Raw genomic sequence first — 240,424 nt, forward strand, 5'->3', positions numbered from 1 at the left:
GCAAACAAAGCAACTGACAAAGGATTAATCTCCAAAATATACAAGCAGCTCATGCAGCTCAATATCAAAAAAACAAACAACCCAATCCAAAAATGGGCAGAAGACCTAAATAGACATTTCTCCAAAAAAGATATACAGATTGCCAACAAACACATGAAAAGATGCTCAACATCACTAATCATTAGAGAAATGCAAATCAAAACTACAATGAGGGCTTCCCTGGTGGCGCAGTGGTTGAGAATCTGCCTGCCAATGCAGGGGACACGGGTTCGAGCCCTGGTCTGGGAAGATCCCACATGCCACGGAGCAACTGGGCCCGTGAGCCACAACTACTGAGCCTGCGCGTCTGGAGCCTGTGCTCCGCAACAAGAGAGGCCGCGATGGTGAGAGGCCCGCGCACCGCGATGAAGAGTGGTCCCCACTTGCCACAATTAGAGAAAGCCCTCTCAGAGAAACGAAGACCCAACACAGTCATAAATAAATAAATAAATAAATAAAAGAACGTGAATTTCTTTAAAAAAAAAAAAAACTACAATGAGGTATCACCTCACACCAGTCAGAATGGCCATCATCAAAAAATCTACAAACAATAAATGCTGGACAGGGTGTGGGAAAGGGAATCCTCTTGCACTGTTGGTGGGAATGTAAATTGATACAGCCACTGTGGAGAACAGTATGGAGGTTCCTTAAAAAACTAAAAACAGAACTACCATATGACCCAGCAATCCCACTACTGGGCATATACCCTGAGAAAACCATAATTCAAAAAGAGACATGTACCACAATGTTCACTGAAGCACTATTTACAATAGCCAGGACACAGAACCAACCTAAATGTCCATCAGCAGACAAATGGATAAAGATGTGGCACATATATACAATGAAATATTACTCAGCCATAAAAAGAAACAAAATCGAGTTATTTGTAGTGAGGTGGATGGACCTAGAGTCTGTTGTAGAGTGAAGTCAGAGAGACAAAAACATCCGTAGGCTAACGCATATATATGGAATCTTAAAAAAAAAAAAAAAAGGTACTGATGAACCTAGGTACAGGGCAAGAATAAAGAGGCAGACATAGAGAATGGACTTCAGGACATGGGGTGGGAGGGGGAAGCTGGGGCAAAGTGAGAGAAGCATTGACATATATACACTACTGAACATAAAATAGTTGGCTGGTGGGAAGCAGCAGCATAGCACAGGGAGATAGGCTCGGTGCTTTGCGATGACCTAGAGAGGTGGGATAGGGAGGATGGGAGGGAGGCTCAAGAGGGAGGGGTATGGGGACATGTGTATGCATATGGCTGATTCGCTTTGCTGTGCAACAGAAACTAACACGGTATTGTGAAGCAATTATACTCCAAAAAAGATTAAAAAACAAAAAAGACAAAGATCACAGAAGAATCACACTGTAGCGTGGCACCATCTGGCAGTTCCAGTGCATTTTTAAATGACAGCTTCCCCCAAATTTAGCCCTGTTCTTGTTTCTTCCAAAAGATAGCTTTTGACCCTTGATCATCTGCCACCACACTCCAAATAGAAGGCAGCATGGCTAACACTTCCCTCATCATCAAATCCAAACTTACGTAGAGGTTTTTAATAATGAGATTAGGCACCTTTTCATGTTTATTAGACAGTTTCTCTTTTATGAAGTGCTTCTTTAATTCTTTTACCCATTTTTCTATTGGCTGCTCTTCTTCCTTTTTTTCTTTTAAAACTTATTTATTTTATTTATTTATTTTTGGCTGTGTTGGGTCTTTGTTGCTGCGCATGGGCTTTCTCTAGTTGCAGCGAGTGGGGGCTATGCTTCGTGGTGATGCACAGGCTTCTCACTGCAGTGGCTTCTCTTGTTGCAGAGCATGGGCTCTAGGCGCGCGGGCTTCAGTAGTTGTAGCACGCAGACTCCATAGTTGTGGTTTGCGGGCTCTAGAGCACAGGTTCAGTAGTTGTGACGCATGGGCTTAGCTGCTCCACGGCATGTGGGATCTTCCCAGACTGGGGGTCGAACCCGTGTCCCCTGCATTGGCAGGCAGATTCTTAACCACTGCGCCACCAGGGAAGCCCTGGATGCTCTTTTTCTTTTGATGGAAAGAAGTACTTTGTATATTCTGGATACCTGTGCTTTGAAGGATATATAAATTACAGTATATTTTACATATATATACATACATACATACATACATATATTTTACTCTATGGCCTTTTGTTCTTTTAAATGGTGTTTTTTGGATGAACACGTTTTTAATTTTAAGACAGTCAAATATACCAATCATTTCCTTTATTTTTAGTGTTTTCTTATGAGGATCTTATTTAACAGATCCCTACTACTGCTGAGATTTTGTTATATAGTATGTGTTATTACTTCTATAAAATTTTGGTATAACACAGATAAGGTCATCCAGGACAAATTTTCTTTATGGAAAGGTTTTTAAATGACAGACTCAACTTCTTTAACAGTTATAAAACAACTAAATTTTCCTTCTTATTACAGTTTTGGTAAGTTTTGTTTTTCTATGTTTATTTCATCCACATTTTAATTATTCGAAGTGTCTTTCTCTTTAATGACTATAATAATAATGACTGTTTTATGTTTCTAACATTGGTTAGTTTTGCCATTTTTCTTTTTCCTTGATCATCCTCACCAAGAGTTTAGCATTAGTCTTTTAAAAGAATATACTGCTTTGTTAATCCTTTTTTTTTTACATGTTACATATTTCTGCTATTATTTTCTTCCATCTATTTGAATTTAATTTGCTATTATTCTGGTTTCTCGAGAAGAATGTTTAGCTAATTCATTTTTACCCTTTCTACTTTTCTAATATATGCACTTAAGGCTATACAATCCCTTTTAATCAAATCCAAAAGGTTTTGATATTCCTATTTTCATTCAGTTCAAAATAATTTCTACCTTCCAAAGGGTTACTGGGAGGTACATTCTTTAACTTCCAAATTTTGTAATTTTTGTTACTAATTTCTCATTTAATTCTGTTGCAGACAGCCCTATGTGAGTCCAACCCTTTGAAATTTGTTAATAGTTTCTTTATGGCCCAATATATAGGTTAACTTTGATAAATGCTCCATGATTACCTAGAAGTAATGTGTATCTTGCAGTTGTTAATTCAGTGTTTTATACAGGTTCATTAGATTAAGTGTGTTAGTTGTGTTGTTCCAATCTTCTATATCCTTACTGATTTGGGGGTGGGGCAGGGAGAATGTGGGTGTATGCTCTCATTTACTGAGAGACTTCTATTAAAATTTTATATGTGGATTTCTGCTTCTGGTCAAGATGGAGAAGCTACCACTTTACCCTCCTGTCTGAAACAATTGAAAAACTAGACAAAATGTATAAAACAATGCCACTTAATAACCTGGACACGAGGCACTGAAGAACAGTAATCCTTGAGAGCATAAGAAACAAAAAAAGGGTGAGCCCTACACCATGGCCCCAGCTCACTGCCTGGAGAAAATTTCCAGGAGAATATAGAAAATTCAGAAGATTCTAAAACCTGTTGGGATTAATAAATGAATTGAGCAAGGTTGTTATATACAAGTCATTCTAAAACAATTGTATTTCAATACTCTAGCAACAAATAAAAAACAAAAGACCTAAAAAGACACTTCATAAAAGACAGTATCCAAATGGCCAGTAAGTATTTGAAAAGATGCTTAGCATTATTAGTAATTATAGAAATTAAAATTAAAACCACATAAAGATACCAGTACATACTCACCAGAACGCCTGAAATGAGAAAAATGAAAAATATCAAGTGTGGCAAGGATGATAGGAATGTCCCTTCTGTGAACACTTGGAAAAACAACAGGCTGACCAGGCTGCTGGAGAGGAGGCCTCTGGGCCTCTCTTATCTTGGTTTAACAAATGCTTCTTGAAGGTAGTGAGACAGGGCTCACAGTTCCCGTGGTGTACTTATGGACCACTATATCCTTTAATTGCAGGTTCTGGGTCCTCAAAGTCAGATAAAAACAGTAGCATGTATTAAGTTTCCTAGGGCTGCTGTTAACACATTACCAAAAATGGGGTGGTTGAAACAACAGGCGAGAAGACCAAAATCAAGATGTTGGCAGGGTGGCGCTTCCTCTGGAGGCTCTAAGGAAGGACCTCTTCCTTGTATCTTCTAGTTCCTGGTGGCTGTTAGCATTCTGCTGCCCACGGCTACAACTCTCTGCCGGCTTCAGAGTGCCTTCTCCTCTGTGTTATCTTCCTTTGCCTCTCTAAGGACACTTGTGATAGCATTTAGGGCCCACCCAGAGAATCCAAAGTAATTGCCTCATCTCAGAATGCTTAACTTAATTAAATCTGCAAAGACCCTTTTCAGTAACCTTTAAAGTTCCAGGGATTAGAGCTTGATATTTTTAAGTAGTTATTATTCAACCTACTACACTTGTGTTTAATATTTTCAAAATAAAGGAATAAACTAGTAACTGTGGAGAGAAGATCAGGGGAAGGAGTGGCCCTGAGGAAACCTTGGTGTGTGTGTGTTGGGAGGGGGTAAACTGGGAGGAGGTAGAAGAAGCCTTACCTAGCAGGGGAGTAATATTCTCTGGGTATACAGAGGAGCGACTGGGAAACTTTACAAAAGAGTACTAAAGGAGAATTTCCCCCTTCTTTGCCAGGGTCCTAGGATCTGATCCCAATAAATAAATTACTGCACTTACATGTAAAAGCACTTCCTGAAGGAGTGGGCAGTAGGCATGCTGTGGTAGACCGAGCTAGCTGCCCATTCAATATCCATTCTTTCCTTCTTCACTGAAAAGAATATCACTTTTATTTGGAGCCATCCACTGCTCAGCTAAAAAAGTTCATTTCCCAGGTTTCCTTGCAGCCACTGGTCATGTGACAGTTTTGACTAGTGGGAGGTAAGCAGAATTATGCAAGTGGAGTTCTAGAAAAGCTGTTGTTTTGCTAATAAAAGGGATACACATTTGCACCTTTCCTGCAAACCTTTCCTTCTTGAAGCACTGCACTGATGCCCTCAGGTGTAAACGTCAGAATCCCTGAGACCACAACAGAACTGTAGAATCCCCGTACCAGCCCTAAACAGTCTGCCAGTAAACTTTTCTGTTATAAAAGAAAAACACTCCAATAGGGTTTAAGCCACTGTTAAACTTCGTTTGTAGTCGAATACACTTTTAAAAAACTAAACAAAACAATAGCTAGGTGTTTCACAGATACCATAATGTCAACCATAATTATTGGACAATTCCAATTTCTCTGGAGACTTAAAACAAAAAATGCCTTCACACCAATGCAGGTCCCAGACTGGTCCTCTTGAATGACTGGGTATAACCTGCTCCCACACATTAGCCATAAAGTACAGAGAAGGTTAATTAGATTCTTTATTGATTCCACCAATGTATTAGTAGATATGATAATAATAAATGGTACTTTTACATTCTCTTAACCAAAAATATAACAAATATTTACACTCAATAAAAATACAAAAAGCATACAGAGGCACTGTCTTTCTAAAAGACATAAGTTTAAGAGGTATCAAAAAATAGGAGACAAACATTGCTTGTTACAGGACACTTTACAATCACTGAATTGTGCAGTATAATTGCTATTTGATTATTATGACTGTGCAGTTTTGTTTTTGTCCTTTGCTGATCAGCTCACGTTTCAATTTTAAAAGGTTAAGTACAACTGTATTCTGTGTATCAAAAGTAAAGAAGCCTTAAAAAAGCACAACAGAAATTAAAGATGAACTGGGGTTCAAGTTTAAATTTGAAAATGTACTGTGACACTTTTTTGAAGATTTATCCCTTTGCTATATCGCATTTACGGTAATACTAAAGGGATACATCTACTTTAATATCACATTTTTTAGAAATGTATGTATCAGAATAATAATCAGAGTCTTAAATATACAAGGAAACTCTTTCTCCCCTTCTTTTTAAAGGGGAGAAAACACTTTGTAAAAATTAGAATTGTTCTTGGATATCTCCATGATTACTGTCACATTTCAAGCCTAGGAGAGATTCTCAAAGTGGTTATGCAGATGATGACAATGCGACATCACCCTCAAGAAAAACCATTTAAAGGCTTTTTCTCCCCAAATATCATACTGCAAGTAACCATTTGGAGAAAGTAAGACTCTATTAAATTACAATAAACCTTTATGGAAGTATATATTGGATTTACTAATTCTCCAAATCTTTCATTATGCAGAGATTTTTTTTGTTGAAACTTATTATTTGGCAAAAGTTTGCAGTGAGGATTTACTGCTTCAATAGCCCTGGCAGATTCAGAGTTGTGGTACAACGAGGGCACAGATCTCTTCAGTATACTTATAAATTTATAAAATAAAAACAAATGGGCATTTTGAATTGGAGCAAGTATAGGTTAAGGCGTCTCTTGTTCTAGTCGCATGACAAATTAAGAGAAGGCAGGAATGTACCGTAAATTAGAATATAAAGATCAAAACGCCACGATATTTTAAGGGATAAATACATATCAAACTAGAAAGCATTTGGCTTTAGTTCTTGATCAATGTGATCAGCTGATCCAAACACTCACATTTCAAGCTACAGGAAACAAAGGCAGCTACAAGGTGCAAGTCCAAAACCACAAGCCTCTGACTCTCTGTGCAAGATATTATCCACAACATTGAGGACGATGATGGAGAAGGCTCCCATCTGGTTTGAAAGACCTGCTAAAAAAACAGATACTGTGCAAACAGCACATTTTTCTGGGGAGTGGATAAAAAATGGTGAGAATAAATACCCAAACTGGATAAAAAGATGGTTGTAGCAAAAATATCTTTCACTTTGTTTTGCTCTGGACATGAAAATAATATTGTGTAAATCAGTGAAAGAAAACTTTATGATCACAGGACCACTGTTTATAGATCAAACCTTTACAATGTGACTTTCAAACCAGGATTTTTGATCCAGGTTACTTTCCATTTCAATGGGCCAAGAAAGCTATGAAGCCAACTAGCCTCATTCTAACATACCTGGGGTTAATTTCTAAGGCTTAAGTTTCGTATTTACAGTTTTTTGCCCATGGGAATTTTTCAGACACGTTATTTTTCCTAAAATGAAGAAATTATCATTTTGATAGAAAAGATGGACTACTGCCATTTACCAGTTGGAACTGATTTACGATTTTAAAATGAAGGAAATAGGAGGATGATAGAGAGAAGGAAGAGAGAGCTAGGAAAAAATGAGAACAAACTTTTCAAAAGGAAGTAGTAAGCCAACGAAATCCTATAAATTCACATATGGATAACCATTCAGAAGTAAACCTATTTTTGGCTCCAAGTTGATCTGGGTAGTACACATTAATGGCTTTGGCTTTTTTTTTTTTTGGTAGTCACAGAAGTTTATTAACCTTTCACTTGCCTTTACACTAAAAAACAAATGAAAAAATTTAAACTTAAGATGTAGAAAAACATCATACTTAATCTTTTTTAAATGCGGAAAGTCTACCTCATCCAGTAAACAGTCACTGAAATTTTAACTAAATACTTAAGAGTGCCACGCCCAACAGGCTGTTAAATATATATATCTCCTTCCTCTCAAGGCCTAAAGTGAAAACCGAGAAATAATCATTTCCATAATTCTAGCTCCTCTTTCCCCCACAAAATTTTCAACCAATTATAGACCTTGGTGTGCTAATGAGCTTTACCTGCAGCCAACTGGGAGCTGCAGGGTTTATGAAGATTAAAAACAGCCTTGTGCTGTGAGATGGGGGTTGGGTGGTGGGTGCCGCAGAACACCTCATAAAGCTAAATTGATCTTCATGACTATACCGCCAAAGATAACATGTCCTTTAAAAAAACTCCATATTTGAGTTGTGAAAAATTTTAGGTATGGGTTTCTACAGAGTAGAACTGTCTAGAACTCATTCTCTATTTACTGCATTTATACTTATAGCTACAGTTAGACAGAGAATGACTTTCACTTCAGAAAGAACTGGTATACATGTTATGTAAGATAAACATTTCATTCTTTGGAAATTAGAGTTGCTACACACCCCATCATACCCCTTCCTTTTCCCAAGAGACTGCTAAGACCCTGTGGTAGCTTCATTTGGCCTTCCAAATCCTGACCAGCAGATGGCAGTATTCTCCTTCCTAACACCTCAACAGCAAAGGGATTCCTGTTCCACTCAAACTGAGACCCTGCATTTCGTTGGTGCTATAGATGGTTACATCTCTGTATAGATCAAACATATCATCCTGTAAAGATGGCTTCAGTTTGGTCAGATCAGAGACAGTTTTATGGCCTCAAACATGAACATCAATTAACAAGAGCTCCCAAATACAAACAAAACCACAAAACTTCAAATAATAAGTTACTTTTCAAATACATAAAAATATCCTTGGTATTGGCAGACATTCTGAATTTGTCTGTTAACCCAAGCTATGGCTTGAAAATACTACCACTACTACTATCTTAAAAATAACATGTTAAAGGAAAATCTATAGTGATATATATGGGGAGGACTCGAGTTTGAATTTGTTCTAGTAACTGTGGTCCCAAGGCAGGTCTGGTGTGCAAAGCGAAGACTGGTATCCAGGCACAACATCCATAGCTGAGGAAACTATGCATCTGCAGGGATTAAATGAAAGGAAGCATGATTCAGGGCTATCTCATTGCTCAGAGTACAGGGAATAAAACCTCTGGGCTAGCAGCAGGAGCAGCGAGCTATTTGTTGGCAACGGCCTGCAGAATTGTGAGTTGGTTCTGCCCACTCCTTCCTCCGTGACTTTCAGTAGACTTCAATCAGGTCAATCCAAAGGCTACACTGCTGAAACCTGTTCATTTTCTGAAAATAATAGAAACACAGTTAAGCGGTAGGTCAGCATATTAATGAAGATCAACTAACAATCCAGTTATCTGTTTAAAAAATTAGTCAATTTCAATAAAGAAATCCTCTCAAATATCCCATCAAAGGCCAGATTTTATTGTAATGACATTTTTGAGTTCTGATCACACTGAAGGCTAACAATCAACTGGAATTTCAGAACTGCTTTTTAACCACTTTATTACTAGATTGTTTAAAAGGATAAAATTCATTTATTGCCAAAATTGCAAAGTTGGTCAAGAGTTCTGCTAATAAGAGGAACTCTATCAAACAGCATGATTTCAGATAATTTGACATTTTGATACTTGGAGTTTCAAGTGTCCATGCATTAGTGTAAAACACAACTCTACCAATGTCAAGTGCCTCCTCTTAAAATTATCCTTTTACACTGAGCTGCTATCTATTAAATACAATCAGCTTGCCCCCTCCATTTACAAAAAACACACCATCGTATTTAGGCATTTCTTTTTCTAACAGAGATTTCTAAAGCAGTTAAAGAAGACATTTCTGATTATGTGAAATACCAGAGCAAAGACCATTCAATGTGTTTAGCAATTCATTTAAGAGCCATTAAGGTAGTTTGTCAACATACCATCTGCTTCGCTATCTGCGTCAGTCACATCTGCTAGTTTAGGATGGGATGGCTGCAAATTATGCCTCTGAGGCTGAGTTATGATCTTCGATGGAACACAGGCCACAGGGTTGCTACTGAGAGAAGCTGGTGGCAGTCTAGAGAGGCTGTTATGCATCATCTTTGACCTCTGCACTGCCACACTATAATCTGGAGGTTTTAGGTGTAGGTGGGGTCCTTCCTTTAGGTCTGCTAAAGAAATCCCCATGTATCCTGGAGGAGTGGGAGGTGGCTCCCTATACCTATCCTCCTTCCTGGGTGAGGTGACACAGTACACTGGCATGAAAAATAAGCAATGGAGATGTTAATGAAAAATATAAGGAATGAAAAAAAAACATACTGAAACTTATTACAATGACAAAATAGAGCTTTAAAACTGACAAAATGAATATATTTGAACACAATGGCAGCAGGTTAAAAACACTTTTAATAAGCTTAATAAACATGATATTTAAACTTGTTTTTAAAATACATAAATTACATTGGGTTTTACAAACATTAAATAGAATGAGACAGTTGAAGGAGATGACACTGATGACAAGCTTCCTCCTTTCACAGGTCAGACCACAAATCACAGAAGTGTGTGACAAATTCCTCAAGGAATACAAGCCCCAAAAAAAAGGTGAATGAGTCAGAGACATTTAAGAATTCACCCTGAACATCTATACTCTATTAAATGGGGGGATTGTCACAGAAATGACGTTTAGGCCCTCTACTTAAGGGCTATTTCACGTCAGTGCTGGCATATAAACAACTTTAAAGAGGAACTAATTCCTTCAAAGACCTTATTCCTAACCTCTGCTCTATGATTAAGTGAGAAGAAAAGCCATAATTTTAGGAAATCCATCTTAAATTAAGTTCCTCTGATTTTCAGTGGACATGAAAAATAATGGTGACTTAAAATCTTTTGCCCTAAGTTTGTACACCCTGGGTCTAAGGCAAAGCTTCAAAAAGCATCAGAAATAAGTTAAAAAGGAAGTTCCATGAAATTAAGACCAATCCACAAGACTCACAGGACAAATGGCTCTGAGTATCTTGATCATTAAGTAACTTTTAAAATACAAACACTATCTATATACAAGAAGAATAAATTAAAAAGGATCATTAAATTCTCCCCTTAGAGAATCAAGTTTGCCGATGCTGAAATTTCTACAACTCTACCAGTAAAATCTGCATGTAGTATCAAGGTCAGAAAGGATTTCCATTCCCATCTGAGGAGAATGGAGTGGGGAGGGGGTGGAGAGGTTGTGAAAAGAAGACAAGAATGACGAATGTAAGTGATTTGCCCAGAGTCAGCTAGAAATGAACAAAAAAAATTTTTTTTAATCTATTTTCCCAAATGGATAAGAAGAGAAAGATTTTACATCCTTGCACACACATGCTTGTATATCCATATAACAGTTACCTAAAAGGCTTTAATAAAAAATCCTTGGAGAAAACTGAATGAACTAAAAAAGTCCAACCTATAATGAAATTTGACAAGTAAAAAATAAATATGCTAAAAAAAGCACGTGTCTTTCATATTTTTAGTAGTTTAAATTGACATCACGAATATAGTATAAAGAGTTGATTATGATAATATTGATTCAAAGTACAGTCACTCCACATAAGAAAAAAACCACAGGTGCTATTATATCTAAGTACTTATATAAACTCAAGAATAAGGAAAAAAATGTATTTGACGGCCAAATACTAAAAGAATACACCAAGAAAGCTGTGCATGGTTAGAATGGAATCCACAAACAGAAGCTGGCACACCCATGATATGTGCTAGGAGGGTATAATGAAAAATGTTTGGGTCTTCTTTTTTTTTTGGCTGCATCGCGTAGCATGTGGGATCTTAGTTCCCTGACCAGGGATGAAACCCGTGCCCCCTGCAGTGGAAGCACAGAGTCTTAACCACTGGACTGCCAGGGAAGTCCCTGTTTTGGACTTCTTCATCACACTTTTTCCACCACTTGTACTACTTAAAAGCAGTATCAGATTCAAAGTTTCTACCATGTATGCAAAGCAAGTAGGGTCCAAACAATTTATGAGGTGGCAAAGAGAATAATCCCTTTACTACTACTGCACAGTAATGCAATAATATTTTAATAAAACCAAAAAGATCTCAAAAGCAAAACAAGACATATAAACCTGTCCCCCTTATTAAATTCCTGCATGTCAGCTTTTTCATTTTAAATGGCTTGAATATCTGCCCTAAAGCCTTTGAGAAATCATGAACTTTTTGAACATAATTTGCATGTGGAGGGAGGAAAGAGAGATTAGAGTAAGAGAAGGGAATTTTCCAAGAATAAAATTCTGGGCCAAGGTCACTTTACCACTTAAATTCTAAATGCCACAGATATGACAAAGAACACACAACTTACCAATCAAGCCCTTTTCTGTACTCGAAGTAACAGTTTTATAAACGGGGTCGATGCCGTCCTTGTGGTCCAAGCCTTCAGCTGACTCAGCTGGGGTGCTCTCCAACACTCTCCGTTTAACTGTCCCATAGTTTGGTTCGTATGTATCAGACAGAGAACTAGAAGAAGCCCAACTCTGCCTCATCTGATTAGTCTCTAGGCTTCCTTTACACTGACCACAAGTTCGAGAGCAGCCTTTAGGACAGGTACAGGGCTCACAGTCAGTGGGTTCAACTTCAGCTATGGGACCATCCAAATGGGTATGTCGATAAGAGTTCAAAAAATCCCAGCCTTTTGGGTTTGGAAGGCTTTGGAAGTTGTCATGGGAGCTGCTTGAACAGGAAGTCCAACTTCCACGACCACTATCAGCTGCTTCTATAATGATATGCTCGTGAGAAATCTCGTCATTGCTCATAGAAGATGAGACAGCTAAATTCTTGATTAGTGATGGCTTTGAGAGTGTCCACCTAAAATTGGAGATACACAATTAAAAGTAATTTACTGGCTTAATGGAAAAATTTTCTTCAGTCCATTGCAAGTATTACTGCCTACAAGAGACTATAGAACATGCATCACAAGTGTTTAATGCCAACATAACCTTGTGGAAAAAAATGACACTGTAATCAATCATTAACATTAATGTTAATACTTAGCTCGAAACATACACTGAAGAAACTCAAATACTTAACAAGGTTTCCTCAGAATTTTTCTTGAATTATTATGAAAGATGAGGTTTGAAATGAATAAAATTAAGTATACATTTTCATTCTTGGTCAACATAATGCAACACTAGATTCTCTCCATGCACACAGAATTAAGAATCCTCAATTACAGGAACCATGTTTTATTTTTCAGTGTCTCTGAGGTACCAAGGAAACAGCAACTTCCCCAGTTACCTACTACTAAATGAATTCTATCGTTTATAGCAAGGGTTCTCAAACTTAGTTTCATGGACCAAATCAAGCCAACAGCCTGTTTTTTTATGGTCTTGAGCAAAGCATGGTTTTTACGTTTTAAAGGGTTTAAACAAAATGGAACAAAATACTCCAAAGATTTTGAGACAGAGACCATATGCAGCCTGCAAAGCCTAAAATATGTACTCCTTTAAATGGGCCTTTACCTGCCCACCCCCCAAAAGGTTTGTGACTCCCTGATTTATAGTACAGAGCACATAGAGCAGGGATCAGCAAACTAGAGCCCAAGGGCAAATCCAGCCCTCTACCTGTTTTTGTAAATAAAGTTTTATTGGGACACAGCATGCCCATTTGTTTACAAATTGTCTAAGGCTGTTCTGAGGCAACAATAGCAGGGTTGAGCAATTGCAACAGAGAGTTTACAGCCAGCTACGTCTACAGTATTTACTATCTAACTTTTACAGAAACAGTTTGCTGACTCCTGGTCTAGAGAACCATAGTTTAGAAACCTTTATAAGTACGATGATAATACTTCACTATATCTTAAATTTTTCATATTAAAGTGTACCAGATTTAACAGTATCAGTTTAGAATCAACTTTCTCAGTGCTTTCTGAAGATTTCCATTTTGTTTGATTCTAAATAGAAATTTAGAGTTAACTTTTTTTTTTAAATTGACTTTTTGCTAGCTGATAATTCTTACTCTCCAAATCATACTTTGAGAGAGAGAGTAAGGATCAAGGACTAGTCCTACTCTCCCAATCTGTCTACAACGTTTATAGCACTGAGGGTACTTCCCATTACACACGCTTTTTGAGCAATCTCTAACCTTACAGCCAGAATGCAAGAACTACTTCCCACCTACCAATAGCATCTTCACTTTGAGTTCTTATTGATCGAAAAGATACATGATGTAAGTTACTTGAATCCAGTAACACTTAAAAAATGAGCACCCATATATCTTTCAAAATAGTACTTATTTGCATATTCAGTATAGAGAATACATGCTTGGTTCTCCTGTTCTTTCAACTACCCCTTTGGTGGGGGTGGTTTGAGGTTCAAATTAGGGAGCACTGCTTGCGGTGGCCACTCGGCTAGGGTTTTGTGATGTGAACCCAGGCAAGGATGTTTACCCAGGGCCAGGCTGACTATGGTCTCCTATCCCTGAGGAGTGCTCTGTCTTTTCAAATGCTCCAGTGGATTCAGGGACTGCCACAGCCTGGGAGGAACACCGTTCATCCTGTAGAGCTGCAGACATGGAGTCAACAGAGCAATTGCTCACAATGCTGGACCGTGAAGAAATCTCACTATGGCTGGAGTCAGACAAGTTGTCAGATTTAGCTGATGGTATAAGTGTATAACCTGAATGAGAGAAGACAATTGATCAAACTACAAAACAAGGGAACGGGAGTGGGGAGGGTCAGGGAGAGGACAAAGAAAAATATAAAAAGAACAAAACATAAAGTGAGTATCAATGTCAATTTCCATCTATGTAGATGTAATGGTGCCGATTTTCTGTACATGTTCCTTTACATATCCATTCACCTACCTACCCACACGGCACCAATCTAATTCCAAATTCAAGAAATAGAAAGTCAAAACCCAGTATTACTGAGAAAACTAGTTCAAAGGTAAATCTGCCCTAGGCTCTCACATAGCTACAAGCATTTAATAAAACAAGAGGCATTAAATATATTACAAAACATTAAAAAGTAGACATCTTGAACTTCTCAACTTCTTTTTAACCCTATGTCCCCTCCCCTTTGATTAATATAAATATTTCAAGGCCTGACCTGAGTGTCCAAAATACCACCTCGAGGCAGGGGTATGTAAGGGGAGTCAGGACTCAAGGGAAAGAATTTTATTTTTGTTTTTTCAAACTGCAAATACCCTAGATATTTTGCTTTTGTCACCTAAGAAGTCTTGCCCCAAGTTAAAAGCCATTGTTTTAGTATTTTTAAATAAATTGTTTTAGATTTGGACTTACTCTTATACCTAGTTTCCTTTTTCTTCACCAATTTAGCAGAATATTACATTAAACAGCTGAACTGACAGATTTACAAGAATGTAACATGAAAAAACCCAGCATCTACCTGTTTTAAATTGCTCTATGACTTACTGCACAGCAGATATAGCTAGAGAGATTTTCTTTAGCATTCTCTGGAATGAAGGGGTGGAGATGGAGTAAGGTGGAAGGTTCCAAAAACAAATCTGCAGCATGATAGTTAATGTACACAATCGTCTGTTTTGGTAACTGTTAGAAAAATAACCAAACTTCTTTTGTTGAGAAATAAAGAAAATGCTGTAGTAATCCCAGCAAGGAGTAGGTCTCAAAGAAGTAAACAATTATCTTCTTGTTCACTGAGAGAAGAATGAGGTTGATTAGGTGCATGACCTTTGGGTCCATTCCTAGAAATCTCAAGAAGAACTATAGGCTTTACACTCACATATAGCTCAAGTTATTACAAAAAAATTGTTGAATAATAACTTTATTAATTAGTGTCATTAACTATTTCAAAAACAAAACTTAAGACTCAGAAAATGTGTGATCTGCATTTGGCTTTTGTGCCAGGCACAGGACAAGCCAAGGCAAGTCAGTCTCTTGACTCCTACCCCAGTTCTCTGATCTTGGGATCACTGCTATTTCTCAGTGCCCTTCATGAAGTGATCGGTCAATTTTCAAGAGGACCAAGAAAATGGATGTGGTAAATAAACTAAAAAAAATTCTTCCTCAAAAGAAAAAGTCATTGTTCTTTTATCCTGGGGGACAGACTTGCTTTACTGTTTTAAAAATAATTTCATTCTTATGTCTGTTAGATCAGTACTTGTCAAATATAATTAACTCTAAGAATTACCTGGAAGGCTTATTAAAATACACATTCTTGGGCCTATTTCTGGCAATTCAAATTTACAAGGTCTGCAGTGGGACACAGTAAGTTTTTAACAAGTTCCCCAGATGTTTCTGAACCTGCTATGTTAGACTATCTCCTCCCTCCTCTGATCAGAGTATATATGAAAAGTGGATGATATAAAAAAGTTTATGTGGACAAGATACAGTTTCTTGCCTTCCAAACACTTCACTTTAGCTTGTAAAGTAGTTGCAGTAATAAGATAGCAACACAATTATCTAAGGCAAAGGTTCTGATCAGATTGTTACTGGGGGATTTAATGTAGAAGTAAATACTGGTTCCTAAAAAGCCTCCTCTACTTATTGCACTCACAGACCCAACTGCTACCAGCAGGAAATAAAGCCAACTACAGAAAACAAGAGTATTAAGTTTACTAACATCAGCAAAATAACATATGTACAAATAAGGCACTTTAAACGGATACGATTTTGTTGTTGGAGGACCTGTAACACTAATCATAAAATGCTCATAAATAGTATTTTAATAAGTTGTCTGTCTGAGCCTTATTTGACAAATGACTTAATTTAAGCTACATTTACATTAATAAATGAAAACAAATTTCACACTAAAATTAAGTAAGGAACTTCATCAGAGTGTCTTTCTCCTTTTAGACTTGAATCGCGTATAGAAGCAGTTTAAAGTGTTACTGTTGCCTCGGCTATTTGAATTGAAGATGTCATTCCCTTTCTCATCTTTGATGTTGCTTCCAACATCCTTCACTTTCTCACAGCTTTCTGTAGCTTGATTGAGATCTGCGTCCTCTTTTTTGCTGTTGGCTAGTCTCTCCCTTGAAAGAGTTCTTTCCCTAAATCTTCTAAACGGGGATGTCATTCTTTTTCTGGCTGTGTTCTCACAACTTGTCCTGTCTCTATTCTCCTCAGTGGCCTTCTCGGTCCTGTCTGTTCTTTTGGCTGTGCTCCTGGTAATCTGTTGGATTTTCTTTTGCAAGTAAACCCCACCTATTCCGGGGCAGCTGTGGCCACTGATCTTGGTGCTGGACTCACGGGGAGGGGATGAGGAAGACCCTGAGAGGCGCAGCAGGATGCTGTGATCAGATATGATACTGCCAACTGGAGGGAGAGATGCAAAAACCCTGTCATGGTCAATTAATTCTTTCCAATTAATCACAATTAGCCTGGTTTTATAACATTTCACTATTAAAAAATTCTAACATCTTGACAATATCTGAAAAATTGAAATCTAGCAACATATTTTTTAATGCATGGAGATTCTACTATATAGCATAAACAAGACAGAACACAGGAGAAAGGTTACCTTGATCAGAATAAGCTGGTAATAAAAAATTGCTGAAAGTAACCCAAGCTGGTAAAATCATAAGCCAAAATATGACAAGAGTATCAAATAACCAGAATTATTTCTCAAAAGTAACTATGTCTAGAATTTTCAGGCAGATTCTACTAAGAAAAAGCTTAGCAAAAATCAGATAGGACATATAAATAGTATATACAATAGATGTATTTATAAAGCACAATTTCTGATCCTATTTCCTCTACAAGGCAGAGAGGTTGCCTGCCTGAAGCATTGGGGAAGATAAAGGTTAAGGCCTCTTGATGTCTCACTTTTTCAGTTCTTTCTTGTTTAAATTCTCCTTTTAAAAATCGCGAACGTAGGCTTATTTTCTTAACTGTTAGAAAACAAAGAACTATTCCAAAGTATAGCAAGAACCAGAAACACATTCTAATAACATACTCTTAGTTTAATGACATTTTTGTTCAATCACGGACCAATGGCAAAAACCTGTCTATGGAAATAAACAAGCAGAAATAGTTTTGAAGAAAATAATTTTCTCAGATTTCTAAGGATTCAGATCATGACTATGACAGGCTCACAAATCTATAAACATCATGGTCAACTGTTGGCCACATACTGAAAGACACAATAGAGAAAAGACTTCTCTATTCCAGTGGTTAAAATGCATTTGTTTGGAATAAGAGCAATGGGGAAATTTCTGTTCCTAACACCTCTTCCCACAAGTCACAATGACCCATAAAACACCAAATCCAATTCAACTAGTTTCCTGGTTAGAGAACTGTCTATAATGGGACCTCTGGAGGGTGTAAAGATGTTCTGAAAGAGCATTAAGAGCATATGGACATTGTTCATCTGGACCATCTGTGTGAACAGGCACTGTTCCCAGCCCCAATCCTTGGGACCTGATAAAGGGTACTCTGGATAGGATACACACATAGTAAAGAGATGAAAGATATCTGTGTGCCTTCCTGAATCATATATGAGCTGTATACAACAGGAATGGAAACCTGTGTTTTACAAACACATCTATTATGTATACTTTTATATGTCCTATTCGATTTTTACTAAGTTTTTCTTAGTAAAACCTGAATGAAGATTCTAGCCAGTCTCAGCTAAGTAAAGAGGGTCAGTAATGAAGTTATACTGCCCTGGAGTGGCAGCAGGGAAGAAGAAGAGAAACTCCGATTTACTAAACACTCACCACGTCTCAAGCGTTACAGATATTATTTCATTTAATCCTTAAATAAGGTCCTAAAATAGGTGGTCCCTAACCCATCTTATAGACAGGAGACCTGACCTTATAAATCAGTTGCTTGTAATAACACAACCGTCACCGGGGACAGAGTCAGGATTCAAACTAAGGTCTGGCATCACTGTACCACTCTGCTGTCACATAGTCAGCAAAAATAAAAAAGAACCCTCAAAAGTGAGGGAAACTTAGAACACAGGAGCTGAGGAAAGCTCTGGAAGCTTCTCCTTCCTGCTAGAATTCGTTAACTTGTCTTCCCTCTGACCATGTACCATTTTGTACTGTGTTTATTCAAGGATGTAATTTTTTTACATCTGTGAAATGCCATGACTAAGGAGTGTTTTTGCCAGGGTACACGGAGAATGTGGAGGGCCAATGTAAGAAACACACACGTTATTTAGAATGCTACATTTGCAGCTGACATGAAATGGCATCTTACATGCATACTACCCAGGCTAGTCAAAAAAAGAAAAGCTTCCGTCTGAATTATGAAAACATAGATAAAGAAGAGCAATTTCAGATTTTTTAATTCAAAAGGTTCTACATTAGCATAAATGTAAAAATCCACAAGGGTGCTGTATAGGTTATTATAAATCTTGATTAATAAAAGGTAGTAACACTCCATTACTCAAGAAAGGAATGTATCATCCTAAATATTTGTTTCATTTCCTAAATCTTGTAGTTGGTTAAAAACAATTTCTTGTAGACATTCTTATTTTAAAATACTTCAGAGAATTGTTTGAATTAATTGGTAATTTGAATAACATCAAGAATTTGTACAGACCAGAACAACTGTGAGTTCTGCCTTCATTCTTATCTATACTTGTCCTCCACCAAAGGAGGACCACACTTTGAACGCAGGAGTCCTAACTCCATGATGCGTAACACCTGGAAACCATATAAATAACACAATCCAAAACATGAAAATGCAGGAAGTATTACCAGTTACACTTTTCTTCACACTTTCTATTATTACCATAGACCAAAAGCAAAATATGGGCCACGTAGTGTTGTTTGGTGTAACAAGAACTAGCTTGAACAATTTTATCTTACCTTTGCGAGGGGAACCTTGAGGAGACGCAGGAGGACTAGAATGTAAGGATGATGCCATAGAAATGGTGTCTTCTGTATGTTTCTTACCACTTATTTCTTCAGTTGTTCCTAAAGCTTTCTGAGGTAAACTTGTACCTAAAAGTAAAATCAAAGAAGCAATTAAGTATCACTTCACAACGTGATGCAGTTGCCTAAATTACTACATAACTAAAGCCATGATGCACAATGGCTAGTGTAGTTAACTGAAATGTATAAATGACAAACAGGGACTAAATGACTGGGTAATGGCATACAGAGATTCTCACCTCTAGGTTATTTGTTCAAATTCAGCCAGTCAGCGCAGATCAGATTTTAATAGCTTTTTTGGTTTGTTTTGTGGCATAAGGGATATTGATTTAACAGTCTGAGTACAGTGTCCCACCCTGCACAACTGACACACTTATTGGAAATCTTAGTAGAGAAGGCATGGATTCAAACTCTTCCCTCCCCTCTAGAGGTGGCCTCTCCAAGTCAGGGCAAGGCACGTGGCAGGGGCAGTGCAGGGGTGCTGGCACTGTCACTACCTGTGGTGCGTCTGTGCTGTGGGTACACAGAAGCTGCAGGGCTGCCAGTCCAGCCCTTTTCAAGAGCACTAAATTCACACTACAGGAGAGAAGCAGACAACAGAAAGAATCATGAATTTATAGAAAAATAGTATGAAGCCCACTGGAAACATTCCTGCAAAGTTCTATCATCACTCTCGTCCAATAGCTGGTCCTTTTCAGCATAGGTCAAACTTAGCAATGCTTTCAAATACACTGGTATTTTTACATACATCCTCTCGAAAAAATGTCAAAGAGGTATTGACACTGTTTTTAACCAGTAAAGTAAGCCCAACTTTGATGAGTACTCAGCATAGTAACAAGCAGCCCTTTGATACTGAAAAAATTTAAAACACAGTATACAAACACTACTCTTAATTAAGTGCCATTTTAATATAAATATATTTATCACACAAATAATAGTCATATTAGAGCAAGAGGGAAGAGGGCTACCTGGTACAAATAACACTGCCTCTCAAGTGATGACATCCAAGTAAGAAATCAGAGCTAGACTTGTCCCATGTCTCACTCCTACCACAAAATCAACTTCACCCATTTTGCATCCAATTCTCTACTCATTTCCACAGACACCAAACTAGATCAGGCTCTGGGCAACTTCCCGTTGCTACATCAGCCTTCCACTAAGGCTCCCTATCTCCAATCTCACAGCCCTTCCTACTATAGACCTCCTCCAACATAAACTGGACCATAATCTTGCCTTGCTCAAACTGCTTTAATAGCTACCCACTGACAACTCTCCTCTAGCATGTCATGTTATAATTTTGGCATGTCTATGACTTTACTTCTCTTCATCGTGGGACACTGTTTAGTACTGTGTTAAAAGTAAGGATTTTGAGCCAGTTAACCTGGGCTCAACTCCCAGCTCCATCTCTTACTCGTGGTGTGTAAGTTACTTAGACCTTCTATGGTTCCTGTGTAGAATAAGAGTATTATCTATCTTTAGGGTTATTATGAAGATTAAATGAACATAATATATAAAGTTAGTAAAACACTTAGAACCGTGTCTGGCATTCAGTAAGTGCTCCATAAGTGTTAGCGTTAATTATTATTGTCTCTCAACACTCTACAGCTTTGTACTCAGAGGCAGCAAACCGCCTGTAGCTCCTTGTAGATATCAAATTCTTCCTCTGCCTGAAGCAACTTCTCTGGAATTTTTGCCTAATTACCTCCTTCCTAATCAACCTTTAAGACTCTGCTTAGGGGTTATCTCCAAAAGGCCTTCTCTGGAGCACTATCTTACCTCTGTCTACCCTAAAAGCCCTCCCTCTTTTGTTCTTTTATATGTTATGTACATGCTCCTGGCATAATAGTGAACACATTACATATACTGAAGTTATCTATTTGTGTGAATGTCTGTAACACCAGACTGAAAATCTGGCAAAGGAAGGGGCATTTCTTATTCAACTTTGGATTTCAAAACAATATCAAATTAAATTCACAAGGTTCTACTGAATATGTCCTACGTATAATGTATGAACTAAATAATAATGTTAGGGACCAAATCTAATCTAGCTTCCCATTTGAAAGCTAAAATAGTGATACTGTTAAAACAACAAATGAAAGTAATTTGGACAACATCTACATGGCCTAACAGAAGAAAAAAAGCATGGTCTATACTTATATATTTTACACTTGCTTCTTGTCCCCAAGCTAGGTTTTCAGAAGTGGTCATTAATGAAAAACCAACAAACCATCTTTTTTAGAAAGAAGCAATTTCATTATTTTTAGATGCAGCAATTTCATAGGCTGCATCTGCATTAGATAATTGAGTATATGCACCACTAAATGCAGTAAGCCCTTGGTACCCAAATATCCTGCTATACGTTTCTGGCTGATATGATTATAGGAATTCCAACATCAGCATTTAAAATATGCATGCAGTCATCGAATACAGCAAAATGAAGCATTAGGCGCCTATAGGCAAAATGAAGCATTTTTTGACTCATGAGTGCTTTTTACATTACACAAACTACAATAGCTGATCTCCAAAGCATTTACATTTGTAATTATTTTCCATTCTAACTCGCCTGAAAATTTCAATTAAATGAATGCAATATTAACTGTGAATACTCACTCAGTGTGGCAGGGTCTTTTGCTTGTCCCTTCTTCCTGATGGGGTGCAAATTTACAGCTGGCACCTGAAGCACCTGGCTCACTCTGTGGGGCTGATGCAAATGGGCTTTAGCTGCTTGGCCAGCTGACCTCACAGGCACTGGAGACATTTCTGATGACTTGACTGATCTTTTCTCACTTAGATTCTTGGTCACTAATAGAAGAGAGTAAGAAATACATAATACTGCACTTTTTAAGACAAGGTTATTACCACTGACAATAGTACACGGCTCATTAAAACCACCTATTTTTAACACAAAAAAGATTAATTTTCCTAACAAAAATTTCATGTATTGTGTTATTTCAAAAATTTTGTAGAATTAAGTTACTTTTACTCCCTAAATTAAGATAACAGACTTAATTAGCTCCATCTGCACCATCATCCTAACGGCCAAGTTAACATCCTCTCATCTGTATTATTTTTTTTGACAGATCCTGCCTCAGGTTTATTTCTACAAATAACACAGGATGACACCCGTCCCATGCAGACAACACCCCAGGGGTCACATCAGTCCTTCTGTCTTCATATTGGCAGACAGAAGAGCCTTTGTGGGTGCCTAGGCCACCTTTGGGAGCCAGAGCCAGGGTCGCAGCTGCATCCTGTGCCCTGATTTAAGCCTTGGCCTCTGGCCAGCGGAGCCTTAGACCCTTGGTGATGTGGGAATGAGCACATTTCCCTGAGCTTGGGGTGAGCGATGTAGTCAAGTCAACTGAGCTTGTGGCTGCTGCCCTTTGGAATCTGGGCTTGACATCCTTGGGCTCTATAAGAGCCTATATAGCCTTGGCAGATACACTCATGGCCTTGGTGCTTTTGGCCAGCATCTTCCTCAGGTACTTCTTGTCGTGCCTCTTGGCAAACCTAATGTTCCTCAGGAACTTGGAGTCCACCCCCTTCAGAGATTCAAAGCTTTGTGATCAGGGTTTCTTGATGCCATTTCTGTGCCATGTATGGGACTTGCTGTTCATGGTGTGGTTCCTGAACTTGGCCATGTGTGCACCAAAGCCCCGAAGCACTTGGAACCCAAAGAGCTAGCATCTTCTCATTTATACTACTGTAATACTCCCCTCACTGTATCAACTCCAGCATGCCTTCAAGTCATTCTCCATACAAGAGTGCAATGACTCTTCCATCATGAAAATCTGATCATGCCATTTTCTTTTTAAAATTTATTTTACTTATTTTTGGCTGCGTTGGGTCTTCGTTGCTGCATGCGGGCTTTCTCTAGTTGCGGCGAGCTGGGGGGACTACTGTTCATTGCGGTGCGTGGGCTTCTCACTGCAGTGGCTTCTCTTGTTGCGGAGCATGGGCTCTAGGCACGTGGGCTTCAGTGGTTGTGGTGTGCGGGCTCAGTAGTTGTGGCTTGAGGGCTCTAGAGCACAGGCTCAGTAGTTGTAGCGTGTGTGCTTAGTTGTTCTGCAGCATGTGGGATCTTCCCAGACCAGGGCTCGAACCCGTGTCCCCTGCGTTGACAGGCGGATTCTTAACCACTGCGCCACCAGGGAAGCCTTATCATGCCACTTTCCTTCTCCAAATGCCCTACACAAACTTTTAGATGACTTGCCACTGCTCTCAGGATAAAGACACAAATCCCTAAAACAAGGTCTATTAGACCCTGCATGATCCAGCTTCCCTAATAACCCACACTCTGCAGCTACTAGATTAGATCCCATTTTATGTTCTCAAGGCATCCTGTATCCTTCCTTCACAGCACTGATAACTGTAACGATACAACTGTCTGTGAGATTAATCAATTAATGTCTCTTCCCCCCACAAGGCTATAACTAACGTGATTGTAAGGACTGTTTACTTTGTTCACTACTATATCCCTGTGTGTCCAGTGATGGATAGAAAACAGAGGCTTAACAGGTAGTTGTTGAATAAGTAAATGAAATTATTTCAACAGCTATATATAGGAATACCAGAGATATTTATAAGTAGATGGTTAGTATACTTGAAGATGAACATCAGAATTAAAAACTAAGAACTCTGACTTAAGAAACAAAAAGCTGCCTCCTCTGTATAAAATCAACACTATAGTCCAAAGAAAAAAACTTCTTCCTTCAGGTAGTATTTTTAGTACTTTTAATTCTTCAGGCAGTTATTCAGGGTGGTTTTAATGCAGGTCCAACCTCAATACTCCATGATATTTTTGTTTTAAACACCAAGATAAAAGTGTTCAACCTGTCCCAGCACAGCTACAATAGTTAGCTACTATGCTTTTATTATCAGAACCTAGAGAATATTTTGGGTGATAAGAATTAGGGAATATCTCAGAAAGTCAAAGCAAAGTGCTCCTGGGGGATAACAGGCAGTAGCGCATCAACTGACTGAATCCAAGATGTTACCAACTTTTGGTTAGAGCCATGAAACATTTCCCCCCCCAACACTAATCAATTCCGTATTGACATCTTATTTTAATAGTTGCCATAGTACAAAGAAAAAAATCAAGAGACTACTTTGAATATAAAAAAAGAGGTCATAGGTGAGTGCCAAAACTCACACATACATACTTATTATGAAGAACCAAATTCTATAATGTTTGGCAATCAACTGTTGTTTGGGTTTGGAATTTATTTAAACATTTAAAAATCAATCATGCAATAAAAACCAAAGACTCTCAAACTAAAATAAAGGAACATGAATTGAATTAAATTTTCACAAAACAGTTTAACTTTCAGTTTAAGAAAGACCCACAGGTTTTCTCATTTTAAATCAGTATTAAAATCAGTGGTAGTGAGACACCATTTAGTGTTATGAAAAAAGAAGTAGGTAAGTCTAGGGTGGGTGTGAGAGGAGAAAGGTATCGCAGGTGTGTGTGAATGCATGGTGGGGGGAGGAGAGAGAGAACACAGAGGTTGGTATGTGGGATCTTTCTAGGAGTCAAAAAAGCTTTTTAATTAAGTAATTAGTTATTTGGCTGTGCCGGGTCTTAGTTGCAGCATACGGGATCTTCGTTGTTGCGTGTAGGATCATTGTTGCGGTGTGCAGGATCTTCATTGCGGCATTAGTTGCGGCATGCATGTGGAATCTACTTCCCTAACCAGGGATCGAACCCAGGCCCCCGGCATTGGGAGCACAGAGTCTTAACCACTGGACCATCAGGGAAGTCCCTAGGCCTCAAAATTTTAACAAGGAGCAAAGCATACAAAAGGTTTCTATGCTTCTGAATATCCCAAATCATATTTAGGGAACAAAGAAAAGCAGATAGTGAAAACAAAAGATAAACAACCTTTTATCAGACAAAAGCAGGAATAATAAATTGCATTCAGTAACCATAAGATGATGAAGTCTATATTGCATTACTTGGGAAAAAATAATTTTGATGATCATTCAAAGCAGCGTCAGAGATATTTAATAAATGTGTATATGGCTTTGAACTTTAAAACATGAATAAAATTTGAAGATTCTATATACTTTTTCAGTCTTTACTTTTGACATGTACCATTTTCTCATTGCAGACACTTCTTGATATCCCACCAGGTGGTAAGAAATTTTTCCAGATACTTTCTAAGTCTATATACATTTATTATTTTTAACAACCATATATCATCCTTTGTATTGATAAGGAAGCAGTGTACTTAACTATTCTCCAGTGTTTTGGTATCTGTCTGAGTTCTTTTTCCATTGTAATACATGCTGCACAATCCCAATACTGGACACCTCACAGACTGCGTGAGGAGGAGTAAATGGCAATGTTTATAAAAGTGTTTAGCATGGTTGCTGGCATATAGAGAGTGCTCAGTAATTGTTAGCTTTCATTATTTTATTTCTTTCTCTTAATTTAATAGGTTTGATGTAGAAAGAATCTGAGATAAAACATAGTACCAATACTTGCTTGAGTTTTACATTTAGGAAAACAGAAGAGATCTAAGATGAAGAGAAACTTGTTCAAATGGTAATAAATGAGACCCAAACTCTGTCTCCATCCTTTAGTAGGTGTTCTTTTCATCATACCCCATTCATTTTCCTATTGGTAAAAGTGTTCAAGATACTGTTTTTATAACAACACTTACTGAATGGCTCATTACCCTACATTTTAAAATTCACTGTGAATCTGAATTTTAAAATCAATACTCAGTTGTATTTGCATTTCATCTTTTCTACTCTATTGACATACTTTTTTGATTACTATGTAAATACTACATCATTTATCAATTTCAGGGCCAACCCATGATAATTACAATTTCCCCCTATCAATTAGGAACACAGAAATAGAAAAACTGAACCTCCCCCTCATATATTCTGTCAACATTTAATCAAGTTCTATACATCATATTGGGATTTTTACTGGTGTAATGTTTAATCATATATATATAGATAATACTCACTTATAATGGAAGTACAATCATCTTTATTTTGTTGTTATAACAAACACAATGTATTTTACCATCTTTGATCTCTGCTTTTACAACTCATGATTTCCTTGACCCAGAGACACATACATTCTATTGTCTGTACTTAATTTAAAAAAAACAGTATTGAGAATAGGCTCTATTTTGTTCATCGTATTTTCTATTTATAAATATTAGAATATGTCTAATTTTTCTTGTTTTACCGTATTTACTGATGCCTATAATACACCTATTATCTCTAACAGTATATTAATTAAATTTATTGTATTTTTTCAGTTGGTAAATGATATTATCTGTAAAATTTTTAGGAAAGAGAAATTTTTCACTTATTTTACTCTTCATTTAGGGATGAAGATAAGAACGTTCTCAAAGAGAACGGCACCTCTATAATGTTTCAGTTTTTATCAGAAGACTTTAAAATGCTTTTTAAAGAACTATATCACTCCATTTCTTGCACAGAGTAATCATCAGGAATGGATGAGAATTCAGTATCTGATTAACATGATCACATGATGCTTGAGGTATGTCAGTAAACTTTTGTGAGTGAAAGTTAATTTTCTTGGGACTTCAGGATAATACTAGAGCAATAAATTTCTATTTTGTTGTGCTGTTTAGTGTCACGTAAGTGAAAACTTATACTTACAGGTACCATATGCAGGCTCCCATTGCAATGACATCATCTGGAACTTCTCCTCATCTGTTTCTACATCCAGACTGGAAAGATATTGCTTCACTTTCCTTGCCATTTGGGCATCTTCGTACAGCTTCTTAGCATTAAGCAAAGAGCTACGGCGTGCCTTTTTTTTGTGAGCACCTCCCTGAACATCCAGCATGTTTGAATTTGTGCTGCCTTGACTCAGTGACCTGTAAGAAGATGGAGATCACAATAAGGGGCTGTAAAGATGAGAATTAAGTATGGCAGATTGAAGATTAAAAGAATTCTGTTCTGTTAATGCAACTGCATGCTGATGCAAATGAGTTAAAAGATGAAGAGCATTAATGCAAAGTAATATGGCACATATGGCAATGTTCTGAGTTTTCAGATTCAGCAAAGTTCAGAATTCAAAAGAATAAGTTAACAATTCCCCGCAAAGCAACAAATTCCATCAGACCTGTGTTTGGTGCCTTTGCAACCCATGGCACAACTGTGACAAGTATAAGCATTCCTTTGGCCCTATGGCCATCCACACTCTGAAGATATGGCAAGAGCCTAGTTCAGGACAAGTCCACCCTGAGCCAGATCTCTGCACCAGGATTCTTCAGCAGGGGAGTTTTCTAGAGCAGCTTTGCTTGTATGTGATGCTTTGGACATGCTATCGCCATCACCATTCCTGTATATAGCTGGCCCACTCCGAGCATGCTCACCGATTTTACCAGTAACCAGATTTTGGCCAAAATTCAAATAGAACAACCAGTAAGAAAAATAACGCCATTTATACTCAATTCAATATAGTCAGAGATCAGAAATGCAATAAAAAGCTACTCAATGCTTCCACTCACATATGAAATGGTTAGGCAATATGTGTCTTCTGGATTGGGGATATGGGATCTTTCTTTTGCAATGCCTCTAAATGTGATGAAACTACAAGCTGGGTAGGAATGACTACAATTGAAACAAGCTATAGCTTCACATCCAACTGTACTCTTTTTGGCAGACTTCTTTCTACAATAACCACATCTAGAACCACTGGAAAACAGGAACTGCAATGCTATTTGTCCTCTGTAACAAGGATAGCAAACACAAGGTTCTAGACAATTTTTATTTTAAAGGCAGTTGCCCTTCTAAAATAATAAAGATATCTATGGATCTTCTAAGTTAGCCTCCCAATTACCCAAAGATATTCTAAATACACAGACCACAACCATACAACAATTTGTTTTTTTCCGTGCTCACATACTCTGTTTAAAACAGACAACTAAAATCCTAATGTTTTCATTGTAAATTAAGTGAAATAAAGTTGTAAAAAATGTTACTTTTCTTTTGCAATTTTAAGATCTTTAAAAGAGTGTGTCTTACATTTGATGGCAACTTTCAATTGCTACTGGTCAGGCAGAAACTGTGACTTGGTTGTTGCTACTTACATATGCGGAAACTCCTAAACTTGCAGAGTGGTTTGGAAAAAATCCAATGGCATTAGTGAATTACTCCCTTAACCTCCAGGAACCAAATGATTATAAGGATGTAGTGAATCTAACAAGTTCAACAACATTACCAAAGCAGGTGTCAAAAGGATGTTAGCCCTAAATATCTACAAAGCCAACCTAAGAGCCCAGCACCAGCAGCTTTTTGTTCTTTTATGGCTTGTTTTAAGAAGTGTGGCATTACCAACATATTTGATGGCACAAAAGGCAATACTGTGTGAGGAAAAAAATACCCAGAAACTAATAACTCTAAAAGTGATTCAGAAAATTCATATTCTAAATACGAAGAAGTTTTAGAAAGACCTAAACCAATTTATATTTCATATTTTCTTTTTTATGAATGCAAAAAGGTGTTATGTGATAAACACACATACCTAAGTTTATATAAGAGCTCTTTTAACAAGTATAAAGTTAAAAAATTCTCAGTATTAAGAAGGTACTGCAGTGATTTTTCTTCGTGGTACATAAAACAACAGTGGTCCCAACAACTGATGATGTCTCAGATTCAAAGAAATGCAGTAAAATCGAGTCCCAACATTTAGGAGCAAATTTGAATACAAGTATTTAATAATTTTATGTAAGTTGATATAAAAAAGTGTCCAGAAATCTAGGATACATACAAAATTTTAATAAGTGAAAATATCATGATAAATGACAATGTCTTCTAAGCTACTTTCAAAATGCTTTGATGTAAAAACAAAAACACCTAGTGCCTGCAAACATCATACAAAGCAACGCAAAAGCTGAATAAACAGTGAATGTGTTACATAAGTCATTCAAACAGCCCAAAATCCCCACTAAGATATACTGTTCAAGTATTCTTCTTCATAACAGTAACGTTAGCAATCAATTTCTATCTTCAATGAGAAGAACCAGAAAAGATCAAGACATAAATGTAAAGTGTAGAAGAAAACACATGAGAAACACAGAGAAGGAAGAAAGCAGAAGGAAATTCAAGTTCACCAAGCTTCAACAGAAAACAAAAGACCACAAATAAGACAAGACTCAAAATAAGTGGCTCACAAAAAATCCTTCTTATATGTAATCCTTCTTATATGTAATATAAAAGCATCTAACTTCGTGATTAAGATTATAATCTTAAAAGAGCAAATTTCGTCTTATTTAATCCCTTCATCCACAAAACCCATCTTTGTCTTCAACTAAAAATGAAAGGACCAGATAGATGATTTATAAGATCCCAAACATTCTATGATTCTACATGGATGCCTAGCTATCTATTACAGATCTGTAAGCAGAGATCTGAACCTACTTGAACAAGAAAAGGTGTTGTTAGTTCTGATTCTATTTCAGTTTTAAGAGAGATAAGGGAGTCTTTAATTAAAAGTGGTAGGAATTTAAAACTCAATGCTATATGTCTCATGGTATTAGTGGATCTGAACAATTAAAATCATCCTCTATTTCAATTATTTACTAACTCAATATTACAGTATAGTTTGGATAAAGGCTACACTCTTTTGGAAAACTCATAGAAAAATGTAACCTTTATAAACAACCCTTTTACCCATTTTAATACACTTAAACATTTATTTTTATAAAATATGGCATGTGAATAAAAGAAAATAGTGTGGACTCTGGAATCAGACTACCACCATTAGTGAATCAGAATCCACCATTAGTGAATCAGAATCCACCATTAGTGAGCTCTAGGAATTTGGGCAATTCTATCTTCCCCATCTGTACCATGGGAAAAACATTATCTATTTCACAGAGTGGCTGGAGAATTAAATAATTCATATAAAGTGCACAGAGAAGTATATGGCACATAGGAAGCACACAACAAATATATGCTATCGTCATCATCATCTAACTGACCCTGCTAAATAAAATCTAAAAGGGACTTATGGGATGTCAACAATGGAAAAGTAAAGGGAAAAAAAGCTAGTTCTAACACTATTTTAACCTTGTTAGCAAAAGGCATTTGTCAGGAATGTAGGTTGACAGGGTTAATAGAACACATGCTATTTTACGTGCGTGCATTAATGAAAAGGATGCAGTATATGTTAACAGTTGCACAACCTTCATTCCAGTTGCATTCATCTCTACACTTACCCCAGACTCCGCCACCTCTTCTTCCTGTAAGCAAGAGCCACAAACATTGAAGCATGTGTTTGAATAGGAAAGCACAGAAAAAAGACAACAGTGAGTCAGAGAAACTATGGAGACAGAACAGAAAAATTTTACTAGAAAAAAATGGTAGCTTAACAGTAAAATGACTTTAATGGAATACAAGGGGGTAAAATGAATTATGATATGTACTGAAGGCCTAAAAACTCCACAATATTTAAGAGTATGCTTTTAGACCAATTATATTTTTAATACCTAATTCATTTAGAGGCTTATGTTAATAAGAAGCTTAAGGAAAAATATTTACTAACTATGAATTTTGAATTCAAAGTTTTCAGGGAAACCTTAAATTACAGAATATGATCTTTTGAACATTTTTTTTAAAAGGATTTTTGAGCCATACATTTAAAAGCAAGGATGAAGTTACAAGAAACAAAGATTTATAATTTCATTTTTAAGTGCAGAAATTTCTCTTACAGTGTGTATTAACAAGAAATTTTGACCAGCAAATCCAACTTAAAATGTAAGTATAAATATATCATCAAAATCTTTATGATCCTGTATCTCCTCACACTACAATTGGGCTGAATCAAGATTCTTTTTAAAATTTTTATTCTCATTTATTTTTTTGCCCCTTCCCCCCAATCCCGACTGGTCTCATTATATCCCTGGCTTGTATCCAATAAGCTCCAGCTCTGGCCAGCCCAAAATTCTGTTTTTCAGTTAGCACGCTGACGACTGTTAAAATAAAAGGGGTTACTTTGTCTACACAAGATATTATACACCACCAAACTGGACAATTACTTGCTTAAAGAAAGCTAGTACATTTCAGTACTAGCTGACAAATACAATTGATTCAGGAAAACTTCAGTCTAATCTAATTATGTTTTATTTTTTCCTATACTGCATTCTACTCTAGCCTAGGCCATTCCCAAGGAAACAGCCATGTTTACTGATTTCACCCTCAGTTTCTTCCTCCTTTGCTCATTTCCGAGGCATTGTTGGTACTTAAAATATTATCAACTGGTCTGGCTCACAAAGTCATTATCGTCTTGAGGAACGAGGGTGCTAAAATACATGAGTAGATGGATGTCTGTGTAAGACAACAGGGAGTGGTGGGGCCACTGTACAGGGACATATAACAAAAACAAAAACTTAAAAACAAAGAAACAAACAAATCCTCCAGGTTTGCTTTGGTCCCTGGTTTTTACTGTTTTCTGCTTCTACACTGCTGAGCAATGACACCCCTCATTACATGTAGTGATTCTCAGGGACAGAAGTGGGATGGGTTGGGAAGAGGAGATATGATATACCCCTTCCTCCATACTTTGAGAATTTCTACACTAGAGCAACGATCAGGTCAACTACTTATAAAAACAAAGACTCCTGAACAGTGATTTAGACAAAACAAAACAAAAATAAAAAAACCAATCCTGACACACATTGATTCTGTTTGGTTACAAAAACTCCATCTCTAACTTTTAAAGAACCAAGTATTTTTGTTTCCTTAGTAGGCTATATTTCTTTCAAGCCACAAGAATTGTGTCTGCCTGGGTAAACATTTCATTTTTAAAGCTCTTAGGTACTGAAGCTATACACAAAGGCCCAGAAGAAAATCAGACCAAAAATTAAAACCCTAATATCTTTTTACCCTAAAAATTACAAAAATTACTGGGAACAGCTTGACAACATACTTTATGTTTTATATAATTTGAGGAGGCATTTGTTATTACATTAAAAATGAATTTTAAAAACCATTCTTAGAAGATCAGGTTAATATTGAATGCAAATAATACTTTCATTTTTATTAAAGATGGAGCATCCTTAAATTTGCACTTTCTAAACTGCGTTAAAGAATTTACATACAAATAAACAGCAGTACCATGACTTGAGACCAAGGAATATATTTTAGAAGAATAAAGTAGAACTTAGGTAGAAATAGAACTTTAAAAATATTCAATAAAAATAAAAGACATTCAGTAAAAATAAAAGACTAATACTTCATACATTTGGTTAGAAACCAGATGAAAGCATCTGTCCTCTGTGACAACTTCAGTAAAGATCAGCAACTTACTTACATTTAAGTTAGATGACATTTTAATTAACAATAACAATACAGAACTATCCATGTACTCAAAAAAGTAATAGAGAACTAGGGTTCAAATCTCAGCAATTTATGTAATCCTGGACACATTACCTAACTGCTCTGAGCTTCAGTTTCTTCACATGTAAAAGGCAGGCCAATACTACTACCAACCTTTAAAGGTTATAGTGACAAACGATTACTCGAGAGTGACATCTGTAAAGCACTTAGTACACTGCGTAACAAATGGCAGATGGTCAATAAATGAAAAATATTATATCATGCTCAGTGCCGCTCTGTAACACTTACACACTTCAATGACATACCTCTGTCGGAACATCATAGCTGGGTCCATGTTAGCAGAAGTCATTCGAACAACTTGACGAATTTCCTTGGCAATCATTCTGAGCTTCTCAAAATTTACTAAACCATCTACTTTGGAATCATTTCCTACAGAATAAAAGTAATTTTTTTTAACTTCCAAAATTAAAATATCTATATAAAGGTAGCAGAAGTCAAGTTATTATTGTTGGAGGCACAAATCAGAACCTTCTTTTTCAAACTGTCACTTTTGTTTTCAAGAACTGATAAACCCATAGATGGTTTAATCCTGCTCCCAGGGAATGAGCTATTGGGAGAAATTCTATTCCTACGGAAGTAATGATTATGATTATTGGAAAGTGAGAAACTGTGCATAGCTTCTAAAAGCCATTTCATTATGCTGTAGGCACACCTAGTAAAAAGTACAGCTCCTCAAATCTAATTCTCCAGATGCTCAGCCCACTCTTAGGCGGGTACGTGCATCTGCTTTTTTGGGCAGCAGAGTAGAGCACTTGAAAACTTAGGTTTTAGCCAGAGGTCACAAAGAGTGACCTTTGGCTTAACTAATCCAGTAAGGTTCCTATGGTTTACGATACTTAAAAAAATTGTAAAATGAGCTGTCAACACTTAAGAAGTGGAAGACATCCCAAGAAAACAAGAATTTCTGACTTATCTCCAAGAAAAAAAGTGGGGTGGGTAGGTGGGGGATTAAATAATAGTATTGATAGGTCTGTTTTCCAAGTGGTAATAATTAGTTAAAATTAAGAGGTGGCTGGCTCGGAGGGGTAGACATCTTCTAGTCTGCCATGCATCTTCTCTTCCCCAGAATTTGAATTTACAATCATGACTTTAATCATTAAACACAAATTTGCTTGTTCATAAGTTCCATGGTTTTTGTTTCTGTTTCACTAAGTAGTTCTCTGAGGAAAAAAACTCATACACCTCTCAAAATGGTCTACTGTTCTTTGACGAGAACAGGAATGAGACCAGACTTAGCCCATATGTTGGCTTACCCAGTTCAAACCACAAGGCAAAAAATTATATGTTCAAAGGGTAATCTAACTGTCTTTTTTTCACACCTGTCTTTAACAGTTGGTGTGACCCTATTTATTTTCCACGTAGCCCCTGAGGTGTCTGTGGAATTCCAAGTCCCTGAAGCCAAGTTTGAGAATCACATGGGTCTGGAACACATCGTGGGCTCCCTTTTTGTAGTAAATGGCACCTATCCATTGGACATATAAATTGTTCAGGGTCTCAACATGAGTTGAAAACAAAATGATAACCAAAAATACTTTCAAGTCACATAAACATGTTCTGAGGGAGCATGTCAGAAAAATATACTTGAAGCCTATAATAATATTTTCTTATGAAAAAGGAGTGATAGGGGCTTCCCTGGTGGCACAGTGGTTGAGAATCTGCCTGCCAATGCAGGGGACACGGATTCGAGCCCTGGTCTGGGAAGATCCCACATGCCGCGGAGCAACTAGGCCCGTGAGCCACAACTGCTGAGCCTGCGCGTCTGGAGCCTGTGCTCCGCAACAAGAGAGGCCGCGATAGTGAGAGGCCCGCGCACCGCGATGAAGAGTGGCCCCCGCTTGCCACAACTAGAGAAAGCCCTCGCACAGAAACGAAGACCCAGCACAGCCATAAAAAAAAATAAAAAAAATAAATAAAAAAAAAAAAAAAAAAAAAAAAGAAAAAGGAGTGATAATGAAAGTGGGGGCAGTACAACTAGTTAATTGGCACAACACGCCTGCTAAGAACAGTTAGAAAAGTTGGACAAAAATAGAAAAAAAATGTTTCAAGTCATCAAAAAACTATCAAGGCTGTGAAGATCTGAAGCAATAATGAAGATCTGTGGCAAGTTCAGCATTTCCCAGTGCTTGACCCAGCATCTGCTGATTTCAGAAAAGGGGATGATGAGCTGAAAAAGTGAGTAGTGCCACCATGACCTTTGAAGTTAGAGAAGAAAAACTTAAGTCTAGATAAATCTTCAGTGTTTTGGGTTGGGATTTTAAAGGTCTATATATATATCCTCAGACTAAAGATAAACTAAATGCAGACTGGGATAAAAGTTCAGTGTTAAATTATCTCAAAATATGAAAATGGTTTATGTGATTTTTGGATTACTAGCACCCCTAGCTGCCTGGCGGAAGCAAGCTTTAATTCTCTCTGGAGGAATGTAATATTGTCTGAAACCCTAGATTATTTCTGTAATTTCTTTATACACAACATCCATTTGGTCAAAAATAACCAGGTACATCAGGAGAAAATTCAACATGATTGAAATGCAAGGAAAAAAAAAAAAAAGACAACAGACTCATAAAGGATCTAGATTATGGAGTTATTGGAGACAAACATAATAGTAACTGGTAACTATGTGCAAGGTTATAAAAAACAACACTGAGAACTTTGGCAGAGAACATGAAGATAAAAAATGAATTTAAATTGTAAAACTGGAAAAAAAAAACCCAATAACTGAAATAAGGAATTTGCTGCTGAATTTAACAGTAAATTAGACATAGTTGAAGAAATAATTAAAAAATAGGACACTAAGCTGGGAGAAAATTCCAGAATGAATAAAAATATCCAGGTCAGAGAAAGCTAAATACTGTACCTAGTCACATCATAGCAAAACTAGAGAAAAACAGAGATAGAGAGAAGAGAAAATTATAAAGCAGCTATTAGAAAAAGGGTAGATTATTGTCAAAGGAACAACGAATAAGACTGACACTTGATTTCTCAACAATAACAATGGAAGCCAGGAGACAGTTTTGTTATCCCAAAATGTTGAAAGGTAAGTGCCAACCAAAGTTATGCCTTAAGAATGACTATTGGGCTTCCCTGGTGGTGCAGTGGTTAAGAGTCCGCCTGCCAATGCAGGGGACACGGGTTCGCGCCCCGGTCCGGGAGGATCCCACATGCCGCAGAGCGGCTAGGCCCGTGAGCCACAACTGCTGAGCCTGCGCGTCTGGAGCCTGTGCTCCGCAACGGGAGAGGCCGCGACAGTGAGAGGCCCGCACACCGCGATGAAGAGTGGCCCCCGCTCGCCGCAACTGGAGAAAGCCCTCGCACAGAAACGAAGACCCACCACAGCCTAAATAAATAAATAAATTTAAATTTCAAAAAAAAAAGAATGAATATTAATTAAAGACATTTTTCAAATAAACAAAAAGTAAGAGATTTCATCACCAGTAGACTTGCGCATAAGGGAATAATAATCAGTGTTCTACAGGAGAAAAAAACCCCAACCATATGAAAACTTTGAAATGCAGGAACAGTAACAATATCATCATGCAGGTAAAGCTAAATAAATACTGACTTTACACAGTAAAGTACAATAACAAAACAATACAAAAACAACAATAGTATCGTGTGGCATTTAAAGGCATGGAAACAACTGTATATAAGTCGGGAGGTGAGTAAATGGGAATTTAAATGGTCTAACTTCTTGCACTGTCTGACACACAGAAAAGTACTAATGAATATTACCTGAATTAATATCAACAAGTATAAATATATTGGGTTGGCCAAAAAGTTCCTTTGGTTTTTAAGTAAAACTAAAAGACATTTTTCATTTTCACCAAGAACTTTATTGAACAACATATTCATCTTTTTGTTCCACTACCTTCTGCCATTTTCCAGGTAACTTCATAATTCCACCTTCCCAAAATTTTTTATCTTTTTGAGAAAAGAGCTGTTACAGGTGCCTTTTACAGTCTTCCAGGAAATGGAAATTTTTTCCATTAAGAGAATTTTGTAAAGACCAAAATAAATGGAAATCCGAAAGTGCAATCTCTGGTGAATATGGCGGATGAATCAGAACTTCCCAGCCAAGCTGTAACAGTTCTTGCCTGGTCATAAAAGAAACATGTGGTCTTCCGTTATCCTGATAGAAGATTATGCATTTTCTGTTGACTAATTCTGAACACTTTAGGTCGAGTGCCGCTTTCAGTTGGTCTAACTGGGAGCAGTACTTGTTGGAATTAATCATTTGGTTTTCCAGAAGGAGTTCATAATAGAAGACTCACTCCCTTCCAATCCCACCATATACACAACATCCATCACTTTCTTTGGCTGAAGAATGGCCTTTGGTGTGGTTGGTGGTGGTTCATTTCGCTTGCCCCACGATCTCTTCTGTTCCACATTATTGTGCAGTATCCACTTTTCATCACCTGTCACAATTTGTTTTAAAAACGAAACGTTTTCGTTACGTTTAAGTATAGAATCACGTGCAGAAATATGGTCAAGAAGGTTTTTTTCGCTTAACTTAGTGGAACCCAAACATCAAAGCAATTAACATACCAAGCTGGTGCAAATGATTTTCAATGCTTGATTTGGGTATTTTGAGTATGTTGGCTATCTCCAGCATGGTATAACGTTGATTGTTCTCAATTAATGTTTCAATTTGATTGCTATCAACTTCAACTGGTCTACCCGACCGTGGAGCAATGTCCAGCGAGAAATCTCCAGCACGTAACTTCGCAAACCACTTTTGACACGTTCGAGCAGTCACAGCACCTTCTCCATACACCGCACAAACCCTTTTGTGCGTTTCAGTTTCATTTTTACGTTTCTTTAAATAATAAAGTATAATATGCCGAAAATGTTGTTTTTCTTCCATCTTCAATATTAAAATGGCTACACAAAAATCCACCAATTTTGATAAGTTTTTAAAAAATGCACGTTGACATGACAGCTGTCACGATACAATCTAACAAAATTGTTTCGAATGAAGTGAAAGACAACTAAGAGCTACTAGAGCCATCTTACAGAAAAAACCGAACAAACTTTTTGGCCAACCCAATATAATGTCTAGTGTAACACTAGAAAATTAGTAAAACACTGTATAGTTAGCAAGTTAATGTAGGAAAAATACCACTCACAAAAATCAGTTAAGGGGATTGCAGATAAACCACATGGCAAAGGGTTAATAAATTAGGTTTTTAAAACTAAGAACTTGCTGTTCATCAAAAGACATCCTTAAGAGAGTCAAAAGGCAAGTCACACTATATACAGGACTTACACAAAATTCTTAAAAAGTATATTAGAAAAACAGAACCTTATAAAAAATAAGCAAGACACTGAACTGATAATTGTCAAAAGAGGACGAATAAATATACAAAAGGGTGTTCAGCCTCATTAGTAATCAGAGAAATGCAAATTAAACCACATCAAGATACAATTACACACCTACTGGAATGGGTAAAAATAAGAAGAATCAATTTACCAGGTGTTGGTGAGAATGAGGAACAACAAGAACGCTAGTAACACTGCCAGTGTTCCACTTTAGTAGATTAACCTCAAACTACTTTCCAAAGTTGATTATATGAATATCAGGACCCATAAATTTCACTGTGAATTATACTGAACAAAAATGCACGTGCACTACGAGATATGTGAAAGAATATTCATAGCAGCATTATTCGTAAACAGTGGAAACTATCAAATGCTCATCAATGGATTGGATGAATCCACTCTATTGCATTTATGTAATGGAATGAATGCTAAATAGTTTTGAAAATGAAGTACAGTTACACTCAAAAACATGGAAGAATCTCATCTCACAAGTCTAATGTTGACCAAAATAATCCAGAAGCCAAACCAAAACTAAAAAAATAAACATACTCTGTGATTATATAAAGTTCAAGAACAGGTGAAACTAAACCACAGTATTAGAAGTCAAGACCCTAGTTATCTTTGGGGAAGATGAAGGTGGTAACTAGGAAAGGGCGTGAGTGGGGGTGCTGGGAGGTAGGCAATATTTTATTTCTTTGACTGGATGTTGGTTGCATGGGTGTTTGCTTTGTCATAATTCATTGAGTTGTTCACTTGTTCTGGGTACTTTTCCGTATGTGTTTAGTAATTAAAAAACGAAGTTGGAAGGAAAAATATTACTAAACAAAACAACAAATAAGATCAAAAAGTCTGATTTTGGTTGTAAGTCAACTTTAAGTTTGAATGCATTGGGTAAGTACCTACATTTGTTCTTGTCAATAATGTGGGTTTTGGTTCCTAAGATTTGCTGCATTTAACTGGGTAAAGCTTTAGTGACTTTTAATCAATAGGCTGGAAAATACATTAAATACATCACAATTATGGAGAATTAGCTGAAGCTAAATATGCTAATTTTCAAATAACTTTTAAATACCTTCATGTAGAAAAGTCATATCTTTCTTGACAACAGGGAAGAGTGGAATAATTGGAGGCTGCATGCTTTGACTACTAAGAATATTTCTATATTTTGCCATGTTTCTAGATGGATCAAAAAGGTCTTGTAGATCTTGGAGGTGTTTCTCATACTTGCTTGGTAACTTTTCCCAAGTACCTCTGAGTCGTGCTACAGATGCCAGGTTCAAGCCACTGCCGAAGATGAGAATAAAAACATTAGAAAGGGACTTGTGGGAGAGAAAGGACTCAGGTCAGGAAAGTGTATAAACCAATCTTTTCTAATAAAGGTAAAATAAGCAGGGACAAATTTCAATGTGTTGAAATAAACAAGAGAACCATGAAAAAAAAAATAAATAAAAGGGACTCCTTGATCTTAAGGAAAACTTCCTTCAAAGGAACTACATTACTTGCCTACAGTTGTATACCAACAGCCTTTATTTTGTAGTCTGCATGTAAATCACAAATATAATAATTCCATAAAATAGGCATTTAACTTAAATATAAACTTCAAGTATCACAGTGTTTTGTTATTTGCTTAGAAATAACTTTATGGACACATTATCTATTTGAAAGTGGTGTAAGTAATAACAAGCGTTATATAAGAAGCAAGGCAAGTTCTGGGGCTGAAAACCTTCTTTCCTTGAGATTTTGGCCACTCACGTCCCTGATTCCAATACTTCCATATCCCTAGATTCTAATCCTGTTGTCCCTCAGGCCTTCATATATTCAATGTCTCCTCTCTATAGGATTTTAAACAAACTCAGATAGTCCTAACTTTAAAAATAATGCATGCCAATTAGGCTACAACTCCTCCTCCCTATCCCTTACCTCTATACTACCATCTCATAGGTATGCTGCTGAATGAATAGTGCAATTTTCTTACCAGTTAATCCCTCTTTTGTTCTCAGTCACCCGACTTTTACCAATACTATGGTATTTAAAATGTTCTCTTGACTTCTGATTTTAAAGTGTGCAGTTAAGGTATCTTTGTTCCCTCTGCTTCTCAGAAATCATCCCAAACAACTACAAGGATGAATAACAGGAATGCAAATTTCATCTCCACCAAAACTAAGAGATATCTGTAACTCCTAAACACATTAGAAAGGCTGTCAAAAAATAGTCAAGGTCAACTTTGAGTATGCAAAATGCTGAAAAAGAATGCCTGCAGCTGAAGATGTCAATGAAAGCTGGTAAAGCACAGCTCTCTGAAGCAGGGAACTCACCCAAAAGGCAAACCAGGAATCCCCTATTTGGAACAACACAACAGAGTCCATAGGCTGACAGAATTAGGAGAGGGTTGGACTCTGTTCTTTACCAGAGAGTGTCAGGGAAAGTAAGATTAACACAGTACACACAGTGATATAACATCTTGGCAAGAAGGAATTTAACAGTAACACAAGAAAGAAGGGAGAAACTGAGTTGTAAGCAGCCATAAAACTGCCAATTTTCATTTGCTGGAGAGAAGTAAAGGGTAAAACAATTCACATACAAGCTCTATTTCTGCTAGCCTGGGACACTGTCCTGGCTCTTCTCCCACATGAATCTCCTGCAGAGAGATGGTATAGGAAAACTCATGTCATTCAAAAAGAAGGAATGAATGCCAGAGCTATAACATGCTGCTACAAGGAAAAACAAAGACTTAAAGATCATAAAGCAGGAAAATGTTCCAACAATACAATAAAAACTGGGACTAATGACTCTAGCCACGATTTCAAATGAACTAATAAAGTAAACAAAGAGTAATGCAGTGATATAAGAGTTTAGGGAAAAAATATATAAGTTGATAAAAAAGTTAAGTAAAGTTTAGAAAAGAATGGAAGAAAAAAATGCAAACAACAGAGAAATGAAGGCAACACTGGAACCTACATAAAGAAAAAAAAGACACTGCTAAAACCTTGGGCAAGTGACTTAAAAGAAAGGATTAACAAAAGCAATCAATGGAAATGGACAGAGCTGAAAAGAATAAGAGAGAAAATAATGGATATGGAAGACAAAGGAGATCTAAAATATATATAATTGGTATCCCTGAAGAAGGAAACGAAAATAATGGAACTGAAAAAATATTCAAAAGTACACTTTGAGAAAACTATTCAGAAACAAAAGAACTGAATCTATAGAATAGGTACCACAGTTCCAGAGAACTTGATACAGAACTAAATGAGATGTGGAAACACCCATGTAAAGGTAAATGACTTCAGAGATAAGGAAATAATATGGAGAGTAAACTCAGAAACTTGAACAGCTATATAAAATGCTAGTTGTAGAGCCATTATCTATGAGGTTCCCAAGAAATTACATGTTAGACAAGAATTTTAAAGGCAGATAAACTGACACTGAAGTTCAAAGGCAACAGAAAAACACTCTGAATATGCTCAGGATATATAATTCCCATAAGCCCTTGTGCAAGAAATGACTAGAAAACAAACTTCAACCAGGAGATGACTGGAGACAGTGATGTCAGCATTATACTGTCATAAGACGACCCTCATTTTACCCCCTGCCCCAACAACAAAAATTCAGCATCTATCCAACAGTAAGTAGTGCCTCTGTGGGAGTTGTGAGACCCAGAATCACAGACCAAGGGACCTGAGAGGAGCCTCACCCACTGGTGTACTGGGTAACAAGCAGGCAGATTTGGGTACTGGCTGTGGAACCTACAGGAGACTATGAAATGGTTCTGGCCCCACTTAGCTGTGGTCTGGGAACACATGGAGAACACTGACTTGGGTGGTCAGCTACAGACATGAGAACCTTTGTGAAGTCCAGGTATCCAGAGGAGAAGTTCAAGCACTCTGTTGGAGTATAACAGAACAGAAAAAAAGAGTGCAGATGCACTGGAATAGAAATAGCTTGACTTTGCTGGCATTAAGGAAACCACAGCTTAAGCCTAAACTAGACGGCCCATGATTTCTCCCACAGGGGAAAGGGAGAGCCAGTGAGTGAATGCTTGGCTGCCCTAGCAGTGTAGGATGCTGCCAAAGACACTCATTCTGTCTTGTAGCATCCAGAGCACTAAGGTGGGAGCTCCATGACTGGGGGGAGGGAACAGATCAGAAGAGCAGCATATAAGATTCCAAGGGGTATTAAAGGGATGCGGTTCCTGCTAAATGCTTCTTGATTCCAACAGGAAGCCCATCCAGGAGCCAAAGGGAAAACCTCACTTGTAAACCCCCCAACGTACCCAAGAGCACCTGCAGCTCACCATGCACAAACCCACACCTCCCCCCACTCTGCTACTGACTCCCTGTGCAAGGTCCCAAGAGAAAGCTCTGGTAGAGAGGAAACACACACAGGAAACAGGCCAGGAGTCTGTGGGCAAAGAAGAAACCACAAACCTGAGCTGTAGCACTACCTTTAGGAAAACAAAAGAGACACTATCAGCAGCTGACACAGTACATCCTAGGATACAGAGAAGACATACAAGCTTCAGAATTCTGCCACAAGAGGGAAAAGAAGCATGGAGCAGATGTATCCACACAATGCCTGAGAAAGCCTCAGAATCTATCAACATATCAAGAATGATGAAAGGTTTTTTATCCTGAAGGCAACTCATAAAACTCAGAGAAGGTGAATGCTATTTCAAATGCAAAAAGAGCAATGCAAAACTCCAAGTAACTTGAGAAATGAAGGAAACACGACATCACCAAAAGTTCACAATAATCAAACCCAAAGACATGGCGATCTATAATTTACCTAACAAAGAATTCAAAATAGGTGTTCTAGGAAAACTCAATCAGCTATAAGAAAACAAAGACAATTCAACAAAATCAGGAAAACAATATATGATACAAATGAGAAATTTAACAAAGATATAGACATCACAAGAAAGAACCAAATGAATATTCTGGAGCCAAAGAATTCAGTGAATGAAATGAAAAAATGCAGTAGAGAGCATCAACATCCAGTAGACCAAAGAGAAGGAAAAATCAATGAGATAGAGGACAGGAACTTTGAAATAACTCAGTCTGAGGAGAAAAAGAATGAAGAAAGTTGGGAAACCATCAAAAAAAAACCCCCAATATACAAACCACTGGAGTTCCAGAGGGAGAAGTGAGGGAAAAGGGGGCAAAAAGACTATTTAAAGAAGTATGGCTGAGAACTTCCCAAACCTGGCAAGAGATCTAGACATCCAAGCTCATGAAGCTAATTGGTCACCCCATTATTTCAATCTAAAACAACTTTCTGCAGGACACATTATAATAAAGGCAGCAAGAGAAAAAAAGATTGTAACTTACAAAGGAAACCCCATTAGGCTATCAGCAGATTTCTTAGCAGAAACCTTACAGGCCAGGAGAGAGTGGTCTAACAGTCAAGAGTACTCTATCTGGCAAAGTTATCCTAGAGAAATGGAGGACTTTCCCAGAAAAACAAGAGCTGAGAAATTCACCATCACTAGATCTGCCTTATAAGAAATGCTAAAAGAAGTTCTTCAAATGAAATGAAATGATGCTAACTAGTAACATGAAAACATATAAAAATATACAACACTCTGATAAAGGTAAGTATACAGTTAAATTTTAAAAACTCTCAACACTTAAATATAGTGGCATGTTAACTAGAGTATAAAGGTTAAAGGACAAGAGTGTCAAAAATAACTCTAGCTACTACAATTTGTGAATGAATACACAATATAAAAAGGCAAACTGTGACATTAAAAACATAAAAGAGGGGGTAGAGTTTTGTATGTGACTGAAATTTTATCAGTGTCAAATAGACTGTTACATCTATAAGATGCTTCATGTAAGTCTCATGGTAACCACAAAGCAAAAACCTATAGTGGACTCACAAAAGATGAAAAGGGAATCAGAGCATACCACCATGGAGAAGCACCAATTCACAAAGGAACACAGCAACAGAGTCAAAAAGTTAACAAGGGAATTATAAAACGTCCAGAAAACAATTAGATGGCAGTGGTTAAGTCCTTACATATCAATAATTACTCTAAAGGTAAATGGACTGAATTTTCCAATCCAATGGCACAGTTACTGGTGAATAAAAAAAACAAGATCCCACTATATATCCCAGATCCTACTCAACTCAGCCTAAAGGATACAGACAGGCTCAAAGTGAATGGATGGAAAAAGATATTCCATGCAAGTGGAAACCAAAAGAGAATAGAGTTATTTATGTCAGACAAAATAGACTTTAAGTCAAAAATGGTAATAAGAGACAAAGAAGGTCATTATATAATGATAAAGGGGTCAACTCAGCAAGAAGACATAACAATTGTAAATATGTATGCACCCAACAGCACAGCACCTAAGTATATTAAGCAAACACCAACAGATCTGAAGGGAGAAAAAAACAATACAGTAATAGCAGGGGACTTCAATACCCCACTTTTAGCAATGGATCAATCACCCAGACAAAAAAATCAACAAGGAAATGTTGGACTTGAACCATACTTTAGATCAATGGACCTAACACATATATACAGGACATTCCATCCAACATCAGCAGAATACACGTTCTTCTCAAGCATGCACAGAACATCTTCCAGGACAGGTCATGTAAGCCACAAAACAAGTCCTAGCAAATTTAAGAAGACCCAAATCATACCAAGTATCTTTTCTGACCAGAGTGTGTGAAACAGCAAGAGGAAAAATGGAAAATCTACAAATAAATGGAAATTAAGCAACACACCCCTGAACAACCAATGGGTCAAAGAAATCAGAGGGGAAATTAAAAAATGCCTCTAAACAAAGGAAAATGGATATACAACATACCAAAATTCGGTGGATGTTTCAAAAGCAGTTCCAAGACAGAAGTTTATAATTATAAATAATTATATTAAGAAAGACCTCAAATAAATTACCTAACATATGTAACCAGAACTAGAAAAAGAAGAAACTAAGCCCTTTGGGAAATAACAAAAATCCGAGCAGAAATAAATAAGAGACCAGAAAAACAATAGAAAAGATCAATGAAACTAAGAACAAGTTTTCTGAAATAATAAACAAAACTGACAAACCTTTGGCTAGACTTATAAAAAGAGAAATAAATAAAATACGCTATTTAATTCCAGCCATAAGTGATTGATTTGCCTGTGTCATCTCTGCTGAAAAGTCAATATATCCTTTATATTCTGTAATGTATTTTAATATAAAATGTAAGAATACAAAGCAATTAACTTTACATGAACTATCGAAAATGTATATAATAAAATGTTCTTCATAACAAAACAAACCTCCTAACCAAACCAAAGCCTCTTAACCAAATCTCAGGCCTTTCTTATGCCCATCTTGGGGCTGCTGTCTATCTCCCTCTCTCAAATCATTCTATTTCCTTGGCTTTAATGACACAATCAAAATTGTGCTCTCCTACTGTTTCTTGTATTGATCCTCTATTTCTTTGGCTGGACTCTCTTCTTTACCTCCACCCTGAGGACGGTCTCTAAGGTATAGTTTTTAGCCCTTTACCATTTTCTTTGGACACAGAGATCTCTTCTGGTGTCAATCAATTTTTTTTTTTTTTAATGGAATACTCTGAAACTGAGCCTATAACTCTCAGATTCTTCACTCCGTGCTTCCTATACAAATAGTTTCAATTTCTAGCCTTCTAAGTGTTTATCAATGGCATCTCTGTTCTCTTGTTTTAGACCCAGCTGTTAAAACCTGTGAGGTAGGTGGTGTAATTCCTGAATTTCACAGATAAGAAACTGGTCTTCAGTATTCCCTTGACACGTGAGAGGCAAGATTCAAATACAGGTGCAGTTGATTCTAAAGGTCACTCTATTAATCTCTATTCAATACTTCCTCCATAGTGCCTAGTTCAATTGCATCCACTCGTAAATTTCATAAAGGAGTTTCCTATTACCATGACAGATTTATGGTTAAAAAGTTCCTATAAAGATTCTAATTTTATCTCATGTATTAGGAACAAATCATAATTAATTTTTTGGAGGGTGTGCATAGATGGGATTAGTTAAGGTAGCTATTATGCTGCCATATACAAGCACATGGCCTTATAAATAGACCAAACTACCACTACCCTCCACCATTAAAATCAGACTTGCTTTAAGAGGAATCCCTCTGTTGGTCAGCATTGTGCTGGATGAGGGTCAGAAAATAAATTACCTAGACCTAGATTCTCATAAAAAGTGAAGAGAAGGAAGAAGATTCCCAGGAGCTCATGTAACCATCCACACTTCCTGGGCTTATAAACTTTGAAGGATTTTTACAATTCTTATGGCCCAGCTTTTGTCTGAGTGGCAACACATTCACTGATACCTTGTATAGTCTGTGGGAAACAGGAAGAGGTCACCAAATGGCTGCTGTTATTACTGTTGCTGCTGTTGTCACTTCAAAATAGCAATTGTAAGTTAGTGCATTAATACCATTAATTTTTAGTGCATTAATTTTTCAGTGTCAAATCATGGTGAGGCAGGTACTGCCTGTTGCACAGAAGTCTGATGATAAAGACAGCTATTGGGCATACATCCAAGAGGGTATAATACCTCAAAGGGGGAGAAAGGAAGAAAACTGGGAAGGCAATCACCTATACTTACCAAAAAAATGTTTAAGTGACTGAAAGATGGAAGAAACAAAAAGAGAAAAAAACCAGTCTCACCAGAATGGAAAATATATTAAATCTAACAATATTTATATAAACACATATTAATTGAACTTTTCTTCTCCTAGCCATTTAATACCTAAGAAGAAAATCAGCTTCATGTCCAGTATCATGACAAAACCATAAAGAAATATTTGTACAAATTTACCTTATTATTGCAAACATGGAATTGAAGTTCTTACATTCTCGACAATGAAGTGCAATTTTAATAAAATGTTTAATAATCTTCATTCGTTTGAGCTGATTTGATTCAGTTAAAATCTCTGAGGCCACCCAGAATGTCTCTTGGTTTACAATATCTTCAAATTCTTTCAAGTGAGTATTTCCTGTTTTTGAATCTAACTTAAAAAGGTCATCAATATATTCAGTAGGCTCAATATTACGAAATAAATCAAAGTCCCTCATTGACAGCTGAGTGGCCACCTCAATAGTACTGAGCTGCAGCATGGATAGTTGGCTTTCCTTAATTAGTTCTTGAGCATCTTCATCCGAACACAGGGTTTCTGTTTCCATGTTATTTTTTAAATAATACCTAAAAGGAAAAAAATTGTTTTTATAAGTGATTTCACATTTATAAGAACACTTTCCCTCTTTATCACTGTTGTCAAAATATTATACTGTTAATAACTTTTTGCCAGAAATGTCAGCAGAATATTAATTTAAAGATAAGACAGAGGGACTTCCCTGGTGGCACAGTGGCTAAGGCTCCGCGCTCCCAATGCAGGGGCCATGGGTTCGATCCCTGGTCAGGGAACTAGATCCCACATGCCGCAACTAAGGAGGCCGCCTCCTGCCACTAAGACCCAGTGCAACTAAAAAATAAATAAATATTTTAAAAAAAGATAAAATGGAAAATTAATATTTTAAATAAGACTTTGAAGTTTTCCTCTTATTCCGCCATTTAACATCTATTATTTTAAAGTGTAAAAATAATGTTGATTATGCTGTGAACTTAATCATTTTAAGAAACTACTCACATGACGTGTGAAGAATCATGTGTATATTCTTGAGAACAAAAGCTTTGTGAGGGCTCTATAAGGATACAGGACACATAATAGGTACTATACAAATACTTGTTCATGGACAGCATGAATAAACTCCTGAATCAAGACTGTTCACATCTCTACTCAGAAGTTGTTGCTGCACTCATTTCCTTCTTAACTCTAAATTTCCGAGAGAAGCAAAGAAGAATAAAACCCATAAAGGAGGGAAACTCTTCCACTACTGATTTCTCCCTTGATAAATCCAAAACCTCATTCCAGCAAATGGCACTGACCAGTAACCATAAAAAAGATCTTCATTTGCCTTTCACCTTTTTAGATGAACAATTTTATGGCACTTAAAAGCTAAGAGATGGGTTAAGTAAAGAATTCACAATTGGGAAATATACAGGGCTGTTGCTGCAGAAGAGGTTACATATTGCATCACATGTAGTTTTTACTTCATTCTTTTCTAACATACAACTTGATCTAAGCCTAAGTTTGCGTCCATCTATGTTTTATTGTCAAGGAACTATATTTCTTTTTCTTCTGCCTTTAAACTGTTCACATGCCTAAGAGATTACCATAAATAAGTGTTGAAACTCATACTACAGATAATAAAATTATATCTAACATTTAAAGTATGTTATGCTTATTAACTCATTTAATTCTCCTAACATTGCTCTGAGGTAGGTTCCATTATTATCATCCCACTGTATGAAGAGAAAATTCAGGCACAGAGAAACTAAATAACTTGCTCAAGGTCACATAGCCAGACCAGGGATTTGAATTTGGGCAGTCTGGCTCCAGGGTCCATGCTCTTAACCACTATGTAAAGCCAGCAAAGCAGCATTAACCCACTCTTTCTTAACAGCAACCATGATGGATAGTCATTTTAAGGTTTCCAAGGATCTCATCCTACATATGAATCTGGGCTCACTAAAAAGATTGCATTATTGTCAGAGAAAATCACCAGAGTAAAGAACAAATGTAGTACTAAAACTATCTTCTAGTTGATCAAATAATTTTCAGAGCACATTAAAAACATTTTAAAAAAGTTTTCCTGTATATCCATAAAAGGAAAACTACTAAGAAAAAGAATTATGAAAACTATGACTTCTTCTGCCCCAAGTACATACTGGTCATTTAAAAAGCAAATTTATAAATTAACATATATACACTCAGATACATACAAAGATATGGACCATCTAGTTTCCCCCTCTAAAAAACAGGGACTGGACTATACCAGTGGTTGTAAGACTTCATTTTAGCAGGAGGGCTAAAATATTTTAGAACACTATCCTCCCTTTCTTTCTCCCACTTTTGGGTAGCACTTATGAGTGCTAACACTCTAAGATTCTATTATACATAATTACGGAGACAACAGAAAGCTAAAAAAAGAGAAATACATGTTAATTTTAGAGAGAACTCAGTAGACCTAAAAACATGATGTTCCTACTTAAAGTACCTCTTTTAACATGGAATCTTCAAAAACACATGTAGAAATAAGTACATTCATTAATAAGCACATTCACCTTCCATTGAGCTGAATTCTATCAGCTAATTTGGAGAATTGGTCCGGAAGTCTTCTCTGTTTTATGACACCCTCAGGAGTAACAGAAACTTCACAGAGAGAATATGTGTCAGATGCACCAGTCAAACCAAATTCATGAATAGCTTGACAAACAACTTCTTTAGCTGTAGTGTCTTTACAGATGATAATGTAGCAACTTTGTTGATCTGCTTTGAAAACTCTTATAACTTGATCAGGAATATCTGTATAAATACAAAAATATGTCCTGTTATTTTCCAGAAAATGGCTTTTAAACTCTTCAAAAAATAATTTGGAAGACAATGATCTCTCTAAACAGTAATATACACATTTCTATTTCAGGAGGTTAAGAGAAATCATGGCTGCATTTATTAATAAATAAATGTATCTTTTCAGATGACAAAATATTAATATATGTTCACAGGAAAACACCAAGAAAAAGAGAAAAATCAGAGTCATACTATGCATACGATTTGGAAGCCACGAAATCTTTGTTTATTATAAACATTTTTATGCCATTAAATAGTCTTCAACAAAACATTTTTTAATGGAGGCATAGGACTTCACAATATGTATTTTATAATTTGAAATGATCCAAACCCTTAATCACAGACATTTACCTTGCATATCACTTTCCTTTATTATAAGTAACATTATGATAAATAATTGCCCCCACCCCAAACTCTCCCTGTAGATAAAGCTTTGCAGGCAAGCTGATTATTTCCTCAGGGAAAATCCAAAAAAAGAGAAATGCTGAGTTAGAGGGCATGCATATTGTTAAGGTTTTTGAAATATACTTCTGAACTGTTCTCCAGGACAGTTATAATATTTTATCATCCTAGGGTATAAAGAGAGCAATTTTAGTCACACTCTTATCAAAAACTGTTTATTAAAACTTTTTTTTCCATTTTGAAAGACCTACTGCATTTCTGCCCTCCAAAAATGTGTCACTATTTTATATTTCACTTCTTTGGTTACTGGTGAGACTCACTGGTTTAATGAACCATTATTATTCCTTTTTAAAAATACCTTTTGGTATTCTTCATGCTTTTTCCTACTGAGTTATACTAAAGACCAACACAGTCTACTATAAAGTGGCAAATGTCTTCCCAGAATTTATATTTATATACTTTAACACAGGAAAATTTTAAATATTCATGTGGTTAAATCTCAGTCTTTGCCTTTGTGATTTCTGCTATTAGTAAATAAGTCCTACTTTAAGATAAACGTTCATATATTATGTACATGTAAATAATGGTATTTTTCCCTCTTACTCTATCATATTTCTTTTTCTTCTTATATGGCATTGGCTAAAACGTCCTGAACAATGATCAATATGACAACAGTGGGCTAATTTTTTAATATAATTACATTTCTATTACATAATTTGCTACATAATTAAAAATAATTAAGTGAAAAGTGATTTAACAACATGAAAAACTGTTAAGTTTTTCCTTATGATAATAAATCGTTACAAAAATTTCTTTCATTTTAAATCAGGAGAAATGTATTATTGTGGATATTTTTGTCATGTGTGTAGTGGGGGTGGGCTGGGGATATTTTGGTGGCTCAAGTAATGGTATATTCTTTGCCTAGCATTACCTCCTTCTTAGCATTGTATACATTGTAAGATTAAGAGGAAAAGAAAAATTACAAATTCGTCTCAAAACCACCTGAAGTATAATCCTAGCTAAAGGAAAGAGAAGAATAATGAAATAGATGTGGGAGGAAATAATTTCACAGAATAAAGTATGCAGTGAGGCTGAGGACACAAAAAGACAGAGACTGACTCCCAGGACTGGAAGAGTCAACTGAATATAAATGAATACAATCCCAGGAAGAAGGATTCTTAGCCAACAGATATTTTGAATGTTCTGGGTCTACTGTCAAATTGGAAGCAGAATACTTCATCTATTCAGGTCTCCTTCGTAAGATGCACGCACCAAACTGCCTGTTCTTAAGGTAGGCAAAGATCTGAGTCACCAAACACCTCTTGTTCCTATTTCTTTGCAAATGAGTCAATCCTCAGCATGTTGCTGACATTATCAGGTTTCTAAGTCTACAAGGCGTAATGATGTAGGGTCTTAATCCATGTGAACGAGATGCTTCTCTACTCTGGGCTAGAAAATGTAAGAAGTTGGAAATTTCAGTTTTCCAAAAGAAAGATACTGGACAGAATAGTTTCATTATCCCTTTTAACTCTATAAAAGGTGTCAAACAACTACTATTATTATCTGTATTGTTCCTACCCTCTTCACAAAAATAGGTCTCAGTTGTCCAGGACTCTAGAGTTCGATTTGTTTACTAGGTCTTTGGGGGCTGAGCCTCAGCCAGCAGAGCTGGCTGACCTGGAAGGAATGGGGAGATGTTCTGATCCCTTTTATTAATTTCTTCAGAGAAATTTATTCACAAAGACAGGTTGGGAATTTGCATACATTTCTCTTGCTGCTAACATACTATAACATCTGGGAAGGAACAGATGTCTGTATCTTGTGTATCCTGCTAAACACTGTACTCTGTTACACTCTGTTAAATTCATACTCTGTTAAAACCACTTGTTTCACATGCAAAGGACAAACTGTCATATAGTCATATAAGTGGGATTCAGGCATCATAAATGGGTAGCTCTAGAACAGACCTGCAAATGGAATTATCCAAACGGTACTCCATAACCGAAACCTGGTGAATTCACCAAGATAATAAATGCCAAATTGGAAAACCATTTGTGAGACACTGGAGGAAAAAATTTCTCCACGCAGATATCAGTGTCAATGTAAACCTCTTTTTCCATTTTAGAATTGCTACCTCTTTTTCCATTTTAGAATTGCTTTTCCCATATATTTTCTTTACAAACATGTGTGTTAGCAGGAGAACATCATACATGCCAAACATAATACTTGGCACAAGGCAGACACTCAAATGTTAATTGTTTAGATGAATGGTAAATATGAAGTTAGAATAAAGTTGAATCAAGAAGAAAAAATGATCTAAACATTTCAAATTTTAGGCACAAAACTAGAATGCACATAAAAATATAATCCTGTAAGCAAAACAGACATTTAAAAAGAATCTTGAAGCAGTACAGCATTTATCAGTCTTATGATTCATAGTCCATAATAAAATTCTTACATAATAGGTAAATGAATTCAAGAACTGAAATTCAGATACCTGGACTTCCATTCCAACCCAAGGGCAAAATTTCTAGAGTGTTAACTATCTCTCATAAACAAAATTAAAAAATGAGATAAGTGAAGGATACATGTTTTGACCCTGAGATTACACTAAAAATAGAAGAACTTTTCAGGTATTTAACATGATCATTTAACAAAAGCAGAAGACTGCCTCTTCATTCTGCTTTAAATTGTTAATCACTGTACAAATATTTATGGAGTGCCAGTTATACATCATCAGTGTTCTAGGTGATGAAGATGAAGTAATAAATGATATTGACAAAGTCTCTGCTTGCAGAGATTTGCTTATATTCAAGAGAGTAAGCGGTGGTTCAAGGAAAGACACACAATAATCAAGTAAATAAGACAATCTGTATAGTGAAAAGTTCACAAAGCAAACACAGGATAGTGGTATAATGGTATGGATTAAGGATTGGCAAACTTGTTCTACAAAGGGTCAAACAGCAAATATTTTAAGTTCTGCAGGCCAAGAGGCAAAACAGATAATATTTCGTAGATACTTATATAACAAGAAAGAAAACAAATTTCCACAAAATTCTTGACAAAATTAAAAATATATTAATAATGCAAACCTACAACATGTAAAGATATGTAAACACAGAGGTTTAGGCAACACTGCAAACATCCACTAAAAGGGAACTGGTTAAACAACGTTATCAGATGTTCAAAAAATTGTGGTAGAATACATTCTGATACAGAAAGGTATTTACGGTACATTGCTAAGTGAAATGGGCTAAGTGGAAAAAAATTATATCATTTGGGGTGAAGGAAACGATACACACATTTTATGTGCTCTGAAATTTCTGGAAAGATACAGGAGTAAATGAACAATTCTTAATTCTGGAAAGCGGAGACTTTTATATTTTATCCTCCTTCTGCAAATAAAAACTTTAATATATGTTCCTTTTATAATTAAAAATTAGTTAAAATACTTGCAATGCAAAAAGAATTTGAAGTTTACTAAATATTAACGAAGTCAAATAAAAAGTTTGTGCTATTAAATAAAAAAGAGTAAGCAAAAAGTTCCATATGAAGACTCAGAAAAAAAAATTCAGTTTTAAAATCCTTTTAGCTACACTCTGAATTCTTCTTTTAGGCCTCATCTCACATTAAGTCCAAAAATTCTGAAAACACTTTTCACAAGTTACAGAATAGCATGTATACTCTAATTCTATGAGTATAAAAACATATATATTCAAAGAAAATGACTGAAAGAATACATGCCAGTTTACACTGGCAACCTTGTAAGTGTAGAGAAAAGTTCTGCTTTCTATTTCATTCAATTCTGTATTATTCGACTTTTAAAAATATAGTAAAATACTGCATACAAACATAAGCAATAAAATACCATAGTCTTCAAGATACTTACAGTAAAAACCAACAGCTGTAGGCAGCAAAAACAAAGCAAAACCATAAAAAAGTCAGCAATCAAAAAGCAAACTATTAAACAGTTCTGTACCTTTGTCCTTACTTTCTAATAACAATTTAAAACATGCAGCAAAAACATAACTGAGATGTAGACTGATAAAAGTCAAACTTGGCTGATGTCACACATGTACTACAATATACATACGTGATGTACACAGCTAACCTAAAATTCAGTGCTGCCATATATGATTTACGGAGCTGAATTTGGAATTAATTGGTAATAAATATTTTATTCAACATAAATACAAATAGCACGGCAGAAGACCTTTCGTAAAGTTGCTCATTTGGGGGTTTAAAAATATAATTTTAAGTTAAATTCCTCTCTTGTATGTGTTCATTTATATTGCTGATATGGACAAAGGCTGCATACTGAGCTTTGCAGACTGACCTTCTCTGAATAGATTTTAAAAGGGCATCTTCAGCCCTTTCAACATGTTTTCATTGAGAGAATTATGCAGTCAATCTGAAATCAAGTTGAGTAGTACATCCTCTTCAGAGATAAGAATTTCAGTGCCATGGGGCTTACAGTTTCTGAATTTTAGTAATTCCAACCTCTCTCTTCCTTTCGCTCCCCCAGCTAAATCCCCAACTTCTTCTCTCCCTCCTCTCCCTTCTACCCATCCCTTACCCACCCCGCAACCCAGCCACACTTCTAAATATGCCAGTGGCAAAAATATAGCCATAAATCAATAATCATAAGTCAATCAATCTACAAATCATATATCCCTAAATACTTGTCTTATTAAAGTACAGACGCATATTTAGTTTGTGCTTTTGCAGTGCTTAAATATTTTATTTGTGAACATAGTGTAAGAAGTACTGCTGTGGAACACACACACACACAGACACAGAAGTAAATTCCCATGCTACCACATGACAAGCAATGTAAGAGAGACAATGAAAATGTGCTAGAGATTTCTGGAAAAAGAGATACTGATTCTGCGTCAGAGGGACCTGGGATTCCCAGATGAGGTAACAACTGAGTTCAGCATTGAGGAATAAGAAACATTTCATGGGATATGCAGGGAGAAAACACCAAAGCTGGCAGACAATATGGGCAAAGAGAGTTCTGAAGGTACATGCCATACTCAGGAAAGACAGAAGAGGTAACAGTGGGGAGAATGGCAGAACAGGAGGCTAGAAAAGGGGTTGATAATTATGCTGTGAAAATTGGATACCAACAGTTACTAAGTTATTGTCTTTAGGCTCCAAACCCACGCTGCCCTGCCACAATGGGGCTGGGACCCTGCAAACCACATTTCTTCTTTGCCAACTGTCTCCCTCTTAGGTTCTGCCAACAAAGGGCACCAGAGGTAGACTGCAAGGTTAGAGGAAGAAGAGACTTGCTGCTTTATGTTCTTACTTGTGGGTATTTGGCTCTAGTATCACTCAAGCAACACTCCTTCACCCTGGTAGTGGCATTTCTTTCAAGTGCCAGAAGCTGAATCCAGTTTGCAGTTTCCTGTGATGCCTTAGTGCTTGCTTTTTTACCTTTTTACGTAGAACACGTTACTTTATACTTGGTAACAATTTCTGATATTAAACATATGGAGTGGTTTCTATCTCATGACTGAACCCGGAACTAATAGAAATCACTAGAAATTTCTAAGCCAAGTAACGACTCATCGAAACCTTCACTCTAGAAAGAACACTGGTAGTCACGTAGAGGGTAGGGTGTGTCAAAGACAGATTATTGGGTTTAGGAATCTCTCTGAAGAGGGAAAGAAGCAACTGAAATAAAAAGGAAGAAACAATGTGCAGAACAACTTTCTACTGTGTTTTTATGTTATGCCTTACATTTTAAATTTATGTTGCTGTATTAAAACATAAACTTTACTACTACATTTATACTTCCTCCTAATATTGAGATCTATATAATTGAGTTCTTCCCTTTTCCCACTAGCTGATAGAGATTTAGCATCAAAACTGAAGCTGAATCACAACTATGCCCATCTTTGTAGAGGTTTTTTTTTTTTTTAATTTTATAAGAGCACCTTTTATATTGTTATAAAATTTGGAGAATGGATTGGTTAAAATGTTGAAACCTGAGACTGGAGATATAAGTAGTGGTGAGTTTATGAAAGCTCTCACTTACCACAGCAAGAAATTTGGCTTATAAACTTTTGACAATTTTATCAAGTAGAAATGGGCTTACCTGCATGTAACAGAAAACCTAACAAAAGATTAAGCAAATGGACACATTTTTGTAGAGGTGTTTTTTTCCCTCCTCTCCTTGGACCCAAGTATATATTTCAGTTTTTAACTGCATGTGTCTTTTACTTAAAGCCATCTCAAATCCATTCAAATGGTGGATATATAAATAATTCTTCAAAGTGTTCCTTTGAAGTTACATAGTTAGATGACAATTTCTGCCTCTGAGCGTAAACAGATGCAGAAAAATAAACGATGTCCCACAATGAAAGTCTGAACACCAATGAAAAAGATGATATAGTACTTCAATTAACAATACTGTAGATAACAAAAACAACTTTAGCTTCAGGTGGTGGAGAGAAAAATCAGTGTTTCTAGAAAACTACTAACACATTTCTGTACATCACAGAGGAAGGTAAGTGAGACAACTTAGACTAAAATAATCTGTCTTATTCCTTTCCACATTCTGGGTGACATGTTTCTTGACTGAGAAGAAGTATCTCTGCTTTCATTCCATTGCTCTGATTAGGGTTACCAACAGATAATGTACTTCTCTTTCATATCGGAAGTACCACCACTCCAGTTTAGACAAAACGACATAATGTTCTCTTTAGCTTTTTTGCATTTAAGTCAAAATATAGAGGTGAGAAAAGAGGACTGCAAGCATATCCAGTATTTGTTGCACAAGGCTCAACCACCTATTTATCTGTCTGGTACCAACATGGCTGAATAAAATAAACAAAAATTACCTGAGGGATTAGAAAAATCCAGCATGCTGGTGGTAGGCTGCAGGAGATCAGGGCTGCTGGATGAGAGTGTTCCAGGGACAGGCATTATGGCCAAACTGTGCCTACAGTGTCTCGTTCCCACAATGCTGTCGTCCTGTGACTGGCTCAGGCCTCCATCACTTCAAAGGAATGTAATATATCACTTTAAAGTATTTGAGGGGTCTTAATAGCATACATTTCTGTTCCCTGTGCACTAAGACATAATAGGACCAATTCAAAGTAATGATTTTAAAATAGTACAGCAATTTAAAAAATAGGACAAGTGTAATAATGAAAATGGCAATAAAGTGTTTTTTAACAATTACACTCAAATAAAATTTAACTTACACATCTAGGTAATTCTACTACAGTTGACCCTTGAACAACGCAGGTTGAACTAAGCAGGTCCACCTATGCACGGATATTTCTCAATAGGAGTAAATACTACAGTACTAAACGGTCCGTGGTTGGTTGAATCTGCAGATGTGAGGAACCACAGACATGTAGGGCCAACTATAAATTTTACATGAATTAACCCCTGCATTGTTCAACGGTGGAATGTACATTGTAGAGAAATGTTTGTATTTCATATTTAGTTTCTGCTGGTTTTGGTAGAGAAAATGAACCTGAGTGGGGAGTCCTTGAGGTCTGCCAGTTTCATTAGACACTAATATATATACCCAACAATGCACAGGGCTGCAGCAAGGTTCATCCTCTTGACGGAAAAGCTTGGCAACCTTCTAGGCAAAGGATGGAGTTGGGTGTGAACCCAAGCCAAAAATATGGCAGGTTGTAGAAAACAGTGGGGTCAGGTTCAAGTGACAAAATAAGACAGGTTGTAGAAAACAATGGGGCCAGGTTCAAGTGACAAAATAAGACATGAGTCACCTGGGAACTGCTCAAACCAGCAAGTACAGAGAAAAGAAAACAGGAAGACGACATAGAAAATAGCAAACAAACAACGAGAGCAATTTATGTGACAAATAGAAAGGAGAAGGAAAAAGAGGACCAAAAATGAAAATAGAAGAAAAAGAATTTTACAGTCTCTAGTTTATTCTAAGGGTATATTATTTCTAGTGTGATCTCTCAAGTCTAGTTATTTGGCTGTTCCCTAGATGAGAACATCAAAACCAAAGCAGAAAGCAAGTCATCGAAAGTTAACTGCCTGTAAAGGTTTCAAAAACAAGTATCAATTAAATGGTCATATTTAAGCAAATATTTTCTTTAAAATATTTTAGAGGTGTTAACTAGGCAATTCTAAAACCATTTAAGAAAAAAAAAAACAACAAATAAATGTAACCCTGTCACTTAAGGTTTAGATATCCCCAAAAGTTCTATAAAACATAGGATAAGCAAAACAGTCCTATACAAACATAGGACAGCAATGAAGACTTCCGTCAGCATCAACAACCAAAATACCACTTAGTTCTAAGCATTGGTTTTAACTGGTTAAAACCAATGCTTTGGGTTAATATTAATTCCCATCTATATTTTTTTCAATGTAGCATTCTACCCAGTATTTGCTACATATACAAACAGTTATCACAGAATACTTACCTATTATCTTGGGATGGATTAATAAGGTCTGAGTGATATGGGATACTTCCTGAATATGTTAGGAGTTAAAAATAGGATGCAGGCAGATTAGGAAACTATGTAAGATGGAGTTTAGAGGACTGTTAAATAAACAGCTAAAGGACTGTTAGGAGCCAGACAAGGATGAGAGCCAGGACAAGACAGAGAGAGAGAAGTCAGGGAGAAGCATGAAGGCATGGAAAAAAGCAAAGATAAGTGTGTCAAGAGCAAGCTATGTCAGACAGACCTGGGTTATTAGCTGTGTGACCTCAGGGAAATTTCTTTCTGTTTCTGAACCTTGGTTACCTCCAAAATTGTGAATAATACTATTGATCCCCCAGGACTATGGCAAAGATTAAATTAGGTAATGTAGGTGAGCATTTTGGCACAGAGAAAAACAGGATTCCTACTTTTAAGAAGATAGTAGTACTTTTACTGAAATTAAAATAGAATAATACAGGGACTTCGCTGGTGGCACAGTGGTTAAGAATCCGCCTGCCAAGGCAGGGGACACGGGCTCCAGCCCTGGTCTGGGAAGATCCCACATTCTGTGGAGCAACTAAGCCCATGCGCCACAACTACTGAGCATGCACTCTAGAGTGCGCGAGCCACAACTACTGAAGCCCGTGTGCCTACAGCCTGTGCTCCACAATAAGAGAAGCCACCGCAATGAGAAGCCTGTACACTGCAACGAAGAGTAGCCCCGCTCGCCGCAACTAGAGAAAGCCCGCGTGCAGCAACGAAGACCCAACACAGCCAAAAATAAAGTAAATTTATATATATTAAAAAACAAATAGAATAATACATACCTAGGAAGGATTTTACACAATTCACACTGAGAAACAGAGGGGGGCAGGGTGGGTACAACAGGTAAAGGCACTACAGAAAGAGGAAACGCTTTCCTGGGGGAGAGAATGCAGTCTAATCTTACAGATAAAGCAAAGGGAATATTTTATTTGACAAGAAATTTTTATTTATGTTAAGTTGGTTCCTTACAATTTTTTTTAAAGATTTTTTTGATGTGGACCATTTTTAAAGTCTTTATTGAATTTGTTACAATATTGCTTCTGTTTTATGTTTTGGTGTTTTGGCCGAGAGGCATGGGGGATCTTAATTCCCCGACCAGGGATCGAACCCGCACTCCCTGCATTGGAAGGCGAAGTCTTAACCACTGGACTGCCAGGGAAGTCCCGGTTCCTTATAATTAGGTATGTATTCCTAAAGATCAGCGCTAAATGTTTTAAGATTAGGTAAGAGAAAAAAAGGAGGGGGGCTTTCACACATATTTTATTTACAGCTTTGTAAGTATTTTGGCAACAATTCATATTACATAAAAAATAAAGATTTTAAAAAATACAAGTCTTTCTTTGATTTCTGAAAACAAACCTGCCAGTTAGTTTTTGGACACAGAGAGTCAGGTAAATAAATCCAAGGAAGCAAACTGTTAAAAAGATTATCTGGTCCTACTAACAACCAAAGTGGAAACAACCTTAACAATGTTAAAAAGTTACAATTTTCTATTAAAGAGAATTGGCTGTCACTTGCAATAATCTGGAATTTACTACAGAGACTCAGAAGTGCATGAAATACTAAAAGTCTTTACCTCTCTTACTGATGTTATTTAGCATTACCTCTGCTTTTTAATAAGCAATAGCTATGACACTGCACAGTTAAAATAATATAAAGCTGGTTACAAATTCATGGTAATTAAGGTGAGAACATATATAAATGAAAACTATACTAATGTTAGGTACAACCCCTGCTATGACATTAATGAAATAGAATCTAATTGACAAAATATCCATGCTTGCTTGGAAGCTGAATTTATAAAGCCTATTTGCAAATAATTATGTCATTTCTTACCAGAACAGTCTCCTAACAAGGTGATGCACTAACAGAAACAAGATAGTTTTGAAAAATTCCTCAATAATTCCTGATACTGAATTTACTTAGAATAAAAGTATATTTTAGTTTCATTACATGAAACTAAAAAGGCTGCATAAATATCATCAATATGCAAATAAAAAATAATCCCAATATTAAAAGCAAACAAGGAAAGAATGCTGACAACAAATGGAAAGAAAAAGCTAATTCCTAATAAGCAAACAAGGCAGTCTACTTCTGGGACTGTTACAATGAATTATATACTTAGACAATCCATGATGAAAGAAAACAAAAGGTATGATTCAGATTTCCTGAACTGTGAAATATTTCCAGGTCAAGAAAATCCACATTGCTATGTCTTAATTTACAGATGTTATTCAAAATCAATCAGTGTTTTTTTTTTTTTCACTTCTAATTTTCAGGAGTATTCTTTCATTTTAAAATTATGTCATGGTTAGGGGTTTGGGGAATTACCTATTCTTATCTCAACTATTTGTTCCTTCCTTACATTCATTTTTTTTACTCCTCTCACAGATGTGGACATTCTCTCTTACAGTATTTCTATGACAACTCATGCCCTACTCTTAAAGTGGGTGCTGCAAAAGGCAGAGCCAAGTGCCCCTTCCAAAGAGTCCTGACACATAGGAGCCATCAAGAAATTGTGGAATTAAACTCATAAAAAATTTTTCTCAATTAAAAAATATACAGGGGCTTCCCTGGTGGCGCAGTGGTTGAGAATCTGCCTGCCAATGCAGGGGACACGGGTTCGAGCCCTGGTCTGGGAAGATCCCACATGCCGCGGAGCAACTAAGCCCGTGAGCCACAATTACTGAGCCTGCGCGTCTGGAGCCTGTGCTCCGCAACAAGAGAGGCCGCGATAGTGAGAGGCCCGCGCACCGTGATGAAGAGTGGCCCCCACTTGCCACAACTAGAGAAAGCCCACGCACAGAAACGAAGACCCAACACAGCCAAAAATAAATAAATAAAAATTAAAAAAAAAAAAAATCTTTAAAAAAAAAAAAAAATATATATATACAAACCAAAAAATTTTTAAAATACAAAAAACAAGCAAGCAAGCAAGAAATGGAAAATTTACCTATAAAGCTACTTAGAGAAAACCACAATCAACCTTCTTCCTTCTAGTCATTTCGTGGAAAATAGCACAATTTATTTAACCAGCCTTTTGCAACTGGACATTTAGGGTTTTCCAATTTTGTTTTATTATGAATAATATTACTAAGAACATCTGTATATAAATCTTCATCTAATTATTATCAGAAATTGAATTACTGAATCAAAGCTATGAACATTTTTAAAGCTCTTACTAAAAAAAAAATGCCCAAATGCTTTATAGAAAGGTTGCATCATTTTATGTTCCCACAGCAATCTGAGCTTATTATCTCTCTTGCATTATCAATTCAGAAACTGACTATTCTAACAACCTGTGGTGAAACAAACAATATTCCATTTAAAACTGTGTACCCTTGTTTATTATTATTATTTTAATTTTTGGCCTTGCTGCACAGCTTGCGGGATCTTAGTTCCCCATCCAGGGATTGAAGCCAGGCCCATGGCAGTGAAAGCGCTGAGTCCTAACCGCTGAACGGCCAGGAAATTCCTTATCCTTGATTATTACTGATTCAGAACATCTGATTCATGTTCTCTGTTTTTCTACTGAACTTCTAGTGTGTGTGTGTGTGTGTGTGTGTGTGTGTGTGTCTGTGTGTGTGTGTGTGTGTGTGTGTGTGTGTGTGTGTGTGTGTGTGTGTGTGTGTGTGTGTGTGTGTGTGTGTGTGTGTGTGTGTGTGTGTGTGTGTGTGTGTGTAGCAAAAGGGATTGTCTGCATTAATCTGTAATGATTTAGTGCAAAGAACACACATTCTCAAAAATGCAAAGTAGCCAGCCTGAATTGTAAAATGACAAATTCATTCTCTCTGTAAAATAGGGTCCAGTAGAAAAACGTAAAATAATTTGTTTTGGGGGGTATTTATATAATTATTTATATAAAATATAATTTATAAAATTATTAGCATTATGTTTAGAAGAGATAACCAGTTTAATATTAACTCCCAAAGGGCAGCATTTTATTCATATTTGTATTCACAGCCAACAGCCTCCTGCTGGCACAAAGGAGACAATAAATGCTTGCTAACAACAACAAAAAAATCCCTCTGAGTTTTAAGTAAAACGATTTTTATTAGATCTTTCATTTTGGGAGGTCCTAATATAAAGAAATAATGCTTGAAAATTTAACTGCTCCTGGCTACCTCAATTTCCTGCCTCCTGCTGTAAGCAAAGATAGAATCCAACTGGAGTAACCAATTTCCACTTCTGAAGGAAACATTATAGAGATGAGATGTTGATTTAGATGCCTGACACTTGAATATAGCTGGGTGAAATGTGACACAGACAAGCTAAAGTTAGTTGCAATCACAGTGTTCTCTGGCTTTTCATGACACACGTCACAACTGTGCCACAATGTGTTCAAAATGAGACCCTGTTAAAGGAGATACATGTATTCCAGACCAAACACCCAAGGTTTTCTGGAAATGGAACTCAGAGCATTACCTCCTGAGGAACTCCCCTTGTGAACTCTTTTCTGCCTTCTGGTCCTCCATTCCTTTCTCTTTTCCTCAGTGCCTTCATGCAGCCTTTCTGTCATCCAAAACTGTCCCCAATCTCTTCAGTGTGGGCTGGTCCCTCTAATATTTTCCTTATTCAATTCTCATTTGTGAGAAGAAGCTTATTCTTACAGTGTTTGCCATGCTGCTGTCGTACTACAGTATGCTCTATATTAAAAGAATCTTGCTATTTTAAAGTTATGATATTTTATAAACCTCAAGGAGAACAGTTCACTCAAAAAGGAATGAGTAATAAACTTTCTAGAAACGAGAGACATTATGAATACAGCTCAGGATGTTTCAATCCTCTGTGAGCCCCAAATTAAATGAAGAATAAACGTGTTTCCCTGAATTGAAAATAAAAACTCATGAAGAAGAGCATTTTCTGACCAGGAAATTCTTGAGATCTTTAATTAAAAGATGAGAGCTGACATTCACCTTGTTCCAAGTTGCCTTCTAATTAATTGCCTTGCTATTACTGCTACATTGTGCTCCACCTTCAACCCCAAATCACTATCAGAGCTAAAAGAGAGCTCTTCCTCAAAGATCTTACCACAAATCTTACCACATCATATGCCTTTGATGGCTCCCTATTATGACATGGTGAAGTCCATATCTTTAGCATAATATTCAAAATCCTTCACTTACCTATCTATCATGCTTCATCTTTAGGTGTGCACTGAGAAACACAGTCTACTCAAACCTACCAAGCTTGCTCCCGCCTTTGTACACATCAAAACATTTATCACCCTGTAATGGACCACTTGCCTAGTTTTCCCTTTTAGATGATCAGCTCTTGCAGGGCAAGAAACTTGTTCTACTTCCAATATTTCTGTCTCTGGATATTGTGCCTATTTTATAATAAATGTGTGAAGAATAAAGGGTTCCTGCTATGAATTCCTTAAAGGCAGGGACTACCTCTTTCCAGCTCTATAATTAATATCTGGAACAGTGCCAAAAACTCTCAGGAGCCCCAAATTAAGTATTTTCTTTGAATATGCTTTCTTTTCTCTTTTTTTCCCCCCCTGATTCATTGTCTTAATTCAACAAATACTGAGTGACTACTATGTGGTAAGTACTGTATTTGATTAGAACATTTGTGATTACTTTAGAAAGTAGATAATATAAAATATACACAGATATAATATATACTAGAGTAATTCCAAGTCATGACCCTGTATTCATTTTATCAGTATTTTACAGGCTTTAATTTGCATTTAAGTTCCTGAAGTTTTACTAAGTTTTGGTGACATTTCATTTTGAAAATAGAAATAAATTTGATTGAAAAGGTCAGCTTTAGAATTCAGGAAGGAATAAATTGTGCAATAAGAGAAAGATGATTTAAAAGGCAAAAAAATAGGGCTTCCCTGGTGGCACAGTGGTTAAGAATCCACCAACCAATGCAGGAAACATGGGTTCGAGCCCTGGTCCGGGAAGATCCCACATGCCACGGAGCAACTAAGCTCGTGCACCACAACTACTGAGCGTGCATTCTAGAGCCCGCGAGCCACGACTACTGAGCCCGCATGCCACAACTACTGAAGCCTGCGTGCCTAGAGCCTGTGCTCCACAACAAGAGAAGCCACCGCAATGAGAAGCCCGCGCACTGCAACGAAGAGTAGCCCCCGCTCGTCGCAACTAGACAAAGGCCACACGCAACAACAAAGACCCAATGCAGCCAAAAATAAATAAAATAAAAAAATAAAATTTTTAAAAAAAGGCAAAAAAATAGTATCAGTGAATATGTCCCAAGTTTTAAGGTGTCCAAATTTGTAGATCAAGGGACTGATATTGGACCAAAAATATACAAAAAAAGATTTCATAAAATAAAACGAGCAATCTTTTCTAAAATTCAAAACAAGGCTAATGGAAGAATACATAATCTAACAATGGTAACTTCTTGGAAGTGATGAGGAGACATTTAGAATTTACTCTTACTTATTTACGGATTGCTTGTAGATTTTATGATGCAATAGTTGTATAAAAAACAAAACTGACCCAAAACTTCCCTTCTCCCACAAAAATCTTTACGGTCAATAGGAAAATGCCTACATGACTAAGATTGCTGTTACCTACCTAAACAGTTTTGGAGGCAAGATACTAAATCGTGTTTTATCCAAAATTTTCCTGATTTTGTTTCTTCCACCTGAAACAGTGTTTGCTTTTATTTTCTTGTTTCCTTTCTCCTGTGATGTCTGTTCAATATCTCCTGGTACATCCTGGATTGAGTGGCGATTACTTTTTTTTTCAGCAATTTTGGGAATATGAGGAACACCAGATTTCTCTTGTTCGGTCCTAGTAAGCAACTCTTTGAACACTGTGGAAATAAATAAATAAAACTGTCATTTCTTTTCTTTTCATTAGAAAGTTTTTATATCCACAACAAATTTTAAAAATAAACATAGTTGCTTTCTATCACTGGGCCTTTCACAGCCTCATTCATTAAAACTCATTTCATTACGAAATTTATACTCACCCTTTATTAATCAGCTATATCCATTTTTCAGCTTTTATACCTGACTGTACTTATGATGTTGTCCAACAGTGATAAAAGAAATTCACTGGGGAAAACATAAATGAAGCAGGCAGATTGCCAGCATGTTTCAAAAGCCCAAGGTTCCTATTTAGGTAATAAGCAGTATAATTGCTAATCAACCCAGATTTTATAGAAATAGATAATTAGATTCTATTATTTATATGTTATCCCTCATCATTTGAGATGAGATATAAGTACTATAAGTCAGGCCCTGTTTTGTAAAATTTAGCCATCAACAAAATGGGAAGAGCTCTGCTGGACCTGCTTTTACCAGAAATAAATAGTACTAAATTTTGTAATATATGACAATTTCCTCAAGGTAACATCTGTGAGACTTAATTCAGTAGAGTGAAAGCCACTAAGCATTCACTACAGCGGTCTGAAGTAAAAAACCAAGCATTTATAGATAACTTTCTATCAATCCTAAGTCTGGTGAGTTATACTTCATCCTTAAGGAAAGTACAAGCACAGTGGGGCATTTGCCTTTCCAGCAATCTCTTTGCCTAGATCCAGGCAAGCTTATGAAAAGCACAGTTTCTGTCTTCAAGATAACAGAAATCTTTGGGAGTCACCTTTCAAAGATACCTTGCTTGATTAAAATACAGTAAATTCTTTTCAGTCGTCTTAAAAAATTTCACTTTATTTTAAGCCACGTGGTAAAAATAAAAATGCTTTTTTGAGCTAAAATCAAGATACTCACCAATTCAAAAAATATTTACTGACCTACGAACACGTCAAGCACTATGCTAGATGTTTGCAGATTCCTCCTGTTGTGAAACATAGTCAGTCAAAGATATATGGTACAGAGAGAACATAACGCGAGGAACTAGTTAAGAGAGCAAGAAAGGGAAAATTGTCCTTCATTAAGTCACTGTGTTAAGAAGAGATCAGTAAAGTGAGTTGATTTTAACTAGGCAAAGGGAGAAGAAGGATTAATTCTAGGTAGAGGAAATCTCAAGTTTAAAGTACCTGTGGTAGAAGGAAAATTCAAGAAAATGAAGATGACTGAAGAACAAGGTAGAGAAAGGGCTTGATAATGCTATGGTAAGGTGTCTGAATTTTCTGTTAAGAGCAACAGGAAATCTCTGGGCAGCAGATATCCCTGGCTGCAGTGTGTATGTAAGGTGACTCAAGAGTGTAAAAAGTAGTTTATATCTTCACTGGACTTGTGTATATAAGTAAAAATCTGCAGAGCTTGTGATTTGTAGATAAAGAAATGATTGTGTTAAACTAAAAAAAAATAGTGAGGGACAAAAATTAATGTCAGTAAGCAAATGTAATTACAATACCATTAAACATCAATATCAGATATAATATATGAACCAAAAATGAAGGTGTCCAAGAATTAATAAAAGAAATGTTTAATAAATTTGACTACACAAAGATTTAAGATTTCTCTCTCTACATATATGTATGTGTGTATGTGTATTTATACACACAACCCAAAACAAATGAACAAACAAAGAAAGTCAAAAGACAACTGGGGAAAAAATTTGCAACCCTTAGGACCAAGAGATACTGTTATTTATTTATAAGGCATTCAAACAAATCAATAAAAGATGAATAACTCAACATAAAAATGGACAAATGAAGACTGTTCATAAAGAAGAAATGTTAGCACATAAGAAAAGTGCTCAACTTCCTTCATTATTAAAGACTGTATATCAGGAACTGTAAAGTTGATTATACCCACTGCAGAGGCATTCTTATACATTGATGAATGAAGTGTACATAGACTGGGGAAACTTTTAGAAAGTAAAACCACAGTAATTATAAAAGTAATTCCACTCTGAGGAATTTATCTTATAGCTATATCTATATAAACATAAAAGATAAGTACAAAGGATTATTACATCATTGTAAATAGCAAAAACTATAAACAACCTAAAACATCCATCAATATGACATCAGATCAATAGATTATGATAATAGTGTGATGGAATTCGATGCAATAACAATTACACAAGAAGTAAACCTGTATGAAACTGCTGTGGAAAGGTATAGAATATTGTACACAATATGGTCCCACTGGGTGGTGTCTTTCTTTAGTACTGTAATTTACAAAACATGCATGTATTACTTTTATTAAACAATTAAAATGCTAATAATAAAATTATCTGACTGGTTGGATTTTTAAAGATGTTAGAAAGTTGTGAAAAGTAAGAGGAATGGATGAATAAAAACTCCAGAGCAGGAAGAGGGTAAACTGAGATTGCCAGCTGTTTTCTTCTCTGGGGACATTGCTGAATCTAAATATAAACAAAAGGTGAGGCTCAGGTGGAAGGACTCTACTAGAGGAAAGAGAAGTTTTGATGGCTGCGAGTACTGGCAAGAAAACTGGAATACAGAGAGGCACCAAAGCAGTGTCACTTTTCTTCATGAGATATCTCTATTAGTAAGACAAGGCATGAGGCTGGAAATTTCTTAGACTCTCATGGTACTCAGGAGACAAAGTCACACAACAGGGAGAGACTTCCAACAAACACACAACAGATTTATCTGCTTGGGGTGGGAGGCTGAAGAGCTAAGCTCAAAATCTCTGAAGGGAAAAACTTACAAAAAAAGGAGACAGAAAGGTACCAGATTCTGAATCAAGAGATTGGAGGTGGGGGAGGAGGTAGGAGGACAAGGTTGAATAAGCAGAGTCAAATTTCCCACAATCTCTGAGTTGTTAGAGACAAAGTTCCATTAGAGCAGGGGCCTACATCAAGCACGTGACAAGTCTCTCAACTTGAAACCAATGGACACAGTCTAAGTAATTCTGCAACCCAGCCTGACCCAGCTCAATTCCGCTTACCCTATGTGATTAAACAGAGGAAATGGCAAATCCTATCTGTGAGAAAATACTAATTTCACTACTAAGGTTCCTTTGTATACAAAGTACAGCATACAATAAAAATTTTAAGACTCACAAAGAAAGAAAATAGCCAGAGGGAAAAACAGAATAAAAGATAATCCAAATGTTAGAGTTAACACACAAGGACTTTATAATAACCATTACAAATATATTAAAGAACATAGAGGAAAAGAGATAAAATGGATGAAAAGATGAAGAAAAAGATGAAGAAGTGCAACAGAGAACTGGAGATTCAAGTGGATATTCCAGAACTGAAAAATATCTAAAATTAAATTCAGTGCATGCATTTATCAGTAGACTGCATACAGCAGAAAATAGGATTATTTTCTTAAACACAGGTCATTACAAAATACCCAAACTGAAAGAAAGAAAAAATTGGAAAGAATAGAACAGAATGTAAGAGATAGATGGGATGCAAATCTTCTAACATATAAGTAACTGATTTCCCACACGGGAGGGAAAGAAAAGGGGCAGTAGTAATTAATAATGGCCATGAAATTTTGAAAACTGATAAGCAAACAACAATGCACAAATTCAAATGCTGAGCAAACCCCATACAAAATAAATACAAAGAAAACTGTGACGAATCCTTGTTACAGTTAAAACTGCTCTGAGTCGTATTTGCATCCCATGGGAAATGCTGGTATTTTTGTTTAGCCTTCTGCGGGTTGTGGTTCCAGTGTTCAATTTTCAAAGCCTCTGCAGTGCTATACAGATCTGTCCACTTTGTACCACCTAGTGGTCAGTCTGGGACCTGAGTAGAGGTCTGCTTGGGCCAGTTCTCAAAGTCTATGATATGCTAAATACGATCAGATTCACGCACCTACAGGATGGGGGTGAGCCCAGGATTTCATAAACAACTTTATGGGGTTGTTTTCTCCATCTTAGTTATCAACCTGGTACTTTCTAGTTCCTTAGGCCCCCTTTTTTGGACCTCTAGAGGGAAACTGTCCACTGCAGTGCCTTAGGGGCCAAGTAGAGGGGGACAGAGAGAGTGGGGGGAAAAAGCAGTGACATTGGCTTTGTTTTCTTGGAGCCACTGCTTCACTAAAGGGTGAGGAACATTTTCTCAGTCAATGCCACTGGATTGCTTGGAGGCTGGGGCCTGAGAATATGGAGAAAACAAGAGTGAAAAAAAAAAAAAATCTGTGGGAATTCCCCCTCTGTCTGAGCTTTAGGAGTTTCCTTTCCCATTCCTTAAGTCAGGCTGCTTCAGGGTCCTTCTAGGTCTGCACCATAATATTCACATCCAGGTTTCATGTTGCCTTGAGTCCAGTCCGGGGGATACTGGAGTGAAAAAAAATGGTAAATTCACTTCTGGTGGTGGTACTTTGAATTCTCTGAGTTCTCAAATAGATGGATCATGATTTTTGTTTAGGTTTTATTGTTGAGTGCAGTGGGAAATGAAGGGTAGCATGTTGTTTACTCCATCTTAACCGGAACCAGAATCCTTAATTTGCTTTTTATCTTCAGGGACATAAGGACATATCAAATAGCACCTTAAAGTCTGTGTTTGATATTCTGGAGCTCCTACGGTTCTGTTTCTGTTGGTTCTGGCTTAAAATGATTTTTAAGAGGGCCTCACAATGTTGGATTGTTTGACTCTGTATTTGGAAACTTATTTTTACAAATAATAGGCTGCTGCTAGCATCTTCTAAAGAGGATTTCTATTTTCTTTTGCCAGGTACTGGAGACCTAGGGCCAGGTCAAAACTTGAGGTTCTTCTGAGTTGCCTAGAGTACAGTCCACATTCTCTTCAGAGTTAGATACTCAAGTTCTCAATCAGGAACAAATGTTGTTATGCTAGTGTTCTGGCCTTTAGTAGGCTCTACGCTACGAACCTTCTCTCAGCAGCTCCTTCTCTCAGCTACATTCTATGGATGGGAAAATAGCCCTGGGAAATAAAACATCCTTTGGGGGGTACAGTCTCAGGATGAGTGGTAAGGGATTTGACACATCCAGAGTTTGTGATTTTAACAAGTGCAGGATTCCAACTCTTTCAACTTTTCCTGGGAGCCTATTGCCAAAAAAAGCTCAGTCTCTCAGTTGTTTTTTCTGTACTGGTAAATGCTCCAGGGCAGATATGGCTCCAGTTTACCTCTTTAAGGTCTAACTTCTCTGTTCAATGGCAGGTAGCTCTTCACTAGCCAGCTCCTTTAGTTGTTCTCAGTCAATACTAGAAATAGAAGACAAGTTTTTTAAACTAATTTTGCTCAGATTATAGGTGGTCCTTTGAATTGGGAGTCACATCTTTCTTTCATTCTGGAATGGCCTCTGCCATTGTTTCCTAAATACTTTCTTCTTCACATTTTCTTTTAGATCTCTTGGAATAGTGCTCAATTGCATTTTGTCTTTTTTTGCTCTATAAAGTTGATTTTCTCAAGTTACCTACTCATTCTACTGAATGTTTCTGTCTTTTCTACTAAAATATGCCTTTGCATATTTAAAATAACCCCAAGAGGTATTTTTCTCAGTGACTGTCTTTTTTCCAAATATCCTGTTCTTGTTTTAAGGAATGAATTTTTAAATCTCTCTGTGCTGAGTTCTAGAAATGGTTTTCTTCTCCTCCTCAAATTAACTATTTTCTCCAAAATCTATAAGCTCACTTACTAGGTTCTTTACCATCACCCCTCAATAATCCTGGTTCTCTTATAACTGGTGATCCCTTGCTGTCAGTTCTAATTAACACAAAATGAGCAAATACCTAGTATCATCTAAACAAATCTGTTTTCTGGTCACAGCTTGCCTTTTTGTAGGTGTTTTGACTGTGAATTCCATGCAGGATGACCTAACTGCTCAACTTTGCTTCATGATAATGCCAGAGTTACTGGGACTTTATTCCAGGCACCACATCCAGGCTAAAATGCTCCATTTCAACAAATTTTCTACTAATATTTCTTTGAGATACTCTTTGGTGTTTTTTGCATGAGGAGAATGTTGGCTGATTACACTCTGGCTGGGGCAAGGAAGGAGGTCTTGAGGGTACGGGCCCCCTTCTGTAGCACCACGTAACTCCCACACTCTGCAACATCCAATCTAGGGTTCTGTTGGGCAATTGCTTCTCACCATCCAAAGAGTTCAGAGGTTGTGGTTTCTCTTCCTCTTGCAGCCTTCAGATCAATTTTGTCTCCCAGGGTCCATGTTGTTAACCACTACATTATACTACCTCTATGTTTTTATACACAACCACATTTGATACTAGTTAGTAATTATTATGTGCCAGGAACAAAAAAAGTTTAAAGGTACTGATGCTTATAAGTACCCTACGAGGACTTCCCTGGTGGCGCAGTGGTTAAGAATCCGCCTGCCAATGCAGGGGATATGGGTTCGAGCCCTGGTTCGGGAAGATCACACATGCCGCAGAGCAACTAAGCCCGTGTGCCACAACTACTGAGCCTGCGCTCTAGAGGCCGCGAGCCACAACTTCTGAGCCCACGTGCCACAACTACTGAAGCCTGCACACCTAGAGCCTGTGTTCCACAACAAGAGAAGCCACTGCAATGAGAAGCCTGTGCAACGCAACGAAGAGTAGCCCCTGCTTGCCGCAACTAAAGAAAGCCCATGCACAGCAATGAAGACCCACCGCAGCCAAAAAATAATAAAAAAAAAAAGAACCCTATGAAACAGAGCTGGAGAAACTGAATAGAGAGACTAAACAATATGCTTTAAATGTCAGAGCAACCTCTGCTTTCATATTTTTCAAAATCAGAATCCTTTTATTTTAAGCCAAAAGTTGATATTTCTAGATACTAGTCCAAAGACTAGGAAATCCAGAAACTGCTAAGGTTTACTTATTCTATGCTAAACTTATATAATATTTGGAAATTGCCAATAGACTATTATATGCCAGATTTAGCATGATGTAATTCAGTGAAAAGGACTCAAGTGAAGAGAGGAAAAACACCAAATGTTTCATTTTTCATTATGACTAAGTGCAGGATAAGGAGGAGCCAAAGTGGGGGGAAAACACACACACACACACACACACACACACACACTTCCTTTTCCATAGGCACAGTTTTAAAATTCAACTCTTATTCCTCAAATTTCAACCTAAATGATGTAGAGAAATTTTTTTCCTTCCTACTTTATAATGACTCTTAAATTTTCTTTGATAGTTTTTAATTGCTACACTTTTTTTTACTGTTGCCCTTCTCAGAATTTCAGAGAAAATCCTATGAAATCTAATCAAACTAAGTCACAGTCTTCCAAAAGTTAAAAAAAAAAAACCCCAAATAGTAGATTAAGTTAAAAGTACAAGCTTAGTCCTTGCTTCATTCAAACAGTAACATGATCAAAACATACTATAGGAACAGTAATCAATATTTTTACAAAGAAAGGTATACTGTTATTAAAAATCAGCAATTCACTGATTAATTAATTCAATGTTTTACTGAATTTATTTCCATGAAACAGCTAATCTGGCATTCATATTATTATTTCAGAAAGCTAGCTAAAACATTAGAAGTAGACTGATTTGCACATTAGCAGGGAGAAAAAAAGCCTGACTATGACTTCTCAGTTTCATTCAGATCAATCTAAGTTTCATTCAGTATCCCCAGGCAAAGTACAGTACATAATAGATACTCAGTAGACATTTCATAAATGACTAAGTGTAGTTGTACACCTATTTTAAAACTAAGATTTCAAAATAATTAAATACAAATAAAAATTCTAGAGTACAGAATACTATATCTCAGCACTAAAGATCCTAAAAATGTTCAAAAATCTTAGATAGAAACATGTTTTAAGTATTTTTACTTTCCTCCCTTTCACTGTAGTGATTTTTTTCTTTTGTATCAACAAGCAAAAGGGCTCAGATAGTTTTTGACAACAAAACTCACCAAAAATGTTGGTCTTTACAGTAAGTGCAAGATGAGTATTATTCCTCAAAATTTCAAGGGCCTTCACAAACGTTATATTCTCAAAGTTTTGTCCATTTACTTCCATTATCTTGAGAAAAGTGTTTGAAAAATACAAATTAAGACAAAAACAGTATTAGTTATTTCTGCAATCTTAAGTTTAATGGTGAAAAAATAAAACTTAAATAAAATGCACCTATGTGTGAACAATGCTTATCTCTGTGAGTAGTGGAGTTACTATCTAATTTTTTTTCTCTGTATTGTGGTATTTTCCTAAATCTCTACTATAAACATTTTTTTTTAAAGTTCATTCCCTCTGGGATCATACTAGAAAAAAATTTTTTAAAAACATAATGTTTTATATATGAAGGAAAATTTTTAATTGTGTCAGATCAGCTCATAAAAATTATCACCTGTGTGTATGTACAAATTTTAGTGAAGTATTCTAAATGCAAATTTACTGCATTTGAAAGAGAGATAAATTCATTTAAAAGTGGTACTTTAAATGCATCTAATATCATTTCCTGCCGCTGACTGAATCAGGCAGTCAAAAAGCAACAAGCACAACTGTGATGGGGTCTTGTTCCATTTGACACTGCTGATCACTCACATCAGGGCTTCACAAACTTGGCTGCACCTCAGGATCATCAGGAAGCTTATTCAAAAGTACTAATTCCAAGGAAAAAGGATAAAGAGATAAACACAATGAGAAAAAAAGGCAGTACAGAGGACAGATCTCAAGGACTGACACAAAGATTTCAAAAGGATAAAAAAGAGTGAGAAACAAAATATTAGGAAAAGAAAAAGAAAAAAAAAAAAATCACAGAAGTAAAATCCCCAGAGTTCAAAAAAGTCTTCAGTCTACATACTGAAATGGATCATCTAGTACCAGGCAAATAAATAAATAAATAAATAGATTAAAAAAAAAAATCCCATGAAAATTCTGAATTCCAAAGACTTAGAACAGAGACTCTATAAGGATCACTGTGGGGGTTGGTGGTGGGGGGGGGGAGGAGAACCAGAGGTACCTAGAAAAGAAAAATAAAGGATGGTTTGGATTTCTTTTGGGCCACACTAAGTGATGTGATACTTTTCTGTGACTTCAATGTTCTGAGGGAAGAATGACTGTGATAAAAGATTTTTACACTCCACTGAACAAAAAAGTATCATCAAGACATGTAAGGACACAAAGTTATAGTACTCATTTACCCTTTTTGAAAAAAGTACTAGACAAGGTACTAGAAGTACTAGAAGACAATCGTGAGATAAAATAATGGGGACATATTGGCATAGATGAAGTGGAGGTGATCAATGAAATCAGTAAGGCAGGTGCAAATATCTAAATGATTGTTAATAATAATCTTATGAAACTTAATGCAAATGTCAAAGTACTCTTAAAACAGAACATCCATAATGTTAAAAAAATGACTTATAATCTAGATCTAAAATCTCAGATAATTTCAACCATACTTGGGAGGACTGAGGGAAGAAGTAAAAACATGATAAATTTCTCTCCTCTGTCAGGAATGAAACCACTGGATTTTTCTTTTTTTTTTTCTTCCTGTGAAGAACGAGATTCTTAAATATGTTTACCAAAAAATACTAGAACAATAAATATAATGACTCCAGGTTCCTTGCTACTAGATATTCTTAATGAGTAGTCTGAGTAAGGTCCAGAAATCTCTATTCTATAAAACTCCCTTAGGGGAAGAAGGGTATCGTTAAAACTTTATATAAGAGTTTCTTTTCTAAAATTACATCATTTTTTAAATTTTAAAATATTTTATTACGATATACGTTTTACTTATTATGTGAGAGTTTCTTAACCCCTTGCACTATTAATATTTGGTCTGGATAACTCTGTTGTGGTGGCTGCTTTGTCACGGGGTGTTGTAGGCTCTTTAGCAGTATCCCTGGCCTCTATCCACTAGATGCCAGTAGTAATTCCCAAGTCATGACAATCAAAAATAACTCCAGACATCACCAAATGTCTCCTGGGTGACAAAATTACTGCTGGTTGAGAGCCACTGTCCTGAAGTGTAGACCTTTTCATAATGTGAATGCCCTCTTTTTTTTGGCCTCGTGGCATGCAGGATCTTAGTTCCTTGACCAGGGATCGAACCTGTGCCCGCTGCAGTGGAAGCACGGACTCTTACCCACTGAACCACCAGGGAAGTCTCTGTGAATGCCCTCTTAATTTAAAAAAATGACAGTATGGTTTGGTTAAAAGTAAAATAAAGTCACATTCTAAATGAATGTGTGAACAAACCAAAATTTTTAAGTGGAACAAATTCAGCTTCCCAAGTGATTCAGCTAGACGAGAAACCACTCTTTGGTGTACATGAGAATTATCTAGACTCTTTGGTGTGCATGAGAATTATCTAGAGAGCTTTGTTCAAAATACAGATTTTCAGTCTTCATCTCTGCAGAATGTGATTAATATGATTACTAACACTGAGGTGGGTCTAGGAATTGTATTTTTTAGTAAAAAGGCTGTCCGTAATCTCATTTTTGAAATATACTGTTCTATAGTTAACTAATGCCTACATGGAGAGAATAAATCCCTATCAACTTACTCCCAGTGTCTCCTTCCTTTTCCTAGTCCTTCAGCCAGCTCACTCTGCTTATGGATGTAGTTCTGTTACCATATGAACATTATTTAAACCAAAACCATCATTTATGGTAATCTTAGGCCACTTAGAGTAAGGATAGAAGTGCTTACTCCTTTACAACATGCAAGGGTAGGGTGCTAATTCTCATATGGATCTTTCTGGAATACTGTGAAGTTGCCAACTGATAGAGCTTCCTAATCCTTGGAGAATGTGCAGGACCATTCAGGTCGATAGTGGCCAGACTACCATGCTGTTTCTGGATGTACTATATCAAATTTACCATTAAAAGTAATGGATATATGACAAAGACATTTTTAAAATAAACGATTAAAAAAATACTACCTCTAAAAAGAAGCTTAAAAAATACTTCCTGAAATTTACCATGCTTACTTGAAGAAATATCAGATGAGGAAAAAAGTAGCACACCTATTACTTATAAAAAGGCTTTAAGTGGTTGTTATTTACTTACCTGATCACCACGTTTCAGTCCTGCATCAGCAGCTTTGCTACCAGGTTCTACTCCTTCAACAAAAATACCAAATGCCTTCTCACTTCCTCCATTTAGGCTGAAATGCAGAGGGGACTCCCGGGAAGCCTTTTGCAGTACAACCTGTCTCCACTTAGCCTTTGCAGCACAGGCAATATTCAATAACCGGAGATGACCATTCATTTTCTAGAAAGTAGAAAGGGGTAAGGTATATATAAATGTATATATTTATTCCTATAGGCTTTTAAAAATCACCTAAAATTATTAGAATTAGAGCTATATTTAAAATATAGAGGAAATAAAGAACATATAAATAGGGGTAAATAAAACTGAAGGAGGGAAACATTCCACCCTAGAGCACTCTCAAGAATAAGATCTCTTAAGTGTCCGTCATCGGATGAATGGATAAAGAAGATGTGGCACATATATACAATGGAATATTACTCAGCCATAAAAAGAAATGAAATGGAGGTATTTGTAATGAGGTGGATGTAGTTAGAGTCTGCCATACAGAGTGAAGTAAGTCAGAAAGAGAAAAACAAATACAGTATGCTAACACATATATATGGAATATAAAAAAAAAAAAAAAAAAAGGCCATGAAGAACCTAGTGGCAAGATAGGAATAAAGACACAGACCTACTAAAGAATGGACTTGAGGATATGGGGAGGGGGAGGGGTGACATGTGACAGGATGAGAGAGTGTCATGGACATATATACACTACCAAATGTAAAATAGATAGCTAGTGGGAAGCAGCCGCATAGCACAGGGAGATCAGCACGGTGCTTTGTGACCACCTGGGGGGGTGGGATGGGGAGGGTGGGAGGGAGGGAGATGCGGGAGGGAGGAGATATGGGAACGTGTGTATATCTGTAGCTGATTCACTTTGTTATAAAACAGAAACTAACACACCACTGTGAAGCAATTATACTTCAATAAAGATGTTTAAAAAAAAAAAAAGAATAAGATCTCTTAATATGATTTTTTTAAAGTTTCTAGAAAAGGTTAGAAAAGATTTCAAAGTGATGTCTCATTTAGAGAGGGATGACAAAAAAAATTTCTTCTTCATTTTCTGAACCTTACTAATACATAATCTGTTATTACCATCTTGCTTATCTCCTGGCTGTTACCTAAAACCAGAATCTTTTTAAACCCTTATTTAAAACCTTAAAGGACTTGAACCACCTTCCCAACATTGTCTAACATTCAAAGACACATTCAAGTCTCCATCTCTTCTAGAAATATTATTCTTATATTATTTTAGATCTTCCTTAAACTTAGTAATATTCTAACTTTCAGGTTCTAATATCAGTTTAATATTTAACTATTCTCAAATAGTGTACTAAGTAAATCTCATGTCTATAACAAGAAGCTAAATTTTTTTCAGGGTAGGAACCAAGTCTTACACCTGTTGTGATCCTATATAACAGCTTGAAGTATAAAGTAGAATTCAATAAATACTTGATGACTGACTTGATTACTGGGGAAAAAAATCCCATGATTGTAAGGCAGTTTCTATTTTCCATAAGCCCCTTGAATATTTACATAGCCAGCACTGGAAGAGCCTCTATGGGCCTCTTAATCAAGTTCCCTGTTCATTCCCCCCATTTCACATAGAGCAGATGTGCTGCTGAAAAGGTTACAAGGAACCAAGAGGTAAGGAAAGGGACAAAAAAATCTGCCAATTTCCCCCTCTTTATTCAACTTAATCCACTTGTACTATATGAGTAATAACAATGGTTCTTGAAAATTTGCTATGTGCCAGGTTTTGCTGGCAGATTCTTATGTTTATTAACTCACTAAAATCCTCACAACAATCTCAACAATCTATAGGCTACTGTCCATAAAATAAGACAACTGAGGCATATAAGGTTGGACAACTTGTCCAAGTTCACATATCCACCAAGTGGTGAAGTCTGAATGTTAATTCAGGCAATCTGACTCCTGAGCTGCATTATTATTTACTTCCTAAAATTTCAAGTTTCTTGGAGCAGACAATCCAGTTGCAGTTCAAAGTTTTAAATCTAATAGGGAGAACAAAATGGATTTATAAATAGCTACCATGAAAGTTAAGAAGACCTTGAGGGTATTAATCATAGGTGTTGTATATTAAGAACAAATGAAATCACATGCAGAAGGGAGACTTAAAGTCTAAAGTAGATCTGATAAAGTATGTGTATTTGTATGCCTAAATCAGTGAAGACTGTGGAAGAAGCATGATTTTTGTTTGGGCGGAAGTAGCAGAGGATGAACAGAAGTCTAGAATACAGATTAGGAAGTTCTCAGAACAGGCAATCAAGACACAGGAGAAGATGAAAGCTGTTCTGAGTTGCTATTCTTCAGGGGTGGGGTGGGAGGTTGGTAAGAATCCCTAAACTCTGAAGAAGATAAAATTCTTCTGAGCCTTACTGTATCTTCCAGATTTTTTTCAAATTCCTCCAGAAATCGAGTCATAGCAGGATCACCTTCAAAATCATTAAAATGATTATTTACCCATAATAATACAATCCGTGTTACCTGCGGAAACATGGAAGAGGCAGCATACGATTATACGAGAGGCATTCTTTCTGCAAAAGTAGGTTCCAAAAGTATGTCTTAAACCGAGGGGGAATTGAGCGTTATGGCTAATCCCTTTGCCCACCTGCTCACACACAAAAGGCTCATTCTAACAGAGAGGCATGTCTTAGTTTGAGCTTTTGCTTCCTTACGTACACAAGTAACAGAGAAAGCCAAGACTCTGCCTTCACTGAAAAAACAAGGCTGTATACTAACATGTAAGAAGTACATGCGATATATATTTTGGACAGTATCTTAAAACACAAGCCTCCAAGAGCAGGCGAATGTCAAAAGTGTTTCTTTAGCTGAGAACATGTTTCACCAAAATTATAATAAAAATCTGAAACTTCCTTCGTAAATACTGTGTATTTTCAAAGTTGTGAACTGATTTATTACTTTGTGCCACAGATTAACAGAAAAGTTAAAAACTAACAAATGGAGGTTGAATTAAATAATGTGCCTACAGGGAACTCTACTCAGTGCTTTGTGGTGACCTAAATGCAAAGGAAATCCAAAAAAGAGGGGATATATGTATATGTATACCTGATTCACTTTGCTGTACAGCAGAAACACAACATTGTAAAGCAGCTACACTCCAATAAATATTAATAATAATAAAAAGCTTCTGAATATTAAGAAAAGACACAGGAGCCAAAATAAGATCAAAAGAAATAAGCCAGAGAATTTTCCAAAATCTAAAAAAAAAAAAGGAAAAAAAAGTGCCTAACAAAAGTGCCTAACAATAAGTAATTTTAAGTCATATACTTTTAAAATTGTGGTAAAATACACATAAAATCCACCATTTTAACCACTTTAAAGTGTACAATTCAGTGGCATTTAGCACATTCACAATTGTGTACAACCGTCCCCACTACTAGTTCTAGAACATTTTCATCACCCCAAAAGAAAACCCCATTCCCAATAAGCAGTCACCTCCCATTCTGCCCTCCTTCCAGCCCCTAACATCCACTACTTACTTGCTTTTCTGTCTCTGTGATTTGTCTACCTGGATACCTCATACAATATGTGATCTTTTATGACTGGCTTCTTTGTCTTACCATAATATTTTCAAGGTTTATGCATGTTGCAGCATGTATCAGTATTTCATTTTTTTTAATGGCTGAATAATATTTCATTATATGGCATACCATATTTTGTTTATCCATTCATCAGTTGATGGACATTTGGGTTGTTTCCACTTTTTGGCCATCATCAATAGTGCTGCTATGAACACGACTTACAAACTTTTGTTTGCACACCTATTAGCTCTTTTGGATATATCCTTCAGGAGTAGAACTACTGGGTTACACAGTTAATTCTATGTTTAACTTTTTGAAGAACCGCTAAGCTGTTTTCCACAGCAGCTACACCATTTTACATTACTATAACCAATGTATGGGAACTCCATTTTCTCCACATCAACACCCTTAAAATGCTTGTTATTTCCTTTCCTTTTTTTAAGTCATCTTAGTGGGTGTGAAGTGATCAAAACCATCACTGTGGTTTTGATTTGCAATTTCCCTGACTAATGACATTGAACATCTTTTTCATGTGATTGCTGGCCATTTACATATCTTCTTGGGAGAAATGTCTATTCAAGTCCTTTGTCCATTTTAAATTGTATTGTCTTTTTGGTGTCGAGTTGTAAGAGTTCTTTATACATTCTGGATACTAGACCCTTATCAGACATACGATTTGCAAATATATTCTCCTATTCCATGTGTTGTCCTGTTTTTCCTGATAGTACCTTTAATGTAGAAAAGGTTTTAATTTTGATGAAGTTCAATATATCTATTTTTTCCATTGTTCAAGGTTGTGCTTTGGGTATCATACCTAAGAAACCATTGCCTAATCCAAGGTCATGATTTTTTTTCACCCCTTCTTTTCTTTGAAGAGTATTATAATTTTAGCTCTAATATTAGGTCTCTGATCCATTTTGAGTTAATACTGAATATGGTATAAAGGTCAAACTTCATTCTTTTACACATGAATATTTAGTTGTCCCTAAATCATATTTTTGTTCATTCTCTAGCATGCCTTTATTTCCTCAGCAACCTAAGTAACTACATATAATTTCAAAATCAGGGGGAAGGCAAGCCTGTAGTTTTGGACACTTGAGTTTCCTAGACGATAGAATTCCACAGTCCAACTACATCTAACTTATTTCCCTTAAAGTATAACTCAGAAAGATACACCAGGCAATTATTATGGCCCTCCTTTTATTTTTCTTAAAATGACTAACTTCCTACCTGTTACTGAGGTAGTTTACTGGTAGTAATGTACCAGTAGCTGAGGTATCACTATTCTTTCCATGAGAAGTACAAACACCCCATAAAATAAAGTAAGATAATCTATTTAAAACAGCAAACAATGTTTAAAAAAAAAAAAAAAAAAACCAACAAAACTCAAAGCTAGATTAAAATAAGTTACAGCAGTGATAAATTAAGGTCAAAAAGATAAACTGTTTTAAAATGATTATAAAGTCTTTAACTCAAAAATCAATGTATTTCTAATTCTATTTAGATTGTTTCTAAGCCCTCTTGAAAAAATTTACTTGGTGAATATTCTTTCTAAACTATTAAATGACTTTTAAATGTTTTATTGATCTCCTCAGTAACCACCAAGTATTTTGATAAAGTGTAAAAATATTATCATCCATCTTCTGAATTTATAGCTACATCACAGCCTGCTTTCAGTTTTTGCCTTTTAGAAGGCAAAATATCCACTTTTAACATGTTATTCTGTCATAAAAGTAACCAAGCAGAGATATGTCTATACTGATTCACTAACTTTTTAGGCGAACTGAATCTTATCAAAATAAACGTTTAACTTGTCAATTGCAAAAGGTTTTGGGGGAATAAAATTTAAAAGTTAAAATCACTTTCATGCCTTTCATAATTATAAAACCAACCTTATCCCTTAAGCTGTCAATTTTAAACCATTCCAATAGTTTGGTCCCAACATCCAAAGGACTTTCAAGAAATGTTCTGTAAGTTAATAGGAAATCTTCTATATAAGTTGGGTCCACAATGGAATGCTCTTCTATTAAATGCATGATGAGACGCTCAGGTGTTGCCTAAAAAAGAAAAATATAGGAAGAATTAGAAAATAAACAAGTAGCTCAGGAACCAAAGAACTCCTATTGATTACTTCCTTTTGTAGCCACTCTATTACAAAGTCCTTGAAGTAAAGTTTCACCTTTAAAACCCTCAGCACTTGGAGTAGGTAGTCTCTCTAGGTTGTAGTCCACCATCACCCAGAGGTTTAGAGAGAGAAAAGGCAGAGGAATAAACATGCACAACAGCATTTACTCGGCCATAGCTGTTTTTATTGGCATTTCATCATAGGAACGCGGGGATAATGTAATGACTGTTGCGAGTAAAGAGAAGGAAGAGGTAAGAGTTAAATTAAAGAAGTAAATAAATAAAGTTTTCTTTCAAATTTAATCATCCTTAAATTCTCTTCTGTCCCAGGCTATAGGAACAACATAGCAGCTCAAGATAGCTTGTTTTATTGTTGTTACTTCCTGGAACAGAGGTTTCCTCTTCTATGGTTTCTCCATTCTAGCTCACCAGAGGAACCAGAAGTTCTATAAATAGTTTTTACATTAACTCAGAGTTTAACTGCTTGCCTGTTTCCCAATTTACAAAAAAGAATGCAAACAACATTTATCTACTGCTCCTTCTTGAGCTTCTGAATCAATGTTAAACTTTATATTACCTTAGCAGCATTTTCAAAAATGGGTACACAAAACAAATACAGAAATAAACCAGATGTTAAGCCAAATATAAAAACCAACTGTTGCCCATAACCTCAAATTTCAATTTGTTGCATTCATCCAAAGAATTTCACTGGCCAGAATTATTGCATAGCAAACATAGATTAATACTAACAATGTTCTTATTTAAGAATTTATTAAAAAATAAAAAAGGGTACCCCACTGCTAATAAGGTATGTAAATCATTTCTCTAGAAGGAAGTCAGAGGAAAGGCTCTTCGAATTACCTATTTAAGGGACAAGACAACCACAGGTCATTCTTATTCTTCTCCCACCCTCCGAAACACTCCAAGAATATCAAATTGGGTCTATCATTAAGGCAAATCACAATCTGAGGTCACTTAAATGCGGTTCTTAGATCATATATAGCTAAGTCAGGGGTGGAAATGATCAACATGTTAAAGAAAGGCCATTATTCTGATTAGCTAAATCACTGAGGCAGGATCTCTGTGGAGACTAGGCCATATATTCAAAACTGTATTTAAAGACAAGTCCCTGGGACTTCCCTGGTGGTTCAGTGGTAAAGAATCCACCTTACAATGCAGGGGACTTGGGTTTGATCCCTGGTTAGGGAATTAAGATCCCACATGCTGCGGGGCAACTAAGCCTGTGCACCACAACTACTGAGCTTGCACACCTCAGCTAGAGAGCCCGCGTGCCACAAACTAGAGAGCCCACGCACTCTGGAACCCGTGCACCACAGCTACAGAGCCCACGCACCCTGGAGCCTGTGCGCCACAACTAGAGAGGAGAAAACCCGCACGCCACAACTAAAGAGAGGCCCGTGCACCACACGATGATACCACTTGCCACAATTAAGACCCGACGCAGCCAAAAATAAATAAAATAAATAAATAATAAATAAATCTTAAAAAAAAAAAAAAAAGACAAGTCCCATTGTCATGCAGTGGCATGTTACCAAACTGCTCACTAGCATCCAATACGGTGGATGCTGGGTGACAGGGTACGCAGAGTGGGCAGGTGAAGGAGATGGCTGGCATGGTAGAGGTTGGTTATGATGAGCAAATAAGTAAATATACAGAGCATAACAAGAGCCACTGTTGGATAAAGTATTTACAAGAAGGGGAAGGAAAAGGCTACCAAAAACTTTGTGGTATAGTACTGGAACTGGGAGTACTGGTATGAACTCTTGACTGTTATCAATAGATAGATAGATATAAGAAGATACAAGTGTGTATGAATTTATAGTAAATAAATACATATATTTCCTACCTCTGTCTGATGAAAAGTTCTAGAAGCAATGACACCACAGTAGCAGTGAACAGAGTGCCCAGATCCTGGTTTTTTAATGTTGCTCTCTACTAGAAGGATCCAGGGCTCTCCAGAGAAATGTCTGATTCCAAAGCAGGGGCAGTAAAAGATGAGCCTGGAACATCTCGTTTTGCCAGATAATAATGAAGCTCTCAAAAAATGATGGGGACATGTCAAAAGGATACAGGAATCAGCCTTAAGAGAGTCCCACTGGCCAAATCTGGGACAATCTGACGATCAGAACAACACTGATGGTAAGGGAATACAATACATGAGACCATAACAATATAATTAAAGAGGGGAGAATGCTCATTCTTACAGTAGAATGACAATAAATGTAGAAGAAATAATGGAAATAGAAAATCACCATTACAGGCAGGAGTAGTCAATCGAAGTAAAGACTGGTGGATAGAGGTTTGTAAGACATACTGACACTATCCCAGAACATCAATGCTCCAAATGCTCATCAATTACAAAGGGTAAAATGGTGGCTTTAAGTGAAGAAACTTGACAGACAGACACCAAGAGGACCGGGTGATTAAGGTTAACTTCACTGGTGGTGAGATAGGTTGACACTGTATGCTCCCTGAAATGATGCATTGAGAAGAGCACATTATTTCTGTGGAATTCCTGCCTGGAAAGCATGACTGTAGTCTGGGCATGAGGCAACACCGAATAGATCTCGTCTGAGGGTCATACTACAGACTATAAGGGCTGTATTCTTTAAAACTGCTGAGAGGAATTGGGTGTCATGGGCAGTGCTTCTGCGCACCGCCCCTCAAGCTGAGGTGTCGGCGTCGGCATTTCCCACGAGAAAGTCTGGTCTGAAGTGCAGGGCACGAGGCCTCCGAACGCAGCCCCCTATGAGCAAGTGGAACTAGACTGAGCACAGAGGAAAAGAAAAATAGATGGCATATGGACAGCAACAGTCAGCTCTACCCACCACCAGTCCCACCCATCAAGCCTCTTAGATAGTCTCAACCACCAGAGGGCAGACAGCAGAAGCAAGAAAAACTACAATCCTGCACCCTGTGGAACAAAAACCACATTCACAGAAGGATAGACAAGGTGAAAAGGCAGAGGGCTATATACCAGGTGAAGGAACAAGATAAAACCCCAGAAAAACAACTAAATGAAGTGGAGATAGGCAACCTTCCAGAAAAAGAATTCAGAATAATGATAGTGAAGATGATCCAGGATCTCGGAATAAGAATGGAGGCAAAGATCGAGAAGATGCAAGAATGTTTAACAAAGACCTAGAAGAATTAAAGAACAAACAGAGATGAACAATACAATAACTGAAATGAAAACTACACTAGAAGGAATCAATAGCAGGATAACTGAGGCAGAAGAATGGGTAAGTGACCTGGAAGACAGAATGGAGGAATTCACTGCTGCGGAACAGACTAAAGAAAAAAGAATGAAAAGAAATGAAGACAGCCTAAGAGACCTTTGGGACAAAGTTAAATGCAACAACATTCGCATTATAGGGGTCCCAGAAGGAGAAGAGAGAGAGAAAGCACCAGAGAAAATATATGAAGAGATTACAGTCGAAAACTTCCCTAACATGGGAAAGGAAATAGCCACGCAAGTCCAGGAAGCACAGCAAGTCCCATACAGGATAAACACAAGGAGAAACACGCCGAGACACACAGTAATCAAATTGGAAAAAATTAAAGACAAAGAAAAATTATTGAAAGCAGCAAGGGAAAAATGACAAATAACATACAAGGGAACTCCCATAAGGTTAACAGCTGATTTCTCAGCAGAAACTCTACAAGCCAGAAGGGAGTGGCAAGATATACTTAAAGTGATGAAAGGGAAGAACCTACAACCAAGATTACTCTACCCGGCAAGGATCTCATTTAGATTCGAAGGAGAAATCAAAAGCTTCACAGACAAGCAAAAGCTAAGAGAATTCAGCACCACCAAACCAGCTCTACAACAAATGCTAAAGGAACTTCTCTAAGTGGGAAACACAAGAGAAGAAAAGGATCTACAAAAACAAACCCAAAACAATTAGGAAATGGTCATAGGAACATACATATCGATAATTACCTTAAACATGAATGGATTAAATGCTCCAACCAAAAGACACAGGCTTGCTGAATGGATACAAAAACAAGACCTATATATGTGCTGTCTACAAGAGACCCACTTCAGACCTAGGGACACATACAGACGGAAAGTGAGGGGATGGAAAAAGATATTCCATGCAAATGGAAATCAAAAGAAAGCTGGAGTAGCTATACTCATATCAGATAAAACAGACTTTAAAATAAAGACTGTTACAAGAGACAAGGAAGGACACTACATAATGATCAAGGGATCAATCCAAGAAGAAGATATAACAATTTTAAATATATATGCACCCAACGTAGGAGCACCTCAATACATAAAGCAACTGCTAATAGCTGTAAAAGAGGAAATCGACAGTAACACAATGATAGGGGGGGACTTTAACACCTCACTTACACCAATGGACAGATCATCCAAAATGAAAATAAATAAGGAAACAGAAGCTTTAAATGACACAACAGACCAGATAGATTTAATTGATATTTATAGGACATTCCATCCAAAAACAGCAGATTACACTTTCTTCTCAAGTGTGCACAGAACATTCTCCAGGATAGATCACATCTTGGGTCACAAATCAAGCCTCAGTAAATTTAAGAAAATTGAAATCATATCAAACATCTTTTCTGACCACAATGCTATGAGATTAGAAATTAATTACAGGGAAAAAAACGTCAAACACATGGAGGCTAAACAATACCTTACTAAATAACCAAGAGATCACTGAAGAAATCAAAGAGGAAATCAAAAAATACCTAGAGACAAATGACAATGAAAACACGATGATCCAAAACCTAAGGGATGCAGCAAAAGCACTTCTAAGAGGAAAGTTTATAGCTATACAAGCCTACCTCAAGAAACAAGAAAAATATCAAATAAACAATCTAATGTTACACCTAAAGGAACTAGAGAAAGAAGAACAAACAATACCCAAAGTTAGTAGAAGGTAAGAAACCATAAAGATCAGAGCAGAAATAAATGAAATAGAAACAAAGAAAACAATAGCAAAGATCAATAAAACTAAAAGCTGGTCCTTTGGGAAGATAAACAAAATTGATAAGCCATTAGCCAGACTCATCAAGAAAAGGAGGGAGAGGACTCAAATCAATAAAATTAGAAATGAAAAAGGAGAAGTTAACAACAGACACTGCAGAAATACAAAGCATCCTAAGAGACTACTACAAGCAACTCTATGCCAATAAAATGGACAACCTGGAAGAAATGGGCAAATTCTTAGAAAGGTATAACCTTCCAAGACTGAACCAGGAAGAAATAGAAAATATGAACAGACCAATCACAAGTAATGAAATTGAAATGGTGATTAAAAATCTTCTAACAAACAAAAGTCCAGTACCAGATGGCTTCACAGGTGAATTCTATCAAACATTTAGAGAAGAGCTAACACCCATCCTTCTCAAACTCTTCCAAAAAATTGCAGAAGAAGGAACACTCCCAAAATCATTCTATGAGGCCACCATCACCCTGATACCAAAACCAGACAAAGATACTACAAAAAAAGAAAATTACAGACCAATATCACTGATGAATATAGATGCAAAAATCCTCAACAAAATACTAGCAAACAGAATTCAGCAACACATTAAAAGGATCATACACCACGATCAAGTGGGATTTATCGCAGGGATGCAAGGATTCTTCGATATACGCAAATCAATCAATGTGATACACCATATTAACAAATTGAAGAATAAAAACCATATGATCATCTCAATAGATGCAGAAAAAGCTTTTGACAAAATTCAACACCCATTTATGATAAAAACTCTCCAGAAAGTGGGCATAGAGGGAACCTACCTCAACATAATAAAGGCCATGTATGACAAACCCACAGCAAGCATCATACTCAACGGTGACAAACTGAAAGCATTTCCTCTAAGATCAGGAATGAGACAAGGATGTCCACTCTCACCACTATTATTCAACATAGTTTTGGAAGTCCTAACCATGGCAATCAGAGAAGAAAAATAAATAAAAGGAATCCAAATTGGAAAAGAAGAAGTAAAACTGTCACTGTTTGCAGATGACATGATACTATACATAGAGAATCCTAAAAAGGCCACCAGAAAACTACTAGAGCTAATCAATGAATTTGGTAAAGTTGCAGGATACAAAATTAATGCACAGAAATCTCTTGCATTCCTATACACTAATGATGAAAAATCTGAAAGAGAAATTATGGAAACACTCCCATTTACCATTGCAACAAAAAGAATAAAATACCTAGGAATAAACCTACCTAGGGAGACAAAAGACCTGTAGGCAGAAAACTATAAGACACTGATGAAAGAAATTAAAGATGATACCAACAGATGGAGAGGTATACCATGTTCTTGGATTGGAAGAATCAATATTGTGAAAATGACTATACTACCCAAAGCAATCTACAGATTCAATGCAATCCCTATCAAATTACCAATGGCATTTTTTACGGATCTAGAACAAATCATCTTAAAATTTGTATGGAGACACAAAAGACCCTGAATAGCCAAAGCAGTCTTGAGGGAAAAAAACGGAGCTGGAGGAATCAAGACTCCCTGACTTCAGACTATACTACAAAGCTACAGTAATCAAGACAATATGGTACTGGCACAAAAACAGAAACATAGATCAACGGAACGAGATAGAAAGCCCAGAGATAAACCCACGCACCTACTGTCAACTAATCTATGACAAAGGAGGCAAAGATATACAATGGAGAAAAGACAGTCTCTTCAATAAGTGGTGCTGGGAAAACTGGACAGCTACATGTAAAAGAATGAAATTAGAGTACTCCCTAACACCATACACAAAAAGAAACTCAAAGTGGATTCGAGACCTAAATGTAAGACTGGACACTATAAAACTCTTAGAGGAAAACATAGGAAGAACACTCTTTGACATAAATCACAGCAAGATCTTTTTTGATCCACCTCCTAGAGTAATGGAAACAAAAACAAAAATAAACAAATGGGACCTAATGAAACTTCAAAGCTTTTGCACAGCAAAGGAAACCATAAACAAGATGAAAAGACAACCCTCAGAATGGGAGAAAATATTTGCAAACGAATCAACAGAGAAAGGATTAATCTCCAAAATATATAAACAGCTCATTCAGCTCAATATTAAAGAAACAAACAACCCAATCCAAAAATGGGCAGAAGACCTAAATAGACATTTCTCCAAAGAAGACATACAGATGGCCAAGAAGCACATGAAAAGATGCTCAACATCACTAATTATTTTTGTTTTCCCCTCTCTGGGATCGTAGATGATATTTATTTTGTTCTTTTGATACCTATATCTGTATATATATATATTTTTTTTTCCAAATAGGTGATGAGAATTTATTTATTTATTTTTTAACATCTTTATTGGAGTATAATTGCTTTACAATGGTGTGTTAGTTTCTGCTTTATAACAAAGTGAATCAGTTATACACATACATATGTTCCCATATCTCTTCCCTCTTGCATCTCCCTCCCTCCCACCCTCCCTATCCCACCCCTCTAGGTGGTCACAAAGCACCGAGCTGATCTCCCTGTGCTATGTGGCTGCTTCCCACTAGCTATCTATTTTACGTTTGGTAGTGTATATATGTCCATGCCACTCTCTCACCCTGTCACATCTTACCCTTTCCCCTCCCCATATCCTCAAGTTCATTCTCTAGTAGGTCTGTGTCTTTATTCCCGTCTTGCCACTAGGTTCTTCATGACCTTTTTTTTTTTTTCCCCCTTAGATTCCATATATATGTGTTAGCATACTGTATTTGTTCTTCTCTTTCTGACTTACTTCACTGTGTATGACAGACTAACTCCATCCACCTCACTACAAATACCTCCATTTCGTTTCTTTTTATGGCTGAGTAATATTCCATTGTATATATGTGCCACATCTTCTTTATCCATTCATCCGATGATGGGCACTTAGGTTGCTTCCATGTCCTGGCTATTGTAAATAGAGCTGCAGTGAACATTGTGGTACATGATTCTTTTTGAATTATGGTTTTCTCAGGGTATATCCCCAGTAGTGGGATTGCTGGGTCATATGGTAGTTCTATTTTTAGTTTTTTAAGGAACCTCCATATTGTTCTCCATAGCGGCTGTATCAATTTACATTCCCAACAACAGTGCAAGAGTTTTCCCTTTTCTCCACACCCTCTCCAGCATTTATTGTTTCTAGATTTTTTGATGATGGCCATTCTGACCGGTGTGAGATGATATCTCATTGTAGTTTTGATTTGCATTTCTCTAATGATTAATGATGTTGAGCATTCTTTCATGTGTTTGTTGGCAATCTGTATATCTTCTTTGGAGAAATGTCTATCTAGGTCTTCTGCCCATTTTTGGATTGCGTTGTTTGTTTTTTTGTTATTGAGCTGCATGAGCTGCTTGTAAATTTTGGAGATTAATCCTTTGTCAGTTGCTTCATTTGCAAATATTTTCTCCCATTCTGAGGGTTGTCTTTTGGTCTTGTTTATGGTTTCCTTTGCTGTAACATCACTAATTATTAGAGAAATGCAAATCAAAACTACAATGAGGTATCACCTCACACCAGTTAGAATGGGCATCATCAGAAAATCTACAAACAACAAATGCTGGAGAGGGTGTGGAGAAAAGGGAACCCTCTTGCACTGTTGGTGGGAATGTAAATTGATACAGCTACTATGGAGAACAATATGGAGGTTCCTTAAAAAACTAAAAATAGAATTACCATATGATCCAGCAATCCCACTACTGGGTATATACCCAGAGAAAACCGTAATTCAAAAAGACACATGCACCCCAATGTTCACTGCAGCACTATTTACAATAGCCAGGTCACGGAAGCAACCTAAATGCCCATCAACAGACGAATGGATAAAGAAGTTGTGGTACATATATACAATGGAATATTACTCAGCCATAAAAAGGAACGAAATTGGGTCATTTGTTGAGACGTGGATGGATCTAGAGACTGTCATACAGAGTGAAGTAAGTCAGAAAGAGAAAAACAAATATCGTATATTAATGCATGTATGTGGAACCGAGAAAAATGGTACAGATGAACCAGTTTGCAGGGCAGAAGCTGAAACACAGATGTAGAGAACAAACGTATGGACACCAAGGGGGGAAAACCGCGGTGGGGTGGGGATGGTGGTGTTCTGAATTGGGCGATTGGGATTGACATGTATACACTGATATGTATAAAATTGATGACTGAAAAAAAAAAAAAAAAAAAAAAAATACTGAGAACGTGAATAGGGAAAGACTGTTCCTGGCGGAGACTTAAGTGACATGACAACTAAATGAAACTGTGTGCCTGGATGAGATTCTGAACCAAAAAGGAAAAAAGAGCCATTGTTGGGATAGTTGGTGAAAATCTAAATATCGTCTGTGGACTGAATGGTTTTACTTTATCAATGTACATTTCCTAACTTGAAGGTTTGTATGGTGTTTATACAGGAGATTGTTCTTGCTTTTAGGAAATACACAATGAAACATTTAGGAGTGAGGAGGCATCACATTTGCAGATTGCTCTCAAACGGTTGAAAAAGACTGATGATAATGGAGAAAATGCAGTGAAATGTTAACAGTTGGGGAATCTGAGTCAGGGTGTTCTCTGTACTGTTCTTGCAACTCCTCTGTAAGTTTGAAATTACAGGGCTTCCCTGGTGGCGCAGTGGTTAAGAATCCGTCTGCCAATGTAGGAGACACGGGTTTGAGCCCTGGTCCAGGAAGATCCCACATGCTGCGGAGCAACTAAGCCCGTGTGCCACAACTACTGAGCCTGTGCTCTAGAGCCCACGTGCCACAACTACTGAAGCCCATGCGCCTAGAGCCCGTGCTCCACAACAAGAGAAGCCACCGCAATGAGAAGTCTGTGCACCGCAACGAAGAGTAGCCCCTGCTCGCCACAACTAGAGAAAAGCACGCGTGCAGCAACAAAGACCCAATGCAGCCAAAATAAATAAATAAGTTTGTAAAAAAAGAAAAAGAAAAAAGAAATTATAAAAATATAAGGCTCACCATGAGCCTTCATAAAAAGATAGTCTATGGCAGTCCACACATATACTCAATTTTTTCTGCATAGAAAGCTTACGCTTATCAAATTAGGAAAAGAAAAAGACAGTGCTGAGGAATAGCCTGACTCCTGAGGAATATCTTATCTGACACCAGTCCCTCTTATTGTTAAATAAGCTTCTGCACTTATAATGAAAAATAACACATATACTTATTTTGCAACCAAGACTTGCTTGAAAAGAAAAAAAGGTCATGCATTTACTTCCTCTCTTGCAACGAGAATTGCTCTATTTTACATCTACATGTCATTAAAGAGACAGGGAGATGGGAGAGTGGAAGGCAAAGGGGCAAGGAATAGGGGAGAGAGGGAATTAGAGAAGGGAAAACAGTATGGGTAGTAATACTCAGACTCTATAGCATGTTAAGGCTTTTGATTTGCCACATTTAGCCCTAATAAAGCCCTGCCATAGCATTCCCATTTTCAGATAAGAAAATTGAGGTTCAGAGAAGTTAATGTCTATTTCAATGCCACAGAGATCTAGTAAGCACTCATCTAGGATTCTTTATGCATTTACGGTTGGTCCTTTCAATTTCTGTTTTGTTTCTAAATATTGCTGTCTTTGATGAAATTAACTCCCATTATCAATGGATCATACAATAAATTTGAGAATGAAAATTTTGACTGGTATATTCTAAATAATATCCTTCCATACTGATATTAAATGGCAATGTTACCCTTCCTCAATAAAATGTGTAAAAGCCAACTTAGAAAAAGTCAAGAGAATTAACACATTTATTTACACTAGATCCCAAAGTTAATGAATTATCTTGCACTACTCAAAAAGTGGTTCAAAATCTTTTAAGCAAGATGAAAGCTTTATTCTATCAATAACAAGAAAAATAAGTAAAAAATACCCACCTTGATTACAATGTGTCCTTTCCTGGTTCCACTGCGATCTAGTTCACGGTGCTCATGTACCATAACAATTTCTCCCTCTTCCTCAACTTTATGGGTATTTTTTTCCACATGATTTAAAATTCTCCAATAATCCTGCTGGGCTATGCAGACAAACTGTCCGAGAACAACATAGGGACAATTAATGAACCTATAATACATAAATATATCACTATGCACCAAGGCAGAGCACAAAGGTGAGAACTCAAGTGGCATAAGTTTTTATTTCATCCCTTCATTCCTTAACAAAAATCAAGATAAAATAAATAATTCATGCACAAAGAGACCAAAGAAATTAAATCCATTTGAATTCTGCTCTAAAAGGAGAAGTGCGCATCTACTTCTCTCAAAACTGACACTATGCAAAGAAAACATGAAGCAGGAGTAAGAAACAAACAACTCAGAAGTTCCTATTTCTTCCTCTATTAAAAAAAAAAACAAAAAAGAGACTGAGCTGGCTAATATCAGATAGAAATTTAACAAACCAACATTTATTAGATGTATTCTCTTTAAAATATGTATAGTTTGTTCATTCCACAAATATTTGAGTCCGATATAAAATCTAGTTTCCTTTATTAACTGTCAGCTTTTCAAACTCCCAATTCTCAAATCAAGCTATTTTATTTTGGGGAAGGAAAAAAAAGCTCAGCCATTTAAAATCAAGAAACAAGAGTATATGAGCAGAGATAAGCTTACCTGACAATCGTCTACTTTAGTCCTAACAACTCCATGCATGTACTGCTTATCCAGAGTGGGTGTAATTCCAAAACTATTTCCCATAAAGAGATTTTCAACTTTTCCATCTGGATGACTAATTTCTACAGTGCCGTTTAAAATAACATACCATGAGTCAAGCTATAGAGAAAAAGATAGGTTTTAAGAACCTTTGGGAAAAGAGGGTTACATGTTAACTTTGAAAAATAATCAATATATAAAACTCGTATAATTTAAAAAAGAAAAAAGAAGATCTGATTATATTACTTAATACTCTGTCAGTAACACCCTATTCTTGTTAAGCCAACCACTAAAGTTTATTTTACTCTTTCTTCTTTTAGTCACCAAATGAAATCAGGGACTCTCAGTAACTGTTACGGTTAAGACCACCAGCTCTGGGCTTCCCTGGTGGCGCACTGGCTAAGAATCCGCCTGCTAATGCAGGGGACTATGGGTTCGAGCCCTGGTCTGGGAAGATCCCACATGCTGCGGAGCAACTGAGCCTGAGCGCCACAACTACTGAGCCTGTGCTCTAGAGCCCATGAGCCACAACTACTGAAGCCCGCGTGCCTAGAGCCTGTGCTCCGCAACAAGAGAAGCCACTGCAATGAGAAGCCCGCGCACTGCAACCAGAGAAAGCCCGCGTGCAGCAACGAAGACCCAACGCAGCCAAAAATACAATAAATAAAATAAAATAATAAAAAAATAAAAGGCTGCAAACGGCACAGTCCCATTAATACAAAAAAAAAAAGACCACCAGCTCTTGGAATTTGAATCCAGAAACTGCCACTGACTAGCTGAGTGATTCTGGGCAAGTTATTTAACCTCCCTAGGCTTCAGTTTCTTTACTGCTAAAATGGGCATAACAACATTACCTATCACAGGACTTTTGTGTCCATTAAAAATGAGTTTAATACAAACCAAGTGATTAGAATAGTGTCTGGCACATAGCAAACATTCAAAAGAAAGAAAAAAAAAAGGGAGCTAGTGATTAATTTAGAAAAACTATTAAAAGCCTGAATTTTAAGGCATATCTTAAAAAATATTGAAAATTTCTCCTAATGTTAAGAAAATACTGCTCTCAATTTATACCAAAGTATTTAATGCTCTAAGGAGACATATTCTAAGGCCTACTGTATATCAGTGAAAGACTACTTGTTCTCATATGGTATCCCTTTTATTAGCCTAAACTTTCAATTTTAATGTGAATCAGTTTTAATGTGATTTAAGGGAAATCTGGATTATCAGTTCTGAAGGAGAATCACTGGCAACAAGAAATATTTTTTCAAAACTGTGTTTCATTTTTTTAGTTATTTCAAATATAAAATATACTCATTGTGGAATTTGTGGATTACACATATTACTTGAGGACAGGGGCTGTGTTGGGTTTTTCCACCACTATCCTCACTGTGTACCTAGCACAAAGTAGGCACACAACAAATTTTTGCTGACAGAACTGTGGAATATTAAAAGAAGACAAAATTTGTGGAAAACTAGTTATTCAAAACCCCACTATTTATACAGTTGTCATCAAAAGTTTAGTATTTCTCTCCCATGTTTATATTATTTCATACTGTTGAACTATTTAGACTATCCTGTCCTTTTAAAAAAATTTAATACTATATTCATTTGTTCATCAAACTTTTTTTTTAGTATATCCTATGTGCCAAACGATTTCTAGGATACAGGGAGAAAGCATGTAGACAAAGCTAGAGCTAAGGCCCCTGCCCTCAAAGATATCTATCAAATTTTAAAATAACTTGAAAACCTATATAATATTATAACCTGTGGCTATATAATAATTTAGTTAACCACTGTTTTTTGGGGGGGATATATTTTGGTCATTTCCAATTTTTACTATTATATATATATCCTGCAATGAATATCTTCTGGCATAACTCTTTGAGTTTTATATTGTGTCTGGAGGAGAGACATTCAAAAGGGGAATAATGGGTTAGAGGCTGTTAATACTTTGAAGCCCATGTTAAAAATTTCTAAATGATTTTCCAGAAATACTGTTTATGTTCCTACCTGCAGTATATGACAATGTGCACTGACTGACATCTCACCATTAATTTTTATCAGTTCGATAAGAAAAAAGTGCTACCTAACAGCAGTAACACTTTTCAATTCCTCTGAATCCTCCCTCCGCCCATCCGCAAGTTGCCATCCAAGCATTTCTGAAAATAGAATTGCCACATAAATGCCTCAACTGACAGCAGTCTACTAGGAGGCACAGGTACCAATACATTTCCTTCATTTTAAAAAAACTGTATAATATAAAAAAGGGATAAGGAGATTATATACTTGAAAAACATTTTAATACTAATGTTATAAATATACTAATATAACAATAATTATTGACATGTATACACTGATGTGTATAAAATGGATGACTAATAAGAAAAAAATAAATAAACAAAACAAAGAACAATAATTAAGAAAAATTTTTAAAAGTCTTACAATTTAATTTGAGAAGTAAAAACAAATTTGGTCCAATGAATATTAATTACTGAACATCTATTCTGTGCAAGGTCCATTGCCAGGAAATCAAAATTAAGACAAAATAAAGCAAAAACAAAACAAAACTTATCTTTTCAGAAATTATAACTACCCCAAACTCAGCAGTCATTTAAAAAATTGTATAAATTTTAAAAGTCAAGATCTACACAAGTTTATGAAAATTATTCTAAAAATTAGCTGCTATAACCAAGTAATGTGTAACATCTATTTGCTAACGTACCTCTTGCCCATCTTCAAGAATAATAGCTCCAGCCTGCTCCACCACTTCAAAAATCATCACTGAGCAGAGTTCTCTCCTTACAGACATGGTCATGTTTGCAAAAGCAGGAAGCTGGTGCATAAACTCCAGTAATTGTTCTGTTAAAAAAACAGAAATTCTAGTTTAGTGACCATCAAGGACTACAGTTTAAAGATACAATAAAATCTAGAATCCAATACTCAATTTTCTAATCAATTTAGGAATTCATGCTGCTAAACTAGAGAAACCAAGATACAAGATGACTGTTGCTTAAAAAAAATTCAGTTATTTGGTTAACAGATATATTCAGACACACATGAAAATACAGGCATAATGGAAGACACCAGAATTCACAACCTCCAGAGAGAACCAGGAAACTACACAGATTCAGATGAGGCTGGAGAGTTTAATTTTCCTAGCACAAGATGCTATTCCATGGTGGTTACCTTTAGTGATGCCCTTTGATCTAATAATTAGTGAAAAAGGCTTTTGTCTGTTTCTTTCTGGGCTAGAGTTTTTAAACAGTTATTAATAAATGTCAATAAGTAATTAAATTAGGGACAACAAATGTGAATACTAGTTTAAGATTTGTCAAAGCAACTACAAGGTAACTCTCTTTAATTTAACCAACAAATGTTTTGAGTACCTGCCTCAGGCCATTCCCTGGTATAGACACATGAGCAATAAAGATAAAGGAAAAAAACATTTAAGCAGTCAGCTAAGGCTGAAATAGAAGAAACTATAAGGTGCTATCTATCCACAGATAACTGGAAGTTAATCATATTTCAATTTTTAAGAAAGCCTTGTGAAAACAGCATAGTGTACAATTCTTTACCACTAAAAATGCACTTACAGTTGCTGTCCAGATAGCATTCACAACATGAGTCTCAACTGTAGGATGCATAACTATATTATATGTTATTAGCATGGCAAGGAATGTTCAAACGTATTGATCTTTACTCCCATAGATTATAATTATTAGTAGCAGTATCTTCTGACTTGAATCACAGCAGTATGACTCTTATAAAAGGGAAATCTAGGATAAAATCTTAATTGAATCATAATAATATAACAACAACACTAAGTAATCTTTGTCCTTAAAGATAACATTAGCATCTTTAGTATTACTCAACCTCCAAAGTACAGTAAGTAGTTCTATAAGAAATTAAAGGAAAATTCATAAAATTTGAACCAAAAAATATACACATACATTTTTTTTCAAGCTAGAGGCGAAACTATGATTTTTGATAACATTTGAAATTTTTTTGAATTCATAGACATTGAACACTGACACACTGTGCTTTACATGTCTTATGGACATAGAGGGGGAAATCACTTTACTGCAATCAAAGCTATTGTTTCATAAATTGGGGCAGCCAGAATGTGAGGACTATCTGGCTGCAACATCCATCACCCTAATGATGGCCAGTGTTGATTCAGGTGATCTGGCTGTCTAGGTAGGTGTCCCCTTCCTCCCTTCACCACTCCACACATGCATCCGTCCTGAAGCTGTACACTTAGTCAAAGAGGACAACCTGTCCTGATATGATAGAGGAGAACCTTCCCTGAGAAAGGAGTACTGTCCTTTGCTTAAGGATATATGAGCAGCTGCGTTCCATTGCTAGAACCTCCAAAACAAGCTCTAATATTGGGGCAGCTAGCCTCAAAGACGGCCCTGAACAATTCTTGCCTCTTGATATTGCTCTGTATGACAAACAGAATTGGGAAGAAGCAATGATGTATCATTCCTGAGGCCAGATCATAAAAGATACTATGGCATCTGCCTTATTCTCCCCTGAATTACTGGCTTTGGGGGAAACCAACTGCCATGTTGTGAGGACATGTAAACAACCTCTGGAGAAGCCCGTGTGGAGAGGAACTGAGGTTCTATGCCAAAAGCCATGTGAGCAGCCACCTTGGAAGCAGATCCTCCAGCTTAGCCCAGTGACTGTAACCCCTGTCACATTCTGACTACAACCTCATGAGAGACAATGAGCCAGAACGACTCAGGTAGGCTGCTCCTGAATTCTTGACCCACAAAACCTTCTTGGGGGTAATTTGTTATGCACCAATAGGTAACTATATATAAATTGAACTATAAAATTCCTATTGTGAACAGATGTATTTCTTACCAATGTCATCATCAGTTTTGTCTGCAGGTTCTTTTTCAAGACATTCTCGAACAAGATCTCGCCCCTGCAGTGGATCTGTTCGATCAATCTCTTCATCTTCCTCTTCTTCATCTTCAGAATCAACAGGTCCTTCTGGAAGACGTGTTAAATCTACATCTCCTACCTCACTTTCCGTAGCCTACAGAGAGAAATCTTGATCACTTACCATTTCATGTTATAAAAATTATATGTCACAATCTGAATGAAGCAAAACTACCCTTCCCATCAAATATTATCAAGAATTAGGCAACACTGTATGCTGTATCAAAAACAAAATGCTACTTATTTATAGAACGTTTCTCTCTGCCCAGAATACAAGTCATGATTTCAGTGTGACATCTAAATTGACACATCTGGGCCAGTATGTATAAAATGGTCAAGAGACTCAAACATCAGTAAATGTATTAATACCTGCTTTCCAACAAACACTTGTATTCCTTAAAAGTACATTTCCTAAAATATTAAGTGCGAGAAAGACAGTTTACCAACAACCATTTTAGGAGTACCTTGTTAGCATATGCTGGGTGTTATAAATAAGGTATTATTCTTTCAGCACTAGGTTCAGAGTCTAGTAGGGTAGACAGTCATGTAAATTAAGAACAGAAGTATAAAACAGGTAAAGAGTAGTACTGAAAAGTGCTAAAATTCAACAACTGTGAAGGATTGAACAAATACTTATCTCTTTCCAATACCTTATTGTTGAATCTAACAGTAAGCAAAGAAGAGCCAAGGTTACTCTACCAGGGGTCCCCAACACCCGGGCCGCAGACGGGTTCTGGTCCGTGGCCTGTTAGGAACCAGGCTGCACAGCAGGAGGTGAGCTGGCGCCCCCCCATCGCTCGCATTACCACCTGATCCATCCCCAACCCCCCCACCCCCGCCTGTGGAAAAACTGTCTTCCAAGAAACCAGTCCCTGGTGCCAAAAAGGGTGGGGACCACTGCTCTAAGCAATCTTAAAAAAATAAACTTATACTTACAACCTGAACTTTGCAAACATACTAGTCTCAGATACTTGTAAAAGAACTAGCAGATTTTTTAAAAACTGTGAATTTAAATGTTACTCATAGAAAACAACAAATAAAATAAATAAAATTATTTATTTACTTTTTGTACTTGGTATTTTTTACTTTTTGTACTTCAGGACAAAATAAAATTGTCCTGAAGTGGATTATTAGGCAATATTCCTAAATATTATACTCAGTTGATTCATATTATAATAAATGAAAAAGCATGAATACTGAAGCAGATATGGAAAAAAATGAGTAGAACGTACAGAAATTTCATAATAAATAAGCACTCATACATGAGGATTATTGAAAACTATGGAACCTTCATTCAAATATTTAAGTCTCATCTCCTGTGTTGAACATTTACTATTTTGTCTGCCCAGAAGAGGCTCTTCCTTCTTTTAGGGAGTTGATGTTCCTCTCCAACTTAACCCAGAGATTTCAAAGGGAAACAGTGCCCTGTTCCTGGCTAGGGAAGCTAAGGGAGAAAGTCCTTTCCTCTCGATTTTTATAACTGGAGCTGGAGGGCAGAGCATCCTTTCTCCTCTGGTTGATGAATTGGAAGAATGTGACGCAGAACAGCCTACAGCCACATGGGAATGCCTTTCTGTGGTGGGAGAAAATGGAATCAACTGGCAGAGAAAGGGGCAGGGGAATGCGGAGGAAGGACATTGAACAAGAGAGCAGACACAGAAAGAGATCGAGACAGACAGACGCAGAGCAACAAAGCAAAAAAACAAAAATATATCATGCAGGGCAGAGATGGAAAGAGCACAGCATGTGCAACAAAGATGACCTGTGACAGAAAAGTGTCACAGAGAGAGAGGGAGGAAGAGCAATCAAGCAACAAGGAGTCAAAGGACTAGAGAGACAGGCAAACAGGGGCAGACACACTTGCAAGCACCCAGGTTCCTTGAGGCCAGAGCTGCCTCTGCTTTCTCTGGGGGTCAATAACGTATCTGTTCTGGCTTTAGTTAATTCAAGTTAAGGCTCTGATACCTGCAACTGAAAGAGTTCTGATTTGTTTTGTAAGACCATGTTCTATACTTCCTTTGGACTTCTGCACAGCTTTAAGTAACAGCTTTAATCAATAGTTAACAAACTAGATTAAACACCCAACTTGAAATCTTTAAGATTAGATAAGCTGGCTCTTAAGGATCTTATAGGGGCAATCATATCTTATGACTAGCATGCTCTCCTGAGTTATTTTTTGGTTATGAAACTTTAGGGTTTAAGCAGAGTGCATTTCTGAATAATACACCTTTGGAACTAAAAACGTGCTAACAAGTTACAATCTCTTTTCAAAGATAAGTAGTTTTAATTTAAATGTGTAGATACTAAAATGACTTTTCCAAAACCCAATTTATCTACAAACACTGATTTTAATCTAAGAAATGAGTGTTAAAAAACATTGAAGCAATATTTTTTACACAAGTTAATTTTTCAGAATATAGATGCTCACCTCTGGAATAACAGCTTTTTTCTCTTTTATCAAAATTTAAGGACAATCTACCTTAAATTTGAGTTTTTAAACTACCCTGTCCTCATCTCAATCTCAGGTTTTCATCCCCTGACCAAAACTATTTCAACCTAGTCTCATTCTTACCTTTTAGATTATGTCTGATAAAAAGATGGATAACTCACAACATAAAAAAAGGCAAGATGCAAAGGGGGGTGGGGGTGGGATGAACTGGGAGACTGGGATTGACATATATACACTACTGATACTATGTATAAAATAGATAACTATGAGAACCTACTGTATATAGCACAGGGAACTCTACTCAGTGCTCTGCGGTGACCTAAATGGGAAGGAAATCCAAAAAAGAGGGGATATATGTATACGTATAGCTGATTCACTTTGCTGTACAGTAGAAACTAACACAACATTGTAAAGCAACTATACTGCAATAAAAATTTAAAAAAAAAAGGCAAGATGCAATTCAGTTATGTGGATAATAGGGAAGGCTTACTGTCATCTGCATGAAAAGTGAAGATATTTTAAGAAAATAACTCTTTAGGTAGAATGAAAATCATGGGTAGCGACTGGGAGATGACTATTAAAAGAACCCTTTTAGGAACTTTCTAAGGCTATCTGCAAAGGAAAGAATATAATCTCTTCTTACCATTGTCCTCTTTTACCTGTACTTTTTTCAAAGTAGGATAAAAGAAAAAGGATGAATAAAATTAGTTAAGAGAACATACTCAACTGCTAAAATGTTAAGAGTCTACAAAAGGGATAAGGTGGTAAAATAAGAATTAAGAATAAAAATATGGGGACTTCCCTGGTGGCACAGTGGTTAAGAATCTGCCTGCCAATGCAGGGGACATGGGTTGGAGCCCTGGTCCGGGAAGATCCCACATGCTGTGGAACAACTAAGCCTGTGCGCCACAACTACTGAGCCTGCGCTCTAGAGCCTGCAAGCCACAACTACTGAGACCGCATGCCACAACTACTGAAGCCCGCGCACCAAAAGCCTGTGCTCCGCAACAAGAGACGCCACCACAATGAGAAGCCCGCACACTGCAACAGAGAGTAGTCCCCGCTCACTGCAACTAGAGAAAGCCCGCGCACAGCAATGAAGACTCAATGCAGCCTAAAATAAATAAATAAATAAATTTAAAATATGTACAGCTTTAAAAAAAAAAGAATAAAAATATGAAAGAGTGGCCAGAAACTGGCTAAAAAATTAAAAAGGATTTTTTAATTTTAAAAAAAGTAAATAAAATGTGCTACATAGAGTCCAAGGTCTAAATCCTTGACCAGGGCTTCCCTGGTGGCGCAGTGGTTAAGAATCCGCCTGCCAATGCAGGGCACACGGGTTCCAACCCTGGTCCTGGAAGATCCCACATGCCGTGGAGCAACTAAGCCCATGCACCACAACTACTGAGCCTGTGCTCTAGAGCCCGAGAGCCACAACTACTGAGCCCATGTGCCACACCTACTGAAGCCCACGCGCCTAGAGCCCGTGCTCTGCAACAAGAGAAGCCACCACAATGGGGAGCCCTGCGCTGCAACAAAGAGTAACCCCCACTTGCTGCAACTAGAGAAAGCTTGCAAGCAGCAACGAAGACCCAACACAGCCATAAATAAATAAATAAATAAATAAAATTTTAAAATATATATATAAATCCTTGACTAAACAAAGGCAAGCCAGGTCTTTAAGGTAAAGGCAGATATGAGGACCACCAGGACTGGTAGTCACTATATGATGCTGCTGAGGATGCAGTTCCTAGGAAAAACATTTCTTTAATAACTAGATAAGATTTTTTTAAAATGTAGTATCCACAATGTCCAGCATACAATATAAAATTACTAGACAGATGAAGAAGCATGGAAATGTGACCCATAATCAGGAGATAAATCAATCAATCAATATAAAGAGATGCAGGAATGATGAAATTAGGAGACATGAATTTTTGACATTTATTATAAGCAGATTCAAAAGAAAGTACAAACATAATTAAGGGTAAAATGGGAAATACCAATAAAGAAATGTAAACTGTAAGAAGAGTAAACTTGAAGAAGGGCAATAAAAACTACCCAAACTGAAGAGAGGAAAAAAGCCAAAAAGAAAATTTAACAGAGAGAGAGCCTCAGAGACTCACATAATATCAAAGTTGTTAGAAAAAAGTAGGTCAAAAGATATGCCACATTCATTAAGGTAGGGTTCGAAAAAGATTGGAGCCCTGGCCTTTCAACTATTTTATCACAGCAGTTGGAATACAGCAGACCCTCAGAAAGATTATGATAAATGGATTAAGCCCAGAAAAAAAAAAGTATGTTGGTGAAAGGGCTAACAAGAGAAGTATTAAACTTCTTGCATTTTTCTTTTCCCACAGTATGAATGTGTCTGTGTGTATATGTGTAAATATAATTTGGTGAGGCAGACAGTCTGAGGTGATTTTCTGTTGACTTGGCCTTCTCCAAATAAACCACCAGCGGATTTCCTTTTCCTGTTTGCATCTACATAAACATGAAGGTATGATGAGGGGAACTACAGGTTAGAATGAGAAGTTATACAAGCTTATAGAAGCCACATTCTCAAATTAAGAGCAAATATTAAGCCAGAATCTTAGACTTTCAGTGCTTATATTTTCTGAATTCCCATTTTTAATATTTCATTCAACCTTTTTCATGGATCACTTAGTCCTTATGTTTCCTCTCTGTCTTTCTAGTCAGGGCAAGAACCCTGTGAAATTAATCCTTCACAATAATGCTGTCCAGGCTGGCTCATTCCATTATCTCTACAACAGGGCAGGTGGTCACAGTAATGCCTCCCTTGTTCTGGATCATCAATTAGTTAGTAGTGATCCTCTGCATTTTCCCTGGAAATACTGATTTCTACTTTCAAATGTAATGCAACTAAAAAAAATTCTAGATTGCTTCCTAAGTGCCAACACTGTGCTTAACTCAGTGTGAGATAACAAAAGGAAGAAACAAACTCTGCACACTACAAATTTACCATGATGACGAAAAAGATCAAGTTTGAAAGTAACCACACTAAAAAGCATACTGAAAAAAAGTGATAAGAATCACAGAAAAACTGCTGTAGGTTCTCACATTTGAGAGGCAATACAAAAATGTCATCCAGGTGGAGTTGCAGGAAGAACAGCATTACCAAAACAGGGCTAGGAAAAGACAAACACGTTCAGGGAATAGCATATGTATTTGTCATGGACCAGAATCTAGAATGTATTAACTGGGAAACAGTGGAATATAAAACCAGATTTGCAGATTATGGTTAGAAATGAAAGGCTTGGAATTTGAATATAAATTTGAAATGAAGAGTGTAAATTAGATAATGGTGAAGCACTGAAGATTTTTAAAGAGAAGGAAAGTCATTCTTCTTGTAATGAAAGCAGAAGTTTAAAAAATGGAAATAGGCAAAGATAAATGAGACTGACTAGGAGACATGATATTCTTAACAGAAATGTTGAAGACAAGTGGAAGAAAACATGTAGCAGGACAAAGCTAGTTGAAGTATCAAAAGAACATCCTGGTGGAAACATGGCACCAGAGTTTTGGAGAGATTGGCAGTAGAGCTCTGAGTTAAGGAATCATGCTGCCATGAGGTGGGATTTTTAGGATCACATTTACTTCCTATATAGAAACCAAAAAAGATAGGTGGGGGATGAATGGGTACCTCAGGTTATTTAAAAATAAGTTAATGAAAAGACAAGTGCTTTAGGTTCAATAATTAACATTTTACATTTTACAATCCTCCAGCTCTTGCAAAAGGAATCCAGAAAGCAACACTCCTTATTTCTCTTAAGTACTCTTTGAAGATACATAAAATATTCTATCCAAGAACATTCAATCTTAATGCATACTCTTAGCTAAATCTTAAGCTAATCTGATTAGAAACATATTCATACTGAAACAATTACTTGCATTTTTTCTAAACTGTGATAAATGCTTTATTTTGAACTTTCTTTGAGATCCAAGAACTTTTACTTTTAAACCAGAACACATGAAAGCTCTCAAGAAGGAAATACATAGGAGCATAGTCATACATTTGGCCATATAAAATGGTACTGTAAACGATATTCCTGTTACAAACTGCTGTTAGGATGTCTCTCTTCCCTTTCCCCTCCAATCTTCCAAATTAAAAATACAGTTCACCCTTGAAAACCATTGGTGTTAGTGATACCAACCCCCTTCCCCCCCACAGTTGAAAATCCACATATAACTTTACAGTCAGCCCTCTGTACGTGCGGTTCTGTACGTGTAGTACTGTAGTATGTATTTATTGGGGAACAAATCCACATATAAGTGGACCCGTGCAGTTCAAACCTATTTTGTTCAAGGGTTAAATGTACTCGCATATTTTGTAAGGCTCTGCTTATACTGTTATAGGCCATGACTGGGTTAGGTATTCACTTTTAAAACCTCTCAAATGTTGAAATTTGGATAACCAGGAAAACTACTTCAAATGTTGCTGGCCAAGGTATATACACTGGCAACGTACATCTGTAGCTAAAAGGTGCCTTGAAGGATGTTTGGTCCTGTCCAAAATGTCCATGAGCATATTTGGTCCATGCCAAATGGTCTGGGACAAGATCAAATACCAATGACCTTTTGGTGTGGACCAAATGTCTGTTAACCAAAGAGTGTATTCACAGCTTTCACAAGTACTAAAAGGAGGCCTGAGGTTAAGGGAGAGACTGAAGGTCCAGTACTGATATTTAACTCTAAGCTCTCTTCTTCTCTTTCCTTTAGTCCTGAGGATCCAATTGGATACACACACACAATTTAGCTGGTATTATTTACCTTATCCATAGTTTTTGTTTTTTTAATTTTTTAAATTGTAGGTGTAGAAATTCTGCATTATAGGAGATATAGTTTATCAGTCTATTATTATTCTGTTCATATTCCTTTTACCCTCTAGTAATAATTCCTTTAATTCTTTCCCACAATTTTATTCAACTTTTATTTTTAACTATACCTCTATTTAGGTCCTCTTTAAAATTCTTTAAATGTAGAAATAATAATGTCCATTGAGAAAAACATAAGACAAGCTGAAGGAACATAATAAAAACTACCCACAATCCTACCATCAGCAGAAAAACTGTTACTATTTGGTAACACATGTCTTGAATTCATATATACATTCCATGTATATAGTATAAGACAAATATGTATGTATTTATTTACTTTAAGATTCTGATTTCTTTTCCTTCTGCTTTTATCTTTGTATGTTTGTTTTGTTTTAACCTTTATGCTGTTTACATCCTTTGGCTAGTGTCCTAGGCTTAACCAAAGTCTGAGTTTGGGGACTTTTACCTTCTTTGGCTGCGCTTAAAAGAGTTTATCTTACATTTTTGCATATTTGACTTTAGTATTATAATAGTTTTCTCCTTAAATTTCTGAATTTCTGTTTTGGTTCTTGAATTTCATTGTTTTTGCTCATCTGTTTACTCTCCCTAAATTCATTAAAACGTATTTTATCTTGTTGGTTAGCTGACGCATTTCACAGCATCATCTTTTAACTGTATGTTTTCATTTATGTGACCTTCTGGAAAACGTAAAACCAAAAGGGCAGAAAACAGATTGGTGGCTGCCAGCAGCTGGGGATAAGGAGAAGGAACTGACTAAAAAGGAGCATACAAAGCCCTTTTTGAGGTGATAGAAATATTCTATGTCTTCATGTAAGCTATACTAAAGAGGGTAAATTTTATTATTTGTAAATTACATCTCAGCATCAAAAATATACATACAAACACACAAACACAATGACATAGAAAGCAGAACTGATATGACTTAACAGTGAATTATGATGATCAGGGGAGGAGGGCCAATGGTAACCTTCAGGTTTCTGGGGGTATGAAAAGGTATCTTGTTTATTTTGTAATGAAGGGACTTTTTTGCTGTGCAGGAAAGCTGGCAAGGATACCTGTCCACATGTTATGCTATGTTAAAATGAATCTCTTAAAAGGTAGAAAGAACTGTGGAAAGTGTTACTGAGGAAGGAAAACATACAAAAGGTTGGAGCAGGGCAGCCACATACATGGTCATGGTCCTACAGGAGAAGACCTCCAACCATACCAGCAGGTAGGCTCGAGCCCCAGCTTCAGGTGGGTCATCCAGTAGGTGAACATCCTGTGGATGCTAATATAAGAGCAATTCTTCAGAAGCTCCTCCAGGATCTTGCCAAAGATACAGGACCCCACTGTGTACAGCCCATCTATTAGTTCAGTGTAAAGCACGGCCTTTCCAAGTGACCTTGAACCTCAATCTCTGCACTATCCTCTTGTCCCTTTTCTTACAACCATCGGGGGCTCTGCTCCTTGCTCCAAAAAGGTGATCACATCTGGCTTAGAGATGGATATACTAGTGAGTTCAGGTACCTATAGTTCATCAACATCACATCTCTGCTTTACGGTCTCTCTTTGCAAGGTCCAGACATTCCCACTTATCTTGAGAAAAATCTAAAGCCACATCCCTGAACTTCATTAATCCAGGGTCAATCTTCCTTAGTGTTCTTCCCTAGGAAAAACACAGAGTCCAGAGAAGCACAGCTGTACTTTGACTTTTAGGTATGCAACAACTCTAACTTAATCCACAAGATAACTTCTTTTGGGGAGGGGTAGAATGCATGAAGCCCGACAACTCCATGAACACAGTAAGTGGCCCCAGAACCACTGCACTGTTTTTAACTTTACTTTTTAAAAAGTCCCTGTTCTATCTACTATAAAATGCTGAAGAGGGAGAATTCCTGTTCTCTCTACTATAAAATGCCAAACAGGGGGATTCAGATGGCATGTCCACAGCAACAATCTTTGTAGAAAAAAGCCTCACATAAACCAAAAATGGAAGCTTTTTTCCATTTTGCACCTGCCTGCAAACTTCCTTTAACAGAAGAATGCTGATTTTCATAAAACAGCTAAATCCGTGCAACTCAACAGAACCACAGTCTAAACTGTTTTCCTCAGACAACAATGATTCTATTTCAACAAATCAGTACTCTATGGTAGCCACTAGCCGCATGTGGTACTTGAAATGTGTCTTGTCTGAATTGAGATGTGCCATAAGTTAATATTAAACTTTGACTTTTGAAGACTAAGTATGAAAAAATAACTCATTCATAATTTTTAAACACTGATTACATGTTGAAATAATATTTGAATATACTGTGCTAAATAAAATATATTATTAAAATTAATTTTACCTGTTTCCTTTTAATTTTTAAATGTGGCCACTGGAAAATTTGTCTTTACAATACAAAGGCAAGTCTAATCTTCTTCACGACTTTACTTATAAAAGACTTAACTAATCAACTACTGAATATAATAAAAATTGCCTTTTTATAAATTTCAGTTGTTTCAAGAACCATTTTCTAATGCAAGCAAATATTATATATTAATATAGATTCACTTGGATAAAAGAAATTAAAAAGAACACTATATTCATGCACTGCTGGACCATATTTAATCACTCTCAAAAGACAGATCACCTCTTTCATTAGGCTTGTAAATTTGACACAGTAAACAAAGCATATTTTCTCAAAGACCTTATGTCTGAATTTCACACCCTAGTTCAAAGATCCATGAACACCTAAGGCACAAGCACAAGGTATTCGGCAGAATAAAAAAAGCCATATGCACAGCAAACAAACTCCTAATGTATTACCTGATAGATATCTGATAAACTGCTGCTCCCAGAATCACTGGCAATGCTACAACCAGACTGACTAGAAGACACATGAGTCACCTGTGGATGAGGGTTGTCTGCAATGTGCATCTTGGTAAGATCGGCTGGAAGCTGAAAAAGAAAAATAATTTAAGATAATCTAAATATCAAGCTTTACCTCTAAAGAGTTCTTGACACACTGTAACTTCTGCAACAACATTTTGTTTTATGTACATTTCTGTGCAACCTAATTTCTAATCTAAATTCTCCATTCTTGCGAAAAATCTTAGAAAGTGATAAGAACCAAATCAGCATTCTGACTGTTAGGCAAGCCTACAGTGGAAGCCCACTTAGCAGTTTTCAAAAGACATTACCATGAGTGATGGTATTTCAGGGGAAAAAATTGGCCTTTCCTCAAATAAAAATATCAGCTGTTGCTACCGTAAAAGGTAGGAATGCTCGCTCCCTCCCTCCCTCTCTCACACACACATACACACACACACATACACACACACACACACAAACACACCTCACTAACACAAAATGGTTGCTAATTCCAGAACAAAACAGCAAAATCTTGGATTGAAGTACAGCATCTGGCACCAAGACTTAAGAAAAGTAACAGCTGACTGCATTCAATATTCCAAAAATTTAGTAAGCCTCTTTTCATTTAATATTGTGTTATCTTATAGTTGGCCTCTAAAAAATTTGTTAGTAATCATAATTATTTAATGAATGTCTATGCTAGGTATAGGGATACAAGAGATACAGAAGGAAATGATTCCACCACCTCATCTTTAATATGGTCAGCGATACAAGTTGTACAATGTAATTCACACCATAAAACTTTAAAAAATTTTACAAAATAAATGCTACAGGAGTTGAGACAAGATACAAACCATTGTGCTCCAAAGCGGTGAGAGAAAATTTTACAAAGGCAATATGATGATGTATTTTCCAAATAATTTCTCTGCAACCAGCTATTCAGGACTACTGAGAGAAATCTATTTACTTTTTAGAGCAGGGTTTCTCATTACTTTATTACAGGAAAATGTTATAGAAACACATGCATAACAGTGGAAACTAAATATACTCTAAAGGAGAAAACGTCCAAGCCTGAATTATATTATCTCAAGAGGAAGTCATGGTAATTATAAAAATTTACACGAAAAAAACTACATCACAAACTTCCCCTGCTGGGATAGGTAATTCAGATGAATCCTGTAACTCAGATATACAGAAAAACAGTAACACATACAATCTGATCCTTGAAGGTGCTTTTCTCTTAAGAGTATTTTCTGATTCCTAAAGAGGAGGCAAACAGGTTGAGAAGCACTTCTGATAGCCCCTGGTTAGAGAGACGAAAGTTATATTCCAAGGCCTAGCATGGAAGGGCCATGCTTTGGATTTGGACCCTGGAGAGTACATTATACCCTAGCAAATAAGTGTGATCCAAAAAAATAAACTGATGCACATTTTAGAATCATCTCAATCCCTGATTTTGGATTAAAGTTATATAGGATTACTAATGCTTCCAGTCAGCTACTGAAAGCAAACAAAAAACTTCACCACAGAAAAAAACCAAATCATCCTAGGCCTCAAAATACTAAAAAAAAATTTCATACACAATATCCATTGCTCAAATAAAACCAAGCACATTAGGAGACAAGATGGCATTCATGAAAACTAAGGGAAATAATAAACTCTAGAAACCAGTGAAGAAAAACTTCCAAAAAATGGAGTTATCAGATACAGATTCTAAAATAACTGTATTTAATATATACCAGTGGTTGGAAAACATTTTCCTCAGAGGACCAAAGAGTATACACTTTAGGCTTTTGCAGGCCACATACAATCTCTGTGATATTACTTTTTTTTTTCTTTGAAACTTTTTTTAAACAACCTTTTAAAAATGTAAAAATCATTCTTAGCTCAGAGGTCATACAGCACACTGGCCATATTTGGTCCAGTTTATCGATCATGGCATACACAGAGAAAGACAACACTAAGAATTTTAGCAAAAAAACAGGATAGAAAGCCCAGAGATAAACTCATGCTCATATGGTCACCTCATCTTTGATAAAGGAGACAAGAATATACAATGGAGAAAGACAGCCTCTTCAATAAGTGGTGCTGGGAACACTGGACCAGCTACATGTAAAAGAATGAAATTAGAACACTCCCTAACACCATACACAAAAAGAAACTCAAAATGGATTAAAGACCTAAATGTAAGGCCAGACACTATACAACTCTTAAGAGGAAAAAACATAGGAAGAGCACTCTTTGACATAAAGAACAGCAAGATCTTTTTTGACCCACTTCCTACAGAAATGGAAATAAAACCAAAATAAACAAATGGGACCTAATGAAACTTAAAAGCTTTTGCACAGCAAAGGAAACCATAAACAAGATGAAAAGACAACCCTCAGAATGGGAGAAAATATTTGCAAGCAAAACAACTGACAAAGGATTAATCTCAAAATATACAAGCAGCTCATGCAGCTCAATATAAAAAAAAACAAACAACCCAATCCAAAAATGGGCAGAAGATCTAAATAGACATTTCTCCAAAGAAGATATACAGATTGCCAACAAACACATGAAAGAATGCTCAACATCACTAATCATTAGAGAAATGTAAATCAAAACTACAATGAGGTATCACCTCACACCAGTCAGAATGGCTATCATCAAAAAATCTACAAACAATAAATGCTGCAGAGGGTGTGGAGAAAAGGGAACCCTCTTGCACTGTTGGTGGGAATGTAAATTGATACAGTCACTATGGAGAACAGTATGGAGGGTTCCTTAAAAAACTAAAAATAGAACTACCTTATGACCCAGCAATCCCACTATTGGGCATATACCCTGAGAAAACCATAATTCAAAAAGAGTCATGTACCACAATGTTCATTGCAGCTCTATTTACAATAACCAGGACATGGAAGCAACCTAAGTGTCCATCAACAGATGAATGGATAAAGAAGATGTGGCACATATATACAATGGAATATTACTCAGCCAGAAAAAGAAACGAAATTGAGTTATTTGTAGTGAGGTGGATGGACCTAGAGTCTGTCATATAGAGTGAAGTAAGTCAGAAAGAGAAAAACAAATACCGTATGCTAACACATATATATGGAATTAAAAAGAAAAAAAGGAAATGGTTCTGAAGAACCTAGGGACAGGACAGGAATAAAGACGCAGACGTAGAGAATGGACTTAAGGACACGGGGAGGGGGAAGGGTATGCTGGGACGAAGTGAGAGAGTGGCATGGACATATATACACTACCAACTGTAAAACAGATAGCTAGTGGGAAGCAGCTGCATAGCACAGGGAGATCAGCTCGGTGCTTTGTGACCACCTAGAGGGGTGGGATAGGGAGGGTGGGAGGGAGATGCAACAGGGAGGAGATATAGGGATATATGTATATGTATAGTTGATTCACTTTGTTATAAAGCAGAAACTAACACACCATTGTAAAGCAGTTATACTCCAATAAAGGTGTTAAAAATAAATAAATAAAAATTTTAAAAAATAGAAAGTCAACAGATGGATTCAGTAACAAATTTGACAGAGCTAAGAAAAAACAGAAAAATAAACATTGGTCTGAAAAAATATCTAGAATGAAGCATGGAGAGTAAAAAGAATGAAGCTAGGAGAGAAGGGCCAAGAGCCAAAGGATATACAGTGAGAAGGTAACATCTGAATAACCGGAGTTATAGAAACAGAAGAGTACTTAAGGCATAGAAATGATGGCTAAGCATTTTTCAAAGTTAACAAAAAATACAAAGTCGCAGACCAAGTAGCTTTAAGAATTACCAGCAAGATAAATAAAAGCCAACCCATACCTATGCACACCAGGGTAGAAGTGTTGGGGAAAGAAACAAAGAGAAAAGTCTTAAGAGCAGTCTGGAAAAAAAGAGATTGCTTTGACAAGAGCAAAATTAAACTGATGGCTGACTTCTCAACCTGGAAGCCAGAAGACAATGGAGTGTTATCTCTAAGAGCTAGAATTCTACACCCAGTAAAAACAGTCCTCAAAATGGGCAAAACAGTCATTTTCAGAGAAACAAAAATGAAGAGAAATACTCCCACAGCAGATCTACAGTGAAGAAAATCCACTGGGAGACAGAAAATGATTCCAAATGAAAGCTTCTAGATGAAGGAAAGAAGGAAAACCAGTGAAAATCGGGAACGTGTAAGTAAATCAACATGAATACTGACTATATAAAATAGTAACACAAACCAAAAGAAAGCTTATGTAGTTATATTAATGTCAGATGAAGTAGACTTTGAGGTAAAAGCATTAATAGACGCAAAAGGGGACATTTCATAATGATAAAAAGTTCAACACTAAATAGATTTCCACCTAGTAACATAGCCTCAAACTGTATTAGGTAAAAAATTGACAACAATAAAAGAAGAACTAGATGAATCTACAATTATGCCACGAAACTTTTACCACCCATCTCTCAGGGACAGAATAAGCAAATAAAAAAAAGTAAAGATACAGAAGATATGAACATAATTAACAAATATAACCTGAAGTGTATATATCAACACACAGAACACTGCAATCAACAACTATAGAATACATTCTTGGGCTTCTCTGGTGGCACAGTGGTTGAGAATCCGCCTGCCAATGCAGGGGACATGGGTTCAATCCCTGGTCCGGGAAGATCCCACATGCCGTGGAGCAACTAAGTCCATGCGTCACAACTACTGAGCCTGTGCTCTAGAGCCCGTGAGCCACAACTACCGAGCCCGTGCGCCTAGAGCCTGTGCTCCACAACGAGAAGCCACCGCATGAGAAGCACGTGCAGTGCAACAAAGAGTAGCCCCCGCTCGCCAAAACGAGAGAAAGCCCATGCGCAGCAACGAAGACCTGACACAGCCAAAAATAAATAAATAAAATAAATAAATTTATTTTAAAAAACCTACAGAATACATTATTTTAGGGTATATACATAAACATTTATAAACACTGATAGTAAGGCAGGCCTCGACAAAATTCAAAAGGTTAAAATTACACAGAGAATATCCTATGATTACAGTGCAAATAAGGTAGAAATAAGTAATAAAAAGATAACTAGAAAACTATTATGTATTTGGAAAATTATAAAACAAACCTCTAAATAGTCCACAGGTCAATGAAGTCACATTGGAAATTAGAAAATATTTAAACGGAATAAAAATTAAAATGCTATATATCAAAACCTGTGGAATAAGCTAAAGCCATGCTTAGAGGCCATTTTATAGCTCTATTATGAGTACTAAAAAAGGAAGCAGAAAATCAAAGAGCTACCAATAACTGGTTTCCATAATACAGAAGATAGAGGAGTATGTTCCAGCTAAAAGATGTTCCTCTTACAGCGTCTACTGTTTAGCTACAAAGAAAAAAATCTCATCTAGTAATGAAGTAGATAGAAAGGCAAAGACTGAATATAATTTTAAAATGACAAATGTCTGGTTGGGGTGTTGGGATGAGGAAGATATTTTATATTCCAAGATTCCTACAGAGGTTAAGACCAAGGAAAAGGAGGTCAACCATAAAAGTAACACAGTGAATCAAAGCCACAAGAGCATATCTATAAACTGGCTTGGTAATGATACTTATAACGTACTGAGTAATTGTCATCCTTACTAGACCCTAAATGGCAAGCATTATTATTATCATCCCTACCTTACTGATGAGGAACTGAGGCAATTAGACTAAGCAACTTGCCCTAGATCTCACACTCACGTAAGCAGTGGAGTTGAAATTCAAACCCAGGTTCACCTGATTTCAGTACTCTCTGCTATACTCTACTTTATGCCAGGAACTCTGCTACCAAAGATGAAAACAGATGGGTCCTACCATCAAGGAGCTCAGTCTAATAGTGGAGAGAACACAAAGAGTTATAAGCATATAGAACTGCTTTCTAAGTCATGAAGAAAACTTAGATCTTCATATAGGAATCCCCTCAACCTAGCTATCTGATGGGAATAATGATGATGATGATTGAAACTAACATCTGAGTGCTCACTATATTTACCAAATAGGTATACTACAGCAAATATATCCTTCTACATGCTTTTTATATGGATTATCTAATCTGAGTAAGGGCTACTGCAAATTCAAGAATAGTGAGTAAAATAAGAATGATAAATGTAATGAAGGCTGTAGTAGGACTAATGCTTATTAGGGCTAGGGTTGCTCCTCCAATTAAATGAATTAATAGGCAGATGTTATTATTTTACCCGATTTATAGATTAGGAAACCAACACCCAGAGAAGTTATAAAGGTTGCCCATGGTCACATAGCTAGGAAGCAGGGGTATAGAAATCTGAAACCTAGGCTGCCTGACTATAAATCTGTTGTTCTTTCCTATGAATTTGTTTCCTGATATGAAGTTGGGAGTTCGTAACACCCAGTATTTACTATTTTCTTTAAAACAAAGAAAACATAAAGGAAAAGGTTTCCTTCCAATAGGAATTCTTGATTTCTTAAAACTTCTCCACTGTCTTTCAGCTCATCTGCCCTTTTTCCTTTCCTGACCCCAGCCAGGATTTAATAGCTGACTTTTCATCAGCAACCTCAATTCACTTACCCCATCATCTTCCAGCCCACCAGGTCTGGCAAAATTTCCTATTTTCCGAACCCATTTCGTATACCTGAACTTCTGAGCTCTGTTGGAGTTCACCTATCCATGAAGACTAGTGTCAAAGTTTTATTTGGAGGCTGGGAAGGCTAATGGCTTAAATACAGACACAGATTATGAAAGTACATAGTTTCTTGAAGACTATGTATACATCTAAAGGGAAAGAGATGTATTAAGAAGAGGAAGAATGTAATAAAAAATATTAAGCTAGGTATTTTGAAATTGATTCCTGCAATAGAGAACTACTGTAGGTTTCTGGGAAGGGCAGTGACATAAGATCAACACTGTATGTCTCACACAGGCTTAACCCAGCAAAGTGTGTATTTCGCCGACTCGAAGTACCCTAAAGGTCCAGGCAACTCTTTGGGGCAACTGTTTCACATGCAGAGACTCAGATATCCAGGCTGCTTTGGTCTCCTGGCTCTGCCATCTCAACATGGGGCCACTTAAGTAATAGCAGCAGGAGAAAAAACGGCTGGAAGAGATTGCTAAACATTGCCAGCAATCACAGAAATAAAAATTAATACAAATAACTTTTTTCCCCATCAGACTGGCAAAAATAAAATTTCATAATACAAATATGGGCAAGGCAATGGAGGAAAACAATACTTTTATAAATTGCTAAAGGGAGGTATGAATTGATACAGCTACTCTGGACAGTGATTTGGGGAGTAGCCACTCTGAGGGAGCAAATGTAAGATTTATTACATTTAAAATATATAAACCTTATGACTCAACAACTCCTCTTTGGGTACCTACCCTAAAGAAGCATACAGGTGTATAAGGGGGAATGTACAGGGACATTCATTATAATGTTTGTAATAGTTTAAAAGATAAACAAGTATCGCAGGGAGAATAGCTAAATTGTTATATAGCTCATTATGGAATACAGTGCAACAGTTCAAGGTATAAAACAGATCTGTATGTTCAAACCTGGATAGTTCTCTCAGATTTACTAATTGAAAAACCAAGTTTCGTGATAAATGTGAAAGATGTGACTCATTTTTTAAAAAAACATAAAAATAATACCACATATTTTCTGGGTATATACTTATCTAGGTTTGGGGGGAAAAACTTGGAGGAACATACACTAGATAACCAACAGTAGCACTGTAGAGTGAAGGTGAAAGATCGGGGCTGGTGGTCCAAAAGGAATTTTAGCTTTATTTGCAATATCTAGCTGAGATGTTATACTTCCCTATCGAGAAAGAACTCCCCTATTACTTCTAAAAATAAATTATTTGAAAAATTTCAGAACTGAAAACAAATATATACACATGCATGTGAGGGCAATTTTCTTCCTTCGCATTTAAAAGTGTCCACAAACACTGGAATGTGCTGAAATTCTGTACCCCTTAGCAACTAGGGGTTGCTATACACACAGTATACATTCTGACTTTTTATAATGTTGAAAATATTAAGATCCAAAGATGAGTTTTATTAGAATGCCTTGTGAGAACATGACAAATACTGACACACTTGATTTAAACTAGAGCCAACGATGAACATTTACCTTATAAGCATTGGAAACAGAGTAGAAAGTGATATAAAATTAGATTAACAACAAAAACTCCCAACGTAAGGAAGCTGAGAAATGAATGGGAAGTGAAAAAGGAGTGCATGTTCACTTCACTCCTTTGAATGCAGCACTCACACTCTTTATATTCCCATTGTATATTATATATATAAACATAAATATATTGTTATATCATTTATATTTCACTTTTACTACCTAATGAAAGCCTACCATAGTGATGCCTACCCCACATACAACACCTGCTCATCAAGAACAACTGAGTGGGGGACTTCCCTGGCGGCGCAGTGGTTAAGAGTCCGCCTGCCAATGCAGGGGACACGGGTTCCAGCCCTGGTCCAGGAAGATCCCACATGCCACGGAGCAACTAAGCCCACACGCCACAACTACTAAGCCTGAGCTCTAGAGCCCGCTAGCCACATCTACTGAGCCTGTGTGCCACAACTACTGAAGCCCGTGAGCCTAGATCCTGTGCTCCGCAACAAGAGAAGTCATCGCAATGAGAAGCCCGCACACCGCAACGAAGAGTAGCCCTGATCGCCGCAACTAGAGAAAGCCCATGCACAGCAACAAAGACCCAACGCAGCCAAAAATAAATAAAATCAATTTATTCAAAAAAAAAAAAAAAAAAGAAAAACTGAGTGAATACTTGACTTCTGAACACTGTCACTGTTGCTCAGAGGGTTTCCATGGATATCTGAACAGATGAAGTCTTAGCACAGGCACATTCAGTATTTCAGGGTGAGTAGCATTTCCTAAACTGTATATGCCGGAATACTGTTTCAGAAGACAAAACTCGTGGATATATTGGGGGGGGGGGGAGTTGATGGCTGAATAAATTAGCAAATAATGCTATACCATATGCCCCCTTAACTCTTTACAACAAGCATAAGCATATTTATGGAGGGTCCAAGAAGTCCCACGAAAAAGAAATCTGTTTCACCCAGCATATTCAAAATTTCTTTTCCTCCAATATTTTTATTAACATCCTGTCAATGTAAGAAATAATGTTTGGGACAATCCCATCCATCTATCCAAGAAACATTTATAGAACAATTAGTTTGGGGGGGAGCAGTGGCAGAGATCTCCTTCAATCTAAATTGGCATGAATGCAGGCATGTATAGCCTAAGTGTAATATTACACAAATATTCAAGATTCTAATTCATATTTAAAAACTTAGTCTTCAAGAATAACTTGCCAAAACGAAGAATGATAGTAGGGAAATGTACCCTTTAATAAGTTTGCTATCTGAAACTTTTTGCCCCTTATAATTCATACCCAAGCATTATTTCATTTTAATGAAGGTTATTCAAAGGGCTCTAAAGTATGAAATAATATCTATTATTAACCCTAAAAATAATGTTTAAAAACTACACAATTCCCCAACAGAACAGCATTCCTCAAAGTTCACTATTAAATTCCAAACTGCATTGTTAGAACTTTCTTTTTAAAGCGTAGCTACCTGATACAGAGGAACTGTGCCTATGCAGAAGTCACTTATCCATTAACCTTAAAACTATCAAAGAATAAAGATGATTCTTGGGCACATTACAAAGTCTGTAAGTTCCTGTATGCTACTCACAGTAAGACATTTCATAAACACATACTCATTAACTATATATATAAATACATTTCTAACAAGCTTGGTGGTCTAATTTCCCAGTTACTTAATAAAGAGCACTTAGTGTATACCTGGTGCTAGTCATAATAGTGATAGATATCATGGGTTTTGGGAGATTTTAAAAAACAATTAAATAATTCAAAAAGATACATGTACCACAATGTTCACTGCAGCACTATTTACAGTAACCATGACATGGAAGCAACCTAAATGTCTATCAACAGATGAATGGATAAAGAAGATGTGGCACATATATACAATGGAATATTACTCAGCCAGAAAAAGAAACGAAATTGAGTTATTTGTAGTGAGGTGGACGGACCTAGAGTCTGTCATACAGAGTGAAGTAAGTCAGAAAGAGAAAAACAAATACCGTATGCTAACGCACATATATGGAATCTAAAAAACCGTACTAATGAACCTAGTGGCAGGGCAGGAATAAAGACGCAGACGTAGAGAATGGACTCGAGGACGCGGTGGGGTAAGGGGAAGCTGGGACGAAGTGAGAGTGTAGCAGTGACATATGTACACTACCAAATGTAAAACGGATGGCTAGTGGGAAGCTGCTGCATAGCACAGGGAGATCAGCTTGATGCTCTGTGATGACCTAGAGGGGTGGGATAGGGAGGGTGGGAGGGATGCTCAAGAGGGAGGGGATATGGGGATATATGTATACATATAGCTGATTCACTTTGTTGTACAGCAGAAACTAACACCACATTTTAAAGCAATTATACTCCAATAAAGATATAAAAAAAATTAGAATAAGTAACAAATAAAATAACAAATGCAACTTAGAGAGAAAGATCTCATTCTCACTAGGGGTAGAGAGCAGACCAAATGTACTGAAGAGTCCTGACAAAGACCCAGAATCACAATGTCCAATGTGGTAGCCCTAAGTCACACATGGCTACTGAGCACTTGAAGTGTGGCTAGTCAAATTGAGACATACTGTAAGTATACAATGCAAATTGGAATTCAGTAAAAACAAACAAAAAAAGGAAATATCTCACTAATAATTACTCTATTTTTATTACATATTTTAGAAACTCTACTGGATATATTATTACATTAATTTCACCTTATAAAGTTTTTTAAAAAAATAAGGCTACCAGAAGGTTTAAAATTACATATGTAATTCACATTGTTTTTCTGTTGAACAATATTAGGCCAGAGACTTCAATGAGCATGATGCGTTCAGGAAACAGTAAGCAAACCAGTGTAGCTCAGGTAGAGATGTAAACTATAGGAAGACACAAGAGATGAAGGGCCAGACATAGCATTTTGGGATGCTTAGATTCCCTGTCTTAGAAAAGACCTACTAAAGAGTTTTAAGCAAGAAAATGACTATAAGAAATATACCTTTAGAACACATTACTCTGGAAGCATAGAAGATGAAATGGAAGAAAATCATACATATGGGAGACAGGAAACATTCGTCAAGGCACAAGAAGATGGAGGCCTTAAGAAATTAAGCAAGCCACCAGAATTATAAAGTACTTTCTAGGGCTAGACAGAGTGACATATCAAAGAAGTGTCAGCTGACAGTGAGAGAGAGGGTTAAAAATAGATCCTAAGGCTCCCAAAGCAGTCTGGAGCCTGTTTAATGGAAATAGTCTAAATTTCCCAAAAGCCCTAAAGGAAACAGCTATAACTAATCACAGCAGCCTTGCATATATACAGCAGCACTGTGCCTGAGGCATGTGAGATTGCATTCCTAACTCATTATTTTTACTGAAAGATGAGGATGGGGCGGGCACTGTTAAATAACTCAATAAATATTAGAGTTTTTTTTTTTAACTCTAAGACACATATTTCTCCCCACTTTTTAACATTTTTAAAACCACAGAGCAGTGTTCAATCAATATTTGCCCTTAACACTGGGTTTGTTAAAAGTGCAAATAGAATTCTTGAGAAAGTAGGAAATCAGTTTAAGAGTGCCTGACAAGTTTGAGGACACACAAGGAAACCAGAGTAGTTGGAATAGTGTAACAAGGAGGAGTGTAGGGGAAGATGAGGGGAAGATGAGGGGAAGAGAGATCACATACTGTCTGGCAAGTCATGGTTGACTTTTACTCTGAAGAAAGAATGTCAAGAAGGAGGAAGTGATCAACTGTGTCAAATGCTGCAGACAGGTAAAGCTAGGGAAGGGTCAAGAAATAACCTATAGATTTAGCTGTGTATAAAATGAGAATGGAAGCACTTCCTAGACCAGTGACTGTAGGAGCTACCTAAGGAAGATGGAAGCCAAAGTAGTAACGCCTCCTCCATCTAGTAGACCGTCACTTGGGGCAAGCAACTGTAACTGACCGGACGATGAGCTCTCAAATAAGAATCAATCAAGAAAAGTCAAACCCCTGAAAGAAAACAACAAAAAAACTCAACTAAGAAAAATTTGAACTTGAAGAAAGAGCTGATAAGACAATCAGGAAAAAAGAAGAGCATCCACAAAATGAAAACAAGTTATTAAACAAGGGTGGTTGTAAAAAAGCATCACTTAAGAGATTTCAGAAATCAATAACATAATAATTAAATTTAGAAATTTAAAAGGTAAATAGCAGGACAGAAATTAGTCACAAGTGGAGAATTAGTTAATGAGCTAGAATATCAAACTGGGAATGCACAGAGTGAGAATAAAGTACAAAACAAATGTTGAGAGACATTATGGATAGATCTAGAGTTCCAACATATGGAGTGACAAGAGAAAAAAAGAGTTGCAGTTTTCAAAAAATAATAAATTCCCCACAACTGAAGACAAACGGGAATCTTCAGCTTGAGAAAGACTTTCAAGTGCCAAAAAGGGGAAAGAAAACAAAACAAAAAATTAGATAATCCATTAAAACTTTATGGTATCAAGGATAAAAAATAAAACAAAACAAAGCAAATAATGCTAAAGCGAAAGACTTTAGATTTATTATTTTATATACAAATAAGCAAATATTTGAAGGGTAAATATAAAGGAAAGCATTTTGAACATTTTTGCTAGAACTATTTATTTGATCAAGAAAATAAATCAACTCAGAAGTACTGAATCTGAGTAGCAGAATGGGCAAAATACATGAATTAATAAAAATGAGTAAAATGTATTAGAAAACCCAAAGTAACAAGTATGAAAACTTAACCACAAGTTTAATGTGTTTAATCACAATCCAGTTAATATTCCATCAATAATAACATGAGAGTTGGGGCAGGTGGGGGGGGGGCGATAGGAGACATGTACTCTATCATAAACACTTAATTTACATAGTAAAGTACCAATCACGAAATCCTGTTCAGATAATATTTGGTGTCATTTAATGAAATCTTACAATCTAATCTTTAAAATCCTCTTTGCCTCTTCTATACTTTTTAAATCTTACATTGAAAGTTGGTTACCAGTACCCCAAAAGGCTATTTTTTGTAGGTATTCTGAAGAATAACCCCTATATCTCATTCTTTTGTTTGAATCTTTTTCACCTGGTCCCATCCATTTCCCTTCTGTGTCATTTTAAACCTCAGTGCCAAGCCTCAGCAATGCATGGGCCCCACAGGTGGCATATGCACTAAAGAGACCATCCATGCCTTACCAGATAATAGTACAAATGAACTGTGTACCTAGGCATCTTTCCATCTCTTTACATTTCAATCAGCTCTTTGCCAAATGGACAGTGAATTTAAATGTCCTTCCAGAAGCTGCCTTTAAGAGAGATATCCAACGAGCTATCTTTCAGATAAAACATTACACCATGATGCTACCATAGTATTTCTTCCTTAGTCACCATCAGTAGGACAACCTTTAAACAAAGACATGATTTCAGATCATCCTAAGAGATGCTTCTATTGTGCCTGTCTCTAATTCAACAGAACCATAAAGCAATCTTAACAGTCACTGTTACAATTAAAGTGTTTACTAAAACACTTAGAGACCTACTATGAACAATATAATTTATTAAATTACACTGTATACTTTCCTAAAACCTAGCAAATCCTGCTGTGTAGCATTTTACTTTTTTGTGAGTTAATGTTTGCTTTAAAATGACAAGTATAATATATGATCTTAAACAATCCCAAGCTACTAATGGTTCACTTACTACTATTTTGAAAATAATTAAGATCATTATTAAAATATTTTCATGTAATTACTTTTCATAATGAGTATTCTTCATATTATTTGACTGCTTAAGAATTCTTACCCAGTCTTCGTAAAATAATACAATTCAACAATTTGATAGTACCATATCAGTGAAAAATGTTGTATAACACAGACTATAAATTAGACTAACATAGCCAAATACATCAACCCTTTAAGGAAATGAGGAAATACAATACATTCAAGTTAGAGTATGATCACAGAGAAGTACAGAAATAGGCATAAACAAATGATGATTCACTCTGAAAACAGTATACTTCAAATGCATTGCATTTGAAGTCTACAGATTAATTAAGAAAGTATTTTTCAAATCCTCTTAGAGGTATATTAGAATATTTTAGAGATTCCTTTAAGTTGAAAAACAAAATGGCCATGAGAATGAGTTTAGACTGCTTTGTAGTTCTTATTTTTTTAAAGTTTGGAAAATATAATAGTACAATACAGCTCATTTACAATTCACAATAGGTAGAATTTAAATGTAATAGGTGGATTATATCAATCTCAAAGAAAATAATTACTTACTTTGGAGGCCCATGGCTGCAGACAATTGGCATAACAGCGAACAAGAAAAGCCATTTCCTGAGCTGCAAAGGATAGTTTCCTTTTCAAAACAGAGCCACACCGATGAGTATGTTGACAAAATTCTTTTAAGTTTCTTTCTTATAAATCATATACCATTTGCAGTGTAAATTGCAGTGTAAAGACAGCTTCTCCAAATCCCTTTCAAACTGATATCAGGAGCTTTCAATAGCTTAGAATTTAGCTTCTAAATAACTGGAATACTTTTCATCAAAATGTTCACTTTTAACAAGCAAATCACAGTAAATCAAGATGTTTAGATTTCTGGCTCAAAACATAACAGACACATCCTTCCTCAGGCACCTGGCACAGACATGCACAGTGGTAACTGAACAGTTAATACTGTATCAATCAAAGCAAATAAGGCAACATGCACCAAATCCGTGTTGCTTGATTCTGAGAAACCTTTCCAAAGACAGCTTTGTCTTTTCTTCAACTTATTTCATTCTGTAGAGTAAGCACTGCAGTAATTCTTCTGCATCAGAAGCAAACCAGAACACTGTATCCTTAAGATCAAAGTTTCTTCTTTATATTGTTAACCACCAGAGGTTTAAAAAAAAAAAAAAATCAACCATTGAGCAAGTGGTAGTTAGAAGATATATGCTCTAACAGGTTTGTCCTGTAGAATGCTTGAGAATCTCCAAAATTAAAATTTTCTCTTTTCACATGCACTATTTACGGCTCTGCAGCATTGCTCCTTGTTCTAATGCATCAGTAGATAGTACTGTGGATCTAAGTCTGGCTTTCTGGTTGAAAATTTATATATGATATGGTACAAAAACACTACATCTTCTGCTAAAGCAAGACTGTATGTTAGTGTTTTAATTCCTACTGTCCTTGCCTGTTTCACAGCAGCTCCCTAAGGAGAAGCTCCTATTGATTCTATGCTCTGCAGTAAGATGAAATATCTAATAAGAAGGAAAGAGAGTGGGAGGAGAATAGAGCTAAAAGGATGACATCACCTGTATAGAAAGCCTTCAGAAACTGCATTAGATCAATTGGCTACTGTATCTGCAGATGTAGCCCAAAGAGCAATTTATTGAAAACACACACACACCCTTCCGTAAAACGTTGCAGCAAGCTAAATTCTGCAAGAAAAAAAATGGCTAAAGCATCTCTCTGTTTCAGTCTTAAAAATCCATTTTGATTTTTAATTCTGTGCATTGATACACAGCTTTATTTGGGAAGCCATATTACTATTCAAATTTAACACAGTATTGTCCTCCCAAGGGAAAATAATTAGCTCTGGTAAGATACTCTTGCATTGCAAATACAGAAGGCAGCCTAGTTCTCAGATGTCACATATGTATTCTGCTTGCAAAACTTCCTATTTATCAAATAACTGTTCTGAAAGGTATAACCTTCACGACCACTCTAAATTAACATTAAAAATATCAAAATTGGTACTAAGATTTGTATGTAAATAGTACATTTAAATGGAAACAGAATTTCATTTTCCAAAGGAAAAGCTGAAAAAAAAAATCACAGGCACAAGGGCTGACGTGCGGCACTTACCAACCCCTCTAAGGAAGAATATGCAATATGGTACTTTCCTACAGCCCAATGCTAAATTCCTAGAAAGAGACCAGAAGCAAGTAAAACTCAGAAGGAATCACAAAAGAAAATGATTCAACCTGCTTCCAAACTGAGCTTGGACTAAAAGGAAATATTTTTCTATAAAAATTATAGAAAAAATTTAATTCTTGCCACACCTTCTCCAATCTGAAAACACAACTCCTCTAGTACCCACCCTATTCTTCAAGATTCTGCCACAAGGCATCTAGTGCAGATACTACCACAAAGAGTTTGCACTAAAGGTTGCAATGGTGCCTCCCAATGGCCAAAGTAAGACACAGTTTCCAATGGTAAAATACAGTTAATACCCCTCCAGGCAGCAAAATTATGAGAATAACATCAATGAATAAATCAAAGTAACTGAACTATCTTGCTTTATTTACTGACCACTATTTTGAGGGAAGAGGTGTGCAACATAAGAGGAGAAATTATTACCTGAGAGACAGGCGTTATTACAAAGGACTTTACTGTCAAAGAGATGAACACCTTGTTACTGGCCAAAAACAAACAAATAAGCAAACAGAGTTCTTCAATACCCCTGAGCAAACTATAAGTCACTTTCTGAACAACACTATGCTGCCAATCTGAACTACGCTGCTACTTATAAGACTAGAACTGACTTTGGTAAAACTAGGTGTTATTCTGAATAAAGACAAGTCATACTTTCACAATAAGTGACCATTTATGAATCTGGGTTTCCATAAAACTTAAGAATTATTCGTTTTCTAAAAAAATTTCAAAAGAACACACAAAATTTACATTTAAATATAAAACTAAATCTAACAAATAAACATAACTCTAGTTTTCTAACCCTAAAACATGGAAATTATGTACAGGTTGATTTTCAAGCACCGATGTATTTTTTCAACTCAGTTAATATAAATAACCTATGAGTTGGAATTCCAACAAAATGTTAAGTATTTAAGAATAAATTAACTAAAATCTAATTTTAACACTCATTTTTAAAAATAAAAAAACGATAGTAGGCACCTTGTATGTAAATGAAGCCAAACATTTCCTAAAGATAAATTTCTAAAAGATATCCTGTATGTAAACATTAACGTGACTGAAAAACATTTCAGTTTCAACGCAAGACAGTAATTATATTCATGTACAGAACCAACAGGATAAATTACAACCAAATCAAAAGGCAAAACCCTAAAGGGCACCTTTCCCCCTTTTTATAAATCACGCTGATAGCACACAAAGAAGGACTTCAAGCTGAGCAAGGGAGACAGCCATCTCTTAACTACTTTAAAAAACACTCTGCCCTGTGTATGAAATGCAATCCACTAATACCATATGTTAGAACAACTGTAGTAAACACCAGCTCAATAAAGGAACAACTCTCTTTTCCTTTAGTTTGGCCTGGAAGTGAAGATGACATCATCCTTTTCCTTGTTCTACCAATCATCTCATAGTATCTGCCATTCTAGGAACTGTACGGTGAGCCTGGCATGAAAAATCTCCCTGTGCAACAATACCATGAAAGAAACAAACAGGCCAAATTCTATATTCAGCATGTGAACCCACCACCACTCTGATGATACACTATACCACACTGTTTCTTCAGTAAGAATGACTTACTCTCAGTCACTGAATAAAACTATAAACATCTTTTGAAAAGTCAGTAATTTATCAAATAACTAAAATATATGATTAGGTGAATAAATGATTTTTCACTTCTATTACTTTAAAAATTTTATCATGATCTCATTCCATTACCTCACCAATTCAAATGAAGTAACTGCAGAAAGGGAGAATGCCCTGATCTACACATTGTCTAGGAATCGTAACCACAGGATAACCATTTAAGAATACATTTCCCCTGCATATGAAATGCCATGATGCTAAGCCACACTGATGAAATCTTTAGCTTTAAAAAGGTCTTTCAAACTACTACCAAATAAAGCAATCAAGGTCTGCATTTACAAAACTTCAAACCATTATAAAATAGTCTTATAGAAATGTAAATGCTATATAGTTAATAATTATTTTATATATTCATATTTTATGTACACATTATAAACTGTATAAACTAATATAAAATACATTAACTATATAAACTATTTCTAAACAAAAATACGAAGCAGAACATTTGAAATCATATTTTATAGAAAGCCAAATATGAGGCTCTAATAGTTACTAACCTATAAGTATACCTTTTATGTCAATAGGTAACAACACTGAAAAGGAGAAAAAAGGGTAATCATGGATAAGGGTAAGTTATCTAAGAATTTACACTCTAGACGTTATGAAAAACAAAAAACCAACATTAACGAAAACCAGGTTTATAGTAATCTCAGGCACAGTCATACACTTTATTCCCCATCTGCACAGTGAAATACTACAATCACAATGTAGAGAAGCCAAACTCAGAAGGAGGTGAAGACCAAAGAAAAATTATGTAGTTTTACAAAATAAAACAAACAGGCCACTCATTTCTGTGTTTTAGCTGTAAGCATTTGGCCTTTAAAATATAAACTGTTACATGTACTGATTTATATAGTAAAAACACTTTAATCCTTTTGGAAAATGAATGAATAAATGACACTACCATAATATCTGAGGTAACATACAAGCCCTTTTAAAGGATCACAGTAAGCTTTCCTACTCCCTGCCCCCCTCCTGCCCCTTGCTTAACTTGAACATCTGAAATGAATCTCTGTAGTTACCAGACATGGTTAACTCTAATTACTGGTGCCCCTCAGGAATTCCTGCTTTCAAACTGCATCCTATCTATTTCTCAGCCTTTCTGAAGAAAGCCAGACTACCAACACTCTCCTCCTATTCTGTAAGAAACAGTGTGCTTCAGCACACTGTCATCTATGTCCACTAAATGATCAGCACCACGCTGTTGAAAACCTTATCAGAGCCACCAGTGGGACACATATGCACTATGAAATATGATCCTTCCTTAGGGAGTGATGGAGGAAGAAAAAGCAAAGAGAAAGAGGGAAGCCTTCATCATCAACTAAGGTGATGTAAGCTTCTATAATTAGAATCAGTGAAACCCAAGCAACAATAAAAAGGCACCACCATGCTTCTACTTTCCACTACACAGTGCAGTTGTAGCAAGCATTTTTCACTCACACACAAACAAAAAAATACACTTTGCATATATAGTAAGCAGTCAAGTATGCTACATACTATATGCAAAGTTAATGTAGTTTTAATATAATGTATTATTTTCTACAAAAAAACAAGATTTGCCCAATAATTAAAATAAATACCTGCATCTATATACAAACATGACTGAAAAAAGAAACCTCACTAAAAAAATTAAACTATTGAGAATACTGTCTCCATCTGTAAATTCCTGGATTATATTAGAGATTACCTTTGTATCACTTCTCTGATTTTAAATACTGCATTTTCTAGTACTATAAAAGCTAAATGCCTAGTTACTGAACAGATAACAAATCAAATTAAAAGGCAGTAACAATCAGCATTAATCTGTTTGAAATGTTTGAGTAGTTATTCCCCTTCCAACTGGAATGCTCTCAAAAATCACTGTCTTAGGCCACTGGTATATACATTAGTATCAGAGTTGTTTCAAACGATCTTCAAAAGAGCTTTCTGTAAAGTTTTTCACGTATGATAAAAATCTTTCCGATTCTGGTTCTCTGGGCAGACCAATATGAATCAGTGTCACCTTTAAGCGAGGGAGAATCGTCCCAGACAACCAGAGGGCATGCCCCTCCCCTCTTCCCAACACTGCTGAAGCTCACACAGAGTGAATGATAAAAACAATTTTTAAAGATGACAACTTAGAAGTTAGCAGTACTTATGTAGAGCCTTAAAAATAATTTTCATACCCTTATGAAAAATAATTTTCACACCCTAGGAATCAATCTTAAGGAAAAAAATCAAAGTCACATACAGATATATTCATACAAGTTGTAATAGGAGATAAATTGGAAACTGCATGAGAATACTTTGTTATAATATTAATATTAAAAATAACGTTCAGGGGAAAATTTAATTGCATGAGAAGTAGAAAGGCAGGATAAATAAATATTCAGCATTATCTAAATTAAAAAAGATCTCAATGATTTAATCGAGATACATGCATTTAAAAATCATTAGCCACATTAGCTATCTCTGGTTTTGAGGATTACAGCATTTCCTTCTTAATATTCTTCTATATTTTTCTACATTACTATAAGGAACATTTTTTTTCACACACAAAAATTTTTTTAATCTGCTCTAGGCAGGCATTTGTCCTACTTAGATTGTTTACAATTATACCCCTTTGCTTTTTCTCTGTCCATTTGTGGACTCATGACCCTGTAACTAGGTACAAGAACCTTCTATTGAGAATTCTAAATTATTTCCCAGAAGACAAATGAGAAGATTTCTCCCAGGAGACGCTAGACACACATGAATAAAAGGAGAAAAGTTCTCTTCTGTTTTTAAGGAATAAAGCACAATAAAGAACATATCTGTCCAGAGCACTATGGCTTATAAATAGGGTGAGAAGACAAGCAATACTGAAAAGCTGCAGATTCTCAGAGGCTGGGCTCCAAATTTCTCAGTAGCAGTCTGATCAACACTCACTGTCATATACACAAATAAGATTGGCAAAGGTTCCAGATACACAATCTTCTTTACTTTAGAAGTGATAGAAGATTGTTTACTCACTCATCCTTTCATTCTACAAGTATTTATCAGACACAAAATATAATTAAAGATCATCAGGATCCATCTGTTGACGGTGTATCAATCAGTGACTATGACTTTAGCAGTCCAAACTTGAAATTCTGATAATATATGCAACAAAAGTGTATACACCTCTTCCATTTTGACTTGAATAAATGTTTAAATTATTTGCTCACTGGTGGTCTGCTATGGTCTGAAGGTTTGTGTCCCCCCCCCACCCCCAAAATTCCTATGTTAAAATCTAATCTGCAATATGATGGTATTAGGAGGTGGGGCCTTTGGGAGGTGATTAGGTCATGAGGGCTCTGGAACTGGGATTAATGCCCATATAAAAAATGCCCCAGAGAGCTTCCTAGCCCTGTTCTACCATGTGGACACAGCAGGGGGTTGGCAGTCCACAGTTAAAAGGGACTTGGTAGCTAGTTCAATTCCCCCACATGATGCAGAGGCTGAGGGTCTTAAATATTCCTTAACATTGCAAATTAGCGCTTGAAATAGAAAAGGAACATGTATCATCTGATTCCTAGTTTAATGTCTACTCTATCACATCAAACTGAGGAATCTGGCTCTTATAAACCTGCCCATATCAAGGATTTAACTTATTTGCACCTAGTTTCTTTGGAAGTCCAAATGGGTTGTCCTGAGACAAATGTTGAGATGCTGCTATGAAGGTCTGTGTTCCTGCAAAATTCATATGTTGAAATTCTAATCCCCAAGGTGATGGTATTAGAAGGTGGGGCCTATGGAAGGTGATCAGGTCATAAGGAAGGAGCTCTCATGACTGGGATTAGTGCCCTTATAAAAGAGGCTCCACAGAGCTCCCTAGCCCTTTCCACCATGTGAGCAGACAGCAAGAGGTAAGCAGTCTACAATCCAGAAGAGGGCCTTTACCAGAACCTGAGGCATGCTGGCTGCTGGTACCATGATCTTGGCCTTCTAGCCTCCAGAACTGTGAGAAATAAAAGTTCTGTTGTTTATAAGCCACTTGGTCTGTGGTACTTTGTTACAGCAGCCTGAACAGACTAAGACACGACCCATCAGGTGATCTCGGCAACCACACTTGAATTCTTACTCAGCTGTACGGACAAACGTCTTAATCTCTCTCTGTACGCTCTAAATCCAAACAAAACATGGAGCGCTGGAGGACAGCAGGGAACATAAGGCACAATCACAGAAGAAGCAAAGAGAAAGAGATGCTTGTTGCATTAGTAATTTGTGAGTAAAATGAAACAGTAGATTCTAGAGTGTCACACCATGCTCACCACCTGCCATACTATGCCAGAACAATGAACTGTGTAGGAAGAATACATGTAAAGAAGGGTGAGCAAAAGGAAGCCCTCCAAATTTAAAATCATGACCCATGATGCTGCCATGGAAATCCCTCTTTCCAGGTGCCCCTTAGGAAGAGTTGGCTGGCTCCACTTCTGTGCAGGTGCTATGATGGAGAAAAAGAGGAAGAAGGGTAGTAGATCATGCTGTGCTTGAGAATGTAAAAAAGCACCATAGGTGACATAAGGAACAAGAAAAAAAAAAACTAAGATTTAGTCTACTGAGGAACGTGGGATCTAATTAAGAGCCAATAACAGCACATCAAACACCCAGACTGTTTGTTGTTCAAAAATATAGCAGAAGAAGAAAGAAATCAATGAGAAGAACTATAACTTTATAACTGAAGTACCTAAACACCAACAATATTTTTTAAACCTTTAAAGAATGCCCAGATTTATATTTGGATCAATAATGTTTCTATAAAATGACCAAGGATGAATGTTATCTGATAATCTAGAGATGCATTTCAAGTTAAATAAAGGCATACTTGTTGCCTGACCTTTGTGAAACCAAAACACTTCCCCCTTACTGGTCCTGGCTTATTTTTACCATTTAACCTTATGTATATACCAATATTAAAAATTCAACTCACTACATATGAAAAATGTTCACCATTGTAGGCTATTTAAAACACAAATCAACTTTCTATAAAAAATACAGACATTTAAGAAATTCTTAAGTAAATTGCTAATTTTGTTTTCTGCTATCTTCAGAACAGAGTATGATTATATAAGCACACTGCATGTAAGTATGTGTAACATCTTACAGGATCAATGAGAAGAGCACTCTACAAACAGGAAGTGTTAGGGGAGGCTTCTCCAAAGAGTTCATGGATGAATGGACTCTTAGGAGCTGAGCAGGACTTTGTCAGGAGGACATGGCAGGAGACCATTCTGGATAAAAGGAGCAAATAGCAAGTTAAGATTCAAATTGAATCATCAAAGGACAGAATTATATTAGGTAAAGAAGCCTGCAAGAACCTTCCAGGGACAGAGAAGAACCAAAGGAAGGGACAACCAACAAAATTATGGGGCCAGAAGGGTGAACAGGTAGACTGGGGCCAGATGACAAAGGGATTTATATATCATATAATCTCAATACTTTAAAAACTAAATATTTCTGAGCTGTATTTCTAAGATACATAATTTATTTATAAATTAATACATGTACTACCAGCAAAAGTATTTTGTGTTCATTATGAAATACACACAAAAATCCACAGAAACTTAAAAGGATAACAGTACATATAAACTCTACTATTTTCTACCCATGCCCTGTAGACTGTTTTGCAAACTACATTTTAAGACACCTGAGCTAAAGTACTGACCTTGCTAATTACTAAAAGAAAGAAGGTCTTCAAGGCAACAATTCCAAAACCAGTCATCAGTTTCTGGCAGACATCTCCTGTCATCATTTAACTGGCTTCTAGTCACTTATTATTATATATAGTAAAGCATCTCATTCAGTGACTTTCATATACATTTTATAACCACTCTATCTTGTAGGGTTGAACAAGGAAACTGCTTTGTTTAAAGTGAGCCATTGTGAGTATAGGCTACAAGAAAATTGGGAAGGGCATAGTTGGCTGATTGTTGCCTGCTTGATTTTATCATTCCTACTTTTATTCTCCCTTTGTCTGATTGTTTAGCTTACATTTTTCAATTATCTTAACATACACACATATTGTGGTAAACACGTTTTATAACCAGAAATAGATAATAAAATTATTTTGTTAGCAACAGGAACAAAGGTTTTTTTGAGTATTTTCAATAACAACAACAGGAATAGAAGCTGCTGACATTACTGGATGTTTTTTCAAGGCACCAAACACCGAGCAGAGCCTTTTATATATATAAAACAAACTTAGAAATGTCACACAACTTGCCCAAAGTTACACAAGAACCTAAACAAGCTTATAAAAAAACAGGCACTCTATCTTCTTTAACAGGCAATATGCTCTGAGGATATATGGATGATGGTTCACATTTTCAAGGCATGTACACTCTGATGAGAGAGACAGACATTTGAATAAAAAATTACAATGTAATATAACGAATAGTCACAGGTATATGCATGGGATATTACAGGAACGTAGAGATGTGTACCTAACCCTACCAAGAAAAAATCATAGATTCCTCCCATGAGTTGATGTAAATTATTTAAATTAAAATTTTTAATTTTAAATTAAAATCCTTAGTCATACCAGCCACATTTTAAGTGCTCAGTAGCCACGTGTGGCTGGTTACTATCATTTGGAAACCACAGATATAAAACATCTCCATCATTGTAGAAAGTTCTATTGGACAGAACTGGTTTAAAACTATATGCCAGATAAATATGCTAGATCATTAGAATTTCTGATAGGTGGTGTTTGGCAATGAAAAGATTTAAGAGCTTAAAAGAAATAACATTGTTAAAAGATTCTTTTAGGGGCTTCCCTGGTGGCGCAGTGGTTGAGAGTCTGCCTGCCAGTGCAAGGGACATGGGTTTGAGCCCTGGTCTGGGAAGATCCCACGTGCCACGGAGCAGCTGGGCCCGTGAGCCACAACTGCTGAGCCTGCGCGTCTGGAGCCTGTGCCCCGCAACGGGAGGGGCCGCGACAGTGAGAGGCCCGCGCACCGCGATGAAGAGTGGCCCCCGCTCGCCGCAACTGGAGAAAGCCCTTGCGCAGAAACGAGGACCCAACACAGCCAAAAATAAATAAATAAAAAATAAATAAATTAAAAAAAAAAAAGATTCTTTTAGGACTGATAGAAGTAAAATGAATGAATTAGCTGGAGGCAGCGGATAGGGGAAGATGTAAGGAATAAGGCTAGGAGTAGAGACATCAGAGAGAAGAGAAACACAAACCTTAAAATCAAATAAAATGATTAAGCAGATATTTTTAAATGTAGAGATTATATAACACTTTTCAATTTAAAAAAATTCTCCAAAGTTCTTAAAATGAAAAAATATTGCTTTTACAATGAAAGCTGGCTGGGAGTGTGGGAGATGCTACTACAACATTTCTAAAAAGAATGGCAGTGAACACTAAGGAAATGACATGGGGAAACTGAGAGGAGGGCACAAACATTTGAGTGGAAGAGCCTATAGATATCATTAACTGATTAGACCTTGAGTGTGCACACATGTTCTATCAGCAACCATCACGGAAGGCAGGCAGACACAATATTACCATCCTCATTTTTAGAGGTAAAGCAACCAAAGCACTGATTGTTAAGGTGAAATGTCCCAATCACAGAATAAGTGAAGGAAGGATTTAGACAGATGGCTCATCTAAATACTAGACTATTTTTACTTGGCTTAATTACCCATCCTATTCACTGAATATTGCTCCCAATCACCTTTATGCTATTTTGAAATATCAAATACATCCTCCCCAAAGATCAAAACTCTGAAATCACAGAGAATATTCAAAGACATTTAAATCTGTTGCCAACTCTGAGAGCAATACCCAAAGGAGTTTCAAGAATGTTATTACTGTTATACAGTAGAACTGCTCTTTTTAACAATAAAAAAAAAAAAAAACCTTTCACATTGAGACTGTGGTTCTCATCTTTATACAAAGCAATGTATATGACAAAACTATGAAAATATTTCATAAGAATAAATCATTTTTTTCAATCGTTCTAGGCATTCACTTAGAAAGTAACTCTGAAACACATGCAAAAATTTTAATGTTCACAAAATCCTGATGTACAGGTTTGGATTAATAATAATTAAGATAAAGAAAACTACATTAACAAAATATTCTGTACATCTTTAAGAATTTTTGACTTTCAGCATTCTAGCAAGAAAAAGTTGATGATGGTTTCCAAATGAAAAAAGAAAATGTCAGATTTCCACTGCTATCTAAAGTAATGATTCTCCTGATCTCTCTGAACTGCTGACAGTAGAATGAGGGACTTCCCTGGTGGTGCAGTGGTTAAGAATTCACCTGCCAATGCAGGAGACACAGGTTCGAGCCCTGGTCCGGGAAGATCTTATATGCCACGGAGCAACTAAGCCCGTGTGCCACAACTACTGACCCTGCAACTCTAGAGCCCACGAGCCACAACTACAGAGCCCATTAGCCACAACTACTGAAGCCCGCGTGCCTAGAACCCGTGCTCTGCAACAAGAGAAGCCACCACGAAAAGCCCACACACTGCAACAGAGTAGCCCCTGCTTGCAGCAACTAGAGAAAGCCCACGCATAGCAATGAAGACCCAATGCAGCCAAAATGAAGAAAAAAAAACAAGACAGTAGAATGAAAGAAATAAAGATCCTTATAGTAGTCATAAAACCAATTATCTACTGCATGCTTTCACAAGTACTACTTAAGATTTCTGCTACTAGAATTTATACCCATCCTTCTCTAACTATTCCAAAACAGAAGAGGAAGGAACACGCCCAAATTCACTGTATTAAGCCACCATCATGCTGATTCAAAACCAGATACAGACGCCACAAAAAAAGAAAATTACAGGGCAATATCTTTGATGAACACAGATGTAAAAATCCTCAACAAAATATTAGCAAACCAAATCCAACAATACATAAAAAGGATCATACACAACGATCAAGTTGGATTCATTCCAGGGTTTCAAGGATGATTCAACACGCACCAATCAATCAATGTGATACACCACATTAAAAAAAGGAGAGACAAAAACCACATGATCATCTCATTTGATGCAGAAAAAGCATTTGACAAAATTCAACATCCATTCATGAAAAAACTCACCAAAGTGGGTATAGATGGAAAATATCAACATAATAAAAGCCATTTACGACAAACCCACAGACAACATCATACTCAACGATGAAGAGCTGAAAGCCTTCCCACTAAATTCAGAATAAGACAAGGATGCCCACTCACCCCTTCTCGTCAACATACTACTGGAAGTCCTAGCCACAGCAATGAGACAAGAAAAAGAAATAAAATGTATCCAAATTGGAAGGAAAGAGGTAAAACTGTCACTATTTGCCAATGACATGATACTCTCTATAAAGAACCCTAAACTCTCCACACACAAACCCTATTAGAACTAATAAATGAATTCGGCAAGGTAGCAGGATACAAGAGTAATATACAGAAATTTGTTGCATTTCTTTATGCTAATAATGAAATATCAGAAAGAAAAGTTAAAAAAAAAAATCCTGTTTAAAATCGTGTCAAAAAAAGTAAAATACCTAAGACTTAACCAAGGAGGTGAAAGACATATACACTGAAAACTATACAACACTGACAAAGAAAACTGAAGATGATACAAAGAAATGGAAAGATATCCCATGCTCTTAGATTGGAAGAACTAATACTGTTAAAATGGCCATACTATCCAAAGCAATCTACAGATTTAATGCAATCCCTATCAAAATACCTATGACATTTTTCACAGAACAAGAACAAATAATCCTAAAATTTAATGGAACCAAAGAAGACCCAAAATGCCAAAGCAATCCTGAGGAAAAAGAACAAAGCTGGAGGCATAATCCTTCCAGACTTCAGACTATAATACAAAGCTGCAGTAATAAAAACAGCATGGTGTTGCCACAAAAAGAGACATATAGATCAATGGAACAGAACTGAGTGCCCGGAAATAAACCCACACACCTATGGTCAATTAATCTACAATAAAGGAGGCAAGAATATACAATGGAGAAAAGACAGTCTCTTCAGCAAGAGGTGAAGAGAAAAGCTGGATAGCTACAAGTATATCAGTGAAATCAGAACACTCCCTCACATCATATACAAAAATAAACTCAAAATGGTTTAAAGACCTTGATATAAGACATGACACCATGAAACTCCCAGAAGAGAATATAGGCAGAACATTCTGTGACATAATCATAGCAGTATTTACTTAGATCAAACTCCAAAGGCAAAAGAAATAAAAGCAAAAATAAACAAATGAAACCTAATTAAACACAAAAGCTTTTGCACAGCAAAGGAAGCCATCAACAAAACAAAAAGACAACCTACGGAATGGGAGAGAAATATCTGCAAATGATGTGACCAACAAGGGGTTAATGTCCAAAATATACAAACAGCTCATATAACTCAGTATGAGGGAAAAAAAAAAAATCAAAACATGGGCAGAAGACCTGAACAGATATTTCTCCAAACAAGACATACAGATGGCCAATAGGCACATGAAAAGATGCTCAACTTGGTGATTATTAGAGAAATGCAAATCAAAACTACAATGAAGGCCTTCCCTGGTGGCGCAGTGGTTAAGAATCCGCCTGTCAGTGCAGGGGACACAGGTTTGTGCCCTGGTCCAGGAAGATCCCACATGCCGCAGAGCAACTAAGCCCATGCGCCACAACTACTGAGCCTGTGCTCTAGAGCCTGCAAGCCACAACTACTGAGCTCGCATGCTGCAACTACGGAAGCCCGAGCACCTAGGGCCTGTACTCCACTAGAGGAGCCAGCACAATGAGAAGCCCGCGCACCACAGCAAAGGGTAGTCCCCACTTGCTGCAACTAGAGAAAGCCCACATGCAGCAACAAAGACCCAACACAGCCAAAAAAAATAAATAAAATAGATAAAAAAATAGAAAAAGAAAAAAAAACAACCAACTACAATGAAGTATCACCTCACACCAGTCAGAATGGCTATCCTGAAAAAGTCTACAAATAATAAATGCTGGAGAGGGTGTAGAGAAGAGGGAACCCTAGTACGCAGTTGGTGGGAATGTAAATTGGTGCAGCCACTATGGAAAACAATATGGAGGTTCCTTAAAAAACTAAAAATAGAGCTACCATATGATCCTGAAATCCCACTCCTGGGCATATATCTAGAAAGGACAAAAACTCTAATTTTAAAAGATATATGCATCCTAATGTTCACAGCAGCACTACTTACAATAGCCAAGACATGGGAACAACCCAAGTAGCCATCCACAGATGACTGGTTAAGAAGATGTGAGATAGATAGATAGATATATAAAAGAGAATATTACTCAGTCATAAAAAGGAATGAAGTATTGCTATTTGCAGCAACAGGGATGGACCTAAAGAATATTATACTAAGTGAAGTAAGTCAGAGAAAGACAAATATTAAATGATATCACTTATATGTGGAATCTAAAAATAATACAAATGAATCTATAGGCAAAAGAGAAACAGACTCACAGACACAGAAAACAAATTTAAGGTTACCAAAGGGGCTGGGGCCCTGGGTCAAGGGAGGAACAAATTAGCAGTATGAATAACAGATACAACTACTCTACATAAAATAGATAAGCAACAAGGATTTACTGTATAGCACAGGGAATTATACTCACTATCTTGTAATAACCTATAATGGAATATAATCTGAAAAAAATAACTGAATCACTTTGCTGTACACCTGAAACTAACATAGTATAAAATAAATGAAAAAAGGAAAAAGATTTTTGCTATACTACCTTATCTAGATCAACTATCAATATGTAGAAATTTGGCCAGATGCATAGGTTTCATTTAAAAGTAAAGTAAAATGTCTTAATGCTGCATTTTCTAAGTTGCCTGAAACATATCCCTTTTAGAAAAAAAAAGCAAAACCCTATTACTTTAAGAAATAGCATATGCAAGTAACATGACCAAATATCATTCTCCAACACAGTCTAATAGTTAAAAAGTCAGTTTTGTCTAAGTGGAATCAACTAAGTTCTCCCCTTCCCATGAGCTGCCAAATCTCTGACAGTATTCAGTAAGATAACCACTTAAAACTAGCTAAACAAGCCTTTATATGTGAAAATGCCACACTTAGAGCCATCAAATGGACAGAATACCAAGCAGTGTGCCTATTGCTTTCTGGTCCAGTCAGGAAACCAGTATATCCTAGAGAGGACAACCCACAGCTACCAAGAGAAAATACGGAATCTGTCTAGACTTCACGATGTGACAGTAAAAAAATTTGAGAAAAGAACACACTACAGTTGAGACTAGAGTAAGCAAGTAATCAATACACACACACAAACTATGCATTCTGCCTCATACAAGGAGAACAAAATAGTACAATTAAAGATACTTTAATTAAGCAATTCAAATTAGAATTTTTTCTAAAGAAACCAAGATAAGGGCATATATAACCACAAAATTACTTAGCACTTTATTTTTAAAAAAATAACAAAAAAAGTAGGAAAATCTACATGACCAAATATTGGGAACCGAGTAAATAAATTATGGCAATTATTACAATGGAGTACCAAAACACTATTGAGAATAATGTTGTTTAAAAAAAAGTAACATTCAAAGATGTTCACATTATATACGCAAGTTTTTAAAAGTTACAAATCAGGGACTTCCCTGGTGGTCCAGTGGTTAAGAATCTGCCCTGCAACGCAGGGGATGCCGGTTCTATCCCTGGTTTGGGAACTAAGATTCCACATGCTGCGGGGCAACTAAGCTTGTGCACGGCAACTACTGAGCCTGTGCCACAACTAGAGAGAGAAGCCCATGCGATGCAATGAAGAGCCCATTGCACCACAACGAAAGATCCCGGGTGCCTCAACTAAGACCCAATGCAGCCAAAAATGAATAAATAAATATTAAAAAAAAAAAGTTACAAATCAGATCATATATTTAAGCTTTATGAAGTTAGCCAAAAAGCTCACATACCTACCTAAATGTTGAAAACCGTTTTATCCAAGAATATACAAAATGTCATCAGTGGTTACATAACTGAGTGATGGAACTAACCAACTTTTAGTTTTTCAAAAATAGACAAGTCTCATTTGTGTAATAAGGCAAAAGTTAAATTAAAACTTAAATTAGCTTAAATTAATTAGTGACAGGGAAATTTACTATATTAAAAGGAAAAAGTGGGAATTCCCTGACACTCCAGTGGTTAGGACTCGGCACTTTCACCGCCATCGGCCTGGGTTCAATCCCTGGCCGGGGAACTAAGATCCCACAAGCCTCGTAGCATGGCCAAAAAATAAAAAAAGAAATCATTAAGCAATAAAAACAGGAAATGAACGTTATGTAATTAAAAATTTGAGGACCATATCATATGTTATTGTTTAATGTCAGAAACAGAATGTGCTCAATCAATGAAATTAGGCAAATGTAACTAACTCCTTAGAGCTGCTTAACTTTAACACTTATTCTAATACAAACAACTCCCTAAATAATCCTCCTTATTCCTAACATGGAATGAATGAATTTCTGTCTCTGACAAACAACAGAACTAAACACACCCTTGGGAATTTGGCTGCCATCAATCTCTAGACTGTTTTTATATTTTGGGGGATCATGACTCCTTTGAAAACTTATAAAATACACCTGGATTTATTCTTTCTTAGCCTATCCTTACTTCTTGATTCAACTACTTCTCAGTAGTTGAATTACAAAATTAAAGACTTCTGAAGAGGCAGAAGACCTAAACAGATATTTCTCCAAAGAAGACATACAGATGGCCAAGAAGCACATGAAAAGATGCTCAACATCACTAATTATTAGAGAAATGCAAATCAAAACTACAATGAGGTATCACCTCACACCAGTTAGAATGGGCATCATCAGAAAATCTACAAACAACAAACGCTGGAGAGGGTGTGGAGAAAAGGGAACCCTCTTGCACTGTTGGTGGGAATGTAAATTGATACAGCCACTATGGAGAACAGTATGGAGGTTCCTTAAAAAACTAAAAATAGAATTACCATATGATCCAGCAATCCCACTACTGGGCATATACCGAGAGAAAACCATAATTCTAAAAGACACATGCACCCCAATGTTCATTGCAGCACTACTTACAATAGCCAGGTCATGGAAGCAACCTAAATGCCCATCGACAGACGAATGGATAAAGAAGTTGTGGTACATACATACAATGGAATATTACTCAGCCATAAAAAGGAACGAATTTGGGTCATTTGTTGAGGCATGGATGGATCTAGAGACTGTCATACAGGGTGAAGTAAGTCAGAAAGAGAAAAACAAATATCATATATTAACGCATGTATGTGGAACCTAGAAAAATGGTACAGATGAACCAGTTTGCAGGGCAGAAGTTGAGACACAGATGTACAGAACAAACGTATGGACACCAAGGGGGGAAAACCGTAGTGGGGTGGGTATGGTGGTGTGCTGAATTGGGCGATTGGGATTGACATGTATACACTGATTTGTATAAAATTGATGACTAATAAGAACCTGCAGTATAAAAAAACAAACAAACAAAAAACACAATACTAAACTCTCTTTGCGTTATTTGTATGGAACTATGTTAATATAAATGTTTCAGACATTACATGAAATTTCTAAAAATCTTCTATGTTCTGGTATAATGTTATAAGTCATAATTCTAGTTATTACTTTAAAATGTATATCTCAGAAATAAATAAATTTCCTTGTCAACTGCATTATTACGAACTTTCATCAAATCTTTAACCGTGGTCATTTTTAAGTCTTTTGTCATTTACAGACAGTTCTGGGTGTACTCTGATGCTTTCGCAAATATGTTGCTATAAAAGGGTTTCATCTTCAAGGAATTCATGGAAAACACTCTGACAAGTACAGGTTTCTGGTAACTGACCATACTGCTCAACTGAATGAATAAGCTTTTTCAGAACTCAAATGGAAAACTGATGAATTCATAAAAGTGCTAACAAAAGATCAAGATGAAAAAAAAAATTAATTACATGGGACTGAGTGAACTGATGAGGATGATTATAATTTTTGTGACTTTCTGTTTGAATAAAAAAAAAAAATCCCACAAGGACTCAGAGGCAAAAAACATACAAATCAATTTTCACTGCAAAGTAAAGGAGCTGTTACAGTGGAGGATTACTGGACTGAATGTCAATAATATGACATACTATGAGTGTGTTTCGTGTTTGGTAATTGCAGTCACTGTTGCTTTTGTTGTGGTCATCCATTTACAACGCTTTGTGTCAGTTTATCTCTTGTAAAAATAAAATACAGTGTGTGTGTGAAAAAAAAAAAAAAAAAGACTTATGAAGAAAAAGCTCATGTTTCTTCCGGTATCACGAAAGTTATTTATTTCATCATCTTCTTTTTCAATATTTGCATGTGAAAACGTACCTTTAACACTTGGATATATTTCTGCACTGGCACACAGTAAGTATCCCTGTCCCACACCTCAAGGGAAGAACTGACATATTTTTACTTCTTTTGTATGCCTTACCACATAAGAGAAAACAAGCTCCCAATGAGTCTATTTCCTGGGTCCTCAGGACTCAAATATATACATATAACATTCAAGCAACAAAAAAACTATGAAAATCCCCAAGTATGTCTAAAAAGATACATTAAGAAAATTCTTTTACACCATTTAAACAAAAACAAATCCTGCACTGGTAAGAGTATTTCTACCCAACTCAACATAGCAGAAGCATTTAAAAAAATTATATAGATATATTTACCTGCCCCAGATTTTACACGTAGAACCCCAAGTGCTGATATTATCAAGAATATATGTAGGAGACCGTCAAGATAGCGGAGGAGTAAGACGTGGAGATCACCTCCCTCCCCACAAATACATGAGAAATACATATACATGTGGAACAACTCCTACAGAACACCTACTGAACGCAGGCAGAAGACCTCAGACGTCCCAAAAGATATATATATTTTTTTCCTTTTTCTCTTTTTGTGAGTGTGTATGTGTATGCTTCTTTGTGTGATTTTGTCTGTATAGCTTTGCTTTTACCATTTGTCCCAGGGTTCTGTCTGTCCGTCCTCTTTTTAGTATAGTTTTTAGCGCTTGCTATCATTGTTGGATTTGTTTTTCGGTTTGGTTGCTCTCTTCTTTCTTCCCTTCTTTTTTTTTCAATTACTTTTAAATTTTTATTTTAATAACTTTATTTTATTTTTTTCATTCTTTCTTTCTATTTTCCTCCCTATTCTTCTGAGCCGTGTGGCTGACAGGGTCTTGGTGCTCCAGCCAGGTGTCAGGCCTGTGCCTCTGAGGTGGGAGAGCCGAGTTCAGGACATTGGTCCACCAGAGACCTCCCGGCTCCACGTAATGTCAAATGGCGAAAGGTCTCCCAGAGTACTCCATCTCAACATTAACACCCAGCTCCACTCAACCACCAGCAAGCTACAGTGCTGGAGAGCCTATGCCAAACAACTAGCAAGACAGGAACACAACCCCATCCATTAGCAGAGAGGCTGTCTAAAATCATAATAAGGTCAAGACACCCCAAAACAGCACCGGATGTGGTCCTGCCCACCAGAAAGACAAGATCCAGACAGAACCAACAGAACACAGGCACCAGTCCCCTCCACCAGGAAGCCTACACAACCCACTGAACCAACCTTAGCCACTGGGAGCAGACACCAAAAAAAATGGGAAGTACAAACCTGCAACATGCGAAAAGGAGACCACAAACACAGTAAGTTAAGCAAAATGAGAAGATAGAGAAACAATCGGCAGATGAAGGAGCAAGGTAAAAACCCACCAGACCAAACAAATGAAGAGGAAATAGGCAGTCTACCTGAAAAAGAATTCAGAATAATGATAGTAAAGATGATCCAAAATCTTGGAAATAGAATGGAGAAAATACAAGAAACATTTAACAAGGACCTAGAAGAACTAAAGAGCAAACAAACAATGATGAACAACACAACAAATGAAATTAAAAATTCTCTAGAAGGGATTAATAGCAGAATAACTGAGGCAGAAGAACAGATAAGTGACCTGCAAGATAAAACAGTGGAAATAACTACCACAGAGCACAATAAAAAAAAAAGAATGAAAAGAATTGAGGACAGTCTCAGAGACCTCTGGGACAACATTAAACGCACTAACATTCGAATTATAGGGGTCCCAAAAGACGAAGAGAAAAAGAAAGGGACTGAGAAAATATTTGAAGATATTATACTTGAAAACTTCCCTAATATGGGAAAGGAAATAGTCAATCAAGTCCAGGAAGCACAGAGAGTCCCATACAGGATAAATCCAAGGAGAAACACGCCAAGACACATATTAATCAAACTATCAAAAATTAAATGAAAAGAAAAAATATTAAAAGCAGCAAGGGAAAAACAACAAATAACATACAAGGGAATCCCCATAAGGTTAACAGCTGATCTTTCAGCAGAAATTCTGCAAGCCAGAAGGGAGTGGCAGGACATATTTAAAGTGATGAAAGGGAAAAACCTACAACCAAGATTACTCTACCCAGCAAGGATCTCATTCAGATTTGATGGAGAAATTAAAACATTTACAGAAAATCAAAAGTTGAGAGAATTCAGTACCACCAAACCAGCTTTACAACAAATGCTAACGGAACTTCTCTAGGCAGGAAACACAAGAGAAGAAAAACACCTACAATAACAAACCCAAAACAATTTAGAAAACGGTAATAGGAACATACAGATCAATAACTGCCTTAAATGTAAATGGATTAAATGCTCCAACCAAAAGACATAGACTGGCTGAATGGACAAAGAAACAAGACCTGTATATATGCTGCCTACAAGAGACCCACTTCAGACCTAGGGACACGTACAGACCGAAAGTGAGGGGATGGAAAAAGAAAGTCCAAGCAAATGGAAATCAAAAGAAAGCTGGAGTAGCATTTCTCATATCAGACAAAACAGACTTCAAAATCACAACTATTACAAGAAAAAAGGAGGACACTACATAATGACCAATCTAAGAAGAAGATAGAACAATTGTAAATTTTTATGCTCCCAACATAGGAGCACCTCAATACATAAGGCAAATGCTAACAGCCATAAATGGGGAAATCGACAGTAACACAATCATAGTAGGGGACTTTAACACCCCACTTTCACCAATGGACAGATCATCCAAAAGGAAAATAAATAAGGAAACACAAACTTTAAATGATACATTAAGCAAGATGGACTTAATTGATATTTATAGGACATTCCATCCAAAAACAACAGAATACACTTTCTTCTCAAGTGCTCATGGAACCTTCTCCAGGATAGATCATATCTTGGGTCACAAATCAAGCCTTGGTAAATTTAAGAAAATTGAAATCGTATCAAGTACCTTTTCCGACCACAACACTAAGAGACTAGATATCAACTGCAGGAAAAAACCTGTATAAACTATAAACACATGGAGGCTAAACAATACATTAAATAACCAAGAGATCACTGAAGGAATCAAGGAGGAAATAAAAAAATACCTAGAAACAAATGACAATGAAAACACGACGACCCAAAACCTATGGGATGCAGCAAAAGCAGTTCTAAGAGGGAACTTTATAACAATACAATCCTACCTCAAAAAACAAGAAATATCTCAACTAAACAACCTAACCTTACACCTAAAGCAATTAGAAAAAGAAGAACAAAAAACCCCAAAGTTAGCAGAAGGAGAGAAATCATAAAGATCAGATCAGAAATAAATGAAAAAGAAATGACGGAAAAAATAGCAAAGATCAATAAAACTAAAAGCTGGTTCTTTGAGAAGATTAAAAAAATTGATAAACCATTAGCCAGACTCATCAAGAAAAAAAGGTAGAAGACCCAAATCAACAGAATTAGCAATGAAAAAGGAGAAGTAACAGCGGACACTGCAGAAATACAAAAGATCATGAGAGATTACTACAAGCAACTCTATGCCAATAAAATGGATAACCTGGAAGAAATGGACAAACTCTTAGAAATGCACAACCTTCCGAGACTGAACCAAGAAAAAACAAAATATAAGCAGACCAATCACAAGCACTGAAATTGAGACTGTAATTAAAAATCTTCCAACAAACAAAAGCCCAGAACCAGATGACTTCACAGGCAAATTCTATCAAACATTTAGAGAAGAGTCAACAGCTATCCTTCTCAAACTCTTCCAAAATATAGCAGAGGGAGGAACACTCCCAAACTCATTCTATGAGGCCACCATCACCCTGATAGCCTAACCAGACAAAGATGTCACAAAGAAAGAAAACTACAGGCCAATATCACTGATGAACACAGACGTAAAAATCCTCAACAAAATACTAGCAAACAGAATCCAACAGCACATTAAAAGAATCATACACCATGATCAAGTGGGGTTTATCCCAGAATGCAAGGATTCTTCAATATACGCAAATCAATGTGATACACCATATTAATAAATTGAAGGAGAAAAACCATATGATCATCTCAATAGATGCAGAAAAAGCTTTTGACAAAATTCAACACCTATTTATGATAAAAACCATCCAGAAAGCAGGCATAGAGGGAACTTACCTCAACATAATAAAGGCCATATATGACAAACCCACAGTCAACATCGTTTTCAATGGTGAAAAACTGAAACTACTGCCTCTAAGATCAGGAACAAGAAAAGGTTTTCCACTCTCACCGCTATTATTCAACATACGTTTGGAAGTTTTAGGCACAGCAATCAGAGAAGAAAAAGAAATAAAAGGAATCCAAATTGGAAAAGAAGAAGTAAAGCTCTCACTGTTTGCAGATGACATGATACTATACACAGAGAATCCTAAAGATGCTACCAGAAAACTACTACAGCTAATCAATGAATCTGGTAAAGTAGCAGGATACAAAATTAATTCACAGAAATCTCTTGCATTCCTATACACTAATGATGAAAAATCTGAAACAGAAATTAAGGAAACACTCCCATTTAAGACTGCAACAAAAAGAATAAAATACCTAGGAATAAAACTACCTATGGAGAAAAAAGACCTGTATGCAGAAAACTATAAGACACTGATGAAAGAAATTAAAGATGATACAAACAGATGGAGAGATATACCATGTTCTTGGATTGGAGGAATCAACATTGTGAAAATGACTCTACTACCCAAAGCAATCTACAGATTCAATGCAATCCCTATCAAACTACCAATGGCATTTTTCACAGAACTAGAACAAAAAATTTCAGTTTGTATGGAAACACAAAAGACCCCAAGTAGCCAAAGCAATCTTGAGAACGAAAAATGGAGCTGCAGGAATCAGGCTCCCAGACTTCAGACTATACTACAAAGCTACAGTAATCAAGACAGTATGGCACTGGCACAAAAACAGAAATATAGATCAATGGAACAGGATAGAAAGTCCAGAGATAAACCCACGCACATATGATTGCCTTATCTTTGATAAAGGATGCATGAATATACAGTGGAGAAAAGACAGCCTCCTCAATAAGTGGTGCTGGGAAAACTGGACAGCTACATGTAGAAGAATGAAATCAGAACACTCCCTAACACCATACACAAAAATAAACTCAAAATGGATTAAAGACCTAAATGTAAGGCCAGACACTATCAAACTCTTAGAGGAAAACATAGGCAAAACACTCTATGACATAAATCACAGCAAGATCCTATTTGACCCACCTCCTAGAGAAATGGAAATAATAACAAAAATAAACTAATGGGACCTAATGAAACCTAAAAGCTTTTGCACAGCAAAGGAAAAAATAAACAAGATGAAAAGACAACCCTCAAAATGGGAGAAAATGTTTGCAAATGAAGCAACAGACAAAGGATTAATCTCCAAAATTTACAAGCAGCTCATGCAGCTCAATAACAAAAAAACAAACAACCCAATCCAAAAATGGGCAGAAGATCTAAACAGACATTTCTCCAAAGAAGATATACAGATTGCCAACAAACACATGAAAGAATGCTCAACATCATTAATCATTAGAGAAATGCAAATCAAAACTACAATGAGATATCATCTCACACCAGTCAGAATGGCCATCATCAAAAAATCTAGAAACAATAAATGCTGGAGAGGGTGTGGAGAAAAGGGAACCCTCTTGCACTGTTGGTGGGAATGTAAATTGATACAGTCACTATGGAGAACAGTATGGAGGTTCCTTAATAAACTAAAAATAGAACTACCATACGACCCAGCAATCCCACTACTGGGCGTATACCCTGAGAAAACCATAATTCAAAAAGAGTCATGTACCACAATGTTCATTGCAGCTCTATTTACAATAGCCAGGCCATGGAAGCAACCTAAGTGTCCATCATCGGATGAATGGATAAAGAAGATATGGCACATATATACAATGGAATATTACTCAGCCAGAAAAAGAAACGAAATGGAGTTATTTGTAGTGAGGTGGATGGAGTTAGAGTCTGTCATACAGAGTGAAGTAAGTCAGAAAGAGAAAAACAAATACCATATGCTAACACATATATATGGAATGTTAAAAAAAAAAAAGGTTCTGAAGAACCTAGGGGTAGGACAGGAATAAAGATGCAGACATACAGAATGGACTTGAGGACACAGGGAGGGGGAAGGGTATGCTGGGATGAAGTGAGAGAGTGGCATGGACATATATACAATACCAAATGTAAAACAGATAGCTAGTAGGAAGTAGCCACATAGCACTGGGAGATCAGCTCAGTGCTTTGTGACCACCTAGAGAGATGGGATAAGGCGGATGGGAGGGAGAAGCAAGAGGAGGAGATATGGGGATATAAGTATATGTATAGCTGATTCACTTTGTTATAAAGCAGAAACTAACACACCATTGTAAAGCAATTATACTCCAATAAAGATGTTAAAATATATATATGTATGTAAATTAAATATACTGAATATGAACTAAGAAATACCCATGAAATGTTCCTAAATATACTCACAGAAAGATAGCTGTTAATGTCCACATCATCAGTAATAGTTTGGCGTTCTCCTTTACAGTTAATTTTCCGAAACCTTCGTCGAGACTGTCTGGCAGGAACTTCTCTTTGTAGAATACTATCTTCATTATCTTTGGAATTCTCTACCTGAAACACATGTTCACATTCCTGATTAAACATCCAATTTTTCCATATTACTGACAGTCTATGGAGTTTTAACAGGCACATAAGGAGGCTTCATTTACTACTTGCAAGAAACTGCCTCAAGAAAACAGTCTGTATAGGACAATGCTCATGACTTCAAAAAGACTAAAGGTGACGTTATTATAAAGATCTGGAGACCACAGTTTCCTTCCAGGAAATAGTCTCTCTTGCTCACATAAACATACATCCTCTAAGTAAAGTCATTTACCAGAAATGAAGGCTGCTAACTACAGCTACACATTCAATAATTACAACTTCTGAGTTAGTCTAATTACAAACTGCGTGATTATACACATATTTTATTTGGCAAACAATTATGGTTATGACTTCAGTGAATTGCTAAACAGTGAAACAAAAATGCTTTATGCATTATTCTTTGATGTCCATCTTAATGTGTGAAAATAGTCAAGAATAAATAAGGCTGGCATCTTCTAAGGAAGAAGGGAAAACTAACATTTATTGAGGGCTTAAAATAGGACAGCATGGATGTATATTATACTACTTAGTTTACACAACAGCCCTGTAATCAGGTATTACTATTACTAGTTTATACACGAACAAAGTAAAATCCAAAAAGATCAGCGACTTTTCAGTCTCACAACAGTGATACTTATTAAAGGTGACCTGGCATACAGGCCTGTTTCCAAAACTTATGCTACTGATACAAGACTACATTGCCAGGGGAGGGGGGGTAGGGGGAGGAAAGAAGTAGGTGAGGGAGATTAACAGGTACAAACTTCCAGCTGTAAAATAAATGAGTCATGGATATGAAATATACAGCGTGAGGAATATAGTCAATAGTTATATAATATCAGTATCTTTGTATGATGACAGATGGTAACCGGACTTATTGTGGTGATCATTTTGAAATGTATAGAAATACCAAATCACTACTTTGGGTAAAAGGAACTAACATAGTGTTCTGGGTCAATTACACTTCAAAAACAAAGAAACTTATAGAAAAAGAGATCAGATTTATGGTTCCCAGAGGTGGGGGCTGAGGGGAGCAGGAATTGGATGAAGGCAGTCAGAAGGTACAAACTTCCAGTTATAAGACAAATAAGTACTAGGGATGTAATGTCAACATGATAAATATAATTAACACTGTTATATGTTATATATGAAAGTTGTTAAGAGAGCAAATCCTAAGCGTTCTCATCACAAGAAAAATAATTTTTTTCTATTTCTTTAATTTTCTATCTATATGAGATGACTGTTGGTCACTAAACTTACTGTGATTTATCACTTCATGATGTATGTAAGTCAAACCATTATGCCTTAAACTGATACAGTGCTGTATGTAAATTATATCTCAATAAAACTAGAAGGAAAAAAAGACTACCTTTCCTATCTAATGACAGAGTATACCATAATTTTTAGAAATTACTTTTACAAAGGAATATTGACATGCTCTAAAGTAGACTTTATAATTAACCTCACATCCAATAAATAACAAATGGTAATTTCAGCTTTCTCCCTCAACTACTTTTCCTGCTAATGTCATATCTCTTGCTGATATCAAAAATTTCCTAGTCACCCAAGTATGAAATTCCAACATTTCCAATTCCCCTGCTTGTCTTCCATATCTTATCTTCAATCATTTCTTAGAACCTGTCAAATCTTTGTTTAGAAATCCCTTTCACAATGCCTTTTCTTTCATTCCCATTACCACCATTCTTTATTCAAGTCTTAATCACTTCAGTCCTGAACTTGCTGCTTCTGTCATGTTCCTCTCCAATTCCATCCGGCATGGTCAGATAAATCATCATTATGTCAGGTCTCCTGTTCAAAATGCTACAATGGACCTCTAATGGTTACCAAATAAATTTTAAACTATTATATTTGATATTCCAAGTCATACATGCTCCATTCCCAAAATATTTTTATCACTTTATCTTATACATGGAAGCCTGGAAAAACTGCTCCCGTATCCTCCTCCCCACAAAAAATCCTCTCACATAAAAGCTCTAATGAGATACGCAAAATTTCCTGATGATTTCTCAGAAAGAGTTGATGTCTAAGCTGTTCTGTAGGTTTGAGAGTTCAAGAGTAAGTGGCAGCCAAGTCAATGTGACTATTCATGGGTCCCTATACATAAATAACTTACATTCTGCTAAGTAACTACTTATTTCCTCAATTTCTGTTATCCTATCCATGTTATCTTCATATGCTGAAACACTACCAATCATTTAAGACACATCTCAACTGCCATCTCTTCCATAACCACAAGAGACATTCCTTTTGACTGCTTTACTGTGTGCACACAACCTGGACTTCTCATAAACAGGACTGCCTTCAGGCCTTTACATACATATGCGTTATTTCTGCCTAAAAGCCCATTCCTCCTTTGCTAACATCTCAGCATCCTACACATACCTCATGACCCAGTTCAAACAACCCTACCTCTGCCTCAAGAGGTAGGTGCTACCCCTTCTATAGCACTAAGCATACTGGCCATAATTATTAGATAAGCTTACCTCACTACAAGCTCCCTAGTATAGGAAGTGCATTGTATTTACATTCATCTTTGTTCACTTATTCAAAACATTTGCCAAAATGGGCATTACATTAAATTCTTTCTTTCTCCCCAAATATCTTAAGCCCTTGGAAGTATGTATAAGATACTCAAGAAATATACAGGCAGGCAGAGTAAGTTACTGAATATTACTCTTCTGAAAAGTAAAATCCAGAAGAGACAGGGGCTTGATTTCCAACTTAAAACTACAGAATTTTGTATAGGAAGCAAATACATGTCAACCCCTTTAGATTCAATTTCCTTTTCTAAAAAATGATGGGAGAACCACTGTATTTTCTAAATCACTACGCTAGGCCAAGTACCAGAAACTATTACTTATGTCCTTTAAGGCTCACAACATAGCTACTCTTTCTGTGTTAACGGATGGTGCAGAGCCTCATAAAACTTAAGTATTTCACAGAAGTGGGTGAGTAACAATTCAAAAACCAAGTGTGGGGACTTCCCTGGTGGTCCAGTGGCTAAGACTGTGCACTCTCAATGTAGGGGGCCCAGGTTCGATCCTTGGTTGGGGAACTAGATCCCGCATGCAAGCTGCAACTAAAGATCCCACATGCTGCAACGAAGGTCCCACCTGCCACAACTAAGACCCGGTGCAGCCAAAAATAAATAAATGAATGAATGAATGAATATTTAAAAAAAAAAACCAAGTGTGACTAAGAAGTTCATCTCCTTCATACTGCCCTATCCCACAGGATGAACTAGATTATTTACTTTAGGTAAAATTCCAGTATCATATCCATATTCTTAGCTCTTTCAACAGCTACCATTCATTGAGAAAAAGCAGAGATTTAAACAATAAAGGTTTTTCAAAATAGAAACAGTAGCAAATTAAATTTAGGAAAGGAGTTTCTAGCCTTAAAAATGTGGGGAGGGCTTCCCTGGTGGCGCAGTGGTTGAGAATCTGCCTGCTAATGCAGGGGACATGGGTTCGAGCCCTGGTCTGGGAAGATCCCACATGCCACAGAGCAACTGGGCCCGTGAGCCACAATTACTGAGCCTGCGCGTCTGGAGCCTGTTCTCCGCAACAAGAGAGGCTGCGATAGTGTAAGGCCCGCGCACCACGATGAAGAGTGGCCCCCTCTTGCCGCAACTAGAGAAAGCCCTCGCACAGAAACGAAGACCCAACACAGACAAAAATAAATTAAAAAAAAAAAAAAAGATAGCATCATGTAATGGCAATTCTATAAATCTGGGTTTAAAAAAAAAAAATGTGGGGAAAAGTACCAAATGAAAGGAAAAACCAAACAATGGATAAAGGATTAGGCACCCTTAGTAAAGCTCCTGCTGATTACAACTGAAATGTGAGGTTAAATTTTAAAAATGAAACCTCATAAACACATACTGAAATGGCAGAAAAGTAAGGAATCCAAATGCAAAGAAAGAAGTGAAAGCAAAATGCCAGGAAGTAGGATAGCAACAAAGCCCCAATCTACCAGATGATTTCTCAACTTTAGAGACAAGACCTTCCACTTTGATGGTTGTAGGGAACGAGAGAGATAGGAAATAAAATAGAGAATCCAACAAAGGCAGGGAATCCAAAGGAGACTTACTCATTCCAAAGAGCTACACCCTCACTGCAAGGTTTAAGCCCATCTTGCAGAAGGGAGAGGAAGAAAACTTGCTTAGCACTGAGAAAAGGACTGCTGGGGGTGGAGGAAATTCAAAACAGAAGCCATCCTTCATGCAGGTCTGTAGTTTTAATTCATAATACCTTAAGCGCATAAAAAAATTTAAAGAAGTTCAGGACTAAAAACATACATGCAACTGGCAAAAACAAATCTAAAACCTCTTTGCAAGAATGCAACTTTAACCCAAACCTCAAGGAATTCCCACACCCAAAGTTCAACACATGAAGTCATGTACAAATATACCAAAAAAAAAAAAAAAAACCCCAAAAACAAAAAACCAAAAGCCCCAACAACAACAAAACCCAATCACGAGAGACATAATGAGCAATAATGGACAGAAAAAAGGTAGCAGAATCACACCTGCAAATATTCCAATATTGGAAGTATCAGAAAATATAAAGCTATAGTAATAAAAAAAAAAACTTTAAACAAAAAGAAACTTGAAAATGAGCCAGAGATTATAAATAGCAACCAAACAGGTAAGGATTTACCAGGACAAAAAAAAAAAATTCCTCCCCAAGTGCCCTCCCTCCCCACTGCCAGGCTAGCAAATAGAGAGTAACAAGAAAAGAGCCATCTACCTTCGAAAGAGGGATGAGAACATGGAAATATATCCTGTCTGAAACACAAGAGCACAGAGAAGGCCTAAAACTGAGGGTGGAACAGGAACACTTAGAAAAATCTTTCAAAAAACCAGTCCCACCCCTAAGCACAAAGTAACACTAGAGGAATTTGATGGTGTGCTGAAGGTAACAATAACAACAACAAAAATCCAAACCTAACTCAATTCTAGCAGAAGAGGTGTGTTCATCTCCAGGCCTAAACACTGTCTACCCTCTGTCTTTATTGCTCTACATACAATATCTAGTATCAAATACAAAATAACGACTCACATAAAAATAAAAAGGATTAAAAAAAAAACACCCAATCCACTGCCAAGAGACAAAGCAATCAACAGAGCAATCCCTGAAAATTAAAAGATGACCCAGATGAATATCAGACAGAATTTAAAACAACTATAATATGGTAATGTTTCAGCAGAAAAGGTGGACAATATAACTAGACAGATGGAGCAGACATAAGAAAAGTATTAGAGTAAAGTGAAAATGTCAGAAACAAAAAACATGGTACTAAAGATGAAGAATGCCTTTGATAAGCTCATCAGTAGACCGGATACCATCAAGTTAAGAATCAATGAACTTAAACATAGGTCAACAGAAATTACCCAAAGTGAAAGAGGGGCAGTGAGAGAGGAAGAGAGAGAAAGTAAAAAAGAAAAATGAAGGAATTAAATGGTGTATTAAGATATAACTAAAAAGAGGATTAGTGAATTGGGAAAACAGAGCTAAAAAAATAAAAGAGTATGCACCACAAAGTCAGGATGAGATGAAAAACAAGAAAAAAATCTTAAGAAATATAGAGAATAGGACTTCCCTCGTGGTGCATTGGTTAAGAATCCGCCTGCCAATGCAAGGGACATGGGTTCGAGCCCTGGTCTGGGAAGATTCCACATGACTTGGAGCAACTAAGCCATGCGCCCCAACTACTGAGACTGCACTCTAGAGCCCGCAAGCCACAACTACTGAAGCCTGCGTGCCTAGGGCCCACGCTCCGCAACAAGAGAAGCCACCGCAATGACAGGCCCACGTACCACAATGAAGAGTAGCCCCGCTCACCACAACTAGAGAAAGTCCATGCGCAACAACGAAGACCCAACGCAGCCCTCAAAAATAAAATAAATAAATGTATTAAGAAAAAAGAAATACAGAGAATAAGCTGAAAATATTTAACATATATTTAAACAAAGTTCAAGAAAATGATAATAGAAAAATGAAGACAATGTCCAAAGAGAAAATGAGATTTTTTTAGTTAAAAAAACAAAAAGACAGCCCAAAGCTCTCCAACAAATCCAACTCAGGATACTTAAAAACTACAACTACAAATCTACCAGAAAAGATAAAGAGAAGACTTTAAACGCAGCCAGAAGGAAACGACAGATCAGCTATAAAGGAAGGGCATTAAATTAATAACTGACTTCTCAAAAAACAACAGATGCCACAAAACAGAATGTACTGACTGCTAAGAAAAAAAAAGGATTTTTCTCCTAAAATTGCATTCATAGCAAAACAATCCTTAAGAATAATACAAAATAAAGCCATTTTCAGGCAAAATTAAGAAAAAGAACAATACACCCAGTTGAAATGTTTACCAACAAAACCCCTTTATTAAAGAAAAATTTAAAGAGTGTGCCTCAGATATAACACAAATGGTCCCATAAGTAAGGTCTCAAATCCAAGAAATAACTAAAAGCAAAGAAATGCTAAATACATGGCTAAATCTGAGCAAATAACAACTGCATAAAACAATAAAGTAAGACAAAATTTGTGGAATAAGTAAGTAGAACTAAAATACTGGTCAAGAGCAATTACATTTGGATGTCGTGGTCAGCATTAAACTTTTATCAACTTTACTACTTATTAACTTCGGTTATTTTTAAGTAACCTGGAATTAGCAAGAAAAGAATAGACCAAATACAGTATCTAAGGGAGTACTGGGGGAGGGAGTTGAGAGTGGAAAAAAAGAACTTACTATCTTATATATAGAAAGTAAAAATAACAAGAGGAAAAAAAAAGTAGAATATATACAAAGCACATAAAAGTAAATCCAAAAAGTAAAAGTAAATCCAAACCTGTCAGAAATCACAAAGAATGTAAACAGAAGAATCTTCTCAGGTTAAAAAAAAAAATCTTATACCAAATGCAGAAAAAGAGTTAGTTAACAGCCTCCAAGTACTTAGGCCCACAGAATCCAGATACAAAGATGACAAAAGAGTACTAGAAATTAAATTACGAGCTAACATCTCACTAAGAAATAATGAATGCAAGAATCCTAAACTCAATTATCAAATTAAGCCTAGGAACTCAGAAAAATATAACAAATAACTCAGTCTGAGCATTTACTGGGAATGTAAGGGTAGTTTAATATTATAAAAACCTATTAATATAAATCGTATTAAGAGACCAAAGGAGAAAAGGGCACAGATCTCTGTAACAAAGGCAGAAAAAAAGTTTTTAATCAATTTCAGTAACCTTTGCTGATAAAAATTTTTAACAGTACTTTTTGATACTCAAGATACCGTTTTAAGTTATGAACTTTTGAGAGACTCCCAATAGTTTTTTGATATTTCTTTGCTTTCTGACACAAGAAATCCTAGTCTAATACATTCCCTGCTCCACATGTGATGTAAGCTATTATTTTATGGAGGCTTATATCGTTTTAGTGGGGAAATAGTAATTTACTCACCATAATCTGGGCTCTTATAAACACTAGTAATCACTAAAACTACTTTTTTGTTGCTGCTTCTAAGCCTTTGCAATGAATAGCCCTAAGAAATACATTTTTTTCATAAAGTGAACCAACTTGGGAAATATTTTTAAGACAAATGCTGACATATCCTATTCAAATTTTAGACTAGAGTTTTACTTAATATCTTTTATTTTGTACAACTCTTTTTCTTTTATGTTGGGGAAAAATGATTCCTAATGACAATAATATATACATATATTATTAACTACATTATATTAATTATAATCATTGTAAATTAAATTTAATTACATCCAATTAAATTAAATGTATCTTAATAACAAAGTTTCTCTTTATACACTTAGGTTATCTATACACATGTATATTATATATACATATATAATAGCTTTAACAGTATCAACATCCTGATACTACATAATCGGTTCCTAATGATTTATGTATATAAGATTATATATGTAAGTATATATTAATTATCATTACATAAGTTACATACATGTAAGTATATGTAATGTGTCTCCACACACACACACATATCTACATAGAACTTTTAAAATACTGTCATTACTACTAAAAATGAAACTACTGACCTTTTCTGTCCTCATGAGATACCCCATTAAAAATGCAAAGACAAAATATTGTCTTTTAAAGTCACCAGAGGGCTCCCCTGGTGGCGCAGTGGTTAAGAATCTGCCTGCCAATGCAGGGAACATGGATTCGATCCCTGGTCCGGGAAGATCCCACATGCCGCAAAGCAACTAAGCTCATGCGCCACAGCTACTGAGCCTGCACTCTAGAGCCTGGGAGCCACAACTACTGAGCCCATGAACCACAACTACTGAAGCCCGCACACCTAGAGCCTGTGTTCCGCAACAAGAGAAGCCACCGCACTGCAACGAAGACCCAACGCAGCCAAAAAATAAATAAATAAAAAAGTAAAAAAAAAAAATTGTTCTTAAAGTCACCAGAAATAAAAACTCCTGGGAATTAAACCAACAATTTTACATATAATAAATTCACTTTTTTTTTAAGAGATTATATTTTTCTCCTTTTTGAATTATTTTAAGTATTTAAAAACTTTACTTGGCTCCACTAAGCAGCTCATCTTTCTCAGGTTTTTTCAGGCTCTTCTTGCTTTTTTACTGTTCCAAATGTATTAGGCACAAAACAACAACCATTCTGATGGTATTTTTCATGGGAATCTCATTAAATTCACAAGATAATCTAAGGAAAATGAATACCTTTATGATGATAACTCCTTAGTTGAGAACATGATATCTCATTTTTTGTTCAAGCTGCATTTTATATTTTTGCGGAGCACTTAAAAACAATGTCTTTGCAAATTTAAGTTTATGCTAAAGTATTTTATGTAGTTATTGTAAATATATTCTCTTATATGACATTTGTTTATGTCACAGGTCAATTTCTTGATCTCCATAAGAAAATCTGCTGGGATTTTCATGGGGATTACACTTAATTTTTTTATCAATTTGGAGACAATTTATATCTTAAAAATATTGATTCTTTCACCTGATCTAGAGCTGAGGAAGAGTTCAAAAATGTTTTATGGTTTTCTATGTAGGGGTCTCCTATAACTTTTGTTAGATTTATTCTGATGTATATGGATGTTTTTGACATTTATAAATGGTTTGCTTACTAAATTTTATTTTTCTAACATTTTGTTGTTCATAAATATAAATACATCGATTTCTGTATATGAACAAGTACCGAGTGACCCTGCTGAAATGATTTCTTATTAATTCTAAAAGTTCACATGTAGTTATTTTTGGATTTTCTATATGCAAATCACATCATTTGTGACAGTTTTATATTTTCATTTCTCATCTATCTTTTTCCCCTTGCCTAAATGCACTATATAGGACTTTTTAGACATTGGGTTTGGAGTGAGTTTTGACATATTCCCGAATGCCAGGAAAAGGTTTTCAATGTTTATTGTAAGGTTTGTGCAGATACCTTTAATAAGATTATGAAAGTTTCCCTCTTTTCCTAGCTTGCTAAAAGTTTTAAAAATCCTCATGAATGGGTTTTGAGTATTATCAAATGCTTTTTTTTGTATCTACAGAGATGATCATCTGACCTCTTTCTCTAATTATATTAATATAATGAATCAGGGCTTCCCTGGTGGCGCAGTGGTTGAGAGTCCGCCTGCCAATGCAGGCGATACGGGTTCGATCCTTGGTCCGGGAGTATCCCACATGCCACGAAGCGACTGAGCCCGTGTGCCACGGCTGCTGAGCCTGTGCTCTGGAGCCCGGAGGCCACGGCTGCTGAGCCCACGTGCCACAACTGCTGAAGCCCGCACGCCTGGAGCCCGTGCTCTGCAGTGAGAGAGGCCACCACAATGAGAAGCCCGCGCACTGCAACGAAGAGTAGCCCCCCGCTCGCCACAACTAGACAAAGCCCGCATGCAGCAGCAAAGACCCAACACAGCCAAAAATAAATAAATAAATTTATATAAAAAATACATATATAATGAATCATACTGATTTTCAAATACTATAACAATCTTGCAACTATGGAAATAAATTCAACTTTGTCATGATATTTTATCCTCTTTATATATCACTCGGATTTGACTTCCTAATATTTGAAGGTTTTAAAATCTATTTTCATTTAAAAAATGACCTGTAATACTGCTTTTGGGTAATATCCTTGTTAGGTTTTGCTCTCAAAATTAAACTGGGCTCTCACACAATGTTATATGTCACTAGTATCTCAATAAAAAAAAAATTAAACTGGGCTCATTAAGGGAACATATTCAATTTTTTTTTCTCTGTTTCCAGTTAGACTTTATGTATTTCTTCTTTAAATGTTTGGAAAAATTCACCAGTGAAACCATGTGGGTCTGAATTTCTAAATGGAAGGTCTGTAATTACAGGTTCACTTTCTTTCTATATATTGGATTATGCAGATTTTGTTTGTGTGAGGGTGTGTGCCAGTTTTGGTAAGCTGTGTATTTCAAGGAATTTGACTCTCTAAAATCTCAAACTTATTTGTTTAAAATTTTCATAATATCCTTTCTTTTGTTACTTTTTCTAAAGTTCATTAGATCCATAGAGTACTGTATCCTTTCTCACTCCTAACATTGGTTATGTAGTATCTGTTTTGTTCTTGATTATTTTTGGCAGGGATTTATCAATTTTATTATTCTTTTCTGAGAACAAACTTTTGCCTTTGCTGATTCTTCTTAAGTTTGTTTGACATGCCACTGATTTTTATATTTACCTTTATTATTGCTTGGCTTCTAATTTCTGTTGGTATAGTTTGCTGCTTTTTAATTTCCTGATGTGGATACTTAACTCATCTAATGTCAGCCTTTCATTCTAACAGCATTAAGGCTTAAATAGCTCAGCAAGAAAGGCTTAAAATGAATTTCATGTTTTGATATGCCATCTTCATTCAGTTCAAAATATTTTCTCATTTTCATAGTGACTCTTCTTTGACAAGTGATTTAACGTATACTCCTGAATTTCAAAAGCTGTATTCTGTCCCAGTTGTGTTTTTGTAATTGTTTTTTTAAAATTAATTCCATGGTGGTTAACAACTATAAATTGTTAAATTTAAAATCTTTTCGTTTTTGAGCTTTATGTCCTGCCTATGGTCAACTTTTAAAAATATTCCATGTGCACTTGAACAGCAGATGTATTCTACTATTGATGAATGTAGTGTTCTCTATATGTCTATTAGGCAGAGTGCTGTTTCCTTAAACCTCATGAACCAACCTCCGCTAGCTTCAAACTTATCTTCTGCAGCTTTCTCACTTCTTTCAGCCTTCACAGAATTGAACACCGTTAGGACCTTGCGCTAGATTGGGTTTTGGCTTAAGGGAATGTCGTGGCTGGTTTGATATTCTAATCCAGACCACTAAAACTTTCACCCTTTGGGCAATAAAGCTGTTTCACTTCCTTACCATTCATGTGTTCACTGGCGTAACACTTTTAATTTCCTTCGAAAACATATCCTTTGCAATCACAACTTGGTTAAGTGTTTGGCACAAGAGGCCTCGCTTTCAGCCTATCTCAGCTTTCAACATGCCTTCCTCACTAAGCTTAATCATTTCTAGCTTTTGATTTAAATTGAGAGATGTGCAACTCTTCCTTTCACTTGAGCACTTAGAGGCCACTGTGGAGTTATTAACTAGCCTAATTTCAATATTGTTGTGTCTCAGGGAATAGGGAAGCCTGGGGGTAGGAAGAGAGATGGGGGAGCAGCCAGTCAGTGGAGCAGTCAAAACACATACAACATTTACCGACCATCTTAAATGGGTGTGGTTCATGATGCATCAAAACAATTATACTAGTAACATCAAAGATCACTGTAACAAATATAATAATAAATAATGGCACCAACAGACTTGCTTGATGTAGAGTTGCTACAAACCTTTCATTTGTTTAAAAAAAAAAAAAGTATTTGCAAGGTGCAATAAAACAAAGTGTGCCTGTAGTCAACATGTATTTAGATAAACCCATATATTTATTCTTTCCATTGTCCTTTGTTCCACATCTCCGTGCTTCCATCTGAGATCCTCTCCTGCCTGAAAAGTTCTTTTAGTAAACTGAGTACTGGTCTACTGATGAAAAATTTTCTTAGCTTTTGTGTGAAAATCTTTAAATTCCTTAACTAATGAAGGTAAAATTACCGCTGTGTTTTACTGTTGCTCCTTTAGAAGTAATGGATTTTTTTCTGTCTTACTAGTTTTATGACTTTCCCATTACTTTTGGTTCTCAGTACTTTTACTATGATGTGCTTATGCATTAAGTTTCTTTGTGTTTATTCTGCTCTGAGTTTGTAACATCATACGGAAAAACCTGAATGAACTTTTTGGCCAACTATAAAATCTGTGAGTTGACATCTTTTTACTTCTGGAAAATTCTCTTACCTCTTCTAATAATACGGTCATTCTCTCCTGTCCTTCTGTGACTCCAATTACACAGAGATAAGACCTTTTCACTCTCAGTCTCCCAAGGCAATAGAAATAAAAATGAAAATAAACAACTGGGACCTAATCAAATTTACAAGCTTTTGCACAGCAAAGGAAACCATAAACAAAACGAAAAGACAACATACAGAATGGGAGAAAATATATGCAAGTGATGTGACTGACAGGGGATTAATTTCCAAAATATACAAACAGCTCATACAACTCGACAACAAAAAAAACACCCCATCGATAAATGGGCGGTTGCACCTAAAGCAATTAGAGAAAGAAGAACAAAAAAACCCCAAAGTTAGCAGAAGGAAACAAATCATAAAGATCAGATCAGAAACAAATGAAAAAGAAATGAAGGAAACAATAGCAAAGATCAATAAAACTAAAAGCTGGTTCTTTGAAAAGATAAACAAAATTGATAAACCATTAGCCAGACTCATCAAGAAAAAAAGGGAGAAGACTCAAATCAATAGAATTAGAAATGAAAAAGGAGAAGTAACAACTGACACTGCAGAAATACAAAGGATCATGAGAGATTACTACAAGCAACTCTATGCCAATAAAATGGACAACCTGGAAGAAATGGACAAATTCTTAGAAATGCACAACCTGCCGAGACTGAACCAGGAAGAAATACAAAATATGAACAGACCAATCACAAGCACTGAAATTGAAACTGTGATTAAAAATCTTCCAACAAACAAAAGCCCAGGACCAGATGGCTTCACAGGCGAATTCTATCAAACATTTAGAGAAGAGCTAACACCTATCCTTCTCAAACTCTTCCAAAATACTGCAGAGGGAGGAACACTCCCAGACTCATTCTACGAGGCCACCATCACCCTGATACCAAAACCAGACAAAGATGTCACAAAGAAAGAAAACTACAGGCCAATATCACTGATGAACATAGATGCAAAAATCCTCAACAAAATACTAGCAAACAGAATCCAACAGCACATTAAAAGGATCATACACCATGATCAAGTGGGGTTTATTCCAGGAATGCAAGGATTCTTCAATATACGCAAATCAATCAACGTGATACACCATATTAACAAATTGAAGGAGAAAAACCATATGATTATCTCAATAGTTGCAGAAAAAGCTTTCGACAAAATTCAACACCCATTTATGATAAAAGCCCTGCAGAAAGTAGGCATAGAGGGAACTTTCCTCAACATAATAAAGGCCTTATATGACAAACCCACAGCCAACATCGTCCTCAATGGTGAAAAACTGAAACCATTTCCACTAAGATCAGGAACAAGACAAGGTTGCCCACTCTCACCACTATTATTCAACATAGTTTTGGAAGTTTTAGCCACAGCAATCAGAGAAGAAAAAGAAATAAAAGGAATCCAAATCAGAAAAGAAGAAGTAACGCTGTCACTGTTTGCAGATGACATGATACTATACATAGAGAATCCTAAAGATGCTACCAGAAAACTATTAGAGCTAATCAATGAATTTGGTAAAGTAGCAGGATATAAAATTAATGCACAGAAATCTCTTGCATTCCTATACACTAATGATGAAAAATCTGAAAGTGAAATTAAGAAAACACTCCCATTTACCACTGCAACAAAAAGAATAAAATATCTAGAAATAAACCTACCTAAGGAGACAAAAGACCTGCATGCAGAAAATTATAAGACACTGATGAAAGAAATTAAAGATAATACAAATAGATGGAGAGATATACCATGTTCTTGGATTGGAAGAATCAACATTGTGAAAATGACTCTACTACCCAAAGCAATCTACAGATTCAATGCAATCCCTATCAAACTACCACTGGCACTTTTCACAGAACTAGAACAAAAAATTTCACAATTTGTATAGAAACACAAAAGACCCCGAATAGCCAAAGCAATCTTGAGAACAAAAAATGGAGCTGGAGGAATCAGGCTCCCTGACTTCAGACTATACTACAAAGCTACAGTATCAAGACAGTACGGTACTGGCACAAAAACAGAAACATAGATCAATGGAACAGGATAGAAAGCCCAGAGATAAACCCACACACATATGGTCACCTTATCTTTGATAAAGGAGGCAAGCATATACAGTGGAGAAAAGACAGCCTCTTCAATAAGTGGTGCTGGGAAAACTGGACAGGTGCATGTAAAAGTATGAAATTAGAACACTCTCTAACACCATACACAAAAATAAACTCAAAATGGATTAAAGACCTAAATGTAAGGACAGACACTATCAAACTCTTAGAGGAAAACATAGGCAGAACACTCTATGACATAACTCACAGCAAGATCCTTTTTGACCCACCTCCTAGAAAAATGGAAATAAAACCAAAAATAAACAAACGGGACCTAATGAAACTTCAAAGCTTTTGCACAGCAAAGGAAACCATAAACAAGACCAAAAGACAACCCTCAGAATGGGAGAAAATATTTGCAAATGAAGCAACAGACAAAGGATTAATCTCCAAAATTTACAAGCAGCTCATGCAGCTCAATAACAAAAAAACAAACAACGCAATCCAAAAATGGGCAGAAGACCTAAATAGACATTTCTCCAAAGAAGATATACAGATTTCCAACAAACACATGAAAGAATGCTCAACATCATTAATCATTAGAGAAATGCAAATCAAAACTACAATGAGGGCTTCCCTGGTGGCGCAGTGGTTGAGAATCTGCCTGCCAATGCAGGGGACACGGGTTCGAGCCCTGGTCTGGGAAGATCCCACATGCCGTGGAGCAACTGGGCCCGTGAGCCACAACTACTGAGCCTGCGCATCTGGAGCATGTGCTCCACAACAAGAGAGGGGGCGATAGTGAGAGGCCCGCGCAATGCGATGAAGAGTGGCCCCTGCTCGCCGCCACTAGAGAAAGCCCTCGCACGGAAACGAAGACCCAACACAGCCAAAAATAAATAAATAAAATAACAAAAAAACAAAAAACCAAAAAACTACAGTGAGATATCATCTCACACCAGTCAGAATGGCCACCATCAAAAAATCTACAAACAATAAATGCTGGAGAGGGTGTGGAGAAAAGGGAACCCTCTTGCACTGTTGGTGGGAATGTAAATTGATACAGCCACTATGGAGAACAGTATGGAGGTTCCTTAATAAACTAAAAATAGAACTACCATACGACCCAGCAATCCCACTACTGGGCATATACCCTGAGAAAACCATAATTCAAAAAGAGTCATGTACCACAATGTTCACTGCAGCTCTATTTACAATAGCCAGGACATGGAAACAACCTAAGTGTCCATCATCGGATGAATGGATAAAGAAGATGTGGCACATATATACAGCGGAATGTTACTCAGCCATAAAAAGAAATGAAATGGAGTTATTTGTAGTGAGGTGGATAGAGTCAGAGTCTGTCATACAGAGTGAAGTAAGTCAAAAAGAGAAAAACAAATACAGTATGCTAACACATATATATGGAATGTAAGAAAAAAAAAAAAAAAGGTCGTGAAGAACCTAGTGGCAAGATAGGAATAAAGACACAGACCTACTCGAGAATGGACTTGAGGATATGGGGAGGGGGAAGGGGAAGCTGTGACAAAGTGAAAGAGTGGCATGGACATATATACACTACCAAACATAAAATAGATAGCTAGTGGGAAGCAACCGCATAGCACAGGGAGATCAGCTCTGTGCTCTGTGACCACCTAAAGGGGTGGGATAGGGAGGGTGGGAGGGAGGGAGATGCAAGAGGGAAGAGATATGGGAACATATGTATGTGTATAACTGATTCACTTTGTTATAAAGCAGAAACTAACACACCATTGTAAAGCAATTATACTCCAGTAAAGATGTTAAAAAATAAATAAATAAATAAAAATTTTTTAAAAAAAGAGAAATGGGCGGAAGACCTAAAGAGATATTTCTCCAAAGAAGACATACAGATGGCCAACAGGCACATGAAAAGATGCTCAACATTGCTAATTATTAGAGAAATGCAAATCAAAACTACAATGAGGTACCACGTCACACCAGTCAGAATGGTCATCATTAAAAAGTCTACAAATAACAAATGCTGGAGAGGGTGTGGAGAAAGGGGAGCCCTCCTACACTGTTGGTGGGAATGTAAGTTGGTGTAGCCACTGTGGAAAACAGCATGGACGTTCCTCAGAAAATTAAATACAGAATTACCATAGGATCCAGCAATCCCACTCCTGGGTATCTATCCAGACAAAACTATAATTCAAAAAGACACAGACAGGGCTTCCCTGGTGGCGCAGTGGTTAAGAATCCGCCTGCCAATGCAGGGGACACGGGTTCGAGCCCTGGTCTGGGAAGATCCCACATGCCGCGGAGCAACTAAGCCCGTGCGCCACAACTACTGAGCCTGCGCTCTAGAGCCCGCGAGCCACAACTACTGAGCCCGTGTGCCGCAACTACTGAAGCCCGCGCGCCTAGAGCCCGTGCTCCGCAGCAAGAGAAGCCACCGCAATGAGAAGCCTGCGCCCCACAACAAAGAGTAGCCCCCACTCACTGCAAGTAGAGAAAGCCCACGCGCAGCAGCGAAGACCCAATGCAACCAAAAATTAAATAAATGAATAAAAAAAAAAAAAAAAAAAAGACACAGACATCCCTGTGTTCATAGCAGCACTATTCACAACAGCCAAGAAATGAAAGCAACCTAATGTCCACTGACAGATGAATGGATAAAGAAGATGTGGTACGTATATACAATGGAATACTACTCAGCCATGAAAAAGAACAAAATAATGCCATTTGCAGCAACATGGATGCAAATAGAGATTATCATACTAAGTGAAGTAAGTCAGAAATAGAAAGACAAATACTACTATATATCATTTATATGTGGATTCTACAATACGACACAAATGAACTTATCTATGAAACAGAAACAGAATTGCAGACGTAGAGAATAGACTGGTGGTTGCCAAGGGGGAGGTGGTGGGAGAGGGATGGATTGGGTGTTTGGGATTAGCAGATGTAAACTGGTATATATAGAATGGATAAACAACAAGGTCCTATTGTACAGTGCAGGGAACTATATTCAATATCCTGTGATAAACCATAATGGAAAAAGAGTATGAAAAAGAATGTATATAGGTATAAGTGAGTCACTTTGCCATACAGCCATAATTGTAAATCAACTATACTTCAATAAAAAAGAAATCAGCCCAGAAAAAAAAAAATTGAAAAAGAAAAGACTGTTTCACTCTATTGCCTGTCTCCTACCCTCCATCATATTTGATTTTTCCTTGGATCTGTCTACAGTTGAGCCTTCAACAATGTGGGGGTTAGGGGTGCTTGACCCTCCATGCAGTTTAAAATCTGTGTATAACTTCACAGTTGGCCCTCTGTATCCACAGTTCCACATCTGCAGATTCAACCAACTGTGGATTGTATAGTACTGTAGTACGTATTTTTAAAAAACCCGAATGTGGGACTTCCCTGGTGGTTCAGTGGCTAAGACTCTGTGCTCCGAATGCAGAGGGCCCGGGTTCAATTCCTGGTCAGGGAACTAGATCCCACATGCCACAACTAAGAGTTCGCATGCTGCAACTAAAGATCCCACATACTGCAACTAAAGGTCCCACATGCTGCAACTAAAGGTCCCACATGCCACAACTGGGACCTGGTGCAGCCAAATAAGTAAATAAATATTAAAAAAACAAAACAAACAAAAAAAACTTGTGTGTAAGAAGACCTGCCGAGTTCAAACCAGTGTTGTTCAAAGGGGCCACTCTATTTTCTTCCCGCTTATCATTCAATTCCCTAAGTCTCTATTCAGCTAAGTTTTACCTTCTGTCTAATCTATCTGAGATTTTACTTTCAGTTATAGATGTTTCTAGTTGTAGAATTTGGGATTAATTCTTTCATTTTACAGTTTCCAATCTTCTACTGAAATGTGTATATGTTAACTCTGATATTTGGGATCTCCTGCGAGTTTGTTCGTGTTGTCTGCTTTTTATTCTCTTTAGTTTCTGACCACTTTTAGATGTATTCCATAGATTCTGATATGTAGTATATTTTCACTATTGTTACTTCGCAAATTCTGTAATTTCAGTATGTATTTACTTACCCTTTGACAGAAAGTTGTTTGATAGGTTTAAAAATTTTAAGGTGTAGCCTATATATTTTTTGTTATTAGTAAAGTTTCATTGTATATAATCAGAAAGTGTTTTTAGTATACCTACTTTATGGAAATTACTGGGTTTTTTTTTTTTGGTGAACATATGATCAATTTTTGTGAATGTGCATTGGACACCTGAGATGGTGTAGTATAATGCTGTAGAATACAACATATATTCATAAAATCCACCTTACTGTTTATTCTGTTTAGGTCTTCTATCTCATTTTTTGTCTACCTGATCTATTTTATACTAAGAACAGAGAATTATATTCTATTTTGTAGCATATTTCTGTCTCATTGAATCTCCTGTAATTTCTGCTTTATACAGAGGGTTTCTGTGTAATGTGCTGCACAGAAATTCATGTGTTGTATCTTTGTTGTAAATTGTGAGTTTTAGCATCAAAAAATATGTCACAGTTAATGCTTTTTGGATTGAATTCTACTTTGATATTAAGATTACTGTATCTGCCCCTTTTTTATTTTATTGTTTAGTATACCATTGTCCACTGAATCATTTGATTCAGGAATCACAGAAGTGTCTCTTATAAACAGTATATAGTTGTTGGGTCTCGTTTTGTGAGCCAAATTGAGAATCTTTTCCTAATAAGAGGTGGATGAAGCACATTCACATTTACTGGTATGACTAATATTTTCAGTCTCAATTCTGTGATAACATTTTATAATTATGTGTATTTTACCATACTTATTTCTCTAAGAAACGTGTATTCTTTGTTGTTTAATAAAAAAATTTTTTTTGGTACTTAGGAAGATCTGTATTTTTGTTTTAGTGATTACTTCTGTACTTAAACCGTTGAAATGCCCTTTGTCCTTGTATTCTTTTCCTTTTTCTCATACAATTTTTAAAAATTGAGATATAATTCACATACCATAAAATTCACCCTTTTAAAGTATACAATTCAGTGATTTTTGATATAGTCATGAAGTTATACAGTCATAACCATTATCTATTCCACAACATTTTCAACATCCCAAAAAGGAACCTCATACCTACCCATTAGCATCTACTTTTTCTCTCTATGGATTTATCTGTTCTGAATATTTCATATGAACAGAATCATACAATATATGGCTTTTGCTGTCTGGCTTCTTTTACTTAGAATAATGTTTCCAAGGTTCATCCATGTTGTAGCATGTATCGATATTTGATTCCTTTTTACAACAGAATAATATTGCATCATGTGCACATATAACATTTTGTCTATTCACTTATCAAGGTGATGAATATTTGGTTTTTTCCACTTTTTTAGCTATTATAAATAATGCTATAAACATTAGTGTTCAAGATTTTATGTGAACGAATGTTTTCAATTCTCTTGGGTATATACTTGATGGGTCAATGGTTAATTCTATTTTTAACTGTTTGAGGAGTTGTCAAACTATTCTCCAAAGTGGTTTCACCATTTTACATTTCTACCAGCAATGTATGAAGACTGATTTCTATACACCCTTGCCAATATCTGTTACTGCCCACCTGTCTTATCATTACCCTTTTACTATGTGTTGGCAAAGAATCTTCGTTGGGCCTCTTGTGTTTCTACACATTTTGCTGGGTTTGCCAAGAATGAAAATCCTAACCACTCATTATGTGGGCCATTTCTCAGAGCTGTGTTTGTAGCAAGCAATCTTGAAGGATGAAGTAACATTTCCTACTGGAAAAAGAAAAAGCCTGCTTACTATAAAAGCACCATATTTATTCACCAAGCTCAGTGTTTCTTAGCTGCAGTGCAAACCTACTATATGCGAGGCATCCACCTGGGCCATCCAGCATAACCTACACAAGACCTAGGGAACAAGGGGAACCTACAGAAATATGTTAATTATTATGCTGTTCACTATACCATGAGTAATGAAATTCTCTGTCTCTGACCCAAGACATGTTTTGGTCTCGTGTCTTCTGCCAACATCCATGAAATAACTAGTAAACTGTTAGCTTTTAAATATAGTAAAATCAAATGTTAGACTGGATATTATCTAATTTAGCAGTTTTTATTGGTATTTTAACTCTCTTCCCTTTTGTTTATGCAACAGACAATGATCAGTAAGATTATTTTTTCCTATTTCACTCTCGCTTTTCCTTTTTTATTTGTATTATTTCTACTTTGTCACAACATATAACGTATGTCCAGTAGTCTTCCCCTCACATCCCTACCTTTGTTTTAGTCTTAGCAGTACATCCATGTATTTTAAATGCTCGTCTTCACTTCTTTTGCTGAGGTATTCCCAGTTATCTCTCAACTGGATAAAATATCCTCCAGTAGATTCCTTAAAAAACAGCTCAAGAGTACCTAATTCCCTAAAAACTTACATACTGAAAGCTGTTTTTCCTCAACCTTGATATCTAAAAGAATGTGGCTGAATATAAAAACTTTGGTTCATACTTTCTCTTGGAGTTTTTTTTTAAATGCTGCTCCACTGTTGCCTTGCTTTGGCTGCCTCAGTGAAATTTAAAATGTCTGAACCAGTGCAGTTCTTTTGCCTTTAGAAGTTATGTAATGTTTTTGCTTGGAAGCATAAGGATTTTTTATCTTTCCCCAGGATCCAGTGGACCCTTTCAATGTATACATGTGAATCTTTTTCAATTTCTGGAGAATTTTCTTTGAATATAGCTTTAAATATTAGTTCTTTTTCACTGATTTTTCTTTCTTGGGACTCTAAAATTATGAATGTTATCCCTCCATTGCCTGGCTTTAATTTCCACTATTTTCTCTGACACTTTTTCCAGCTTTAAGACTGCACAGAACAATGTATAAGCTTAAGGTGTACAACAGTGTTGATACATTTACATATTACAAGATGATTACCACCACAGCTTTAGCTAACATCTCCATCACGTCACAGTTACCATTTTTGCAGTAAGATGGTTTAAGATCTGTTCTCTTAGCGACTTTCAAGTATATAACACAGTAATTCTGACACTTTTACTTCATTCTTGTGTCATTTTCATTCACTTGGTTCTTTACTTGCTTTTCTTCAATGCACTTTATTAAATTTTCATTTGACTCTATTCCCCCCGGGGGACCTTATAATTTATTTATTACTAAAATATTTTTTTCTTTGTTTTCCATTCCTTTACTAACTTCATATTCTTTTTACTCCTTTTTGGGGGGGGGGACGGATTTTCTTTTCCTGGTTTTTAAATTACTGATTCTACATATTTTTTGTTTTTGTTTTTCAAAGTCCTCAATTGGTTGACTGAATATATTTAACTCTGGAGTGTGGCCACACTCTTCATCTGCATGATGGTTTTTCTGGGGTGGGGAGGAATTTTTTTCTCAGTTGACATGTAATAATTTTCATTTTCTTTTATTTTTATAATACCTACATATGGATTTATCAAGTTCCCCTTTTTACCTTTTTGTGGTATTCGGATGGCTTACAAAATTCCTAGTTTAACAGCACCTCTTTTGCCAAATACTTTGAAGTCCAGATGTTTTAAGGTATTTTTTTCTTTTTGTTTTGCCAGTGGAAGGAGAGGTTGTTAAGACTTTGATTTTGTGTTCACTTTGGCTTGTAGGCACCTAAAACTTACCCATGTGCTGCTTCTTCACCACTTAAATGCCAAAGAGAGCTTGTTTCCTTTTTACCTTTTGTCTTAACCCTGAAGCTACGCATTTAGATGACTACTCTGAAAATTATTCATAATATTAAAAAACTTCACTGTAGTCTCTGTTCTGATCTATCATATGCATACATACACACACACATATTTAATTTTAAACTTAGCGTGGAATTAATCTTCCCAACAGTACAGGTCAACCCTAGGTCCATTTGCTAGCTTCCATTTTCTGTGTTTTCTACAGATCTGCTTGGTTGGCCTTTGCTCATCACAAACCCTTGATAAGGGCTGGGAGTAGAGATGGAGTGTGAGATATAACATGCTGGGAAATGGTGATTTCTCTCTTTTTATTTACAATTATTTTCAAGTTTGAGCATCCTCTGTCTTCAAGTTATGCTGTGAGCATGGTTTGTGTATAGATTTCTTATACCCTTCTTGTAGTTCTACACTGTTTTTAGAGGAAATATTGGGAGACAGGTAGTTAAGTGGTTACCACTGTCTTCAGCTACCCAGAAGAAGAAAGATTTAAAAGTTTAATTAAAACAATGAACTAATAAAATTCTATAAAGCAATACAGATTTTAAAAGTTCAATAATCTTGTCATGGGAAGGTTTTTCTAATAAGCATGACTTCAAAAAGTTGTAAGAGGAAAAAAACTCAACAGATTAAAAAAAATTATAACTGACATAAAATTTACTTCAGACTAAAGTTAAAAAATGATAAACAGCTTCTTATAACAAAAGGGGTCATTTACCTAGTAATAAAAAGCTCTCATGAACAAATAAGGAATAATCCAAGTAGAAAAGTGGGCAAGAGACACGGATAATAATAAGAAAAATAAACCCTCCATAAAGCATATGAGAACATGCACAGGTAATTTAAAACGAGATTTCATTATAATGTGTCAGATTAAGATGACTAACCTATCAGGTGATGAGCAAGGTGTTTAGAAACAGGCGTTCCCAATCACCAGTGGTTACTCAAATTTGTAGACATACGTAATAAAAGTATTTGACAGAACTTATCAAAATAGTAAACATTACTTACAAACATATGTATACTTGGACCAAGCATTTTTATGAGTTCTAAATAATTTCACCTAAAAAATACACTTAGGTGTCAAAGATTTATGCTATTACAAAATGTTCAGTACAATTTTGTATTTCAAAGGATGTAATAATAGTGAAAAACTGAAAAAAAAAAAAATCAAGATTCATCAATATGGTGGAATAAAAACAAAATCCTCAGAAACTTCAGGAACAAAAATCTTAAAATTATTTTAGATTATTTTCTCCTATAACTCATAAAGCATTTTTAACTATGCTGATCATCAATAAAATACTGTTTTGGAATTTAAGAATTACCAATCATAAATATATACACTTGATGTGATTATTTGGGGTGATTTAAAAAATTTTATATATACACATACTTTTTTTTCCCAAAACATTTGGGTATAAATTGAAGAGAGAGTGACTCTTGACCCTAAAATATGTCAACATGTATTTCCTAAGAACAAGAATTTTGTCTTACATAACCCCAGTACAATAATCAAAATCAGTAAATTCAATATTATCTAAACCACAGTCCATGTTCAAATTTCACCAACTGTGCCAACATTATCATTTATAGTTACTCCCCTCTCCTGCCTCCAAGATTTAATGCATGATAAAAAGCACTGTATTTAGTTATATCTCTTTTTTTTCTCCTTTAATATGAAACAGTTCCTCAGTCTTTCTGTGATGTTTCTTGACACTGGGATATTTAAAGAGTATAGGACCTCAAATTTTAGAATGTCTTCCATTTGGTTTGTCTGCTATTTACTACTGATTAGCTCCAGGCAGGCATTTCTGGCAGGAATATATCTCAGAGGTGATGTTCTGCCCTCCTCAGTGCATCATATCAGGAGTAGTGTATCACTTTATGCCTATACTGATGGTGGTAGCAATAATTTTTGTTATAGTGGTTTCCTCCACGTTTCCCCATCAGAAATTTGGTAATTTTTCCTTTCATAAATGATGTGTGGGGAGATACAATGAGACTACGTAAGTATCCTGTTTCTCAACAAACATTAGTCACAAGTTTTGGCATTCATCAACGATTTTTAACTTAATCATTCCTTCCAGACTTATTAGTTGGCATTTAACTATCAGGAAGAACTCTTCCTTTTCATTCATTCATATCATTAGAAATTAACAAATTCTTTACTATACGGTAGGGTACCATCAATCACTATACATTTTTATTTGGATTCTCAAACTGTCCCAGATTTGGCCAATGGGAGTCCCTTCAATCTGGTTCCTCTGTCCTTTTGCCAGGTCCCTATAATTCTCTGAATATTTCCTTACTTTATAAGGTAGGTGATGGAAATATTTCATATTTTGATAGAGGTAGGTTATAAGTGGCATACATTTGTAATATCAATAAATTGTACACTTAAAATATGTGTATATGTGTATGTTAATACTCTAGCTAGTAGTGCTTTCTACATTGTTATGAGCAAGCAATTTTAAAACTGTCTTAGGTGTAAGTAAATGTTTTGATGATGATGGAAACCAAGTTTCTCACTGTTAGTAAAAGGAGGTACAAATAAGCAAAATGAGAAAAACAGAATAAACTCTAGATTTTAAACACAGGTACACAGATATAAAGAAATAAATACAGAGGTGTATATATAAGTGTGTATGTATGTGTATACATACACTCACACGTATATTTTCTAGCTCTGTTCAGTGAAAGGCCCTACAAGCAATGAAGCACCTGGAGCAATGAAAACAGCTGGCTGCCAGATCTTGGTTCCTAAATACTGCTTTAGAGACAGAAAAGGCTAACTCCCGGTTTGGGGCAAGAAAAGTACAACTCCTCCCTTTAATCTAAAAGGAAAATTAATTTGATTGTTAATAAATTTAGTAATTAACTTAATATCTTAAACTGTACATTTAAAAATGGCTAAAATGGTAAATTTCATGTTAAGTGTATTTTACCACAATGAAACAAGACAAAAAAACAATGTATAAGGCGGATGGAGCTTAATCCACGCATAATTTAGAGTCCGCCCTCTGTATTCATAGATTCAACCAACCACAGACTGTGTAGTACTGTAGTATTTAGTACTGAAAAATATCTGAATGTAAGTGTACTCAGCAGTTCAAATTCATGTTGTTTAAGGGTCAACTGTATATGAGAACACTATGGCAAAAGCACTATTTATTTCCCATAAAGCATGAGAAATATAAAATACATCAACTGACAAATAACTGAGAAAACAGTACTGCCTGAGTCAGTTTTCTTGCCATGTCCCTCAATGCATTTATTTGGAGGAAAGGGTTCTGAGACCTTAACAGATACGCCATGTATACCAACACTTAAAGAAAATAAATGTAAAACAATACATAGTCTAAGCCTTGAACAAACTTGAAAACAAATAACATTAACTGAATATTTACTATGCAGATCGCACTCTGCAATACTATAGAAGACACAAACAGAATAAGAAATAATCTTTGCCTTTTAGGAGCTTAAAATCCAGTGGTTTATATGAAATTTAGGACACTAAGCTCACGATAACGTAGATGACCCAGTTTGGGGAAGAGAAAACAGAATCTACCTGAAGATGTCAATCTGACTGTAACACCATGAAATGGAAAAGTGGTTTAGTTTTGAGCCCTGATATTAAAAGACTTCATTAAGAATTCAACCTCGTTTCTCAAGTTTAAATCAAATCAGATGACATGATCATTTACATGAGATGCTAGTAGGACAAAGAGTCCATTCAGTATTAACTATTTTCTAGTAAGGTCATCTCAGAACAAGGCAAAAGGGCACTATGTTCTGGATTCTTCAAATGGTAAGGAAAAAAAGTCTTATTTTCTATAGTTACATCAACTACCTAGTTTTCTCAGGAAAAAGTAAAGAATTATTCCTTAAATACACTCTTAAAGTAAAACTATTAAAATCTAAACCATTTCTTACTTGGATATAATTGTATCTCTTTTTTTCTACCTCTTTCCCTCAAGTCCAGGGTACAGAACATGGATGCTCAAAGTTAACTAAATTGAATAGGAAAATCAGGGTCCCCTTTCAGAGCTCTTATTTAGATTTTCTGATAGAAGCAGTAAAAGAAATTACCAAATTTGCAACATTTTATATATAATTGCATCCCTTTCAAAGATCAGAAAAAACTTTAAAGTAGATGAAAATGTATCAAACTTGGTATATAGTTTGATGCTACTTAGTAAAATATTTTAAAAGTCACAGTAATGGAACCTCCTTGAGTGTTTAAAAGCCTACTACATTTAAAGTTGAAAATGAAGCATATCAAAAAACAATTCCAGCATTCTTTAAAATTCTTACCACAATCATTTCTGAAGGCTCTAATACAAGACAATCACATCCTCTTTTTCCTCCAAACTGCTTACCAAAACTATAAAAACAGAAAAATAATTTCTTTAGCAAAGGTTATAAATAAAATGCATCAATATAGAAAAAATGAACCAAAAAACCTACATGTTAATCAAGAAATTCTGATCCCATCAGGTATACTAATAAGGTTTTTTAAAAAAACAAAACAAAAACTTCCTTTTACTTGCCGAGATATGTGGTCTCAATACACAGTTGTGTGATATTTTAAAAATTCTGCCTTTAACTAGTCTCTAAAACTGATTATAAAAGATATCTGCCTAATCTCAAATTTTGAAAATCTATTAATATGTGTTGAATTCAGGTAAAACCACACCTACTAAAGACTGAAGCCACAATTATGGAATATTTTTAAAAAGTAAATTTTTGAGAGTGATATTAGATAACAGATATAAAAAAAACTTTAAAAATATTTACACTTGAATATACTAAAAAATGTAGTGAGATATAGAAGTGGTTTATTTTTTAAAAACAGTGTTGGAGCCACTGGTTAGCTCTTTGCAAAAAATTAAAACTGCAGTAGTACTAAAAGAAAATTTGAGTATTTTTATGTTATTTGTCTGAGAGAAAGATTTCTAAGCAAATCAAAAAAGAAAGCACTCATAAAGGAAAAAATTGATGTTTTCATTTTAAAAGACAAACTGAATTTTTTAAAAGGTGGGATATGAAAAAAATACTATAGACACAAAAGGTTAACATACTTAATATGCAGAGTGTACATAAAAGAAATTATAAAAGCACTCTAAAATATTACAAAATGGAAATTAAGTACCATGGCTAATTATAAAATATATTAATATTATTACAAAAATAATTTTAAAATTCCAATAACACAAGCAAAACTATAAAGAATAAACTTAATAAAGAAATACAGAAGTCATTTATAAAAAACAACCACACAATTTTATTGATGGACTGAAAATAGGGCTTAATAAAAGAAGTGATATAACACACACTTACAAAGAAACTCAATATTATAAAAATGTCAATTCTCCACAAAGTGTAAGGTTACATACAAATACTAGCTTATAGCCAAATCCTAATCAAAGTCCAAATGAACTTACTTTTGAACATAACAAAAAAGTCACTGCTGTTTTTTCTTAAGCAGTAGCCTGTATTATTTTTGTATTTTCCCCAAAATATTCCTACCTCATCTAATACATAAAACAATGAAAAGGAAATTTGCAAAAGTTTGCTTTCATTCAAGATGGAATAACAGGGACTGGATTTACTTGCCTACGTGAAAAAACTGGAAAATCAGACAAAACATATTAAACAACAGTTTCAAGACTTCGGAAAGCAGGCAGGACAGGGATGTGATTCCTTAGAGAGGGAATTAAAAAACTAAGATGACCCCTACAATATCCCAATTTTACTAATAAGTACAGGCTATCTCTAGGCCACAATGCAAGAAGGGAGAAACCTAACAGAGCCTGCCAATCTCACTGAATTGAAGAGACAGAGACAGTTTTGGGGTGTGGGTGATGGAGGAAAGATCTTTAACATTTATAGGGCAGGATAAAGGAAAGGAGGGAGCAGCAGAGAGAGAGAGAGGAAGAGAGACAGAAAGAACAAGAATGTGCACGAGAGTGCATGCATGAGTACACATATGTGCTCTGGTGATCTTCAGAAAGGTTCCATTGAATCTTTGGGTGAATAATATGAAAATGTGAGAAAAATACAAATACTAGCCACAGTGGAAAGACCACATAACACATGGAGCATTGGGTGGAATACTCAGAAATCCATTTCCTTTGTAATGTGATAAATTAGTCCTACATTAAGGAAGTGCTGGACTCATTCAAACAAATATTAAGACTCAAAATGGATTCCTATTAGCTAAACTACATGTCAGAAGAAAGCCTAATACTACACTAAAGAAATACAACAAAAGCTGGAACCCAGCAACATAAAAGTTGCAAAGTCCGACATCCAGTAAAGCAAAACAAAAAACAGGCATGCAAATAGGAATATATGATCCACAGCCAAAGAAAAACCAATCAATAAAAACAGAACCAGAGCTGTCAGCAGTGAGGGAATCAACAGACAAGAACACTGAAACAGCTATTTCTAAGTATGCTCCAAATGTTTAAGAAACTAGAGATAAACATGAATACAACAGAGAAACAGAAGCTTAAAAAAAAAAAAAAAAAGACCTAATGGAATGTTCTACCACATCACATATGTAGACACAATGTCTGGTTGTCCCATTTTTTAGTAGTGTTAAAAATCGTTGGGCTTCCCTGATGGCTCAGTGGTTAAGAATCCACCTGCCAATGCAGGGGACACAGGTTCGAGTCCTGGTCCAGGAAAATCCCACATGCTGTGGAGCAACTAGGCCCGTGCACTACAACTACTGAGCCTGCACTCTAGAGCCCGCGAGCCACAACTACTGAGCCCACGTGCCACAACTACTGAAGCCCGGGCGCCTAGAGCCCATGCTCCATAACAAGAGACGCCACTGCAATGAGAAGCCCGCGCACCACAACGAAGAGTAGCCCCCACTGGCCACAACTAGAGAAAGCCCGCGCACAGCAAGGAAAACCCAACGCAATCAAAAATAAATTAAAAAAAAAAAATTGTGAGTGGTTTCAGACAGTGTCAACTTGATATGCCCATTAAAAAGTTTCCTCTCAATTTTCCATCTATTAGTTTTAGCATCCATTTTTGATCAGTGACTAGACCTAAAGTGTTATTAGGGGCTATTGAAAAAGGCATTTTATAATTCTAAAATTATAATTTTATAATTCTAATCATTCCTACTGGATTTTTTCTTAACGTCTTTATTGGAGTATAATTGCTTTACAATGGTATGTTAGTTTCTGCTGTACGACAAAGTGAATCAGCTATACATATACATATATCCCCATATCTCCTCCCTCTTGCGTCTCCCTCCCACCCTCCCTAACCCACCTCTCTAAGTGGCCAAAGCACCAAGCTGCTCTCCCTGTGCTATGCAGTTGCTTCCCACTAGCTATCTATTATACATTTGGTAGTGTATATATGTCCATGCCACTCTCTCACTTCGTCCCAGCTTACCCTTCCCCCTCCCCATGTCCTCAAGTCCATTCTCTACGTCTGTATCTTTATTCCTGTCCTGCCCCTAGGTTCTTCAGAACCATTTTTTTTTAAATTCCATATATATGTATTAGCATACAGTATGGAGGTTCCTTAAAAAACTAAAAAAAGAACTACCATATGACCCAGCAATCCCACTACTGGGTATATACCTGGAGAAAACCGTAATTCAAAGAGTCATGTACCACAATGTTCACTGCAGCACTTTTTACAATAGCCAGGACATGGAAGCAACCTAAGTGTCCATCAACAGATGAATGGATAAAGATGATGTGGCACGTATATACAATGGAATATTACTCAGCCATAAAAAGAAATGAAATTGGGTTATTTGCAGTGAGATGGATGGACCTAGAGCCTGTCATACAGAGTGAAGTCAGAAAGAGAAAAACAAATACCATATTCCTACTGAATTTATCAGCTAGAGTACTGATATAAAGAAACACTCCCTTGCGCACCACAACTAGAGCCTGCGCGCCACAACTACTGAGCCCCCGCACCTCAACTGGAGAAACCCGTGTGCCACAACTAAGACCCGAAGCAGCCAAATAAATAAATAAATTTTTTTTTTAAAAAAAAGAAAGAAACACAATCCCTCATCAACTATTTGAGTTCCTGGTATAATAATTTACACAAGAAAGGCATGAGAAAAGCTGCAATGGAGATGACATGATTGTATATTAAGTAAATTCTATACATTCTGCTTTTAGGGAATTCCCTGGCAGTCCAGTGGTTAGGACTTGGTGCTTTCACTGCTGTGGCCTGCGTTGATCCCTGGTCAGGGAACTAAGATCCTGCAAGCAGCATGGCGTGGCCAAAATATAACAAAATAAAGTATTAAAAGAAAAGAAATAAGTGAATTTACCAAGATTGAAGGATACAAGCTTAATATCCAAAAGTCAACCCTTTTACTGTATGTTAGCAATGAACAATCTGAAATATCTTTTAATTCCATTAAAGACAGAATAAAAACACAGAAAACTTGAGATAAATTTACCAAAACATGCACAAGACCTGTACAAAACTGCCAACTAAAACACTATAAAACATTGCCAAGAAAATTAAAGATGTCCCAAATAAAATAAGATATATCCTGTTTATGGACTGAAATGTTCCACAAATTCAATATAATCAACAAGTTGCCTTAGAGAAACTGACACGATGATTCTATTTACATAAAAATGTAAAAGACCTAAAATAGCTAAACCAATTCTGGAAAACAAGAACAAAGGTGGAATATTTTATATTTCAAGATATACTTTTATAAAGCTAGAATACTCAAGATAGTATGGCATCAGATTAACTTATAGATCAATAAAACAGGAGAGAAAACAAAATCAGACCCATACATACAAGTTCAACTGATTTTTTGACAAAAGTGCCAAGGGAATTCAATGGGGGAAAAGATATTATTTTCTATAAATGGTGATAAAACAATCAGATATCAATACAGAAAAAAAGGAAGACCTTAACACCATAAACAAAAATTAGATATGGATCAGAGAATATAAATGAAACAATGGAAATTATAAAATTCTCATCGCAACAGACTTTTTGTACATGTCCTAGACAAGGGTTAGGAAGCTTCCTTCCACATATCTAATATTTTAAAAATTTTATCATGAATGGGTTTTGGGTTTTATCAATCTTTTTTTCTGTTTACTGAAAAGATCATGTAGTTTTTGTCTATTTTCTTTACTAATGGAGAATACTGCATTAATTGTTTTATGGATGTTAAAATTCCTTGCACTCCTAGGATAAACCCAAGTTGGTCACAATGTCTAATACTTTTAATATATTCCTGGATTTGATTTGCTGTTATTTTGTTAATGATTTCTGCATGTATATTCAGGAGAAATAACAATTTGCAGTTTTCTTATGATACTACATCATCAGGACAATACTGTACTCATAAAAGAGATTGAAAATGTTCCTTCTTCCCCTATTTCTTCATTAAATATTTGAAAAACACAAGCAGTAAAGCCATCTGGGCCTAGGCATTTCTTTGTGGGAATATATATAATTATTAATTTATTAATTTATTTACTTTTTATAAGTATATTCAAAGTTTCTAATTCTTTTTGAGTGCATTTACAGTAATCTTTTTAAGATTTGCCCAATTTGTTGGTATACACTGGCTCATAAAATCCCCTAACAATACTTTTAATTTCTGTAGGATGGTAATATCCCCTTTCAATGCCTGATTTTAATAATCTGTGTCTTCTTTTTTAGAAGATCAGTCTAACTCAAGGTTTTAACAATTTTGTTGATCTTTTCAAAGAACTAGCTTTTCATTTCATTGATTTCCCTCTACTGTTTTTCTGTTTTTTATTTCACTGATCTCCACTCAAACTTTACTTCTGTTCACTTTGAGTTTACTTGGTTATTCTTACTGTTAAGCTGGAAACTTAAGATGATTGAATTGAGACCATACATTTCTCATAAAAGTGCTATAAATTTCCCTCTAAGGTCCTTCAGTTGAATTCCATCAATTACGATGCATGTTCATCTTCATTCATTTCGAAATATTTTCTAATTTCTGTTGTCAACTCTTCCCCGACCTATGGGTCATTTACAAAGGCACTGTTTCAATTCCCACATTCTGCTCTGATATTTATAATTCAACTCCAACATACTCAGAGGACAAACTCTGTATGATTTCAATCCTTTTTAATTTACTGAGACTTGTTTTATGGCCTAGAATATGCTCTATATTGGAGAATGATCTCTTAAGTCTAAAAAAAATTACTTATAAGATCAAAGTGGTTGATAATATTTAAGTTTTATCTTTATTAATTTTTCAGTCTAGCAATTCTATCACTTACTGAGAGTAGAGTTTTCAAATCTCAGCCATAACTGTTGATATGATTATGTGATTTTTCTTTAGTCCATTGATGTGATGGATTAACTGATTTTTGATTGTTGAACCAGCCTTGTATACCTGAGTTAAATCCCACTTGGTTACAGTGTGCAATTCTTTTTATTCATTTCTACCATATCTCAATCTGGTTCTTATGTTTGCTCTGTCTCTTCCAACTGTGTTTTTTGCCCTTCAGAAGCCCTTGTAATTTTTTCTTGCTAGTCAGACATGATGTACTGGATAAAAAGAACTGCTGTAATTAGGCCTTTAGCCATATGCCAGTAAAGTGTGAGGGAAGGGTAAGCATTTTACAGTTCTATGATTATGTCTCATTCTTTTAGTGAGCCTTTGCCTGTGGATTGTGAACTTCACACGTTTCTCAGTTTTTTTCCTTCTTTTAGGGGGGACAGGATTGCTAGAGTGGGCTAGCGCTGAGTTACTTCCCTTTCTCCATACGAAAAGCTAGAGCCAACATGAGTTGGGTATTTCCCTTTCTGCAGGTCTGTTAGGCTCTGATGGAATAGTTTCTCCTAACAGCAGACATTCTTAAGAAGAATGCTGTGGCATATTTCAAAATGGTTCCTTTTTCCTTCCCCCTGCCAGGAGCACATGGGCTTTTTCTCTGTTATTCACCATGAGAACCTGGTAGAGATCCGTGAGGTAAAACTCAAAGTGTGGAAATCCCTTCAATGACTGTGTCTTCCTGGATTTTTTAACTCTGAGTAGTCTATACTGAGCTTCCAGCAGTTCATCAATTACAGTTCAATTTTCCCTACCCTGGCACTAGCTCCCTCAGAGACTGCTGCTTTAAATTTTGATTTTCTGTATTTGTCTGTCATTTTAATTTGGGGACAGCAGTTTGCCCTTGTTACCTCACATCCCTTATGAATCTAAGAAAGGTTACTGATTTTTCAGTTCAACTTTTTACTTGTTATTAGGACGGAGTGGCAATTTCCAAGATTCTTACATGGCCTAGTGGAAACTGGAAGTTCAGTAATATTTTGAATCTACAGATTAATTTGGGGAGACTTGCACTTAACAATATTTCACCTTCTAGTGTATGAACATGGATTGTTTCTACATATATTTATATCTTCTTTAATTTCACTTAGTAATATTTTACATTTTTCATTGTACAGTAAGTCCTCTACATACAAACCTTCAAGTTGTGAAATTTCAAAGATGGGAACATGGGTTTGCATGTCCAATCACATAAGTTAGTTTACATGCCTGGCATACACTGTCATGTGCGTGCATCCTCTACAAGTGGTTGTGCTTTTGTGTACTTTACTGTATAGTACTGTATAAAGTACAGTAGTACAGTATCTTTATTTCAAGCCCAGGATGTCCGGAAGTAGGCGTAAAAGCAGCAGTGATGTAGCTGGTACTGTACTGTTGTACTTTTCAAAGTACTGTACTGTAAGATTAAAAATGTTTTCTTGGGCTTCCCTGGTGGCGCAGTGGTTGAGGATCTGCCTGCCAGTGCAGGGGACATGGGTTTGAGCCCTGGTCTGGGAAGATCCCACATGTTGCTGAGCAACTAGGCCCGTGAGCCACAATTACTGAGCCTGCACGTCTGGAGCCTGTGCTCCGCGACAAGAGAGGCCGCGATAGTGAGAGGCCCGCGCACTGTGACGAAGAGTGGTCCCCGCTTGCCACAACTAGAGAGAGCCCTCGCACAGAAACGAAGACCCAACACAACCAAAAATAAAATAAATAAATAAATAAATAATTTTTAAAAATGTTTTCTTTATTTTTTGTGTATTATTTGTGTGAAAAGTATTATAAACCTATTACACTACAGTACTATATAGCTGACTGTGTTAGTTGGGTACCTAGGCTAATTTTGTTGGACTTACAAACAAATTGGACTTACAAACATGCTCTCAGAATGGAACTCGTTCGTATGTAGGGGACTTACTGCATAAGTTTTACACTTTATAAAATTAATTAAATTTTAATTAATTGTTAAATTACTTAATATTTTTTCTTTTTGATGCTATTCTGAATGGCACTGTTTCCTTAATTTCATTTTTATTTTATTCATTGCTAGTATAAAGAAATACAATTGGTTTTTATACATTGATCTTATATCTTGTGACCCTGATATACTCTAAGTTCTAGTAGTTAAGTTTGTAGGTCCTTAAAGTTTTCTACATACAGAAACTGGTAAAGGCAGTTTTATTTCTTCCTTCCCATTCCATAAGTAACATCCACTCATGATAAAACTCTCAATAAACTAGGAATGGAGGGGAACTTCCTCAACTTGATAATGACTATCAACAAAGCACCAACAGCTAGTATCCCACTTAATGGTGAGAAACGCAATGCTTTACCAAGAACAGGAACTTAGTAATGATGTTCCCTCTCAACCACTGCTTTCAAGATGGTATTGGAAATCCTAGCTAATATAATAAGGAAATAAAAGGTATACAGATGGGAAGGAAGACATAAAACTGTCCTTGTTCTCAGATGACATGATCATCTATGGAGAAAACCTGAAAAAACTGACCAAGAAAACTCCTAAAACTAATAAGTCATTATAGCAAGGTTGCAGGATACAAGGTTAATATACAAAAGTTAACTGCTTTCCTATATACCAGCAAGAACATGTAAAATTTGAAATAAAAAAACACAATGCCATCTGCATTAGTATCCCCCAAAAATGAAATAGTTGACCCTTGAACAACGCAGGGGTTACGGGTGCCAAACCTTCCTCAGTCAAAAATCTGAGTATAATTTTACAGTCAGCCCTCCATATCGGCAGTTCCACATCTGCTAATGCAACCAACCTCGAATCCTGTAGTACTGTAGAATTTAGTGAAAAGTATCTACGTGTAAGTGGACCTGTGTAGTTCAAACCAGTGTTCTCCAAGGGTCAACTGTACTATGGTAAAAATCTAACAAAATCTACATAAAATCTGTATGACGAAAATTACAAAACTCTGATAAAAAATATCAAAGAACTAAATAAATGAAGAGATAGTCCATGTTCATGGACAGGAAGACTCAATGTTGTGAACATGTCAGTACTTTCCACTTGATTTATAGACCTAACACAATCCCAGTCAGAATTCCAGAAAGTTATTTTGTGGATAAATAGTCAACACAACATTGAAAGAGAAGAACAAAATCAAAGGGCTGATGTTACCAGACTTCTAGATTTACCACAAAGCTATAGTAATCAAGACAGTGTGGTAATGGTGAAAAAATAAATACATAAATGGAACAGAATAGAGAGCCCAGGAACAGACCTCAATAAATATAGTCAACTGATCTTTGACAAAGGAGCAAAGGCAGCACATTGGAGCAAAGTTAGTCTTTTTTAACAAATGATGCTGAAACAACTGGATATCCACATGTAAAAAAATAATTTAGACACACACTTCACAAAAATTAACTCAAAATGGACCACAGACCTAAATGGAAAACGCAAAACTATAAAATTCTAGAAGATAACACAGGAGAAAACCTAGATGACTCTGGCTATAGCAATGACTTTTGTAACTACAATACTAAAGGCATGATACATAAAGTAGTAATAGAGAAGCTGAACTTCATTAAAATTAAAAACTTCTGCTCTACAAAAGACATAGTTAAAAGAATCAGACAAGCCACAGACTGGGAGAAAATATTTGAAAAGGTAATTCTGATACAGTAAGTCTCCCTACGTATGGACCGTCAAGTTGTGAACTTTCAAAGATGCGAACGTGTGTTTGCATGTCCAATCATGTAAGTTAGTTCACCTGTCTGGCATACACTTTCACGTGCGTGCATCCTCTACAAGTGGCTGTGCTTTTGTGTACTTTACTGTACAGTACATATAGAGTACAGTAGTACAGTATCTTTATTTCAAGCCCAGGATGCCCAGAAGCAAGTGTAAAAGCAGCAGTGATGTAGCTGGTACTGCTAAGAAGCACCAGCTGTTGTACTGTACTACTATACTTTTCAAGGTACTATACTGTAAGATTAAAAATGTTTATTTTTTGTGTTTGATTTTTATGTATTATTTGTGTGAAAAGTATTATAAACCTATTACAGTACAGCACTATATAGCTGATTGTGTTAGTTGGGTACCTAGGCTAACTTTGTTGGACTTAAGAACAAATTGGACTTACAAATGCACTCTTGGACCAGAACTCATTCATATGTAGGGGACTTACTGTAAAGGACTGTTATCTAAAATATACAAATAACTCTTAAAACAACAATAAGAAAACAAACAACATAATTAAAAAATGGGCCAAAGACCTTAACAGACACTCCACCAAAGAAGATAAACAAATGACAAGTAAGCACATGAAATAATGTTCCTTATCATATGTCATTAGGGAAGTGCAAATTAAAGCAACAAGATACCACTACGCCTTATGAGAATGGCCAAAATCCAGAACACTGACAACACCAAATGCTGACAAGGATGTGGAGCAACAAGAACTCTCATTCACTGCTGCTAACAATGCAAAATGGTACAGCCACTTTGTAAGACAGCTTGGCAATATCTTACACAACTAAAAATATTCTTACCACATGATTCAGTAATTATGTTCCCTGGGTATGTATCCAAAGGAGTTGAAAATTTATGTCCACAGAAACACTTGCACCTGTATGTTTCAGCAACTTTATTCATAACTGCAAAAACTTGGAAGTAACCAAGATACCCTTCAGCATGTGAATGGATAAACTATGGTACAGTCAGATGACAGACTATTATTCAGTGCTAAAAGAAATGAGCTGTTAAGCTATGAAAAGACATGGAGGAAACTTATATGTATATTTCTAAGTGAAAGAACCCAATCTGAAAACACTACATACGGGTATGATTTCAACTATATGTCACTGTGGAAAATGCAAAACTATGAATACAATAAAAGGCAGTGGTTGCCAGGGGTTGGCGGAAGGGAGGAATTAACAGGTAGAACTCAGAGGAATTTTAGGGCTGGGAAACTACTCTGTACGATACTATTGGGTTGGTCAAAAAGTGCCTTCGGGGCTTCCCTGGTGGCGCAGTGGTTGAGAGTCTGCCTGCCAATGCAGGGGACACGGGTTCGAGCCCCGGTCCGGGAAGATCCCACATGCCGCGGAGCAACTGGGCCCGTGAGCCACAATTGCTGAGCCTGCGCGTCTGGAGCCTGTGCTCCGCAACAAGAGAGGCTGCCATAGTGAGAGGCCCGTGCGCTGTGATGAAGAGTGGCCCCCACTTGCCGCAACTGGAGAAGGCCCTCGCGCAGAAACGAAGACCCAACACAGCCATAAATAAATTAAATAAATAAATAATTTTTTTAAAAAAAAGTGCCTTTGGCTTTTAAGTAAAAATAAAAGACACATTTTTCATTCTCGCCAAAAACTTTATTGAACAACGTATTCACTGTTTTGTTCCACTACCTTCTGACATTTTTCAGGCAACTTCATAATTCCACCTTCCCAAAATTTTTTATCTTTTTGAGCAAAGAACCGTTCCAGGTGCCTTTTACAGTCTTCCAGGGAATGGAAATTTTTTCCATTAAGAGAATTTTGTAAAGACCGAAATAAATGGAAATCAGAAGGTGCCATGTCTGGTGAATGCAGCGGATGAATCAGAACTTCTCCGCCAAGCTGTTAACAGTTCTTGCCTGGTCATAAAAAAAACATGCGGTCTTGTGGTATCCTGATGGAAGATTATGCGTTTTCTGTTGACTAATTCTGGACACTTTTCGTCGAGTGCTGCTTTCAGTTGGTCTAACTGGGAGCAGTACTAGTTGGAATTAATCGTTTGGTTTTCTGGAAGGAGCTCGTAATAGAGGACTCCTTTCCAATCCCACCATATACACAACATCACCTTCTTTGGATGAAGACCGGCCTTTGGTGTGGTTGGTGGTGGTTCATTTCATTTGCCTCACGATCTCTTCTGTTCCACATTATTGTACAGTGTCCACTTTTCATCTCCCATCACAATTTGTTTTAAAAATGGAACGTTTTCATTACGTTTAAGTAGAGAATCACATGCGGAAATACGGTCAAGAAGGTTTTTTTTGCTTATGTGGAACCCAAACATCAAAGCGATTAACATAACTAAGCTGGTGCAAATGATTTTCAACACTTGATTTGGATATTTTGAATATGTTGGCGATCTCCTGTGTGGTATAATGTTGACTGTTCTCAATTAATGTCTCAATTTGATCATTATCAACTTCAACTGGTCTACCTGACCGTGGAGCATCATCTAGCAAGGAATCTCCAGCATCAAACTTCACAAACCACTTTTGACATGTTCAATCAGTCACAGCACCTCCTCCAAACACTGCACAAATCTTTTTGTGTGTTTCAGTTGTGTTTTTACCTTTCATGAAATAATAAAGCATAATATGACAAAAAATGTTGTTTTTTCTTCCATCTTCAATATTAAAATGGCTGCACAAAAATTCACCATTTTGTTAAGTTTTTTAAAAATGCACACTGATATGACAGCTGTCACATACAATCTAACAAAATTGCTTCAAATGAAGTTTAAGACAACTAAGTGCTACTAGAGCCATCTTATGGGAAAAAAAATGAATGAAACTTTTGGCCAACCCAATATAATGGTGGAAATATATTTGTCCAAACACACAGAATGTACAATACCAAGAGTGAACCCTAACATAAACTATGTACTTTGGGTGATAATGATGTGGCAATGCAGGTTCATCAACCATAACAAATATACCACTTTGGTGAGAGAAGTTCATAATGGTGTAGGCTATGCATGAGTAGGGACAGAGTATATGAAAAATCTCCATACCTTCTGTTCCATGCTGTAAACCTAAAATTGCTGTAAAAAACACAGCCTATTTTGAATAAACAATAAATCATTTCTTATGAAAATCCCATCAGGATTTATAAATCAACAAGCAGATCCTTACATCTATATGGAAAAACAAAGGATCTAAAATAATCAGAACCATTCTAAAAATGAACAAAGTTGTGAGACTTACAATACTGATTTGACAACTTACAACAAGCCACAATAATTAAGACAGCAGATTGGTACCAAGATAGAAAAATAGTTAAATGGAACAGAGTAAATATTAGCTCAGAATAAACAAACAAACATATATACGGTCTACTGATTTTAAACAAAGGTACCGAGGCAATTCAATGCCTTTTCATCAAACGGCACTGGGTCAACTGGCTATCCTTAAGCAAAAACAGAAACAAACAGAAACAAAAACAAAAATGAAGTTATAATAGACACAGGCCAAAATATAACAGCTGAAACTGAAAACCTTCTAGAAAAGAATCATAAGAAAAAATAATTGTGAGATTAGGTTAAACAAAGATTTCTTAGATATGACACCAAAACCTCAATCCTCAAAAGAAAAAACAATAAATTGGATTCCATCAAAATGTAAAATATTTGTGCTTCAAAAGATACTATGAAGAAAAGGAAAAGACAAGCCACAGAAAAAAGAAAATATACACAAATCATATATCTGATAAAGAACTTGTATCCAAAACATCTAAGTTCTTAAAACTTGATAAGACAAAAAAAAAACACAATTAAAAATCATACATCTCATAAGGGGCTTCCCTGGTGGCGCAGTGGTTGAGAATCTGCCTGCTAATGCAGGGGACACTGGTTCGAGCCCTGGTCTGGGAAGATCCCACATGCCGCGGAGCAACTAGGCCCGTGAGCCACAACTACTGAGCCTGCGCATCTGGAGCCTGTGCTCCGCAACAAGAGAGGCCACAATAGTGAGAGGCCCGTGCACCGCGATGAAGAGTGGCCCCCGCTTGCCACAACTAGAGAGAGCCCTCGCACAGAAATGAAGACCCAACACCGAAAAAAAAAAAAAAAAAACATACATCTCATAAAAAACTTGTATCCAAAGCATATAAATTCCTACAACTTGATAAGACAGACAATATAAATGAAAAATGGAGAAACACTTTGAACAGACATTTCAACAGAGGTATAGGAATGCTTAATAAGCACATGAAAATATCCTCAACAGTACTAGTCACTACTGAAAGCAAGTTAAAATCACTGAGATACTGTTAAACACATACTAGAATGGTAATAATCAAAAGACTGTCAATATCAAGTGATGGAGAGGATGTAGAAAACTAGATCCATGATATGTTCCTGGTCAGTATGTAAAATAATAGTCATCTTTTAAGCAATTTGCCCCTTTCCTCAAAACTTAAATATATATTTATATGACACAGCAATTCCACTCCTGGATATCTACAAAAGAAACAAAAATACACAGCCCATGTAAAGACTTGTATGTGAATCTTTAGAGCAGCATTATTCATAAAAGCCCCTAAAATAAAACAATAAAAATTTTCAAAATTTTCATCTTCTCATGAATGGCTAGACAAAATGTGAAACTTTATAGAATAAAATACAATTTAACAATTTTTAAAAAAGGAAAAGCTACAGCTGTTATGGGCTAAAACAGGGATGAACCTCAAAAACATTATGCTAAGTGAAAAAAGTCAAAACAAAATACCACTTTTAAATATTTGCAGGAGGTAGATATTGAGACAGAAAGTGTATCAGATTAACTGCAAAAGAGCATGAGGAACTTTTTCAGGTAATGGAAGTCTTCTAAAACTGTGGTGCACCAATGTATACATTAATTATAAAGTATTAAACTGTAAACTTATGATGGGTGAATTTTATGTTATGTAAATTACACACCAGTAAAGCTATTTTAAGAAAACTGTCTGGGACTTCCCTCATGATGCAGCGGTTAAGAATCCGCCTGCCAATGCAGGGGACGTGGATGGGTTCGATCCCTGGTCCGGGAAGATCCCACATGCCGTGGAGGAACTAAGCCTGCGTGCCACAATTACTGAGCTTGTGCTCTAGAGCCCATGAGCCACAACTACTGAAGCCCACGCACCTAGAGCCCGTGCTCCGCAACAAGAGAAGCCACCGCAATGAGAAGCCCGTGCACCACAACGAAGAGTAGCCCCCACTTGATGCAACTAGAGAAAGCCCACACTCAGCAACAAAGACCCAATGCAACCAAAAATAAATAAATAAATAAAACTCTTAAAAAAAAAAAAAAGAAAACTATGAATATACAAAAGAGAATATTTACAAACTTGGAGTAGGCAAAGATTAGTTAAAACACATAAGTACTTCAAATAAAAGGAAAAAAATCATCCTTTGGACTTTATCACACTTAAAGAAGTTACCACTGAAAAATAAAAAGGCAAGACACAATCTGGGAAAAATATCTGCAATACACATAACTCACAAAGAACTTTTATGTATGATATATAAATAACTAATAAAACTCAAAAATAAAAAGACCATCTCAGAAGAATTGAGTCGACTTTCCACAAAAGATACATGAATGGTCAATAACTACATGCAAAAATGCTAAATATGATTAGTTATCATGGAAATGAAAATTTATACCCAAATGAGATCCCATTACATATACACCAGAATAGCTAAAATTAAAAGACTGACCATCATATCAAGTGTTGAAGAGGATGCTGAGCAAATGGAATTCTCAAAAACTGGTAGTGGGAATGTAAATGATAAAACCACTCAACAAAACATTTCGGCAGTTTTTTTAAAAAGTTAAACATATCTACGATACAACTCAGCCACTGTACTCCTAGGTATTTACTTAAGAAAAACAAAAGCACCTTTTCATACAAAGATTTGTACATAAATGTTCACAGGTGCTTTACTTGTAACAGCCAAAAATTGGAAACAAACTTCACGTCTTTCAATAGATGAATGGATAAATACCTTGTGGTATATCCACACAATGGAATATACTGAGCAAATTTACAAAGTGAGCTACTGATATACAGAGCAACATGAAGGAATCCCCAAAACATTATGCTAAGTGAAAAATCTTAGCTATAAAAAACTATACAATATATTATTCCAATTATATAAAATAGTAGGAAACGTAAACCGATCTATATGCCAGAAAGCAGAGCAGTGGTTGCCTAATGATGAGGGTGCAGTAAAGCAGAGATTACAAACAGGCAACTAGATAAAGGACATCTACGAAAAATTTCGAGTTATGATTATACTTGGTGAAAAACTCAGTTTCCACCTTTCCATCACCAACTCCCCTTTTGGACTGAGAACAAGTAAAAGATGTCTACTTTTACTATGTCTCTTCAACATTGTACTGTAGCTTCTTCTCAGTGCAACAAGGCAGGAAAACAGGTGGGGGAGAGGGGGCAGGCATTCACATCAGGAAAAAAAAAGAAGCGAAACTGTCTATTCACAGATGACAAAATCACTTATTTAGAAAATCCTAAAAACCTACAAAACAGCTACTGGAACTCATATGTGAATTTAGTAAGGATACAAAATATAAGATCAACATATGCAACACCTGAACACTGAATAGTACAAAACATTGCTGTGAGAAATTTAAGAAGACCTAAGTTAATAAGAGTGATGCACCTTGTTCATGGTTCAAGAGTTGACTGTTAAAATGTCAATATTACCCAAACTGGTCTAAAGATTCAATGCATTCCCAAACAAAATCCCAGGCTTTTTTTTTTTTAATTAACAAACTGATTCCAAAATTCATATGGAATTATAAAAAACCTATAGTAACCAAAACAACTTGGCGAAGTTGGAGGACCCATACTACCTTATTTTGTGATTTATGATAAAGCTACAGTTGTCAGGATAATGTGGTACTGGCACCAGGTAGAAAAATAAATCAACTAAATTTAAACAAATATAAAATAAAAAGTTGAGCTCACCGGTTTGCAGGGCAGAAACAGAGACACAAATGTAGAGAACAAACGTATGGACACCAACGGGGGAAAGTGGCGTGGGGGTGGTGTTGGTGGTGGGATGAACTGGGAGATTGGGATTGACATATATACACTAATATGTATAAAATGGATAATTAATAAGAACCTGCTGTATAAAAAAGTAAATAAAATTCAAAAATTCAAAAAGAAAAAAAAGAGTTCACACCAAAAAAAAAAAATTTTAACAAATATGCAGAGGTAATTCAGAGAAAGGATAGTTTTGTCAACAAATATTGCTGGACTAGTTGAATATGCATAGGTAAAAAACTGAAATTAGAGCCATATATCACACCATGTAAAAAAACTAGCTCTAAGTAGATCACAGACCTAAACAGATTATAGTAAAATCTAAAACTATAAAACTTGCAGAAGAAATTGTATAAGATAATTCTTAGTGACCTTGGGTTAATAAAAGATTTCTTACATACAACAAAAGCACAGTTCATTAAAGAAAAAAAAAAGAACTTGATAAACTGCACTTCATCAAAATTAAGTTCTTCAGCACTTTGAAAAACAAAATCCACAGACTGGCAGAAAATATTTGCAAGTTACACACCTGTTAAAGGACTTGTATATGGCATATATAAAGAACTTCTGAAACTCAAAAATAAGAAATTAAACAACTCTGCCAATCCCCCCACAACCCCCCCCAAGCAAGCCACCTTTCCCCAAAAGGGCAAGATTCAAAAGGACGCTTCACAAAAGATATATGATTGACAAATAAGCACATGAAAAGATGCCCACCATCATTAGTCTTTAGGAAAATGCAAATTTAAATCACAATCAGATATCACCACATACAAATTAGGATATGTTAACTTAAAAATACTGACCTTACCAAGTGTTAGTAAGGATATGATGCAGAACAGCTGGAACTCTCATGCACTGCTGGTGGGAGTATAAAGTGGCACAACAACTTTGGAAAAGAGTATGGAACTTTCTTAAAAGGTTAAACATCCACTACATTACTAGCTATTCCTAGGTATATACTCAAAATAAATCAAAGTATGTGTCCACATGAAGACTTCTAACCCAGCTATTCCATTCCTAAAAATTTACTCAAGAGAAATGGAAGCATATGTCCATATAAAGACTTGGACACAAATGTTCATAGCAACACTACTTAAAAATAGGATAAAACCTAAATGTCCACCAGTAGTTGAATGCTAAACAAATAGTGATATATCCAAAAAAAAGGATACTGCAATAAAAGTTAAATATTGATATGCATAACATGGATAAACCTCAACATGATTTTATTGAGTGTAAGAAACCAGAGAAGAAAAGAGTACATATTATATGCTTCACCTTATATAAAATTCTAAAAAATGTAAACTGATTTATAGTGACCCCCCACCCCCAAAAAAATATCAGTGATTCAGTGATCTCTGGGGATGAAGGGACAGCACAAGGAAGGATGAGCAAGGTTTACAAAGAGGCCTGAGGAAATTGTGAGGGGGCTGGACATGTTCACTCTCTTTATTGGTAGTTTTATGGGTGTATACATATGTCAAACTTATCAAATTATAACTTTAAATATGTGCAGCTTAGTTTATGTCAATTATCCCTTAATAAAGTTGTTAAATAGGACAGACTTAAGAAACTGAAAATGCAAATCAAATGAGATAAAAATGCATGCAATACCTGTCAGCTTGCATCATGAACGTATTCAAGATTTCTACAAAATAATAATAAAGACTAATAACTCAACCTTAAAACAGGCACACGCATGCGCGCTCACACACACACAAACTTAAAGAGATACTTCACAAAAGAATATAGGGGAAGCAATGGCCAATAAGCACAAGGAAAAGTGCTCAATATCATTATTCAGCAGGAAAATGAAAATTAAAACTACTTCACAGTGACTAGAATAGCTAAACTAACACTGAGGACACCACATGTTGATGATGACTACGTAAAAATAGGAACAGAACTCTTATCCATTGCTGGTAGGAGTCTGAAATGGTACAACCACTGTGAAACACAGTTCAGCAGTTTCTCACTAACTGTTTCTCTATTAAACTTCAAGACACATTATAAAGCTATGATAATTACAACAATGTGGTATTCAAGCAGGATAAACAAAACCTAATGGAATAGGAGCCCAGAAATAGGCACACAAATATGTGGATATTTGATTTTTGAAAAAGGTAGCACTGGGTAAGAGTGGGAGAAGAACATACAGGAATTCACATGGAAAATCATGCAACACTATGCCATACTCAAAAGCCAATTCTAAGTAGACTACAGGTCTAAATGTGAAAGGAAAACGAGAAAAATTCTAGAAAGTAAAAAAGGAAAATACCTTAATGACCTCAGCTACAGAAATATTTTTTAAGCAAAGAAGACAAAAAGGAAAAGACTGAATTGCTCTATTTAGAGTTAAGAACTTGTGCTCATCCAAAGACATTACTAAAAGAATAAATAATACAAGGCACAGAGTGGGGAAAAGATATGTGCAATAAAAATAACCAAGCAAGAATTTTTATTCAGAATACACAAAGAATTTCCACATCTCAGTAACAAAAACACAGTGCATTAGAAAAATAAGAAACAGACTTGAAGAAGCACTTTACAAAAGAGGTTATTTAAATGAAAATGTACTCATTCATCAACAAGCAGTAATACGCAAAGCAAAACTAAGAGATACACACACACACACACACACACTCAACAGAATAACTGAAATTAAGCAGTCAAAAAAAATAAAAAGAATGACAATACTAAGTGTTCTTAAGGATGTGGAACAATAGGAATTCTCATGCACTGCTCCTGGGTGTGTACATTGGTACATCCACTTTGGAATACAACCTGCAATGAACAATTAAAGCTGAAAACAGGCACATCCTGTAAGCCAACAATTTTCTGATAGGTATACCTACAGAAATGTAACACGTGCATCTAATGTACAAGAATGTTCACAGCTGCTTTACTTTTAATAACCCTCAACTATGGAAACAATGAAATATTCTTCTATGAGAATGAACTAACTACATGCATAACACAGATGAATCTCATAAACATAACATTAGGCTAAAGAAGGCATATAAAAAGAATGGAAGAGCATATTCCTATTAAGTTCAAAAGTAACCAAAACTAAACTACAGTACATATCCTCAGGCTAAAATTCTATAGCTATTCAAAATTGATTAAAATTTAGGAAAATGATGATCATTTTTTTTTTAACATCTTTATTGGAGTATAATTGCTTTACAATGGTGTGTTAGTTTCTACTTTATAACAAAGTGAATCAGTTATACATATACATATGTTCCCATATCTCTTCCCTCTTGCATCTCCCTCCCTCCCACCCTCCCTATCCCACCCCTCTAGGTGGTCACAAAGCACAGAGCTGATCTCCCTGTGCTATGCGGCTGCTTCCCACTAGCTATCTATTTTACGTTTGGTAGTGTATATATGTCCATGCCACTCTCTCCCTTTGTCACATCTTACCCTTCCCCCTCCCCGTATCCTCAAGTCCATTCTCTAGTAGGTCTGTGTCTTTATTCCTGTCTTGCCACTAGGATCTTCATGACTTTTTTTTTTTCCCTTAGATTCCATATATATGTGTTAGCATACTGTATTTGTTTTTTTCTTTCTGACTTACTTCACTCTGTATGACAGACTCTAACTCCATCCACCTCACTACAAATAACTCAATCTCGTTTCTTTTTATGGCTGAGTAATATGCCATTGTATATATGTGCCACATCTTCTTTGTCCATTCATCCGATGATGGACATTTAGGTTGCTTCCATGTCCTGGCTATTGTAAATAGAGCTGCAATGAACATTTTGGTACATGACTCTTTTTGAATTTCAGTTTTCTCAGGATATATGCCCAGTAGTGGGATTGCTGGGTCGTATGGTAGTTCTATTTTTAGTTTTTTAAGGAACCTCCATACTGTTCTCCATAGTGACTGTATCAATTTACATTCCCACCAACAGTGCAAGAGTGTTCCCTTTTCTCCACACCCTCTCCAGCATTTATTGTTTCTAGATTTTTTGATGATGGCCATTCTGACTGGTGTGAGATGATATCTCATTGTAGTTTTGATTTGCATTTCTCTAATGATTAATGATGTTGAGCATTCTTTCATGTGTTTGTTGGAAATCTGTATATCTTCTTTGGAGAAATGTCTATTTAGGTCTTCTGCCCATTTTTGGATTGGGTTGCTTGTTGTTTTGTTATTGAGCTGCTTGTAAATCTTGGAGATTAATCCTTTGTCAGTTGCTTCATTTGCAAATAGAAAATGATGATCTTTGGGGGGAAAGCAAGAGAGTTGATTTGAGAAACGACAAGCAAGGATCCTTCCAGGGTGCTGACAAATTTCAATTTCTTGATCTGAGAGTAGTGATTAGGCAAATGTTCAACTTATAATAATTCATTAACATGTACATTTAGGTTATCTGCACTTTTCCCCATTTATTTCACAATAAAGGAGTTAAAACTACTGAAAAAAGTTCCTATTTGGGTCAGAAATAGGGAAAATAAGAATATGTATTTGTTTTTGTTCATGTATATTTAAAAAATCTAGAAAGATATGTAAGACATTAATAAAAGTGGTTAGCTTTCTACACAGGTGGGTTGAATGGCATGGATAATAATAAAAGTGGGAATAATACTTCTTAAAGTACAACTTGCTATACTGTTTTGACTTTCGAACAGTACAAATTCATTACTTTGTCAAAAAAAAATTATTCTAAAACTTACGTCTTTAGAAAAAGGACAATGCTATTTACAGTGCTGGTGAAAGGTGATTAACCCTTCCCAACCTCAATGACTAGGAGAGTGCCTGACACATGCAGGCACTCAATAAATATTTTCTAAATGAATTAATCTCTCAGTGCTTGAGATATTGACTGAAATACCTGTTCCCTCCTTCTTTGCCGACCTAATCCTGCTTATCTGTAGAATCCATTTCCACAGTTGCCTCCCCAATAGTTTTCTTCTCATGTCACACAACAAGGGCCCTTTTAAACAAAGCAGTCATCCCATCCCGCCAAGTTAAGTCAGTCTTTTTTTCTTAATGCCAGTGTCTTACATGGAGATGACGATCAATGCTTATTTGCTGCATAAATGAATGTTTCAATGAGTACACACATTAAATTTTATTTAAAAATCACAGTATGGGACTTCCCTGGTGGCGCAGTGGTTAAGAAGCTGCCTGTCAATGCAGGGGACACGGGTTCGAGCCCTGGTCTGGGAAGATCCCACATAACACGGAGCAAATAAGCCTGTGCGCCACAACTACTGAGCCTGCGCTCTAGGGCTCGTGAGCCACAACTACTGAGCCCGCATGCCACAACAACTGAAGCCCAGGCTAGAGAAAGTCCGCACACAGCAACGAAGACCCAACACAGCCAAAAATAAAAATAATAAATTTATTTTAAAAAATAAATAAATAAAAATAAAAATCACAGTCATGAAGTCCTTGTTTTCTTGAGCTACACTGAAAATTTATGGTGACAAATAGAAAATGGACTCAATTCTAGAAAAAACTAAATTCGTTTCAAAAGAAAGACAATGATATTTCAGATTTGATTTATTCCTTTTCTCCTTTGTTTATTGTAAACTGTAAAATATATTTTATTGGTTTAAATTACATATAAAACTTCATTACAAGATAAGGGGCTGCACTTCAGATGCTTCATTAAAATATATGCAAACTAGAGTTTAGGTGATAAATGCTATAAAAATTCAAGGACCTGCCCCCTCAGTCAAATTTCTGGGAGTTCCATAATTTGGGGCATGACAACATATCACCTACAAGGTGAAATACAAGTTGCTGCACCTCATACCATCTAGCACAAAAGGAGAAGCACAATGTTTGGTTAGTTTTCTTGGATTCTGGAGGTAACACATAAAGTGTGCTACTTTGACCCATCTTCAGAGTTGCCCATAAGGCTGCCGCAAGTTCAGGACACAGTAGAAGCCACTCTACTACTTGAGCCTTATAATCCAGCATATCCAATGATGGATTATTTAGTGTTCACGGCAAATAGTGATATTCTAGGGAGTGTCCGACAAGCACTAATATAAGAATGACAGTGCAGGTCTCTAGAATTTCTGAAATATCCACGCTCTCTTCTGCAAATAACATTCTACTTTCCAGAAACAATTTCTGGCTTGCTACTGGGCGTTGGTAGAGGCTGAATGCCTAACCATGGGACATCAGGTGACTATGCAGCCTGAACTTCCTATCATGAACTGCATTCCTAGCCATAAGGGTTGGGCATGAGCAGTAGCAATCTATTATCAAATAAATATGGTATATAAGAGATCAAGTTTACCCAGGTCCAGAATAAGTTGCATGAGCAGGTGGCTCAGACTCCTTCAACACCAATTCCTGTTGCCTTGCCTCCTCCACCTCAATCTGTGCCTATGCCCACCCGGGGAGTCCCTTATGACCAGGTGACTAAAGAAGAAAAAACTTGAGCCTGTTTCACAGATGAGTCTGCACAACATGCTAGTACTACCCCAAAGTGGACAGCCCCACTCAAAGGTGATCCTGAAGGAAGGTAGTGAAGGAAAATCCTTCTAGGGAATAGAACTTCAAGCAGTACATTTGGTTGTCCATTTTATCTGGATTGAGAGAGGCCAGAATTATTAGATCAATATCTAAACATTCATGGGGGCAGTTACTAATGGTTTGGTTGAATAGTCAGAGACTTGGAAGGAAAAGGACTGGAAGACTGGTAACAAGGAAGTCTGGGAAGAGGTATATGGAAGGACTTCTTTCAAAATGGATACAGACTTTGAAGATACCTGTGTCCCCTGTGAATGCACAAAGGGCATCCACTGTAGAGGTAAACAAAATAACATGCTCTACGGATGTCAATCAAACTCTTTCTCCCCAGTCAGTGCTTGTTCAATGGGCCCACAAATGAAGTGGCTATTGTGACAGAGATGGAAAATATGCAGCAGCTCAACTGCCAATGCTACTGCTGAGTACCTAATCTGTCAACAGCAGAAACCAATACTGAGTCTCTGATATGGAAGCATTCCTTAGGAGGACTATTCAGTCACCTAGAGGCAGATTATTTACACTGGACCTTTTCTATCATGGAGAAGGACTATATTTGTCCTCACTGGAACAGGAACATATTCTGGAAATGATCTGCCTTTCCTGCCCATAATGCTTCTGTCAGCACCACTATCCACAGGCTCACAAAATGCCTATCTATTGCCTCGGCACTCTAGACAGCATCATTTTCAATCAAGGTACTCATTTTGCAGCAGCAGAAGTACAGCAATGGTCTGTCTCCCCCAATAGCCAGAATACATGGGTCTGATATTCAAGGCGTGGAAACAGGAGTGGCTCTTCTCACTGTTATACTTAATAACTCATTCACAGAATTTTTACTTCCCCTCCCTAAAACTGTGAGCTCTGCTGGTTTTGATTCTTAGTCTTAGATATTGTCTAGCTATGGAAACACAGCAACGGTTCCACTGAATTAGAGACTTCCACCTGGCCACTGAACCAAAAGGCAGGAAAAGGGGTTATTCTACTGGCCTGAGTGATTGATCCCAATCACCAAGGAGAAACTGAGTTGCTGCATACAACGGGGGCCAGGAGAACTACATCTGAAGCCCAGGGGGTTCATTTAGGTTCCTTGTAGTACTTTCAAGTCCGCTGTTAAAGGTTAATGGAAAACTTACGGCAACCAAAAGACGGTGGGTGGGGTGGGCAGGATAATTAAGGATCCTTCAGAAATGAAAGTTTTGTACCCATCATCAGGTAAAGAATGCAGAACAGCTGAAATTCTGGCTGAGGGCGGAAGTACTGAATGGGTGGTGAAAAAAAGGAAGCGAGAGATACGAACGATGGGCTTGTGACCAGTTACAGAAACAAGGACTATATATTGTGTGTATGTCTGGAGTTGTGTAAATGTTAACCATTTTCTTCTTCCCTCTCTTTCCCATACTTATTTTATATATAAGTTGTTGGAGGTGAACTTTACAAAGTAGTTTGTAGTTAATAGAATATTCAGAGTACTGTGATGGAATATATAATTAACAGCGAGTAATGACTGTTGGGACTGTGCATCTCCTTATTTTGGGGAGAGAGTAGGAACTTCTTTACTTATATGAACGATAGCTACATCTTGGTAGGTGGAAACAGAGTTGGATGGAAGCTCAAATGTGTTCAGAATGAAAACTGAGTAACCAAGAGAGTGGACTGTACCATTTATTTATTGCCTCTCAAGTTCAAATGTATTTGCTCTCAGTTTCAAATTTACTTTGTAATAAAGCATCTGGATTTAGTGAAGATTCTCCTTTGGCCAGCTGGAAATGTTAAAGCTCTGTCAGTAAAGGGTGCTAGTAAAGGGACACCGCGGTAGGAAAGTATTCTTTGCTCTGCCGGGTATGTGTGTGTAAAGCAAAGGGAGGTCCTATCTCCAGCCTCAGGGCCCATCTGCACCCTGGGCCGGGTTGGGGTGAGGGAGGATTTTATTGCTTACCGGTCCTGGTCAGAGGATCTCTTCCTGCCAGCCTTGACTCAGTAACTGTGGACAGCTCTGGCCCAGGGCAACCAAGTGAACTTCTCCATTAGCTACTGGGCTACAAGTAACATATTCACCAACAAGTTCTGTATTTCAGTTTTGGGGAGAGGGCTCCCCTTTCAAGTTTGTTCCTTCCTTGGGTACTCTCCCTTAGTTCCTTTATCCTTCTTAGTACCTAACTTCTTAAAGTAGTTAATAATTCTTTAAACTGTCCCTGTTCAAATTACTGTGTGGTTTCTGTCTACTCACTGATAAGGGAGTAACAAATACCTTAATATCTAGAGAAATAGGCTGTGTTTTTATAACCTAGAAAACTACTATTATTCCTTCTCTTATACTAGGTAGTGTTCATATCTGTTGATTACCATAATGATCATATCCCAACACTATTATAATGAACAGAAGCCAAAAATTATTTGATGCTTAATATATGCTAAGCATTATTCTACGTATTTTATTTGTATTGACTCATTTAATCCTAACAATAACCTATTACAAGTATCTCTCAAACACAAAATATAAATCTCCTACCTAGGAACTGCTCTCTAAATAACGATTAAATAGACTTCTACAATCATGTTTGCTGTGAAGTTCATGATGGTTACATTTAAGCATTCCATGACTTTGTTTTAAAATCTCATACTATCAGGAGTTCCCTGGCAGTCCAGTTGTTAGGACTTGGTGCTTTCACTGCCATGGGCCCAGGTTCAATCCCTGATTGGGGAACTAAGATCCCACAAGCTGAGTGGTACAGCTCAAAAAAAGAAAAAAACAAAAAAAACAAAAAAACCCCTCATACTATCAATTATTTAAAAGATAAACTTCATTGTCTTGATCACAAACTCATGGTGAATTATTGTGGTTGATTAATGGCTACATAAAGTCCTTGACTATTCCTAATAGCAGAAAAGGGTGATAAAATATTCAAAAGAACAATACTAATAATCTTAAAATATAACTGTAGTATCAACCCAGCTTATTCTGTGTCAGTAGCTAACTCATTACAAATCACTAAAGTGACTTTCAGAAACACAGTGGAAAGGAACAATACCCAAAAGGCTTAAATAACCAAGAACTATTATGTATTTTATTTGTAAAAACAGTCAACAATATGTTTTATACTACTCATCAAGAAGTACAGATTTCATTTAACCAAAAGTTGATGATATAAAGTTCCAAGAATAAAGACATGGCTTTAAAAATGGCATCAAAACTGAGATGTCTCGTACCATCTGTCAAGTAGAATGTACGCTGACACTTAAATTTAATAGTTTTGCAACTAAATTAATTTAGCTGCAATTAGAAGTCTTACCTTAAAAGCCTAAAAATCTCTTCTCAATATTATTGGGAAAAAGTCACCAAAAAATTACATTTTTACCAAATTATAATTTGAGGCCCCAAAATCTTAAGAATTACTAACAGACCAAATTCTCTAAGAATACTATATCTGATCATCTTTCCAACCACTCTTCTTTTACCTAATAATTCTGATGGTGATAATTAACAATTACTTGTAACAGCCAGGCACTGTTCTAAGAACTCTCTCTCTCTCTGTATATATAAACTCATTTATTACTCAAAGCTGGCCTATGAAATACATCCTATTATTGTCCCTATTTTACAAATGAGGAAACCGAGGCACACGGGGATTAAGTAATTTGCCCCAGAAGTATTATATAGTAGAGCAAAGACATGAACTCAAGCAGTCTGGCTCTAGAATGTCAACTTTTACAGAGTTCCATTGAGAATTTTGAGTAGTTGCTTGCTATAACCTCATAAGGCACTTAAATAGGTTCTATTATTATCCTCTTACATACAAGAAAACTATAATTTGTCCAAAGTCATAAAACTAATAAGTGACAAAATCAGGATACTAGCCTAGTTCGCATTACTCTAAAAACCGATTTCTTAACTATAAAGATATATTGCCTCCCTATAACTAACAGCAATGAATGCAAAACCATCAGATAAATGAGATCAAATCTCACATACAACTAAAGATCAAATAGCAGTATAATATGCCATGATGTAAACTATAGATTATACCCCCAAGAAATATGAAATATCAGTTGATTCCTGCCAAGTACTTCAAATAGTACCAAAAAGCAAGGACATTTCTAAAATGTATCACTTACTAAGAGAAAATACACATCTACATAAAAATAGTTTAACATAAGAAATAAAATAACTAGTTGTAATGTAACTTTGCCTACCACATACACTAAGCAGCAAATGTAAACATACCTGCAAGGAGGCAAAACCATGGAGTCTTTCATAAGCACAGATCCAGAAAGCAGGATATACCAACATCTGGCAATAGTTTCTGAACTGTTTAAATGAACAAGTAAATAGATGAGTAAATAAATACACACATTCACATGTATATGGATTCAGTACAAAATACAAAACATGAAAAATATTCTAATAATATCATAAATCATTAAAAATTAACTCTCTTTGGAAATTTTGCCTGTTGCCTAAGGTTTCATACAGACCATGTTCATATCTTACATAATCACTAGCTTAAGATATAGACTTCAGAAATGTATGTTTATTAGCTCTATCTTATTAATTTATATCAGTAACTTCCCATTCCTCATTTTTGTGTACTGGATCACCACATTTGATGAAGATTAACTTAAATATTGTACTACATGTGCATATTAAAAAATTCTATTTCTGATAACTTTTATGTATATTACAAGTTTATTGTATATTAAAGACAATACTGTTTGGAATTCACAAGTTTATCAATGTTCCATCTTCACGTTCAACTATAATTTGGATCTACCTCTTTCTCTTAAATTTTATTCTGACAGAAATACATTAAATGCCTACCCAATCTTTCACTTTATGTGTGTTTGAGGGATAAAAGAATATCAGATGACTTAAGTCCATCATCATTTTTAGTTCAGTTAAATCTCCAATGGAAACCGAGAATCTTGTTAGATGTTACTTTATAATCTAATCTTTTTCTCTTTCTCTCAAGTATTTTTAATTTACCATACCTAAAACTTCAATTAATTCCAATATGTAGACAATTCTAATTTTATAAAACAAACATTTCCTCTGAGCTGGAGAAATGTATATCTATCTGGCTATCGACTTGACATGTTAGCTTGTATATCTAACACACAACTCAACCTCAACATGTTCAAAATCTACCTATCATTTCTTTCAAGCTTCATTTTTTTCACTCTCCATGAATAGTACCATCCTCCACTCAGAAAACTAAGCCTCCAAACCACTCTACATAGCACCCAGGGTGAGCTTTCTGGGTGAATCCTATTGCCTACCATAAGAAAAAAGTATCATCAAATTTCCAGAAGATACTTTAAAGTTCTTTATATCCATCCCTTCCATCTTCACAGAAGGAAGATACAAATGGCTGAAAATCTCCTACTTAAGGTTCTTTGTTTGGAAATTCTACTTTCTAATTTTTTTGAAACATGACTTTTGCACAAGAAGGAATAAAATCAGTAAAAGAAAATTCTGCCCAAAATCAAGACAGAAGAAAGTTATGATTGGATGCTACCATAAGCCTCTAATTTTTATCTCACTTTGCTGAAACAGTCACAAAGTTGTCAGTAAATTCTACTATAAACAGAGGAAAAATCCTGAAATTCACTCCTACCACCAAGAGAGCCATGCCAACTCACGAATCAGAAACTGTTCAAACCTTGCAGAGAATTTCACTCTCAGAGCACAGTTTGGCAATGCATCTGATGAGTAAACACAAGGAAAGTGAAAGTCTTTTAACATGTGGCCATGCTATCTCCTTCCTCTTTGCAAGCAAATGAATCTAAGAATAATCTAGCCTAGAGAAGAGTGGCATATTTAATCTTGTCAGATCTTACTCCTTTCAAAGGCTTCACACTGCTCCTAAAATAAAGAACAAAAACTATTAAGGTGGCCTCCACCTGGCTCTCCACACCCCTCTCTTCCTGTTTCTTCCTCTCTGCTCGTGGCACTGAACATAGTGGTTTATTTTCACTCTTTCTATCATGCTGCTTCCCAGTTAAGGTCAACTATACACATTCTTTTCTCTGCTTCCACTAATCTCTGAATTTAAACTCTTTACTTAATTAACTTCCACATTCATTTTTTAGAAATTCCTTTGTTTATGATTAGCCAAATATAGATTTGGGTAACTCTTTATATTAATTTTTAAACAGCTTAACTGAGGTATAATCAATATACCACAAATTCACTCATTTTAAGTGCACAATTCAATGACTTTTATGATATTGAAAAGAACTGTGCAAACATCACCACAAACAGATCTCTTATGCCTTGTTTGCAGTCAATCCCTGCCCCAGGTAACCAATAACCTGCTCTGTCTCTATAGATTTGTCTTTCCTGGACAGTTCGTATAAATGGAATCATGTAATATGTGATGTTTCTATCTTGCTTCTTCCATTAAGCATAATATGTTTGAGGTTCGTCCATGTTGTAGTGTGTAGCAGCATTTTATTCCCTTTTACTGCCAAATGGTATTCACTATATAGATGCAGAGCATTTTATCTATCCATTCACTGAACAATTTAATTATTTCGAGTTTTAGACTAGTATGAATAGTGCTACTAAGAACATCTATGTACAGTCTCTGCACGTGTTTTCATTTCTCTTGGGTAAATATATAAAAGTGGAATTACTGGGTCATATGGTAAAATTTTAAGAAACTGCCAAACCGTTTCCTAAAGTGGCTATACTTACATCTGCACCACAAATATATGACGATTCCAGGTGTCACCATATCCTCACCAACACTCGTTATGTCTAGCTTTTAGACTGCAGATACTTTTTTTAACATCTTTATTGGAGTATAATTGCTTTACAATGGTGTGTTAGTTTCCCCTTTATAACAAAGTGAATTAACATATTTCCCCATATCTCCTCCCTCTTGCATCTCTCACTCTCCCTATTCCACCACTCTAGGTGGACACAAAGCACCGAGCTGATCTCCCTGTGCTATGCGGCTGCTTCCCACTAGCTATTTATTTTACATTTGGTAGTGTATACATGTCCATGCCACTCTCTCACTTCATCCCAGCTTACCCTTCCCCCTCCCCATGTCCTCAAGTCCATTCTCTACATCTGTGTCTTTATTCCTGTCCTGCCCCTAGGTTCTTCAGGACCTTTTTTTTTTTTTTTTAGATTCCATATATATGTGTTAGCATACAGTATTTGTTTTTCTCTTTCTGACTTACTTCACTCTGTATGACAGACTCTAGGTACATCCACCTCACTACAAATAACTCAATTTCGTTTCTTTTTATGGCTGAGCAATATTCCATTGTATATATGTGCCACATCTTCTTTACCCTTGACTGCAGCTACTTTTTAAAATATATTTTTAATTGAAGTAACACTGGTTTACAACATATGTTTCATATGTACAACATTATATTTCTACTTCTGTATACCCTATAGCACGCTCACTATCAAAAATTTAGTTTCCATCCATTACCATACAAGTGATCCCCTTTACCCATTTCTCACGCCTGCAACTGTAGCTATTCTAATGGGTGTAAAGTGAATATCTCATTAATTTTTGTGTGTGGTGTAAGATAAGAATCTAAATTAAGTTTTTGCATATAAATACTCAATCAACCCAGCACCATTTGTTGAAAAAACTATGCTTTCCCAATTGAAATGCTTTAGTACCTTCATCAAAAATAAACTGTTGGGGCTTCCCTGGTGGCGCAGTGGTTGAGAATCTGCCTGCCAATGCAGGGGACACGGGTTCGAGCCCTGGTCTGGGAAGATCCCACATGCCACGGAGCAACTGGGCCCGTGAGCCACAATTACTGAGCCTGCGTGTCTGGAGCCTGTGCTCCGCAACAAGAGAGGCCGCGATGGTGAGAGGCCCGCGCACCGCGATGAAGAGTGGTCCCCACTTGCCGCAACTAGAGAAAGCCCTCGCACAGAAACGAAGACTCAACACAGTCATAAATAAATAAATGAAAGAACGTGAATTTCTAAAAAAAAATAAAAATAAAAATAAACTGTTCACTGGTGGTTCCTTTTTAATACTCAGTTGTGTTAGACCCACACTGTGTGCACATCTTAGCTACATAGCTACAAGGCCATTAAAAAACAAAAACACAGAAACTGTTTATAAATATAATGGTTTATTTCTGGGTTCTAAATTCTGTTCCACTTATCTATAAATCTATACTTTTCCTTGATAGCACTTAAATATGTGTAGCTATTTTAATTAACTTTCTCTCCCCCACTATATAATAAACTCATAAGGACAAATCCTGTGTCTTCCCACCACTCTACACCAGGCTAAGCATAATGTATAGCAGACAAACATTTAATAGTAAGTGAATGAATCAACAAATGAACAAATAAAGCTATTAAAAGCCATATGAATCCAGTAAATACTTAGAAATAATGACAAACACAGTGTGCAATGAAACACTGAACTTAATACCATTTCTCTATACTAGCTGCATATAAATAATAAAAGAGATCACTGTTGCCAAAATTTTTGGAAGAAAAACAGAGAAGAATACCTTCATAATCTTGAGGAAGGGAAAGATTTTGTTTTTTTAAACAGGACATGAGAAGCACTAATCACAAGCAGAAAAATTAAGAAAGTAAGAAATTTCTTTTCTTCAAAAGATGCCATTAATAGAGTAAAAAAAGCAAGCCACAGAGTGGGAGAAGATATTCACAACTTACGTACCCAACAAAGGACTTAGATATAGAATTCATAAAAATTTTCTACACATCAATAGAAATAAGATAGCCCAACTAAAAAATGGTCAAAAACTTGAATCAGGAGATCATAAAAGAGCTAACCAAATAGCCTATAAAAACATGAAAACCATTCATCATCATTAGTAAGCAGGAAAACAAAAAACAAAATCAAGAGATAAAATGAAATACATATTTTAGATTCTAATGTTACAATCTCCTGGGACTTCCCTAGTAGCACAGTGGTTGAAAGTCTGCCTGCCAATGAAGGCGACACGGATTCGATCCCTGGTCCAGCAAGATCCCACATGCTGCGGAGCAACTAAGCCCGTGCGCCACAGCTACTGGGCCTGCGCTCTAGAGACCATGAGCCACAACTACTGAAGCCCACGCGTCTAGAGCCCGTGCTCCGCAACAAGAGAGGCCACCACAATGAGAAGCCCACACACCCTTGCAACGAAGAGTAGCCCCTGCTTGCTGCAACTAGAGAGGACCTGCACTCAGCAACGAAGACCCAAGGCAGCCAAAACTAAATAAATAAAATAAACAAATTTATAAAAAAGAAAAGAATCTCCTAAATTTGAGCATGTGCATTTCCAATGCTTTTATTCTTAAGAATATTCCCAAGAAGAATGAGTAAATAGAGGTACAAAAATGCAGGAATAAAATATTCATAGAAACTTACTATTCATGATAGGGGAAAACTGGAAACAACTCTAATATTTATTAATAGTGGGAAGGATAAACAAATTCTGTTATTTTCACATAACTGTATACCGTAAAGAACTGAAAAAGAATGAATGCAAAAACATGGAAGAATCTCCAACATTTGTGAAGTATAAAAAGCCTGACCAAAAGATTTTTATCTATATGAAAGTCACAGAGACAAAACTAATCTAAGGTGACAGACATCAGAACTAGATTACCTTTCCAAGACAGCTGACTAGAGCCTTCTGAAGAGCTGATATGTTCTACATATTCACTGCATAGTAGTTACACAGGTGTATATATTTATTAAACTTCGTTGCACTGTACACCTTCTGTGAGCTCTATGTATATTATATTTCACAGTTTAGGAATATGTTTCAATCTCCTCTACAGAAACTGTTCCAGAATCAAATGAATTTCAATGCAAACAATCTAAATTTTAAACATTAATTTAAGCTAATTATGGAAATACTTACCAAAAAAGAACTTGATTGCCACTGTATCTCTCATAGCGTGCTCTTGCAGACATTAACCTAACATATTTTTTAAAAAGTAAAAATTTTTAAAATTATTTTATTTGAATTGTTTCAAAAATTGTTATAATTACAACAGAAAATGATCAGATCTATCACTAAATTTTTCACTAGAGTTTAAATATATGATCACACACACACATAAATCTGTTGAATAAATTTGCTTGCATTTAAAAATACTTTACTACTAATGCCCTATTTTTTTCTTTCTTCTTGATACACTTATTTGACATATACTAATATCTAAATTATGTTACACAGAAAACAGAAAATAATAAATTCCAAACAGTTATATTTAGAATCTGGTCCACAGCCAGAAACTTAAAGAATAGCCAGAAAAAGTGATGAGTAAGCTGGTCATGGAAGAAAAACACAGTTTAATTAAAATATTATGCAAAGTTATAATAGTTAGTGCTTACAGCACTCAAAAGTATTTTTACAAATATAATCACAATGATACAAGGTAGCAGGAGAGAAAACTCATTTTACAGAATAGAAAAATGAGGTTCGGAAAGTTTACGGGTACTGTCCATAGGAGCTTATGACAAATCGAGAGTCTTGCTCCTTCCACTTTAATATAACACTACATCATACCATGCCCATCTCAAGCATTTGATACAATAAATATCAATACAAACTACAAAGAGAAAGTTCTGTTTTCACTAGCTAGCACATACTGAGCACTGCACTTTGCTTTAAATATTCTCATTTAATCTTCAAAATGCTGTAACAAAGGTAATCTTTTTATCCCTATTTTATGGAAGACAAAACTGCAGCTTAGATGTTTAGACCTGCTCAAAGTCTCAGGGCTAAGGAAAACTGGAATGAGAAAGGCCAATTTCTTTGCATATCCTATAAAAAGCCCCTAAATGATTTGGTCCCTGCAACTATCTATCCAAACTCATTTGAATAACTCCTTAGCACATGCTCTTAAACACAGCATCACACTTACCTAAGCTGATGTTCCCTGAGATTTGATAATATTTCCATTCCATGAAGATAAGAATAAATAGTATTTAAGTCCTGTAGAACAGAAAAGATTTTAGATTAATTTTCAAATATACTTTTTAAAATATAATGATATCCCACAATTCTGATTTTAAGCAAACAACCATTTATGACACAACTGTTAACTACAGAAGAGTCACAAAATCTCTGAATTACAATAGATCTGAAAAGGTTTAGAAGAGTTCCCTCAACTCACACAGGAACCCCTCCTCAGTATGGCTGACAACCTCTACTCAAACAACGCAGAAATCAAAAACTCATTATTTCATATAAAAGTCTATTTCATTTCTAAACAGATGCAATCTTTCTTCTTTAGTGACCTCCAAATATTTGAAAACAGTTATCCTATCTTCTTTTAAGTCTTTTTTTTTTTTTCCTCCAGATAACAAAGTCTAAATATTTGCAGGTTCCAGACCTTTAAGCATCCTAACTGATCTCCTCTGGAGATGATTCTGTTTGTCAATATTCCTCTTAAAATATGATTTTCTAAAAAAACCCTTTTTAAACAGATTCAAGGTGGTATTAATCTACCACTAAACAAAACTGACGTCCAGTGGGACAATGCTATTGTTCACTTTCTGAAAGAACTGGGGAACATTTCTCTAGCCCTCATTCAGATAATTAGATATTAATAAACCCAAGTTAATAAAGTATAGTAGTATAGTATAACCTCAGCTAAGAGCAATGGCATAGCAAAAGGAAAATGTGGAAGCAGGGAACATTCCTGACAGAAAAGAGTATTTTACCACAGAATGTTGGTGCACAGTGATTATAAAGAAGCTTAAATTCTCTACGTAAAATTTACCTCCTTATTCTCTTACAAGGAGTAATGCCTTTATACCAGGGCACACTGCTCCCAAACACTACTCTCTTTGATATATAACTAGACAAGAGAATTATCAAATGACAGAGAGAAAAAAAGAAAAGACACATAAGACAACTTTTTTCCCCAATATGCTACTAAGACAACAAGGAAGCTCTAAGAAAAAAAGCAATAATCTCTGATTCCAAAGCTTACAACTGCCAATTAACCATGATGGATTCAATGACCACACATATCTCTGCTAAATCCTTACCAAAATAAGAGGGAAAAAGATTTTTAAGTATATATATATATAAAAAAGAGATGAATAGATTAAAAGAGGAAACCACAGCAAATGAGTCTATAGACCTAAAAAAGGTCTATAAAATTCTATAAGACAACAGATGGAGCAGTGATATGATGAACTGTACTTCCAAAGAGGGCTACAATGATATGTCTTATCCCATATGCTCTTTTGCAATGAGACCTTGTCACTCCCTCATCAAAAGTAGGAATCTAGGTGCCCTCCGCATGAATCTGGGTTGGTCCTGTGATTTGTTCTGACCCAAAGAATGTGCCAGAAGTGAGGTCGTGTAAATTCTAAGATTCAAATACCCTGAGAGCACCAATCTTGTGAGGAAGCCCAAAATAGCCTCATTGAAAGAGAAAGGCCACATGAAACAGCACCAAGGAACCGGATATGTGATTCCTTCTTAGACCAGACCAGCTACCAGCTGAATGGAACTAAGAGAATGATCCAAGTCGAGGTTCTGTGGGGCAAAAGAAACAACCTCCTAGCCAAAACTTTCTGAGCTGAGGTCAGAAACAGAGTCCTGGAAAAAGTTTGGCTCACAGTGAGCTCACTGAGCCTGCAGACCCACCTAATAGTCTTGTCTCTCCCTACTCCCCAAGTTTATAACTAGAATTTATTTATCTGGCAGTTAGAATAACTCCCACAAAGGAACCTATGTGGTAAAAGCTGTCATAGTGGAAAAAGTCAAGTGGAAACCTCTGAAACTGCCCCATTCCCCAGAACAAGATAGTAAATAAAAGACAATATTGCTTTTCCAAAGAGGCAAAGAAGCAAAGACTAGGGCCGCCAGTAAAGGCTTAAAAGTGTGCAGGGGTGACAGTCCTTCTCATGCATCATCTGCAAAAATCAGACAGATCCTAAAAAATGACTACAGACTGTCATAGACTTAACCAAATTTTAGCTCTGGGCACAGCTGCAAGTCCCAGACACAATATTGTTGAAGGAATGATTAATTAAGCTTCAGGTATTGATTTAGTGAATGTATTCTTTTCCATTCCAGTTACTGAAGTAAAAAGTACAAGAAACAGTTGGCAGTCGTGCAGGACAATATTAACTTACAGTTTTGCCTAAGGGCTATTTCAACGTTCTCAGTCTCTACCATAATATAACCTGAAGCCATCTAGACCACCTGACACATTACATATGTATTTTGCTGACTGAACAGAATGAACAAGAGAATGAGCAAGGAGTGGCTGGTACCCTGGAGTCTTGGGTAACACACTTGAACTCCTGGAAGTGAGATATTAACTCTATGAGGGCTCAAAGACCTGCCCCTTTAATGTTTTCGGGGGTACAGTGGTCAGGAGCATTACAAAACATACCTTCCAAAGTAAAAGACAAACTTTTGAGACTTCAGCTTTCATTCAAGATGGAATAAGAAGGATTGGACTTACCTTCCATCTAAAACCACTAAAAATCATAATAAATAAATGAAACAACATTTTTCAAGAGATAAGGCATTACGAAAAAAAGACAGTGACATTTGAGAGACGGGAAACGAATGAGGTGATTCATATAATTATCATAACTTACTGCCTGGTGGTATCTTGAGAAGAAGTAGCTGGCCACCTGCAGAGTAGAAGGTAGCTCAAGTTTGCAGAGCCGGACAGAGAGAGCGCATACTACACAGAAAGAATGAATGTTCTGAAGACCTACAGAGGGTCTCACTTGAGTCTAGGTTGAGTACTGATCTTTCCATGTACATGAAGAAATACCTGAACTCAGGAAAAGAACCATCTGAAAGGATTAGAGTAGTGGTCCTCAATCAAGACTGATTTTGCCCCCTGGGTGACATAGTGATATCTGGAGACATTTGGGGCTGTCATAATTTTCAGAGGGGAAGGCGGAGCACTACTAGCTAGCATCACATGACTATAAGCCAGAGATGCTGTTAAATATCCTATGATGCCCAAGACAAGGCCCCAGAATAAAGCATTCTCTGGGACAAAACATCAACAGTTCTGAGGTTTAAACTTCTTGGATTAAACGGAACAACACCCAAAACTCACACAGGGACCAGAAGAGTTACTATTCCCACCAGGGAGAGTGGAAAAAAATCTCATAATTCAGAACGCATTTAGTAGAGTACTCAAAAGCCTTTGGATTCAGTACTGGGCAAAATTAACACTGCACTAAATGCTACTCTGGTGCTACGTAGCATAGCTCAAAAAAGAGCCCCAAAGGGTCATATGATTTCCAAATTACCTGTGTCCCAGAAGAATATTTACAGGAAATAAAATATACTCAGCACATAAAAAAGTAAAATTCACCATCTCTGGTACTCCATTAAAAATCACCAGGCATGAAAAGAAACAGGAAAAATGACCCATAAGGAAGAGAGAAAAAATCAAAACCAACTCAGTAATTACCAGATAACACAATTAGTACAAAAAGACATTTAAAAACTTACTAAAGCTATATTCCATATGTTCAAGAAAATATAGAAAAGATTAACTACATTAGAAAGGGCACTAAAAAAAAATTCCAGAGATGAAAACAACACTGAGATGTAAAATACACTGGATGGGATAAGTGGCACATTAAGACATTGTAGAAGAAAAGATTTAAAAACTTAAAGACACAAAAATAGAAATAAAAAATAAAATACATGGGGGAAGGAGATCAAGATGGTGGAGTAGGAGGATTCAGAGCTCACTTCCCCCAATGAACACATCAAAAATACATCTATTGTACATGTGGAGCAACTCTCACTGAAAACAAACTGGAGACTGGCAGAAAGGCTCTTATACAACCAAGGCTGTAATGAAAGATCCACATGAAATCAGGTAAGAAAAGAGGAGAAGCAATCAGGTGAGGACCTGTGCCCCTAGGAGGGGACACAGCAAAGGAGGGGGACTGCATGGGCTCAGGGACCCTCCCCAAACAGTGAGGGGTGTGAACCACATATTAGGAAACTCAGCCCTGGGGTCCAACACCAGAAAGATAAGTCCTCTTGGCTGACTTGAAGACCAGTGGGACTAGCAGGGCGGCTGTGAGAAATCTAGATGTTGCTAGTGAAGAGCACCCACGTGCTTGGTTTCTCTCAAAACAGGGTGGAGAAAGCAACTGAAAATGCCAGGTACTCTAGCTGGCTTCCTGCATCTGCCCAAACGTGCACCCTGGCTCATGCTGAGGGCCGCTTCAGCCCCTCTTGTTCCATGGCACAGCTCCCCACTAGGGTGAAGGCTGCCATAGCCAAGTAGAGTAGACAGCTGTGGCAGACAGAGCCAGCTCAGACCCAGCACTGCATCTGAATGGGGTGAGGGCAACCATTACTGGCATTCGTGGGGACAGCAGATCAGAAGCAGTCTGCAACTCCAGTGTGCTGGGACTGCCCCAGTGTGCACCTTGACCCACATCGACTGCCCACTCTAGCCTCTCATGGTCCAGTACTGCTACCCTCTGGGGCAAAAATGCCGAGGTTGCTGGCGGGGAGCACACACTTAGAGAAAATGGAACCAGCTCAGACCTAACCTTCAGGACTTCTGCTCTCGAACCTTGGAAACTTGGGACAAGGATGCCGATTCCTGCCACTTGTATTTAACATAGTATTGGAAGTCCTAGTCACAGCAATCAGACAAGAAAAAAAGACATAAAAGGCATCTAAATTGGAAGAGAAGAAAAACTGTCACTATCTGCAGATGATGTCATATTTTATATAGAAAACTCTATAAAATTTCCACCAAAAAAACTATTAGAATAAATGAATTCAATAAAGTTGCAGAATATAAGATTAATATACAGAAATCTGTGGCTTTTCTATACACTAATAATAATGAACTATCAGAAAGAGAAAGCAAGAAAACAACTGCATTTGAAACTGCATGAAAAGAATAAAATCTAGGAATAAACTTCACCAAGGAGGTGAAAGACCCATATGCTGAAAACTATAAAACACTGATAAAGGAAACTGAAGATGATACAAAGAAATGGAAAGATATCCTGTGCTCATGGACTGGAAGAATTAATATTGTTAAAATGTCCATACTGCTCAAAGCAATCTACAGATTTAATACAATCCCTATCAAAATACCCATGACATTTTTCACAGAACTAGAACAAATAATCCTAAAACTTATATGGAACCACAAAAGAACCTGAATAGCCAAAGCAACCTTGAGAAAAAAGAACAAAGCTTGAGGTATCATGCTCCCTCACTTCAGACTATACTACAAAGTAACAGTAATCAAAACAGGATGATACTGGCTCAAAAAAAGGACACATAGATCAATGAAATGGAATAGAGAGCCCAAAAATAAACCCACATACCTATGGCCAATTAATCTAAGTCAAAGGGGGCAAGAATATTCAATGGGGAAAAGACAATCTCTTCAGTAAGCCATGCTGGGAAAACTGGACAGCTACATGTAAAAGAATGAGATTAGGACATCTCCTCACACCATATACAAAAATAAACTCAAAATGGATTAAAGACCTAACTGTAAGACCTGAAACCATAAACTCCTAGAAGAGAACATAGGCAGAACACTCTGACATAAATCACAGCAATATTTTTTTTTGTATCCTAAGGCAACAGAAACAAAAGCAAAAATAAACAAATTGGACCTAATTAGACATAAGAGCTTTTGCACAGCAAAGGAAACCATCGACAAAACAAAAAGACAATTGACTGCTGAATGAGAGAAAATATCTACAAATGATATGACCAACAAGGGGTTAATATCCAAAATATATAAACAGCTCACATAATTCAGTATCAAAGAAACAAACAACTCAATGAGAAAATGGGCAGAAGAAAAAGACATGAAAGACATTCTTCCAAAGAAGATATACAGATGAGAGGCATATGGAAAGACGCTCAACATCACTAATCATCAGAGAAATGCAAATCAAAACCATAATTATATACCACCTCGCTCCTGTCAGAACAGCTATCAGCAGAAAGATCACAAATAACAAATCTTGGCAAGGATGTGGGGAAAAGGGAGCCCTAGTAAGGAAAGGGAATATAAATTGGTGCAGCCACTATGGAAAACAGTATGGAGGTTCCTTCAAAAACTAAAAATAGAACTACCATAAGATCCAGCAATTCCACTTCTAGGTATACATCTGAAGAAAATAAAAACACTAATTCAAAGAGGTACATGCACCCAATGTTCATAGCAGCATTATTTACAACAGCCAAGATACGGAAGCAACTAAGTGTCCATCAACAGATGAATGGATAAAGAAGACGTAGTATGTGTACGTATGTGTGCGCTCGCACACACACAATGGAATACTGCTCAGCCATGAAAAGGAATGAAATTTTGCCATTTGTAACAACATGGATGGACCTGGAGGGTATTATGCTTAGTGAAATAAATCAGACAGAGAAAGACAAATACTGCATGTTATCACTTACATGTGGGATCTAAAAAGTAAAACAAATGAATACATATAACAAAACAGAAACAGACTCATGGATACAGAGAACAAACTAGTTGTTACCAGTGGGGAGAGAGGCAAGATAGGGGTAGGAGATTAAAAGGTACAAACTACTAAATATAAAATAAATAAGATACAAAGATGTAATGTACAGCACAGGGAATACAGCCAATATTTTATAATAACTTTAAATGGAGTATAATCTACAAAAATACTGAATTGCTATGTTGTATGTATGATCTAACACTGTATAATATTGTAAATCAACTATACTTCAATTAAAAAATATAAATAAATAAAACACAGGGAGAAAAGATGGAAAAAAATATGAACAGAGCACAAAAATGTGAACAGTGAGATAGGCATCAACTTCAAGCAGACCTAACAGAAGTATAACTGGAGTCACTGTGAAGAAGACAAAGAACAAAAAAACAATTTGGAGAATAGTGGAAAATCTTCCATATTTGATAAAAACTATAAACTTGCACATCCATGAAGCTCAACAAAACTCAAGCACACGAAATACAAAATAAACAACAGCAAAGATCATAATCAAATTGCTTAAAAAATGATAAAATTATAAAAGCAGCTAGAGAAAGAAGATAAATTACACAGCGAGATCATTAGAATACAGAACACTTCTAGTCAGAAACAATGCAATCCAGACAACACTGTAGTAACACCTTTAAAGTCACAAAAGAAAAAAACTATCAGTCTAGAATACTATTCCCAGTCAAAATACTTTCAAAGAGGAAGGCAAAATATTTTTCATATATACAAAGGTTGAGTCAGTCAATCACCAGCACACCTGCTCTACAAAAAATGTTAAAAGTCATTCATAAAAGAGGAACACGATACAATAGGGAAATCTGGAGCTACACAAAGGAATGAAGAAAACTGGAAATGGTAACTACATGGGTAAATATAAATCTTTTTTCTAATTATTTAAAAGACAATTGACTATTTAAAGAAACAGCAACAACAACACCAATGTATTATGAGATTTATTTATGTGTACAAGTAAAATGCATCACAACAGCACAAAGACCAGGAGGTAAAAATGGAAGTATAATATTGTAAGGTTCTTATATAAGAAATAGTATAATATCACTTGAAGGTTGATTGTGATAAGTTTAAGATGTATACTATAAACCTTAATAAATTTCATAGTTTGTAGATTCTTTTGGATTTTCTACATATGCAGTAACATCTCCTGTGAACAAGAACAGTAGTATTTCCTCCCCAATCTATGTATGTACGTACTTTTTTTTTTTTTCCCTAGCTTTAATGCATGAGCTAGAACTTCCAAAACAGTGGTTGGTAGGTGTAGTCATATTCTACAAACACAGCTGCTGGGGCCCCATCCTTTGAATTAAAAGTCATCATAACCTGGTCAGACACCCACAAAATGCCTATCCCATGGAAACGTGCTTGTTATTTTCTAACGTCAAGACAATTTTGTTTTAGTGGCAAACAAGGTCTGAAAACTGAAAAGGTTATGTCATGGCAAACAGAATTAGAAGTCCATAACTTGACCTGCCCAATGAGGGTAGGCTACAGTCCAGGAGTCCCAGAATTTCCTGAGATCCTCAACTGAATTATGTCATATCATTTCCTCTGTTTTCAAGTCAGAGGACATCTCTGGGACACCACTGATGATGCCATGAATAGCTGACAAAGAATTAGGAATTCACTTTTCAATTTTAAAGTCTAAGTGAGAACATAATTTACAAGTTTTGAAATATACACGTGGTTCTCCAGTTCTCTGCCCGAAGAAAGTCTGACAAAGTTGATGAACTTTAGATTCTAAAAGTCCTTCAAATTATCTAAAAGTTTGTCCTTTATTTGTCTCCAATCTTTGACAATTTGGCCATCTTACACGCAGTTCTCCAACAGCATCTATAAATGGTGACCGCATGGATTTGAATAGAAGTATTAGGATTACTCCTATCCAGGGTTGGCGAACTTTTTCTATAAAGGGTCAGATAATAAATATTCTAGGTTTTCTGGGTCATACAGTTTTTGTCACAAGTACTAATCCACTTTGCCTTTGTAGCATGAAAACAACCAAAAAAAAAAAAAAATGTAAATGAATGGGTGTGGGCACATTCCAATAAACCTTTATTTACAAAACAGTTGGTAGGCTAATTTGGTTCCCAGGCAATACTCTGTCAACTCCTAATGCATATGGTCAAAAATATCTAACAAAGAAGTCAAACCATGAATAAACACCTCTTCAGCAAATACCTCAACTTATGAGTTTTGGTGGAAACTGAGTATATCAGATTTTCACTTATCCAACCTTCCATAAAACTATGGCACAGGCAAATGATCCAAGCACTACCAATCACATATACTCATAATAAACTGTTCATCTAGTGACACCGAGAAGCAAGAACTATCCGGAATCCACTTTGGCAGCTAGTGGTTGAAGGGTCTGTGAACACATGCAGTGTACAGTATAGATGTTCAGCAGTGCAAGTTGTGGTATCCACTGTGTTCAGTGCTAGCAGCAGTAGTATCTTTACCAAATATGTGATAAGGAGTACGGATCATAGTTGTCTAGCCCCAAGTCTATTTCTCCAGCACTCCCAACAATTCTGTAGCTACCCACTATCCTTTTAATAAATTCCTTTTCTTTAAATTGACCAGAATTGGGTTCCGCTACATATAAGTAACAACCCCGAAAGACCCTTATAGTAGCACCATCAGCATCACTTGGGAACTTGGCAAGAATGCAAATTCTCAGATTCCATCCCAGACCTAGTGAATCAGAATCGCTGGGAGTAGGACCTAGCTATCTGTGGTTTAATGAGCCCTACAGGTGGTTCTGATGCACAGAAAGTTTAGAACAAGTGGCTTATTGGTAGGATCTATGCCACTTGGGTTATCTGGCTGATAACCTATTAATGAGGAGGAACACAAGCACTGAGATGTCTAGTAAATCCTGGTCCCTCCAGTGCACCTGGTTTTAGGGTCACAAGATGTTAAGCATTTATGAAAGGACAGAAAATAATCTCCCAGAACAAAGGATGGTTGTAGTAGCAAACTGATTAATTCTCTCATATGATGTGAGTGGTTATGGTTTTGGTTTACACAGGACAGAAAGTATTGATAGTTGTTGACTGTGTAATGCTGGTCTTAGAAAGGGGTTTCTTCGAAACTGAGTTATTTGTAGTGAGGTGGATGGACCTAGAGACTGTCATACAGAGTGAAGTAAGTCAGAAAAAGAAAAACAAATACCGTATGCTAACACATACATATGGAATCTTAAAAAAAAAAAAAATGGTTCTGAAGAACCTATGGGCAGGACAGGAATAAAGACACAGACATAGAGAATGGACTTGAGGACACGGGGAGGGGGAAGGGTAAGCTGGGACGAAGCGAGAGAGTGGCATGGACATATATACACTACCAAATGTAAAACAGATAGCTAGTGGGAAGCAGCCGCATAGCACAGGGAGATCGGCTCGGTGCTTTGTGACCACCTAGAGGGGTGGGATAGGGAAGGTGGGAGGGAGACGCAAGAGGGAGGAGATATGGGGATATATGTATATGTATAGCTGATTCACTCTGTTATAGAGCAGAAACTAACACACCATCGTAAAGCAATTATACTCCAATAAAGATGTTAAAAAAAAAATAAAGTGTTAATTCCTGCCTGGAAAAAAAAAAGAAAGGGGTTTCTTGTGGTCTCTGTACCAATTATCTCTGAGACAGGCTAAAGGTATTGAACTATCTGTTAGGCTTTTGGTATGTCCAAGATCCATAAAAGCTATTATAGAAAGCCAAAAAAAACAAACAAACAACCCTGACAGAGACAGACTGGAAATCTTACAGGTATTTCTTGGTAATAAAAAATTTAAATGCTATATTCAAAGTGATGTTAATTACTTAGGGTGCACTTGAAAGCTGCTCTACTCAACGTGAAAGAGGGAAATCATGAGGAAGATGAAAAAACTCAGAATTTATGACATTCCAGATCAGTAACACCTAGATCAGCCACTGGTTCTGTAACTACAAAATACTGCAGAAATTATCCAGGGGTATTAGAAGAACAAATATCAACTCAGGATTAGGGAATAAAAATAATAAGTTCCACTTCGGCAAAAAAGAAGGTGAGGAAGCGGTGATGACTCAGCGCTTCCTAAAACATATCAGCCATACCCTCTCAGCCAGTCAGCTACATGAGTGAAGGTGGGCAAGCTGAGGTGGGTGAGACCACTGCCATCCTACAAACTGCCCTTCAAATGATCCATACCTAATGCATTCACTGTAGGCATCTTCTATGACTTTCCAATTTCACTGTTAAATGAAATATTCAATTCATATTTGCAGCTCTGTATGTATGAGGAATTAATAATTCTGCTAAGTATACACTTCTAATTAAGCACTTTGGGATTTCTATCCCCTTCGTCAACACTGTACCAAGCAGTACGCTTCTCTCAGCAACTCCATCTCTCAATTCGGCTGCTCTACACATGCTTATAAAACCAACCAAAACTTGGAAAACTCAAAGTGGAATGCTTAGAGCAATTCTGAATTTTTTGTTTCTCAAAGTCTAAAACCAGTTTATTTCTTATCTATGATATGCTTAAATCATCACATACAACTTACAATACAACATCAAGTATCTCAAACACTCATTAACCAAGATATTTTACTCGTTATCCCAGCAATTTTAACAATAAAAAAACTCTCAGAATGGATCTCTATGGTTAGTACAGATTCAATCCCAAGATATACATATTCTGCAGCTGTAGTTGTATAATCAAAACTTATGCTGAAGAATCTTCCCCAAATTATCGTTAGGCTGCCTTCAGCCTAACAATGTGGTTAAAAACTTGGACTGTGGAGACAGCTGTGGTTTCAAATTCTGCCTCTATCAGTTACTAACCATGTAACATTGGATAATTTGCTTAACATTTATTTTTTGTACAATAGGAATGATAAACTGCTTCCTTTTAAACATAAAATAAAATACCTGTTAAATGTGTAGCATGGACACTATCACATGGTAACAAATGTGTATTATAAAATTACAAAACAAAGGTTAAATTATATTCAGCAGACAATTAAAGCTATTTTAAAGATTTTCAACAATATCTCCAAGTTAACAAGCCCATACATTAAACATAGAATTCCATTCCATTGGTTTTATCATCCGTGAAGGTATAAATATATTCTGCAAAATGGCAATAAAGGGCTATATAACACTTACCACACCTGGAGCCCAGACCGTGGATTCTAAATACCATTTCCTACTAAAAGGAACCCAGGTTCCTCAGATATTCGGTTGGCCAAAAGTTCCTTCAGCTTTTAAGGAAAAATAAAATACACATTTTTCATTTTCACCAAGAACTTTGTTGAACTATGTATTCACTGTTTTGTTCCACTGCCTTCTGCCATTTTTCAGGCAACTTTATAATTCCATCTTTCCAAAACTTTTTATCTTTTTGAGCAAAGAACTGTTCCAGGTGCCTTTTACAGTCTTCCAGGGAATGGAAATTTTTTCCATTAAGAGAATTTTGTAAAGACCGAAATAAATGGAAATCTGAAGGTGCCATGTCTGGTGAATACGGCGGATGAATCAGAACTTCCCAGCCAAGCTATAACAGTTCTTACCTGGTCATAAAAAAAATCATGTGGTCTCGCGGTATCCTGATGGAAGATAATGTGTTTTCTGTTGACTAATTCTGGACGCTTTTCGTCGAGTGCCGCTTTCAGTTGGTCTAACTGGGAACAGTACTTGTTGGAATTAATCGTCTGGTTTCCTGGAAGGAGCTCATAAGAGAGGACTCCCTTCCAATCCCACCATATGCACAACATCACCTTCTTTGGATGAAGACCGGCCTCTGGTGTGGTTGGTGGTGGTTCATTTAGCTTGCCTCACGATCTCTTCTGCTCCACATTACTGTACAGTATCCGCTTTTCATCTCCCGTCACAATTTGTTTTAAAAACGGAACGTTTTCATTATGTTTAAGTAGAGAATTGCATGCGGTAATACAGTCAAGAAGATTTTTTTCGCTTAACTTATATGTGGAATATCAAAGTGATTCACATAACCAGGCTGGTGCAAATGATTTTCAACGCTTAAGATTTGGATATCTTGAATATGTCGGCTACCTCCAGCATGGTATAACGTTGATTGTTCTCAATTAATGTCTCGATTTGATCGCTATCAACTTCAATTGGTCTACCTGACCGTGGAGCATCGTCCGGCAAGAAACCTCCAGCACCAAACTTCGCAAACCACTTTTGACATGTTCGATCAGCCACAGCACCTTCTCCATACACTGCACAAATCTTTTTTTGTGTTTCAGTTGCGTTTTTACCTTTCTTTAAATTATAAAGCATAATACGCCAAAAAAGTTGTTTTCTTCCATCTTCAATATTAAAATGGCTACACAAAAATTCACCAATTTTGATGTTTTTTTTAAAATGCACGCTGACATGACAGCCATCACAATACAATCTAACAAAATTGTTTCACATGAAGATAAAGACAACTAAGCGAGCCATCGTAGGGAAAACACCGAACGAACTTTTTGGCCAAGCCCATAAACGGCTGATTTCAGTAGTAGGGCAAGGAAAGTAAAAGCCTGGAACACCTTTTTGGGTCAGAAAGTAAGGTATTACTTAAAGACTACTGCGTCATGCCAAAAGGACACAGCAGCTGACTTAGAAAGGGCTCCTAGTGGCTGAATTTGGGGCAACCTAAGAATCAAAAAGAATAATGACAATATTAAAAATACAAAAATAATCCTTGAATTCAGTGATTTTTTTTTTTTAGAGAAGGAGGAGAGGAGCAAGTGGGGAAAGTTCTTCTGTACATAATACCAGCTAATAAATGGAGAAGTAATAAACAACCTACACTTTCTACTGCACACGGAACACTTTCACCTGCGTGACCTCTCAGCATCTCAAGTGCAAATATCCAAAGTTAAACTGATTATCTGTACCCCTAGCTGTGTCTTGCTCCTCGGTTCCCTGATTTAGGTGACAGTACTCACCTTCAATGGCTCTGGTAAGAAACCTATCAATCCTACTTTCTAAACATCTCTGCTCACCATCTCAACTGGAGCAATTTAGGGATTATTTCTTACTGGGTAACAGAAAACAGCCTTCTTGCCTCCAGTCTGGCCCCCTGTAATCCATTCTTCAGAGTGCTGCCAGAGTGATCTTTCTAAAAAGAAAATACAAACTCCTTAACAAGGAGAACACAGTCCTTCGTGTTCTGGATCCTGACCATGCCTGCAGCCTCACCTATTTTACTACTTATTCTTGTCCCAATGTTCCAGCTATGCAGGCAACTTGCATGTTCATACCAAGCTCATCTTGTGGCCTTGGAAAATGCTGTTCCCTTTTCAGCAAACACATTGTTCCTTCTTCACCTAACTTTTATATATTCAAATCTATACTCATGTCAGGGTTCCCTTTTCTAAAACAATTTGAATGACACCTGCCTACCCTTTACTCCTCTCTCCCAACAGCCCTCCTACAAAACTCCTGAGCACCTGATATGTGCCACTATCACAGTACTTAACCAGGCTGTATTTTGTCTGTGTACTTGCCCATCTCCTCCCCTAAGAACTTTAATCTTTTATCCCTGGCACTTAAAAACAGGACTTTAAAAATATTTACCACACAAACATTCATCAGGCAGTCTTCCACAAAAAAAGTATGCATTCAACTCTGCCTCAGAGAGTCATTTAAGGAGCTCATAAGCAATCCAAACTTCAGTTGCCACTTGTGACACTTACACACTCTTTTCTAAAAAATATACTATGATGAAGCCTTCTCATATTAAATGAATGCTTTTAAGAAACCGAACTAGAATGGGCTACCATCCTCTGAAAACAAGTTATAAAACAGAATGGTATAAAAAAAAAAAAAATCACATATCAAGCACACCTCTTTTCATTCTACATAAAACTTGAGAATTATAAACTTCCATTAAATTGACACAGGCACCTTAAGGTATTATACTTCATATAGTACAGTCACGATTAAATGAGAGGCATTTATTTAGGAAAATATTAGGCCTCTATATAGATGTCAGTAAAAAAACACAGTTCAAAGCTTAAAACGTAACCTAAAGTTCACTGATAAAGAGAAAGCAGTGGGGCACTACCGGACTGAGGAAGCGACTGATGAATCATGTGACCTTGAGCAAGACATTTTACCTCAAGTTCAGTTCCTTTATCTGTATGCAACCCATTTCACTAGCTCTTGAATCATCAGCTAAAGTATTTTTGGAAGAGCTACATATACATACGTTCACAAATACATGCTAGGTGGTGCTGCTACTTCTGCTATGTACTAAGTGTCCTGTCCAACAAGTCCCACTGCCTCTGCCACATGTCAAAGCCAGAAGCCCTAGGGCTGCCAAAATTTCAGTTTGGGGCAAAGTAGTGGAGAATGTCTGGTAGTAGTGAACATCAAATGGGGGCTGCTTATGCCTCCATAACCTCAAGTTCTTAATGAAGTGGCTCATTCAGTTTTTATTTACAGCGAGACCTCAGTTTAAACAGCCCAGTTCAAGGTAAAGCCAAACGATAACTACAATGTTACAGAGCTCACAATCCTACATCCCTTTCAAAGAACATGACTTTGTCAGTCAAGTTCACCATGCTTGCCTGCTCCTCCTCTTTGCAAAATTCCCTCTCAGGGAAGCTCCTCATCTCTCAAAAACAAGAGTTTATGGTGTCTAAACTCCTGAATCGCCACAGTTTTTTTCCTCAAGTTGGGAATCTCCAATACATGTAAAATGAGGTGTCATGCAAAAGAACTGTCTAATAAAGGCCTCATCCAGACCTAGTACTCCCTTTCTATACAGTTTAGCTTACAAATGAAGGTCAGAGGGGCCCAGAAGCATAAATAAGTTCTCTTATTTTCCAAGGAACCCTCTGAATGTGCATCTGCTGTAGAAAAGCACAACAGAATCTTTGTTCTGCCACCCTCAAGGAGGCACACAGTGACTCACTCAAAAACGACTCCAAGTACAATGGTGCTCTTTCGCCAATTCAGAAAAAATCTCTACAAGTGTACACTTAAAAACCATTATTCTAAATTCTGAAATAGATTAACAAATAATTACAAGAATACTAAAGTTTACATTCTTTCAGTCCAAGTTCCCTCTAACTTTTGGTAACAAAAATAAGCTACTTTTTTTTTTGTTTGTTTGTTTTTTAACAAAACCCTTTTCTGGATTGTAAATAGGCAATTACATTAACATCTAGCTAAGCGTGAAATATTTGCCCAGCAAAAGTTTTAAGCCACCTGGTTAAAAACACATGAAAAGTTAAAACTGGCATTGCAGTTAAAACTGGAAATGTGTTTCAAAGCCATATAAAACAGAAGTTCCTGTTTCAATGTATGACTTAAGTTCCTCTATCTGAATTGTCTCTGAAGAACTGCCAGGTAAAACACACAGTTTCTTTATGGTAATTGTACATTATTTATATTTTAATAAGAGGATATTAATGGCAAATTTTGCCATTGTGCCAAACTTCATCAGTCTTTTTTCCCCAGCACTTCAAGTATCAGACCAACAAAAATCACTACTAGAAAAATAGGGGAACAGTATTTTTCAGATTCCTTTTCTCTTTTAAGTCATTTACGCTACAAATATTTGCTACCTACTATGTAACAAGTATTGCACGATGGAAACTGGGAGATAAGGATATAGTCACTGTCTTCAAGGAGCTTACAGTCCAGCCAGAGAGACAAACATGCTAGTAATCATAACACAGTACAGTAATTGCTATGGCAGAGGAAGGGACACAGAGAAGGAGTGGGAGATGAGATTTCAGTGAGGAGTTTGGATTTGTCAAGTGAGAGGATGGTGTTCTAGACAAAGGAAATAGCAAACTAGTATGTATGGCTACATTTATTGAGTGCTCATTATGACTGGCACTTTGCTAAATAAGTACTTACATATATTATCTCTTTCAGTCCACGTAACAATCCCCCAAAGATATTCAATCCTAAAGTTAGGTAACTTTCCTAGGGTCACTCAAATTCTCAGTGCTAGAGCCCAGATCTGAAGTAGGCTTGTCCAAATGCAAATTCCAGGGCCCTAAACACTTTCCCACCCTATATAAAGCACACAGAAAGGAGAGTATGGCACAATGGACCATGCTTCTAATCTCTGTCTATATATCAGAATTACTTAAGGAGCCTTCTAAAAATACCAACGCTTGACACTCCATTCCAGAAGGTTCTAATTCAAGAAATGAAGGGTGGGCCTGGGCATTAAAAAAAATTCCCCAGGTTGAAAAACATATGTAGCCCAGGTTGAAAAGTACTGTGTTAGGATATTTACATTTCTCTAATAATTAGTGATATTGAGCATCTTTTCATGTGTTTGTTGGCCACCTCTATGTCTTCTTTGGAGAAATGTCTATTTAGGTCTTCCGCCCATTTTTTCAATGGGTTGTTTTTTGATATTGCGCTGCATGAGCTGTTTGTGTATTTTGGAGATTATTCCCTTGTCGGTCTCTTCGTTTGCGAATATTTTCTCCCATTCTAAGGACTGCCTTTTCATTTTGTTTATAGTTTCCTTTGCTGTGAAAAAGCTTTTAAGTTTAATTAGGTCCCATTTATTTTTTTTTAATTTTCATTACTCTAGGAGGTGGGTCAAAAAGATCTTGCTGCGATTTATGTCAAAGAATGTTCTGCCTATGTTTTCCTCTAAGAGTTTTATAGTGTCCGGCCTTACATTTGGGTCTTTAATCCATTTTAAGTTTGTGTTAGGGAGTGTTCTAATTTCATACTTTTACATGTAGCTGTCCAGTTTTCCCAGCACGACTTATAGAAGAGACTGTCTTTTCTCCATTGTATATTCTTGCCTCCTTTGTCATAGATTAGGTGACCACAGGTGCGTGGCTTTATCGCTGGACTTTCTATCCTGTTCCATTGATCTAAACTACTATGAGGTATCACCTCACACCAGGCGGAATGGCCATCATCAAAAAATCTACAAACAATAAATGCTGGAGAGGGTGTGGAGAAAAGGGAACCCTTCTACACCGTTGGTGGTAATATAAATTGGTACAGCCACTATGGAGAACAGAATGGCAGCTCCTCAAAAACTAAAAATAGAACTACCATATTACCCAGCAATCCCACTCCTGGGCATATACCCGGAGAAAACCATAATTCAAAAAGATACAGAAGATGTGGTACATATATACAATGGAATATTACTCAGCCATAAAAAGGAATGAAACAGTGCCATTTCCAGAGACGTGGATAGACCTAGAGACTGTCATACAGAGTAAGTCAGAAAGAGAAAAACAAATATCGTATAATATCACTTATATGTGGAATCTAGAAAAATGGTACAGATGAACTTATGTGCAAAGCAGAAGTAGAGACACGGATGTAGAGAACAAACTTGTGGATACCAAGGGGGGAAGGGGGAGGGTAGGATGAACTGGGAGATTGGGATTGGCATACATACACTACTATGTATAAAATAGATAACTAATGAGAACCTACTATACAGCACTGGGAACTCTACCCAATACTCTGTGGTCACCTAAATGGGAAGGAAATCTAAAACAGAGGGGATATATGTATACATATAACTGATTCACTTTGCTATACAGCAGAAACACAACACTGTAAAGCAACTTTACTCCAATAAAAATTTTTTTTTAAAAAAGTACTGTGTTAGGATATTTATATAAGTAGTTTAAAATGCATGTGTTTGGGGGTGGGGGGTGATAAGGCTAGAGTGCTAGGCAGAAGATAATGGAGGACTTTACATCTTTCCCATTCCCCTCAGAGCCAAACTCACAAACAGTACACTTGCTGCCTTCACTTTCTTGGGTCTGATTCTCACTTTAATCCACTGCAGTCAGGCTCTGTATTCAGTCCACTGAAATCATTCTGATGGACGCAACCCGAAGAATTTATGAGTCCTCACCTTTCTTGAACTCTCTATAGTACCTGATATTAATGATCAGGGATTTCTTTCTGAAATGTCCTCCTGTAACACCACTCTTCTGTTCCCCTTCTACTTCTATAAACAATTTCTTTTCATTCTCTTAGGCAGTTTTCTTTTCCTTCCCCCATCCCTTTAATATTAGAGCACCCAAAGGGTCTGCCCTTCTATTCTCACTTAGTTTTCTCACTCTGAGTATTCCTACCAATCCCATGACTTCACCTATGACCCATATGCTGTAGACTCTCAGACCAACTCAGACCCATAACCTGGTTTGACCTGAAGCTCCAAATGCTTACTGAACATCTCTATCTGTGTCTCCTGTAGAGAATCTCAAACCCTTTCCAAAACTGAATTCTCTTTCTACCCTAATTCTGCTCTTTAATAACGTACTCTTATACAGTTACCCAAATGAGAAATTCAGAAATTATCTGAACTTCTGCTTTACTCTGAACAGACCCAACCCAAGTCTGTCCCAACAAGCAAAAGACAGAAAAGTTTTGCCAGATTTGCCCCAAAGCTATTGCAGACACTTGAGAAGAATATAAGGACAGAGTATATCTTTGCCTCAAGTGCAGCATCTGGGGTTTGAGGCAGTTACCGCAAGAGTAGGCTTGGACAGAATGAGGTGGCCAATCCAAAAGGGTAGGTGAGTCATGGTATAAAAAAGGATAAGTACATGAAGATCAAGGAAAGCCAAGAGAGAAGCTTCAAAGTCCAGTCCAGAGATAAAACACAAAGAACCAAGATAGTTTCATAGTCCTCTTGGTTGCTGTAAAGAATACACACTGAATGATTCCACTCAAATGAAATTCAAAAACAGGCAGAACAAATTTATGGTGAAAGATGTCAGAACAGTTTCCTTTGGGAAAGGGTACTGATTGGGAGGGGCAAAGGGGGAGTTTCTGGAGTGCTGGTAATATTCTATATCATGATTTGGATGGTAGCTAAATATATTTGTGAAAATTAAGCTGGCTTATACTTAAAAGCATGCGGACTTTACTGTATGTGTATTACAGTCAATTTCAAAGTTTAAAAAAAAAAATAAAACTCTGGTGGGATGTACAAATTCCCGTTTCAACCAGTGACCATGTTGGGCCAATTTTACTTCCTCACTATTCCACTATGAAATATTCTGCTACCTTATCTCACTCCTGAACTACTGCATTTGTTTCCTATAACCAGATCCATATCTCCTGATTTCCCGGTTATCCTGATATAATCATTAACAGTCTTGGCTTTCACACAGAAAAATATCGTGGTTTGGACAAAATGTTATTGGTTCATCCTACTGTAAACCACCCTGCCTCTAATGTAGCCGGCCTGTGCTCTTCCCGACCGACTCCCTGCCTGCCCTACATCTTCAACAATGCCGACAGAGTAATCTTTGTAAAACTGATCTTATTTCTGGGCTTTAAACCCTCCAATAGTTCTCCTTTATTTACAACATCCAGTCCAAATCCCTGAAATGATCCAATCCTGCTATTATACCCAGCTTCAACGTTTAACATCCACCACCATGTACCATCCCCTTACACACACAAACACCCCATACACTAGCCCAGTGTTTTGCAACCTTTTTTCATTATCACATCCCTCCAAAGAGTATTTTTCATAATTGCCACCCCGTCTCCAATTAAATATTAAGGAATAAGACTTTGTCAGGTAGGGATGAGTTCTGTGTAGATATTACTACACAAACCATAGTAATATCTAAGGTTTTTTTTCACTCCCCCCAAAAGACCCAGTTTTTGTCCCTTTGGGGATGACATCATCCCCATTGGGAATGCATACTCTAGCCTTACAGACTGGCTTCTTGTTGTACAAATGTACCTGGCTTGTCACCATTAGTGCCTTTGCTCCTGCTGCTCTCTGCCTGGAATGACCTCCCTTCTGGATATCATCCAGACAGCTATTCACGATATCTAACCTTTAATTTAAGGCTCCTCCAAGAAGCCTGTCCTTTCCCCACTTGCAGTTGTAAAGTGCCCTATCCATACCTTTGTCACTAGTAACCTTAACATTTTACTGTTTTCACGTCTGTCTCCTAAGTCACTGAGAAATAGGGACCATGTCCAATTTCTCTCTACAACCTTGGCTTTTAGTATTGTGCCTAACATATCATCTGTTAACTGAATGAATAAATCAATGTTATCATCTGCGTGAGGTAACCACACATCTCAATTTGCTGGAGACAGTCCTTTAATCTGTTTTCCTGGTATAAATATTAATCCACCTCTTTTAATTCTCAAAAATGATCTGGATGATAACTTATATTGCTAACCTATCTAGGCAGTGGGAAATAATTAAATTCTGAGCAAGAATAGAAGATGATCTGATCCGAGTATTAGAAAGATCACTCTAGCAATAATATGACAATAAATAAAAAGACTCAAGCAAAAATTCAGGGGTGAAACGATAGAAGTGTGAACTAGGGTAGCACAGCTGGATAGGAAGAGGTAGAGAGAGATTCAAGATGTAAAATCAAACAAGGTTTAGTGACCAGTTAGACACAGAGAGGAAGACAGCAGGGGGAATCAAGAGTAAAAACACTAATTTCTGGATTGAGCAACTGGGGCAGTCACCAGCAGAATATTAAAGAGGAGGAATGATGATGGTTTCAATTTGAGACTAGTGATTGAAGAACCTGGAGGACAATTTAGTGGTTAGATATATGAATCTGAAGCACATGGAAGGGGGTAACATGCGCTATACAGACCTAGGTGTCAGCCTATAAAAATTAACTGAAGTCACGGTGCAGAATGAGACCACCCAGGATGTACAAAATCAGCAATTCTAATGAACAGAAGTATTATCTTTTTAACATGAGGACTTTACAAAATTAATTCTAAATTTTGTTCTGTTTAACATATTTGTTGATCATTTAACATGCACAAAACATGGTATTAAGCACTTAGAGACAGAAATATAAGAGAAATAAGGTGTTCATTCCGAGGTAAAAAAGAAAGATTACAAAGAAAGAATGGCATTGAATATGGACTGAGTTGAGAAAAAGCCAAATTCAAGGTCTCAGTTTTGACCGTGGCATCTTTAATTTTGGCATGACGACTCAAAATAAGTACCTTAACAGCTTTTGTTGCTTTAGAGCACTTAGCTTCCCACAGAGTATTTAAATCTAAAATTTTCCGTTATAAAAAAGAAAAGATCTTTGTAAGGTGGGAAAGGAAATCAGAGAACTAGCTCAGGAAAGACAACGTGCTGTGGAAGGTGAATCTACACAGTAGGAGAAATGGCCAGAAAAGTAAAAACTGTGTTAGAACACAGTTCTAAATGGCATACTTTACAAAAGTTTCCATTCTCAGTGTCTGGCTCACTAGGATTATGCTTGAGTTGACATGTAAGGACAACAGATGGGTCAAAATAAAAGAACCATTAATTTTGTCCCAGAAACAAACAGAAGAGTTCTTTGTTCATTAATTATATGATGCAAACATCTGATTACAAGATTATAAGACACTGATTCTTATCTATTTGTATATTTTTTCATAATGCTTTGTATCCAGTATGTAGTCAAGGAAAAATAAGCTGAATGAATGCTTTATCCCCTTCTATTACACACTTTATTGGCTTAGCTTCCAGGACAGCACCACTCTATCCTAGTTTTTCTTCCCCTGCACTGTTTGCTCCCATGCCTTCTCCTTTGCTGGTTTCTGCTCTTCTCCCCTGACCTTGTAGTGATCAAGTGCCCCAGGGCACTGTCTTTGGTCCTCTTCTATTCCCATGTACACTCACTACTTCGGTAATTTCATCTAGTCTCATGACTTTCAACATTATCTGTAAGCTAATAACTATAAAATTTCTATTTCCAACCCAGCGTTCTCTTTAGAAATAATTATAAATTGTATACGCAACTCCTTACTTGACATTTCTAACAGACATTTCAAATGTGACATGTTCAAAACTCCCCTCCCCAAAACTACTCCTCCTGCAGCTTTCCCAGTCTCTCTGATGGCAGATCAAACTCTCTTCAATGGTAACTCCAACACTCCAGTTATTCAGGCCAAAAACCTTGAAATCATGTTCGATTCTTTTCTTTTCCTCAAAGCACAATCTAATCCATTAGCAAATCCTGTTGGCTAAATCCTGTTGCCGTAATTGACTACTACTCACCACCAGCATTACTATCACTTTAGTCTGAGTTATGATCTCTTCCCTGCTTTAATGTGATAACCTCTAACTGATGTTCCTGTTTCTTTCTACCCTTGCTCCCACACAGTTTATTCTCAACCCAGCAAGCAGCCAGGGGATGCTTTAAAAACTAGGATAACATCGTTCCTCTGCTTCAAAACATTTTGGTGGAAAACAAAACCCTCTTTCACTCAAAGTAAAAGTCAAAGAATTTACAATTTAGGAAGTCCTGCATGATAAGCTCCATCCTACACCACCACTATCACCTGACTTCATCTCTTACCACTCTTCTCCAGTCACTCAGAGCTCCTTGCTATTCCTTGAATGCACCAGACACATTCTCATCTTAGAACTTTTGCAATGACTATTCTACTTGGAAAGCTATTTCCCCATATATCCCCATGGCTAACTCTATCACATGAATCAAGACTTTAATCAAAATTCATCTCAACCAGGACACCGACTACCTTAAATTGCACCCACTCCTTGTCCCTTACTTCCAATTCCTTTATCCTGCTCTTTCTTTAACTAGCAATTATCAGCTAACATATTATGTAACATACTTGTTTATTATATTTATCTGCCTACTCCCCTCCCCCTTCTGTTAGAATGTAAACACCAATAGGACATGCCTGTTTTGTTCACTGATACATCCTAGCGCACAAAATAGTGCCTTGAACTGGTAAGCTTTCAACAAATAATTGTTGAGTGAATATATTTATAATAGACCCTTAAGAGCCACTAAAAAGATTAAGGATCTTCTGAAATCAGGCATGACCCTGTGAGAATTTCATCAAATTATTTATCACAAATAGCTCAACACTAGGATTCAATTTATCACTTCTTTATTGATACTTCTGTACCCCGAACAAATTCTACACTCATTCAAAAGCACTGCCAATGATGGGACATCCCTGGCGGTCCAGGAGTTAGGACTCCACGCTTTCACTGCCAAGGGCCCGGGTTCAATCCCTGGTGGGGGAACTAAGATCCCACAAGTTGCGTGGCGTGGCAATCAATCAATCAATCAATAAAAGTTTAAAAAGCACTGCCAGTGATTCAAGCAGTTAACAAGTTATGCTGCTAGATGTCAGAGCTCCAGTCTGTGTACTGTGGGCAGTTGTTTAGCATTTCCTTAAACAACGCTGCTGTTCCAGTAAAACAAGATAAAGTACTTACACAGCACACACTGGCCAACATAACTTTGTGAACAGTTTAGAAAATTTCCTAAGGCTCAAAAATAAGCAATTTCAAAGTAGGTAATTCTGTTATTAAAGAAAATTAGGATCTTCCCATTAAAATGTGATTTTATCATAAGTAATATTTAAAAGTAAAACCTACATTATACATTGTAAGCCTTGTATGATACTTTCTAATGATATAAAAACTATGGTAGATTCACCTGTTCAAAGTGAATGCTTTCAATTAACTCACAATGACCTCAAGAATTATCAGAGGGAAATTAAGACACATGGGATTACAAATGCAGGTCTCAAAAAGAGGACCGTGGAAAGTGGTAGAATTTGCTTTGTTTATATGCAAAGATCAGGATTTCCAATAAGAAAGTTTGACCCAGTAGCTACAATTACAGCTTGACTAATATCATGTCACAAAAGGTCAGCCCAAATTACTGAGACTTACTATGCAAAACATTATAAATCTGAAAAACACAAAAGTGACTTAGGAAGAACTAACCAAAGCACTTCATTTTATTTATTGCAATTACACACAAGACAATCCAACAATCCATTCACATTGTTGTTAGTTTTTGCTTTTTGGTTTAGGAAACATACCACTTATTATGGAAACTTCTCCAAATCAAGGACAACCTCCCCCCCCCCCCAATTTAAGCCTCTATAGGGATTGCCAAGGTTAACAGGTTTTAGTTATTTGCCCGAACACCAGCCTTCAGCTCAAGTGAAAATCATTTAACTCAATACAGCAGGTTTTGGATCCAAGCACAAAATACTGTAACATTTCCCAGTGACAGTCTGAAAAACGACCTCCCCAGAACTTATCTTCAGATACGCATAATTCTCCACCAGAATTCATCATCTGACTGGATGCAAACTTTTAAACTGATCTTGAAAACTTTATCTTTCTTTAGGCAACTGAACAGTATTTCAAAGAACTTTAAGAGAAGTTATTTCTTAATAACACGGCTGTTATAGTTCACTTACAATTTTTCATAGTCTACCTACCTACGGGATAATCTCAGTCCGAGACCCACATTTTACCCTGAGAAAATACGATTTAGTAATGGTGCTTTTTTATCGAAAACACTAGGAAGTCACCGGCAAGGACGGGTGTGCGGGGAAGGCGGCACAGCGAGCAGGAAAGACGGTCGTCACCCGCCCGCGACAAGGGCCTGGGTCAGGGCCGGGGACTCAGAGAACAGATACCTTGGCAGCAGGTGCGAGGCTCTGGCAAGGGGACAGTCGCCGCAAGTTTCGGACCGACAGAGGGATGCTGTCCGTTGGACAGCGGGAGGCGCGCCGGGACGGCTGGCCTTACCTCGGGCGTCCGCTCGGGCGGCTTCTTCTTCAGCGCCTGCCTAGCTCCGGGGTCCACGGGTGAGTTCATGGTCGCGGCCCTGGCCCCCGTGCTCCCCAGCCTGCCCTTAGCAGCCCACGCGACAGCCCATTCACCCTAGGTAGGGGGCTACACCCTTTTCCCCCTCCCCTGAAGAAGGGAGCTCCGGACTGCGGGGGGACCGCGCTTTGGCAAACAACCCTTCGCACCGCCCGCCCAGGGCCTCAGCCCACGCGCGACTGGCCAGAGGGAAGCCTGCGCGGGGGCGGAGGAAAGGCGAGTGCGCGTGCGCAGCACGCGCAAGCGCGCAAACGGGCGCCTAAGGGCGTGACTCTGCAATGACGTAAAAACTGGGGCGGTGCAGTGAAGCCTCCTCCAACCCTTCTTCGTGAGATTTGAAGAAACGTCGCGAGACCTCACCCAAGCCCGTCACGGGATCCGCCTCGGAGTTGGGGTTTCCGCCACTCCAGCTTCCGGTGGAGGGGCTGAAAACGGGCTGTGACCGACTGAACGAGAATAGCGTGTTGGGGATCGAACCCGTGCGGCAGGTGTTCTGGGTGGAGAGTTCTGTTTGTGCCAAAATACGGAAGCTCAGGGCATGGCCAAGCCCGGGGCGGAGCTCCAGCTCTGCATCTCCGACACCGCTCCCTTGGAGAACGTGCGGAAGTCGAAGCGGCCATTCGGCAAACAAGGAAGTTCATACCTTCTCTTCCCTGTCTTCTAATAAAACGAATCTCTTGTGGAAGGGGCCCGCGGAGAAGTACCTGCCTTGTCCAAGACGGACGCCCTGACATAAGGGCAGAGGAACCGAAGATTCATGGCCTTGAGCAGGGGTGGGCAGCCACCGTGCCTGCAGCCAGCTCAAGAGTTACTGCTGGTTCGCGAAGTCAGTCTAGACTACGTTCACGTAACCAATGCCCAGGACAGCCTTCCCTCCGCTCAACCCCTTCTCAGGCAGCGGGCCTTAGGGTTGCCTGGCTCAGGAGTGACCGCTCTCTCACTACACTTTACATACTAGTCTGTTTCCCAACAGGCCGAATAAGGCAGATTAACGTTTATTTACTAGTCCCTTGGTAAGAAAAACATCTCGACTACTCTCTGCAGCAGCCACACACCTGCAGAGGCTGTTTCTGCCTTAAGGTCACTGACAGAATTCCAGAATCCATCGTTCTAAACAGTCCTATGTCAGCGTACAGATAAGCCGTACTGGTTACACAGTTCCTTTGGAGCCTCATAAGCATGTCCTTTCCACTGAATACATCTTAGTATTTCTTACAGCAATTGGCATGGTTCACTAAATTCGAAGCGATTTAAGATTATGACGTTATTCACATTAATTTTTAATGACATGGTCATAAGAAAATTATAGAGTAACAAAAGGGAAAGGAGAGTTCAGGCTGCAACATTCACCGTTTCAGGGACCTAGTAATGATGGCTGATGTTAATAAGGGTTTTGTTTTCCGTTGGTCATTCACCTTGCCCAAACTTGAAGTTTACAACATAATATTAGCACATTTCGTTTTTAAGAATAGGACAAAAACCTTACCAGGGAAGTTATGACTCAGCCACTCTGGAAAGAAATTTTCAGTTGATCACAATTGTGACACTCACTTTCGTCATTTTTTTGTGTATAAACATATCCTCTCAAAAGTCTGCGTAAGATCACAAAGGTTATCCCTTCCATTTTTGAAGCATGTTTCCAAAGCCACATCAATATTTTGAAAAGAGGGAAAAGGCATTAAAGCATGATGACCACGAGCTTGGACTTTAGGGGCAAACATCTGTATTTGTGTCTTTAATAGGCCATTTCTAGTTAAATGACTTAGTTATTTGATATTTCTGAACTTAAGTTTCCTTAACCGTAAAATGGGAAGAGTAAAAGACCTATTGCTTTGGAATTTTCTTAAGATTACATGAGATAATTTATGTGAAGCATTTAGGATGTTGCCTGCACAATCCAGGCACTCTTTATTATTTCTATTACTTTACCTCTAGAAAGTGATTTCTCTAAAGCATACATTCAAATTTGAAGAATTGGATAGGTTTTTTTTCCTTTACTGCTTTTTTTTTTTTTCATTAGAACTATTAAGAAACACATTTCAGTATTCATGAAGATGTGGAGCAACAGGAACTCTCACAAACTGCCAGTTAAGTGTCTATTGGGAAACCAGTTAGAAAAAAAAGAAGTATCTAGTAAAGCTGAAACTTAACATGCCTTTTGACAGCAAGCCCACTCCTTGACATATGTCCTAAAAAATACCCAGAAAAGATGAACAGAAATGGTCACTGTTCATATTAGCCAAAAATTGGAAATAACCCAATTGTCCATCAACTATAGAATGGGTAAATTGCTGTATATTCATTCAGTGCAATACCACCTACATAGAACATGAATGAATCGCCAACATGTTGACAGAAAAAAAGCAAAACAAAATATGGGGTATAATTACACAAAGTTCAAACAAGCAAAACTAAAGTATATCACTTAGGGATGCATACACAAAAGTAAAACTATTAAAAGAGAGCAAGGAAATGTTCACGAAAATCAGGTTGCAATTTACAAAAATGAGAAGGGAGAGTATTATGATCAGGGTAGGGCACATGGAGGAGGGATGGAGATCCTGAATTACTGAAAATGATTTACTTCTTGACCTAAGTGATGGTTACATTAGTGTACATTTATTAATTTTATATAATACTTGACAAGAAAAAATTAAGTCTATAAAAGTAACTTATAGACCTTATAAGACAGCAACAGTAAAAACTGTATATTAATATCCACAGTAACTATACACACCTAAATTTAAGCATATTTTCAAAATCTATCTTGTCCTTTACTATCCTGTATTGTACTTTGGTATGCTGAAAAAAGTGAGGAGACAGTGAGAGCTCTAATAGCTATTTTCAGAGAAAAGCCAACCTCTACGATAGGATTCACCAACATTAACATATATCTGAAACAAAAAAGTAATGGTTCTGAATGCAAGTAATTTACTAAATTATAGGAAAATAAAAAGATGGTTAAGTCTTTAAAAAAAAGCTTAACTACTTACCCTACCTTAATTTTTGTCATTATACTTACTATAACCTGACAGCATAATATCTTTGTCTATCTCCTCCACCAGCAGGAAATATGTAAACTTCATGAGAAAGTCTGTGTTATTTACTGACTTATCCCTGGCACCCAGACCCATGCCCAGCACATAACAGGTGCTCAATCAATATTTGCTAAATGAACAAATTGATCTGTCTAAGGACTAAGTGATTAAGAGGGGATTTTGCTGTTAAAAAGATAGACACTTGATTGCTTTCCAATGGCAAAGAAAGGTATCTGGCTAGACAACTATTCTATTATGCAAAACTGAATACTCATTAGGCACACACAATCATATGGCCATCTTTGCAGAACAACAGCAAACCATCAAAAGACTGAAGTTAAGAGCACTGGTTTTAATAGCACCTGGAATGGAGTAAGGAATTCAGATTTCGGGTATGCTGGGAAACTGAGTCACTACTAGTTGAAAACTAAGAGCACTTGCTGGCCCAAATCCAGAAGGTTTCTATCACTGAATAAGAATCTTTGAGGGTGGGGTCTAGGAATTAATACTTTCCAAACACTATCTAGGTGTTCCTAATATGCAACCAGGTTTGAAAACTACTTTCAACTAACTCAGGTTTTGGACTAGTCTGACCCATCTTAATTCCAACACAGTGAAGGGTATTGACTTGTGAGTGATGAACCAAATGTATGACACAAAAGTGGCATCACAAGTTTCTTGAGGAAATAGTATCTTCTTTATATTTACACAACACTTCAACAATGTTATTCCCTTCGAGACAATTTAGGTAACACTGCTTTTATCAATAATTTTACTTTGAGTGTTGAGGTGAATATAAAGACATGTTTTGGGACTGTCCTTGTTACAATGGTCACTTGGAAAGGAAGGAGTCTCCAGCCTCTTCAACTTAATACTCTCCTTAAATACAGTTATACCTAGGGGAGGTCTAACCAGATAGTGCTAACCTGGGCAGAGAGCTGTCTGCAACCTGATGAAGGGATAGGTCTAGGCTCATACTTTTATGAAAAGGAGAGTCCCTTTTAAAGGAAACGTTATAAGGGGACCAAATCCTGGGGTGTTGGCAAGAAAGAAGCCCCTGACCCGAGCATATGCTTTAAGACCAGAGTTCTCCTGAAAAAATAATGGATGGAAATTTCATCCATTTAAAAATCTCTTTCTAAAAATTTCTTTTAAAAAATTTAAAAGAAAATTCTTTAAAACTCTCTTTTGGATTGCCTGTATTTTCTTTTCCTTAGGGAAGTTTCAAATCTTAAATCTACAGCAAACATGGCCAAGTCTACAGTCTGCACTATAAAGCAACGACAGGAAGCATTACAGTCTCCAACTTCCCCCTTTTCTATCTGCCTAAGTCCTTCTCACTCAGAGTTACAATTCCCCAGCCCCCAGTGCACCTTCAGCTCATGTTTGGTCCAACTTGCCATCCCACCCCTACACCTCCTACAATGGCAAAGACAAACAAAGAAATCTCAGGTATCTTTACAACACATCTGTCATCACATCCTAGTTGGAAACATTCTGTTCTGAGACAGGAAAGACTATACGACCTCAGATTAAATTCTCTGTATTTCAGTTTCTCATTAGCAGAATCTATGCTTCTCAGAAATGTTGCAAGATTTCTTTAAATTTTTATCAGAGAACAGCACATATAAACACATGTATTATAAACCTCTAAACTATCTGATAAATGCTTCCCAAATACTTGATACTTCCTTTGTGCTTTAAAACAGTGCACTTAGTCTCTTCAGTCAAATGTAAGAGTAATAAATGTAAAATAATATGAAAACAGGCACTGCAAAAAGCCCCTGGCCTAATCCTACCTCCTGGCGTAACTCTGCCCAAATCAACCCAACCTGAGTAAGGCAGCTTCCCAACAGCCTACTCAGGGTTGAATCACTGCTGCAGAGCAGGTGCTAAGGACTGATGGAAGAGGTGACTTCCCTACAATGCAGATGAAGACGACAGACTTGCTCAGAGGGACATGCAAATCCGTGAACAGAACAGGATTAGAACCCAAACCAACAGGCCAATTTTTTGTTTAATTTTAAAGTCAGGGGCTTCCCTAGTGGTGCAGTGGTTAAGAATCTGCCTGCCAATGCAAGGGACACGGGTTCAAGTCCTGGTCTGGGAAGATCCCACATGCCGCGGAGCAACTAAGCCCGTGAGCCACAACTACTGAGCCTGCGCTCTAGAGCCTACGAGCTACAACTACTGAGCCCACGTGCTACAACTACTGAAGCCTGCACGCCTAGAGCCCATGCTCCGCACAAGAGAAGCCACTTCTCATTGCCTTCTCGAGGCAATGAGAAGCCCACGCACCTCAACGAAGAGTAGCCCCTACTTGCTGCAACTACAGATAGCCCATGCACATCAACAAAGACCCAATGCAGCCAGAAATAAATAAATAAAATAATAAAGTCAGTAGTAATTTTAATTAGATACAGTGTTCTTGACAAGTTTACATGGCTTCTTCTAGTTTTAAATGATTGATATTCAGTTTGTTTTCACAAAAGCATTTAAAGAAAATTTCAATTTGTCACTGTGAAGATTAGGTCAAATGTAAGAATATACCATATTTTTTGGTTACTACATTTTAACTCAAAAGAATATATAATATTAGGACTTCCCTGGTGGCGCAATGGTTAAGAATCCGCCTCTCAATGCAGGGGACACAGGTTTGAGCCCTGGTCCGGGAAGATCCCACATGCTGCGGAGCAACTAAGCCCGTGCGCCGCAACTACTGAGCCTGCACTCTAGGGCCTGCGTGCCACAACTACTGAGCCCGCGTGCTGCAACTACTGAAGCCCGCTCCTAGAACCCATGCTCCACAACAGGAGAAGCCACCGCAATGAGAAGCCCGTGCACCGCAACGAAGAGTAGCCCCCCTCGCCGCAACCAGAGAAAGCCCGCGTGCAGCAACGAAGACCCAACGCAGCCAAAACTAAAAAAAATAAAGAATAAATGTTAAATTTCCCCCAAAATAAAATAGATAGGAGCTGTACAGCAAAGGCTGGACAGATTACCTAGCAACCATAGCACCCCAAAATTACTGAGCATTTGGAGT

At 36.6% G+C, this 240,424-nt stretch overlaps 1 protein-coding gene and 1 non-coding gene across 9 annotated transcripts; one reads left to right on the forward strand and one right to left on the reverse strand.

Moving 5' to 3' along the window:
• Positions 1–5,334: 5,334 nt before the first annotated feature.
• On the reverse strand, positions 5,335–234,539 carry RAPGEF6 (Rap guanine nucleotide exchange factor 6). Of its 8 annotated transcripts, XM_036846991.1 has the most exons (30): positions 234,266–234,539; positions 209,090–209,160; positions 208,081–208,137; positions 202,433–202,516; positions 174,902–174,971; positions 148,240–148,383; positions 108,629–108,760; positions 98,449–98,626; positions 96,299–96,435; positions 93,538–93,696; positions 92,806–92,958; positions 81,671–81,835; positions 78,613–78,720; positions 76,186–76,389; positions 73,087–73,195; positions 64,926–65,166; positions 56,752–56,909; positions 49,216–49,456; positions 46,849–47,232; positions 39,109–39,320; positions 32,963–33,086; positions 30,539–30,562; positions 26,970–27,190; positions 21,936–22,127; positions 19,260–19,394; positions 16,645–16,755; positions 13,910–14,138; positions 11,828–12,330; positions 9,420–9,734; positions 5,335–8,788 (listed from the first exon to the last, which is right to left on the reverse strand). In XM_036846991.1, exons 1-30 carry the CDS (start codon positions 234,332–234,334, stop codon positions 8,763–8,765), a joined length of 4,956 nt encoding a protein of 1,651 aa, XP_036702886.1. In that variant the 5' UTR covers positions 234,335–234,539; the 3' UTR covers positions 5,335–8,762. The 8 variants fall into 8 exon arrangements, with proteins under 8 accessions (XP_036702886.1, XP_036702891.1, XP_036702887.1 ...); XM_036846996.1 differs by lacking the exon at positions 93,538–93,696; XM_036846992.1 differs by lacking the exon at positions 30,539–30,562 and having other exon boundaries at positions 234,266–234,509.
• TRNAR-CCG lies at positions 166,287–166,359 on the forward strand. The gene has a single exon. It is a non-coding gene; the product is annotated as a tRNA-Arg (tRNA).
• Positions 234,540–240,424: the final 5,885 nt, after the last annotated feature.

Source organism: Balaenoptera musculus, chromosome 3, assembly GCF_009873245.2.
Source record: "Balaenoptera musculus isolate JJ_BM4_2016_0621 chromosome 3, mBalMus1.pri.v3, whole genome shotgun sequence".
Taxonomy (NCBI): Eukaryota; Metazoa; Chordata; class Mammalia; order Artiodactyla; family Balaenopteridae; genus Balaenoptera; species Balaenoptera musculus.

Excerpts from the sequence above, each read along its gene's own strand:
- RAPGEF6 (XM_036846991.1), bottom strand. The coding sequence starts at position 234,334 with ATGAACTCACCCGTGGACCCCGGAGCTAGGCAGGCGCTGAAGAAGAAG. Across the intron at positions 98,627-108,628 it reads GTTTATCAGATATCTATCAG|GCTACGGAAAGTGAGGTAGG; the intron begins GTAATACATTAG and ends TTCTCTCTGTAG. Across the intron at positions 14,139-16,644 it reads CCACAGCTGCCCCGGAATAG|GTTATACACTTATACCATCA; the intron begins GTGGGGTTTACT and ends TCTCTCATTCAG.